The sequence below is a fragment of the Polypterus senegalus genome, chromosome 15 (assembly GCF_016835505.1).
Source record: "Polypterus senegalus isolate Bchr_013 chromosome 15, ASM1683550v1, whole genome shotgun sequence".
In the NCBI taxonomy this organism is placed as follows: Eukaryota; Metazoa; Chordata; class Cladistia; order Polypteriformes; family Polypteridae; genus Polypterus; species Polypterus senegalus.
The window spans coordinates 34,761,788-35,050,145 of NC_053168.1; the positions used below are offsets into that span (position 1 = coordinate 34,761,788).

Consider the following 288,358-nt stretch of genomic DNA (forward strand, 5'->3'; position numbering starts at 1 on the left):
TACCGCCAGTGTACAGCATCCACCTGGATGATGCAACGACAGCCATTTTGCTCTGGTGAACTCATCACACATTAGCTGTTAGGTTAGGGTCGAGCAAAGTCGTTCCTGGAGGGCTGCAGGTTTTTGCTCCAACCAAAAGGCTTAATAAGAAGCACTTCTTGCTCAAGTAACAATTCTGCTTCTATAGTTTGAACCCTTATTGCTCATTTTAGTCTTAAACAGCTGTATTCTCTGTTTTTAATTGCTCCTTATTAGCAACAATTCAATTGACAGAAGAAACCAGCATTTCCTCATTTCCTCGCTTCTTTCCATTTACATTTGTGTATTTATCACGCACTATTTGGTTTATTTAAATACTTGGAACTAAAGTGAAGAAAAAAAAAGTGAAGGACTGAGAATTAGTCCTCCGTTTTAGACTTCAAATCATTTGGATAATATCCTCTGAAAGGAAAAAAAAATCTAGGATACGAGAATGACTTGACATGGCAGAGTTAAAGCACTAACAAGCCATGAAATTAAATTATTGGCGAGGATTGTTTTCTATTTAATCAACTGGGTTGGAGAAAACCTGTAGCTCCTCCAGGACTGACTTTGGCCACCTCTGTGTTAGGTGGTGAAGGTGGGAGGGAGACAGTTAGCTAGTTAGACACAGGGGATGATTAGGGAGCCAGAATGACTAGGCCATGATGGGCGACATTGGAATACACCCGACTCTCTACAAAAGGATGCCCAGGGATCTTTTATCACCACAGAGCGTCAGGACATCAGTTTTACATCTCATCCAAAAGAAGGCGCCATTTCTACTACACAGTGTCCCCGTCACTGCACTGGGATCCACATTCAGACCACAGAGTAAGCGCTCACTGCTGGCCTCACCAACACCTCTTCAGAGCCGTAACCCAAGCTTTTCCTGCAGATACAAACACATCTCTTGCTCTCCAGGTCCAAACCTCAGATATTTCAGCTGAAAACCACATGGACTTCAGAAGATGTCATCTACCTGAAGCTAAGCGTGTTCAGGCCTGGCCAGCACTTGCACAGGAGAACAACCATTAAAAGCTTGGGTTACTCCTGGAAGAGGTGCTGGTGAGGCCAGCTGAGGGCGCTTACCCTGTGGTCGGAATGTGGACCCCATTGCCCCAGTGCAGTGATGAGGGACACTGCACTGTAAAAATGGCATCGTCCTTCGAATGAGATGTAAAACCAAGGTCCTGACTCTCCGAAGTGATAAATAATCCCTGGGTATCCTTCATGAAATGTCAGGCGTATCCCGATGTCCTGGCTAAGTTGCTCTTCACAGCCCAGTCATTCTGGCCTCCTAATCATTCCTTGTCTCTAATTATCTATCTCTCTTACCACTTCACCACCTAACTGCTAATATGTGGTGAGTGTACTGGCACAATAATGGCTGCCATCGCATCATCTAGGTGGATGCTACACTTTAGTGGCGGTTGACGTGGCTCCCAACTCACTGAAGCACTTTGAGTAGTGAGAAAAGCACAATATAAATGTAAAGAATTCATCCATCCATTCATTATCCAACCCGCTATATCCTAACTACAGGATCACGAGAGTCTGCTGGAGCCAATCCCAGCCAACACAGGTCACAAGGCAGGAAACATACCCCAGGCAGGGCGCCAGCCCACCACGAAATGTAAAGAATTATTATTGTTATTATTATTATTATTGGACGGGCGATATCAGCTTATATCAGTGCTACGGCTGTTTGTATTACTGGCTCACTTCACTTGACCTTTGTTATACTGGCTCATTCATTTTTCACACCATATATGTTAAAGACCATATACCATTTGACAAAAATAATACATTAATGAAATGTAACTGTTAACAAGGGCTAAAACAACACTCTTTGAAGTAATGGTCCTAAAGTGGCGCACTATTGGGTTATGTGGTTCCTTGTAGAGCTACCCATCCATCCATTATCCAACCCGCTATATCCTAACACAGGGTCACTATTGCTTGACAAAGACCCATTTCATTCTAGGAAGAGTTCTTTGCATATGAAATTGTTGTTGTGGACTTTGAAAAGATCACTAATATGTGGTAAAAAACAGAAATCTTTAATGTCTAGTGTAAGATACAAACAGATCAAGAAAACCTGAACTAAGCCTGTGTTGTTGTATGCAGCAAGAGTCCTTTTTAAAATCATGAACCCGCTGGTATTTCACAAATCTGTTATTGCTTGTTCATGATAATTTTATAACCTGTTACAGATCTAAATAAAATGCTTTTTAGGCCCCTTTACATGAATGATTCTTTTGTTAACCAGAAATGGTTCCCTTATAGCACTGCTCTGAAGAAACACTTTGGCACATTTTTGGCTGGAGTTCATATTCTTGTTTTATGTTTTTCATTTTTCTCACATTTGGGTCATTGTTTGAGGTTATGTTACCTTCTGTGCTTTGTGTACTATGTATGACTTGGTTATGCTCCATGTGTTTTGTGGGTGGGTCCCACAAGGTGGGGCAATCTGTCAATCACCACCAGGAACTGCCCTCCGCCCTATAAATCCAGAGGGTCTCCCGTAGTTCCTGGTGGTTCATTCTGAACGTGTCAGGGAGTTGGTGAGTCTGCTGATTTTTTCTGATCAATTGGATTTCTAGATTTTTTTTTGCTCCATTTTTGACGATTCTTTGATTTGCTGCATTAGGACCTGTTTGCTTTGGATTGCCTTGTGTCTCCTTTTAGCGATTGTGCTCCATGGAGCTTCATAGAGTCTGGATTACTAAATGTAAAGAATAAACATTTTATTTAATAAAGATTCAGTCCTTGCTGGTATTACTAGCCAGTGAGAGATGGCTATATCCCTGACTGGTGGACATTTTTTGATGTGCTTTTGGAACTTATTGGGATTTATGTGCTTCGGGACTCTCAGACCACCTTTGTTTAAAAACATAAACCATGGAGTGCAGTTCAACTTTGAAAGTTTAAATCAATCATATATCATTGAATGTTTGGCCACTTCATTTCTATATAAAATCTAATGTCTGTTTGTCTTTCTATATGTCTGTCTGCTTTTCACGAGAGAACTGCTTAACAGATTTAGATCGAGTTTTTTTCTTTAATTTGCTTGAACATTCTGGTTTATTTTACAACTTCTCTCATCGCACTAAGAATCATTGTTCGCTTGTGGTACCGATTTATTTGTGCAAATCCAAGAGAGACACAGTGGACCGAGGGGCGGGAGGCAGAGCCCTCCTTACTCACACTCCAGCCTCGGGGCGTACCTTACCTCCACTTAGCTAGCGAACGAGAGAACTACTTAACGGATTTAGGTTGGGTTTTTTTTATCATCGCACTAAGAATCATAGTTCGCTTGTAGGAGCGATATATTTACGCATAATCCGAGACAGAGGCTACGGGCCGAGGGGAGAGGGAAGCGTGATGTCAGGAGTGGACAGGCGGTCAGAGCCCTCCTCACTCACACGCCAGCCTCCGTTCAAGTTGGTGTACCTCTGTGTTTTGGAGTGTACCTTGCCGCTGCTTAGCTAGCGATACCCGTTTTATTCTTGATTTTTAAAGTTTTTCCTGATTCACTACTACGCGGGCAGAGCTGCAGGGGATGGCTAGTATTAAATATTTAGGCAATGGTGTCTATTGTATCCAAAGAGAATAAGCCTTTGCAGTTTTATTTTATTCTTCTTACCTCACACCTGTGTGGCTCAGTGGTCCTATCTCAGGCATGCCTCCCATCGCCCTCTGCACTCTATCCGCTTTGTACACTGGGGTGTTGTACAACGCCGTAAGCCCCGATTTGGTGCTTATGTCAAAGGAAAAGTTTCCACTACCTGAAAGAGAATTCAGAAAAGTTCACTCACAAAGAGATCTAATCAGACAGTGCAGCACTGGAGTAAGGTACATCAGAAACACAAACTTGCCACAATTAGTAACAAATCCGATAAAAGATGCTCCTTTTTCAGCTGCCCATAACAATGAAATCGTGATTGCTTCATAAGGAAAAAAATATCCCCATTATGGAGAGACATCTCTCTATTATAAAAAAAAAAATCTTGGAAGGCTTGGAAGAAGACGAGATGTGATCTTCTCGGAAGACAATTTGACGTCCTGCGAGAGACACTTTAACATCACACGAGACAAAAGGACAGCTGCTGTACAGGCTTTTAAATGATCGAAGCAGAACATGCAGCTCGACGGCGGCAGCAGCAGAAAGACAGCAGCTGATCAGACCGCATCTCCTCAGCGTGTGTTCAACATGATAACGCGAGCGGCAGAGACACGAAGTGGCTGGAGCGTAGGGCGCCCAGGGAGGGGATGGGAGGAGGTGGGCGAGCGAAGCAAGTAGGAGGCAAAGCCCCCTAGTATCATTTAAAGCAATCTTTATTGCAGCATATAGAAACGTTGATGGTTTGCATATATTCAAAGAGAATCATGGGCATATATGAAGAAAAGCATTATATCCTGGTGCACATTAAAACAGTAAGGGTTACAGTTGGTCGTAGACCATGAAGGAGTTAAGTAAGAAAGGCCACAATTGATTTCAGTATAGGAGAGCGGCCTGCCTGCCCTTTTACTTGCTTTGTTTTAAATTTCTGTGAATTAAGGACGTTGTGTTCTTTGAAGGAGGTGAGCTAATGTGCTGCGAGATTTTGGGTCTTCTGCCTGAAACAAGCTCCACTGAGCATTCAGGGCTTAATTATGGGAACACTATAGGCAAGCTTTCATATTAGTGCATATATATATATATATATATATATATATATATATATATATATATATATATATATAGAGAGAGAGAGAGAGAGAGAGAGAGAGAGAGAGAGAGAGAGAGAGAGAGAGAGAGAGAGAGAGAGAGAGAGAGAGAGAGAGAGAGAGAGAGAGTTAAAGGAGCATTTAGGTCTATATGTCTGTGTCTATTTATGAATAATAATAATAAAGTTACAGAAGAGTATATTAAACCAGTTTTAAACTACTGTATTTAAGAATTAATTGTTGAGGGCCCATACTTTTATTTCAAGTAGTCAAGAGGCCCCATGCCAAGCTGTCTGCAGCTTATTAGCCCTTAGCAGTGAAGCTGCACGCTGCCACCTAACTGGCACGGCTGCCTATTATGTCAGCCTTAAGAGATGCTAGTGCAACTAGTAAACATTAATGGAAATATTTATTAAGCAGTCCAGTTTTCACAGGGGGGTTCTACTGAGTCCAAAGACGTGGTGAGAACTTATTAACTAAAGGCCCTCAATCTTTACTTAGGATTAGGGAGGAGAGATTAAGTGATGCTCACCTCCAGGTGGCAAATTCTGTACATCCTTTGAGCCAAAGGGATTTTCATGAAGAAAGAGATAGCGAAGGACAAATTGTTATGAGAAAGTTTATGATGGCAGGATATTGTTATGAGAAAGTGTGCAACACCTGGTGATAGTGATGAGTGAGGTCATTATTATTAGAAACCCTGTAAAGGAGATGATGGGATACTGTATGAAAGGGAGAAATGTTTTGTGATAAGAATTGTAATAAATTTGGAGCTCACGGAATTCTCGGGGCTCAAATCACCTGAATTGAGTCTGTATGTGTGCCATGCAATAAAGCTCGATTCTGCTGCCTGTCCCGAGTCTCTGAGTGCCTTCTTTGGGGTCTACAAGCTCTTCCTGAATGAATAACTGGGTAGAAAATTCAGATAGAGGAGCAGTCAGCCCTCCATCACCAGGCTTGCTCGTCTCACCTTGCTGGTTTTGCTTTTTCCCACCGTGGTCATTTTTCAGATGTTCCTTTTGGAGCAGCTGGTGTATAATGGTACAAACTTCTGTATCGTCATGCATATTTTTTTGACGCAGCTGCTGTGAATTATCAGACATTTCATATTTTTGTGGCTTGATGTAGCAGCTGTACATAGACTAGAGGTTCTGTTTCTTTCTTCGTGTGTATGTTCTTGTTTTTGTGTGTAAGTATAGGCTTTTATGTTGTTGTGAAAAAACAAAACAAAAAAAACATAAAAACTGGAAAAAAACATTGTAGCTTTTGGTTTAAATGCTGCACTAGCATGTATTACATTTCTCATTTGGTGGTAGAGAGGTGTGGTAGGTCTCATTCGTTTGGCTAGGCTCTACCGTTTTCAGTACCCATCATGAGTTGGACCAGTGAACATCGGGGCTTTGTTGTTCAAGCGTATTATGAGAACAACCGTTCTGCGATAGCGACGCAGACAGTATTATGTACACGCTTTGCTCTCAGTTGAACTGCATCTGTACCAGATCGGAAAACGATTTTGCTAAGATTTCTAAGCTTCGGGCAACTGGGTCCACACTGAAAAGAACATCACCTGGCAGACCAAGGAGAGGACATGTGTGGTTTCAACAGGATGGGGCCACAGCTCACACAGCATAACGTTCACTTGGACTGTTGAGGGAAATGTTCCCTGGGCAATTGATCTCTTTAAGGAGAGATGTGGGGTGGGTGGCACGGTCACCACATTTAAGCCCATGTGACATTTTTCTTTGGGTATATCTAAAGGAAAAGGTTTTCAAACATTGTCCTCGATCTCTTGAGGATTTGAAGGAAAGGATCAGGCAGGAAATCGACACCTTTACACCAAAGATGACCTGGAGAGCAATGGAGAACTTCTGGGAACGTCTTTAGCAATGTGTGGCCTACGATGGCCTCCATTTGTCTGATATGATTTTTAAAACCCATTAAAACAAAACTGTTTTTTATGTGCTTTTCAGAAATATATACAATTTCTTTTAGATAGCTTCATTCACAGTGGCGCAGTGGTAGCGCTGCCTCGCAGTTAGGAGACCCGGGTTCACTTCCCGGGTCCTCCCTGCGTGGAGTTTGCATGTTCTCCCCGTGTCTGCGTGGGTTTCCTCCCACAGTCCAAAGACATGCCAGTTAGGTGGATTGGTGATTCTGAATTGGCCCTAGTGTGTGCTTGGTGTGTTTGTGTGTGTCCTGTGGTGGGTTGGCACCCTGCCCAGGATTGGTTCCTGCCTTGTGCCCTGTGTGGGCTGGGATTGGCTCCAGCAGACCCCCGTGACCCTGTGTTTGGATTCAGCGGGTTGGAAAATGGATGGATGGATAGCTTCATTCATTTTTTATACCCCTTCAAAATGTGGGAGATCTTTATGCCCCTTCCTGTATATAGCAGCCGTGATAAAGCTGGCAGAAAGAATCAAAGGGTAAGCAGCAGACATAACGACACACAAAAGCGGAGTTTGCTAGTCTCCAAAATGTTCCCAGTAATAAAACTCCCTCTTTCCAAGCACCAAAACACTGAAAGAGAATGAAAAGATAGATGGAATTATTCAAACTTAGATCATAAAAAAGAAAGAGCTGGACCAACTGGAAACTTACAAGAAAAGACAAAGCAAACAACAAGCAACATGGATTCAAGAAATATTCAAAAATGAATTCAAAAACGTTTGGACAATGGCTAACACTAAAGCACAGCTAAGAGATCGATTAACCTGGCATGGGAAAAGCCACCCAACAACCCAGATGCTAAACAACATGGAGGTAAAAGGAAAGTCAGTCGGAGTGACAAATGACTGCAAAGACGTGGACGTCACCGAGCATGTGATGGAATGGAACTCTGATGTAATGGTGTTGATTAAGGTCCCCAAAAACCATGTTAAGTAGGATATAAATCAATAAAGAAAAAGATCTGTGCAGAAAATTCCAAACCTTACTAATAAAATAGAAAAGAAATCAATACTGAGTAGGAGTAAACTGGAAGGCCCCAGTGGCAGCAGGTTTTCATGTTAACCCTTTTCTTAATTAGTGACCTCTTTTTGCTGCTTATTAACTTCTTTTGAATTAATTTTAATTTAATTTTTTGTTTAAGATCTGTTCCCCCGAATTTCTTCATTGTTTCTCTGATTTGCCTCATTTCTTTCCTTAAATGGAAATGAAATGTGAGGTGAGTGAGCCAACAGAAGACAAGCTAAGTCAGGGTCTCAAACTCCAAGCAGTTGCTTAATTAGGCTCTGATTCTTGGTGTTAATTAAACCCGTTTTTTTTTATTCCATGGCTTGCTGCTGCTCTCATTGTGCAATAGTAGACACTTCAGAAATTGTTGATTTTCTCTTTTTTAAGGGCACTGTTCAAATGTTTTGGAGACCTGAGCAGATTCAGCATTCCTGAGACCTTCGCCTTTCTTTATTTTCAGATATTATATGATGGACACCAGTTGTTTTGGCTCGTTTTGTATCTCATTATTGTTTGGCTGCTAATTAATAATAATAATAATTCAGTGCATTTATAATTAAGGTAAAAGAAACACTTAAGGGGTTTGAACCTTCAAGAGCAAGTCAATTATAATGAATTCAAAAGAAGTTAATTAGCAGACAAAAACAGGTCACTAATTAAGAAAAGGGTTGGAATTAGTGATGGGAAATGAAGCCTTTTGAAGCTTTCTTTCTATTTGTGCTGAAAAAGATTCAAAGCTTTGAAGCCTCAGCCCCAGTATGAACAGCCACATCTGGTGGTTAACTGAGTTCAAGGCACACTCTCAAGAGCACAAGTGAAGCAGCACTCACTGTTTCAGTCTCAAGTCACCACTAAAAGTTCAGAAAAGTCTGTGTTTATTTTATTCTGCTAAGGTCCTTGCCCATTTATACTATTTAATGAATACACAATCATTAGACATTGAATAATGAATGTATCTCTTAGAGGAGACTTGGCACTGTGCCAGAAGTAAGTGTTCTATCCATTATCCAACCCACCATATCCTAACTACAGGGTCACAGGGGTCTGCTAGAGCCAATCCCAGCCAACACAGGGCACAAGGCAGGAAACAAACCCCACGCAGGGCGCCAGCCCACCACAGGTCACACCCACACACCAAGCACACACTAGGGACAATTTAGGATCGCCAATGCACCTAACCTGCATGTCTTTGGACTGTGGGAGGAAACCGGAGTATCCGGATGAAACCCACACAGACACGGGGTGAACATGCAAACTCCACGCGGGGAGGACCTGGGAAGTGAACCCAGGTCTCCTAACTGTGAGGCAGCAGCGCTACCCACTGCGCCACCACGCCGCCCGTAAGTGTTCTATGTCATCTCTAAATAAAAAGGATGGTAGTATAATGCAGACCTAATGTGCAAACACAAGACACCTTCCAGATTCAACTTAAGAACAAATATAACTTGATTTCAGTATGATGGCTAAAATGAACTGAAGGTTCATTTCAAATAGATTTAGAATTTAGAGAGTTTTTTGTTAAAAAAAAAACTTTAAATCTGAAACACTGGACTATAAGGACATACCAGAGTTATTTTCTGCTGCAGCTTCACAAGTGCCTATGCAGGTGTCTCAACATGGATGACATGCTGTTGTAAGACAACAGCAAACACCGCACCTACTGTACACCGTATTGTATAATTGAGACACAATAATTGTTTAATTTCACTTAACAGTGTAAGAATACGATTCTAATCAGAATATAAAATGCAGACCATAAAGAGGCAACATATTCTATCTTATTCGTTGGTATGAGTGCTCCCAAACTTTTGAACGCCGTTTTCCACTGTTAGTCGCCATCTGTCACCAAAGCGCTCCAAATCTCTCCATCCTCACAACCCAACATTGTTGAATGAGAATGATGCATTTTATATAGGCTACCTGTTAATTTAGCGTCAAAGCTGTCAAACCGACGAAGTGCGCGTTAAGCATTGAAGACGTTCGAAGCTTCAAACATCACGGGTCACGTGACAGCGGTGATTTGACACAGTGATTCGACTCACTATGCTTCAGATTGACTGACACAAGCTTCAGCGCCTCGTTATTATTTTCCCATCTCTAGTTAAAATGAACCCTCCAGGACTGGAGTTTGGGACCCCTGGAGTAAACACTATTAAAAGCTTTAAAAAGCAGGAAACAATTCATGAAAACGTTGCCACTTCTAAGTGTTTTACCTATCGCAGAGAAATGAATTAAATAACACAAGTATGCCATACAGTGACCATGGAAAGATGTGTATTAATTTGTCCTTTTTAGAAAATGGGTTTTTAATTAAAATAAATTCATTTCCCAGTCTTCCTCATGTTAATATACACAAAGGAATGAAGAAAACAAAAAGCGCAATTCAAAGTGGATTTTACATTCATATGTTTTAAATCAACTGTGAAATCAAATAGAATTAGAACAAACAGAAACAAATTTGACACAGATTTGATATTTTCAGAGGAAAGGAGGAAGCCTGCCAATATGGCCCAACTGCTAGGTGTTTCTGTAATGTCGCGCCTCAAGGGTGGGTTCTTTCAAACAGGTTTTGCCATTGGAGGATGTCTCCACATTCTACAACTGTCAGATCACTATTTTGTCCTGAACTGCTCCACATTCTGTTCCCATCAGTCCCGAATCGTCTCTTGTGATCTTGAGATTCTGTCTGCGGATAGAGTATGACATCCCACCCAGAAGTGTCGTTAAACAATTGAGAGCTAAGAAATGTGCAGACAATCAGTAATATAAACAGTTTGAAGCCAACATTCATTTCTAATTAATTTTGTGGATTCAGGATATCGAGACACATCCATATCGATGTGAATTACTTGCAACATTTATTTGAAGACTCAAAAAAAATACCGAGACGCGCCGCACCGCACCCAACCACCTTACCATCTCACTCCTAATATGCGCGACTATGAATTGAACCAGCGTTTGCTTCAATATGACCGGAGATGCGCTGCTGTCTCGTCCATTCTTGATTCCTGCCTTGTTGACGATGCTATCAGAACGGACTTCTCGCCTTTGCATTGTAGAAACCGTATATCAAAAATGGCATAAATACTTCGACTTCCAAACACCGACTTACTGAGAAATTAACATAAGTCGTCTTACCAGATTTAAAAGACATATTCCGATTGATCCCACTGTCTTCTGCGCTGAAGAGCACAATCCTGTTCTGTACGTGACAAACGATGGAATATCTGGTAATAGTGGCATCTCAAAACTTAATACTTCGTGCCACATCCCACAATTCCAACTCTCCACCTATAAAAATAAGTCGACGCGCGCGAGTTGCAGTACCAGCAAAAAGTCTGGGGGCGCATTGTGATAAAGTCGGAACGTGACGTCAAAGTGTCTGTTTACTGTCTACATGTGACTGAAAGCCGCTATGCGGATCATATGTGATCGATGTGCGTGCCTCGATCTTTAAAGAATGGTTTGATGTGGCGAAGCAACATGCCGACATACAAATGCATTCGTGGTGCTTTTATATTCAAGCGTCGTATATTCTCCATCGTAATGACTCGAAACATTTTAAAGGTCTCGCCCATTTTATGTGTCGTCTTTTTTTTTTTTGCAACTTCGCAACAGCAGCAGAATATAAGGCAGCATATCTGATCCACTGAGAAAAAAAGTCAGGGACAGAGTGAAAAGCTGTATTTTGTGATTAAAGTGAATATTTAAATTTCTAAACGTCTACTTTAACCTCGTAGTTTATTTTGCCACTGAACTAGACCGTCGTAAACGTAATCTGAAAACTAACCCAGTTGTTAATCACTGTGTGCTGTTGGGGCTTCGTCATGAACTGACAGCAGCAATCGCCACACAGAAAACATTACAATTTTGATATTCCAGCGCTGTGCACATTTAGAATCCTTAGATTTATACTTGATATCACTTTCATGATGAAACGCATTATGCTATGTACAGGGTGGTCCAGATCTAGTTATGCAGATACAGATCGTCTGGATGACTTTGATTTATGCGGAGACGATTCCAGTTCGGCGGGAAGACGATTCTTCATGTTGTCAGTTCGCACACTTCTCGATGGTCCGGGATTTTTCGGGTGATTTTCTATGTAATAAACTTAATAAGTTATAGCGTAATGAAAACTGCATAATTAGTTCTGGACCACCCTATATATTACATTTTACAGATAAATCATTAACTAACTTCATTTTCCAGTTTCCTTCCAAAGATATTCAGGTTTGGAGATTTGCTGATGCTAAAATGACGCTAGTGTAGCTGTAGTGTGAGCTGATGCCCAGTCCGGGGATTGTTTCTGCTTCGTGCCCAATGCTAGCTGGAATGGGCGCATCCCTGGATTGATGGATTTAATCATTAAACATCCAACCTTTTCAGAGATATTGTGGCAAGGTGACCTCCGAATTTCAAGTGTGTTTCGGGCAATTCCCAACACATTGAAGCTGAACCTGTTCTCACCGTGATAATATCTCGCACTGCCACCTGGTGGAATCTACCAGATTTATGTAAAGTAAGCGCACAAGTATAAACGGGACACCGCTTGTAAAACAGTAGCGTCCACAGGCGCGCGTTAAGTATAAACCCGACCTAACACATACTATAGGGAAACGTAAATGTAACTATAGGTATTGTTTAGGTAAATGAGTCACGTTCATCTATTAACAGTGTGTATGCCATATATGAAATCCATCATACATAATACAGTTTAATTCTCTCAGGCCCGCGTAGTGTAATCAGATCTCAAATTTGCTCCCCGCGCACGAAAGCAAGAAAGATTTCCCGTCTGTGAATGACATCTAGTGGCGTCTTCTGGGATTGCATCACTAAATTGTCCCGATGTGTCACACTCCCACCTTCCCATCTCTTCGACTTTACTCATAGCAGACGGTACATTTCATATACAAAGTTCCAACATGACTGATTATGATACAAGTTATAATGGCCGAGGCTATCATCGCAGGTTTAGAAATAAGCTACTCCGTCGCACCGCAGGGCACACAAAAAGACGACTTCAGAGTCGCCAATGGGTAACCTAACCACATTTCTTCTCGTGAAAGCTAAATCGATTAAAATGTAAGTATTTCATGCTATTTGAAAGCCAAATTATATCTTCCAATTTTATTCTTGTAATCTAGTTTAAATGTAGCGACGGGTTCAAGAGAGGTACAAGGCATCGCATGGCACACCGAGTAACAGCGCTGAGGGGAAGAAGGCCGAATACACTAAATACACCGCAACACACAAAACATCTGTGATCAATAATCTGTCAGTCAAGTAATCAAAATTACAGATGTCACTTCTCAATTACGCAGGGCACAATTACAAGTACTTGAGATCTGCAACAATGAGAGGCTGCGGTCTTGTAACACAGAGGCAGTGTGGCCTCATTTTACTTAGGAGACTGCGTCCCTGTCTACAAAAGTAATAAAATACTAACTTCAAAGTGTCGTCTGTATATTGTATGTAAATTTAAGGTACTCAATGAAGTAATTGTAACATTTCAAACACATCTGGTTTTAGCAGCGGCTTACATTTCGTGCTTAGTTGTATTAAAATGCAACAACAACCTGAAAAGTTCAAAATTCTGAAGCGCTGGTCCCGACAAATCTTGCGACTACAAAGTAGTCACGGAGTCCCGAGGAGGGATCGGAAACAAATAAGTGCCGAACCTTTCTGAGCACCCGGCGGATTTATCATGCGCACTAATGGTACGTCTCAGTCAACTGTTCGCTCGGTAAAAGAGATGGTAGCGTTAATCGCGAAAGATGCCTAAACTGTGAGTATCCGCTGGATTCATCATTTCCTCGCAGTCAACAATGGCGTCGGAGGCTTTACAAGAGACACCGTCAGTGATTGACCGCTATTTCACCCGCTGGTATAAAACAGGTAGGCCGGTGTTCTGACGATTTGTGCTGCCTTATCGAAATATGCTGCAAATATTTACACGTCTAAAAATTTAAATGAACATAAGATTTTTATGGTATTTACTCACCATCAGCCAACGTTTTTTCCCCTAAGATTGCACAAACCAATTATCACAGTACTAGACCAAAAAACAAACAAACAAACAAACAACCAACAGATTTAAAATGGGAAAGGCATTGGATTGAGTTATTGGATACGTTGCCTCCTAATGGCTTAAACGACAAATAATAATGCTAGTCTGTTTTGATTAATTTTTGACTTGTTTTAGAGGTGGCGCAGTGGTAGCGCTGCTGCCTAGCAGTAAGGAGACCTTGGTTTCCTTTACGGGTCCTCCCTGGGTGGAGTTTGCATGTTCTCCCCGTTTCTGCGTGGGTTTCCTCCGGGTGTCCACAGTCCAAAGACATGCGGGTTGGAGATCCTAAATTGTCCCGAGTGTGTGTGTGCTGGCGCCCTGCCCGGGATTTGTTCCTGCCTTGCGCCCTGTGTTGGCTGGGATTGGCTCCAGCAGACCCCGTGACCCTGTGTTCGGATATAGCGAGTTGGATGATGGATGGATGGACTTGTTTTAGAATAAATGTATACTGAGAGTGCGCAGAACAGCTTTGGAGCCCGTTTCGATAAGTTGCTTGTTCGATGGAACAGCAGATTTGCAGTTAGACGGATATGTGCAACGTTCAGTTTCAGGTTATTATAATTACTTGGTATATGTATTTTTGTATTATTCTACATATATGTTGTTTTAATGTGTATTTGTCCAGATTTTGATTAAGATTGGGACAATTCAAAATGTACAAGGATCTGACAAACTCCTTGCATGAGAATATATTAAATTGTAGAATATTTTCTGATTATTATTTTATGAAGACAATTTTAGAACAATTATTCAACTTAAAATGATCAGTCAAGTGCATCTGTTTCGGTTAAAATTCTCCAAAATGTTTCCAGAGTACGATCCAACCTGCGAACGTTGCAGTTGAGCTCCAGCCTCTCTGGGTCACGTGTTTTGGGCCTGCACCAAATGAACATCATTCTGGATCAAAGTCTTTAAATGCCTATCAGCCAGCCTTGGTGTCACAATCCCTCCTAAGCCATTAACAGCAGTGTTTGGTGAACTTGTGGATGTGCTTAAAGTGGAGAAGGACAAACAAACTGTTACTGCCTTTACTTCACTATCAGCACGTAGACTTATCTTGCTCAGCTGGAAGAATCCTAACTCGCCTCTTTAAAGTCAGTGGGTAACTGTTGTTCTATACAATTTTTTTTATTTAGAGGATCAGCGCAAAACTTTAAAACCTGACAGGATCTAATCAATAACATTTTAGAATACACATTTAAGTTAAGGAAGTGGTTTCTCTTCCCTTTTTTTTAATTCTGTTTTTTAATTTTTCCGGTACTTATCTATTATTGTGATGCTTTTCTATTATCTTGACGCAAATTGGTGAGGCCACCGTCTCCACTGTCTTCCAATGCGAGTCACGCATGTGCAGCACGCCATTCATTGAAGGATTTAATATGGCTGTAGCGGACCAGTTGAATAATGTTAATGGGGTGTTGACTGTTGCTCATCTCAATCTTCAGAGAGAAAAGGACAATCCCTGGTGCTTGGATCTTGAGTCTATAAAATGGTTACTTAATTTTTGGATTTTAAATAATTAGACTGGCCTACCCCAGTCACAAATACTAACCTTAAAGATAGTGGGGGGGTTGTTTTTAGAGTTCCTAATCTTAACATACAGTTGTGCTTGAAAGTTTGTGAACCCTTTAGAATTTTCTATATTTCTGCATAAATATGACCTAAAACATCATCAGATTTTCACTCAAGTCCTAAAAGTAGATAAAGAGAAACCAGTTAAACAAATGAGACAAAAATATAATACTTGGTCATTTATTTATTAAGGAAAATAATTGAATATTACATATTTGTGAGTGGCAAAAGTATGTGAACCTTTGCTTTCAGTATCTGGTGTGGACCCCATTTTGCAGCAATAACTGCAACTAAACGTTTTCGGTAACTTCTGATCATTCCTGCACACCGGCTTGGAGGAATTTTAGCCCATTCCTCCATACAGAACTGCTTCAACTCTGGGATGTTGGTGGGTTTCCCCACATTAACTGCTCGCTTCAGATCCTTCCACAACATTTCGATTGGATTAAGGTCAGGACTTTGACTTGGCCATTCCACAACATTAACTTTATTCTTCTTTAACCATTTTTTTGTAGAATGACTTGTGCGCTTAGGGTCGTTGTCTTGCTACTTGACCCACCTTCTCTTGTTTCTCTTTATCTACTTTTAGGACTTGAGTGAAAATCTGATGATGTTTTAAGTCATACAGTGCATCCAGAAAGTATTCACAGCGGCGCATCACTTTTTCCACATTTTGTTATGTTACAGCCTTATTCCAAAATGGATTAAATTCATTTTTTTCCTCAGAATTCTATACACAACACCCCATAATGACAACGTGAAAAAAGTTTACTTGAGGGTTTTGTAAATTTATTAAAAAAAACTGAGAAATCACATGTACATAAGCACACTATGCTTCACTGTAGGGATGGCATTGGCCTGGTGATGAGCAGTGCCTGGTTTCCCCCAAATGTGACACCTGGCATTCACACCAAAGAGTTCAATCTTTGTCTCATCAGACCAGAGAATTTTGTTTCTCATGGTCTGAGAGTCTTTCAAGGCGGGCTGCCATGTACCTTTTACTAAGGAGTGGCTTCCGTCTGGCCACTCTACCATACAGGCCTGATTGGTGGATTGCTGCAGAGATGGTTGTCCTTCTGGAAGGTTCTCCTCTCTCCACAGAGGACCTCTGGAGCTCTGACAGAGTGACCATCGGGTTCTTGGTCACCACCCTGACTAAGGCCCTTCTCCCCCGATTGCTCAGTTTAGATGGCCGGCCAGCTCTAGGAAGAGTCCTGGTGGTTTCGAACTTCTTCCACATACGGATTATGGAGGCCACTGTGCTCATTGGGACCTTCAAAGCAGCAGAAATTTTTCTGTAACCTTCCCCAGATTTGTGCCTCGAGACAATCCTGTTTCAGAGGTCTACGGACAATTCCTTTGACTTCATGCTTGGTTTGTGCTCTGACATGAACTGTCAACTGTGGGACCTTCTATAGACAGGTGTGTGCCTTTCCAAATCATGTCCAATCAACTGAATTTACCACAGGTGGACTCCAATGAAGCTGCAGAAACATCTCAAGGATGATCAGGGGAAACAGGATGCACTTGAGCTCAATTTGGAGCTTCATGGCAAAGGCTGTGAATACTTATGTACATGTGATTTCAGTTTTTTTACTTTTAATAAATTTGCAAAAACCTCAAGTAAACTTTTTTCACGTTGTGTGAAGAATTCTGAGTAAAAAAATGAATTTAATCCATTTTGGAATAAGGCTGTAACATAACAAAATGTGGGAAAAAGTGATGCGTTGTGAATACTTTCAGGATGCCCTGTATTTATGCAAAAATATAGAAAATTCTAAAAGGTTCACAAACTTTCAAGCACAACTGTAGACCTTTTAAAACTCTGTGTTTACAGACATGTTCAAATGTATAAAGGAGTTCTGGCCACCAGAAAGTCAAATGGAGTAAGGTGCTAACAACCATGCAACATATTTTTCACAAATTGTTGTCGGTCCCACCACCTTAAACAGCAGTCAGTGTGGTGTAGTTGTTAAGACTTTGGACTTCAAACCCTGAGGTTGTGGGGGTTCCAATTCCACTACTGACACCTTTTACGTGACCCTGAGTAAGTCACTTCATCTGCTTCTGCTCCAATTGGAAGACCATAAGAAATGTAACCAGACCTATCATAAATGTTGTAAGTCACCTTGGATAAAGGCGACAGCCAAATAAGTGAATGTAAATAAACACTGTAAGAAACTGTTTAATACGCCCGTAGCACCATATTGGACACAGTTATACCGAAGCATAGTGGCGAGGATGGTAGCATCAGCTTGTACTTGTTAAAATTGCACCCTTTGTAAATCAACTTTATTCAGTAAAGAGTTTGACTGGAGCTGTGTCAGCACAGGCGACCCTTTATATTTACATTTATTTGCTTTGCAAAGCAGCTTTCTAAGGAGGTCGGCATAATCAAACACCAGTCTGAGGACAGTTTAGGAACAAGTATTACAAGACAGGGACACAGACTTGATCACCACTAGTGAAAAGCTCAGAGCAAAATACAAGTAGTTTCACAAACCTAACCAGTAAGACAGAAATGAACCAAATGGGAGAGTGCTCATTAAACACATTGAGGGGAGTCACTAGTTTAGATGGAGGTGGGCAGCTCATTCCACCATCTAGAAGCTACACCTGAAAAGAGTCTGGATTGAGCTTGGATGACACGCACTGTTGACATCATGAGATGGTGTTCATCAGCAGATCTGAGTGGATGAGAAGGAGCACAGAACCTCACAGTTGTCTCCATATACGTTGATGCTGACCTTCTGAACACTATGTAGGCTTGCATCAAGGATTTGAACTTAATACATACTGCTACAGAGAGCCAATGTTGTGATCTGAAAAGAATCCAGGAAGACTTTGGAGCAAAACACCTGCTTCTGTAGATCAAGAAGACCAAATGAAGGTGGTTCCAGCATTGTCTGCTGGGGAAGACCCAGGAGCAGACTTGGGACAGGCTGAATGGATTACATTTCTCAGCATGCCTGGAAATTCTGTGGAAGTAGGACTGTTGTCAGGGATAGGACATCCTGGTCTGTCCTAACTTCATATGTTACCATGACACAAATTGTCAAAATGTAAATTGTCCTTCCGTGTAGAGGTCCATGTGATACTTCATTTTCCATTCCACTCCTGCTTGTCGCAGTGCACATTTATGAATACATGCGTGTATCCATTGATCGATACCTCCTCTTTCTCACTATTTCCTGACCAGTTTTGACTTCAGATGCATCTTTTTGGGATGTGACTGGACCCCAGAATACCTGGAGCTTACCCACTCTGACATGGGAGATTTGCAAATGCCACACAGAAATGTGCTATGTCTAAATTTGTGGCAAAATGGCCAAAGGACAACAAGGTCAATCTACTGGAGTGGCCATCACAAAGCCCTGACCTCAATCCGATTGAAAATTTGAGAGTAGAACCGAAAAAGCCTGTGCAAGCAAGGAGGCCTACAAACCTGCCCCAGTTACACCAGTTCTGTTTTGAGGACTGGGCCAACATTCCAGCAGCTCATTGTAAGATGCTCATGGAAGGCCCCCAAAACATTTGGCTGGAGTTAAACAATTTAAAGGCAATGCTACCAAATATTAACAAAATGTATGTCAACGTGTGCTCCACTGGAACTGTGATACAGGCAAACAAATGAAATACTGTCTCTGTGAACATTGGTGGAAAAAATGACTTTTGCCCCGCACAAAGTAGATGTCTTAAATGAGATGCCAAACTTATAGTTCGTTAATATAAAATCTGTGGAGGGGTTACAAAGTGAATTTTAAAGAATTCATCCCAAGTGCATGTAAACGTCTGACTTCAGTTGTACAAGAAGTGTGTTCACATGGTATCTTCTTTTTTTTTTTTTTATTGATAACACTATTGTTTAATACCTCTTTAGGTTTTCTTTTTCTTAATTCTTTATAAAAAGTGAAGTTTCCTTAGTTGTTGCCATACAGTGCTGTTTAATTTAAATATATGAGGTTGATTATGAGCTTAAATATTTGTTATATATTGAAGGCCTATGGAGATATTTTTTAACTCTGTGATCCTAATTTATTAGTTTACGTTGAACAGACATATAATGTGTGCAATCATTTTTGATTTTTATGTAATGGCCATGGCAAGTATCATGCAAAAAGTATTTTTGTAAGTTACAGGAAAAAAAGACTTGAAACTCGTACTGAGACTGAGTGAACTTCATCTAATCAAATATAAATGAATATTTGCATTGTACTTCAATTTTTTTTTTAAATAAACCCTTAGTTATACATTTTGCTTATCTTATTCTTGCTTTGGTGTTTTCTTTTGGCAGATTTGAAGAACAAAGCGTGTGAAGATCATTGTGTTCTTCAACACTCTAACAGGTGTGACTGAACTTACATAACTTCCAATTTTATACTTTAATCGAGAATATTACTTGCTGTTTGCTTTGTTCTGATGCCTAAGTAAAACTTGATGGTAAAAATCAAACTAAATTCAATTATATATTTTGTGTTATACAGAACGTTAGCAAGCAATAATAAATGCCTTTGAAAAAATACAATAAACTTATTCCCTCAATTCCTCCGATTTTAGCTCTGAGCAGAGATGAACTATTTCTGTGTTTATTGTCTTAATCCAAATAATGTGCCAACAGCTTTGAGTCAACAATTCTAAGTTCAATTTTGCCAGTGGGTGGAAGAAGTGAACATATTTTGGTGTACAAAATTTAAGTTTCAGAAACGAGGTTTATGTGCATTTATTTATTTAGCAGTTGAATAGACTTTGAGGTGTCTGGTGTATTAAGTGTTTTTGGTAGGGATGTACAGGTATGTGAAGTACAGAAAAAATATATTAGTGTGTTTCTTTTCTGCTAAGAAAGATAAGCACTTCAGAATATTCCACCTTAATAAAAATGGGTTAGGAAGAAAATTTTAAAAATATTTAAAAAAAGGTAGAGGAAGGGTAAAGAATGGTAATACAAATACCAAATAAGGGTCTAAAAATAAGAAACTTGCTCTTAATGGGCTTATTCTATTGTCCACCTTTATATGCCAGCAACAGCAGTATGGTAGCGACTTTGTTGCATCCATTCAGGCCATGTGAACAAGGTTTATAGCTGCAATGCTAATGTCTATTTTCACTCATCCATTGCCCGCCATGGGAAGATAACGATTTTTGCATCAGTAGCACTGCTAGTATAACATAATATAATAAGAGAAAATATTTTTACAGCAGATGGTATTTGCCAACCTTGTATTGAATGCTTGTCCTTTGCAAGGCGGCGTGTTGATGCAAACCCACACTTTGGTCAATTTATAGCTGCCAATTAGTTTAAGATGGATGTCTTCGGGATATAAGGAGTATCTGGAGAAAGGGTTACACAGACAAGCGTGCAAACCTCACACTGACAGTAACTGGTACAGCAGCTGAACCCAGAAGGCTGGACTCCAAAACAACAGTGCAAACTCCTATGCTGCCCCAAGTATGAAAATGAAAGGGACAAATGTGCTTACTCATCAAAAATAGCGAACCTGAAAACAAATGGATAATTCCTTACTTGCATTATTCACGTTATTAAACACAGTTCAAGATGTGTCCTTTTTTTAATAAGTGAAGAATCTGAATGTCCAAATATATTAATGAAGCTTCCCTTTGTATCTGCTAATTTTTATTTTAGAATGAGGAGACAGATTCTTGACAGTTGATTGCTTTGCAGTGTCTTGGGTATTGATTAGTAAGACACCCTCAAATGACTTATTATAGAATGGAGATAAGCAAGAATGCATGGCCTATTGAAAGGCATTCAATCTTCAAAGCCGGATCAAAAAGTTAGCAGTAAGCAGAGATGCTAAATGATGATCCCAGACTATCAATATAGCAGAAATGCAGTTTCCAGGAAATGTAAAATACACAATTTAGGATGAGTGCAACACAATAGATAGTCATCAATTTACCTTTAGCCTGTTTTTCTTTCTGCCAGCTAATCAATTATGTTAATTTCAAACATATTTCAGTAGCTTTATTGCTGTTTAAACCTTGTGCTATATTTTTATCGTGTTTTTTTCTGTTGCATGAAATTTACATCTTGCACTTCTATAAGACCAGTTTAACTGAGATCTGCCTTCTGCCAGGTAGCACACTGGCTCCTAAACCTTTCAGTTGATTTGTTTGAGACACACAGCGACTGTGTAGGCAAAGCAATGTGCCATGAAATGCAACACCAGAAACAACCCTGAACATGACATGCCAGTCTATTGCAGATCTCCATCTTTCCCAGACACACCTAATCACATCAGGTCAGTTTAGGCTCACCAGTTAATATGATACGTATCTCTGTTAGATATGGGAAAAAGATGGAGCACACAGGGAGTAAAGGCAAACTCTACGTGGACCATAACCATCAAACACCACTGGGCTGTCGTGAGCTAAAATACAATCATTCATGTAATAATTAATTGCCATTTGCATAGAGCTTTGTGTGTGAAAGCCTTAAATGGGAAATCGCTGCTGCTCTTGCAAAGTGATAACTTTCTATCTTTCAAAAGTGATCATTCTGATTTTTTTTTTTCAATTTTGACTGCAATGAACATTTAATAATTTTATTGCAAAGTCCACCATCACCAAATAGATGCACACAGAAAGTGCATTTGTGGTAATTGTGATGATCTTGTACCCATTTATCATGTTGGAGACTCCTACTCCCAGCATTTACTTTTGTTGTTTAGTGTTTTCAGGCCATAAAGAAGCAGCAGACTGGATCATCACTTGTAGGTGACATCCGATGATACCACGAAGCCTGAACTTCTGCCGTGTGCCATCCTAAAAACTGCCTGAAGTGCACTCCAGTTAGTTTTTCTCCTGTCCAAGTGAGAAAGGAAAACTTGTGATGTGGCAACACAACGGCCTATTTTTTGATTGGCCAGTTCTCCACTGTGGGGGGGGCTCTGGTCCTCCCATACCCACCATTTTCCAAATAAGTGTGAGGGTCTTTGTGCTATAGTGGTATATGTATAATCAACATGCACTTAGATGCAGTATATCAAGGCTTACCACCAAATATTATAAAATCCTTTAATTTTGTTTGCATAGCTGACACATTGTCACGTAATAGACAGATATAGAACTACATTTGTCCCCAGGGGAAAAAAAACTCTTTAAATAAATAATAACATAAATAAGTGATGTTACTATTCCCCATTTTTGAACTAATCTTTTGATATGATACAAGGTTTGTCAAACATTTTCTAAATTACCGGTGTATCCTTTACTTGCATCTAAACTACTCACCTTAAAGATGCTTATTGCTGCTAAGGCTTTAGTACACAGAAGTCCATCCAATTACTTTTTTTAATCAGTTGAATTAAAATTAAAAATTTCTGTTAACCGCAGACAGTTAATATTGAGGTGTCAATAAATACCCAGACAGCTTGGCACCATTTTAACTTCGGTCTGTGTTCATAATTAAGCATGCTAACAAATCTTTTAAAAAATATCAAAGTTCTTATATTGAGAAGTTCTCATTTTTCCCTGTGTTTCAGAAAAAAATAATAAAAAAACAACATAACAAAAGCTTACTAATAGGATTTTCCTACAAGGCAGAATAACAAAAAGATGTAGGAGAATTTAAATAAAGTGGCATATTCCATTAAATGCAAATGCAAAACCAAATCTCATAAAAAGACAAAAAACAGTTTTATCAAAGGATTGTCAAAACAAAAAGAAATTGTTTTGGATTAAAATGTTCGTAAATTAGTGCATTCTTTGAGCCTGAAGTTGTATTACTTAGTATGAGTCTGTCTTGAGACAGACGGTGAAATGCTGTGTGTGTTTGTGACTGCTATCCTGACATTTTAAGAAGTTCTGTTACAGTAGTACACTGACCATTTAACCATTAATAATAAATGTAATTATTTTTTTACAAGACTTAATTTGTTGTAATGGTACGGTAGGACCTCTGGTTTCTTACCAAATGTTTAGGAAGTGCTGAACCATTGAATGATACTCATGTTTTGCGGTGCTTTGTAGATGTTGCTACACAGGATGAGGCATATTTCTCTCTACTCTGTACACTTTATTTGTCTTTGGAAACACTAGTATAGACCCCTGATGTAGAGTTTTAGGTGGGCATTCCCTCTTTTTTTTCATTGAGGAAACTACATTAATGTTACGAAGTTATTGTGTTATCTTTCAATGGTATGGTTTTAAATATCGGAACATGGCTAAAATCTTTCTGTTCCTCCTTCAGTCCTACCATTCGATAAATCTAAACTCGAATGACAATCGACACATATCATATATGAATCTTTTGTCATTTATTTAACAAAAAATACATACAGGTGCTGGTCATAAAATTAGAATATCGTGACAAAGTTGATTTATTTCAGTAATTCCATTCAAAAAGTGAAACTTGTATATTAGATTTATTTATTACACACAGACTGATGTATTTCAAATGTTTATTTCTTTTAATTTTGATGATTATAAGTGACCACTAATGAAAGTCCCAAATTCAGTATCTCGGAAAATTAGAATATTGTGAAAAGGTTCAATATTGAAGACACCTGGTGTCACACTCTAATCAGCTAATTAACTCAAAAGCCTTTAAATGGTCTCTCAGTCTAGTTCTGTAGGCTACACAATCATGGGGAAGACTGCTGACTTGACAGTTGACCAAAAGACGACCATTGACACCTTGCACAAGGAGGGCAAGACACAAAAGGGCATTGCTAAAGAGGCTGGCTGTTCACAGAGCTCTGTGTCCAAGCACATTAACAGAGAGGCGAAGGGAAGGACAAGATGTGGTAGAAAAAAGTGTACAAGCAATAGGGAGAGGATTGTAAAAACAAAACCCATTCAAAATTGTGGGGGAGATTCACAAAGAGTGGACTGCAGCTGGAGTCAGTGCTTCAAGAACCACCACACACAGACGTATGCAAGACATGGGTTTCAGCTGTCGCATTCCTTGTGTCAAGCCACTCTTGAACAAGAGACAGCGTCAGAAGCGTCTCGCCTGGGCTAAAGACAAAACTGCTGCTTAGTGGTCCAAAGTTATGTTCTCTGATGAAAGTAAATTTTGCATTGCCTTTGGAAATCAAGGTCCCAGAATCTGGAGGAGCGACTCCATGCCACGCCACATTGCTGCAGTAATCCAGGCCAAAGGAGCCCCAACTAAATACTGAGTGCTGTACATGCTCATACTTTTCATGTTCATACCTTTCATTTGGCCAACATTTCTAAAAATGCTTTTTTTGCATTGGTCTTAATTGATATTCTAATTTTCTGAGATACTGAATTTGGGACTTTCATTAGTTGTCACTTATAATCATCAAAATTAAAAGAAATAAACATTTGAAATACATCAGTCTGTGTGCAATGAATGAATCTAATATACAAGTTTCACTTTTTGAATGGAATTACTGAAATAAATCAACTTTGTCATGATATTCTAATTTTATGACCAGCACCTGTAAATGTGTAACAAGTAGCAAAACAGAACCATCTTTAGTAGCTAGTAATTTTCTATTTGTGTCTCAGTCTCCTGCATTGTATTGGAGGAATTCTGAGATTTTGAAGATATGTTTTATTGTAGAATGTCAGAGAGTGGACAGAGTATAATCAATTTGTTTGTGTGCAATTCTTAAAACACTTTGTTTTATTGCTGTCAAATGAGTGCAACTCCTTGTTGTATGTCCTCAACATTCATAATCTCTTTTTGTTGGTTTCCTAGCCCTTGGGGTACTGATGTCTGTGTTAGTATTATGTTCTAACATCACGTTAGCCTTTTGTCTTTTGTAGTAATTACTTAGTACTTCCTTGGTTTGTCTCTTGTGTCAAATTCAGCTTGGAAGGCTAGCCTATTTATTTATTTAAATTTTTTTAGGTTGACAATTTTGTGTGTTCTTTGATTTTGTGATGTATATAAGATCAATCTTATTGTGTAATGTTTGGTATGGGCCATGACTCTTCAAGTATGCTTTGAACACTTAAGCAGTTGTATGTTTAGGTATTTAAAACATGACACCCAAAGTGTTTTGCTAGCAGTGAACATAAACAGAAATGACATAAAATGTAATAAATCCATACTTGTATGCCGTCTTTTGCGTCATATTTACATACATACACTTGCCTATTCCATATCACATTTGACATACAAATGACGTACTAATGAAGAGAGAACAGCACAAATACAGTGGATATAAAAAGTCTACACTGCCATGATAAAATAGCAGGTTTTTGTGCTGTAATAAAATTAAACCATGATCAATTATAAACAAATTTTTCCCACCTTTATTATGAAATTGCAGCCTATATGAAGAAGGTTAAAGCAAAGCAAGAAGCATTGTGTTTCTCAAACTTAGTAAACCCTGGTTGTTGAAGTGTTCACACCCCAGAACAAATACTTTGTTGAAGCACCTTTTGTTACTAAATTCATTGTTGCGCTGAACAGTGAAGTTGCTCTTCATCTTCAGCCTCCTAATAGACAACTGAAGGTTTTGTGCCAGAATCAACTGGTATTTGAAGTTATTTAGGATTCCCAATACCTTGAGTAAAGCCCGAGTTCCAGTTGAAGAAAAGTAGGCCTAAAGCTTAATGCTGCCATCGCCGTGGTTAACTGCGAGTATGGAGTTACTTTGGTGATGTGCTATGTTGTTTTTGTCCCAAACATATCTTTTGAAATTATGGCCAGAAGGTTCAACCTTAGCCTGATCAGACCATAAAACATTTCTTCACACAGTTTTGGGAGGACAGATGTATCTTTTGGCCAAATCCAGCCAGGTTTGAATGTTTTACTTTTGTCCGAAAAGGCTTAAATTGTTCTGCCCTATCCCATAGCCCAGGCATGTAAAGAGTAAAAGAGAACTGTTGTCATGTGCATGGAGCAACCAGTGCTTGGCAGAAGTTCCTGCAAACTCTTTAATGTTGCTTTAGGTCTCTTGGCAGCCTACCTCTCCAGTTTTCTCCTTGACTTCTCATCAATTTTGCAGGGATGCCCTGGTCTTGGTGGTGTTGCTGTTGTGCCCTATCCTCCCCAGTTGTTTGATTGACCTCACTGTGCTCCATACTATACCTAATGCCTTGAATATTCTTTTGTACCCCTCTCCTGATCGATACCTTTAAATGACGAGTTCCCCTTTGTGCTTTTTGGAACATAATTTTTGCAGACGGTTGCAGCCAGGGACATGTCCGGATAATCCTATGGGTACAGTTAAACTTCATTTGGAGGCAATCCGAGTCACTTTAATCAATGGCAGGTGTATACCAAGTACTATTTAACATGAGATTGTATCTGATTGGTTAATTTTGAACACAGCCATATCCTTAATTATAACTAGGGGGCTTTGCCCCCCCTGCTCACTTTCCTCACCAACCCCCTGGCACGCCCTACATGCTAGCCTCTTTGCGGTTCTGCCACTCACGTATGGGGATGTGGATGTACAATTTAAACTGATTTTAATTTTCATGTGAAGTGTTACATTTGCATCCACATGACGTATAACTGCCAGTGATTGCATTTCGTTTCTTTCTCACTATTTAATAAAATGACTTTTTTGAATGTTTGGCTCTAAGATTTGTTAATTGTCTTTGTAAAAGCTGTTCTAACGGGAAACTGTTAAAGTGTTAATACGAATAGCATATCGACATCTCCTTTGTTGTCTAGTGTTATCTGTGGGAGATGTACTACTTTACCTTTCTTGGATACATCCTTCTTTCTACAGCAATTTGTGCGGTGGAAGACCGGAGAGTGTTAATGGTTGTAGATATTCTTCGTGATATTGTAAGCTGATGTTTCATCTTTTCCATGATCACCACCAATTGTTTCAGCATAGTCTATTGATACGCATTTAACCAATTTGCTGTGTTACAGATCAACATTTTTGGTATAAATTAATTTGACTTCATCGTTTCTCGGTACTAGGATTGCCCATGTATTCATTTTTTCTGTTGATAACCCTTGTGATGAAATTCTTCAATAAGATTTGGGCATAATACGTCTTCTTTAATTGGGAACTTAAAGTGAGGAAAACGTTAAAATTTATAAGAGCTGAGAATGCAGGAAGTGTGTCTGACAAAAACATTCACAAGACTGAGAGGTGAAAGCACTGAGGTCTTGTTTGAAAATGGTTGGAAGGAGGGCGTGATTTAAAAATATCATGGCAATATTCTCGTCTTGTGGGACTTGAAAAAATCTTCTCCAAAAAGTCGAGTCTCCTAAAAAGTCTTGTTGCGTTGAAAGATTTTTTTTTTATATAATAGAGAGATGTGGGTTGCACAACAAGGGGAGGCACAGTGGTACAGAGGTGGCACTACTGCCAGGTGACCAGGGTTAGTGTCCTGGGTCCTCCCTGCATGGAGTCTGCTTGTTCTCTCCCTGTGTGTGTGTGTGTGTGTGTGTGTGTGTGTGTGTGTGGGTTTCCTCAGAGTGCTCAGATTTCCAAAGACATGCAGGTTAGGCGGACTGGCCTAACTAAATTGGCCCCAGTGTGTGGTTGGGATGTGTGTGTTTGCATCCTGTTCTGGCTGGGATAGGCTGCAGTACCCACTTCAGGACTAAGCGGGTTACACAATGGCAGACTGACTCGACACTTACGCAACCAGGTTTTTGTAACTTTATTTTCTTCCATAAAATATTTCTAGTTTGTTTTCACCACCTTTATAGAGTTTGCAATTTTACATGAAAGACGGAAAATGCTCCGATAAGATTTAACTTGGTGTTTTTTTTTTTTAACATCGCAAAAACCTGCCATTTTAACACAGAATTGGAGATTATTTTGTTTTTATATACACCACACGAACATGTAAGCACAGCATGTCAGAATGGCCAAACATTTCCTTTCTCCTGAAATGACTGCATACCTTTCACTCTTACATTTTATGCTTGTAAATGAAAAACTACTTAGTTGCCTTCAGGCCAGTATATCTTTAAATACAGAGTGATGTCTGTAGAATGAATAATGCGTTGCTTGCTTTTTCTGTCCTATTTTTACACAATATAAATGACTCGGTCATCTCCAGTTAAGCATGCAAGAGAGAGTAATTATGAGAAGTCTCTTCAAGGTAAATAATATAAAGTGCTTAAAAGCAAATATTGTAAGCAAACAAAGTGCAGACAGTAAAGAAAATGGGTTTAAATGTGATGAATGTTAAATGTCGATGAAATAAGAGCGTTTACGACAGCAGAACCGATCGTGTAAACAACTGCTCAGACAGATTGTGTGTGTTTTTTTTTTTTAAATAGTTAAATTAATGAAGGACTGTTTGGGTTCTTTTACTTGGGGGATATTTCAGTTTTATAGTTTGACATAAATTACCTGGTGGGGGAAAGAAGAAATTAACTCAGGGTAAGAGTCCCTTGTAAAATGTGTCACAGTTTTCTGTTTCTGGGTTGTTGTGCTTGGGATGAATTGCCTCCTTCACCCAGAGGCCCTTAGAGGTGGGATTGGCTCCAGCTTCCCACGCTGCAGAACTGGATAAGGTGTGTGTGAGACTGTTACTTTTCTTTATCATTTCTTTATCATTGCTGTGAATAAATAACTATTTGGCATGTAGTAAAAAATTACTTTCTTTAGATGCCATTGTTAAGTCACAGTTGTTTCATTTGTCAGGATTTGTGTCATCACACTTGCTGCTTGTCACCCTGCTCTACAAAAAGAGAGAAGAATTCAGAATATAGATTACCAAATCAGTGCTGGCTGCAGCAGGCTACAAAACAAGGTGTCTGGAAAGTCCAAACGGGTGAGTATGGCCAACTGTGATTAAGTGCCAACTGTTACAAATATACAGTACTCTGTTTATCTGTAGCGATCCAGGGGTGGGCAAAAGGAGGTTTACAATTGTTTGTATGGAAAAGACATGCAGGGTATGATGATTTCCATAGCTTAATTAACAACTAGGAGGCTTCGCTCGCCAACCCCCCTCCCCCGGGCCTGCGCTACGTGCCAGCCACTTCACGTCTCTGCCCCTCACGTATGTGGATTTCACTTTCACCAAGCAACAAATCTTTTAATTCTCGCAGGTACGCCTCTTTATTGGGAAGAAACACTACTTTTTCCTGATGGCAAAACGAATTAGACGATCCACAAGTCTCCGACTTAAAATCCAAACGATATATTCAATCTCTTTTCGCTGTTCCATTATTTCACAAAGTAATAATTTCTGTTTATTTGCGCTATCATTTTACTATCATTTTTTTTTTTTTAGACTTTCAAATTTTCGTACTTCCATTATCTCTAACCTGCTCTGCATGTGTATTGCACCAACGTTTTTGAATTCTTTACGACCTATTTTGTCATCTACTCTTTTGTCTTTTATTTATGGCCTGAATTGCTGTCTTAATTAAAACTGTGTGGGCACTGTATAATGAGGCAAATGCATGATATGAAATGCTTAGTTTAATTTAGGGACAGTTAAGTAACTGGGAGGTGATAGAAATCTCACAGACTTTATTAAAACCAAAGCAAAAAAAAAAAAATGGTGGCATTAACAGCATTTTTTATGAGTGGCCCCCTACAAAGTAATCATCCTCGAATGAGAGACACGAGTGTCTTTAATGCCTGAAGGCTCCCCCACCTTCAGAAGCAATGCTGAAAATGCTCATTTGTCACTTTTATTAAATTCTTCCTTCACGTGATGATGGATGTTTGGAAAGTTGTCCGCACACTGCATTTCAGCTTCACTTTGGCTTTAGGGGAAAAATGATGGTGGGGGGCAAGGGCAACTAAATATGGAGGTGTTTAATAGCCTTTTTTTTTTTTTAATCTATTAATTAAGATTGTGGTATTTGCAGGAGAACTATCAGTCCTGTTCTAAACAAATCAGAGTGCTTTCTTTTCATTTATTTTACAACATTAAAATTGATTACTTCCTTTTTTCTGGTCCAGTTGTCAGTCTGGGGCATTCAATAAAACTTGCTGATGAAATAAAGCTGTTTTTATCTTAAGATTATTTCTTGATAATAATGATGTTGCAGTACTTTGCAGCGAATATGCCACCTTTTGAAGATGTTTCGCTTTTCTTTCTAGGGAGGACAGTTCCTTACTGAATTTGCTCCTTTGTGTAAAATAACATGCAGTGATGGACTGGAATTCACAGTGTATAGGTATGCCATACAGCAAATTTTGAAATATTTGAATGTCGTCTTTATATTAGAATGTATATCATTCTGCCAGTGTAGAAAATCTAGACTACACCATGCAGCAGGTGTCATAAGTGAAATAGCAGCAAAAGGATGAGGTGTAGAGAAGTGGGTCTTAAAATCTAATAACATTAGAATTGTTGATAGTAGCAGAACCAAGAACACTTGGAAGATGTAAATGGAGGACCAGCTGAATGACAGCCAAGAGTAAGGTGAAAACAGAAGGTACTGAGAGGCAAAGCAGTGGACATGGAGAGTTCAGAATACTTAAAGCTAAATGTGAAAGAAGGGAAAATTTCGGCCAGCAGGAAAAGTGGACTCCTTCAGGTGTAAAAGAGAGAATGCTGCTCTTAATACTCTTCGCTGCCTGCCTGCCTGCTATAGGTAACAGAATTGGGGAAGTTCCTTCAGCACCCAGAGGTTGCTTCTCAGGAATGTAACAGAAAAAGTGTCTGGCAAATAGAAAGAACCAGCATCACGCATTAATAGTATAGCCAAGGTCGGTACATGAATGGCAGAAAATCTGAAGGAAGGCATTCAGCAATCGGCAGAGTCCTACAACATCATGGAGCAATCTGACACGTGTATGAGAATGATGAGGGGGCAGGCCATTGTAATATGAAGCAAAAATAACAAAAAAGGGCATTGAGCAGATTCAGAAAATACACAAACCATTTATTATATACAGTACAGTACAAGATAAAGTATGTGTGTTTTATATTCTTTTAGTTGTATTAGAGGGCGTCTTTTGGAAGTAAATGAAGAGATTTTGAAGAATCCTGGCCTGTTACAAGAAAAGGTAACCATGTTCTCCTCACTTAACATTTGTGTTATCATTTAAAAATGGTGTCCAGACTCAAGAACCTTACAAGTTCTTAATGTTTTGTTGAACCTCAGAATCAGGAAGAAATTCAATCACTTGACTATTTTAGGTTTTTTAGACATTGGATTATTTAAACATAAGTTCTATACACATTTCTTTATATACATATACAGTTTGTGTTACATGCAGGTGTTGTTCAACTTGCAACACGTCACCACCCTTCAGTGCCGTGGTTAGTGAGTAGCACAACGTTGCTGCCAAACTTTTGTCTTCGTTTTTTGAAAATCTCAGAACATTTTTGTCATTAGTAGAGCAAACAAGGCATTGACAAAACTATATAAAATACAACTTAAACTGGTGTATTAGATAGGAGTTTAAAATGATAACTTCCAAGTATATCATTACTGTCCCATACCTGTCACTGCTGTTGCTCATGAAGTAAGCTTGCTGACCCTCTGGTAATCCTGGGAATGCCGCCATCCATTACTGTATATGACAAGATACAGTACTTCACATCAAATCAGATTTTTTTTGCTTTCAGAATAGGTGGGGGTAGAAATGTGGTTGGTCTGTTTCATCAATTTTAATTACATTTTTAAAACTGTAAAAATGCTTTAAAAAAAAAAAAAGTATTCTTAATGGAATGATGCTTTGTGCTGAATTTAAAAGGGTCCTTCAAGTCCAAGAATCAGACAAATTCTGCAAAATAGTAAATCAAAAAGTGAATGCACATTTCAGCCCTCAGTGTCCCCCTTCATTTCATAGAATAATAATTTAAAGATGATTTTATTTTTTTTCTCCAGCCTTTGGAGTTTTTTTTTTTCTGTCCACCCTGGCCATCGGACCTTACTTATTCTATGTTAATTAATGTTGACTTATGTTTATTTTTCTATTCATTTTGTAAAGCACTTTGAGCTACATTTTTTTGTATGAATATGTGCTATATAAATAAATGTTGATTGATTGATTGATGAATGATTAGGGTCATACTGAATAACTGTGAAAGGGGTAGGGACCAGTGTCTCTAGTTTATGGACCAAGCAGTGCTTATCTTCAAGTGCTCAAGGAGGTTAGGGAGTACATCTGGTAATGCCTGAAGTGTATTTTTCAAAATAAATCTCTGCTTACTGGGAAAATTGGAAAAGATTGGAAGTCAGGAAATCATATTATATAAAAACATAAGTCATTTATCTTGTATTAAATATAATCAAATTGCCATTTTTAGAGAGAAAACATTATATGGCACTAACACTGGCTTGCCTTTTGTTTTTTTTTTTTAAAGATGGGTTTTTATCTTTATATATGACTAGAACTAATTAAAGTTTGCATTCTGAATGCTGTTTCTTTTTTCTGCTATTCTGATGGTGCATATAGATATGAAGGAATGTGTAGAATACTGATAATGTACTTCTGGAGTGTAGTGAGCATTTTGAACTCCAAGCTAAACAACTCTGCAGGAGCAAGTCAGACATGTGAAGTAATAAAAATAAAAGCAGGATCCAGACAGTACTTGGGTCACCATGCCATGGACTTGCTGTCGGTCCCCTTACCTACACTCGCAATTTGACCGGCATTAAGGTTACCCTTTCTGACTACTGAACATCATTGCCATTTCCTCTGCTTTATTTGTTTATTTTTTTAATTAAATGAGCTTCTTGGCAAGTTGTGGTTTTTTTGAGCCTCGCAGCAATCCGATTGATCCATTAATGAAACTCTTTTTCCTGTGGTTGTCTGCAGATAGCAGTCAGTCAAAGCATGTAGCTTTAGAAAATAAAGTGTAAGACAATTTTAGGAAAAACCAGTCTTACACTAAACTGCTGCTGGTTAGGAGATCTTAGTAAAGGAGTCAAACAGTTTTGATAGGTCACACTGGGAATGGTTGTTTCTTGCTTGCGGATCCTTTAAACATGTAAATCCATCAGATTTGGAGGATGTTTCAGCTCCGTTTCAACTGTTTTTCCTGTGAAAGAGGACAGTAAACGTACAAATGTAGTTCATTGAACTACAGTGAAAAATGTTGAGTGCTTTCTCATTTTAATCCAGTAATTGTTGCCCTGAGGTTTGAGTCTTCATACAGTATTTGATTTTAGCCAATTCCTGTACCTGGAATAAACATAACATTCCTAAACCCCCTTAATCCAATTCAGAGTCCTGGGGCAAATCAGGAACCAGCCCAGGACAGGGCGCCTGTCCCTCTCAGAGCTTCTTGAACATTCTGTTAATCAGGTGGCCGGATGTTCCAGACACAGACAAGAGTGCATATGACCCCTGACCCTTAACATGCAAATTGTGGAAGTACAGTTCCCTTTTAATTAAGAATAATTTGGCACATGAAAGCACTTTGTATAACTGGAGTAGGTTTTGGTTCATTTTAAGTACAAAACACAAATTTCGCAGATAACAGAAGACTGTATTCAATCCAGCGCATTTTCTTATACACTAATTCTGATTGTGGACAATTTGGTCATAAATTCTCAAGTTGTTTGACACAAAGAGGACAAGAGACTCCATCAAAAATAAATCCTTTTAATCTTTTTCTTTTTTCCAGCCATCCACAGAAGGTTACATTGCAGTAGTTCTGCCAAAATTTGAAGAAAGCAAAAGTGTCACCCAAGGACTGTTAACCCAAGCAGAATACGACGACATTCTGTCACAACGTAGGAGGATTAGCAGCCCTGAACCGTGCTGATGGTGGGACTGTGGATCGTGGGATTGCACTGGTGAAACTGGGCAGAATGGGAGGTTTTAATTCTGGGAATTGATGATCGATCAGCATCTATTTGAGAGAATGCTTAGGAAGAGGTAGAATATGTATATATTTTTTTTTTTCATTAGCAACTTTATTAAAAAAAATGGTGTACCGATATACTGTATATATACACAAATGTCTTACATATCCATAACAAATAGTTTTAATTGTTAAGATAATGTAAAAAATGCTTGAAAAATAAATATGGCTGATTTTTCTCTGCAATACAGAAGATCACCTTTGTTAATAATTTGCTACGAAGTCAAGGAAGAGTTAAGGGGAAAAGTTTGTCAGATTTGATTTCAGACTCTTTCTTACAGTAATTTCTATTTTTTATTTCCTGACGCTTTTCATCCAACAGAAATACATAGTATTTATACAGTAGTTAGACTCACAAGGTTAAAGAACCCTATGACATTAGTACTAAAAGTCAAAAAGCAAACTTTAGCATTTCAGGACAGCTTACGTAGTACTTTATTTAAACAGAAAATATCAATCAAGGCTAACTTCTGAATACTACTCAAAACTTTATTCTGTATACACGGCCATCAAAAGTGTGAATTCTAAAAAGTTACAAATAAAGATTTTGTGGTTTTTTTTGTTACCTCCTCTGCACTACGTTTTCATTACTTTGCCTCATGAGTCCTCACTTCTTTGGATGTCTGTATAACTTACAAAAGGGACATAATGGGCGTCTATATATTATATTAAAACATCACTTTACACAAAAATAGTACCAAAAACCTCTTGAATAGAAGGCAATTCTGATCGAGTATCATACAGCCATCTGAGGCAGATCCCAAAAAGTTTCCAGGAGTCTGCCTTAGTAATATTCAGAAGGATTTACTGAAGGGCACTTTCTGTTCCTTAGCTGATGTGTAGCACTGTGCGTGTTACCCCATCAGAGGACTCTTGACACTTGTGATATGTGCACAAATAAAATGAGTGCAGGCACCCAGAACAGGTTCTTAAAACATATATTGTGCATTAAACCCCTGCCTTTATAACCGTTTACTCGGCCTCTGCCTCCTTTGACAGACACGAAGTGGCAGATAGAATCCAGCCATGGCCACTAAAGCTGGTCATTTGATTAGATAAAGAGTAATGTGCAGTTAGATCCTTCTGAGACTACATGGTTTAAATTAGTGAATAACACTTGCTGCCTCGGTCTTCCTACTTTTAACTACTGACAGTATTTATAAAAAAAAAAAACCTGTTATAAAAACACTCATGCACAAGTAGGGTCTTTGTTTCCTTGGAACGTTTAAAATGAACCTTTTTGACTTCACTGGTAGGCATACGTTTAATGAAAGTGACCAAGCTGGGGGACACAGAAGCATATTCAATTATCTTTGGGATCAGTTCATGTGCCAGCATCGGAGAACTGCTGGCCTGTTACAAACAAGAACACCATCTATGAGAGCGATACTGCCCGGTCAAACCTGTGAGTAATTCTTTTGTCAGACAAACACAAATACCCAAGTCTCCCTGCGTTTCTCAGTCAGTTCTCATCACTGCTGCAGTATACCTTCACTTGCTTTCTAGAAACGTCAGACTGGCCATGTGATGTTCCAGGGACTTCACGCCAAAGCCGTTTGCGGTCTTCTCACTGAGCCTGTCTTCATTAGCAGGAGTGTGAAACTGGTTTTCACCCCAACTCTGAGAAGACTCCAGGCTGCTTTTCTCCAATTTATTCTGAAAAACAGTATTTTTCTTTCAATTATTTTAGTATGTGTCCATTGCATACAAATATTACTATAAACCAGTGGCTATCAGGTCCTCTGTGTGTTTTTATTGAAATCGGTTTCACAACCTGTGTGTCCTTCTTACTATTAAATTATGTCACTGTTTAGTTATCTAACCTGCAAATACTTTTTAGAAATCCATAACTATATGCACACTTTGTGTAACCCTAAAATGCTTACACTTAACTTTAGTTTTAAGTTAACCCTCTACAGTTAACTGTGTCCAAAGGCTGGCGATTAGCAAGGAGCACCACAGACGTCTTTGATTGCTAAATACTTGACTGCCATTTTCAGCTGCCTGCTCATTAAGAAACATTTTGTGTGCACAGAAGTATTTGCTCTCCTTTAGCGTTCACTGTTGTCAACATTTGGATATGATTAAGAGAGCAAACTCAGTAATATGTACTTACTTACTCCAGCTGAAATCCTGCGCGTTTTGCTTAAAACTTAATGAAGTGAGACCTAATGTTTTTCTATACGTAGAATAAAACCTTATTAAAGCTGATGGAAATGGGGGGAAAAAAACAAAAATAAAATCTGTGCAGTCCTCTCAGCTAAAATAACTAAATTGATAAAATGTCCCACCACACAATTATTGCTATCAAGGAATTTTGTTTTTTTATATCATCCCCAATAATTTAAATGTTCCAAAGTACCAACATTTTATTTCAGTCTTAACAATTTAGATGGTAAACTGTTATAAACTAAAGATGAGAACTTTATCGGCTTAAAGATATTGTATTTGGGAGTTTTAACAAGGTAACACAGGTAGTTTTTATACATGTGCATGTCTTAATTTTTCTAAACCAATTTTTATTTTCTAATTATTTTTTATTTTATGAACAACAGTGTAGCCTAAAGCCTTAAAATTGCATAGTTTTCATTTACAAAAAATACACAGCTCAGAGTTTGAATTTCATACGTGACAGGGAGGGGATTTCACTTTAGGGTAACAGCAAATGGGGGCATTTTATTGAGTTTTGAGGGATTTCAGCGTGGGGCTTATAAAGAAAGATATCATCGTGGGCCACATGATTTATCTCAATGCATACACGTGCTACATTTATTCACTTAGTTTCTGTCCTTTAACTGAAAAACGGTGCTGCTTAAAATCGGTGCTAAAAAAGGCAACATTATCATCTCTTTGCCACACGATGTAGTGAATATCAAAATAATTCAGATTATTTTTATTTGCATAAACTCTCTTATAAGATCACACTTTTCAAATCAGGTTTGTCACTTTGTCATGTTTGTGACATTGGCTGTTTGGAGGGCACATTAGCTGGTTAAGAACACTAAATTACTGAAGAGTAATACTTAATACTGAAGTCAAATTAATGCGAATTTCAAATGTCACACCCCTGATGCTGTGATGGTCTCAATCTTTCCCTTTGTGCCCTTCTTGTGCCCACATTGGTGATCAGAGTCTGCTATTGGTTATGCCGGTGTATTAATCCACAGTTACTGAATTTGGCCGACTGTAATTGCAGAGATTATTTGTAACTAGAGCCAGCATCGCATTTCCCTCCTGTACCACTGAAATAGGAGTCATGTGTGCTTAAGTCAAATGTTAGTTTTTATACTAATAATCTATTTTGGTTTAAAAAAAAAAAAAATAATGAATGTAATGTTTGCTGATTCATTTCAGTAAATAAGTATGCCATATCAGTAGTCAGCATCCCCAAGAATTCCGCTTCTCAGAATTTATGCACTTCCTTTATTAATGTAGAGATTTGCTTTGTGCTTCAAAACATTAACACACATCTGGCCAATGTAGTAGAAGTTTTAGAAACACTAATTAAATACATTTTATTCTGAAACAATGTGTTGTCTGATGTACAAAAGGTCAAAGGTTGGGTTCTGTCTTTTGTTCAGTGCAGCCAGGATAGGCACAGAATTCCACTGAAATGGAAACACAGGTCAGAAAATGGACAACTGTACAGGATCCCCTGTGATAACAATCCAAGGATTAATGTAAAGCTTCTGCTCGTTTATTGTGGCTCTGTATGGCATTATATTAAAATGCAAATAATCTCGCCACACACTGAACTCGCTCAACTGAAAATTGGTCTTAACAATCATAATTCTCAAAGCATTCGCGAATCATGTAATTTTATTTTGCAACCTAGTCTAAAATGCCATGAAAGATTCATAATACAAGCCTCTTTTTGCCTTGAAAGTGTAGTGTAATTTTATCTTCTTTTTTGAAGTTAAACTGTGCAGGACTTTTAAATAAGCAACCGTGCCAAACCTCAAGGGCTTCTTGAGGTGTAACTGCAATCACAACAGCTTGTCTCTCTCTCTGTTACCTTGTGTAAAATAAACAAGCACTTTTTGGTGGAGTATTAGTTTAACTGGCAGTTCTAAGCCAGCCCAGAGTGTGACTGTGGGCTTTTACTGGTACAATATGTGCCTTGCAGGAGACCAGCACCCTGTCCAGGAATGTTTCCCACCTTGTGGCCAGTACTGTTGGGATTCTCTATGACCTCCAAGACCCTGAAAATGCTTAAGCACGTCTGAGAATGTACACATGCATGCATGAACTAAGACGGCAGTGAAAATGTTTGTCTAAAGTCTGTTTTTTTAGCACAATTAAATATTTACCTTCACATTAAAATCCACAGTTTCTACTGAAGGTGGGTATTTTAAACTTTTTTTTTTTGTTAATAAAAAGGGAAAGCGTGGCTTTGCAACAACCCAGGAGACTAAATGGTTTAAAGTAGCTACAGCCAGACAGTTAATCCTCCTCATCAGAGCCGTTTTATCTTTGACAACAGCCCTGCGTGAACGGCTACAGAAGTGACCAGCCAATACCACAATGCCCCTGCTCTCCATGCAATCTTTTAAATAATTACTGTCATCAAGCAAACATTGGTTATGAAATTAAAATGTAAAAACACAACAAATTAAGTGAGCCTGACAGCCCTGCTCTAGGAGAATCCACAACATGAGGTATTTCTTACCTTTCTGATTATTTGATTGCAGAGTGGAAGGATGTAAACAATCACATTTATAATGCTTTTGGTATTCTGAATAGACGAATCGACCTAGGATTAAAAGAGGACCAAATACAATAAGGGATATGATGATAACTCAATTCTTATTGTATACTTTAAAGTGTCTTCCTTTCTATATGTATGATTTAAAAGAATAACTCAAAGTACTTTTATAAATATTCATCCTTATTTTATTTTGTAGTTTTGTTCTTGATTTTATTTATATTTCAATGGCACAACCAGAAAAACCTTGCAAGGTTATAGACCTTGTTTTTATTCACGTAGTCATCAGGTAATACGTATAGTTTTATAAAGAAACACTTAAACTCCACATTTCACATACAGATGGGGCTGGATGGCTGGCACACTCCCTTTTATCTGCCCATCTTGCTATTATTCTACTTTCCACATGGAGTGTGTCATTCATGAACCAAAATTTTTATTAAATTTCACTCATTAAGCTAATTTGGTCAGTTAATCACTCCTTTGTATCACTACCACAGCACAGCTAGTTTTCCTGCCGTGATATCAGTTTCAACAAATAAAATACAATTAAAGGCGTTAAAATTGATACCTTAAGGAAAGTGGCGTTTTTTCCTTGCACAGGTGTTTTTGCACTGGCATGGAGTTGCTGACACAGAACCACAAGCTTTTCCATCTCTGGTGCTAAGACCGCTCTTTCATTGTCACGGAGCTGAAAGCAAATTGTAAAAGGCAGATATTTAGTTTTATTCTTTACTTTAACAGGCTTCAATGTGAGTTACTCCTGTCTTTATTTAGGATCATTGTTCATGTTATTCAATTGATTTTAAACTCACTTATTATTGGGGAATGCAAACATACATTTTTTTACATGTTTAGGTTATTTAAGGTTGAACACCATTTAGGAAATAAACGAGGTTAGTATCTAAAGCCCATAACAATGCAAAGCCTTCACAACTCTATAACTTAACTTTGCACCACCTAATCAAATCAAGTGTTGGAACAAAATGACATTAAATTTGACATTAAGTTTTAATTTCCAAAGAGATATTTACCGATTCTAGTTGGGTACAAATTAGTAGTTTTCTTCTCAATGACGGACTTCCAGAAATGCTTATATTGTCTGACTGTATCAGTGAGCTCACTTAATGTCTGTGAGAATGTCAGCAAACTGCAGACATTGCTGCAAAGCATTTGTGTAAGTTTGCTGTAATGCAGCTGCTCTAGTGCTGACATTTCTGTATGGTTGGTTCTTCTTGCTTTTGTTTTGGTAGAAAGTAGAGAACATCATGGCCAGACAACACCCAGACCTACTCCGCAATGGTAAGCACCACAGATGTTCTCATAACATTTATCCAGTACGCTGCTACCCTACAGTAATAACTGTAGTTTACATAAATGGAAATCGCCCACCTTGAGTTTAAACGAGTTATGTGATTTGTGTTCCTGTTTTTGTATGGCTTGAAAAATTGTAGATACAACAAACTACTGTAACAAAGACTGGAGATTCAGATACATTATAATAAAATATCAGTAATATGGTAGGGAAAAGCAATTTAAGTCAGGCTTAATTACTGGAAATATTTCTGTCCACAGTGTTAGAATTTAACATGGAGTAAGGTGAGGTGAAAAATGTTTTGCCAGGAAGGGTGAAAAACACAACATACCTGGAGACAAAAAGCTTGCAGTGAAGAATTCAGTTTATACCCCTCTTCAGCAAACACCTAAAAGAGTGACACAAAACAAACAATCCTATGTTTGTATTTACACCAAGCAAAACTGGCTATGGTCTTAGACAAAGTTGGTAATGAAAACAAGAATATGGTATTAAATGTCCATTTTTTTTTTGTAATACATCAGTTTCAGTTTAAAGTTATAAAAATGCAGGCACTTACAGTATAAACATACATTATAAATGTTGCCTTGGCATCTCTAGAAGTATTTTTTTTTTATTTTCAGAAGAGCAAGTTCAGTTTCTAAATACATTCCATTATTTGTTAAAATATCAAAATACATACATACATACAAACAAAACAAACCTATGGTAAGAATTGTTTTTTAAGAATTCTGGAAGGACACGGTCACTGTAAACATTTTGGTAATTTAACTTCAAGGTCTGCAGTGTTAGTCCTGGAGGGTCGTAGTGGCTGCAGGTTTTTGTTCCAACCCAATCGCTCAACTAGAAGCCAATCCTCTCCGGTTTCACAGATCCTGTTTAGTTTAATGGCCAGTCAGTGTTTTCATTCTGCCGTATCTTGTATTGTTAATTTGTTCCTTTCCAAGGATATCATCCAAATGATTTGTAGCCTGAAGCACATGAGTAATTCTCAGTCCCCTCACGTTTTTCTTTTCAATTTCCTTCCAAATATTTAATTAAAAACACGATAGTTCATGAATACACAGAGGTGGAAATTGAAACATGCTAAATTAAGCTTTTTTGTCATTTGCATGTTATTGCTAATAAGGGGCATTTAAAAATAATGAATGCAGCAGTTTAAAGTGAAAAAACGCAATTAAGGATTGGGAATCTTAACAAATGAGACAACTAAAATGAAGCACAAAAATGTTGCTTGAGCAGTAAGTGATCGACTTCTCATTAAGAAATGGGGTCTGAATAAAAGCCTTGCAGCCACTGCAAGCCCTCCAAGACTGATTTTTGCAGACCCCTGCTATTGGAAGGCTCATTGACTATTTTTCTTAAATTAGTTGCATTTTCAGAATACTATGATATATTAATGTTTACAGAAATGTATAGATTATATTAAAGTTAGGATGCAATTTGCAAGTTGTGTAAAACATTTTTCATAAATACCACACATTCCAACTGTGCATTTGGAAATTGTACCAATACTATGTAAATGATGTGAGGACGACAGATCCAAGTAATACTCGTAGGACACGGGCCGATTCACTTAAAACTAAACAGACTGACAGAAATGCACTATCTTCATAAAATCAATGTCTCTGTGAAGATCTCCAAGCCCAGTCCTCTCCAGTTCTTTTAAGATTTCGATAAGGCGCCGACTCGACTCAAGTGCTTTCATAAGCTCTGCACTTGTGTGCTTGAATGACCTATGGACACCACACTGTAAGAGACTGCACAGCTAAGATGTACTCCAGATGAAAAGCAGTGACTACAATCGGTCTTAAATAGAACGTTTCTAATATAATACAACAAAGCACAGCCCAAAAAACTACTTTTTGAAAAGGCATTAACATTGGTTTTCAGTGTTGAACATGGTTGTACATGTTGTACACTGTACATGGTTAATTAAAGACATTTTCACATCTAGTTCATTTGGTGTGTTTTTTTTCCCAAACTCTGGCATAATTTCTGTAAAGTCTGTTTGTTTAGGTGGATGTGACTATGCGAATCGCACTCTGATGCAGATCAAAACAAATGAGACCATTTCGAAAAGGTGGACTCGGCACAATACTAAGCAAACCCTGGAGCAGTTCAAATGTCGTGTGAAAGTGACCTGATACTGGACTGATCTAACTACATGAAATTCGTTATGGGTAAAATTCTGTTACCCTAAGTGTCTGCTGTCAATAATTAGGGAATCTCACTCACAGCATAATGAGTCATGGGTTAACATGGAGCATTAAAATAAACAAATAAATACACACATAGATAAAAAAACAGCTTGCACAATTACCAGTCAATTACAGCACCAGATTTAGGATTCCCGGCATCATGCAATTGGAGAGCAGTTAGGAGGGCTTTGAGGAGGTGTAAATACAATTGTGATATTGTTATCAAAATACAGAAGGGATGAGAAAACAATAGCAGTGCCCTGTGGGACGTCCACTCGATGTGATCATTTTTCGGGTGTGATGCAGATATGGAGGCAGAGTTACTTTGATGAAAGTAGTAAATGTTGGTCAGACATTCCAAAATAAACATTATTAACAAATGTTTAAAAGACTTGAGATGGTAGACTTGTGATTTGAGATACACTGCATCCAGAAAGTATTCACAGCATCACTTTTTCCACATTTTGTTATGTTACAGCCTTATTCCAAAATGGATTAAATTCGTTTTTTTCCTCAGAATTCTACACACAACACCCCATAATGACAACGTAAAAAAAGTTTACTTGAGGTTTTTGCAAATTTATTAAAAATAAAAAAACTGAAATCACATGTACATAAGTATTCACAGCCTTTGCTCAATACTTTGTCGATGCACCTTTGGCAGCAATTACAGCCTCAAGTCTTTTTGAATATGATGCCACAAGCTTGGCACACCTATCCTTGGCCAGTTTCGCCCATTCCTCTTTGCAGCACCTCTCAAGCTCCATCAGGTTGGATGGTAAGCGTTGGTGCACAGCCATTTTAAGATCTCTCCAGAGATGTTCAATCAGATTCAAGTCTGTGCTCTGGCTGGGCCACTCAAGGACATTCACAGAGTTGTCCTGAAGCCACTCCTTTGATATCTTGGCTGTGTGCTTAGGGTTGTTGTCCTGCTGAAAGATTAACCGTCACCCCAGTCTGAGGTCAAGAGCGCTCTGGAGCAGGTTTTCATCCAAAATGTCTCTGTACACTGCTGCAGTCATCTTTCCTTTTATCCTGATTAGTCTCCCAGTTCCTGCCGCTGTAAAACATCCCCACAGCATGATGCTGCCACCACCATGCTTCACTGTAGGGATGGTATTGGTCTGGTGATGAGCAGTGTCTGGTTTCCTCCAAGCGTGACGCCTGCCATTCACACCAAAGAGTTCAATCTTTGTCTCATCAGACCAGAGAATTGTGTTTCTCATGGTCTGAGAGTCTTTCTGGTGCCTTTTGGCAAACTCCAAAGTGGACTGCCATGTGCCTTTTACTAAGGAGTGGCTTTTGTCTGGCCACTCTACCATACAGGCCTGATTGGTGAATTGCTGCAGAGATGGTTGTCCTTCTGGAAGGTTCTCCTCTCTCCACAGAGGACCTCTGGAGCTCTGACAGAGTGACCATCGGGTTCTTGGTCACCTCCCTGACTAAGGCCTTTCTCCCCCAATCACTCAGTTTAGATGGTCGGCCAGCTCTAGGAAGAGTCCTGGTGGTTTCGAACTTCTTCCACTTACGGATGATGGAGGCCACTGTGCTCATTGGGACCTTTAAAGCAGCAGAAATTTTTCTGTAACCTTCCCCAGATTTGTGCCTTGAGACAATCCTGTCTCAGACGTCTACAGACATTTCCTTTGACTTCATGCTTGGTTTGTGCTCTGACATGAACTGTAGACTGTGGGACCTTATATAGACAGGTGTGTGCCTTTCCAAATCATGTCCAATCAACTGAATTTACCACAGGTGGACTCCAATTAAGCTGCAGAAACATCTCAAGGATGATCAGGGGAAACAGGATGCACCTGAGCTCAATTTTGACTTTAATGGCAAAGGCTGTGAATACTTATGTACATGTGCTTTCTCAATTTTTTTTATTTTTAGTAAATCTACAAAAATCCCAAGTAAACTTTTTTCACGTTGTCATTATGAGCTGTTGTGTGTAGAATTTTGAGGAAAAAAATGAATTGAATCCATTTTGGAATAAGGCTGTAACATAAAATGTGGAAAAAGTGATGCACTGTGAATACTTTCAGGATGCACTATATATTAAATAGAAGTTAAGTTCATATGGTGGCAGCTGGAGAGTAAATGGGCAAACTCGCCTGATCCATCAACAAACTGAAGCACATCGGTATGTGCCCTCCACAGAGCTTGCCTTCTTTTGTACACTCGCCTATTGAAATGTGGCCTTTTTGTACCATGTGTAGTAGCACATTATTTTCAATTAGTTGTTTGATAACAGACTTTTTGCTCATAGAGTTCCATCCACCCATCCATTATCCAACCCGCTATATCCCAAGACAGGGTCATGAGGGTCAGCTGGAGCCAATTCATAGAGTTGTATTTGGTTAATAAATCAAATAATTATGGAAAATGCAACTGTTGCTGACCCCCCGTGATTTTTTTTCCCCAGAAAATATCTGTTTCTGCCCAATGAAAGAAGTCCATGAGATGCCCCGGGGTATTTGTTGATGTTTAGTTTGCTTCAAAGTTTTGCAGTGTGAAATGTAACCAAACTGTAACACTTTATGATTAGATCATTTACATAATACCAGCAGAATTTGCAAGGTGCTTTCAGGACATTTTAAGATTCATGCAGTACAATACTTAATTCTTGCCCATGCAGTTTAATATCCAGGAAGACAAAAGAACAAAGTGTCTGATATCACAGCTGGACTCTCCATACCTGGAAAGGATTTGTACAGGCATTGGTACTGTCAAAATCCAGCAGATCTAATGATACTTTGGACATATGAAACTGTGCTGAAAATCTGTCATGGAATCTGGTAATCTGTCATCCCTTGTCATGTATGCTGCCATCCTCAAGAGGACAAGATCCAGCATCTGCAGTCATAATATGTGACATTTGAGAAATAAGTGTATTTCTCTCCAGTTTTGATGTCACTACACTGGTTACCTGTGTCATTTTAGGATTGACTTTAAAATTCTGCTTATGGTTTATAAAGCCTTAAATGATCTCACTCCATCTTATATATTCGAATGTCTGACACGTTATATTCCAAATCGTAACCTTAGATCCTCAAATGAGAGTCTCCTTAGAATTCCAAAAGCTAAACTTAAAAGAAGTGGTGAGGCAGCCTTCTGCTGTTATGCACCTAAAACCTGGAATAGCCTGCCAAAAGGAATTCGCCAGGCTGATATGGTGGAGCACTTTAAAAAAACTGCTGAAAACGCATTACTTTAACATGGCCTTCTCATAACTTCACTTTAATTTAATCCTGATACTCTGTATGTTCAGTTCATCATAATAATTATTCACAGTGGCTCTAAAATCGGTACTGACCCCTACTCTCTCTTCTGTTTCTTTTCCGGTTTCTTTGTGGTGGCGGTCTGTGCCACCACCACCTACTCAAAGCATCATGATGCTCCAACATTGATGGACTGAAAGCCAGAAGTCTACGTGACCATCATCATCAAGTCCTTCCATGAGAACCCTAAATACAAAGAGGACTGTTTCTTTTATGTGAGGTAGATTGCCCAGAGGGGACTGGGCGGTCTCGTGGTCTGGAATCCCTGCAGATTTTATTTTTTTTCTCCAGCCGTCTGGAGGTTTTTTTTTTTGTTTCGTTTTTTCTGTCCACCTTGGCCATCGGACCTTACTTATTCTATGTTAATTAATGTTGACTTATTTTTATTTTTTATTGTGTCTTCTATTTTTCTATTCTTCATTTTGTAAAGCACTTTGAGCTACATTTTTTTGTATGAAAATGTGCTATATAAATAAATGTTGTGGTTGTTATATTGTGCCGTCAGCTCTAATTGAAGTGCTTTTAATCATTTTTTCCATAGCTGTATAAGCTGCACAAAGCAATGTTAGGAACTTCTGGTAAGACGCTCTCGTGTATCAATTTCACTACCTTTGAACCCAGATCAAGGTTCGTTCTTAGTGCTCATTGACGTCACCAGGTCCCCTTGCGCTCACATTCCTGCTTTTGACTAGAGGCATACGAGATTTAACTTGATGATGACCTGAAAATTTTCTGCCCCTGTAATGTATGTGCTATTTTAATTAAATTGTATGTTTATTTATTAAGTTTATTATTCACCTGGTCATGGCCTGGCAACCTTAAAACTGATGAAATGGGTAGCAATAAAAGAACTATAAGAGAGGCTGCCTTAAGTAAAGACCTGATAAACAAAGTGGACAAACGGTCACATAGTGTATTATGACACATTACAATGAAAAATGAACATGTCCTTCTGAGTCTGTGTGACAAGCAGACTCAAAGCAATGTCTGCGGCAGCTGAAAGACAAACCCTGTACTGCACTGTAGAACATGTGCTCCTCTGAGGCTCCTACCATGTGCCGTACATTAAACCGATTACCTTTATTTTCTGCAAGTGGAGATGTATTTTATTTTACACGTATTGAGGTAAACAGTCAATCACTACATTAGATACTATATTAAGTTAACACATAAGATGTAAACATATGGAAGACTTTAGATGTGAGTTGTCTTATGGGCACACCAAGATCATTCTAGTTAATCCAGCAGCTGAAGGTGTTTTTTTGTGATATATCATATCACACTTATCATACAAAGGGGTTTAATGGCAATGGGGACATCATTTCTGTGTTTCTATTTGGTTTGAATTTTGGAATTCTGTATCTCTGTCCATAGGAACAGTTCTGGAAGCAGCTGTTGCAACAGTGTCCTCCTCGATCTTGACTGCTTTCTTTTAAGCTCTGCTTCAAACACTGTTTATGATGCTACACAAGTGTGGAAGTTCATATGCTTATTTAGTGCTGCTCACTTTTGTTTGCCACTGAGAGCATCCTGACTCAGACACAAAAGCCCGGGACAGAGAAGGCAAGAATATGTAGTACATACAGCACGTAGTGTCATAACATACCATTTTCTAAAACTGCTTGATTCTAAACAGGGTAGCTAGGGGGGCAGCAGGCATCGAGCAGAAGGCAGGAACATTGCCCTGGACAAGGTGCCAACTTGCTACGTGGTAAATATGTAATATTGTGAGTGAAATATTTAGTTTAAAAATAAAAAAGTATTTACCCGTTGGAAGTTTTCACATTTTGTTTTTATACAACACTGAATGACCGTCAGAAACAAAGCCAAACAAACTAAACTGAAGTACTAGCTGTGATTTGGGTGGTCAGTTTGCCCTTAGCCAATGCTGCAAACACATATGTAATCAGAACATGACAAGAAACTCGGCACAAGATCATCTCAGATCTCAGGATTAATCACACATTAAAGTGCTGTCACCAAGTTCAAAGTGGCAATTGCAACGAAGAGTTTATTTTTTGTACACACACAATAATGCTCCAAATCACTGCCACCATCACCTTTACACCCATAAGTAATGGCCATGGTACGCATCTTTAGTGCACTAAAGATGCCACCAGTGTATGATTACTAAGAAATGACGTGTGTTTTTTAGTTAAAAGTGAAAACCTGAAAATGTCAGGATTATGGTCCACTTTCCTAGAAGGAGACATCTACAACACTTTATCACAGTAAAGATTAACAGGTCACCTCTGCATCCTGCTGCCAAGATAAGGCGCATGGTGTATGAATTGTGTGTAGAAATTCACTGAGGTGCAGCGTGAGCTCTGAATGAAGTTTAACTTAAAGAAAACAGCAAAGTCCAAGTAACAAATCACAGGGAATAGGCCCCCCTGACCACACCACAAATACTGCAGCATGTGCAGTGGGAAGGAGAGCACTGACCTAAGTTTAATAGCTACACAGAATTTGGTCTAGCATTGAATTATAAAAACAGTGAGGCTTTGCTTAACACAAAAGCAAGTATATCTAGCACATAAATGTTATTAGTTGTAGCATTAATGCAAGGAGACAATATATTGTTTACTTTTTTAATAACCTATTGATCTCTGGTCCTTCTGGAAGTGATGCCTTAAAAGCTTATTATTTTTAATGATGCTCCTGACAAAGCTCACCGATAATACAGATGAATTATGCACTGACTGTGAATTATCTATCAAGGATAAAGCTTACCTCAGCTTGGTGAAATAAATCCTGAGTTGTCTTCAGGAGGCCCTCCCCTCTAAATCAAAAAAGACAGAGAATGTGTATGAAGCATCGGTTTAATGTTTGTATTGCTGATTGTTTAGAGAAAGTGATGAACACAATGCAAACACACTGAACAGATTCATCATGTTGTGACAGACCATCTTTAAAATGATCTGTAAATTGGCCATAATTAATCCAAGTAACAGAAAAAATACGTAATGTACAGTAAACAAAACAACCACAGTATGTTGAGAATTGAGCACAGTTTTCTGACACTGTATTTGCAATATCATTTTCAGATATACAGACATGGATAAATTTGTTGGTACCTTTACAGCTCATTGAAAAAGTGTAAAAATGAAAATTAATTTTCCCCATGTATACAGTGACATCCGTAATGTTTAGAACAAAGACACATTTTTACTTTAATTACCCATCTGCTCCACAGTTTAAAATTTCAAATCAAACAATTCAGATGTGATTAAAGTGCCCATTACAGACTTTCCTTCAAGGGGATTTGCATAAGTTTTGGGCACACTGTTTGGAAATGACATCACTTTTTCTATGTTTCAGGGCACCACAGCACTGGCTGGTATATTAAAGCCATCATATTTAGTCCTTGTGACATATTCGTTGCATGCAATGACTGCTTAAAGTCTGTGATTCATAGACATCACCAGGTGCTGAGGATCTTCTCTGCCGATGCTCTGCCAAGCCTCTACTACAGCCATCTTCAGTTCCTTTTTCTTTTCAAAGTCTTACCCCCTTCAGCTTTCTCTTCAGTATATGGAAGGTCTGCTCAATTTGATTCAAATTAGGTGAATGACTTGGCCATTCAACAATTTTCCATTTTTTAGCTTTTAAAAACTCTTGTGTTGCCTCAGCAGTGTGTTTGGATCTTTATCTTGTTGTAAAATGAAGCGCCATCCAAGGAGTTTGGAGGCATTTACTGGAACTTGAGCAGATGTGATGTTTCTCTACACCTCACAATTCATTGTCCCACTGGTTTCAGCAGTTCCATCATCAATCAAGTGAGATGTGCCTGGAGCTGTGAAAGCCATACATACCCAAGCCATAACACCACCCAGCACCATGTTTAACTAATGAGGTGCTATGCTTTGGAACTAGTGGTTTACATCTGGCATTGTGGCCTCTGTATTTCTGCTCATGAAGTCTTCTTCTGATAGTCGTCTCCGACACATCCACATCGGCGTCCTGAAGTTCTGATCTGTCAGGCATTTGTTTTTTTTTTTTTTTGTTGTTATTATAGTGAGGATTCTTTTGTCATCAGCAGTGGAGGTCTTCCTTGAAATACCCATCCCTTTGCAATTATTCACTTCACCAGTATGTTTTTTTCTTCTTAATGAAGATGTGTAATGTGCACTTCAATCACATCTGAATTGTTTGGAGCAGAAGGGTAAATCAAGGAAAAATGTGTCTTTGTCTCAAATATTTTGGAGGGCACTTTATCTGCATGCCTTTGATATGTCAGCAAGTAAAGCAAATATTGCTTATTCTACAAATATATTTTAAAAATGGCCTTGGTACATTTGCTGGTACCTCTAGAAAAGTTAATAAATACTGTAATTGGATTAGAGTAATTTTTCAAGCTAGCTGGTTTTCTTGAATTCATATCACACATGTCTCCAATTGTGCAATCAGTCATTCAACCTATTTAAATGGAGAAAAGCAGTCATGCTGCTGTTTGGAATCATTGTGTGTCCCACACTGAACATGGACCAGAGAAAGCAAAGGAGAGAACTGTCGGAGGTGATCAGAAAGAAAATTCTAGACAAGCATATTAAGAGCAAAGGCTATAAGGCCATCTCCAAGCAGCTTGATGTTCCGGTGACAACTGTTGCAAACATTATTAAGAAGCTTAAGGTTCATGGTTACATTTTGGGAGTGTTTCTTAGCATCTGGCACAGGGTGCCTTGAGTTTGTGCAGGGAGCAATAAAAGTTCAAGACTATCAAGACATTCTGGAGTGAGACGAACTGCCCAGTGTCAGAAAGTTCAGTCTCAGTCACAGGTCATGGATCATCCAACAGGATAATGAGCCAAAATACACGCACCTAAGAATGGCTAAGAATAAACACTGGACTATTCTGAAGTGGCCTCCCATGAGTCCATTTGAATCCTACTGAATATCTATGAAAGGAACTGAAACATGCAGTCTAGAGAACACAGCTTTCAAACCTGACATAGCTGGAGCAGTTAGCCAACCTACCAGTTGACAGGTGCAAAAATGTCATTGAGAGCTCCAGGAATCACTTGTTTGCAGGGATTGCCTCTAAAGAGTGTGCAATGAAATATCACGCTAGCTGTCCCATCACTTTTGTCCATTCCATTATTATCTGTGTTATTACTTGAAATATTTTGTTGAATCAAAATTCTAAAGTAAAGTTTGTTTTTTGTGAAATGCAGAATAAGCATTAATGGGTGCCGACTGCTTTCGCCAGTTTCAAGTTATTTCAGAGACAATTGTGGGTTCTTCTTTTTTTTGTTCAAATTTGTCCAGGTCTGTATCAATAAATGCAAATATTTTAAGTAGATATTTGACTAAAATCAATCAGAATACTACCAAGTTGCTTATACATGTACATATCATTCAAAGTACAACCCATTTTTTATTATTAGCTATGCAAGTGATGGGAAACATTTTACAAGTAACATAACTACTGTTACAAAGTTAAAGAATCTCAATGTTATCTTTGAAGTTATATTAAAAGACAAGTTTAGTATTTTTCAAGTTAATTATTTTTTCAGTTATTGTGTATATTTATTTGCCACATCAAATTGTGTTTAAAAGTGATCCATATTTTATAAACATTTAAAGATAACTAGCCTACTCTTGCATTTCAGATTTGAGCTAAAGGGTACCATGCCTCAATGCGATTGAAAGTCTTAAAAACTTACTGAATGCATCCATCAAATCCAAAATGTTACTGAATACTCATTTGCATCTTGAGATTACACACATATTGCAAAAGATATCATCCATGTTATTTTAAGAAAGAAAAAAAAAACATTGTTGTGAGATTCAGACATTTTAAAAGGAGACTGGCTGTGCATTGTACTTTGCTGCTAGTTTTCCTCTACGACATACATTCAACTTGAGAAGTCACTGTAAAGAACAATCACTTACTGTACATTCTTACATTATACAGAAGCATATTTTGTTATTTTGCAAAAATCCTGTCTGCTGCCATTGGACTGATAAAGTATGTATGTGCTTTGGTGGGCTAATGAAAGAAATACTGAATACACACGTGACATGCAATTAAGTAAGAAGAACTGAGCAGACATTATAGGCTTACATTTAGTTTTAATTAGGTTGAGGTGTAGTAAGTTTAGTATGGATGTTTTAGCAGAGGCAGACTGATCATTCCTGCCGTGCAGAACTAGGGTCTGCATGGAGTTTGCATGTTCTCCTCATGTATTTACAGATTGGCTGGTATGAGTGTGTATTAGTAGTTTTAGTTACCCAAAAACAGTCCATATACTCAGCACGAGCAACTCATAATGTGCTAAAAAAAATGTAATGATTTGTTTGTGGCACTTCAATCTGTCTCATTGTGGTTGCACTCTATTTGCACCTCAGCATTATTCATTTATTGAGGAGGTTTTTTTTATTGTGCATGTGCATGAATATGCCATGGAAAGTGTGACATGCATACATCTTAAGGCTTTTATTAAAAACATACTGCACTATTATCAGTTCAGATTTATTGTTCTTTTACAAAGAGTAGGCAAGTTATTTTTTATAATTTAAAAAATATGCTTCAATTCAGAAAGCAATTTCAAGTAGTAAATTAATATATACCATGATTATGAAGAAATAACTTTGACTTGAAAAATACCAAACTGTAATTGTGCACATCCTCCCTGACAGAAATCAAATGGGGAAATGTAATATTTCTGAATATTTAGAGTCAAACAGAATAAAACGGTACCATCAATTTGCTTCCCATAATAAATGTATTTGAAAAACAATAAGATTTAACAGAAAAATAAGAATACCACTACATGTGTTACTATGTTAAAAATAATTTCAACCATAGGTAATTAATATAAAAGCTACTATTTTTCTTGCTTAAAGGCTGTATCACAGCAGAGTGATAAATGTTGTATACACCAGGAAGAATTGGTTCTCAGTGGCCTGCCAGACTACAGTCCCCTTAAACTGCTGCCTCCTCAGTACACATAGATTTCCTTTAGTGCTCCAGTAGCATCAGAAGTGTGAATTCAAATAATGTGACTAGAATTTACAAATATGTCATTAACTATACTGTATGCATCAATAAAATGGCAACATTTATCTTTCAACTGCACTAACTCAGCAATGAATAGCAGCATTTTTTTTGCACAGAGGACACAAAATGTATGCATTTGTAACTTGAATTGATTTTTAATCTACTGCCTTTTCCAGGAAATTATTGAAAGACATAAATACAAAAAATAAAACTTTGTGTCCTACTTTAACCACAACCAATTTTAACTTGTATTCCACAATAGAAAATTACACACCATTTATATTGAAGTTCTGAGTAAGTCTCCACCTTGGTTGCATAACATAAATTTTGAATTGCCCAAAAGCCTTTTACTGCTAAAGGCAGACATACAACAAAGCAATTACTGCTGAACTACTGTGAGTTAATTATGTTTTAAATCTGAATAAACACTTTTTGGCGCATGGACACACTGTAGAACAGGCTAATGTACCAATTATTTAAATATGTACAACAAGTATTTATCTTTAGGCAGTACAGCTTACCTGGTGAATAAATACATTGAATATGCCATACTGGACATACACTGGCTCTGTCGGACAATCTCATGCTCCTGGTCCTCCCACTTCTCACTTTCTGAATCCACGTCAGACGTCAGAAGCCTCAGCTCCAGTCCCAGCTTTGCTATAGTTGTCTGTTCCTGTATATATGTCAATTTTGTCTCAGCCAGTGGAAACTTTCATGTTAAAATGATCACATTTTAAAACTAGTAAATGTAAAAGGTGCCGTACCTCAGCATCCAGCTTGACAGGTTTTACCATTTTAAGATTTGCTGAATGCTTCTGTGAGAAAAAAAAATACAGTGATTACAAACACAAATGTTATAGCATACTGAAACTTCTTTTAATCTAAATTTTTCAATGTCCTTTTTACAGGTATATCCCTCTGTTTAACCTTTGTACGGTTTTAAATCAGCTCGAGAAACCATAAGTAAAAGCACACATTCTACAGGGAGGAAAACATGATGTATGTCACACAACCATAAAGGAAAGAGCACATTAAAGAAAACATCAAGATAAGCAACCTCCTCCACCAACTTTTGTTTCTTCCAGGATGCTTTGTTCTAAAAAATTCATCAAAAACAAATCCGAGATCTTAAACTAAAGTATCCATCCATCCATTTTCCAACCCGCTGAATCCGAACACAGGGTCACGGGGGTCTGCTGGAGCCAATCCCAGCCAACACAGGGCACAAGGCAGGAACCAATCCTGGGCAGGGTGCCAACCCACCGCAGGACACACACAAACACACCAAGCACACACTAGGGCCAATTTAGAATCGCCAATCCACCTAACATGCATGTCTTTGCACTGTGGGAGGAAACCGAAACGCCCGGAGGAAACCCACGTAGACACGGGTAGAAAATGCAAACTCCACGCAGGGAGGACCCGGGAAGCGAACCTAGGTCTCCTAACTGCGAGGCAGCAGCGCCACCATGCTGCCCTTAAACTAAAGTATTCTGTTCACAAATTTATTTCTATGTGGGAGTGTTAAAGAAAGTGGGGATGCATTAATTCTTGGTCATACATTTTCACAGATTAAATAAAGACTTGAGCCTGCTCAAATGTGAAACACGAGTGATACAGTTGGTACCCTGCCACCAACACTTTTTTTATTTTAGTAAGTTACATGTGAGAATTTTGGCAGCAAAATGTACCACTTATATGAGAATTGTACATTCTACATTATAGCCAGCATCATTTAGTGTACTTTACAATCAAATATCTACACTGATCAGCCACAACGTTAAAAGCACTGCTAGGTTAAGTGAATAACATTGTTTATCTCTTTACACTGGCACCTGTCATGAGGTGGGATATATTAGCCAGCAACTTAACAGTCAGTTCTTTAATGTAATATGTTAAAAGTAGTAAAAATGGGCAAACTTAAGGATTTGAGTGACTGTGACAAGGGCCAAATTGTAATGGCTAGTCGACTGGGTCAGAGCATCTTCAAAATGGCAGGTTCTCATTATGAAGTGATTGGTAGCTACCAAAAATTGTTCAGGAATGGTTTGAGGAACATGGCAAAAAGATGCTGACTTGGTCTCCAAATTTCCCAGATCACAGTCTGTGAGATGTACTGGAAAAGCAAGTCCAATCCATGGAAGGCCCACCTCACACCGCACTTACAGGACTTAAAGGACTGGCTGCTAATGTTGTTAATGCTAATGTTAATGTGGTACCACGCAACACCTTCAGAGGTCTTGTGGAGTCTATGCCTTGACTGCTCAGAGCTATTCTGGCAGCACGAGGGGTACCTACCTACACAATATCAGGCAGGTTGGTTTAACATTGTGGCTGATTGGTGTGTATTTCATTAAACAAAACCTTCTATATAATGCATTTGCTTTAAACAGTATGACAAGTTATTTTCAGCGATGTGCACAGAATGATTTTTATGAGAATACTAATTTCAAAAGATTTGACTACACAAGTTAGTTAACTTGATCAGTAGTATACATTGATCCTATTTGTAGTTTCCTTTCCAGTTTACTTAAACACCAGGATATACCCTACTCTTTACAAAATATGCCTGGGGATCTTTAATGACCACAGAGAGTCAGGAGCTCAGTTTCATGTCTCATCCAAAGGATGGTTACATTTTTACAGCACTGTGTCCCCATCACTGCACTGGGGCATTGACATCCACATTCAGACTACAGGATAAGCCCCCTTGCTGTCCTCACCAACACCTCTTCCAACAGCAACCCAAGCTTTACCTAGATGGTCTCCCATCCAAGTACTGGCTGGGCCTGAACATGCTTAGCTTCAGGTGGATAACCTGTTCTGACTTGCAGATGGTAATAAAACATACGTATTGTAAAATATGTCTTTTCTCCTAGTCCTAAAATATTATAATTACACTTATTTTCCTTTTGAGTGTCCCAAATTATTTTCTTTTTCATTTTTAACATTTTACTTTGAATTATCAGTTTCCTTCTTTTCTGACTTTATCAACTTTCTATCTGTTTACAGTATTATTTTAATTTGTGGTACACTTTTTATTTCTTATATTCGAGCCAAGTCTGAATTTGTCCAGTTTTTATTCAGTTGATTTGAATCTGCTTAATAATGGTAATTACAAAACCTCTGTATTTATAATTAAATTAAAAGGGCTCACATACCCCTGGTCTAGGCAATGAAAGGTAGGTTCTCTTCTCTCCTACAAATACAAAAACAAAATTGATAATTAATTAATAAGTACATGTTGTTAAAGTACAAGTAAAATATTTGTCAAGAAATGAATAGCCAAAACAAAATAAAAGAAAAGAAATTTCTTGGTTTTCTTATTTATTGTTTTTATTTTGGTAATATAACAATGGTGATTTGAATGGAGATGGTTTCATGATTTTTGTCCCTTTTCCAAATATCCAGCCCACACTGCAGCATCATGTATCTTGACTGGCACACCATATGTGCAAAATGACCTCCAATTTGTGTATTTTAAAAGCAATGATCTTCTGCTTTTCTACGGTTTCATTCGTTTGTCATAGCTCAATCAATCCTTTCATTATCCAAGTTTTAGTCTTATGAGATCACGGGCCAAGACCGAGGTCTGCAGTTATTCTAATTTACCTGAATCCTCAAGTACCGTAAAATATTACTTTGATGCCAGTGACAAAATATGAAAAATTATTTTATTTTCACTCTTCAGCAATACCTTTTATCTCAGATACAAAATGCAGGTAAGGTACAGACATAACATATAAATTTGTCTTATTACATCTTAGTGGTTATTTTCTATATACACCATGAAACTAAACTGGATTAAATGCTTAGAAAAATGATGGCATTATCAATTCATCCATCTGTCCTTTTTCTGAACTTGCTTATTTTACTTAATGGTCGTCGAGACCAGACTCTAATCCTGCAATCTTGGACACAAGATCAAAACCAACTATGAGCATGCGCTCTCACATAAGCAAACTTGGTCCAGTTTAGAGTCTAGAGATAAACTAATACCCAAGCAGATATGAAATAAAAAGCACAAACCTTCCCAGGATTCAAAACTATACTTTAGGAGCTGTGAAGAACTGTGTGTGCCACCCTAAAACATGGTCACCAACCATTTAACCATCCATTCAACTTCCCAACTCCCTTACCCAGGCAGGGTTGCAGGGAATCTGAAACCTATCACAGAAATCACTGGGAGTAAGAAAAGAAAACACTTAAGACAGAGTACCAGCCCATCCCAACGTGAAAGTGCACACACACACACACAGAGGCCAATTTAGCAACACCATTTCACCTTTGTGTGTCTGTGGGAAGAAACTGGAGCACTTGGATTAAACCCATGCGGACAATGGGAGATAATGCAAACTCTGTGTAGGGAGCACACATGTTGTGAAACCTGTCTCCTTTTTTCAAGGCAACAAAAAAGTAACAAAATACAATTTATTAATCTTCATAATTACAGTACAGTAATCCCTCCTCGATCGCAGGGGTTGCCTTCCAGAACCCCCCGTGATAGGTCAAAATCCGCGAAGTAGAAACCATATGTTTGGTTATTTTTATATATTTTAAGCCCTTATAAACTCTCCCACATTGTTAACATTATTAGAGCCCTCTAGACATGAAATAACACCCTTTAGTCAAAAGTTTAAACTGTGCTCCATGACAAGACAGAGATGACAGTTCTTTCTCACAATTAAAAGAATGCAAACATATCTTCTCTTCAAAGGAGTGTCTGCATCAGGAGCAGAGAATGTCAGAGAGAGAGAGAGAGAGAGAGCGTGACAGAAAAGCAAACAATCAAAAAATCAATACGTGCTGTTGGGCTTTTAAGTATGCGCACCGCGATAAAGCAGCCGCACAGAAGGGAGCAATGTGAAGGTAATCTTTCAGCATTTTTAGAGTAGCGTCCGTATCTTCTAGGCAAACAGCCTCTGTGCAAACAGCCCCTCTGCTCACACCCCCTCCGTCAGGAGCAGAGAACGTCAGAGAGAGTGAGAGAGACAGAGAAAAGCAAACATTCAAGCACCGCTCGGGAAGCACATCGCATATCATTGAGGAGTTTTATTTAATACTTAATACATGCTCTGATTGGGTAGCTTCTAAGCCATCCGCCAATACCATCCCTTGTATGAAATCAACTGGGCAAACAAACTGAGGAAGCATGTACCATAAATTAAAAGACCCATTGTCCGCAGAAATCGACGAACCAGTGAAAAATCCATGATATATATTTAGATATGCTTACATTTAAAATCCGTGATAGAGTGAAGCCGCGATAGTGGAAGCGCGATATAGCGGGGGATCACTGTAGTAAAGATGCCACATTGTGGATTAAGCTTCCCAGATTTGAATTCTATGTCTGGTTGTTGTCATTGAGGAGTCTGCATTTTCACCCTAGATCTGTTGTTTTTCAACTATTAGTTGTTTTATTATTTCATTTATTACTGTTATTTTAGCAACAACGTTTGAAACAGCAGTTCAACATGGAGTGCTGTTTTTTTTCATCAGTACATTTTGTAAAACAATTGTTTTTAACTTACGTTATTTTTTATGAGCCAAATGAAGAGTTTAAACTTGAAATTTAGACTTATTTGGTCGGAATATTTGTGTTATACAGTATATATATATAAAAAAAGTCAACTTCAGTTAATGTACACACATTATCAAAATGCAGTCAATTCATTTTGATATATCAGTAATCAGTAATTAAACATCACTCTTTCAAAGATGTCAAACTTTAATTACCATCACATTATACATATTTAACTCACATCATTACTGATAAGATAGATAGATAGATAGATAGATAGATAGATAGATAGATAGATAGATAGATAGATAGATAGATACTTTATTAATCCCAAGGGGAAATTCACATAATCCAGCAGTAGTATACTGATACAAAGAAACAATATTAAATAGTAATAAAAATGAAAAAAATTAAAATAAAATTAATGTTAGCATTTACTCCCCCGGGTGGAATTGAAGAGTCGCATAGTGTAGGGGAGGAACGATCTCCTCAGTCTGTCAGTGGAGCAGGACAGTGACAGCAGTCTGTCACTGAAGCTACTCCTCTGCCTGGAGATGACACTGTTAAGTGGATTATTCATGATTGACAGGAGTTTGCGTAGTGCCCGTCGCTCTGCCACAGATGTTAAACTGTCCAACTTTACTCCTACAATAGAGCCTGCCTTCTTAACAAGTTTGTCCAGGCGTGAGGCGTCTTTCATCTTTATGCTGCCACCCCAGCACACCACCGCGTAGAAGAGGGCACTCGCCACAACCGTCTGGTAGAACATCTGCAGCATCTTATTGCAGATGTTGAAGGATGCCAACCTTCTCAGAAAAAATAGTCTGCTCTGACCTTTCTTACATAGAGCATCAGTGTTGGCAGTCCAGTCCAATTTGATTAATAAAAAAATAACACAGAACACAGGATAGACTTGTATAATTATTATTATATAATATTATAATATATATATAATGTTACCTTTTATCCATGCTATACTAAACCTTTACTATTTCAGTCCCGGATCACCAAGTACTGCATGAAATAATATGATGCCAGGTGTTCTGGGCAGCATTTAGCACTCATCCCTACAGAGAGAAGCCTTCTTTATAAACTGCTACTTGTGACAGTATTGGTGCTTAACTCTATTTTTTTGTGTGGTTTATTTTACGTTATTCAAGGGTTAGTTCAGCCATTCATTCAGCAAACCAATAAATATACTTTTGGGAACAATTTAAAAGTGCGAAAGGGCTCTGGGCAGCTGTTTCCTGGCCGTCAGAAGGGAAATAACATATGCAGAAGCGTTCTTTTCTGTCTCAGTTACATTTTTCAGACTATGCACACTGCATTGCGCAAAGGATGTGATTGGAAAGTATAGTGAAAATGCTTAAATAAATGAAAATGTATCAAGTTAATTACTTGGCAGTACTGCTGTTGAAGCCAACTGTGGATACCACAGAATGATATGCTGGGCAAAAGTGATGTCTTTGAGCTCTTAGGAGTAAATATACACGTGACTCTGGTGTTTCTGGGCTGCCTGATTAAATGTCTTAAACATTTTCAGTGGAATGCAGGAATGAATTAAATTCTATTCTTGCTTCCTTGTCTTCTTTTTCCATAATGTCCTAAAGAAGTGTTGTATTGGGTTGATAACAAGTATTTGTTTTTAGCTAGGTGCTTTATTATGAACAAGTATTTGACTAAAGAGTTACCTTATACCTTGCAAATTATTGAGTGCATTCAGTTTTTTAATCCACTGCAGATAATAATGGCTGTAAAGAAGAATTTACATTCAGGTTAATTTTTCTTTTCAATATAATAAAACCTAAAACGCTTTATATTTGAATAGAATGAGTGTTCTTTTTCTAAGGCCCATAATATTCACAGTCAGATTTTTGTTTTAATGTGAATGCTGTAGACATTACTTAACTTTTTTTGTGTTGGATTACATGTCAGATCATTTTATTTATGGAACGTGCACATTTTTGTTGATAGAAGCCAAACAGCTATTACAGGTATAATTAGTAAAGTTAATATGATAATAACATATTATGGTCAACACCAACTACTTATATGTGAACAGTATAAATATATGATAGGCATGAATGTATATAAAAAAAAATCCTACCTCTGCGCCCCTCAAACACATCATTGATTTCCCGCAACAGTACAGACATGTCACTTAGCTGAGACTCCCAAGCTTCACAAAACACCTCCAAGTTTTCTTTTGCAATTTTGCTAGATGGATGGAGTGCCAGTGTCTGAGCTGCTGAGAAAATCTGTAAAACAGTATGGAGAACAAAAACATTTAATAAAAATATAAAAGACAAAGGTAACAAAATCTCTTAACAAAAATGTACAAATAACAAATAGCTAATATGGGTAACACTTAGCATGTTTACAAAACTTCAAAAACCAGAGAAACTTGATATCTAAAATGTCATGTAAACCCTTATTCCGGTTACAGAAATCAGATTGTTGGCCTTTGAGAAACCTGATTAACAGATATAGATTTCTCTACGAATAACCCAATTATTTGGCCACGTAAACCCCTAACTGGGTTACTGTTAAGGATTTTGTAGTCTGCACATGTCTGTTGCACTCAGTCAGTCTGTGCATGTATTTGCTTTGCACACACAGGCAAATATTTGGGGAGTCGCATTATTCCTTCTCCTGGTTGAAATAAGCTGGCTTAGTATTTTAGAAATACCTAAATTTATGTTGATTAGCTGAACTGACAGTGCTAGAAACTCATCAATAAAATTTTGTGATCAGTAGGCTATCGTGTAAAAAGTATTTTTTAAAATGACGAGTAATGTAACATAATATTTATCTTACTGAAGTAAAAATAAATGTGTTATTATTATTCCAGCAGCACTGGGTGTAAGGCTAAAAAGGCACATGTGCCTGGTCCTTTGCAGGGCTCAATCCACACAGCCAAGCAGAAAAAAATGTGCTGCATGCAACCCTGTAACAGAAGCCTATAAATAAAGCAGCAAATGTATTTATACAACACAAAAAAAGATCATAGGCGTGATGCTTATTTTCGGATTCATGGTGGTTGATGATGATATTTAAGACAGTTTAATGAGGTTGAAGCGTTTAGACAAAGGAGAAATTCCAGAAGATTACTTGCACATGTAAACATGGATTATTAATAAACCAGGTTTCTACCTTAACCAGGTTATTCACCTTAAAATGATTATGTGTGTTGCATGTAAATGCACTGACTGAAAAAGCGTGCAAGAACACCAATTAGACATACAGTTTCAGCTCAGATGATTTATTTTCCTGGACAAATTTAGTCTTTACCTACTTCAATGTTTTATCACAACGCACAAGTTATTTTCGGTAAAACACAGTATTACATTTTTAAAGCCACTTGCCACATTCCCTGTTCACCAGGAGAAAACAAAGAAAGGGAAAGATTAAATATGAAACAAAACTGATACAGAACTATCTAAAAAAAGCAATTGCTCAGCATGTTCAACTATCTGAGTACTGATACAGTACTGCCAGAGTAAGATTTTTTGGCAGTTCCTTACAGATGGCAAAAAATTTAATTTAAAAAATTAACAAAAACATGACATTAATATGCGTTATCTATCTATCTATCTACTGTAGGAGGGTGGAATGCACATGGGTTATCATAAAAAAATTCACAATAGATTGTTAAATAAATATATGCTCTAGTGATATTCCAAGAGGAGCCATTAAAGGATTAGGGTCCTTTAGGTGTCTCCTACATGGGTCTCACTTTTTAAACACATACATGCTAAGCGTTGACACATGATAGACTACAGTATATCATCATATGCCAAAAGAACAATACAGTATTCAATAATAAGCAAATCACTTCCACATGGTCTGCTGACTCATCTCAATAACCATGTTTTTGGGAGCAGAATATTTCCAGAGTTGGTCATTGTGCCCCAGCCAGCATGTAGGAGCCTCACTATGATCTTCACAGCGAGGAAGGTCTAAGAGAAATGTTGTAAACAATGGAATCTCTTCAAGGTCTTCACCTAAGCAAAACATTTCAGTCTAATAATAGACAAGGACTTTGCCTGGTATTAAGAAAGACATTAAGAAAGGTTATTAAAGGTGGGGGCAATAGGACCAATAAAGGATAAGTCCTTGCTACACTGCTGTTCCAACATCTAGTCCAAGATGCTGCCAGTTGCCTACACGGACACTGACCTGGAATTTCTGAATTTTTCCCCACCCTGTTGACCCTTAGCATTCACTGAGAATTTCAGGGAAGTGATTTGAGTTGTCCTCCATGCTAATGACTGCGTGCTTCTGCTCTACACTCATTAAGACATCTGACACTTGTTTCACCTAAATCCTGAAACTGTTTTATGATTAGTGGTCAGTTTGAAGAATTTGGAGGTCATATTGCAACAAGATAATAAGACAACAACCTCACATACTACTACCAAAGCTGGACATAATTCCCAAAGCTCTGGAGAATTTCTGGCATCTTGCCAGCAGATATCAGTTTGCATCTTGCCAAGGTCAGCTTTGTCCCACATTCATTTTGCTAGTCCTCCAAAATCAAATACAGCATACAGCTAAAATGAACAGTGCTGTCAACAAAACATTCATACCACTTACTTTGTCCTATCACTGTTAATTGTGGACTTGCTATTACTGTAAAACAGAGAAACCTGATCAGTTTGACATCTAAAACCTCTGCCAAATTTCCCATGTTCGCAGGCAGGGCAAATTCCATATAGTGAGGTTCAGAACTGAAGTATCTCCAATAATAGTCACAGTTCATGTTTGTTAGACAGGCCATGTCACTGAAATGGATGACACAGTCAATTTGTGCTTGATTTTGAGGTGGCCAACAAGCACACCTAAAGGATATACTGTACGTAAAAGCTAACCCGAAAATGTGTGGTGCAGAATGCTGTGAATATAAAGGGCAGAATTATTTCTGATTTCTACCCAATTGCCAGGAAATACATTTTCCAAGGATCTCTAACAGGATTAATTAGGCTAGAAGGAGAATATATACATATTTAAACATCCTAATTTTAACAGCTCAAAAATATTTCAATACATTAGGGTTATGTTGTATTCTGGTACTTAAAAAGTGCCAAAAAACACAATTTTTAAAATGGTACAATACCAGAATTTCAGTGATTTCGATACCAAAGTAAATAGTAGCTTTGAAAGACCTTGTGCTCAGATCTTTGTTCTTCTGGTCTCTGATGCACTGCAGACTCCAAGAGGGACAAAATCCACCAACTCCCTTTTCGATGCACTAGGCCAGTATTTGTTAAACATTTTTTTTCTTCTTGTGACACAATTTTGCCTTCTTTGTCTCTTTCAGACCCAGAATCATCGCTAACTGTCATTCCGGGAGTGGGAGGTCCCCCTTAGAGAACCTCCACCTACTGTCATCATTATCCTTTGAAGAATCACAGCAACAGGTCAAAGTAGAGAAATGTTGAAGCCTTAAACTGTCTGCAACGACTCATTGTAAGACACTACGCAAACTGTATGCGACCCATCCCCATTAAATACAGTTGTGAGTCACAACTCTGCTCATCTGCATACAAGAATATGTACACTAGAGAATTCAAAGGGGAATCATTATCATGTTTGATGACATGTTGTATCATATTCAGCCCTTAACATTAAGCACCCACATAAACCCAGTGCAGACATGTTAAGTATAATATAAAGTAACATTTAACCACTCCCCACCCTTCGAAGCACTTTACACTCCATGATGGCCAAACTCGTCTCTTTCAGTCCCTACCTAAACCAAAATCTGTTCAATGTGATGGAGATCACCACAGTTTTTAACCACAAATTTTAGCAAGGTTGAGAGGTGTCTGTTTGTGCAAGGATGGGCAGGGAATGCATGAGTTATCCATTATTTACTTTGGTACTGGTACTGATATTTAAAAGCTAGTATTGGTACCAAAGTCAAAATTTTAGTACCAATTCAACACTACTATACAGTACTGAATGTATACAGTATAAAAACAGTTTACAATACAATAATTAAAACTACTTTGAAGTCACCAGCTCCTAATATGAAACATTTAGGAGCCAAGTGACTTTTTGTCACAAATATAATGAAATCAAAATTGACACAAAAGATAATATGGAGCTGTCTTTGTTGTTTTGTCTTGTCAGTGTGTCCTCTTTTATTACCTGATTCTTGCACTCCTTGATTTTGCCTAACCTCTGATGGCTGAAGATTACTGTTACACCCACAGAGCAGTGACTGCTATACACAATACACTTTCTTTCCCTCACATTTCTTTGCTATAGTCTGTCATGGCTATGTAATTGCTCTTCTATGCTTACTTCAGCATGTTTCCTTTTATTTCATGTGCAATACATCTGACAAATGTGTCACAATGCAGTCCTATTATTAGTTGTCTTTGATATACTCAACCCATTCTTTTTGATTGGCACAATTTAAAATTATGCTAATTTTATTACAAATAGCAATTCTTCACAAGCAATAGTATAATGCACACTGAACGTCACTTTCAGTTCTTACATTTTTATCTGTTTTTTCTTCTTCTCCGGCTTGAAACATTAGCAGACTCACAGACACTTTCCTGAAGTGACGTGAACCACTTATAAATTTAGTTCTCATCACAAAATTTTCACGTGCCTCAGAATAAAAGTCACAATGCACTGCTTGCTTCTCTGTATCATCTCTTAGGTAGACAAACCTTTATAGCCATGATGTTTTAAACTTTGGCTGTAGATTTACCCTGGATTTATAATTCATTTCTTGTGTTGTTCAGCGAATTTGACACTATTAGTAGACTGGCACTTTAAAACTAATTGGTTCCTGCCTTGCGTTCTGTGTTGACTGGGATTGACTCCAGCAGACCCCCGTGACACTGTGTTCGGTTTCAGCAGGTTGGAAAATGGATGGATGGCTGGATGCTTAAGTCTAAAGTCAGATATTTTGTACTTTGTCATTATGACAAGTGAGGATATGCACTTGATCAACTAAAACAGTTTTTTTGTTAAGATTACTGATGTTATTGAAATAAAAGAAGTAACATGATTCCAATAACATCAAAGTATAAAACATATCTTTCAAAAAAACACAACTACCAAAATGCTTTTTGTATTAATATCCGGTATAAAATGAGAAGTCAAGCAAAATGACACCTTTAACTGATTACAATGTGCAAAGAAGAAGGGGCCTCAGTTGCCTTGAAAGCTTGCATATTGTAATCGGTTGCTTGACTTCTCATTGCACCCATAATTGCTAACTCAGGACAACACCCTACAACTATATGCAGTATAAAATATTTTGGTTTAAAATCAGTGTTTAAAATAACATTTTCTGGATGCAGTCCAAAGAAAACAACAATTTCTTAATCTTTTATGTTCATCACAGTATGGGCTCATTACTGTTGTTGGCATTCACAACCAAGTATTTAAGCATTATCATTGAATATTTATAAATGGTGATATGTTTATTTCTGAACACATTTTGAATCCGTCATTCTAACTGTTACTATTTGTGTCTGGCAAGTTTGTCTTAATAGCACATATAACAAATAAGGAGGCAAAACAATTATAACATTTTTTACCTGAGGACCAATAACCTGAAATGTGTCTTCAGCATGAATGCATGTTATTTCCAATGGTTCAGTTCCTGAAATGTGTCTCAAAAGTCGACAGGCCTGTGGAGAAAAAAATAACATTTATTATTATTTTAAAGGGTAAGATCTGAGTATACTGTATATATATTTACATACAAAGAATACAGTTCCTGAAAGGTTAGAAATCAATTATTAAAAATGCATTCCAAAAAGTCATTAATACAACTTTTTTTAATTGTCCCTGCTGTTAACATGAAAATCATATTTTCTAAACAATGTGACAAAATTGGCATTTTACAAGTTGAGGATGATGTTAATTTGGTACATGCCCAAAACATGTGGCCTAGTGAGGCTGGAGCTGAATCTTGAATCTTGGCCTGAATACATTTTGGTGGATTTTAACCAAGACAAATGTGCTCAATAAAACATTTTAAGTTGAATGACTGAATGCTTTGCGTATATGAAGCTAGAATGTATTCTATGCATGGCTGCCTTCCACTCCTTTTTCTAAAATGTGGAGTGAAAGATCGTTACCTCAACATAACATGGAATCTTTGAAAAGAAGGAAATTTAAAGTGTTTTACATATTACTGAGATGCTGTCTGAGTCTTCAAAACTGATCATTACTTCTTCTGAAAAAGAAATGAGTGGGAGGTGAAGAAAATTGGGCAGGCTCCTTTTAGCAAAATTTGTGATTTATAAGTAGTGGAAAATTTGTGTTGGAAAGTTAAATTTGAAGCATAATTGTTTATAAGATATGAAGACATTATCTATATACAAATCTCAAAGTGTTTTAATCCCGGCCATTTTTTTTAAAAATACTGCACTGGTATGAGAGGGTCGAAAAAGTTGATAATCATGTAAAGGTGCAACAGATAAAAGCTTCTCTGTCTTTAAGTGCTTCCTGCATTGGTTCCATATTCTGAGTATTGATGGACAATTAGATTATTAGTATAGTGATGATAATTTGCATTTACTGGAGTATAAAGCAGGGTACATAAAGAAATACAGCAAGATTTTATTTCTATTGCGACCAGGCTGATGTATATTTATCAGTTTGTGTCACTTTCCAGGTCTTTATAGCTTGAATATTTGCTGCCCAGTAATAAAACTGAAAGTTAGTGGTGCTATGTCCCTTTTGCTTTAGGTCATTGTAGAGTCGCCCTTGCAGATGTTTCAGATTCCAATGAGGTTACAGTGGAGTCTAATTTCTTAAAGAACGATTTGTTAATGTATATTTGGGGATGCTCTAGTAAAAGGTAGTTTGAGATAATGTTAGTACAGACAGAGGCTTCTGGACTGGTATAAAGTAGTTTGATCCATGCAAATATGTCTGGGCCAAGCCCAAATGTATGCAATGTGGTGAATAGGTAGTCCCCTTCAAACATGTCAAATGCTTTTTCTGCATCCAAAGATAATAAGACCTCTGGTGTGTGAGATTTTATATGTGAGTATATTACATTAAACAAACGCTGAAGATTAGAAGTGTCTGCATTTAATAAATCTGGTTTGGCCTTGTGATATTACAGAAGGAAGTACTTTCTCAATCCTAGTTAGAACTTTGGAGAGTATCTTAACATAATTTCTCAAAACTGAAATTAGTCTGTATGATGCACTTGTAATAAGTCCTTATTTTTCTTTGGAACGATTGTAATTAATGCTTGGCGAAATGTTTGACATAGAATTGTGTTGTCTCTAGCTTCTATAAATATTGTGAGCTAACTTCTTTGAAAAGTTTATTAAAAATTTCACTTGGTAGCTATCAGGGCCTGCTGCTTTCTCATTCTGGATTGAGTTTATAGTGTCTGGTAATTCTGTGAGTGTGGGAGATTTGTCCAGTGCCTCTGCGCAAAGAGTACCTAGTTGTGGTATTTGTACTGCATCAAAAACTCATTTGATTGTGTCTTATCTTCTTTAAACTCAGTTGAATATAAGGACTTATAGTACTCTCTAAATGTGTGGGACATTTTTTGTGATCAATAATTTTATCTCTATCTGTGTTGGTAATTTTTGTTATTGCATTGCAAACTTCTTGATTGTGGATTGGTTGAGCTAAGATCTTATTAGCCTTCTCTTCGTGTTCATAGTAATAATGTCATGATTTACAAATGAGCTGTTCTATTTCTTTTGGTGTCAAGAGGTTAAATTCTGATTGCAAAACCTGTGTTTTCCTATAAAGTGCCTCATTAGGAGACCTGGCATATTTTTGGTAATTTCGCTAATTTAAGCTCCATAATCAGAGGGGCGTGATCGGAGATAACAATTGTGTTGTACTTGCAAGTTTTGATAGTGGGAAGTAAATTATCATCGATAAAGAAATAATCAATTCTTGATAAACTATGATGTACTGATGAGTAAAAGGAATATGCTCTTCAGTTTGGATTTAAAAATCTCCACGGGTCTGGTAAGTTATGATCCAGTACAAACTGTGTGACTATTTTTGCAGTATTAAGGGTTATCACCACTGTAGTTGAAGACATTTCCAGGTCTGGATTTAAAAGACAAAGTCTCCGGCAATTAAAATTTTACGAAGGTTCAGATTAGGAACAGATGCAAAAACATTTTGGATGAAATTTCTATAATCCAATTTAGTTGCATAAATACTTATCAAAATTACTTTCTTTGTTTAGCTGAAGTGAAAGATTTGGCCATTCCAATGCAACTGGTCCTTACTTATTAAGCAAGTCTCCTCTAAAAATACTATCTTGTCATTTAGGCCTGTTAGGTGAGAAAATTATTTTTTTCTCTTTAGATCGTGATTGAGACCTTTGACATTCCAGCACACAATGTTCACTGTTTGGTCAGAGAAACACTGCTTCTGAACTTCTGAGGACATTTTGTAATGTTAAGTAAAGGTAGTAAGTTGTTTCATACAATAGCTTTAACCTAGGTATGATATTATTGTCTGGTATTATGGCTAAGGAGTTGTCTTACAAGCTTTGTCAAAAAGAAAATAAAAGCCATCTATATTTACATCAGAAAAGAGATTAGGGGTGTCTGGGTAGTATTTTCTCAGGACTGACAATGGGAATAACTTAACCACTGTGAAACCAAGCATCTTTCTTTGGAGTATAACCACAGTTATAATTAGTTGAAAGTGGCTTTTTCCCCCTCAGTGAAATAATATGGCTAGTACAGTTCATGTGCTGGATTGATTTTACTCCTAGAAGCAGTCTCGTTTATTTCATTTCACTTCACTTCACTTCTAAGTTTAAAAAAAAAAAAACTGTCTGTGTGCCAGAACTGCAATCCACTAGTTGTATTAGATGGTTTCCCTCACTCTAAATGAAGTCAGCTTTGATAAAGTTGCAATAACTTTTCATTTATACTAGAAAGAATTACTAATGGTAACCATATTCTTTAGTAAAACTAAAAAGACAAGATAGGTTAGCTTGGTTTATAATTTGTCACATCTCCAAAGTTTCACTCTGGTAAGAATTATGTAAGAACATTTCCCACCTCAACCAGCTGCTCCTTTTGTTCAGACAGTTTACAAGTGTATTCGGCTACAGCTTCCAATTTACCATCACCACCAGAAATCTTTAAGGCTTTTAAGACAGTGTGTTCAGCATGATGTTTTAGCAAATCTGTGGTCAACTCCACTGCTGCATTGTGTAGCTGTAAAACATGCTAAAAGTTAAATCAGTAGTAATAAAACACATAATCCTATCAAAAATGGTTTATTAGTATACTTAATGTCTTTAAACATAAGTACTTTGAAAAAAGGCACCATAAATGTATAAAAAGATGGAACATTCCTTACTATAGTACTTACTAATTCACTAGATAGTATACAAATAACAGTTTATATTGATAACAATATATGGAGTATGTCATCAAACCTAGATTTTTTTTGTTAAAATAAGCAAGCCAACATATTTAAGAAAAAAAAAGTAAATGGCTTTTCAATGAATAAAAGTAATTATTTAAATAACTCTAGTAAATCAATTGAAAAAGTACTGATTTGCAATGAGAAACTATATTCCACTAGTGTGCATGTCAGATGAGAAAATGATACAGTTTTGTTGATTCAGTTTACAATTGTGGTTTTCAATTTCATAATTTGACCACTAATGGACACTTTCAATTTAATGTAATTCTGAGAAACTGTGATGGATTTCTACATGAAAAAATAAAAATACATTTTCTTATATAAACTGACATGACCCCACAAGCACAAATTAAATATTTTATTTACATGTTTAAAAGTAATTTTAACCAATGTTTTTCAAAGATATCACGTGAAAATATTCTAATATATTTAAAGCAATAAGTTGGGAAGATTTGTTTTGTAAGAATAAAATTACCTCTCTCTTTAGAACATTCATACACTGACATGTTTTAAGAATGGCCACCTCAAATTCTTCATTTGCTTCTTTGGCTTTGAAAGACTGCTGCGTTTTTAAAAGAGAACAGAGTAACTGAATTAGTCAAACACATAACACAACTTTGATAGTTTTATGACAGTCAGTCACTCAATTAAAGCTGTGTTGCATGAGCTATTAATGCTAATCTTAACATTATTAATCCCAAAAATTCAAGCTGTGTCATAATAAGTACCCAGTTTGGCTTCAAAAGCGTGACACCCTCAATCCCTAAGACTCACAGTTAGCACCCAAAGTGGCAAAGCATTAAAAGTTTAACAAAAGCCAACCAGAAAAAAGAGGGATGTGATATACTTTATGCAAACGCAGATACATTATACTAGTGAAAGAAACTGTAAAATTAGGTGACACCACTAAAAAAATATGTTAAATTACTTTTAAATGCATTTCTCCAAGTCAACAGCATGTACATTTTATGTAACTAAACTGTCTTGATTGTTTCTAAGTGATAAGAATCCTGTGCACCTACATGTATCAATCTAAATCCAATCAGGACAGTTTTATCCTTCCAAGAATTAATAGTTCTGTTATCAAAGAACAAACAGTAAGAATGTTTTTTTAATATATTATTAACAGACCTAGATGGATGGCTGCAGTAAGCATTACTTAAGGTGTTTCACTGACAAATTCCAAGACAGTACTGATTGCAAAACTAATTAATTTGAAGTCAGACAAAATAGAGAACACTTGATTTGAAACAAGTTGATGACTTGACTAAAAATCACTTTCCTATTAAATTGCTCCAGAATGGAATATTTTCATTTTATAATCTGAATATTTTATACCAGAAAAATGAAAGTTACAACAAACATTTATCACTGCAACTATTTCTGATATGTGGTACCAGAAAGTCAGCTATATAAACTGTACTGACTATATAATCATTCCTTTTGATGCAATTTAACATTGTGTTTTGTTAATCATTTCAGTGTGTTTTTAAGTTCTGATTTTAAGAATAGGTACACATTTTACAGGCCTATATATTTACCTTAATATTTGAAACTAATGTCTAAAAGTTCTCATTAAAAACCTAAAATGCACTCAAAAAAGTATCTTTACTTATATATCCTATTTTACACACATACATATATAAATACATATACTATACATTATAGGTTTTTACACATTCATTACTACTCTGTTACCTGAGAACATAAAGCAGCATATATTTCACAAAAATAAAACTTTCACTCTAGTCATTTCAATTACCATTATAAAAAACCACAGTTTTAAGTTTTGCAGGCAAGACACAATTTATAAGTCCACACATTGTTTTCTATAGTTTTTTGTTTTTCTTGTTCTTTAAACAACACAACCCCATCTATGTAGCAAAAGAGGAAAACACCAATCACTAATGTGCCAAAACAAAGCCTTGCTGCCACTAATGGCCTACCTTTACCAAATGACAGCCCTGTTTCTAAAAAGGGGTCTCAGATTATTTAAAAGGCTAGAACCCAGTAAATTAGTTTGCCACTAAAGTTTGGCAACTTTATAGTTCACTTCCTAGTATGAAAAAAATTCAGGATTAATTCTCACCTTGTTACTTTTTACTGATGAGAAATAAAACAAAAAAGATTCTAAATATACAGTAGTTATAATAAAAAGCAAAATTATATCATAATGCATAATTTAAAGTATTTTAACCACACCCCTTGACTATTTTTCCTTTATTCCTTTTGGCAAATTATCCTATTTTTTATTCCATGGAAAATCAAGCTTTACTTTTCCAATAAACTAAACTGCAACTAAAAAGTAATCATTCAATCATAAATTATTTTTTCCAAATATCAAAAGCTGAAATACAAGGTGTGAAAAAACTGAGCCTATGCCGGCAGAATTGGGAACAAGTTAGGAATCAATCCTGAAAACTATACCTGTCCATAAAAAAACCCTCACTCTCCAACGTATCCATACCCACTCAGATCAGCCCAATTTAAAGTTATGCTTCAAACATTAAAAATGAATAAGAATTAAATCATTTTCACTTAATTAACATTAGTAACTCTGACTATAGAAAACAAAAGGCAATGTTCCAAGAATTATTGTAAAAACATTACAGTAACTTAGGCTAACAGATGCTCACCTAATTATCAGAAATCGAAAAGACAGCTTCCCAATGGGGATTAATAAATAATCATCATCATCATGTTAAAAAAATATTTAAAATTTTAGTTAAATGTGTTTTTGACATATTTCTTATCAAGTGCTTACAGCTTGTATCCAGGCAGTAATAAGCTGCTCAAGCTCCACTCTTGCTTGCCTTGACAGTTCAAGGATACACTCCCTGTGCTCATGACTAGTATAAGCAGAGTCTGTAAAATCTTCTGTGTGCTCCAGCATTGCGTCAAGCATTGCTAAAAGGTTATCCTTGGAGACAATATACAGGTTCTCTCGCAAGCCTTCCACTCTGTTCTGCAGAAAAGAAAAAAAAAAACAATGTAATCATTTACATTATTATTTTTAGAAACAATCCTAAAGTGTTACAGCATCCTTTCATTTTTCTGTGCCCACTCTGAGTCTAGCATGGCAGGACTGGGTGAAAGATAGTAAACAATCCTGAATGGGAAGCCAGTCAAAAACATGCTGTATTTTTGTTCCACAGACAATAAAGTTAGTGAATTCAGAAAATGAATGGCAGAAAAGGCCATTCATTATCATAAAATTTAACAAAAAATAATATTTAGACATTCTATTGGAAACAGTGCCATCACTATACTAATAATAACAGTACACATTAATCCATCCTATCACTTTCTAACTCATAATGTTTGAGGTCATGGGGATTATAGCCTATCCTGGCAGTATTCACTGTAATATAGGACACTAATGAATAGTCAAATACTCACTCATACAAAGACGATTTAGAATTGCCAGTTATCCAGAAACACATATATTTGGGAATAGGTGAAAACTAGAGGAAAGCTCATGCTTCAATGACAAAAATACGTTCCTTGTTTTATTTCCACACTTTCTTTACTCAGTACCAATATGCCATTATCCAGTTCATGCCTTTCAGTCAACAATGGCCATTCAAACTCATCAGCTGCTCTGCCTTCTATCTGATCACTTTGTCCTAAGTCAAATTTCAATGCAGCACTGGTTACCTTTCCTAACAGTGGTGAAATATCTATGGGTGTAGCATATTCTTTAAATACTTGACAGACCTCAGAATTACCTGGAGATTGTGGTGCAGTGGAGAATAATGGAAGGAAACACCCTTTATGTTTTCCCTTCCTTTTATCCCTCTCCTTTTCCTCACACTCACATTCCCACTCTTTATCTGAGCACTCATCTGCCTCAGATAAATCACCCACTCATGTTTTAGGGTTCCAATCAGATCCCATTACTACTGCAGACATTCACACAACTTTCCATTTTCACTTTCATTTACTTTATTTTCTTTCTCATGCTGATTTTCCTTATTACCAATAATACAAGATAGTAACCCTCTTATAACAGTAGCTGTCTTCTTTATACCAGATCTCTGTTTTCCTGATTTTAATCCTTCCAGCCCCCTTCCATTTTGTGGCATGCTCAGCTCAGCTTCTGCTTTCTCTACCTGAACTACAGGTTTCCATTTCCTAGCTTTAGCCTGCTTGCCTCTGTCACTCCACTGGAAGATGGGTGACTTTAATATAAGTTTAGGCATTTCTGAGTCTACAATGCTACTCTAATACAATTTGCCAACTTCGTTATAGGTTGGCCTACTTTTGCCCCTGTAAGCAAACATACACATACATACACAACGATCCTAAATAAATAAGTGCCGTATGAATGACACATGCATGTCCCACCAGTCCCTAGCACTTTAACCACTTAACACTAGAATTACCAGAGCCTACGAAAAAACTCGTAGGTCCAGCCCACCTTAAATCCGTTTGCACCTCTCCGCCAGTGTCTTTTGTCCTGTAAATGTGCCAATAAAGACAAGAAGCAAGCAGCCTACTATTTCATCCCCCCACAGCTGCAGAACATGCACAAAGTTCTCCCAGCTCATGCCTTGATTGATTATCTGGGAGTGCTGGAGTTTTAGAGTGGAAATAATAGATTATTTGGAACACATGCTTTTCATGTGTGTTCCGTTTCTACAATAATCTGTGTAAACACATCGTTAAAACAGAAACTTTTTTCATATTTTAGTAGTAAATGACAAAATAGTGGCATAAATTATATAATATGTGAAGCCTGAGGTCCAAAGATCAAATAAACACTTTCACAAAAGGTTCAAGGATAACACAACAGCTTCCGTGGCACAGCGGTAAGATTTGCTGACTTGTGATTAAGAGTTCCCCAGTTCGATCCCGACTACCTCCTATATTTGCTGTTTTCAGTAGTGAGCTGCTCTTATTGTTAATATTATAAAGTACACACATACATTTGGTATGCGTCTGTAACAGACGGTGTACATTTATAGTACTTGTAAAAGTTACCGTTTTAAACCTTTGTACCCTCTGTCTGTTGTCTATTTGAGATGTGTGAATTTTCCCAGAAATTCCTTTTCACATTATCATTCTCTATTATATTTTAAACAGGGATGATTCGAAACAGGTGTGACAATCAATTCTTCTGAAGCATTCTTTAAAAGTAGTCTAAACTCTATGATTCTAATCACTTTTCTCTGTAAATTTACTAATCTGTGCAAACTATTGAAATAATTTATTGAAGCATTAAAATTAGCCAGTGTAAGCAGTATAAGAAAGCCTTCTGAATATAACTCTGGAAAATGAGAACAGAAATAGTTTTTTATTTTTCCACAGAAATATTCTAATGTTAGTTAAGCTAACTGAAAGTCACTTTTTATAGTTTTCATGAAAATAAAAATCTAGATCTTTTATTCAAATCAGTTATTCAACATTCAATGCCTCTTATTTCAATACTGACCAGACCTAACCCTTTCTACCATTTGAGAACCTGGTTGCAACACAAAGATTTTCCATTTTTATATACAATATTTTTATTTATGTTTCTGGAGCATAAATTATGAATAGTTTCTTTTTAAGCAACAAGTTATAAATTAACTGCTAATCAAACGACTCATCCATCCTTCAAATCAATTGATTTTGTGAAGCTGGTTTTTCACTAGAGGAGCCCACTCAAATACATATTCACTCTCACCTACATTACAGCAGTCCAAATTAACCTAGTAGGTACATCTTTGGTGAGGTAAACCAGAAGAAAAAAAAAATCACATGAACACAACATGAATGCGCAGACTCCAGCCTATGACTGGGCCAGGAATAAAATGTGAGAGTGCAGGCCAAATTATTATGTTACCTGGTGGCACTACAATCTAGATACCTAGTAATGCAACATGGAACATTATAAATTTAACCATACTACATTTATTATTAAACATTGTTCTAAATATTTTGAAATAAACACTACAGTAAACAGTAAAGACACAAGACATTAGAGACAGTTCAATACATTTGTTACATGCTTTAATGCAAAATTGCTAGATACTCAAATGGAAAAGTATTAAAAAAAATCACTTTTAACCTTATTGATGGATTATCAGTTAAAACAAGAATTATTACTTAGGTAGATCATTTTTCTTGGGTTTAAATCCACAGATTGATGAAAAAATGGAAATGATGCTGTAGGCGGAGAAGACCAGTATGCTATTAATAATAGCTACTCTGAAGCACAACCAATTTGAGACAATGAAAAAGGCAACTTTACAAGAGAAAATAAAAACCATTTACAACTGACTATTCTACATTCTACAGCTAGAAATGGGAGATGCAAGAAAATCAGCAGAATGTTTAAGAAAATCAAAACAATTTTGACAAGAGCAGGCTTTTGAGCCCAGCAAGTTGTCAATGCTAAATAACAATTAGCATACCACGTAAAACAGACTAAAAACAACATTTCAATATGTATATTTAAAAAACACTTTTACCATGTTATAAATAGTTAGAGATTATTTAAAAAAGTAGCATGTTTATGTTTCTTTAAACTTCAACTTGGTAACATATATATGTGCTTTGTCAATAATTAAATATAAAGTACAGTGCATTAGCATTGATGTGATGAATGTAACTGCATATAGATCTCCTGTTTTTCAAACTGTCAAGTGCTTAATGTCACTAAACACTATTCTGTAAGCAATGCTTGTTATATTTTTGTGGTACATAGTGTAATACATTTTAATTTATTTTGTTGGCAGTAAATATTTTTTGAAATTGAAACAGCTAATGAAATTAGGCATAAATCCTTACACAAAATATGTGTCTACTTTGTGGAACACCAGCCATATTTGCTGCTGAATTCTGAGGCAACTATTTATAATTAAGACTTTGACTATCATATCATATAGATGTGTGAATGGAAGTGCATCCTTTCTGAATGCAAATTACAAAGAAAGATGAATAATGTAAAGTAGCAGAAAATCTAATAAACATACTAGCCTTGGATATGAAAAGAAGGAATGACTACTAATGTGACATGCAGCAAGTATTGTTAAATTATGCAATGTTAATACTAAGAACTACAGTAAAATTAATATATTTCTCCCCTTTATCTGGTGTGACTAAGTCTTTACTTCACAGCTAAAATTGGCTTAAATTACTTTTGTGGTTTTTAAACAAATAAAAGCTGTTTATTTCAGATATTAAACTTTGGTAGAGCACCATCCCAGTTATTCTTAAAAGTATCATTTTGTTTTAAACCAGCTATTTAGAAAAATGTTTAGAGGAAAACAGTTAAGCCACCAATTACTACAAAACTGTCAGGCAACAGAAGAATTTTAAGTTGCACTTAAAGATATTATTTTAGTCTTTTTTTTATTGTATTGATTTTATTGTAATCCATACAAATAGATACATTTTTTCAAAAAATAGGATTTTAGTCTTTTTTTAAATTTTAATATCAATTAATATGTTCTCACCTTAAACTCTTTAATTCCAGTATAAATGCTAACAACTTGGACCTCCCCTTCTCCACTGGTCCGTGAGTCTGTGACGATCTCAATCACCTGGTCCAGTGCCAATCGCATGCGGTGGAAAACACCATCTTTATTAATTCTTGCAGATTCACAGTCTGGATGCCGTAAACATGTCTTTAGAATGACAAGTGGCACATGAAAAAAGCATTAGAAATATTTGCTACACATCTATGAAAATGTCAGGTCTTAATTTAACAGCAAAAATATACTGATAACCTAATTTGTAATTTAAAAAAAGTTCCACAAATAAAAATCAACAATATAACATCCTCCTCTTATTAGATTAAATAACAAAGCAATCTCAAACAACTTGCTAACTACAAACACATACTTTTTGCAGTTTTGTTTCAATTAAGTGAGTTTAGATTACATCTGACCCCCACAGGAAAGACAATTAACTGCCACAGATCATGAGTTTGTTTGAGGGCATACTAAATATGATAACCAATGGAAGTCTTGGTGTGTCATATTTTTGAATAAAATCAATTTATCATTGTAAAATCTATTTAAGATTTAAACCATGAAATAGTATTTCTAAGCAAATCAATTTACTAGTGACATCTTAAACTCTGATTAACTGTGAACCTGTCATTTTGTTACCATTGTACCTTGGAAGCTGTTAAAAGCATCATAGTGCACTTTTCAAGGACTGCTCTGGCTGCTGCCATTCTGGCTTTCTTCTTTTCATCTTTCAAGTCCTGGGAAACAAAAGAAAATAATAAGCCTGAGCAGAAGTGCTTTTTCCGTCATTATTTGAGCATCACAGATATATCTGAGGTTTTACATATTTTAAACAAAACAGCAAGTTATATAATATTTACCACAATTACAAACACATAATGAAGAATCACAGATTTAGATAGTGCTCTGCTGTGGTGTTTAAATGATTTCTGAGTGTAACAGTGGTGGACTACAAGCAACTGGTGCTGTTCAAACAACTACTGATTTTTAATATAAAGTTACTACTGATTTGAAAACATAAATAAAAAAAAGTTTTACAGACATTATCAGGGTTTACAATGGATGACCATTTTCTCCTAAAACACTTCTCTTCCACTTTCTTAAACACCATTACGCATTATCACAAAGCACCTATTTTCCAACCCATTCATTATGCTTTGCTCCACATGCACTAACCACAACAGGCAGATTTTCCAAAACGTGATTTACTAACTCAAAACAATTCTCTTTCTCAACTTTTCACTTATTATCTTTATATTCCATAGAAAAGCTCAGAATAGCCGCCTGATAGTTCTCATTTTACTGTTTTCAACGTTTGTTTCATGTTATGCTATCAACAGCCAAATGTTTTTCCCACACACCATGCTCTCTTCCATAACCTGCATAAACATTTGCTTTCAGTGTTATGGAGGCTCCATTTCAAGTCTGATCAGGGGCAGGACCTGGAAAAACTTTTGTGCACCTCCATGTTCATTTCACATCTGGCCTAATTAGCAGGACTTTCTCTAAAACAGTTCCTCAACTGACACTTAAATGGTGACCTAAATTTACATTGAAGTACACTTGTGAATATATTCTTATAAAGTAGTATCTACTTATCTGTCTATATATAGATATGTAATAGAATTTACAGATATTAAAACACAAGGACAAAAATGAAGAGGATATATTGCCTGAAGATGATTTTCAAATAGATTATAGGAATGGGACTGGATTTATCTGCATACAGTTTAGTGCTGATAGTTTTAATATATACATTTATGTAATGATTTTAATAGTTTCACATTTGTATTATAGACAGTCTAACTGGGGTACCCGGACATTCTGTATATCAAACCTCAATGATGCTGTCCAGACTTATTCTTAAAAAAATAAGATAAATATTTAAGATACAATTAACTTAACACCTTAGTCCAACAACAACATTTATTTTTATAGCACATTTTCATACAAAGTATGGAGCTCAAAGTGCTTTACAAGATATCAAGCAATTAGCTGCAAGAAAAAAAAAGTACATTTCTATACAAATAATAATGAATAAATAGTATATAACAGATAAATAATGCACTTATATAATATATATATGCAGACACTGGACTCGGCATGCTGTTACTCAAAGCTTGTTTCTATATACTACGTTCTAAATAGGTTTAAAGAGTCAAATACAATCTATGAGGTGACCTGCTTTGTTTGTGTATCTTGTCACTGTTAATTTCACACACACAGCATGTTGCCTACAGTGGACTAATAACATAGTCTATATACAGTCAGAGATTGTTAGGACTCCTGGATGTGCAAAGCTTTCATATGTGCAAATATTGTAAAACTATGGTTGCCATTCTGAAGCAGACAACAATGAACCGGTAACTTGCTTCTGACTCTCTTGAACTGTGTCCACTGTCGGCAGGACAGGTGCCAGACTACCAGGAGCCATGAATTGTTTTAAGTGAGTTGGAATATATTATGATGCTAGTGGTTGCTGACTTCAGAATTAATCATCTGTGACAAACTGTGTCAAATGTTTTTTGAACTAAGCAACTGAATTATGCATTGTTTTTATCTACTGTTAAGAGTTTTCTAGGTAAAAATGTTCAGCTGACTTGACAGAACTTTGCTTTCATAATCTTATTAGTCTGTAAATACTAGGAATCATTTAATTTCCTTTTTTGTGGACTAGAATCAAATATTCCAACTTCCTAACTCATCAGGTTATTCTTCCCTCTGTATAAATTTACTGAAGTGTTATTGATAACATCTTTCATTTCTTTCAGCTATAATAATAAAATCCAAGATAATTAATTTGTTACCTTTCCCTTATTTTTTAGTCTCCTAATCTCTTGGATGTTATTCTTATTTTTATTCCAGTTGTTTTTTCCTATATTCTTTTGGTTATGACTTTTTCTAAGCTTTTATTGCAAATTCTTCTGTAGAGTAATTTTATTAGTCTCATGTTTGTTTCATTCAGTTGTTTATTTTGGCAATGTTTTTGTTTTTTCATTTTGTTTAATTTTAGACTGTATTTACCGTTCCCAATACATCAGAATGTCAATGAAGAGACACCATGTACTGCTTAGAGTAACAATGTTCTTATCTATATTTCCAGGTGTTTCCTGATCACCAAAAAGTATGCTTTTCTCAAACTATTTACACCTCTGTGTTAATGTGCACTTGTGTATTTTAACATCTATTTTATAATTAAACACATTGTGATCAAAGTTATCATTTTCTTCATTTTCACTAACCTTTGTTCCCGGAAGCTGTGAGTTTAAGACAGCAATTACCCAGTTCTGGGATGGGGACAAATTTCCTATGCAGATATTCTGGTTTCTGTTGTTTCATTTCCAAGCTGTGTTTTCAGTCACAACTTAAAATGCCAGTGTTCACCGGATTTTTAAAAAATGATCTGTAATTAAAGTGGTGTACTTACATTTTGTCTGTCTCCTGTCAGATGAGCAAACTCCACCATCTCATTTCCAAACTGACTGAAAATTTGCACAAACTCCTGAAAGCTGCTGACCTTTTCCAAATGTTCTAAGGTCACCAAAACCTATAAAAAGATGATGTAGCAATTTGATTTTTACATAACATGAAAAACAGGAAAAAATCAGGTAGGAATGGCTAATTGCCATGAATAAAATGAGATATTAATGCATCCATACACATATTGTATATACTGTATATATACACATAAACAGTAGTGTTCAAAAATTTGGAATCAGCCAAAAATGCTTATTTTTGATAAAAATTGGTACTTAATAAAATTAATTTAAAAATATACGCAAGACATTTCTAGTGTTGCAAACAGCTAACTGCTTTATACCTTAATATTCACATATGACTGCAACATCCCATTACTCCAGTGTCCTAAAAGTAAACTTATCTTAGTTTATCTTAAATGAATCATGTTTAGAAGTTAATTGGTTATTAGGGAAATACTTAGCACTGTTGAAACCTATTTATCTGTTCAATAAAGCAAAGTAATGGTCTATCCTTGGTTTGAAAGGTACTGGGTTTCTTAAGAAACACATCCATCTATTGTTATTCTACAAAATGAAGGGTATTCCGTGCAACAGACTGCAAAGAAGCTAAATATTTCATACACAGATGTCCTTTACTGTCTTGAGTGAAGAGGGCAAACTGGATCTAACTAACACTCTGGGTCCTTAAATAAAAAACACCAAATACCAGTGTCATCTGCAACAGTGAAAATAAAAGGCTGAAAGCAACAAAAGAACACAGATGCTGGAACAACAGCTTAATGAGCAATTCCAAACTTTATGAATAATTTTACTGCCATAAAGTCAAAAATCGCAAAGAATTCTATTCTATAATTGGTATAAAATTAGCCTATTTGCATAAGGAATTCCCCTTTTGCAACAATGCTGCAAACGGTTCCTAATCACCTCCAAACCTTGCGCATAGTGATGGAAAACACTTTAATATGGTTAGCAAACTAATTGTCCTGTGTGTTTTGAATTTTCTGTTGTGGGCTTTCATAAACTGGTGAACCTTTAGCACACCCTACACCACAAAAGGTAGCTTTCTTTTTCCACCAGACAACATGAAACAGTTTTGCTAAACACTGAATTCATATAAATGTATAAACATAATTGTATGATAAAACTCTTTACTGGTCTATGATTTTGAAGTGGTGACTGCTAACTAATTGGCTTAGGTGACAATTCTTTAACTCAGTGGTTCCCAAAGTGTGGACCGCAACTCTCCTCAAAGGGGTGCTGTGAAATATTACAAAATGTTCATTATTTTATTTGCATTTTCAATGCAATGTGATAGGATGTAATGGTTTGTGGAAGCCTCTACAAATGGGTACTAGATGGCGCTCTACAATAATTAAGCTTCTCAATTGTTTTAGTAGTTTGTCAAACTTTGTCTGTACTTTGTGTTTGTATATAAATAGATGTTGGTTTTGCAATCTTGGTGCTGAATTAGTTTTCGGATATCAACCGAATATTATTGTGATTAAGTCAAGTGAAGTTTTTGAAGTATTTCTTCTTGTATGTATTTTTAAAAATGGATCAGTTTTTATTAAACAGTAATAAGCATTGTGTGAGTGAAAATAAAGAGGGCACACCGTCAACCAATGGCAAGAGTGTGAAGAAATGTAAATATCGAAAATATTCTGACAGTTATTTGAACTTTTGTTTTACGTCGAGAGAAGTCAATGGTGAATAGAGGCCTCAGTGTGTACTGTGTATGAAAGTAATGGCATCAGAGTGAATGCTACAAAGTAAGTTGAAACACCATTTAGAAAACAATCATCCCAGCATGGTTAGTAAATCTCGAGACTACTTTACCAGAAAGTTAAAAGAGTTAAATCAACAAAAAGGTAGTTTTTATAAGCAGGCATTAATACCAAGCAATGCTTTGCTGGCATCTTACAAGGTGGCACATAATCGCAAAATGTAAGAAACTACATAGCATCACAGAAGAACTCATTCTACCGGCTGCTTTAGATATGATGAAGATTATGAACAGTGAGTCTGCTGAGAAGCTGCTTTCAAAAGTTCCTTTGTCCAATAACACCATCACTCACAGAATACAGCACATAGCGGAGGAAGTCAATGATCAATTAATTAAAAAAATAAAAGAAGGAATTTGGGTTGTAGCTGGATGAGGCCACAGATGGTAATAATAATGCTCACTTGATTTGCTATGTATGGTTTATTGATGGTAATAACATTGTAGAAGACCTTCTCTTTTGTAAAAGCATCACTGCTGGTGCTAAGGCTCAAGACTTGTTTGAGAACCTTGATACTTTTATATCCAAAAATAATTTAGAGTGGACTAAGTGCATTGGAGTCTGTACTGGTGCTCAATTCTATGTCTGGCTGTTATGGAGGATTGCAGGCACTTATTCGAAGCAAAGCCCCTGATGCACTTTGGACCCATTGCGTTATTCACAGGGAAGCACTTGTGTCAAAAGTCATACATTGAACTAGGTCTTAGAATATGTAGTGAATGTAGTAAACTTTATAAAAACTCAGCCATTGAAGGCAAGGTTTTTCAAAAAACTATGGTAGGATATGTTATCTGAGCACACGTCTTTGTTGTGCTACAGCACTTTGCAGTGGCTCTCTCGTGGTAATATTTTGTCTCGTACATTTGAACTGTGACAGGAAATGTATATTTTTTTTAAAGAGGAAGACCTCAAGTATACCGAAAATTTTGTGAATGAAGATTGGTAAAAACTAGCATACTTAAGTGATATTTTTGAAAAGCTAAATGCTCTTAAATATCTCCCTGCAGGGAAGCAACAAGCACCTTTTACAGTTGATTGAGAAAATTTCAGCTTTTATTAAAAAAAAAAACTATGGAAAACAAAAATGAATGAAGATGGAGGCATTTATATCAATAAATTTGCATGGATTCAAGATCCATTTAATGCCAGTGCTCCATCTGAATTTACTGCTGCAGAAGAAGAAATTCTTATTGAGTGGTATTGGGACATTACATTGAAAACAAAACTGAATTTTGGATATCCATAAAAGACGAATATCCCCTTCTGAGTGGTAAAGGTCAGAGAATTTTAATTCCATTTGCGACTTCTTTTTTGTGAGAAGCTGGGTTTTCGGTGGTCGCTGTGATAAAAATCAATGTGGAGAAGGAAACAAGGGTGGCTGTGTCCAGTGTGATTCCAAGATTGGAGAAAATGTGCGCTGAGCAACAGTCTCATCCATCCCAAGAATTATAATTAGTTGAATTTGTTCAATTACATTTTTTGTAATCTTTAAATACATGTTTTATTTATTTTTACCTAACCCTTTAATTACAAAAAATTATTGGCTATTTCGCAACGTATACTTATTAGAATTTGATGTTCGCCTTGGGAAAACCTCGATTCAGCAAGGGAGCTGAGAATCAAAAAAGTTTGGGAACCACTGGTTTAACTGTTAAATTATGGCGAGGTCTTTTACAATAAGCAATTGTACATTTACAGTCAAATGTTTTACAGTGTATGCCTAAGTATATTATATATGTGCATTGAATCTCTGTGAATACTACAGGTCCCATTAATATCATGAACTATGGTAAATTATCCATACATCCATCCATCCGTTATCCAACCTGCTATAACCTAACAATAAGGTCATAGGGGTCTGCCGGAGCCAATCCCAGCCAACACAGGGCGCAAGGCAGGAAACAAACCTCAGGCAAGGTGCCAGCCCACCGCAGATGGTAAATTTTTTTTTTTTTTCAATGTTATTATATTACAGGAAACAAATTCATTAATGTACCTTGTTTCGGGAATTGATGATCTGCTTGATAACTATTCTGTCTGCCAGCACAAGGACCTTAGTAACTGATGACAAGAGCATTCTTGCTGCCTTTACCATCCCGGTCTTGTCACTGAAAATTGTTGCTCGTTCATCTGACTCAGGCTGATCCAATGTAATCACATCAGTGAGCTGTGCAATAGTATCTCCTAAATGTACAGAAACAAGAAAAAACATACCACGAGGCTTAACATGATATGCTTCACATAAACCACAAAAGAAAAATATATATATATGTATTTTTTGCTCGTAATGTCTGTATTTTTACATTCACCCATATGCTATAGTTCCTGTTGTTTAATTGCATGCACCTGCTGATGGAAAGACACCCTTCCCAAGCTTGTGTCTGGTTCATTAATAATGCTTCATTCTTAACACCATTTTGAAAAAGCTTCTGGAAAAACCCTTATGAATGGATACTAGCCCTCAATAAATCTTCTCCAGGTGCCAGGAAAGAAGAAAAGTGTAAAGCAAAGTATAACACCCACATTATCTCTTTGCAGATCTTACATGGCCTGAGTTAACTCTGTTCTGTCCAAGATCTAGCTGTTTAATAACCATAAAACACTTTGACAAGAGTTATTAAATAATGTAATGAGCTGCCTTAATTACAGATAAATACCAAGGATCTATTGTATTCTATAAAACTTTGCAAAAAGCTGATAATCTGAAATATAGTCATAAACGACAGAAACGTCAAAACACTGATACGCCTTCACCTCTTACCTTAGAGCATCACAAGATTAATTCCTATTCCAGAAGAAAAAACATCTGTTCACGTGAAAGACAATAGAACTTTCTATAGAAAAGCCACATGTATGAACAAGAATATAAATATATGTACACTTAAGTAATGTGTATGTGTAAAAATGAGCAATAAGCAATTCTGTAGCATATGAGCAGTTGGGAATCAAACTAAAAGAAATGGGAGTTCAGGGTGTTGTTTTTAGAATTGGGCCAGACACAGGAAGCAGAGAGTGATGGTGCGAAGAACTCTATCAGAATTGGCTAATGTTAAGAGTGGTGTTCCACAGGGGTTAGTGCTTGGGCCACTACTATTTTTAATATGTATAAATGACATGGATAGGAATATAAGTAATAAGCTGGTTACGTTTGCTGATGATACCTAGACAGGTGGATTTGCAGATAATTTGGAATCTGTTATATCATTACAGAAGGACTTGGATAGCATACAGGCTTGGGCAGATTTTTGGCAGATGAAATTTAACATCAGTAAAATGTAAAGTATTACACATAGGCAGCATAAATGTTAGGTTTGAATACACAATGGGTGGTCTGAAAATCGAGAGTGCACCTTATGAGGATTTAGTTGTCATAGTGGACTCTAAGCTATCGACTTCCCCACAGTATTCAGAATCCATTAAGAAGGCAAACGGAATATCAGGCTATGTTTCGTTCTGTTTTTTTTTTTCCTTTTGGGGAGCTTTATCTAGTAACTGCACATGCACTTTCTTGGGGAAGTACCCTTGGGAATTAGCGCAGATATAAAAAGTTGCTCCCCACAATGGATTTAGGTAGTGGAATTCTTGTTTTGGGCCAAAATTGTTGCTCCTGGGGAATTTATTTAGTAACTGTACCTGCACTTTATTTCACCCTGGGCAGTGCCAAATAAAACTTCCGTAACAACTTCAACAACAATTATTTATATAGCAAGTTTTCATACAAACAATGTAGCTCACAGTTCTTTTAAAGAAGATGTCAAAGAGAAAGTTACAAGAAAAGAGAAACAAGATGAGGCAATAATATTAAAGAATAAGTAACAAAGAAATAAAACAAAAACAGATTAATCTAAATGATCTTAAAAACAGAAAAATATCAAGCAGAAGAGTAATGCCCTTATATATAGTGTCAAATTCTAAGTCTCTAAGGATGGGTCCAGTGATAAGTTAAATGGCTGGGAGGACAGAAAAAAAATCTCAGCACACAACATATCGGCAACTTCACATTAGCCACCCATTTTCAAATATTTGGGTTGAAAGTTATTACAGTAATCCTAATTGTTGAATTAAATTGTATTAATTACTGATTTAGTACTTCATCTGCTGGTTTGTACTTAGCTTATACATAGATAAACTAAACTATCCATCCATCCATCCACTTTCCAACCCGCTGAATCCGAACACAGGGTCACGGGGGTCTGCTGGAGCCAATCCCAGCCAACACAGGGCACAAGGCAGGAACCAACACAGGGCACAAGGCAGGAACCAATCCTAGGCAGGACACACACAAACACCAAGCACACACTAGGGCCAATTTAGATTCGCCAATCCACCTAACCAGCATGTCTTTGTACTGTGGGAGGAAACCAGACCGCCCGGAGGAAACCCACGCAGACACGGGGAGAACATGCAAACTCCACGCTGGGAGGGCCTGGGAAGGGAACCCAGGTCTCCTAACTGCGAGGCAGCAGCGCTACCACTGCGCCAACATGCCTAGATAAACTAATGTGAGAGTAACTATATCAAAAGTTTAACAGAATTAATTTTCTTTTAGAAAATTACAAAATCTAACAAACTTTTTAGCATCTGAATCTTTACTTCTGTCCATTTTCTCAACTTACATAAAGTATGCTGAATAGGTAACTACATATTTTGCAGCACAACTACACTTACAGCAACAAATAAATTAATAAATAAATAATCACCAATAGATACAATTGGATGCTAGCTCACTGCTTGCTTATTCTGTGACTACCAGATTTGCCTCCACACCTCCCAAAAAACAGGAAAGGCAGTTTTTGCTAATGACAGATGAAAAAGGATCTTTGTGGAATGGATGTGGACAATAGTGCCAAGATATGTTACATTTATACAAGGCACTGACACATAGGGGTAGGGCATGTGAAGGGAGAAAAAAATGGGTTTCAACTATGGAGCTAGAGTAGAAAACAAAAATAAACTTACAAGCCAATTAATACACTTTATTGTTCTATTGACTGATAACAATTAAAGACAAGGCAAACACAACATGCACAGTGAAAATTAATATCAAAATGGAAAATCAGATGCAATCCAAAGTGTACTGCAAACATTAAGTGTATTTTGTTTCTTACGTTACCAGTGAAAAATCATTTAAGGTTTTATTTATGAACACTGGCAAAGGCATTAGGGACACTATACATCATAAAAAATAAAACACACTAATTACTGGAATTTCTAGGGTTTTCACCAGTGAAAAGTTTAGCTGCTGGCTCATACTGAATAATCTAGAGAATAAGAGGAAGCAAAATTGAACAAATCAACATTACTGAAATATGTTACTATTAACTTCATTAAAAGTATAGATTATTAACCAATTTGAAAAACACAAAAAATCTGATAGCAGGAAATGCTAGTGCTAAAAATATATTGGTTAACTGCAGTCTTAGATTACATGGTAACTACCAAAATAAGACTCAAAAAACAAACATGTACCAATAAAAAGAAGCATAATGAATGTTTCAGTTATTTTTCAAAACATAATGAAAATAAAAACAAATCAGCAATTTATCCACCTCAAATGAACATGGGTCATTAGAATAGCTAAATAATGAACAGTGTTGCAAACCAAGCATAACACAGCACAGACAATACATTGCGATAAGAAAGAAAACAAAGTGTCACCCTGTAAACTACTAAAATAATTTTTAACAATTTTTTTTATGTAGCAACCTTTACAAAAGATATACGGCCATATCAAGAAACCAGATTAATTTCCGTTCTGAGCTCAATATCATGTGAAAGTTTTGTGATTAAACACGATTAGACTTTCTTTTATAATGTTGAATGAAAGGCTCCATAGGAACAATCTTTTCCAGCCATCACTATATAGCTATGATATTAAAATTAGAAGAAAACTGAGTACATCATGTTTCTCAGTACATCAGATAAAAAATGCAGCTAATAAACAATACTAGCAAAATAAGTATGATTTTTTTTTTTTTAATCAGATCAACATTTTGTAAAATGGTCTTACTTAAAGCTGGAGTTTTAGACCCCAGTGAAAATTAGAGCCATATGAAATACTACATTTTAAATGCACATACTTGCTTGACATACAGAAAGATCTTGTCCTGGATGCTTTTCTGTCATGACTAAAGAGATGTAGAATAAAATTCAAAAGTTTCAAGGCAGGTAGGAGCAGAATTCCTAAAAAAATGTAATAGGTGCTCCAATAGAGTGTATAAATATGCCAAACTGTGGAATGAGGTAAGGCTTGCGAAATACCAGTGAATTCTGCTTTTACCTGGAGGGGATACTTCAAAACAATGTATACAGAAGTAGTAGTACTATTAGTAACAATAATGTTATGAGTATTTTGGAATCCTAGGACTACACACTAGGGTTATTTGTGTAAAGATGTGAAAACTGAAATTAAAAAGATTTGCAGCTCCTGAAAAAATGATTATGTATCCAAGGTAGAAAAAAATATAATAAACAAGTTGGATAGATTTTCAATTGACTCTACATTAGGTGTGGTAGCATATTTTGGGGTCTCAGACCCTGTTTCTGAAGGTGTTATTCTACCAAATCAGTTATTTCTAGTATTGTGCATTTTCCTTTATTTCTTTGATAATATTGTTTTTTGTCCCTGAAATCAATATTACTTTTAAGTTCTTTAAAGATCCTCTTGTTTCTTTTCAAATACTGTACATGTATATTTTATCATTTCGGGCGATGAGGGTGTGGATGTGCAGCTAGATTTTAAGATACAAAAAATGTGACTTTGCTATCAAAACTACTGCAGACTTATTTACCGTAAATACCTGCTCGATACCAAAAGTAATATAATGGCACATAATATCCATGCACCATTTCATGCAACATTTAATCATATTAGTTTCTCACTTCCAAACAACTTCTTCATTTAATGGCATAAATGACATTGGTTCTAGTGGTACCCCCAGCAACAATGAACATCTGTGACTCTTGTCCTAAAACTCAGTATTACTAGGTCACTGTTAAAAAGTGGCCATTACGAAATGTTCCAGGCCATCACTGTTAATAAAAGTCTCTCTCGTTTAAAATTGGCTAAAATATTTCCAGGGTATGATCCAACCTGCGAACGCTGTAATCAAGTTCCGGCCTCACTGGGCCACATGTTTTGGGCCTGCACCAAATTAACATCATTCTGGACCAAAATCTTTAAATGCTTTTCAGGCAGCCTTGGTGTCACAATCTCTCTTAATCCACAAACAGCTGTGCTTGGGATACTCCCAGAGGGGCTTAAAGTGGAGAAGAACAAACAAACTGATTGCCTTTACTACACTATTGGCACATAGACTTATCTTGTTCAACTGGATGAATCCTAACTTTATATTATTTGAAACTGGAATAAATCAAATTCGCACTTAGAGGATCCGTATAAAACGTTTTCAAAACCTGTCACGATCTACTCAGTAACATTTTAGAATAAGCATTTAAAATGAGGAAGCAAATTCTCTCCCCTCTTTTACTCCATTTACCTTTATTCATTTATTAATTTATCTATTTACTTATTTTTACGAGCTTAATGTTTTACACTGCTGGCCTAGCTCTCTTTCACAGGGGTGGGGTTGATTTATTTTGAACCTATTTTTGTAAATCTTGATTTATTTGTATGGAATGTTATTTGATTTTAATAAAATTGATAAAATTAAAAAAAAAAAGTGTCAATCAGAGTCAATCATGGGACAGAAATAGTTTGTGTGTTCGTGTGTGTGTGTGATAAATTAGGTCAATCATCATAGATATAACAACCTTTCTGTAGTGGAAATATCTATCTGTACTACCTAAAAATTGAAAAAAAATATCTTTGGTAAAATTAAAAAAAACCTTCCAGCAACCCTGTGTATTGTACATGATCGTGCACTAATGGATTAATGAGGTCACCATCACAGCAGACGAGCAAACCAGAGAAAGAACAACTTTATTCTCAAAAAGAAATGCCATACTGTACATACATATGCAATACTGTATTCTCTCTCTGAATACTGCAGCCAACTTAATGCTGCATAAAAGGTAACAATGTTTCCTGAACTGAGCCACACTCTGCATTGGGTGTATACAAGACATTACCCTATGCTTCCTGGAAATTGTAGTGTATGCACAAGCTTTAGATAAATCCACATAAGCAGAGACTCTGTTATCATTTTTGTGTGCAACAGAACATTCACACTACAATACTTTGTACGTTTCTACTTTTAATTTAATTTTCCTTTATTGTTAAGAAGTTGAGTTTTGTTTATTTCAGACTTGTTTCCAAATAACAAGATACAATTGCTATACTGTACTTGAGCTGTCTGCACAGATGCCTGCTTTCACAATTTTTTACCCAATATAAAAAATATTTAGAAAGGAACTATTTAAAAAGGATAAGAAATTGACATATACTTATTCGCTATCAGAAATATAACAGAAACAATGGTTGTAATTTGTGACTATGCAGAGTAAGTCATCCAATTCAATAACATTTTCGATTAACAGCAAACATTGGCTTCTAATAATACAATTGGTTGGAATCTTAACTTGCATTCTCTGTAGATGTTAAGGATTAGTGTTACCCACCCTTGCCTTAGGCAAACACTTCGCCACAAAGGAGAACATTTTTCTTAATTAGATGCCCATATTTACAGTAATTAAATCTTTATTCCTCAATAACAGGACAAAATTTCTACCAGTTCTTCTCGAAAGCAGGCTTTAAATAAACTAACCCTTCTAGTGGCAAAGAAATGATAGATTATCTGTCACTTTGCCCTGTGACGAGTTGGTGTGGTGCTCAATGCAGAGGTGGTTCTTAATTTACTCTTGATGCTGCCCAGACAGCTTCATATAGTAAGTCTTGTGGGCCTTTAAAGGAAGTAAAGTCTGGAAACAGAAAAAAATGACCTATGTGGGGAGGCAAACCAGTATCCTCCATAAATTTAAACAGCAAAGTCCTCAGATTAAATATTTTCAACTCTTATTACTGCAATGTCAAAATTTTCCAAAAAGATAAAAAAAATGAGCAAGGCACTTTAGCCCCACTACAATATATAAATGAATATGCAATATTACCAAGAAAATGAGCTTAGAGGTGTCTGTTCAGCAGGTAGGTCACTTACCAGCCCTTCGTGCCTCTAGGCACGCAAAACTCATTTCCTCTTTCAGCTCTTCATTCTCTAATGCTATGGCCTCTCCTACTGTAACAAATCTTCCAACAGCCAGGTTCACTGCTTGCCCAACTCTCTGAATGGCATGTAGTGTTTTTTCTGACTTCTTTGGCTTATCTTTGTGATTGATCAAGGTGGTAATCTGAAATGAAAAGAAAGCAATATACTGATATAAAGCTTTACTACTATTGAATTTTAAATGCTTTTATTTATACATTAGAGTACATCCTGAGAAGCCATATATCTGACTCTTGAGGAAAAAATGTTGCTATTTATCAAAAAAGACTGTGTTAATTTTCAAAAATACTGTCTTATTGCACAAAAGAACTGCATTATTTCTTAGATACTGTAAGAATATGTCGTTTACTCAAAAAGTAATGTGTTGTTTTAAATTGTAAGTGCATAATTTTGTAAATATGCATTATTTTACACATTTGTCATATGATTCCAAACAGTAGCATTGCCTGCACATACGCTTTTCTGTTCTAGGAGCACACAGAAAGAGGCTTACTGTGGGTTATGTAGGCAATCAGGGAACAGATGCCTAAATAATCTTGTTATAGATAATATTTTAAAATGGTGTGATAAGGTGGCACAATAGCGTGTGTTCCTGCCTTGTAGCTCTAGAGGCTCAAATCAGTCACGTTCATTGTCTATGCAAACATTTACTGAAATCAATCTGACTGGTACAATAGTCAATGTACAACTTCCCTGTACTATACAGCAAAATTAAAATTAGATTTAAAATTTCTAGATTTATTTTTGGGTCTGGATTGCCTATTATACATGTACAAAATATTTTTCTACCTGTTCTAGGACACAAATCACATAAGCACTGTGCTATTGGGATCAAAAAAGCAGTAAGTTTGTGCAATAATACAACCATATTTGCAAAATAATGCAGTTGTTTTGAGAAATAATGTAATCATGTAATGCAATACTATTTAGAAATAACACAATAAATGTGTGGCACAATGCAGTACATTTGCAAAACAATTTTTTTTTGAGTTAGCCATGACTTTCCAGATCTCAAAAAAAAAAAAAAAATATCTAAAAACACAGCTCAACATCCTAAAACAAACACATCCACTCAGGTCCAATTTAAAATTAGCAATATCCTAATTCACATATTTACAATAAGGAAGGAAAACGGAATATTCTGAGAAAATCCCATGCAGTCATATGGAGAATAGGCACATTTCACAAGGACAGAAGTTGGGTTATGTATTCCAACCAGGGGTGCTTTGTTAATGAGGCAGAGATGCTAACTACTGTGCCACAACACTACCCCAACACAAACTCCACCTCCCTAACATTTTTTTCTGTAAACATACAGACTAACATATATAACTTCACCTCATGATAAAAAGGCATATCAGGAAAGAAAATATATAGTGCAAATTAACTAAAAATATCAACTGAGGAAGGCTATTAAAGCATTCATGTTGAATGGATGCCATACAGCTTGAGGAGGTTGTAATGTTATTGAAATACAGCACAGGTTAAATGACATCAAAGATCTGCATAAAGAGAAAAATTGCCAAACTTCTAATAATTATTTTTTAATGTGCAAGGTCAGTAACAGTAATGTAAAAAATAGGTCTATGTGAGGGGTAGGCCTGAAATATAACATGAACATGACATACTTGGTGCAGTCTCTTTAACATACTGTATCTTTTACAAGTACTGTACCATAAATTTATATCAGCTGTTACAGACAAATTTTTTTTATTATATAATAGTAATAATAATAGCAGCTCACTATGGTAAATGTGGGGAGAACCCAGGATTGAACCAGCAACCTCTTGATTAGAGACAGCCAAGCAGATATGTCTAATTCGTATCGACTGATATTTGGGCTTCAGTTTTTACTCATTGACTGTAACATGCAAATTGAACAATTTCCTTTTTTTCAGTTGTATTCTTGAATAAAAGTGCACTTATTTTGTTATACCTTTTGTGGAAGCGTTTATTTGATATTTAGACTTCAGTCTTCACACATTACAATTCACATCAACATTTTGTCATTACTATAACATGAAAAAAGTTTCTGTTTTAGTTATTTTATTTATTGCCTCGTATTTCCTGTCATCCTATATTTGCACAGATCACTGTAGACTGGAACACATATGAGACGTATGTATTCTAAATAACGATATATTATTTACCTTATACAATTCCAGACACCTATCTCCCAGATAAAGAGAGTTCAGCTGTGAGAATTTTGTGTCTAACTCAGTAGAGGATGAGTGAGCAGACTGCCTGCTACCAGTACTGATTGACACATTTGCAAAACAAAGACACTGTTGAGGAGGTGCAAGGGAATTTAAGGTGGCCCAGCATTACAAATATTTTCATAGGCTTCAGGGATTCTAATGCTAATAAATTTCAGGGTTGCGGGGACCATAGGCTATTGTCCCCTCCTCCTTGAACCGTCACCTTATCGTGGTGGAGGGTTTGTGTGTCCCAATGATCCTAGGAGCTATGTTGTCCGGGGCTTTATGCCTGGTAGAACCACCAAGGCAAACTGGTCCTAGGTGAGGGATGAGACAAAAGCGGTTCAACAAACCTCCAATGAAGAAAAAAACTTTGGACGACGTTTTCCCTTGCCGGACGCGGGTCACGGGCCCCCTCTGGAGCCAGGCCTGGAGGTGGGGCTCGATGGCGGCGCCTGGTGGCGGGCCTGCACCCATGGGGCTCGGCGGGCACAGCCGAAGAGGTAGCGTGGGTCCTCCTCCCCATGGGCTCACCACCTATGGGAGGGGCCAAGGAGGTTGGGTGCAGTGTGAGTTGGGTGGTGGCGAGGCGGGACCTTGGCGGTCTGATCCTCGGCTACAGAAACTGGCTCTTGGGGCGTGGAATGTCACCTCTCTGAAGGGAAGGAGCCTGAGCTAGTGCTTGCGAGGTGAGAGGTTCGGCTAGATATAGTGGACTCACCTCGCGCACAGCTTGGACTCTGGAACCAATCTCCTTGAGAGGGGCTGGACTCTCTACCACTCTGGAGTTGCCCCGGTGAGGCGCCGAGCAGGTGTGGGCATACTTATTGCCCCGACTTGGAGCCTGTGCATTGGGGTTTACCCGGTGGGCGAGAGGGTGGCCTCCCTCCGCCTTGGGTGGGGAAGGGTCCTGACTGTTGTTTGTGCGTATGCGCGAACAGCAGTTTGGAGTATCCACCCTTTTGGAGTCTCTGGAGGGTTGCTAGAGGGCATACCTTCTGGGGATTCCCTCGTTTTGCTGGGAGACTTCAATGCTCCGTGGGCAATGACAGTGAGACCTGGAAGGGCGTGATTGGGAGGAATGGCCCCGATCTGAACCCGGCGGTGTTTTGTTATTGGACTTCTGTGCTCGTCATGGATTGTCCATAACGAACACCATGTTCAAGCATAAGGGTGTTCATATGTGCACTTGGCACCAGGACACCCTAGGCCTCAGGTCGATGATCGACTTTGTGGTGTGTCGTGGACTTGCGGCCATATGTCTTGGACACTTTCGGGTGAAGAGAGGCGAGCTGTCAACTGATCACCACCTGGTGGTGAGTTGGCCGATGGTGGGGAAGATGCGGTCAGACCTGGTAGGCCCAAGCGTGTTGTGAGGGTCTGCTGGGAGCGGCTGGCAGAGTCCCCTGTCAGAAGTAGCTTCAACTCCCACCTCCGGCAGAACTTCAACCCGTCCGAGGGAGGTGGGGACATTGAGTCGAATGGGCCATGTTCCGTGCCTCTATTGTTGAGGCGGCTGACGGAGCTGTGGCGCAAGGTGGTGGTGCCTGTCGTGGCGGCAATCCCGAACCCGTTGGTGGACACGGCGGTGAGGATGCCGTCAAGCTGAAGAAGAGTCCTATAGGACTTTTTGTCCTGTGGGTCTCTGGAGGCAGCTGATAGGTACCGGCAGGCCAAGCGGAGCAGCGGCCGGTTGTTGCTGAGGCAAAACTTCGGGCATGGGAGGAGTTTGGAGGCCATGGAGAGCGACTTTGGACGGCCGAGGAGATTCTGGTCCACCGTCCGGCGTCTCAGGAGGGAAGCAGTGCAGTGTCAACACCGTATATGGTGGGGATGGTGCGCTGCTGACCTCGACTTCGGGCGTTGTGGGTGGTGGGAGGAGTACTTGAAGACCTCCTCAATCCCACTAACATGCCTTCCAATGAGGAAGCAGAGCCTGGGGACTCTGAGGTGGGCTCTCCCATCTCTGGGACTGAAGTCACCGAGGTGGTCAAAAACTCCTTGGTGGCAGGGCCCGGGGTGGATGAGATCGCCGGAGTTCCTTAAGGCTCTGGATGTTGTAGGACTGTCTTGGTTGACCGTCTCTGCAACATCGCATGGACATCGAGGACAGTGCCTCTGGATTGGCAGACCGGGGTGGTGGTCCCCTCTTTAAAAGGGGACGGAGGGTGTGTTCCAACTATAGAGGGATCACACTCCTCAGCCTCCCTGGAAAAGTCTATTGGGGTTCTGGAGAGGAGGGTCCGTCGGATAGTGAACCTCGGATTCAGGAGGAACAGTGTGGTTTTAGTCCTGGTGCGGAACAGTGGACCAGCTCTTCACCCTTAGCAGAGTCCTGGAGGGTGCATGGGAGTTTGCCCGACCGGTCTACATGTGTTTTGTGGACTTGGAAAGGCATTGACCGTGTCCCTCGGGAATCCTGTGGGGGTGCTCGGGAGTATGGGGTACGGACCCCTGATAAGAGCTGTTGGTCTCTGTACAACGGTGTCAGAGCTTGGTCCGCATTGCGGCAGTAAGTCGAGCCCGTTTCCAGTGAGAGTTGGACTCCGCCAGGGCTGCCCTTTGTCACCGATTCTGTTCATAACTTTTATGGACAGAATTTCTAAGCGCAACCAGGGTGTTGAAGGGGTCGGTTTGGTGGACTCAGGATTGGGTCACTGCTTTTGCAGATGATGTTGTCCTGTTTGCTTCATCAGGCCGTGATCTTCAGCTCTCTCTGGATCGGTTAGCAGCTGAGTGTGAAGCGGCTGGGATGAGAATCAGCACCTCCAAATCCGAGAGCATGGTCCTCAGCGGAAAGGGTGGAGTGCCCTCTCAGGGTTGGGAGAGATCCTGCCCCAAGTGGAGGAGTTCAAGTATCTCGGGGTCTTGTTCACGAGTGAGGGAAGAATGGGCGTGAGATCGACAGGCGGATCGGTGCGGCATCCGCAGTGATGCGGGCTCTGCATCGGTCTGTCGTGGTGAAAAGGAGCTGAGCCGTAAGGCAAAGCTCTCAATTTACCAGTCGATCTACGCTCCTACCCTCACCTATGGTCATGAGCTATGGGTAGTGACGAAAGAGCGAGATCGCGAATACAAGCGGCTGAAATGAGTTTCCTACGCAGGGTGTCTGGGCTTTCCCTTAAAGATAGGGTGAGAAGCTCAGTCATCCGGGAGGGGCTCAGAGTAGAGCCGCTGCTCCTCCGCATCGAGAGGAGTCAGATGAGGTGGCTCGGGCATCTGATCAGGATGCCTCCTGGGCGCCTCCCTGGTGAGGTGTTCGGGCACGTCCAACGGGAGGAGGCCCGGGGAAGACCCAGGACAGCTGGAGGGACTATGTCTCCCGGCTGGCCTGGGAGCATGGGATTCTCCGGAAGAGCTGGAAGAAGTGGCGGGGAGAGGAAGTCTGGGCCTCTCTGCTTAAGCTGCTGCCCAGCGACCCGACCTCGGATAAGCGGAAGAGGATGGATGGATGGATGAAATCAGAAGAGGTGTGGGTACTGCATACCCACTTCAATCACTGACTGTAATTATAGTAGCAGGAAGAAACTGGCTGGTATGTTCTGCCATCTAAACTATCTGAAGAAAAAAATAAAAATAAAAATCACCTGTGGCATACTGGAAAGCATGTCTAAGGCACAGGGAAGAGGAGTGAGAGTTAGAAAATAAGAAAAAAAACAGTAAAGAAATCTGAAAAGTTTAAGTAAAGATCCCTGCAAGTGATATGAAAGGAATATAGAGAGCACAGTATAGAAGAATGAGGGCTATAAATGTAAAAAAAAAAATTACAAAAAAGTGTAAAGAAATGTCTTCACAGAAAGAAGTTTTCTTGTTTTGCAGCTTTTCTCACTGTCAATAAAAATATATACCGATACATTTTTTGCATTTCTAGGAAGGATACATACAGTGGTATTTAGAGTTTGCTAACTAGGGACAACCTTTTCGTTCTTTTCCCTTCAATAATAGTTGAAAGTGATTTCAATGTTGAAACATTTTAATAAATCATGAATCGTCAATAATTTTAAAAAATTGAAAGCTTTATTTATTGCCATATTGACCAGCCTTAAGTTAAAAGAAGTCTAAATCCAAAATGCATGTTTGTCCTCTCACCTATTGCATCTAACTGGACTGAACGAACTTATAAAACACACCAATCAGATGCATCCATCTCACTAGATACTTTTTTTTCCCCAAAAATGAGACATTTATAATGACTGATTGAACATACATCATTTTATTCCTGTTAAATACAGGATTTGATTGTCTTGTTAACGATTCTGGCAAATGCTAAGACAGTGCACGTATGTGTCACTTACAATTATATCAGTCCATGTATGTGTCTTATAATTATAATTCTTAAAATAAATATGATTAATGATTAGCATTAGTTCTCCTAAACATATTGTTTAGCATGCACCAGTATGTACTAAGACACAAATTAACAAATGTCATAATCTTATGTCCACTTTCAAACTCCAAATGTGGTCCTCAGTCCCCCTACTCACAACCAGAGCCACAAAGATTAAGCAATTTGCATTAATAGGTTACCAATTAAAAAAAAATAAATAAATAAAAACACTGCATTATAGCACCTACTGTAGGTTTTAGCTTCTGCCAATCATATCCAGGCATTTTTTTCCCAAATACAAACTCCTTTGTTGACTTATTATAGTTTCCATGTTATCATTAATGTCAAAAACCTGTAATTCTTTCTCTGCTTTGGGTCACTTACTAATTACAATGGAACAGACTCTTAAATTACTAGGCACAACTCACAGCTCTGAGTAATATATGATTAGTAAAAAAAAAAAAAAAAAAACTGACTCAAATAGCTTTAAAATAAAGTTTAAAATCTCTAGAAATTTCATATAAAAGTGGATCCTGCCAGGCTATTCCTTTCACACCGTAATGTACCTTGCATTAAGGAAACACTTAGTCTACATTACCTCAGCAGCTCAGTATATTTTCAACTTTCACCTGACTAAAATACAGATTATTGCTAAAGTGTAATTTTACAATGGCATTATACAGGTATATAAGAATTTAATTACTGTACTTTTAATCTAATTTTAATGGAAGGTATTGTGGCAGTCTACAAGTTTAATTTGGAAAATAAACTTAAAATTGGTAAAGTTTTTTTATAATTTATTTCTGGTCATGTAAGTTCCTCTAACATAAGTAAAATAATTTTACTTGTCTTCATTCAAGTAACAGAAAATGATATGCATATCCCCTTAGCGCATTTTATAACAAAACAAATTGGCAGAAATATTTAATGTGACAGCAGAGTAAACTATTCATAATCTGACATTGTGAACTGAAACGATACATGATGGCTTGCAGTATTCAAGCAAGGCGGAAAGAATTTCTTAGTCTTTTTTTCTTCTTATTTCACAATACAACTGTTGGGTATTACTTTTCTATGCAAGTACAAACCCCTATACCATGTCTGATTTAGGCTGCATTTCAAGGACTGACTGACTTCCTTCTCCTTTATTTTTTATTACTGTTATTACCTATAAAACTCAAGAATATCTCCTTAAGAGTTTTCATTAAACTCAACAAACTGACTGCAATAAACAGAACAGCATTCAGGCCGGCAAAGAGGCAGGACACATGTGGACTTCACATTTACTTTACTTGAAAAATATACTGAAACTTTTAAAAAATCTGACAGAGTAAAAATTAATGCATTAAATTATGCTCATTGTATTATAATCCAGTGTCAGCAGATGCAGAGCAGATAAATAGCATGTAAAGAACACAGTTAACTGCATGTTCAATCAACATGCAATACATCACCACTCTCCAGTGCTGTGATAAACAAGTAAGTACAGTAAGTCCCCTACATATGAACCTTCCAGTTCCGAACTTTCAAAAATGCGAATGTGCATATCCAATAAATTAAAAAGTAGTTCATGTGTCTGGCATTAGGCAGAGCACAAAACCCACTCTATTATTGTTTACATTCTCAGTCATATGCACGCATCTCCTACAAATGGTTGTGTTTTTGGCTGTATTGCTGTTTATGTTAACACACTTTATTTCAAGCCCAAGATGTTTGGAATTAAGCATGTTCAACAAGAACATGGGAGAACAGCTGGAAACTTGTTAAGGGTATATCATTCACTCAAAGAACTACATTCACATGCCAAACAAAGCCAAGTAAGTGTGGTGGAGCACAGGCACAACAGGGACCTTTGGTTGGTTCTCGGCGATATGTCATAATCGACTCTAATGTAAGATTTTCAGATATAAGCATTCCATCAGGAATACCATGGCTTAGCTAGGGTTTTTATTTTGATACACTCAAACTGGAGTTATCACCGGATGTAATTTTTTTTTATGATGCTTTTTTTTTTTTTTCCACAGCAAACACTTACCAGGCATCAATATTAAGTGATGGGCAGTAGGTATTGAGTGATGATGCCATCCATTTACTCACTTTGTGTGTGGTGGCCGGATATTTATTTGAAGATAATCACACAGGATCGTTCATTAGCAGTAAGCAAGTCTACTGTACCAAGATCAGCTGGTGGAAAACAGTGGGAATAAAAAATAACTTTCAATTGTTTATTGTTGAAATGCACTAGAAATTTATAACAAAAAACAAACATTAACTTTTAAAAGCACTTTCTTGTGTACTGTACATTACAAATATGTTTTTGATAGGAGTTGAAGAGAGTTAGGATAGGTCTGCATACATAGATTACCTGATAGTCTAAAACAGTGATATCACATGAAGGAAAACGATGGAAATAAAAATTAACCTTCTGATGTTTATTGTTAAAATACACAAAAAATCTGTAACAAACACAAATATTAACTTTTAAAAGCATTTTCTTGTTTACAAATAGCTGTACATATACATGTTTTCTACAGAAGTTGAGGGTAGGATGTTACAGAGGGGACTGGGTGGTCTCTTGGTCTGGAATCCCTACAGATTTAATTTTTTTTCTCCAGCCTTTGGAGTTTTTTTTTTTGTTTTTTCTGTCCACCCTGGCCATATTTTTCTATTCTTTATTTTGTAAAGCGCTTTGAGCTACATTTTTTTGTATGAAAATGTGCTATATAAATAAATGTTGTTGTTGCATTGTGTTCGTTGGGTGCCTAGGCGAACTTTGCTGGACTTAAGAGCAAAGTGGAGTTGGAAAGGAACTTGCTTGTATGTAAGGGACTCACAATAATGTACATTCATTAAAAATTTGCAAACATTTATATTTATCAATGTCGTATCTATCTATCTATCTATCTATCTATCACAGTACTTCTTATGTTTTTACTGTAATGTGTTTGAAGATTAGCACCCTCATGTGACAGTAACGCTCATTACATCAATTTAATTATGCTGCACGTTCTCTTCAAGTTAAAATGATTTTTCAAATTAGAATAGATTAGTTAGCTAAAATTATGAAAAAAAACTATCAAGCAAGGTCATGCACTGATAACAGACATTCTCTTTACAATAACTGGATATGTGATTGGTCAGATCTTGTGTCTCTTCTGAGTAGAACTGAAGTGACTGATGACTCTGCGGAGTGTATCAATTTACAGCTTGACGGGGAGCTGATTGCAAAATTTTGCATAACATAATATCTACAAAAAAAATACTGTAATGGGAAATTAGTCAGGTCTAAAATATGAAACAAATAATCATCTGCTATAGAGTCAGGACAGAGGGAGAGAGAGAGCAGAGGGGTCTAGAAGTGGGACAATGTGGGAAGAGAAAGATGTTAGTGTCTCAAAACAAAATGGAAAAAAGTAGAAAGATTCAGAAGGACAATCCCAGAACATACAGAGAAATGTACCAGGATGTTAGAACAGCAAAGATGATACACAGGAGCAGAACCACACAGCAAGTCATTTGCAGGGTATAAAATACTGCTTCAAAAAAATGAATAAAATGAGAGTGAATTAGTATTATTGTACATTAAATAACAATGTAATTCAAGCCAACATGAACCATGGGTGTGTAAATTATGTTGATCAAATTTGTGTTCCTTTAAGATTTGGAAAAAGGTATAATGATGGCACATTGCCCACCACAGCAGATATGTAATGTCTTCACTGAGGAATCACTCAGAGTGTCATAACCCTTCCATGCAGCTTTACTCTCTGAGACTGTATGTCTGGAGTGCATACTTAGAATGCTTTGAATTACAAGCAGCAGTTTCTGCTGGTCCAGTAAATGGTTAGGTTCTGATTCAGCTGGATACCTGTGGTTGAGCTTACTGTCTGGCTATGTATGCTGCCAGTTACAGTGAGCAACAGGTCCACATGATGGCACAAAATGATTAAAAACTGTGACAAAGTCCATATTCAGCAGTACTATTCCCCCAGTCACAACTGCTACAAATTCGCCTCCCTCAAAACTAGCTTGCATTTTCATAAGTAAAAAAATAGAAGTCGCTAGATGAAACCTGATTGAAATTCTGTGGGAAAGAAAAAACGTTTATGACTTTATGTGCTCATTTGCATTGGCAGAATTGCCTGGCCCAAGCCCACCATATCATGAGACCTTCCTGTACATAATCAGAAATAAAAAGAATCTGATCACCTGATCACACTTGAGATACAGGTTTAGAATTCCACCATTCTTTTTCTTTTACTTACAACCAAGTTCTGAAAATAGCAATGTTTCCTTTCCTTCACAGTTACTACTCTTACCACTGTATTCTTATGACTTTTCATTTCATGAGAAATCAGACTATTGTTTCAGTTATTCACTGATTTTTTAAAACTCCAACAAATATATCAATCAGATAAACCTTATCACCTGATTCGGCCTCAAAAGCTCTTTATTTGTCTCACTGTTAGGTAGCATTTCACCCAAAAGAAAAAAAAAGTTAAAATTCACTTGTGATGAGGTAGATCAAACAATATACAGATTCAGTCAAAAAAGATAATTAAACCCTCTAATCCGCATCACAAGAATGATGTGTGTGGGTGGGTGTCCTATCAATGTGATTGCACTTAAGGCATGATGCACATTAACTCTGATACTATGTAGTGAATGTTAAACATTCCAAAGGAAACATTATTAGGACATATTAACAGGGCGAAAGGTAGTAGACATATGATTTGAGATAACCTAAATGGAGGTGACAAACATATAGTAGTGAAGAGTAAATACACATTATACAATGAAATTAAATTCACTGCATACATTAACCATCTAAATTAAAGTGAAGCACCTCACTATATGCCCTCACCAGAGATTGCCACTATTGCAAAGATGAAACGTATACTTTCTCCAGTACTCAAAGTAATGCATATTTTTTGTGTAGTCTTCTAATCCTCTTTAATAAAACCCCTATGTGCGTCCAGGTGTCCGTGTGTGTGTCTTCTGGTGAAGTGCGCATGCGCGGGCCGCACTTTGCATCACACCGTGCCCCGCCCATGCGCACGGCACCGTGGACGCACACACACTGGAAGGTAGGCACACAGTGAATGTCCTAGCTGCTGCCGCGCATGATAAGTAAATAAAGCACATACACTGGGAGCTGCGCACACAGTAAATGGCCTTGCCATGGCCGCGCATGATAAGAAATAAAGAACAACATTGCTGGGGAGAGTGCTGATTGGGTAGTCGCAGCCACGCACATTAAATCCGTTGCTGGAGAGACGCCACACATACAATAATCAGCTGCACGCCAGCACAGATTAAAATACTTGCTGGGGAATTAAACAGTACTTGCTGGGGAGACGCCACAGGCATGATTATCAGCTACACGCCACACATTAAATCAGTTGCTGAGGAGACACTGCTGGCTGCCCAATGTTGTCACAGAAAATTAGTCATATTACGGACAACAAAGCCACTATTACTGTCAGAGAAAATTACAGGCATTTTACGGAAATACAAACCAGTATTACTGCGAGAGAAAATTAAAGACACACAATACAGTGACGCATATTACAGCCACATACAAGCCAGTATTACTGTAAGAGGAAAATATTACGGACGTATCTACTAGCAACATGCCACCCAAAAAAAAGGACATGTCAAGTAGGACAAAAGACACAGACAATCAAATTCTATATAAGCAACATCTCCTGGAAGAACGGTCAGCTCAACTAGTAAATATCAGCAAAAGAAAGGCTGAAAGACAAAAAAAAAATACGAGCAAATAGATCGATTGAAGAAAAAGAAAATGACCATCAGAAAAACACTAATAGAGAAAGACTCAGAAGAGTAAACCTTAGAAATAGTTGGCATTTACTTGCCAGAACCAGTGTTCAGCCACGGTCAGTTATATGTTGCATTATCAAGAGTTAGAAGTTTTCCAGATGTTGTTGTCAAGGTTGTAAATAATCCTGAACAAGGCAAACTGTTGCCAAAAACAGACAAAATATTTACAACAAATGCCTATAATAAAATTGTATAGAAAAATTTCATGAGGTAAAAAACAGAAAATTTTACCTAAATAACTTCTTCAGATATTGTGTCTTACAGATTGTTACAAAGTTTATATATTAATTATACTTACTGTGTTGTCATATACGTATATTTTATCTTTATTTTACTTTAGGCTTCTTGCAAAAATATTTCTGACAAAAAAAAAATTAAGACAAGAAACAGAAAGAGGTCAAGGTCCCTTGCCATTTAATACAGACTGTTCCTACTAATGTTTATGCACTACTGTTCTAGCGCCCGTTATTGTAACGGGCTTAATGTCTAGTTATCAGATAATATCCACTCTGCTCTCAGAACTTTATTTGATAAACAAACCTCATAGATAATGCTTGAGGTAACACAAGCACACCTCTTGTTGACCCTTCATTATAATTATTCCCAGGAAAAAATACACTATCAGTCAAAAGGTTTAGAACCTCAGGTTATCCAGTTTTTCTTCACATTTGTTCATTTGAAATGCAATAAATGAACTAAAATGGTGAAAAGGTAAGCAGTAAACTGCCAGAGGTTTAAAGTTTAGGTCAGCAAAAAATGAAAAAAAGGAACTATTAGAATATTACAAATAAAATGAACAGCAATACTGCAGCTGGGATTAATGGTTCAGTTCTATAAAGCAAACTGGCATAATGTTCTACAAAATATGGATCCTACGTCTGGCTCTACCAAAAAATATATAGTAAGCAGCAGTACCTGAGGAATACTCATATACCTGGCAACTGACCACAAGACACATTCTTCTCCTGAAAGAGCTCACCTGCCTATCATCATATTGTTCATGTTTCAGAACTGTGTAGGATTAATGAAATGTCCAGCTCCAGTGGACCTAAAGCCTTCAAAGAAGTTCTTTTATGGTTTAAAAAAAGCTGTGTCTTGAGTAATGTGTACTAGGAAAAAGAAATGCAAAGGTGTCACACAAACTTCAAAACACAACAGGAGCTACTAAAATCACCACAGTAAATTAATGTCAAGGAAAATAATTTAAAATCTTGGTAAATGTGTGTGGCTATTTCTTCTAAAACAGATCAACAGAAAAATAAAAATGTAACTGATGTAATACCAAGAGAAAAATAAAAAAAAATCATTAAAGTTCCTATATTTTCCCACAGGAAAAATGTTTTAAAATTTTCCAACAAGATTTAGAAACAGTGTTCAAAAATAAATCAGCACAAAGAAGTACAACAATAATGCATAAAAGTTGAAGTGCTACTAACTCTGGCATACAAATGACACTGGCAAAAAGGTACTATGCACTGTACAGGCATGCAGGTATAACAATTTAACACCAGTACACTACAGGCGTGAAAAGACAAAATATTTGAAATATGCCAATCACTTCTCACCAGTCTTTTTAATTTGCAAGGAGGAGAACGGAAAACACTGCTTGTAAAAATCTCTTCAGCATGACCACACAAGGAATTCCTGGAATGTTAAATCCCCACTATATGCAACAAGCTTTGTCAGGTATTTTCATTTTAATTATTTGCTCTGAATAGTACAGCAAGATGATGTTGTGCAAACACACTCACATTTTTAATTAAATGTTCAGTGTTGCATCTTTAAATACAGAAGAAAGCTTTATATTTTAAAAAGGAAGTTAGAGATGTTGCATGTTTGCATTTCATTCCAACATGACAAAAGTTAATTAAAAAAATCCTGTCTAATGTGGAAACAAGATTTGGATTGTGACATTAATCCAATTTTTTTTTTGTTAAATGCACTTGATGAAAGTCGCACAATTGTTTTTTAAATACCAAGCCACTGACATCCTTGAAAATAGGTTAGATCCTGTTTATAACACATTCCTTCAAATTGAGCAACAATAAAAGGTGTAAATAAATATCACAATAAATTATTTCTGGAGTACTTAAACAGTTACTTACTCCATCACAGCTGTCAAATACAACTTTGCATGTTTCCATTTCCACACTTCCACATGAGTAAAGAAGACACATGCGAACCCCAATTCTCTGAACTACTATTTAATAAAACACTAAGGTCTGTGTATGTGTCCAGTTCCTACAAGCAATCTGATTGTTCAGTTTAGCTTTGGAGACACCGCAGAAAGAAGAAATGTGACTGTTGAAACACAAAAGGGGGAGTAAAGGTGTAAGAAGCACGCTAAGAGTCACCTTGAAAGACATTATGTCTACAAGTGGAAGGAAGGCAAGCAAGGCACCTCAGAATAATAGAGTCTGAAAAGAAGACTTTACAGCAACATGCTTAACAGAGGAATCACTGGGCCAGAGAGGTTAAAACACACAAGGATACTAAGAAAAGATGCTGAAGGTACACAAAGGGCAAGAGAAAATATTTTAAAATATACTTTATCACCTGTCTTCAACAGGTAACATGCCTATAGTCTTAAATAGTTTGCATGATTTATTAATAATATTAATCCACTCTAATTTTAGAAACAAGTTCAGTCTTGACTGCAGAATGAGCAAATAGTGATCAATTTTTCTTTACTTGGAAAGTACAGTGCAAAGCACAGGAAAATGAAAACTGGAAACTCAATAACATTTATTTTATAAATGAGATTATAAACAGATCTTACTATACAGAAGTTCTGCAAATAATCATATTTCACATAAACCCTGCTTCTTCTTATCTTTTAATTTAAGTAAGCAGACATTTATTTATACTAATGGATATGCATTTAATTGCTTTGATTAAAAACCACTGTAAGAAATCTGAAAAATATGTTTCATGAACATTCAAGATCATGTGTTGCTACATCATGAGTGCTATAAATGAAGAGACGCCTAATAAATGGAATTTGTATGATCATTCTATTATCTATTCTCAACCAGAATATAGCTTGCATATCAACAGGAGTTAGGAATCACTTTTCAGTAAACAATTTTTCATTATTAAGTGTTCACTAAATTGTGTACCAAAAAGTTGGTTCAGTCTCCCCTAGTGCAACTCAGTAGACATTAAAAAAGCTACTTAATCTAGCAAGAAGAACCATTATCATTATTCCTAATTATTTGGTTGATGCCTTTATTCAAGGAAACTTGCAACATCTGAGAGATACAATCTGATATGGTTAGTTTGCTTTTCTAAATGGAGCACAGGCAGGACGTGATTTGCTCGTTGTCACACACAGTCAGTAGCAAGATTTGAACCCACAACCTCAGGGTTTGAATTCCAAAGCCATAACCACTATGTCCCAATGCTTGCCAAGTATGCCCTTATACTTTATTACATGTCCTGTGACATGTAGGTGTTTATAAATAGTATGCTGAATAAGAACATCAACTTTAATGGCCTGATAAAAGTTATTTATATTTAAACTGACCACTTAAGTAATGTAGTAGAGTTACTTATTTTACGCAAATTTGTAAAGATAACCTATACTGAGTTATCAAAAATAATTGCTTTTTTAAACTCACTATTTTGACACAGGCAGGCAAGGTCCTTGCAAAGTTAAGCCATCACATAAATAAAGGTAAGAGTTGTATCTTTTTACGGAAATATAATGAATGCAGTCTACCTCTAACAGTAGGCGATATCACAGTGTTCACAGTTTACAATTCATGTGTGCTTACATACGTGAAGAGATAATTATATGTGCTCTCGCCAATGCAGAGACATATTGACAACAATTTACTATGCAAAGTGTGAGGGACAAAAACTGTTAAGTGAGGGGGAGACATAGCTCCCATAGAATTTATCACCCTGTTCATACATGTTCAGACAGAAGCCAGATGTGCAACATATTTTACTTAGCAGACTGCCAAGCATATCATCTCTACCTGCATGGATGTGCCAGGGACAAATTGTTTGACTTTAGCTATCCACGCAATATAAATTTACCTCATTACCTCTCCACAAGACAGCCTGAAATCACTGGCATGTAATTATCCTTCGGTTTATCACTCATGTAAGCATTTTCATATCTTTCAGGTATGGATTGTATAATCACCTCAAAAATATGTAATTTTGCTCTTGGTTTTGTAGCTATATTAATAAAAATGTTAAAAAGGTACACACATACATAAACATTTAAATGAATCCTTTTACTGAATCAGAATTGACAGCGCCCTGTGCACTTTTTCTTTCATTTCAAATACCCTCAAACTGTTTGAGTGTTTCAGGTTTCTACTATTCATGAGATTACTGTGATACGTATTAGACATATATAAACAAAAGACCTATGTGCATGTGTGTGTACTGTATATGTGTGTGTGTGTTCGTGAGAAGCAGTCTGCTCTGCTCACACTCAACCACAGCCACTAAAAGGCACATGCATGCAATTTTTTCAGCACTTGCACGCACCTTAGTTCTCACTACGAAAAGTGTGTGTGTGTGTGTGTGTGTGTGTGTGTGTGTATGTATGTATGTATGTATGTGTGTGTGTTTGTATAGAGTAGTCCACTCAGCTCATGCTCAACCACAGCCACGGGATTTGGTGTGAATTCTACAGAGGTTGTAGAAGCTTATACAAGTGTAAGTTATACTTGGTGAGATGGCACATGCATGCAATTTTACATTTTTTCGGCACTTGCATACACCTCACTTCTCATTCAACCCAAGCAGAAAAACTCATCTTTGTGGAACATGCACTTGTACGCTCACACAACGAGCTACCATATGTTTGCCTGTGACAGGTTCCAGCCTGTCCTACTCAATTTGTGCCACAGCTGCACTTGACAACACATCTATCTCGGACAGATATAACTCATCCCAGCCCACTTAGCTGACACATCTGCAAGTTCACCAATACAGTAAAACTGCTAGGGAGTCTTTGGGTTGTTTTTCATCCCGAAGACCACATGCAGATACTTTCAATATAAGTTCTAATTTCATCAATGTTTCCAAAGCAAGTTTTAGTGATTCATCTGCCACTTAGCACATCGTATCTGCCGTATCATCATGTCCTAAGCCACTGACACATAGTAGTTTGCCACTGAGACAGAGAGAGAGAAATGTACTACTATTTCACTCATTCTTGAATTTGCTTAAATGGTGATGTACTTAGATGCCTAACTGCAGATCCAGAAAACTTGTGAAAATAAAAACAAAGATAGAAAGCATTTTAGTTTACAATTATGTAAGTCACACATAAACGAAGAGCCTACAATCGGTTACTTACACTTAGTAATAAAGAACATTATTAAAGAGAGATAGCTAAGCCCCAATCAGAACCCCATGTGATAGAAACCATTTTCTGTGTCTATATGTGCTTTTCATAGAATTCTTCTACTTGAACCACCTTTTGATTTTAAAACGAATGTGTACATGAGAGTGTTCTGTGATGGCCCTCTGCTTGTCCAACAAAAACTGTCGTCTCACCACATCACTTGTGTTGGACAAAGAAGGTTTTAAAAATGTAATTAAAATTATTCTTAGTAATCATATTTTCATGCAAGGGCCAGGAAACTACCAACAACTTTAGATACTAGCAAATGAGAGAACAAAGGCATAATTGATGGTTTTTATGAGCAATGCTGCATATTTTCTCCCTCTGACACACTAACACTGAGTACTTTTAGCACACATTATTCAGCAGACGTATGTCAAGAAATGCTACTGGGTCTCCTTCATATCTACTGCCTTTATAATGCCTCACAGTGACTACTCTCATCAATAGTTAAGTAAGAAGTTTTTATTTCTTCGTTTTAATATTTCTGGTGTCTGTTTGCAGGAGGTTATTGTCGTCTGTCATGTTTCAGAATTTCTATTTTTCTTGAGATTCTACTATCTAGCTATACAATAACTAAATCAATAATATGGATACAAGACATATAAACATAAAAGATAATGTTCAAATAAAAACACATATTATACAAAGAAATAAACATACACCTACATATTTACAGAATGTTTTTTTCTAACTGCCCAATTCCAGCTGTATTCTTAAATGAATCATCCTGCACACAAAAGGCAACAACTTCAACTGAATATAAAACGTAGGAATTTATAGGAGGTCCACTATCTGTGACACAACATCTAATGATGGCCATACACTACAATCTCAATATGCAGGCCTGCTTAATATTCCAATAATAAACAATGGTATCACAGGAGACATAGTATTTAATTAAAGGGAAGTCAATGTCTAAAATTATCTCCCTATCAATATCTGAGAAACTTCATCCATCTCAGCACTTAAAACAATGCAAAATAATTATTTGAGCATATATAAACAATTGTTTGAGATGCTGCTGTGACTGTTTGTGCTGGTTTTTCTCAGTGCTTTTTAATGGATTTCAGTAAATGTTTTATTGCCCATCATTAAGTCTTCCCATCCATGTAACAGACAAGGCCTAAAATTTAAGTGTATTTGCCAAACTAAAATTCAAGACTTTTGCAAGCAATTGGTATAACCTTACCACTCACAGAGTTAACCAAATAATTTTCTTCAATGTTCACCTCATTGTTTAAATAAAGAAGTTAATTAATGATGCAATCAAACATGTATTATTTACCTTAAATAATTAAAACAAGTGTCATCAGCATACAAACAAATGAATTATGTTTATAAATGATATCTCCTAATGGTCATATGCACTGAGAAAGAAAAAAGGTTGAGGTATTAAACACAGAAGGGCTACATGTCAATATAGAAAGGAGGGAGTACTGCATTCAAACTTCTGCATATAACTATGGTTATGAGGTAAACTAACCAAAAATGAATAATAATAATAATAATAATATATATCATATATCAATCACTGAATGAGATTTGAGAACATCAGGACAAAAATTATGTACTATTGAAGGAATAAATGAATAAAATAATATGTTGTAAAGAGTGGGTGCACAAATTATTTACAGTATTATGGTGGAATATGAAATGTGTAATGCACTCTTTAATACACAGGGACTAACTCAAAGATTAGAAAGCTCCTAAAAACACAACTGAACATAAATATAATAACTTTTGTTCACTGGCATAAAATCAAAAGTAAGATTGTATAAACAAACTCAAAGTAGCCCTTATTTCCTCTGTGCTTTGATAATGGGTTTATTTCTTAAGTCCCAACATTTTCATGAATATTGCATGAAGACACAACTATTTTTAAGAAAAAAAAGCAGTATCTCAGCCTGATAACTGGTAGTGAGCAAAACATTAATAAAAGTCTTGGGTGTATTACTTTCATATTACTAGATGTCCAAGTAAACCTTAATTTAATCACTAATTTGTTTTTTTCTTTGCAGCACAGAAGTGGAGGGAAGCATCACCAATTTTGAAAATATATATTGACAGATCAAAAGAAAGACAGACACAAAGAAAGCTAGGCGGATGTGTATACACAGTAACTGTAGATGCAGAGCATCCATGCAACTAAAAATAGCTATGGATTTCTTATAATGGCCCTGATGGCTTTAACCCAGATATGACAGAGGCAAAATGTAAAAGCTCATCTTAAGAACATTAGAAAAGTTTTGATGAAAGGAGTCCAGAAAGCCTGTAAACTGTCATTCACCGAAGTGTCCAAAATAACAGCAAGCTGAGTGCTAAAGTACCTAAAAGTTTACTAAGCAACTAAGCTGATAAATACTAAGCTCCCTTTTATGTATAGTTTTTATCTAAGTTTTATTTAAGTTTAAAGACTGATTGCATTAGTTTAAAAAATAAATAATTTTATTTTTCTCAATTCATTATTTTCAATACAGGTTTACACAGAGTAAAAGCCATTCCTGGTGGTTTAAAATATAAAGAGATAACCAATCCCGGAAGGAGTGGCAATACATTGTGTCATGCAAATTTACCAACATGAATGTGTTTACCAGTTAGCATGAAAAGTGCAATATTTTATAATATTCTTACATCAGTATTATAAAATAGTCTAGAAGACAGCATGTTTCAGAATGTTACTACAGTATTTACTCTACATTTTTATCTGTTTCATCATGAAATAGTAATATTTTAAAAATAATGCAAAATCAAAAATTAATTTTATTAGCTCATTATGTGTAAGTCTACAAGATATAGACTATTAAAAAGATTCACTAACTAAATGCTGCATTTTTATTGGCATCTTATATGTTGATTTTCTTTAGTTCTTCTTGTTCTAATTAAGCATCATTTGTTAATTCTTTTTTAAAACTAAACAGTACAGAGCAGTATTTACACTGTATAATCATCACAAAATACTACGAAGTAAAGAAACAAAAATAATTAACTTAAACAGACATCACAGATGAAAGCAAATATGCAATATTTGCATAAAAATAGCAAGAAAGACTGCTGGGCAATTTTCTTTTGAGTAATAAAACACTGTTTTGAAAATACCCATGGTTTCAAGAAATGCATTCTCAAATTTGGCTCACAAATCTGTATCACAGGAAGGAGAGTAACAGTGCCAGGATACTAAACACAGCTTGCAGGCGCCTCAGACTGACACCAAAAACATTTTAAGCTGGCTCATATGTTGTTGTACCGCAGCTGCCAAAATACGATTGTGAGCTGTGACAGTATTTAATTGCCTGTTAGTTAAGATTTCTATGCATTCATGTATCAGTTCTTTGTTTCAGAAACACATTTCAAATTTACTTAAAAGTTGAGGTAATTTAGATTTACTGCCCAGTTTCAACTTAAAATACTGAAACACTAAACATGCTTTCAGCACTACCAGCTTGCTGTAACAATGTTTAAAATATCCTCAAAAACCCAGAATATAGCATACTGTATATGTGCTAACCATGTTCTAAATGTCAGGTACTCCTGCACTTTGTACACACCCCCCTCCCACCGTGGTCGGGTGTCTTGGTGGATTATATATAGAAAGGCAGCCAAAACCGCACAGAGCAATGAAAAGTCTACGTGAGTCACAGGTGCATCTGGACTGTACAAAGACGACAACGATTCGAGTGACGAGTTGGAGGTGGGCACATGAGCAGGCAGTGTATACTGAACGAGAAATCAGCAGACTAGCATGACGGAGGGAGCGGAGTGGATGTCCTTCTCCTCTCCTCCCGTTCCACCCTGAGCGCCGCACGGACGATTGTGTGTTGGTTCGTTCCATGCATTGGTTAAAACCCAATGAAGGAAGCAGTCTTTAAAAACCAATAAGCCCTGTGCCTCTGTTTCATTACCGTCTCACCTGCTTCACCAATGCAGGCCCCGCAACAGGCGATCCGGTGGCGTCATTCCCATGACCCCGCCGGGCAGCCAACCGGGTAACCAAAGTCTTTGGGTTCAGGGGGGTGTATGGTTACAAAGCTGAAACTTAAAGGAATTGACGGAAGGGCACCACCAGGTGTGGAGCCTTTCGCTTCATTTGACTCAACACAGGAAACCTCACCCGGCCCGGACATGGACAGGATTGACAGATTGATAGCTCTTTCTCGATTCTGTGGGTGGTGGTGCATGGCAGTTCTTAGTTGGTGGAGCGATTTCGCTGGTTATTTCCGAAAAAAAACGAGACTCCCGCCTGCTAAATAGTTACACGATCCAACAGCGGTCGGCGTCCAAATTCTTAGAGGGACAAGTGGCTTTCAGCCACGTGAGATTGAGCATTAACAGGTCTGTGATGCACTTGTATGTCCAGTACTGCACGCGTGCTACACTGAATGGATCAACGTGTGTCTACCCGGCGTGGGTAAGCCGTTGAACCCCATTCGTGATGGAGACCGTGGCTTCAATTGTTCCCCACGAGCGAAATTCCCAGTACGTGCGGGTCATACGCTCGCATTGATTACGTCCCTGCCCTTTGTAAAGCCCCCCATGGTCGGGTGACTTGGTGGATTATATATATAAAAAAATGCAGCCGGAACCGCAAAGAACAATGAAAAATCAACATGTAAACCGACTGAGGCAGTGTTTGGAAAATTAACAGTCAACGTGACTCACAGGTGCGTGTGGACTGTACACAGACGAAAGCGACTCAGGTAGGGAGTTGGGGGCGGGCACATAAGCGGGCAGTGCGTACTGAACGAGTGCTGTACAACCCCATCCTTCGCTTTGGAAGGAGAAAGCGCGACGGCGCTCCTCTGGTTTTCAGTCACGGACAATTGTATGTTGGTTCGTAGCGTGCATTGTTGCAATGTTACTTTTCTTGGTGGTTTATTAAATTACGGATTTTTTCAAATGTTTATTTTTTCCTCTGTGCTTAAAAATCATTTAAAAAGCAGCCTCATTATGCGGCGTATGCTACGCTGCGGGTTGGCTAGTATTACATACAAGAACACAAACTGTTAGTTTAACAACTAGAAAGACTTGTTACTATAAACACTGATGCAAACCAAAAGCTGGGCTGTGAATTTCAGTAATTGGAGGTTAAGTTGCACATGCCAGAGAATCCCATAAGACAGTGACATTAAAGTCTTGCAAAGACCTAAAATGTATCTTTTACAAGGTTAACACTAAATGAGATATTTTAGGCAGTGTAAACTGAAACTGAGAAGACATGAAAGTCACAATTACAAGAGATAAGTAAACCTTATACAAACTATATAACTATATATATATATATATATATACTGTATCTTAGATTTGTCGCAAATGATAGTGTGGCCTAACTGAGATGGTTGACTATTCAATACTAACACTATGTGATCCTAAGCAAGTCATTTAACTGCTCAAAATTAATGAAAACTGCATCAGAAAAAAAAGGCTAGTTCAATCTTTCACATAATTTACAGATATGTAACACATGTAATCTAATGTAATAGAACATAAGTGGTTACTATTTTGGGATAATTTTTAAAACTCGCTCAAACAAGAATGATGTACAGTATGTTCCTAGCAACTTTTTATTAGTGTAACTGCTAAAAGAGTATCAAATTAAGTTACCTGAAGACTCACCTAATGACAACACAATAGAAACTAATGCTAATCCCCAAAATGCTTACAATAAACTTCTCTAAAGTGAAATATTGTTTTTGCCCAATGGAAAACCTCAACACAAAATATGAAGATATTACAAATTAACACAGTATATACACAACTCTAATGTTTTTGTAACTGGTAATTAACTTGATACGGCACTGTCTAGAAAGGCAGAAATATTACTGTATGAAGTACAGGTTGAGTAATCTTACCTGAAATTCCAAAATAAGAAATGCTCCAAAATGCGAAACGTTTTGAGCACTGACATGATGTCACAAGTGAAAAAATCAACACCTGACCTCACTTGCCCATGTGGGGCTCTGACCAAAGTTTATAGAGTACATTCACGAAGTAATGAGCACCACAAAACACCAATACACGATCAACATGTACAAGAAAAGGGGCTGGCACGTGGTGGGTTTAGGAGCTGCAGGTGCATTAACAAAGGGGGAAAGGTGAGATAACAGCTGTGCTGCACTTCTAAACTGCTATGTATTGGGGAAGTGAGCTGCACTGCAGTTTAAAAGTGTTGTGCGGCAACCGCAGCCAAATTTCCCCATGGGGACAAAAAACTTTATCTATATAACAGTATGTTTTTTACTTATTCTCTGTGTACAGTAACCTTTTAATCAAAACAGCATCGTAAGTGGAGATGGAATGCCTGCTTTTGTTTAACAGCTGATAAAAGTATTTTCCTGATGCTACTGTGCACAAACTTTCTGCACAAAATACAAAAAGTTGAATAAAGTTACCTTAACAGTAACAAACAAAGCAAATTGAAACATAACCGTAAACCATTCCCAAGTACAATTTCTATGAATTCTTTTTAGATTCCTCCCCATGCATCTGTGACTTAATTTATCTCAGTCAAATAGGGAAAGACTCCTCGTTAATACTTTTGATACAGATACACATATCACTGTATTATTGTAATACTGTTTTTATCAAGATGTTTACTGCTGTTTTTAATGTTTGATATATAAAAGAACTGGTTTAGATCATCTTTCTGAATTCACAAAATACCTCATTGTTCAAGTGGTATATGACTTCACTATGTAGGACAGATTTGGCAAACTCACACCACTCCTTACATATTTGCATAAGAAGAAAAGAGAGCTTTTCATGGTTCTGAGTTTAGAATATTTGATGAAGTGCCCTCGCCTTTCCAGCACTGCCTCCTGCAAGGAGGGCCTTTCCACTGTATTTTTATGCATTACTCAAAGTTTTCTTATCATCCCTCAATAACTTCTCCAGTCAAGTTCAGTGTTTCCCCACCCTTGTTAAACTACCTGAAGGATGTCCTGCTTAACTTCTCTAAACTGTCAAGTGATTGGAAAACGTCTTCCCACACAAGACCACTGCTAAACTAGCTGCATTCTTGGCCTGCTAGGACCTGTCAGTCAAATCTGGAAAGCCTCCTCCTAACCTGATAGCCTCACCAATGTTTCCATTTACCATTTACAATTTATACAGTAGCTTAGGTTTGCTATGTACCAAATATTGGCCACATCTTGTACAAGACTTCACTAAAGCAATCTGGATTCCATGTCACTGACAATCCTACAGAATTTGTTGTTGATGGAAATACTACACAGCATTTCAAGTTCCACAAAAGAACTACTAACAGCAGACATTCTAAAAAAGAAAAAATAGCTCTCCTCATCAGTGCTTTCGATTTGTTATTACCACCAAATTCATCTCTTCTTTTAGTCCTTGTGTGCTTAAAAGGAAAAGGCACAAAGTATTAATGCATTCCACATGCAGTAAATGTGTTCTACACACTTTAGACCAGAAGAAGTTAATATCCATGGGAATCCTGCACATCAGATAAGTAATCACTTTATATCTTGAAAACACCAGTCATACAAAAGAAAACTTTCAATTTCCAGTATTGTATTGTTAAGCCTTAAATGATAAGGTTCACTCTGCTTTGAACTTCAGGCGCAGCCAGGATGCTTTTTTTTTTTTTTTTTACAAATTTAAACAGACTCTTCAGTCTGCTGTGATATTAAAGACACTGCAAAATTCTACATAGTGTATAGTGTATAATTTAAAAGCAAGACCCCAAGTTAATCAAATTACTTTATATTATAACTTTGTCTTGGTTACATCCATCATTTACCTTTCTTTGTAGTTAACTCATGCTTGATTTGTAAAGTGCATTCACACTGTGTTTTCTGTTTTATTTTGAGAAGTTGTATCACTTTTTGTATCTTATTTGCTCTGTCAAACAACTTTTAATAGATCTTGTTAGAAGTGCCATATAAAGATTAATTGATAAATTCTGTATTTTTTAAAGTTGATGTTGTCTCTTCATAGTCATGGTACATATTAATTTTCCATATAAAATTGTGTTCTAAAGTGAAGATTTTTTTCCCATAAATTTAAAAGAAAAACTACAATATCTGCTCTTGGATTTTATAATAGAGGTAAATTGTACAGAGTTCCCAACATGAAAAAAACATTAAAACATATCAAAGAAGTTGACTTTTTAAGCCAAAAGAGTAATAAAGAACTGATCTGTGTGTTCAGATTGCATGCATATTGTAAAACACTCTATCCATGTTGTTTCAGAAAGAAACAAAAATGTAAAAAACAAAACATTTTTGTGAGATTCACTCATTTTGAAAGGAGATGTCTATGTGCTTTTTACCTTGCTGCTCACCTTACACACTTCAGGGTCAGGGACATGGATTCACTCTGAAAAGTAATCTCCAAGCACTGTTATTGACATTATTGATTGATGATGTCAAGATATGAATTCCTGTCTCTGTACTATAGACAAGACGACAATAAAGCCACTGAAGAAAGTCTCACTTACAATCACTCAATCTTTCACTATAAGGAGGTGTATCCCCCCAAAGAAAAAAAAACTTACTGCTTGCTGTCGCTGGTATCATAATGCAGTAATGCAGGCACATGCTTCAGTGATCAAGCATGACAGAGACTGAGCAATACGTGTAGTGTGCAATCAAGTGACTGAACTGAACTGACATTATAGGCATATATTTTGCTTTAATCAGATTGAAATTTTGTAAGTTCAGTACAGCTGTATTAGCGTTGGCAGAGTGGTAGCTCAGAGCGGTCAAATCCTAACAGCACTTGAGTCTGTTAGGAGTTTGCACATTCTAAAAGTGTATGTATGGACTGACTGGTATTAGTGAGTTGTCAGTGGTGTTTTTTAACAAAAACATACTGTCCTCATTTCTTTAATAACCATATTCTCAGCAACTGTGACTCGGCATATGCTATAAAATTTGAAATCATTGCTGCTTCAAAGCAGAGGTATTTTTCAAGTTTTACAGATTTTGTCTTTGGGACCCCGGTACCCTTAACCTACAGTATAATAACAAGTGCTGGCTTCACTTTAGAATTCAATTTCATGTAGCAAATTAATGTATATTAATGAAGAAATGACTGACTTGAAAAATACCACACTTATCCTTTAATTTATCGGCACACAAATCTGTCTCAAAATATAAATTCATCTTTCATAAAATATTAGTGTATTTATCAAAACAGTGTCATCATAATGGCATGCTATTTCAAAGAACTATACTGTATATGGACCCTGTCATCAGTCAAAATATTTGATCACTAATGTTACGATTCCTGAAAAAGAATTTATCATTTGGATTTTAAGCTTGATAGTAGAAAATAAGTACAGATTAAAAGAACAAATATTTCTCAAGTTCTAAAGGTGCTTGCTTTATTCACCCTGTTCTAACGTCTTGAAACAACCAACATTTTCTACAGAGAATCAACACAAACATCACTTATATAATATCTTGAACCCAGTATGTATAACTGCTTAGAATCAAATAGGAAAGAGAAAATAAGAAGAAAAAAGAAGTATTGGTCCTCCATGTTAAGTGTCTGTGATACCCTATGCCCAAAGCCAATGGCCTCCACTAGCTTTTGGGACATTTTGGAGCTTGTAACCAAAATAAACCAGTGGCAAGGGAAGAGAAAGAGTCAGTTGCTCAGTGTCTAAATAGTGCATTTTATTAATGTTTAAAAGTGTAAGTAGAATAAATAGTTCATGTGTTGTAAAATCATGAATAAATCATTTTCCATTAAATAAAAAACACACAAACAGCACTAAAAGGATAGTCAGAACCTTAATTCAAAATCAGTGCGTACTAATGGGTTTTCAATAGTCGTCTGTCCTTGTAACAACCTTGAGCACTGCTTGGCTGCTGCACTTCTGTCTCCTTTAATCTGTGCGGAATATCATGCAAGGACCCCAGCAACTTCAACAGACAACTCCATTACAGTCCTGCCTCCGTTACTTCTCCTCCTCATCAAGATATCAGGTAAAGTCCCAAGCAATTCCAGTATACAGCTCATCACCACATTGCCACAGTAACACACTTCTTACAGAACAATCTCTTTTTTTAGTAGCCCATCTAGCCTTCATTGCTCTAAAGAAAATATTCAGCTGATCTGGATCCCCGCTGTCCAAGTGGCTGCTCAGCTCCCGGAAACAAACCCCATCCCTTGTTTGGCTCACACTCTGTCGTCCTCTCTCTGCGCTTTCCTCATGTTTACTGCTCCTTCCCCTTCTGCCCTCTCCCAGCCTATATTTTAAAATCTGGAGCTAATGGACACCCTCCTCTGCAAATTTCACCTACATGTGAAGTTACACACCAATTAGCTCTAATTAAATAGGTTCAGCTGCCTCAGTCCTTCCAACTCATGGCATGAGGTATCACAGTGTCATCTGCAGATTTAACAAGCATGTTAGTTATATTTTATCCAAACTATTCATACAATATAAAAAGGAAAGGAAGCACCTACATTGATTTCTAAAATACCACATTTACAAGATCATTTCATTTAGATTGTTCTTCAGATCATAACCTGCTGTGCTTAAGTCAAGTTTTACAAAAATATGCTCAATGCTCCTTGTAAATTCTGCCACCCTTTGTCTTATCATTAGACTCTCTAAAGCTATATTATCTAAGCTTTTTCAAAATCAAGGAAAATGATATCTTATGTGCCTGTATAATAGAATGGTTGTTTATCTTTTTGGTATATAGTATTCTTACTTAAGATCTTAATATATTTTATAAATATGTTGACTAATCACTATTACACTCATATTCTTCAAATTTCAACAACAAGCCACTCCTTTTGGAGAGGAGGCTATGACCAAAATCTAACTAAAAAAGCTTATATCACATTCAGCTGTGAACTATTTCAGTGAGAAAAGGTGATCGCCTTCTGATGAATATAAAAGGACATTACCTCACACAAATCATTGTAGACACAGAACACACATGAAATGCATATGGTCCAAATAATAATATATTATTTGCCCTATACAACACCAGGCACCACACATGCAGATAAACAAGGCTTGAGCTGGGAGAACTACCCCACCCCAGTTTAGCTCTGGAGGTGGTGGGGATGGGATAGCAGGCTGCTTGCTGCATGCGCAAATCGACATTTTTGAAAAATAGAAGACGCTGATGGAGAAGTGCAAAGGAATTTAAGATGGCCTGGGATTTTGAGTTTTTTCATAGGCTTCAGGGATTCTAGTGTTAAATCTCACACTTTTTAAGCACCTTTCATAACATATTATAGGGTAGACAGCCATAAGCTTTTTCCATAATAACAAAACACATGTAAACTGGAATGGCAAACCACCAATAACCTAAAAATACTGTACACCACATTGGCCCAAAGTTCCACAACCACAATAGAATTCTCACAGCTAAACCCAAGATTCAGTATCAGTTTTTGGAAGGTCTTCATCTATTATTCCAAAATAATCTTTCTCTGGGAAGCTAAGGTATGTGGTGTGACTGGGAGAACACTTTATTGTGCCCATTTTGAAAAAAATGAGGATCACAACTCCAGTCTGCTGCTCTCAAAGCTAACTTCCCTCATTAAATTCCACCAGTTTTTCCTGAGTAATACCTAGACACTTCCAATACAATCAAAATATACAGTAAAATCCCTAAAATATGCCCAGGTCTGTGCCTGGATCTTCTTACAATGAGTCATAGTTTGTATCTCTCCTAACTTTACTTATATCGTTTAAGAGGTACATACAGTAAGTCAAAACGCCTCAACAATTATTCATTGATTTCAACATTAATAGCTATAATTTCATAAAACCCTGAAGCCTTATCACTATGGAAATTTTTAATCACAATAGTAGCCTCATTCACAGACAGAGAGCCATCTCCCTCCTATGCTTCCGGCACTGCGTTCTCCAAGCCAGAGTACAGCAGTTCTTTAAAGTATTCTTTCCATCTCTCGAGCATTATTGCCCACTGAGGTAAAAGTTTCCCCATCATTAAAAAGTAACCTGCTAAAATCATGCCTAACCTTCGGGAGTCACTGGGTAGAATGACAGCGTTTCTTAGTGTTTGTTTGAAAGTCACTCTTCACAATTTCAACAAATTCCTCCCATAGATAAGTCATCGATTTGGTAGCTATCAATGCAAAGAACACCTGTTTGTTCAATATCACAGTTTCACTTATCACTGGTGTCTATGGGTCACTTATGAGCAACCTTGTGTTCATTAGGAATAGTCCACTATAAGCACAGAAATCAAGTGAAAATTCACCACCCAGGTTCAGATCAGGCAGACTGTTTCTCTTAATCACACCACTGCAGGTATGTCTGTAATTCTTCATAGAAACATTACAGTACATCTGTCTATCCTGAGTCTATCCTGTGGATTGATGAGTGTCCAACTATTTCTATTGGGTGTTTATCAATCCACTGCATATGTTATGCCTTCTTCTTGCTAGAAAATGTATGCTCCATGTCTTAAAGTGTGTTGTATCTGCGTTTATCTCAGCTCTGCCTATCACTTAATAAAAATAATTCTTTATATTTATATAGCACTTCAGTGAGTGGGATGCCACCTCAACCACCACTAATGTGTAGCATCCACTTGTATGATGCAAAAGCAGACATTTTTGCACCATTACGCTCACCACACATTAGCACTTAGGTGGTGAAGTGGCGAGAGAGATATATAATTAGAGACTGGGGATTATTAGGGTGCAACAATGACTAAGCTATGGTGGGCAGTTTAGCTTGGACATTGCTATACACCCTACTCTTTACACAGGATGCCCAGGGATCTTTTATGAAAACAGAGAGTCAGGACCCTCAGTTTTATGTCTCATCCTGAAGGACAATACCATTTTTACTGCACAGAATCCCAATCACTGCACTGGGGCACTGGAATCCACATTCACGGGGTCAGTGCCCTTTGCTGACCTCACTAACACTTCTTCCAGCTGCAATCCAAGTTTTTTCTAGATGGTCTCCCATCCAAGTACTGGTGGGGCCCAAACAGGCTTAGTGTGAGGTGGATGTCCTTTTCTGAAGTGCATATGGTATGGCTGCTGGACTTTCGTTGCACCTGACCTTCACTCTTCACATTCAGGTCAGGTTATGTTGTGGAGCATGCACTGGTACAGCACATTGTCGTACCCATCACAGAATGAAACAGCTCGAGATCCTGGTTGGCAACCCCCCAGGTACACAAGCTGTACACCCCCCCGCCCCAGTAAGGACTATCTGCCACAGCCAGGTGTTACATGGGCGTTCCCTTGGCCTAGTCAAGCCGCTCAGATCCTCAACAATAAGGATCCTGCAAGCTGGATCACCTGCAGGAAATAGCGGCACACAGCAGCAGTGCTGTAACTGATTCTCCCTCACAATGCATGGAATGTGCCACATTTGGGACGGCACGCTCGATACAAAGTCAAACCACTGGGAGCCAAGGATTCTCTGAAGAGATACAGTACCAAAGGAGTCCAGTCTTCAGCTCCGGTCAATGGATAGCATCATGTCTTACAACCATATAGCAAAACATGAAGCACCAAGACTCTAAAGACTTGGCCCTTTGGACTTTTGTGGAGATATTGGGAAAACCACACATGCCTTTCCAGCAATCTCATGACCCCCCAAACTCTCCCCATGCTCTCCCAATCCATCTACTGACTTTACAGGAAGAGTCACCAGAGATATGAATGTTGCTGCTGAGGTAAATAAGCCCCTAAACAACAAGGTCGACACTCTCTCCGCAGACAGACAAATTGCTGATGGCTGTGCCCAAGAGGTAGCTGAAGGACTGGATCTTGGTTTTTATCAAGGACACTTGCAAGCCTAGACACTCAGCCTCCTTACTCAATCTCTCGACTCAGTAAATCTTTCTTTACCAACAGATGCCCCACACCCGATGGACCCCACGACCCTACCAAACACCCACACTATGCAAGCATTGAACAAGGTAGGAGTAAGAACACACCCCTGATGAACCCCAGAAGCAACTTGGAAAAACGAAGAAGTTCTGCCTGTACTCTGCACAGTACTCATAATGCCAGTGTACTGGCCGGCCATGTTATCCAGTAATTTTGGGGGCATCTCATGTACTCTCAGGATGTCCCACAGGGCAGTTTGATCAACCAAGTTGAACTCTTTAACGAAAATTGACAAATGCTGCAAAGAAACTCTACCGAAATGTATGTTTGCACTCAATGAGAACCCTCAGTGCCAGGATTTGGTCAATGGTAGACTTCTTAGGCATAAAACCAGACTGCTGCAGTCACTGGTACATAAGCAAGTGATCAAGGATCCTATTAAGGATGACCCTAGCAAGGACCGTACCTGGCACCAAGAGCAGTGTTATCCACCTGTAGTTGCCTCAATCCAGGCGATCAACCTTCGCTTTCCAGATAAGGATGACAAGTCCCATTTTCCATTCAGTTGGGATGACGTCCTTCTCCCAAATGGAAGCAAAGATTGCATGCAATGCAAGGAGGACAGCCTTATTACCAGCCTGGAGAAGTTTATCCTGGATACCACAAATCCCTACAGCTTTCCCTACTCAGCTGATTCATCACTTGTGCAATTTCAGTGAGAGTGGGTGGTTAACAGCTAATTGGAGGATCAACCTCAAGAACCATGGACCCACAGATGTCCAATGTCCTAGCCGGTGGGTCAACTTTAAACAGCTGCTCAAAGTAGTCAGCACAGCAGGTCACAATTGCAGCATCATCCATAAGGACCATTCTATCACCCGCCCTGCGACTCTCCAAGAACAGATTTGGATGTGCGTAATGCTCTTCACCTTGTGGGAGGTAAACGCCATATGGCGCTAGGCAAACGTCCAAGTAACACTTAATCCAGGTAAGGTTCTCTTCAATGTATATGAAGCATTCATGAGAATCAATAACGGATTGTTCGTTGTCTATCCTCTCCATTTAGTCTTATTTGTGGGGGTAACCATTACAGGAGCACATATCCAAAAACAAAATGGTTCCAAGGATAATTGATTCACCAACAAGCCTAAATTCTGTAAGGTAAATTCAAATTAAGTTCAGAGTTTTGTAAATGTTAATCAAACAGCATTCTATAAGAAACATACAAACAAGCAGTCGACTGCATTTGACCTCAAGACTCAAATATGCATTTTGTATGTAAACAAATAAGCATAAGAGTGTATAATGAACAATTTACAGTTCCACCACATATCAATAAATAAGGTACCTGGATATCTTAGATGCATGTGTCTGACAGGCTGGTTTAAAGTTAGATGACATGCTCTTTAATATACTGTACTTAAAATTAAACAAATATTAAAATAAACATATGGTAGAGAATCTCTGCAAGTACTTTGCTCATTTATAGATTTGCCATTCTGAGGCTTCTTGATGACAAGAGAAATGCTAGTCTGCTTCTTGAACTCAAATGGCAGGCCTGACTGACCTACACAGATTTAAAGGATATGACTGGAATGAAGATATTCTATTAGACTAATTTTGTCTCAACATGTTTCTATCACTGAGTAAAGAAGAGAGAAAACACTCCTGATAATAAAGTAACAACATGAAAACAGGTTTGGTAAATCCAAACACCGCTAATCCGTAAAATATCTGTATAAATAATATGAGAGTAAATGTAAAAGAATTCTAGAAGACCACAGAAACAAATGGAGCTCCTTTTCTGATGCAAACAATAAAGCACTGCCAAATAATCAACTGTGCATTTAGCATTGCTAAAACTTGTTTCCTTAACTCTGGTTATAAGCAATGGCTCCCCACTTAGTGACGTCTATCCAGTCTATGCCAGATGCATGTCATCCTCACCTACATGTTGTGATGACTTTACCCTCAGCAGTTTAATTTTAACTCAGATCTAAAAGTTACATTTCATAAGTAATAAGCTGACAGCACCATAAAGAATGGCAAAGCACAAAATTTTCAGACAACCCTGAAAAAAATATATGATTAATGGAAAATGACATTTGAAACAAGTAATTGCGATTCTGTATATTCAAAATTTATTTAAAATAGCTAAGAACCCTTGGACTCTCAGGCCAAAAGAGACCTATTGTCTTCAGGAAATGACCCATCTGTTTCTTCCTTTTCCCAAATTATGGAAACTGTGCCTTACAGTATATATTTTATTGTTCTATTTGAGACTACTTTTCTTTAACCCATTGTGACAGTGCTAATTATTATCATCTAAGCAATGCTCTTGCACTGCTACATTAATTTAATTTTTATTTTCAAAATGTTCCTCTACAGTCATTGATTCATTAATGAAACTCTATTTTTGAAAACCTCCAGAAAACTAACTAAGTGTTTTTATACTGTGTATTTAAGCATTTATTCCCTGGCTAATGCCTGTTTTACTCTTTTCGGTTATTACTTTTGTTTATTAATTACTATTTTTCATGTTTTTTGTTTAAACCTAATTTATGTTAATATGGTGATGTTTATTTATTGTATAGTATTTATGTACTTTGTATTTTACTGTTTATTTATGTCCCCATTACTCTATGAGTGGAACACGAAGTGGAGCCATCATTACATCACTGGTCACTGGGACCACCTTCAGCTTTTTTATTTCACGTTAATTGAGGTTTGCAGTGTGGTGATTGTTTTGATGAGTATCACATTGAATTGTAATTCTTTTGTGGATTTTTGTTTCTGTTTATTGGTTTTTGCCTTTGGTTTATGGATTTGGACTTTTTGGATTTTTGCTTTACTTTACTAATTTTTGTGCTTCTTTTTGTTTACACAAATAAATTCTTTGTTTTTCTTCTCAACCCAAAGATTTATGTCATCCTCACACATGAAGGGCATTTTTATGTGCTTTTGTGAATTTAAAGTAATTTGAACTTTAAAAAAACCTGTGCCCCATTTTGGACCTGTGCAGTCCTTGAAGTCTGCCTTTTGAGTTTGAGGACTGGATGCCTGGGGTGAAGCCCATTTCTAAATGTAGACAAGTAAAGTTATGGTCTGGTCTTTGTCATTTTGAGGCTGTTTCACTCCTTGTAGCTATTTTGTGTTGCAATATCATAATGTGTAAATAACTAAAACATTCTAAAAACTATTTAATCTGACTCAGGATGGTGGGCTGCTGGAGACTAACTTGATAGTAATAGGAACAAGACAGGAACCAACTCTAGATAGGGTGACATTCCATCAGAGTGTAGTTATTCTTGGTTCCAATAAGTGAAACTTGTGGGCATAAAACATGAATAGCCAATTTACTCTGGGTAATTAATAGTCAACAAGAAGCCTTATTGTTTCCTATGGATGAACGATTCTTCCCTTGGAATCACAGATGAAAGCCATAAACCTCGGACCAGTCCTAAAGTACTTGCACCTAAGTTTGATGATACTTGGCATGTGACACTATTTAAGTGTAGGTTAGTTTATCAATTTACTTGCTGAAACTAGTTTCATAATCACAATTTATATGACCAAAGGGTATTTGCAGATTAATTTGACTCCTCAAAGCAGGAAACCTATAACTGGTCACTCCAGAAGACACCATGAGTACTTTTCTTTCTTGATACATGTAGCTCCAGCAACCTTCCCATATCTGGTGGATGCACTGCTTAAGCCTCATAGGGCAGTACCATGTACTGTCTGCTCAACGCTGTTGTTTATTCTACCACCTCAGAGGAACATCATCACCATCAAATGTTTAAGATTTATTGTTGCTCAAGGTAAAGTCATATACTGTATGCACAAAATTGAGGCACATTGTTCTTATTGTATATTTTGAAGTTTAATTCAATAGTAAATTGAGTGTACATTTTTCTCTAGCTTCGATCAAACTAGCCTATTCAAGACTCTCTTAGTTTTCTTCCAACGTACTGTATAATTTTCATTAATATTAAACACAATGCTAACTGACATCACAAATCAACATTCTTTTCTATAAATCTTTCGTAAAAAATTTGCAGGTATGAAAACGACTTTGAATTGGTCTGTCTGGCAGAAGCTATTACTCCACTCTTAATGTTTTGGATGCTTTTGTACCCTTTCCTTTTCTTATGCATCTTGTCAGCCTCTTTGTTTTTGTGCCTATTATTTTTCTTTACATTTTTTTTATTATTTTGGATATTAATCAATATAACTTATTTTCTGTATGTGCCTAGACTTTGTTAGGGTTCTCTCCACCAGTGCTCATCTGTAGCTTCCCTTTTATTATGCTTCAGACTCCTGACTGAGCTATCTGCCCTTTAGGGCTAGGCTTCTGCTCCACTGCAGCCAAGATAGGAGAACAGCACTAAGAAGGCAAATACCTCCTGGGATGTGGTTCATTAGTACAGGTGTGACAAATACATGTATTTAACTCTGGACAGGTTATGCCATTTATTTTTAGGCCTATTATAAATAAACTCTTTAAATAATGGAATTAGGGAGATTAGAGAGTACTTTTTGCATAGATATTTCCCTAAACTTGCTGATAGTGTTGCCTAGTGCAGGGGTCCTCAATCCTAGTCCTGGAGTGCTGCAGTGGCTGCAGGTTTTTGTTCTGACCTGGTTGCTTAATTAGAAAGCAATTCTTGCCAATAAAGCACTAACAAGCTATGAAATTAACTCTGCTATGTCAGGTCATTCTCATATCCTAGATTTTCTTTCCCTTTCTATCATGCAAATGATTTGAAGGCTAAAATGGACGAGTAATTCTCAGTCCTTCACTTTTTTCTCTTCATTTTTCTTCCAAGTATTTAATTAAACCCAATAGTGCAGATAAATACACACAGGTGTAAATGTAAATAGGCTAAATGGAGAAATGCTGCTCTCTCTTGTCATTTGCATGTTATTGATAATAAGGAGCAATTAAAATAGTTGTTTAAGACAAAATTAAGCAATAAGGGCTCAAAATCACTAAAGTGAAGCAGAAGTGTTACTTTAGAAATAAGTGCTTTTTATTAAGCAACTGGGTTGGAGTAAAAACCTGCAGCCACTGCGGCTCTCCAGGACCGTGATTGAGGACCCCTGGCCTAGTGGTGTAAAGAAAAGTCAACATATTAAAAGGCAGTCACATTCTTGCCTCTGACACAATATGTGACCCAGAGAAAATCACTTTACAGGTCTCTGCTCCATTTACACATGCACACACATATTTATATATGCCCTGAAAAAGTATTCAGTCCCCAACCTTTTATGTTAAAAAAAAAAAATCATCCTTACACCCTGGAATTTTGATCAGTTCAAATTTTTGTTAGTAAAGCAAATGTTTTTTTTCCAATAACAGCACATTTTGTACAAAGCCTTGGAGACTCTTGAGCCAGGAAACTTCAGTCACAGTTACCCATTTCTGCAACTCATTCAGAGTGACCATAGCAAGAGGGAGTACTTATCCACAACAATTAATTGAAAGCAGGTGAACTACCCATTTCCTACACAGGTGGAGATCACCACAATGGGTGAGTTAGCAAGGTAATAGTAAATTTAGGATTTGGGACAAAAAATGTGAAAACAGTTCTGGGAAGAATTTCAATGTGACACAGCAGACTAATTACCCTATTACAGCCATAAGGCCTGCACGTCCTGCCTCCACTTCTACTTAACCCAACAGGCTGAAGAAATTTTCGTTGAAGAGTCAAAAAAACAGACACACACTGTACCCATGACTTTCCCAGAAAGGAATACCCCAGCATATCAGAAGACAAAATTCTTTTTGTTATTTTATCAAAAATTAAACCAGGGCTGTGGAGTCGGTAGATAAATGCTCCGACTCCGACTCCTCAGTTTCTAAATCTCCCGACTCCGACTCCTCTGTATGTATATACTATGCTAATGTATTTTCTACGTCCATTGAAGGAAAGGAAGGCAACATACATGTCATTTCACCACAGAACTACTGGCTAGGAAGCCAACACTCTACTATAATGCCAGATTAAAGTCAAACACAATTGATTGGCGGCTGCAGATTGCGGGTGTCCACATGGATGGGCAGATCCAGCTTGCCGAAAATCTCGACCACCGCCCCCATCCAAAGTAATGTGATGCCTCTGTCTCCTGCAGTGGCTGTCTCCTCTGTCAGACAGCTGGAAGTTTAGTGCATTGTGTCACTCACCGGCCAGCTGATCAGCAGAACGAGCCTCTGCTGGAAACAGGTAGGGAGATCTGTGTTCTCGGCTCGCTTCGGTTCCTTCCGCCCCTTCACTAGCGCATAGCGAAGGGGAGCCGACGGAGCTGAGAACACACCAGATGATTTTTCAGGCGTTTGACGCGTGATGACTCGTTGAACGGCCGAAAAATCGGCAGTGCATCTGTAAATGTATGGGGGGCTTTAGGCTAGGTTCACAGTTCCCTGTAACAGTGGAACACGACACAATGGAAAGCGGTGCTGCACCTTACCTGTGCATTACATCCCATATAGTGACGCATACAGTCAATGAAAAGCATGCTTCATGGTTACTTGACATGTTCGTTTTGTGGTAACATTATGCACTTCATGCATTGGGCTTTATTCTTACAGCAGAGAAGTAGTTCATTATGACTGTTTGTGAATTGGGACATTTCAACTTACTTTTTTAATTCCCATTTAAATTTAGTAGGAGTCGGAGTCGGTTAACTTTTTGCCGACTCCTCGACTCCGACTCCACAGCCCTGAATTAAACAAAGCTGCCTGTGGCATCATAATCATAGTTGTGTTGTATTTTTCAGGACTCTACTGTATATCTCTTTTTCTTTCTCTGTATATATACACATTAGCATTTTTGATAGACAGGCACTACAAAATATAAAAGGTAAAAGTTTACTTTTTGAGCATCAAAAACCTGTCTTTGTTTTTCACACATTTTACTGTAGAGGGCAGTGCTTCGCTACACCTAAATCAAAAAAGTGATAATGCTAAGGAACAAAATTCGGTCTTAGATAAAATTCATCAATGGCAATTTTTAACATATATTACAGAAGTGGTGGTAACTTATGTAGGATTTCAAAGTCAGGACCAAATAAGCCACATAAAACAGGCTCAAGATGCAATATCCTCAGTCTACATATCTAATCAGTTAGATGTTACAAATGGAGCCAATCATATGAGGTTTTTAGAATTAAACCAAAAATAATGTTCTATATCAGAAGCATAGCTGATCCCATAAAACAACACAAATACTAACAAAAATGTTATACTGACAAATACACAATACATGCTAGAAGATCATAATACAGTAAATTAATAACTGTAGACAAAATCAAAGATTCAAGATTAAAAAAATACTATAAATAAGGGAAATACATGGCATACACTATATAAAACATGCCATATATTTTTCAATAGTGTGTATTATTTTATGACAAACATAACCAAGTGCTGCCTTTATTAACATTCACTCTGGAAATAACTGTTATGTCTATGCCAAAATGTAAAACAGTAAAAGAAAAATTGCCATCCATACTTAATCAATTTGCATCTATACTCTAACACATTTAGACTAATTATTATATCATAGCTGTGATCACACAAAAGTGGGATAGGTTTAAAAGAATAAAAATAATTTATGTGAATACGCAATAGCTTTACATGTCACACAGTATCAGATTTGCAGAATGATAATGTACAAGACAGCAGCTTTTAACAATTCGCTTTTGCTGATAAAAGCAGCTAGGTCATCCATTTTTTTTACACTATGAACATACAATTACATAAGGCAAATGCCTTGCAGCATATGTCTTAGGCACAATCTAAAAATATTTCAATGCAAAAGCATTTCAGGACTGCTGCTTGTACTGTACATGTATTATAGCAAAACAAACCATCAGTAGCGGACATATTTGTGAAAAAGGACTAAAACATAATTAGGCAGGGATTTCATACAAGTCAATCTGCTCTCGAGTCTAAACAATACACAGCCACTAGGGATCAAATTGATATTTTGCAAATATAAAGCTCTTAATATTGTAATTGAAGAACAGACTTGGAATTTGGGAACCAGTAAACATCTTTTACTGTATTTAAATTATTTAAACAACTTCAGCTGGCTGGATATATATGGAGGCAAGAGGAAACTATGCACCAAGGAGAGTGTTACAGATATAGTTGTGAGGAGGAAGAAAGAGAGGAGAATAAAAAGCAGATGGAAAGATGGTACAGAATAATATGCCGGACACTGGGTGTAGTAAGGTCATAGCCAGAAAAGGAAGCTGATGGAAAAGACAAGACACACCTCTACAGTGGCAATGCTAGACAATATTAATTTGAAGGAGGAGGAGGACATTTTTTAAAGAAATTTATTTTTCATTCATCATTCCAGTATTAACAACTTACTGACAGTTTGAAGTGTTTACTTTTAATGTGAATTTGACAAAGCAGGTTAATAATTTTAATCTCACTGTAGCCAAACAAAAAACAATCTCCAAATTTGGAAATTGTTTTGCAATTCTTCTTACAATTTCCCACAGTTGATTCACTTTTCTGGTGCTTCTTCAACACAGATATTTCTTACCAATTTAGTGAGGATAGCTGTATCAGATCTGCATTCTTTTAAGTTGAGCATATTCCTTCCCTTATTATTCCAATATATTAAAAGAGAATAGCTAAAATAAGCTGTAGAGAGGCCAATGTGTCAAAGCTAGAAAATAAACCCTGATCCACACATAAAAAGAATATTTACTGTTGAAAACATATTTAGTGGCGGTCAGAGAAGCGTTCATTAAGCACAGCTGAAATACAAATAAAATATCACTCAAGCTCACACTCCTAAACCCTGGGCAAACTGGTAAAATCACAATATTAAATAAAACAAAAACAATAATTCTGCTCATTCCAATGAAAAGGCCTTTTAAAAACTGTTATTATTAGGCTACTTAAGAGAGGAAACATTGTTGGAGTATTACTGACAAATATTTGTATAATATATAAAAAAAAGAACTTTAGCTCAAACCCTTAAGCCTAACATATATTTCAATAATACCCACAGTACTGTATTTTGTTGTTCATGTTGCTCTCAAAGAACCAAATATATTCATGTGTAATTAAATGTAATAAAAAACAGTGTGGCATAGTGGTTATGACTTTGGGCTTCAAACACTGAGGTTGTGGGTTCAAATCCTGCTTTTGACACCGTGTGACCATGAGATGATCACATCACCTGCCTTTGCTCTAACTGGAAAAACAAAGGGAATATAACCAATTGTATCTCAAATGTTTTAAGTTGCCTAGGCATCAGCGAAACAAATAAATGTAAATGTAAACAGTCAAGGGGAAAAAAAAGACTATAACATAATTCAGTTTATTTTTATATTGAGCAGTCAATTTGAACCTTTGTGCAGTGTGCATTTGTATGCTTATTAACTTTTCAAACCTAATAATTACAGCATGGCATCCAAAAGTTAAAAATAGAAAACCGAGAATAAAACAGTATGAAATAAAAATCAAAAGTATCAAACTGAACACAGTAACACCTGACAGTAATTTAAATAAAATATGCAAATATAATTTCTGTGTTTATTTTTTTAAATATTTCCTTAGGACCATCAGAATTAATAAGTAAATAGTATTTTAGTACTATATTACATGGTTTCAAAAAAGTACATAGCACTTGTAGCAGACAAAAAAAAAAACAGCAATTAAGTAACATATAAATCAGTCATTATATCCTTCAAACCGTAAGATTTTTTTCTCATGACCAGAATAATTAATTAATGGCAAACAAACGGCCACAGATGTTTAAATTGTCCTCCACTTGTACACAAGCATTGTAGATAATGACAACTAAATGAATGAAAAATATACTTTAGCACAGCTTCTGAAATAGCCATGACATTTACTCTTTGCATTAGACAGAAAAAAAGTAAACTATTACATAATTTCTAATTTTGTTAATCTTGCCTTGCTTGGTCTTGTTTGTCCTATAGTGCTCATATAATCTTGTAGAAAACTGAAACCTACCAGAGAAACCCTACTCTTACTCTTGTAATAATCCAACTCTGGACCTGAAATTTTATCCCCCTGAGCAATTCCCACGTGTATAAATAAATAGTGCGCTAAAAAAGAAGAAAAAGAAAAGCAGTAGGCCCAGCTTCACTAAACACTTTGAATATATACAGATCTAACAAAGCTCTTCTAATATTATTTGTAATCTTGTACAACATAAAATAGTTCCACGAGTACATGAATAATTAGAGATACTTGCATTAAGTTGCAAATCAAATTTTTTGGAAGTATCATTAGAATGGTTAATTAGCTTCAATGTATAAAGAAAATAAAAAGTGTATTTATGAATAATAACAAGGTGTTTTAGGACCGTCATATTAAATTACCAGATAAATTTGTGCAGACAGCACTGTGGCACAGTGGTAACACTGCTGCCTCGCAGTAAGGAGACCAGGGTTTGTGTCCCAAATCCTCCCTTCATGGACTTTGCATGTTCTCCCTGTGTCTGTGAGGGTTTCCTACAGGTACTCTGGTTTATTCCCACCCTCCAAAAACGTGCAGGTCAGTTGAACTGGTGATGGTAAATTGGCCCAAGTGTGTGTGTGTGTGTGTGTGTGTGTGTGCGCGTGTGTATGTATTTGTGCATTTCCCCCTACTGCGTTGTCCACCATTTGTTCCTACTTTGCACCCTATGCTAGATGGGATAGGCTCCAGCAGCCCCTCTAACCCTGATTTAGATTACACAGATAAGAAAAGGACATGACATAATTTAGTGCAAATTTCCTTATCCGCAATTTTAACAGTGTATAGCCCATTTTGAGATACCCATGAGTAATCGTGCCCATTTACAGATAAAGTCCTCACTGCAGGCCACAGGATGGAGTGAAGATGGATGTGCAAAGGCCATTAAACCTAATTCCTGATGGGAATCATAGCTGGCAATTGTTCTCAATGTGTGAGGAATTCCCAGTAAGTGCAGGTAATAAAATCACACTGATTAACTCTCTGCCATTTGCATACACAACTCATCACTGATACAGATTGGATGGTTTGGTGAGATCCTTGGATCATTCATACTACAGTTGCTCGTGGCCACTGGTGGAGCATCTAGAAGACAATTGAATTTAACTGTAGAGGAAATAAATGTTGTTACAAGACTTGAACAGGTGAATCTGTGGAAGTATCATCAGCAAGGCTAGGGGGCGAGAGTGGAGGACCGACACATCCACATGACCCAGTCTTCCTCTTCTGGTCCTCTCCCAATGCCAGCATACTGCTGGAACCTAACCCCATTTTTTGTACTGGATAAATATTTCAGTCTGCTTTATCCACTAGGTTTTTCAGGGATTAAACCCCCAACAATAAAAAGAATTGACTGTGCTTACTATATTACAGAAAAATATGAATATATGTTTTAAACATTTACTACATCACAAGTAACATGCCCAAGCCTAATATAGTGTATACGATAGCTACCATAATGGTAAATAAACTGCTGCAATATTGGTAAGATTCATAATTCATTGCAAATTAAAGGAAAATATAATTCTTATTCATAGATATTGACTTCACTTTAACTTTCATAGTCTGGCCTTACAACTCCACATTCTATATACTCCCCCTTAAACAGACTTATAGAGACACTGATCCATTTAACGCATTCCCCCAAATTAACAAACTGTTAAATTTATTGTAATCATGTAGTTGCCCCAACGTTTAACAGCTTTACACAACATTACTTCACAGAAATTCATGAACATCTTTGAAAATTGCTCTGAAGAATGCTTCTGACTATTGCCTCAGTGTTTTAAAATAAGTCTGGGGCCACACGTGAGCATGGGAGATAGCTTAAGGGCTTTGGTGATGGTAATTACCCACCGGACTAGGAGAGTTGGCACTGAGTATTAATGCCTTCTCTTCTCCTACCCCCTACAGAAAGAAAGACTGACAGCCACTCCATCACTGATGTCACTGATGACACTTCCGTGTCCGTCTGTCTGGACCCTCCACTTCCTGCCTCGTGATTTCTTTTTTTATTTTTCCATCCAGTTATACAGGGTCACAAAGGTGGCTTCTTATACACCGGATACATCATGTGATATTTTCAAATCCACTGCTTTTTACAAGTGTTATGAATCATTTTTTATTAAAATTGTATACTTTCTCTGAAATATATACTTTGATGGCCATATACAGTATGCTATATAAACTAGTATGGCATCTGAGAGAGAACTAAATTGAAAAATGTATCCGAGACAAAAAAAAAAATGTAAATTAAATGAACAGTAGTGCAAAGGAAACATTGGCCCTTGTGGCATTTCCTGCTTTTCTTATTCTTGCATTTTTGACAGCTTATGATGTGCTGGATTTAATCTTGGGATTCACCAAAATTACCAGTTCTAATCAATGTTTAAATTTAAGCTGCTTAAAGTGCCTAGGAAAGTTTGCACCCTTGTTAATAATAACATATTAAAACCTTAACATGTTTTAGATTGGCGCTTAGGATATAATGTAGCACATATTTACTCAGGCCGAAGTTCACAGAGCCCATAATGATTACAAAGAGGTTTTTTTAATAGAACTAGGGGGCTCTGCCCCCTGCTCGCCCACCCACATGTTTGGTTTACTGGATATACAATACAATACATTTTTATTTTTTGTATAGCTCAAAATCACACAAGAAGTGCTGCAATAGGCTTTAACAGCTTTAACAGGCCCTGCCTCCTGACAGCCCCCCAAGCCTTGACCCACTAAGACCAGAAAAAACTCAAAAAAAAAAAACCAAACAAACAAAAAAAAAACCCTGTCTTGCACTGCCCTTCGATCTTTTAAAAGCCTTTACAGCCGCTGTCCTTTTTCCTACTTTGTGTCTCTGCTGTTCGCGTTGTGATCGCTTCTCCATCATCATAAATATACACCTGACCAAATTGTGTTTTCTTTGAAATCAAACTTGTCGTTGCTTTAACTTTTGTAGGTCCACAGATTCTCATAGTGTATGTTCCATAATTGTGTAAATCTACATTTTGTGCATTGAATGATGTGCACTGAGACACCTGTATCTGTGTGTTCTGCTTCCCTTTACACTACTGTTTTTTTTTTTGGTTTTTTTTTGCCCATTCTCTTTCGTCTCGCGGTTCTTTTGTCTTTCGTGATCTTAACGTAAAGATCACGTATTGCCTACTAGTCATTCATTCCACAGGATTTTTTTTATAATAGAGAGACATAGACATTTTTACAAATGAGCTTGCTTAGCCTAAAGCCCAAGTTATTTAAAAATGTAATAACCATATTTTTGTATAATAATAATAAATGTGTAATGAAAAATATATGTGGGGTTAAAATTATATAATGCTTGTGCTATATTACAACCAGGGCTTTGTCCTTGGCTTAGGTTTACATTACTTTTCATATGTTTTCTCTGTTTACTCTAAAGTAATTTTCAGGTGTTTATAGAATTTGTTTATACTGTTATAGTCAGTCAGTCAGTTATTGTCCAACCCGCTATATCCTAACACAGGGTCACGGGGGTCTGCTGGAGCCAATCCCAGCCAGCACAGGGTGCAAGGTAGGACAAACCCCGGGCAGGGCACAAACCCACCGCAGGGCGCGAACACACACACACACACAGGGGACAATTTAGGATCGCCAATGCACCTAACCTGCAGGTCTTTGGAATGTGGGAGGAAAGCGGAGCACCTGGAGGAAACCAATGCAGACACAGGGAGAACATGCAAACTTCACGCAGGGAGGACCCGGGAAGCAAACCCAGGTCTCCTAACTGCAAGGCAGCAGCGCTACCACTGCACCACCCTATATTGTTATATTTAGGTTTAATTTCATATCTATGTTTAATGTACTATTCTCTTTTGTCTCTTGTGCATTGTGGGTGGTACTCAAAGAGGCAGGGTGCCCCTATTGTCATCACTGCTGAGACCTCTGCCTCGCTATTTATTAAATTAAGGAAGTAATCTCAGAAGCAGTTCATTGAGTTAGACTAGTCTGAGTCTGTAGTAGAACTAAGCAAAATAGACTTAAATTGATATTGTAATTTTGCACTTTTCTATAAACACAGCACTCCCATTTCTTTGACATAGAATACTAAATATTGCTGTCTATAAGAACAAAGAACTATTAAAATTAGCATGTTATTGACAAATCCTATTGACTAATAATGGCAAACTAATGGCAGCATACAAAAAATACCTTTCAATGGATAGCTAGTGAGTGAACTATAAAGAAATGGAACAAGAAAACTCCAGAAAGCACTGTGACTGGGGAACAATATACCTTGTGGTATTAAAATGACTCATCAAAGAGAGTACATTTAAATTATGCATTTATTTAAACAGCTGTAGATGATTAATCTTGAAACACACCAAGCCAACTCATTTAGCAATGATCTTCATTTGACTTTTTGAATTCTCTAGTTGGGCCCCTTTATACTCTAAAGGGAACAGTGCCAGAGGAAGCCTTTCTACATTCCTCATGGTGGCTCACATGCTCTAGGCTCTGTCAGAGAACTAGCCGAATCTTAGCCTTGACGTCTGATATCCACTCTGCCTTTCTAGGTAGCATGATTAGATCATTATAAATTGTCATAGTCTAAATAATGAAAGTGTATAGTTATTAATTGGGTCAATATGATTCATATGGAATATAACAGCAGCTTAAATCACAAGCAGCGATTTCCTATTAACTAATTCAACTAATTCAACAGGGCACATCCTCACATTTTTCTAGTGTGATGAACTGGGCAGACAGCAGCGGGCCAAAGTAATGCTGAATTATATATACTTCTTTTTCACTGTTTTCAAAACTGAAATGTACTAATTTTAAGCACCAGCTCTTGTTCAGGCCACAGTAGTAATCATTAATTGTCAAGTATGATTTAAGCCTGAGGTGGTTTCAATCTGGCCAAACCAAGTGCACCATTTGCTAATTTGAAAATACTTTACATCATTGTAATTTTTGCTCATTAGTAGAAAGGCAGACTAATGGAAGTATACTAAAGAAACATACTGCTAAAATTGATTTCAATTCATGGGGAGAAATATTACGTCTTTAAAGTGTACTTCTCAATGATGAAGGACAAGAAAAATTCAAGTATTCTTTTAATACTTTAAAAGTCAGTCGCTCAATATTTTTTTGCTTACGTGGCCAATTCTTTGAAATAAAGCAACTGTATATGTATGCATGATAAGAACATAGTGTTCATGATACCATTTTCCAAAACGAAAAAGGTGGTTAAACTATTACTAATGCATTAGAAGTCAATGCCCCCTACAAAAATGACTGTAAGCAACAGGCGGTAATTTGACATTATGTTTTATTAAACACTTCTCTGTATAAGTCAGGCTTTATTGTTGAAAAGTTGTTTTCACGTGGTATAGTGGTAGTCTGCTGCTTTGCAGTAAGGAGACTGTGGGTTTGCTTTCTGGGTCTTCCCTGTGTGGAGAGCGCTTTGAGTAGTGAGAAAAGCTCTATATAAATGTAAAGAATCTATACTAATAAAAGGCAAAGCCCTCACTGACTGACTGACTGACTGACTGACTGACTGACTGACTGACTGACTGACTGACTTCGCAAGGCGCTTTGGTGACTTTGAAGAACAAAAAAAGAATTTTGAGTTGTTTCGCAACCCATTTGCTGTCGATGTGGATTCTGCACCTGTGCAGATTCAGATGGAGGTGATTGAGCTGCAGTGTAATGGCACACTGAAGGCAAAGTATGATACTGCACGGCCCGCACAGTTTATTCACCCCATTCCCGCACAAATGCTCCAGCTCCGTCTACATGCGGCTCGAACCTTGTGCATGTTTGCTACCACATATCTGTGTGAGAAGCTCTTCTCAGTCATGAAGACTAACAAAACAGCACACAGGAGTCACCTCACTGATGAGCACCTGCAGTTCATCCTGAGAATCTCCACAACACAGAACTTCACACCAAACATAAACGAACTTGTTGCCAAAAAAAGATGCCAGGCGTCCAAGTCTGATAAAATGACATATGAGCAAAGACAACTGAATGATTTGATTTGTTATTGCTGAAAAGAACAAATTTTATTTATATTTCCAGGTTTTGTTATGCACCATGTTCATATTTGAATTTGTATAATTTTGACAGGATATATTTTTATGGAGAGCAAAATCTTTTGGGATATTTAAAATCTAAGTTTATTTTTTATATAAAATTACATAAGAGTAAAGAAATTTAAATGTTTGTTCTTTTAACGTTTACTTTATTTCTAACTTGTATAATTTAGACAGAATATATTTTTATGGAGAGCAAAATATTTTAAGTTATTTAAGGTTTGAGTTGATTTATTCCGGAATAATATTCTGTCGACTAAATAAAAATTCCTTCTATTTAAAATTTAAATAGAACTTGAACAGAAACGATAGTTCATAATATCCAAGCAGACTTGCACATAAGAGCGGGAGTCATCCGTTTTAACAAGCAGCATATTGCACTGATACGAAATACCCTGCCTATTTAATTATTTAGGAATGGATAAATAAATTAAGATTTTGTACAAATAATGTTTTTCATTTTTCTTCCTTCATGGATTCTGGCACCCCCAGCAACAGTTGCTCGCACCCCAAAGACTGTATATATATATGTGTGTGTGTGTATGTACATATGTATGTATATATATGTTTATATGTGTGTGTGTATATGTATATATGTAGATATGTATGTACTGTATATATATGTTTATATATATATATATGTGTGTATATATGTGTGTGTATGTATATGTAGATATGTATATATATATATATATGTTTATATATGTGTGTGTATATATATATATATATATATAACAGCAACACTCATCACTCACAACAGTGACAAAACAATTACATTGACAATCATGTTACGTTATATTCAAAATGTTTCCTTTTCTTTTTCATTACTTCTTTAACACACTACTTCTCCGCTGCGAAGCGCGGGTATTTTGCTAGTTATTATTATTATTAAAATTAAAGGACCATGAAATTAATTTTATGAGCAGGAATTTGGAAGAAATATATAAAGTGGACACAAGAATATTTAATAATTTGTCTGCCATATTACAGGAGATTTGTCATACAAACATCAGAAAAAAATCACAGGAACAATGTGGTTGTTGTGTCATTAACTTACAAATGCCTTATCATGAAGTATCAAAAGCAGTCCTAAAACAGCCCCACAACTGAAACAATCCGTCCACCCTCAGACTGTAAAAACAAACAGCAGAAGAAGAATCTTTACAAATAAGAATATTATACAAAAATGATATGTGGCACAAGCAAGTTTGGATGAACACAAAAAGCAAAGAAGGAGTTGCCTTCAAGATAAATAGGCAAATCATTCCCAATATACAAACCAAGAGACACAGAAAAACAGACTAACATGGATGACAAAAAAAACCTAGCAATAATTCTTTAATAATCACAAGACCTCACCAATGTCAGCGCATAGAAAGAACCACAAGAGACTGTGGGTTTTCCACTCTCTTTATAGGGCTGAGGGCAGTCCCTTAATAGTGATGGGCAGGTGGTGAGAAGAAAATATACATAGACACATAGAAATTAAATGACCAACAATTTTAACATAAACAAAAGGATCAAAAATGAATATAAAAGACATAAAGAAAGAATCTGAATTCCAGCCAGGGGAGGGACCCTGGTTGAAACATAACCCAATGAACATTACTTTGAAGATATAGCAGTGTGTCCTGGCGAGGAGAGTTGTCAAAGGCACGCCAGATATGCACAGGTGTACCCCAAGAATCGGTGCTAGGTCCTTAACTTTTCTCTCTGTACACCATGTACACCACCTTGATGGATTCCATCATCCAGTCCCATGGGTTCTCTTATCAGTGCTATGCAGATGATACATAGCTGTACCGGTCGTTCCCTCCAGAGGACAATACAGTAGCAGCTAGAATCCCCATCTTACTGACATTTCAACCTGGATGAAGGACCATAATCAACTCAACTCAACCTGGCAAAGACAGAGGTTCTTGTGATCCCAGCTAGCCAGTCTGTTCAACTTCCCATCTATGTATAGCTTTGCTCACTGTCGCTAACACCTGCCAAGTCTGCATGCAACCTTGGGGCTGTGACTGACAAACAGCTCTCTCTTTCTGACCATATTTTTACCGTTTCTTGTTCATGCAGGTTCACGATGTAGAACAACCGTAAGATCAGGCCTTACCTGTCAGAGTATGCAGCAGAACTTCTGGTCCCGGCTTTTGTCTTGTTACATCTGGAACAAATACTGCAACTCGCTTTTGGCAGGAATACCTGCATGTGCCATCAAGTCACTACAGATGGTCCTGAATGCAGCGTCCTGTCTTGTATTTAACTAGCCAAGACGGGAACATACCACTCCTCTTTTTAGTTTGCTACAATTCTGCCTGTAGCAGCATGCATTAAGTTCAAATCCCTGATGCTTGCCTATAGAATAGTCAATAGGACAGCACCTGAGTATATGGAGACACTGGTCAACTCCTATTCTCCTTCTCACCCACTCAGGTCTGCCAGGGAACAGCATCTGGTGATGTAGACTCTGTGTGGTATCAAGTTTAAATCCAGACTCTTTTCCTGTGTAGTTCCTAGTTGGTGGAATGAGTTGCCCACCTCCGTCCAAACTACTGACTTTCTCAGTGTATTTAAGAAGCAATTGAAAACCCATCTGTTCTGTGAATATTTCTAATTTATAGGGAAAAAAAAACTTTGCTCTGTGATATTTTATATTGCTGATTAATTTGTTGTTAGATTAACTTGAACTAGTTTATTGATTGTAATACATGATTGCATATCTATTAGTTATTATATTGTAGCAATCATCTTTTTGTTACCCGTCCTAGTATACTTGCTGAACAAATGGATCCTGGCCTAATATTACTCAATTATGTTTACCTCTTTTGTAAGTTGCTTTGGATAAAAGTGTCTTCCAAGCAAATAAATGTAAATGCAATTAAAGAATAATGTAATTTTTAAAGACCATAGGGTACTTTATCTTGGAATGTCCCACTAAGAAGATATTGTTGTGACTTGATGTTCCCCATGGTGGCTTTAGTCAAAGAAATTTTGAGTTACAGTCAGAATTTATCCCCCTGGGTAATTTATTTAGCAATTGTACCTGCACTTTATTCCACCCTAGGCAGTGTATGGTAACACTGCTAGTACTAATTCCTAAAAACTTTAGTGCATTACAAGTCAACTGTCTGTATATTTGTCAACTATAAATAATATCTGTAATATTCACGCACCTGGAACATTAAGAATTGTATATTTTTTCACACAGCTTTTTTTGTTTCCATCACTTAGAAGCAGACTTAAACTAAACTCAGAGAAACATTGAGTTCTTATTGACAACACACTTCTTTTATGAGTCATAGAAGGACATTGATTACTGAAAAATTCCACTAATTTACATATGAGTATACCTGATTTGCCATAATTAAAAAAAATAATAAAAACTTTGTGATCTAGTCAAGTCATAAATAGAAAAATCTGTTAAAAACTTGCAAAACTACTGTGCCCTGTAGTGCATTACAATCAATCAAAAGCAATATTAAGCATAACCACCATTTGATGTCAAAAACTCAGTTAGCGCTCTGATACACAATCAAGAGCTTGTATGTTAAAGTGAAAGTCAGGCTGCATAAAACTGAAGATGGCCCTTTGATAGACTGCTTTAAGCCTAGTGCTGTCTTTTTTTGTAAATAAAATGTATTATTATTTTTATTAACTAGACTTGGGTAGTGTACAAAATGGACAGAAACATAAGAATTCAAAATGTGCCCCCTTCATTCTAGGCTATTTATGCATTTCATCCCACTGTATGCATCATGCCCCATAATTTAACAAAATGTTGCCAGCCAAAATGCGAAGAGGTAACCTCTTTGATATTATGTACCTTTTCAGAATGTGCACAAAATATTATGGGGGATCCAAAATGGCTCGTTGATTAATATATTGCAATTGTTCTAAACATAAAATTGTTGCATTAAAATGGATGTACTTGGTTGTTTAATGAAACATCTCAGCACAATAGTATGGTAAAACTGTCTTTTTTTGTTGACAATGATGTGTATTCACTCTTACAATAACTTTTCTAGAAGTAAGCTTAGACCCTAGTCTTGTATGATGGAACATGATGTTCACCGACAGTCATGTGAGGCAAAGTGGGTAATACTATGGAAAGAAAACTGGAGAGGGCCCCTAACAAAAAATTCTTTGGAATAGTAGAAATGCAACATTTGTCACTGTTTACAAAGTTCACAAAAATGAGCACATTATACTGAAAAAGAATATCAACAATACATATGACATCCATCCATCCATCTTTGATATGATGATGGGGCGCACAGCATTCTGACAACACCCACACACCATTTAGTTTTGTCTGAGGATGTTTGTTTTTTTTTTACCTAAAAATGACATTGTAAACATGCAACTATTCATAATAGTTAATGCTCTAACTTCATTCATGAATATTTGACATCAAAATGCTTATGTATAATCTCACTGTCTCACCTGCTGTTAAAAACACAACTGCAAATGAAAACCATCTTTAGACCATTTCTTTCTCTTGAATATTGATGTAAATGTTCAAAGTAAAGGACATATAGTATGGCAATTAGTATTTTTCCACCTTCTTACCAAGAGTGACTACAAGCATTATTTGGCTGTCTGTGTTAAACATAAAAATGACTCGTGTTTCAGATTATTATTTTTTCACTTTTCTCTACAATCTGTCACATAAGATGCTCAGTTAACAGCTTAGATAGAAATTAGTGACAAAGACTATCAATTTTCTTTTCAGCTGGTACCCCAGTGTATTTACAAAAGAGCAGACTCATCAAGCCTTTAATTCCGAACTTGTCTGTTACTTTTCATGCACTCCAGAGCAACACTGAAGCAGTGAAAAAGTCAAACGAAATAAAATGGCAGAAAGCCAGTCAGTAGTCAGTACACCAAGCTTAGTTAAATGCAACTGTCATCCTTGAGCAAATAAAAAAGAAAATTTTTCAGCAATCATTCACGAGCATCTCTTCTATAAAAGTGTTTGTTCAGAAAAAAGTCTGTTATCCAAATAATTTATCATGCTCAAGTAGATTACAAAATGCAGCAGTGAATAGATAGGGTCAATTTAGAATCCAGCAAGCCTGTCCAATTTGTGCACTTAATTCAAGCTGACCTCTATATAGATGCTGTTGTAAGAAGGATTCTATTCAATCCTGCAATAAAACTAACAACAGAGAAACAATTAAAAAACTAATGATTTACAATCTGTCCTGTTTCTAAAATGATGGGATCATTTACACCCCATCTAATTAGACAAAATTCTGTTCAGTTTTATACTATTCGCTTCAATGTCAACCTCAGGCCACAAATACTTCAGCAAACAAAAAAGGATTACACAATAACACCCCTGGAACAAGAACAATTCTGCAAATGCTAATTTTGTAAGCATGCCCACACTGTCATGACCTTGCCTCGTTCTTTTGTTTTTATAATCTTATTATTGCACACTTTAAGAAATCAACCTTTATCTCAGAACAGTATGCGCCATCAGAAACTCAAACAGCAATCAGGTTTAGAAAAATGATACAACATATACAAAATAAATTAAAGTAAAACAAAAAGCAAACAAAAGTAAATGCAAACAAAAAAATATTAAGATGAAGCACTAAGTAACAACAAACATAAAAGAAGCTTTACAAATCAATCAGTTATATAACAAACAAGAAGAAAGGTATATGGCTATACACAAACTATTCATTTTTCTTTAAAGATCAGATTTTACATTAGGAGACATTTTACACAAGATGGGTACAAATTGAAAATGTGCAACAATACGTCATGTTTAAGACACAATTTAATAGACTGAAAGAAAAAAACAATGGATGGGATATGTGAAAGGTTCTAGACACCCATCTAAACAATTCATAAGTCCCTTTTTTGATCAACTCATTACACCCTAAATTAAGCAACTTCAAGAGCTGAGTAAGTTCTATAAGACAAACCTTTCAATATGCTGTCCTAAACACAATAACTATGTACTCCTCTAAGTAGCTAAATTAGGGTTTGAAAATCAAGGTAAATGACCATTGCAAAGCAAGGCAAGGTAATAAAGAAAGTGTCCAATTTGAAATAATAAAAAAAAATGAAAATTATAGGCAATGTTGAAGGTCAAGGCAAAATCAGGAAGACTTAGGCAATTTGCTGATAGTACTGCTAGTCAGACACTTATTACTACACAGGACCTGCAGAAAGACTGAACTGACACCAGAGCAGTAGTACACAGTACACAGATGCTTACACAAACAAGGATCTGTATGAAATAACTGTCTGATGGAAACCTTATGTGGTCCCCGGCCGGGGCTGGAGCCTGGCCGAGACACCCAGGAGGACAAGAGGAGGGCTTGTGCCTCCTCCAGACCACGAGGGGGCGTCCGTTCTGGTTATGTTGGGGGCCTCGGGTAAAGGGCTTGGAAGCCCAGCCCTGTAGGGACCCGTGGCCACCGCCAGGCAGCGCCCCGATGCCGGTATATCCCGTGTGGTCCCCGGCCAGGCTCACGAGGACCAGAGGAGGGCTTGTGCCTCCTCCAGACTGAGAGGGGGCATCCGTCCTGGTTATGCTGGAGGCCTCGGGTAGAGGGCTTGAAAGCCCAGCCCTGTAGGAACATGTGGCCACCGCCAGACGGAGCCCCAGTGCCTGATTATCCCGGGAGCCCGGCACTTCCGCCACACCAGGAAGTGCCGGGGGGAAGACGACAGGGGACACCCGGACAGCTTCCGGGTGCGCAGCCAGCACTTCCGCCACACGGGGGTGTGTCCGCAGGAGATTGTCCGGGAAGCAGCTGGAGCCCATCCGGGTTCCTATAAAAGGGGCCGCCTCCCTCCAGTCATTAGCGGAACTCGGGTGGAAGAGGACGGAGCTGGAGTGAGGACTGGAGGCGGCCAGGAGAAAGAGAGGCACAGGACTGTGTGGCCTGGACATTGGGGGAAATTGGTGCTCAAAGCACTGGGGTTTGTGAGTGCACTAATTGTAAATATTGTACAAATAAACGTGTGTTGGGTGGAACTATGTTGTCCGTCTGTGTGTTCGGGCCAGCGTTCACACTAAGAATAAAATCAGTAATTTAAGTACAGTACACTAAAAACACTTGGGTAATATATAAAATCCACACCATTGTACCATTAGATTTACTGAAATATGAAATGAACCTAGCATGTGTCATGAGGAATGCAAAAAAATAAGTTATTAAAACCACTACTATAAAATAAGGACTAATCTTAGAAAAGTTAATTTGGTGGACCGGTTAAAAAAAAACAAAAAAAAAAAACACCGAAGAACAAAATTTAGTGATGACAAGATAATCATTTTTAAATATAATACAAATGATGAACAATAATAAGTACATGTGGGGCAGCATCATCTTTGAGCTATAAATATGCACAGATGAATGATTGTCTTTCTCCAAATAATATTCACACTTGCCCAGATATATTAGCTTGAGATATGCACATCAATAAAAGGATATGTGTCTGAATGCTTGTGTGTCTGCCCAGTTGTTATATTTCTGTCATTCCAACAAATGGTGCATCACTAACACTTGCAGTAATAAAATGCATTGTATTTGACATTCCAAAAGATGGTGCATCACAAATATTAACACTGCTTTTACAAATCTCATAACAAATGGCATAATAGAGACATATGCATTACATTTGTCACTCCAACAAATGGCACATCTGTAGTATTGCATTTTATTACTGCAAATCTTTGTGATGCATTATCTGTTGAAATGGAAAATACAATGCATTTTAACATTAAATGTATTTCAAAATATATTCCAATAGATGGTGCACTGCAAAAATTAAGACTGAGGTCTACGTTGATTATTTATTTCACCAGTGTTAGACAGGTAGCACAGCTAGTACAGCATATGCACACAAGAACTCATAAAAAATTGAAAAGCACACTGGGAACATATGAGCATATTATTATAGTTGTTCTTACGCAGGTGTCTCTGATTAAAGCTAATGTTGTGCTGTAGGAAATTTGATTTTGCAAAGACTATTATAATATGTATTTTATTAAAACCACTAAATTGTTTTGGTCAAGAAGTTTTTTTTAATTAAAAAAATTGTTTTAATTGTATACAAAGCATAGTCATAGCACAGAAACATCACACTAAAAGGACAAATACATTTTTTTACTCTGCATACCATTTTAGTCAAAATTCTCATGTGTACTTCTTGGTATTTTAATTACTTGCTTCATTGCTGAGGTCATATGCTACATGTGACATACACAAATAGCTTCACTCCATGTACTTCTATTTCTGCTCAGTTAGTAAATTGAGAACAAAGATGGAAACTGAGGAGATGTTCACCAGATGCTTTCAAATGTTTTGCACACTACTACTGCATTTAGATTTAAAGTGAGATCTTTATGGAAAAATATGTCATATATTTTAAAAAATACAGGAAATTTATTCATACAATTCATTAGATCTTTAAATTGGAAGTATAAAGGTTTTCTTATACTGATCTTTCATCGACACAGCTCACAGGCACTGTATCAAAATTAGTAATGTATTATTATTATTGTTGCATTATTATATATTATTATTATTGTATATTTGGCTGATCGCTTTATCGCAGATGACTTACAAGATCAAAATACAAGAGTTAACAGTGACTTTGCTCAGTGCCACATGCCAAGACAAAGACAGGAAATAAAGTAGCATCCTTATGGTTTAAAGTCCAGTACCTCAGCCACTACACCACAAATTTGCATTGATTTGATAACGCAAGCATGAATACAATGGATTTTTAAAGCATTTTCATTTTATGTGGTTACATTTATTCAGTTTAAACTGCTCTCCAGGGGTGTGGGTCTTTGCTTGTATGTGGAGTCTCTTGTTTCTAGAGTTATAAACAACTTTTTATCTTTCATTTTACTTTGTTTAAGAGGAAAGCAAGCATGTGCAAAAAAGTAACACTTATTTCAAATTACTGAGGCAAAGATGTGATTTCTTTTAGTCACAACATCAACAAACATCTCTATTTTTGGAAATTTAAAATCAATATTGCACTAAAAATAGATGTTTGAGTGCCATTTTCATCTAAATTGCTGCAGCTGAGACATTAAGTAAACAATTTAATGGTGAATTTTTAAAACATTGTTTTTTAAATGAATGCAGTTAAAGTTCTAGGCCTTTTCACCCTGCATTAATTAGTTTATGCATCTTTACTTGGCTGTTGTGAAATTAATCAATGTTTGAGATTTGCCCTTCCAGTCTAAAGCTTGTAACCTTTTGTTCTCAAGACTAGCCAACAGAGAGAACCTGGCAGCATGTTTGCATTGTTTTTGCTCCTTTAATTCCTTTCTGTTTAACTAGCTTTGAAATATAATCCTTTCACTGTGGAATGCAGGAAGCAATCCACCAATCCCAACATGAAGTCACTCCTCAGGTTCTTAAGTTTCCAAGTACCCAGTGTGCGGTGTCAACACTTAAGATCAGGTCATTGAAATCCATATAGATAGCATTGTTTTTTTGCTCTGCATTGGACAGAAGAAAGTCAAATAAAGTAATTGTTACAATCACGTATAACGTATTACCAAAATAAAGGAGTTACCTAAAACTTAGTTACTATGTGATTTAGTCACATTTATTAAATGACTCGATTTTTTAATAGTTATCAAATCAACAAGTAAAATTCAAAAAGGTACTACCAAATTATTAAAAGTGAAACATTATAAATTCTGTATTTGTAGATCGTACCAACAGATATCTCTAAGTACTATTTTTTTTAACCATTTCTTTTAAAGTGAGAGAATCACATTATACTTTAGCAAAGGCAAGAGTGGCCTGAATGATGTTGATCTGGGTTTCTTTATGGCTTTTTGATTGGTTTGGGCTAATAAGCCCAGTATTAGCAAGAATCATTAATGTCTTAAAGTACTTAAGGCTTACATATTGTCAGAGATGGCTGGGGTGGCAACCCGGCCAGGACACACAGGAGGACCGGAGGAGGGCTTGCGCCTTCCCCAGACCATGTGGGGGCGACCGCCCTGGTACCTTTGGGGGCCACGGGTACAGAGCTTTGAAGCTCCACCCTGTAGGGGCCTGTGGTCACTGTCAGGGGGCGCCCCTATGCCTTTGGACCCCTCGACCTCAGCACTTCCGCCACACCTGGAAGTGCTAGGGGGAAGAGGAGCAGGGACCCCAGAGTGCTTTCGGGGATGCAGCCGGCATTTCCGCCACACTGGGGCGTGTCGGGGGAACATTGCCGGGACACACCTGGAGCACATCCGGGGGACCATAAAAGGGGCCGCCTCCTTTCATTCTGGGCTAGAGTCGGGTGGAAGAGGACGAGATTTTGGAGGAGGCAAGGAAGGCAGTGTGTTGTGGCCAGGACTTTGGGGTTTGTTGTGGGTGACATGAACGTGTCCGCCTGTCTGTGTCCAGGCCGGCTACCACAATATCTAACTGTAACCCACTAGACTCAAGCAACTATGTTTCAGAAAAACTTTAATATTTCCATATGGATGTGCATCTCTTTCCGGAAAATTGTCATGAACATTTCATTAACAGGACTTTGTAGGCCATTTGAGTCAATGTGGTATTATTTTACTGTAACAGCGACAGATAAAAGTTAGGTTGGACCAATCACTCTTCATTTCTTTATTGTTTTCTCTTCACATATACATTTATTTGGATTGATACAATTAAGTGAAGATTTTATTTTTGTTTATAAAATGGTACAAAATATTGTGCAGCCTTTTCATGAAATAAATAAAATTAATATTTGGGTTACACAGAAATTGACAAGTATATCACTAAATTACCTAAATACAAAAAATGGCATACCTATATGACGGTTTCAAAATCATTAATCTTTAAGCGTATTATAGCAGTAAATCAAATGCCATGATAGTGTAATTTACACACAAGTAGTTGAAAAGTCTAGAGAGTCATCGGGTTAATGCTACATTTGCCATATGATAGAGCTAGGAAGTTGGAGTTCACAATTGCATCATTACCTCTGCACAATCAAATTAAACAGTAATACAACCTCATAAGAAAACTTTATTAATTCATAATGTTCAAAATATTATTCACACAAAGTGTTGCTTTTATTTCATGTTCATTTTTAAAACGATTGCAAAAACACACATACATATATTGCGTGTAATTAGGATAAATCAATACTGAATCTTCAGTTACATAACTGTTACTTGTGTCCATCCCCATTAATCATTCATTCAGAAATGCTGCACAGAGAAGAAGTGGAATAAAGGAATACAAACTCTAAACACTTTAGTATAATTTCTTTATTTTGTTCATCATGAGGTGTTACCAAAATAATGATATACTTAATGTTCGACTTGTCCTTGATTAAATTTACAATTTATGAATAAATATTAGTGCAGAATTTAAGCCCTAAATCTGCATCTAACCATTTTCTGAACTTGCTTAAATTATTACTTGTATAAAGGGAGGCTGAGCCTGTCCCAGCAAAACGGAACTCAGTCAGAAAGCAACCTTAGATGGGGTTCATCCCATTTACAAAAGAACCACTTATTGTTACTAATCTGCCCAATAATGAACATATATTTTACATGTGAAGGAAAACACATTCTGACGAAAGGAAAATATTCCATCTCCACAGAGACCGTAACAGAACTGGATTTCAAACCTAGGTCTCAGGAAACTTGAGGCATAAGGCATGCTAACCACAATGGCATTATGTATTCCCTCTTCCCTCAGAACTATACAAAGGCCTTTAAAGGTGAATTCTCAAGCATGTTAATAGATACAATGGCTGAAGGTGCACACTTGAAGAGAGAGATGCGTCTTCTCAGAGATAAGGAATGCATTTAGTTAGTTACATTTGCCAGTGATTAAGCTTCCATATATATTTTAAAATCATACAATTATTGTTTTACATGTCTGTACCTCACAGATCCAAAACAGAGATAAATACTTTTTGTCTAATGACAGGTTAAAAAATAAAAATAATTTTTGAAAAGTGATATGGGAATCAGACTGTTTTTGAATTTCACAATACCTGAGCCCAAGAATTTCAGTAGTGTAACCTCAGTTAAGCAGTGTTTTTTAGAAAGGCTTAGAAGATCCTTACCTGAAAAACCACGAGTCCATGCATGTCTATGCATCAATAAGCTTACAATATAATCAATGTTGTTCTAAGGAGCTTGTACTCTACAGAATGACTGTTTTTATATAGACCAGATATTATTTAAAAAAAAAAAAAAAAAACTTAAAGGATAATTCAAATAAGCATGAAAGCAGGTTTAACTTTGAATGAGTTTAACTAGCTATGAAAGGTAGCAAAACGTAAATGAAAGCAATAATTCAGTGAATAGTATTTGATACAGGCAATTGCACATTGTATCTTACATGTTAGACTAAAAAGTCAGGTTTTAGCCTCTGATAGAGGCACAGTGCAAATCTATGAGCAAATCTAATAAACTCAATGTATAAATAGGGATAAGGTCAATTCCTATATGATCTATAAAATTCATCAATGGCATCCACTTCAAATCTTAGGAAGAAAATTGAAACATTCACTACAAATAGTGTCTTTTGTTTATATGTTAGAATTACATACAATATATTTTCAAAGGCACTGGATATGTTTGCCACCTACCCAACCTCATTTTGGTCCAAAGATTTGACCATGGAACATAGAACATTTTACATAAACATCCAAAGTCTGATGCACCAATTTACAGTCTGCAGACAGAATCAACAAATTGATTATTAAATCTACCAGTAAATTGATGGGATCAGTCATATAAAATATTGTGTGTTTTGCAGGGGACGTTTACTCTATTTGGTGCTTCCAAAATTTGGGTCAGTTTCAAAAAAGCTGCAGTAATCTAACATTCTTTAATTGTATATTTCACTAAAATGTCTTGCTACTGTTAATGTTTTTTTTGTAGGTGTATCTGGCAATATGCTTCCAACAATAAAAAACAAAACATTAATTTCTTAAACATTTGGTTTTGGTTTCTATAAGCATTCCAGAGTAGATTTTTCAGTACTTTTTTCTGGATGTGACAACTTTTCATGTTATTTTCTCAGTGTCATTTTCTATCCATTTTGTGGTGGACTTTTCCCATGGACAGCTCCATTTTCAATAGTTTTTAGTTGAACGCCACCATTATGTTAGCAACACTTAGTGCTAGCAATTGTATCTGTTTCCTTCATTGCACATGATGTTAACACGTTATTTAAGTTAGCAGCACACAGTAGATGGCGTCCAAGCTTATACAGTATATAAATGGGTTTAAAAAGGTAACAACGTTTTGATTTCTGGTTCATTTTTACTTTTTGATTTAACTCTTGGTTTCCCCTAAGACTCTTTCTGTGCTGGCCCTTCTTAAATATTTCTTAGTTTTTGCAAAGATCTTTTAATATCTCTAGTCACAATAATGGTGCAAAAAAAAAAAGGCAGAACTCTACGTGATCATCATTTTCAAGTCCTTCTGTGAGAACCCTAAATCCAAAGAGGACTGTTTCATTTATGTTAGGTAGAATGCCCAGAGGGGACTGGGCAGTCTAATGGCCTGGAATCCCTACAGATTTTATTTTTTTCTCCAGCCGTCTGGAGTTTTTTTTTTTTGTTTTTTCTGTCCACCCTGGCCATTGGACCTTACTCTTATACTATGTTAATTAATGTTGACTTATTTTATTTTCTTATTGTGTCTTTTATTTTTCTGTTCTTTATTATGTAAAGCACTTTGAGCTACTGTTTGTATGAAAATGTGCTATATAAATAAATGTTGCTGTTGTTGTTGTAGTAATATATTCCTATTTAGCTTTTTGATCCTGGGATCCAGCTCTGTATGGTGCAAAGTTGAAACCTATTCTGACAGAAAATAATGCATGAAAGAAATCATCCCTTGAATATGATGCCCCACCCAATGTTACATTCCTAAAAATACATAATACACAATAATATTTCATTGTAACAGATGTGTATTGCTAATTTTTGTGTATTCACTATCACACAAATTATTATTACTCAAGGTCTTGCGTGTTTCCTTGGTGTCAATTGAAAACAAAAGTCACAAAGAATATAACATTTTTATGAACATTTTGTGGGTTTCTTTTTCTGCCCAAGGAAGGATATTACAAGCTGTATTAGTTAATGTAACAGATTAACTGCAGAAGTAATGTACATTGACAGAAAATAACACATCTCCGTCAACTGCCAAAAAATGTAGGAATTCCTTAACAAAAGCCTTGAGGCACTAATTACTGCATCATCCAAGTTGTACATAATTTGGCTGCAGTTTTTCTTGTATTTATTTTATTGTTGCTTCTGTCATTTTTATTGCTAACTTGGATGCTTAAGCAAGGCTGCAAACTGACAGGCTGACAGTTTTTCCTAAACCATAATCATACTGTTGTTTGCTTTAGTTTGAATGGATCATCCAGGCCTTAAATTTCTTACACAGAGCAGTTTAAATGAAAGGCATGGATCATAAAACAGCCTATTAATTATAATTAGCTTTTAAAAATTTATATGAATGACATTTTTGTCTTAGGAATCCTATAACAAATGTTATTTTGATTAGGTACTTTTGGGCAATCATACATCTTTTTTTTAACCAAAGTCAAGACTTACTGAATATGTTCCTAACCAATGGCCTATTTCCCACCAAAGCAAATTTAGTTAAGCAAAGCACTTCTTTTCTTTATAAGGAATTGTATTTCTGAAAGTTATGTGAAAAAATAAAAATCAGGCACGCCGGTGCTCCCAACTCTGAAGTTTTCTATACTGACAAGTAAAGAAAAGAGAACTGAAGAATCTCTTCTTCGCGATTTTTTGTAGCATAATGCTATTTCATCCATTAGACAACAGCAGAATACTGTCCCAAGCGTTATTTGGGCTTTAAACTGAAAAACGAATTATTTCACGTCACCCGAGTCTGACTAAGGGTTAACTGTACTAACATGGAACTCTGAACCTAAGTAATGCTAGCATTTAATGAAACAGAGGTTAAGAAAATGATTTTTGCCTATGGTTCGACACTTATTTAATAACGTGGAAATATGTAACAGCACTTCATATTTCAATGTGTGCTGTTTATGTATAGTACATTGGAAGTCAAAAAATCAAAAACATCTGCCTTGAATAGCAGCTTTGTAATGGGAACACAGTTTAGGAAAAAATATTAGTTAATTGACATTGACAGACATTGCACAGTCTCTTCTTTTCATCAAACTACAATCTGATCAACATGAGAAAAATAATATTTTTTTTTCCCCAACAATGAAAAGGTACTATTGACTGTATTTAGAGATTTGATATTTAAAAAATATACTTACTTGTTCTAACTTGAGTAAGTATTCCCAAAAATCTTCATTGAAGTTGTCCTTGTTAGCTTGTATCCCATGTATAAACCAACAATCAAGGCAGCTATTAAGTTATACAGCTAGTTCAAGGAACAATTGAGACAAAACATAGCTGAATGAAAAAGAAACCAGGTTTAAACTGGTTCCTTGTGGTAGTGGGAAATTGGCATAAACATCTACAGTATCTTTTGCCATTATGCTAGCCTGTTACCTAGGTAAATTCTGCTGGTGTAACTGAAATGATACTGAAATTGTGAAGTAAGGTGTACACTCCTTAGTTAATGCTTAGTTCTAAATTCAGTCATGTGGCTGTGTTAATTCTAAAATTGGTGCTTACAGCAAAACTGTATCTAACCTTGGCTGTCTGAAAGTGTCCTTAGTTTAGGATACATCTGTGTATTGGTGAGCAGTTATTTCTAAATTGATGCCCCAAAATATTTGTATTTTTGTTTTCACAAATGCATCACTGAGCATTCTCTATATATCACATTACCTCCTACTCTAAGTGTCAGCGCTCATGGACTACAAAAATGCTGGTTTACAGAAAGGTTTCTATAATAATGGTATTAATCTTTGGAAGTGCCAATAACAGACAATGTGGGAAATACAGGGCAATCCAGATTGGAAACACACACTATGCTTCACACTGAATAATGTATTTTGCGTCATCTAATGTAAAGAATGAGTCATATATCCAAATTTGAAATGCACCTGTTAAACACTTCCAAAACATACAGAAAGTGAATACTTCCACAAAAACAAAGTTCCAAATTAACACTGTCCTATGATCATGGTTGTGTAGAAATATGTTGAGGAAACTTTAGCAGCAGTAGTAATATTGTTGCATGATTTAACATTTGCATGTGATACAGCCATATCACCCTGTAGCCCTGAGCTGGTTGCCCACGGAAGCTAAGCAGGGTTGAGCCTGGTCAGTACCTGAATGGGAGACCTTCTGGGAAAAACTAGGTTGCTGCTGGAAGAGGTGTTAGTGAGGCCAGCAGGGGGTGCTCACCCTGTGGTCTGTGTGGGTCCTAATGCCCCAGTATAGTGATGGGGACGCTATACTGTAAAAAAAAGCACCGTCTTTCGGATGAGACGTTAAACCGAGGTCCTGACTCTCTGTGGTCATTAAAAATCCCAGGATGTCTTTCGGAAAGAGTAGGGGTGTTACCCCGGCATCCTGGCCAGATTTGCCCATTGGCCTCTGACTGTCATGGCCTCCTAATCATCCCCATACACTGATTGGCTTCATCACTCTGTCTCCTCTCCACCAGTAAGCTGGTGTGTGGTGGGTGTTCTGGCGCACTATGGCTGCCGTCGCATCATCCAGGTGGATGCTGCACACTGGTGGTGGTTGAGGAGATCCCCCCCCCTTGTATGTAAAGCGCTTTGAGTGCCTTAAAAAGCGCTATATAAATGTAATAAATTATTATTATTATTATTATGTAACTATTACCTATGGTTCCTGCTCATATGGCTCTTTAAGTAAGTTTTCATTAATTTTGAAAAAGAGAATTTTGCTGACAAGGGTCAACTATTCTGATATTTCACATAGAATACTGCCTAAGGTAATGCTGGCATTCCATTTGTAAATTTTAGCATAGAGTACTGTATAAGCAGGGAGACTTTTTTTTTTAAGAACAGTTCCTCAAAAACACCACAGCAAGGACCTACTGGCAGGCTACAGTGTTCTTTTATTGCTCTGTACATTTGGAAATGTATACTTGCAAGTGTAGCAACGCACAGAATGTAGGCACTGGGCTAGTGTGAAGTCACATGTTCTCCACAAACTTACATGTAAAGTGAATTCATAGTACCAGGAAATAAAAAAGCTGACAGTCCCATAATCCTGCAAGTGGAATTTTATTGCTACAGTTTTTCACATGAAGGCTGCACGTCTATTGTCTGAAATTTATATTAGGTGCCATACACATACTTATAGCTACTAATAATCTTTGCTGCACATTGTGATAAATGTAATCTTTTTTTGAATCTACTGGTCACTACTACTAGCATATATCTGAACTTGGGTGAACACACACTTTTAAAGCATCAAACAAAATGCTATACTACAAGATTAAGTACAAGGTCTTCTGCAGATTGGTAGGCACAAGGCCGCACTTCTGAATTTTTACATTACGAAAAATTAAAAGCATTATTCATAAGAATGCTAGCTTCAAAGCTCAGTGATTTTACCAAGAGAATCTGAAGTTAAAAAAAAATTCAACCTCAAGGTACAATATGGAGAAAAAAAGTAAGAAATAAAAAACAATGTATACTGCAGCAAAGTTCAGTGCTTCAAAGTTACTTTCATACTTTACTTATGTTTATAAAGCAGTTGAAAACAACAGAAATAGCTTTGGTATAATCTACAAAACTGAATGAGATATGTGTAATGGTCTCCTCATGTTTATTAATGTAATGATTTTATTCATTCTCAGTAAAGTTTCTTGGTTCCACAGTAAATTCCTTGGCATAATTGGTCACACCCAGCATTCCACCATTTCTTTTTAATTTATTAAGAACATCTATTCATTAGGCTATAATTAGTTGATCACACACAGTACTTCATTTTGGCACACTAAAATAGCACTTCCAAAGAAAAATGCCTGTCTTTCCTGAAATGACTTTTCTGAATTAGTAACTTCTTTTAATGTTCATCCGAAGTCCTTGTGAACTAGCTTATCACACTGTTTCAAGGACATCTGATTAGTAACTTTTAAGGTGTGCCTTTGCCTCTGTTTCTGACAATACATTCATCAATCTTTGTACAGATTACCAAAGGATTAGTTAACTCACTAATATAAATAAAAATATAGAATTGTAGAAAAACCTGGTGAAGTTGTTCAATTACCATAATTGTATTTTTCTTTTCTTTAAGCTCTTTTCCTTCCCATCTGGTTTAATATACACACACTTCCAATTGAATCTTAGGTTTCCACCACATACTAAGCTCTGGGCAAAATAACACATGATAACAAGTTAAACATTCTGTCATTTTTCATTCAAGAGGGCATTCTATCATGAAAGTGACAAAGCCAGATTACCTAGTGTTCCCTCTGAGATGGCCAGTCACCCAGATATACAGTACATTAGCTTAGAAATTAAGAGTTCTTTATTGTCACATACACTACAAGGCCATAGTGAAATGTTTGGGCCACATGCACATCCGCCCTCTCAACAAAGATTTTTTATTTAAAAACTATATTCAAAAATATACTGTATGCCCCTATTATAATTAACATACAAAGTAGAAAAAGAAAAAGAAAACCTAATTCAACCTACACCCAACAGAAAGAGAAAAGAGACAAAAAAAACACAAAAAAACTCATCTAACTTTTTTTAATATTATAAAATGATTCATATTCCATGAGATTCAATGGTAGGCTCAGCATGCTTATTCTAAAATAACATTAATGATCCCTTGCCGACTTTTTAAAAGGACTAGTACACATCCTGAGAAATAATTTGATTTTCTTTAATTTGAGATAATATAGAATATCACTTACCCACTGAGTTATAGAGGGTGAGTTGGAATTCTTCCAGTTAAGTAAGACAAGTTTGCATGCTGGTAGTGTAGTATAGGCTATTCAACTTGACTATTAATCAACTTATCCCTATGCACTTTAATGCCATCCCAGTGTCCACCAAATATTGCTGTTATGTAGTTAGGAATGTAAAAATTTTATCCAGAATTATGTTAATTTAGAGCATTCCCAAAACATATGACCTAGTGCATTGCATTTGTCATTTCAACAGATGGCGCATCACAAACATTAACACTCCTTTTATGAATCCTATACCAAATGGCATAAAACAAAGACATTTGCATTGGATAGTACACTGAAAATGTTGTCTCTGAGGTCTACATTGATTACATGGATTTCAACCCAACAAAGACAGGTAGCACAGCTTGCAGGACAAAAGAAGTGCATAGTTGGAAAATTGCATTTGGAGCATAGTTGTCAATTTAATCCAAATAGGTAGTCTACATAAAGATTTCTAAGCATCTTAGTCTCTAGTGTTTTCCTAATTTAAACACTGTGTTTATCTGAAAAGATGAAAAAAATATATATATTATTTTGTACAGGAGAAATGGATGAGAGCTTTTCTACTTTGAAATGTATCCTGCATTGGTTCCATATTTTACTTAATTGCTGAATGAAAGTACTGCTGGTAAACTGACAATGGTTAGTATTAAATGGGGAACAAAGCAGGGCATACAAGAAAGATTTAGATTTGTTTTTCATTGCAAGCCAGGCTGGTGGGAACTCAAGAATTTGTTTGAAATTCCAAAATTTTATTGTGAATAGATTTGTGGCCCAGTAGTAAAACCGATAGTTAGTGCTTGCCACTTTTACTTTTTCATCTTTGTAGAGACACCATTTGATTGCTTGGCCATTTCAGATTATTATACTTCTGTTCAAGGTATCTTGGACAGAGACTGAATTGTGTATGGCAACGGCAACAGCAGCAACCACTGTAAATCCTTTCTGAGAAGTACAGATACAAACACAAGTCATACAACCCAATAAACTACACTGCAATTTTACAGACTTTTATTTTTGCTCTAGATTGTTTTGAAGCAGCTCTTACAATTCTGGGGCATTTTAGTATGTTAAATTAATGTATTTTTCTGGTCAAAATATAATAAACTTCTCTCATACAGAAGCATTATGGAGACAAATTATTAAATATATTTAATAAGAAATGCAGTCTGCAATAAGGTGTTCAATAATGCATTTTCTTGTATTTAAACTTGCATTGACTCAGCGTTTCAACTACAGTACAGCATTTTTCTAATTTTTTTTATCAATTTTTGTTTATTTCATACTGAACCTTTAGAAGGTGCTAATTAGAAACAACAGGTATGCAAAAGTTAATTGATGCTGCAGGATTGAAGGTAGTTTCCAGTATCAGTGTACAATCACATTTTCCAGAAGTGGTTCATTTAACAATACTTTATCCAAAATGATACTTTGACATGTGCATTATGTGACATTAGTAATCTGAGATTTATTTTTTTGTTGCTGTTATGGCATTGCTTTCTGTTGTTCAAGCTGTGTCTCCATTGAAACCTACTATATCAGGGATTTTGTGATCACGTTTCTCCAGAAACAAAATCGAAGAAATGCTTTTCCTTGGCCAATATTATAACAAACAGAGGTTAAGTAACATACACAATGTATCAGTTTTAGATGGACTATTCCTTTAAAAAAGAGAAAACTAAAATATAAACATATAAAAAACCAGCAACGGAAATAGTGATTCATTAGTAATATCCTCTACATCTTCCATCTAGAGAGATGCAAAAGTCCATCACTTACATCTGATGTAATGAAGCTATGAGTAACATTATCTATCTATATAGTATTCATGTTTATAATAGGGAAAGACCCGGAACCATCTTGTTTCTGGTTCTTGGTCTAAGGGTAAAAAAGGTACAAGTATTTTTTTATGCTACTTAAACAATCATAGCTTGCAGGAATATGGGGACACTTTCGGAAAGCTGTGGAGGGAAAATTATGCACAAATGTTAGGAAGCTTTTCTTCCCTTAAAAAAACACACATACATAGACGAAATTACACAGTAGCGCGGTGGAGAGAAGGGTATTTTGAGACCTTCAGATTTTGACTTGATATTATTCTGGACAATCTAAATGAAAAGAATGGATGTGCTTGTGGAGCTGAATGACCTGTTCTCATCACAAGGTTCCTAACTTGGCTTAACCATGAGGCAGGTTCACAAGCATCTTTTTACATAAATGAGGTACTGTGCTATACAAGACACCATTTTTCTCAGTCCAAGGCTATGGGCACACCAGTGTTACTTTATTTTAATGTAACCAAAACTTTTAATCGATGTGTAAAGTCTTTGTTTAACTTGTTATGAATAGAACATAATTTTACACTCGCTTTCTAGAGTCACAAATGCTCAACAGTATGTAACTTATTTTTCTATGAAACTTACCAAATTTTTTTGCAAAGATTTTATTTAATTATGTTTGATCACTCAGCTTTATTTTATTTATTATTATTATTTATTTTATTATCATCTTTATTTTTAATCAAGCATGTCTCTTAAAGCTGTATCTGTTAACAATAAGACGGCACATATACAAATTATAAATTAATACATTTAGTATAGTGCCATTTAGTTAAACTTAATCCATTTGCTACTTGGATAATTTGAAAATGTTGCAGCGAAACTGTTACATTCATAATCCTGCCTAATCGTGTTCCGGTTATAAGGGTGAGTGGAGCCTTTTCCTAGCACAAGGCAGGAAACAGCCCTTGGCAGGTCACACTACATCACTCACTCACACATGGACAGAGAATTTCAAAAAGCTAATTAACCTAACATGAAAGTCCTTTGAAATGTGTGCACAAAACCCATATAGGCAAGGGGAGAACATGCACACTCCAAACAGACAACAATCAGGGAAGGGATTCAAACCGGGACTCTTCATTGAGGTTCCAGTGTTGCCAACTGCACCACCCTGCAGTACATTATATTGTTCATGGTAAAGATCCTGGAATGTACCTAATGCTGCCTCGATAGTTTTTAGCACCCATTATTATTTGCATACTTATGTAAAAAGCTACACTAAGGTCAAATAGATAAAAAATTGTCACTCAAAAAAAAAAAAATACTAAAATACAAATCTATGTATATTTTTTAGCAGGAAAACTTAGAGCATTAATATAACATAGAATGGTTATTATTATTACAATTATGGCATATTTACCAGATACCTTACTCTTAATATTATTTTTGAGGTTAAAAAAAAATTAATACTGTCAAAAAAAAAAACCCAAAAAAAACACTATACCCTGCAAGTGTAGTTACTTTAAAAATTATTTGAATGTTACATACCTAGCAATTACTGGGTTACCCATTCCTAGTATGATTCAAAGGTGTCATAAATAAGCAGTTATGGATTCAATTAATTCAATTATATTCAAATTTATTCTAATCAATGGTATTTCCACTTAACAACTCAGTGCAATATTTAATAATAAACACAATATAGCTAAAAAGAAAGAACAAAAACAAAAAAAAAATGTATATTTTGCAATAAATAAATAAAATTAGGAGATGTAATGCGTTTCAATGTATATACTGAAAATACACTGTTCAGTAAATCTTATTTGTTCATGTGTTTGCTAAAAACCTGACATAACTTAAAGCAGGAACATGCCATGCTGTCTAATAAAAACAAGCTCAATCAAATTCCAGTATTTCTATTTGATTACAAAATTAGTTTACACAAACAGCAGCAGCCAGAGATGTCCCCCAGGGCCTAGGTTTAGGAACAATGGTACAGTGTCTTAGAAGCTAAGCTTTAAACCACAAGATAAAATGTTTAATTCTGACCATTGACTAATTGTGTAATCATAAATATGTAGTATATATAAAGTGGTAACAGATACATTCATCAAAACGTCACTGTAGTTGCCGTGCCTATTGAATATTATGTGTAATAATACAGAATACAAAAAGGTGGACAAGAAATGGGCCGGGAAACCAGATTGTAATCTACTTCAATGAAAGGGCTCCAAGTTTATTTTTTTTAATAATCCTTTACTCATCTTCCTACACTTCCTCTTGCCTGTTTAATCTTGTTCTCAATTCTGCAGTAAGCCAGCCTCCAAGATTCATTGACAGAATAAATGACAAGAAATTAATTACAGAAAACATAACTGTTCAGTCACACCTAGGGTGTCTTGTGGCTTAAGGGTCTTGCACTTCAGGCACACAATTATGTCATTTTAATGAACTTCCCTGCATTTGTTATGTACATTAAATTACTCGAGAGAGAAATAAATTAAATATGAAACAGAATGTAAAATCAGCCTGGCAAGTAATCTGTGACTTTGATTTACTAATGGGTCTCAACGAAAAGGTTAGTGTTTTTGTACATTTCATTGGTCACACTAGCATATCTTCAAAAGATGACTTATAATTCATAAATTTTATGCAAAAAAGGGCACTTCAAGATTAACAGTTACTTGCATTAAAATTGGCTGCTGCATTCAAATGAAAAATGGTTTACTGATTTATTTAAACCACCATCTCATATATTATAGCTTTCTCCCTTTATTTTTCAGTCCAAGAATGGAAAACTTACCTTACAACATGTCTGCAGGTATAGAAAATGAAGAACAAGTATACTAAATCATTGTCAAAACAAAGTATGTCCATACACAGTTGTTGCAGTAATTTGATGATCAGGTTTTTAATACAATCCCATAAAAGTTACTGATGAATATCACATTAAAAATACAAAGTAATGCTATGCATGACATAGTGCATCAAACTTCCACTTTGAGCTTCTAAAGGTCCGATTCCACTCAATTTATTTACAAGGGGTTTTTTTATTTTGTTTTTTAAACTTGTGTTTATGACGTGTGAATGAAGTAAACAATGCCCCTTTTTTTAGTTAATTTGGTCAGACTAACCTGAGACCTCAAAGGTTGTCTTACAGTAGCTCCTCTCCAAAGACATGATGTATTATTTCTTGTTTTAAGCTGTAGTAGGAGCACACTGCTGCAAATAACACAACTGTAGAAATACTGTTCCATGCTTCTAACTAGCCTTTGAAGTTCAGGGTCACATGAAGCCAAATTGGTAGCTTGGTAAAAAACTGGGTGCAAGGTAGAACCCAGATTAAACCCTAAAACCGCTATGATCATATCTGACTTTTCACACTCCTACAAAGCTATGATCATTCTCCTTCAGTAAGAAAATGACAGATTTGAAAATATTTTTCATTTACATCTGGTGAGATGCATGAACTAAACATCTTACCATGTAGACAGACAGACAAATGGATTGTAGTTTATTTGACCAATGGAAAAATGTAGTGTTTACAGAAGCTCAAGAAATATATAAATATGACTTCTCACTAAGTTAACGATGAGAGCAGTCACAGGGAGACATTACAAAGATGTATTGCCATTGGTACAAAGGAGCCCCATTAGTGTTTTTCAACACACGTTTGTTGAATAATTACTAAAAGTCTCCAATTCTATGGTGTCAGAGAGAAGATATGTGCATTACTGTTAATGATGGCCATCAGTTTTGTCTTCATTCTCTCCTCTCCCACAACCTCCAGTGCATCAAGTGTGTGTCCTATAACTAAGTCTACCTTCTTAATTTGCTGTATTCTCTGAGTCTCTATATTAGAAGACTGGTCTAGCCTGGCACTGATGTGAAACACAAAGTACGGGTAGCTCTGGGGTTACAGCTGTTCCAACTTATGGTAATTCCGCAGATATGAACAAGTACATAAAACCCCAAAATTTTACTTTTCTGCTAAATTTAAATTCATTTTCATGAACTTCTGTTTTGTTTTGACTTTTGAAAGAAGCAAATAAGTTTTGACAAGGATGAACACACAGCTGCCATCACCAACAGTGAAGAATACTACTGCACAATATATAGACTACTAGCAAAATACCCACGCTTCGCAGCGGCGAAGTACTGCCTTAAAATTTTTATTAAGAAGAAAATTAAACCTTTTTAAACTGGGGGAAAATATACCAATAATTCTTTGTTAAGGATCTCTTTGTATACCACACTGTCAGTTCGGCCCTCTGGTTGTAAAATGACCAAGCTGTGCGCTGAGCTTACTCTTGAGCATGCAACGTACAGTTGGTCATGTGAAAAGTAATCTTGTCTCAAATCTCACAGTTTGGATTGCTGCTGTCATAATCCGTTTGAGTTTCATGGTTTGTTTCAATTACATTAGTATTTGCAGGACTTGTGTTGAAGTGACATTCGGCATCTGTCAAGCGTTGTAAGCACACAACCGGTTTCATCGATAACTTCACATCCAGCTTTTGAGAATTTAAACATTCATACACATCAAAGTGTCCACTACTGAAATCGTCACCTGTGAATCTAAGATGTTTAAGAGGCATTGGCGGTTGTCAAAAGGATGTAAAATATTTGGCCATTTCGGTACACTTGAAAGCGACAACCGAACAATTCAGCAGCAGCCATCAACTCACATGCAGAGCCATAGGTGAAGGGCTTAAGCATTCCACTCTTATAGTGCTCCTGTGTAGTATAATTATCTCCTGTACCATCATCAGTCCACACCTTGAACCTTTCCCAGTAATTCAATACATAAGACACAATGTTCCTCCGGATATCAAGAGTTAGCCTGATATGGCCGTGCAATATGTAACAAAGAGAATGGAAAGGCAGGTGCCATCTCCGGGCATGGAAACCACTCGGTAAGTGACAGTTCTTTGATCGATGGTGATCACCTCGATAGACATGTTAATGGGGGTACGGTTAGAACGATAAAGGAAATGGGTACCTGAACAATGTAAAGTAAGTCTAAAATACCTACACAATAACTATAATCGTAATAAACGAACAATAAAACAGCAGAGAAGCCGTGGATTACATAAAAAGGCTGTAGTTATCAGCAGGGAGACGTGAATCCGTGGCGAAGCAAGGAAGGGAATGTAGAGACCGGAGCGACGGATGGCCTTATATAGGCAGACAGCCAACAACGTGGGAGGTGTTGGGATGGGGGACCCAACGCCGCCTCACACAGTGACCGAGCTGCAGGCTATCAATTTATATATGTATGTAAGTAGGATTCAGTTAGCGTTGGGAACCCGCATACCAAATTTCTTGAAGATGGGCCCATAAGTAACAAAGACCATTGGAAAGTTCAATATGGCGGCCGACAGTGGCGTCATACCACTGAAATAAGTACGTACATCGGTTTCGGTTAGCGCAGGGAAGCCGCCTACCAAATTTCATGAAGATGGGGCCATAAATAAAGTTCAACATGGCGGACGTTGTCGACCGTTATGACCATTACGCGTAAAATTTCGAAATGAAACCTGCCTAACTTTTGTAAGTAAGCTGTAAGGAATGAACCTGCCAAATTTCAGCCTTCTACCTACATGGGAAGTTGGAGAATTAGTGACGTTGGAAACTTCAATATGGCGGCTGCCAGTGGCATCATACCACCAAAATAATTACATACATCAGTTTCAGTTAGTGCAGGGAAGCCGGCTACCAAATTTCGTGAAGATGGGGTCAGCCTTCTACCTACACGGGATGTTGGAGAATTAGTGATGTTGGAAAGTTCAATATGGCGGCCGACAGTGGCGTCATACCACCAAAATAAGTACAGTATGTACATTGGTTTCGGTTAGCGCAGGGAGGTCGCCTACCAAATTTCGTGAAGATGGTGCCATAAATAAGAAAGTTCAACATGGCGGAAATTGTCAACTGTTATGTGTAGAATTTCAAAATGAAACCTGCCCAACTTTTGCAAGTAAGCTGTAAGGAATAAGCCTGTCAAATTTCAGCCTTCTACCTACACGGGAAGTTGGAGAATTAGTGATGAGTGAGTGAGTGAGTGAGCCAGTCAGTCAGTGCTTTGCCTTTTATTAGTATAGATTTCATCATTTTCAATCATTTAATGCTTTTATGTAGAAGTGTGCCTGAATATAAAGGCAACACATGAAGCAAGATCAGTCACTGTTAGGCAGCTTGATCAGCAGCTGTTTCTTTAACTGGAGCAGGAGAACCCACTGCTAATAATCCCCATTGTTCTAAGTATGCATCCCACAAGTGCCATTTCAGGGAGCATTTGCTGGTTGCAGGAGGTGACATTCCGCAGTTCCTTTAATAAGGACAGCATGTCTCTGTTAAGGGATCAGTCATCATGTAGTGGTGGCTTTCCTTGCCATCATTAGCCTTCAACCTTTTGAAATAATGCATCATTATCCAAACTTGCAGTATGTTTAAACATAAGGTCACTATACTCATGGCTCACTTTAGTTTCATTTGTTTAATGATTTAAAGTACAGTAATATTGCTACAGTGTCCTTTTATTAATAAGTCTAAAACTTTTTCAGTTAAATACGTAATAAAGCATTATGAATTAGTTGTTGATGTTTCTATTAACATTTCCAGTGAAGTTCCAGCTTTTCAGATTACAAAATTTTGGGTAATTCTATGTCAAATCGTCATACTTTTGACCTTCATTGTCACAGATTTTAATGAAACTTCGCATGCTGATTTGGTCATATTAGTAACCCATGGAACTGAAATTTCAAGTATCTTGGATCAATGTTAAGGGTGATTTAAGCTAACAAACTTTGAATTTGGGGGGGGTATATGACTTTGACTGGCTATATATCCCTAAGTATAAGTTACACAGAAATGGTTCTTGTATCATTTTAAAGCTCTTTGCCAGCTCTATACTTTGCATTAATACTATACTATCCCCAAAATGAAAAATTATAATGTTATGAGTGATTATAATGTTAAAAATTGAATAGTAAAAAAACATTTTAAAATTGGTCATTTTTGTTACTAAAGCTAGCTTATAATGTCATAAACATATCTAGAAAATTTGATTTTAAGTTTTGTCAGAAGCACAACCTGGGATCTTATTGTATCTAACAGTTCACCACCCTAACATCCTTTGTCTGAACAGTGACCAGACTGAGAGGGTCTTTGGTGTGGTGAAAGTCAATGATCATTTCCCTGGTTTTTGTTATGATGAGTTACACACAAAGTAATTATATGTGATTTTTAGCTTAATACACTGTCAATCCTCCAGTCTCAACATGTCTCCAAACATAAAGATGGTTATCCTACTTATAATTATTAAAAACAGAGAATGGATATAATCAAACAGTAACATCACACCAAATAAAAAATTAACAAATATCTTGTATATTGTTGATCATCAACTTGCAGTGTTAAAATATCATAATATAATATAACTGCTAAAAATGTGAGGCATTTAGCTTGTTAAAATATCCAAACTGCTAAAAATGTAAGGCATTTAGCTTTCTGGTATAAGATTAAAAAGAACTCAAATAAAAATAAAAAAGCAACTGCACACCAATATCATTTTTTTCCACAGGAAAAAGGTAGGCCCCTGCCTTGTGCCAAAATGACACTGACTTTTAATAATATAAAGCTGTGTAAGGGAAGTAAGCTTTCAACTGGACTTTTATACAAACCTATACATCATTATTCAGGACACAATACATATTGTTAGCTATATGTGAAACTACTGTAAGATAATTAACAAAATAGAAGATGTGGGCTACTGGACAAACTATATTAACGGACAACAAACACTAAAGAATTAAATTAAATGTTTTTTCTTTAATTTATTATTTCCAGTGGGCCCTCATTATTTACACCATAGAGTTATCTTCAAGCTATGTCAGGAAATTCTGTCAAGGTGGCTTTGAGATTTCTTTCCGACTATCTATAATGGAAAGACAGGTCATCCACCACCACCAGCAGCTTCTACAACTCCAATTAACAAAGAGCAGTTATGTGGATACTGAGGACACTGCTTCATTTATTACCTATTAACTACTGCTGTGTATTAATGATTTTTTGTAAGATAACACATTCATAGCCCCATACCTTGTCATAGCTGGCAGGAACCCTAGACGTCACTCTCCCCTTAGTAACGTAACTGAAAATGTCAGGTCAAAGCACTATGTGTAGTGGTATTTCAAGATCATGGAAATAATGTCGGTGATCAATTACCTCACATCCACTACAGTAAAATTAGCCAAAAGTGAGAAAAATATAAAAACTACTTCAAACAGCTGCACTAATTCAGGTTTGCAAGATGGAATATTGGCCTGCTTTTCTGCCTACACTTGGTAAAAACTTGCTATTAATTTTCCTTAGCTTGTTTATTAATTTAGGAAAATTACAACATACTAGCATCATACATGTGTTTGGCTGACAAGTGATTGCTCAAATCGATAGATGGATCTTTATTTCTCCCAACAGGAAACTTAAAAAACAGCAAAAAAATATTAACTCCATTAATAATAAAAATGTCACTATTTTCCACTGGGAAACAGAGCTGTGTATTTGTATTAACAAAACTATGCAATAACGCAAATTTATCTTGACCTAATTGTGTCCTTTGTTTAACATTTTACCTCTAATGACACACATATAAATTTCCATCTAATATTTTTCTCCATATGTAATAGCCAGCTTTGTACATATTCCCAGGTCATACCTAAGGATTCACTCTGTGTGTGTGAGCGGTGCATATTCTCTTGTACATGTCACCTTACTTTACCTTTATCAAACTTCCTGCTTTAAAAAGCCCTGGAATGTGCCTTAAATCTAAACTTTCTACAGAAATTTAACTTCTCACCCTTTCACAGTCTCAGCCTACTCCTACCAATGTAAAACATCCTATAACTCTAAAGAAATGGTTACACTTTATTTTTTTCAGCTGGCTTTTGCCATTATGATATCCAATAACTGCCCGATTCAATAGTCTGCCTGATTCCTTCATTTTTGTTTCTTTTTAGTACAAAAGTGGTTGACAGTAAAGTGGAAGAACATGAAATAAAAAAGCATGGGCTTACACTCATTTTTTGCCTTGTGAAATGTCAATTTATGGAATTGCTGAGGAGAGGTTTATAAATCTGACTTGTGCATCCACTTAACAGTGTCATCTCCAAGCAGAGGAGTAGCTTCAGTGACAGACTTTTGTCACTGTCTTGCTCCACTGACAGACTGAGAAGATCGTTCCTCCCCTACACTATGCGACTCTTTAATTCCACCTGGGGGAGTAAATGCTAACATTATTCAAAGTTATTGTCTGTTTTTACTTGCATTTTTATTACTCTTTAATTTAATTTTTTTTTTTTGTTTTTTGTATCAGTATGATGCTGCTGGATTATATGAATTTCCCCTTGGGATTAATAAAGTATCTATCTATGATTCATGTAAATGTTTATCTTGAATGAAACTGATCACTAAATATGATTAATTGATGTTGTAGCCAAAAGTAGTCATTAGGTTTTTAAACTTTTTAATCACACATATTTTCTAAATAATGACCATCATTATTAGTATTATTACTGGCATGAAAAGCAGCTACATTTTAATCTTTTCATATACTTTTTGGCAGATTAGGACATGGGATGAGAAATATACTTGCTAAAATCTATGATTTGAAAAATTAACACAGATTAAAAAGAAAAACCCACTGACTCTAGCCTGTTATGTTTGTCTGAAATTTCTTTCTTTGCTGAGATCAAAACTATTGCTGTAAATCAACAGTAACTAGAATATCTATGTAAAGCCTATAAAAATAAACACTTGTACTGCTCCTCTGGAAACTTTCCTTGCCCAGAGACGTCACAATTATAAAATGAGTTGCCGATCCCGAGTGCCAACTAAAGAGAAAAAATAACTAATCTGGTGTGCAAGTGACCAGCACTACTTCCTACTAGCCCCACAATAAACATAGAGCACACCAACTGATACAAGGTGACAACTGTAATAAATTATTATTGTAAACTTTGTTTCTTGTACAAAACTAGTGCTGCTGCACACCACCCACACTGATGGATCACAAAATAGGGCACTCCAATTAAAAAACAGAAATATACAAACAACAATTATAGTAACTGAAAGGAAAAGTTAATTAAACGTTTATCCATAGGATCACACTTCTTTTGTAATGTTCAATATTATAAGAGTTGCGCCACACCATACCTAAAAATACAGTAAGGAATTTCCTCATACAGGTTTGTCAGGCCTTCTCCCAAGTAAAACATGAAGTGGAAAAAAATCCTTTAGGTCTATTCAAAGTCTAGACGTGCACGCAGTTTCACTTGATTTCTCCTGTAGAGGTCATAGTTTCCCCAGCAAATTTTGTAATATTCCTCTGGCGCTGTTCCAGGATTTTTTTCTTTCATTCTCCTCAGTCACTGCCCCTCCCCCGTTAGATTCTATTGGCCCTCCGAGTCAGGTGCTCCTTGTCAAGTAATTCCTTCATTCCTAATACCTATGCAGTTTTTTGTCCTTCTGCAATAATGGAGAATTGACAACCCGACAATGACACCACCCACATATGACAATCGTTACACTCTAATACAAAGACAATCTGTTGTTTCTGATTTGACAGAGCTTAATCTAAATTACAACAATAATAATTCCTCCCAAGACATCAAACTCACAGGTAATTTAAAATCAACATGCAATAAAACTTCATAAAGATCCTTTTTGAGTGATAGAAAGAAATTAAACATAGAGCAATTTATATATATTTATACCACAATTACATAAAAACTGTTGAACGTATTATTTCATTACATCAAAAACATCTTGTGAGAGCTAAATGAGAAAAACAATATAAGATGTCATACTCATTACTGATTGCCCGTCTATCCTATGTATACATTTTACAAGATGAGCACTGGAATGGAATTTAAAGGAGGAATAATTACTTCAACAGATGTCTGTTTTCTTTGCTATATTAGGATCAAAGCAAAGCAAGCTAAATCAACACAAAATTGCCTCTTGATAATTTTAAAAAATATACCATCCATCTTAAAAAAATATCACTGCTGCCACTAAACCATTTTATTTATAAATTGTGACTGTTCCTTCCCAAATAATACATTTAAAATATCAAATTGTTGCAAAACATCATTATTTTGTTAACTACTTTTGTTTTCCTATAATGGGGTTCAGTGTGAAAGACAAAATAAATATAAAGACCAGGGGCCTCACGTATAACGCCGTGTGTAGAACTCGCACTATAACATGGCGTAAGCACAAAAGCCGAAATGTACTTACGCACAGAAAAATCCAGATGCAGGAATCTGTGCGTACTCCAACTTCCACATTCTTCCGCTACATAAATCCCGATCAGCATGGAAAGTAACGCTCGTGCACACGCTTTATGTAACGCCCCAACTCTTCCCAGAATTACGCCTCTATGAATATGCAAATCAATATAAATCGCCCTTAAGCTCAGCCTTCTGTGAAAAGACAATGGGAAAAGCACTTGGGAAAATATAAGAATTTCAGCGAATACCAAGTGGAGGCATAGGAAAAACATACTATTTGTTCAAATATATATGTACACACACATATAAACATATATATATATACACATATCCATAAATATATACATATACACATATATATACAGTATATATACACACACACACATATATACACATACATCCACATATATATATATATATATATATATATATATACACATATCTACACATACACACATATATATATATATATAGCGGAGAAGCAGTGTGTTAAAGAAGTTATGAAAAGAAAAGCAAACATTTTAAAAATAGTATGATGATTGTTAATGTAATTGTTTTGTTATTGATATGAGTGTTGTTGTCATATCTATTTATATATATATATATATATATATACATATACATATATATATATATACATATATATACATATACATATATATATACATATACATATACATACATATACATATATATATATATACATATATATACATATACATATATATATACATATACATATACATACATATACATATATATATATATATATATATATATATACATAGCAAAATACCTCGATTGGCAACAGAGAAGTAAAAGAAAAGGAAACATTTTAATAATAACATAACATGATTGACAATGTAATTGTTTTGTCATTGTCATGAGTGTATATATATACACACAGACACATATATAAACATATATATATATACACATACTGTATATATACACACACACATATATACATACTGTATATACACATATACATATCTACATATATACTGTATATAAACATATATATATACAAATCTACATATATATATCCACATATATATATATTAGGGGTGGGACTCGATTAAAAAAATGAATCCAATTAATTAGAGGCTGTGTAAGAATTAATCTTGATTAATCGTATGTAATCGCACACGTAAATTTGCCCCAAATCGCAAATGTTTTCTTTTTTAATTTAAAAGTGTTTTAGTGGGCGACAGAATCAAATAATAGACATGTACATGAATATTGTAAACTGAAGCTGTTTTAATTTCTGAAAAAAAAAGCCTTTAAACTGCATTTGAATTCAAAACAGAAATATCATCCCTGGTTAAAATTGGGCAGACTTAAAAATAAAGTGGTAGTTTAAGTACTTTAAGTAGATTTTCAGAATAGTATTGTCTTTAAATAATAATAACCAAAATTTCAACATAAAGTGCAGTTTTTCTTCTTAAAAAATAAGTCAGAAACATAAAAGGTAATTTGACCAACTTAATCTTTAAACTCTGAGTAACCTTAGCCAAAATTATTTTGTACATTAGGCTAAAACAGTGTGATCATTGAACATTTTGTAATTAGATGTATTTAGAATTACTAACGGTCACGGAAGTCCAATGATCCCCAGTAAGAGCCACAAAGTCCGCTTTCTGTAATGCATCTAATTTTGCTTGCTTTTCAGTGTGCACAAAACCATGCTTTTATCAAGGCTTTGCTCGGGAAGTCGAAATGATCAGTCGTAAGAACGCGCTTTATTCCGACTCTAACATTTTTGTAGCTGTGATGTGTGCATCAGTGTAATGGATGTACCAGGAAATCGTGCATTGACAAAAGTTCCCGTTTGCTTGGAATTGAAAGTGTGATTAAATGCGTTATTTTTTTAACGCGTTATGGAGTACATGCATCGAAGCTTCTCAGCTGTGCTTGTGCTAATAAAGGGAAACATTTTAAAAATAACGTAACATGATTCTGCGTTAACCGAATATTTTTTCATACGTCCCAAACCAAGGAGATGCGAAGGTAAAATGAATCGGGTAGCGCGCGTACATACTCAGTGCATCCCCTCTCGGGAATCGAACCTCGAATGTCGGCATTAGAGGCGAAGACTCTACAATTGCGCCACAGCGTGTGGCTTGTTTATGCGAGAGTATGTACTGTAGATCGGGGTATATATATACATTTATATATATACCCGCGTATCGCAGTGGAGAAATAGAAGTTATGAAAAAGGGAACATTTTAAAAATAACGTAACATGACTGTCAATATACAGTAATTGTTTTGTAAGTGTTATTGAATGTTGCTGTCATCAAGGATTTGATTATCATTATTTGTTTCAATCAGGGTCGTATTTGTCGATGTGTTGTGTTCAAGTTACATTCCGTGTTTGTCAATCGTTGTAAAGATAAGAGGTTTCATTCATCGATTAGTTTCTTACTGCATCAATAAACAGCTCGTCTTCCTCTTTATCTGAGATGTGACAAACTGCATGCACGGGTTTTTTTTTTACACTGTCTTCCTTTAGCGGGACATTGACTTTTTCCACCCCACGGCTGTATTTAATGTTAGCTAAGACCCGGCACTTAAAAGTTTCTCTCGCAGTTTCGCTGAGTTTGTGCCAAACACCACCCTGACCATCTCATCTTCCTCTGCATAAGCACAGTCCTTCACCCGTGAATATTTAGCGCCAGTGTTTCTATTGGATTGCCGCTGACGGACGGCCTTATATGGGCAGGCACTAAATTATGTGGGAGGCGTAACTCCGCCTCCCACGGGCATCGAGCAGAAGTCAATTATAGTATATGGATGAAAAAATAGGTTCCAGTTATGTCCATTACGCGTAGAATTTCGAAATGAAACCTGCCCAACTTTTGTAAGTAAGCTGTAAGGAATGAGCTTGCCAAATTTCAGCCTTCTACCTACACGGGAAGTTGGAGAATTAGTGATGAGTGAGTGAGTGAGTGAGTGAGTCTGTGAGGGCTTTGCCTTTTATTAGTATAGATATATATTGGCGCAGCCGCCGCTGCAGTCCTTGCTTTTCTTTCCCCAAGTAACCGATCACCACACAATCAGCTCTGTAATAGAAGTTAAGCCATCTGTAAGCTTAGCGCCGATTCTTCAAAACGTTTAAGGAACATTGAAATATCTTTGTAGTACATGTTTAATTATTCTATCCGTCACGACACTCCCAGTGAAGAATATAGATTATTATAATGAAGTTAAAGTTTTATCTGTATAATTTAATAAACATATTTTGCTGCATTTCACCTTAAAAATGATATCGTCATCATATGTAAATACGCGCTTTATAAAGTGGCTCAGGTTGTGCGATATTATAACTATAGTGCAAGTTTACAGTGGGGTGATTGTACTTATAAGTACAAACAGTTCTACAAGGTGCAATTGATTGAGTGCATTTAAAGTTCTTGGGATGAAACTGTTTCTGAACTGCGATGTCCGTACAGGAAAGGCTTTAAAATGTTTTGCAGTGGCTGAGACAGCATGTCCTTGAAGCTGTATACCGATATTTCTCTTTCCGATCAGCTGCTGCTATGATTCACACTCAGATACAGTGATATAAATACTCCGAGTGGTGCAATGAGAGTAATATGGAAAAAGATGATCCGCTGTGGAAACTCCTAACGGGTGCAGCTGAAAGAAGAAGAAGAAGGAGAAGTGAGAGTAACAACGCTAAAGCAGTTATGGTATTTGGAATACTATGGCTGTTCCCTGGACCAATATATTGTTACAAGTTAATTACTATCAGATGCGTTACAATAATAAACAACATGCGGTTAGTTTCAGTGTATTTATAAAGCCGCGTCAGAAAAATAAGGTGTAACCACACAGGAACAGTAGCACTGCTTTGACGCTGGGTGCCACCAGTCTGCAAAACCGAGCGGAGAACTTGCGTACGACAAGGTATGAGGTACCGTGGAAAAGTGCATGGCTTTACGCCAAGTGTAGGTTTTATACATCGCGATTTGAACGTGGAAAAGTTCTTACGCAACATTTCTGTGCGTACGCACTGTTTATACATGAGTCCCCAGCTGATTGACATGTGTCCTATATGATATTAAATGAATTTAATATACTTTAGTATACTTCAAACATTTATTCATATGTGAATTCGTCAAAGACAGAAATCTGAAAAAACAAATAACAAAAAGTAATTAAAGTTGATAAACTAAAAAATAGCAACGTGTATAGTAAAATATAAAAAAGTCACTTATCATTTTTGAAGGTATAAAGAATAAATCTAATTTCACAGATAAACGGAAATTTGATAGGAAAAGAGTCAGAAAACTATTGCTAAAAAAGTTCATGCCACATTTATTTAGGCCATCATTATTTGAAAAATGATCATACAATTAACAAAACAGAATTAGTGATATTTCACAACTGTAATCACGATCAGTTTTTTCGCATGGAGTGAAAGCTGACTACAAAATAAAATTGATGCATTAACCACCATGTAAAGAAAGAATATGCCCAAATGTGTTTTTTACTGTTGTTATTTTTTTGTTTTTCCTCTACATCAATCAAAGTCTGTAATGCATTTTATTTGTACCTCAGGTCATAGGAAGCAAGTCTACTCACAAATCATTAGGAGAAAAAAAGGAAAAGAACTGTCTTCATTAGTACAATTGTCAAACACTTGCAAATATTTAAAATTACACATATGAATTTGCTCTGCATTATGAATACTAAAAAAATTCTTCAATTAAAAAAATCATATTTGCTGTTAAATTATTATTTCAAATGTAAAGTAACAATTGTCAAAAAGTTTTTTTTTTTTACTCTTTTCAATAAACTTAATAAGGATCATGGCGTTGCCCCAGAATTTATTTATGACATAGACAAGGCAGGACTACTCTGTCCGTTTCATTCACTAACTTGGTCAGCAGGTGAGCAAGAGAAATTTGAGTTTGGTCCTAAATAGGATAAAATGACATCTCACATTGTCAGAGTGCAGCACTGATTCTGGATGCCTCTGTAAGTAGCTAACAAAGAAATTAGCACAAAGGTAGGTGCTTAATTTTTCAGTAGAGTATCATGCCCAGTCAATTTTGTGGATAAACTATTCAAATGCTTTAGACAAGTTTCTCCTTTGCGTGAAAGAAAGTTTACCAAAGTAGATGTTTGCTTCTTTGCTTCTTTGCTTCTTTTCTAACAACTGTGGGAACCATCCAACAGGTGAGGATTTAGTTAGTGATGACACTACTTGTTTATACCTGTTCCCTATTGTGCATTAGTCCATGAAACAGGTTGAGGTCCACATCATAGAAATGGAAGAAACCTTCTGACATTTACTGACAGAACAAGGTAACATTTGCAGAAGAGGTTCTGTCGGAAGTAAACTATTTTCAAGGATTCCATTGCATTGAGTAATGTCGAGTCTAAGAATTGCTGAAGAAAATTGTAGCCTCTGGCAATATTCTTAAAAGACAGTGAGGAAAAAGATTTTGAAGGTTTGGAAAAATAGGTGTTTCTCATAAAATTCACTTTAGGTAGGATATCTTTAAAAAAATACACCTTTTAATGACGTACTCATTAAACACACCTTGAATAAAAGTGTCATTCAAAAAAGTAAATGATAACTTAAATTCAAAGTAACCACCAAAATAGTTGTGATCACTTATCCACTGGGCAAATGAACATTGTTAAGTTGCCAAATATATGATTGAGCCAAATTCATTAATTTTCCAAAAATTACAATTAATTTGACTTGGATAAAGAGTCAATATTCAAAATTACAATGTTTGATGACCTTAGTAATGTCCTAAAACTAATGGATGCAGATTAAAGTATTTGAAGTCCAATGGCTCTTTTTTGCTTCCTGATTAAAGGCTGACTCAGAGTCTAGAATCATGAGCCTCTCAGCAATTAGCCAAATTAAGAATAGGTCAGCTACATAAAAAACCTTTACAGATGACCATTACAGAGTAAGAGTTCCTTTTTCATTGACCTCCTCAGCCTATCACAAACAGTATACCCAATAACCCTGCACAATTTTGCATAGAACCACCATCTTTTGATCACCACTCACATTTGTACTAACCACAGCAGAGGATGAAAACTTAAAGTGGCCAGTATATTAAAAGATTTCTCTGAAGATGTATATATGTATAGGGCTGAGTGCTGGCGCTGAGGCTAAGGATCTGCGTTGGTATCCGGAAGGTTGTTGGTTCAAATCCCTGTTAAATCCTTGTTACTGCCAAAAGAGATCCTAACCTCCTGGGCTTTTGAGCAAGTACTTTAGCCTGCAATTGTTCCAGAGGCATTGTACAATGGTTGACCTTGCACTATGACCACAAGGAGTATGCAAAAAACTAACATCAAATTCCTAATACAAGAAATTGTAGAAGGTGAAACAAAGAACAAAACAAAAAAAATTGATCTGTCATCAACTGGTACTGCTGCACTGATTTGTAGGTCAGTCTCATAACTATGATTTTAGTATGGTGAAGAGACTTTGGTGACTGATGATTTTTAGTTATGTAGACAGGAATTTTCTGTTCTTGTAAAGATTAAGCATAGACATACTACCAATAAGGTGAAGGCCTGGGTCTTGTAAAGTGTTTTACCAGATTAAGTAAGAAGGATCAAATTACAAAACATTAAAACATTATAAAAAGTTAGACAAGAACAGGTCATTCAGCCCAACAAAGCTTACCAATTCTGTATACTAAATTCTTCTAAAATAACATCAAGTCTAGTTTTGAAGGTCTCTAAAGTCCTACTGTTAAACGCACTACTTGGTAACTTATTCAATGTTTCTATGGCTTGCAATGTGACGAAAAACTTAATATTTGTGCAAAATTTACCCTTAGCAAGTTTTCAACTGTATCACCATGTTCTCGTTGAACTCATTTTAAAAGTAACAGTCTCAAACTCACTGAACTAATTCAATTCATAATTTTAAAAACTTCAACCAGGTCACCTCCTAATCTTGGTCGGTTCAAGCTGAAAAGATTCAACTCCTTTAATCTTTACTCATAACTCATCCTCTGCAGTCCTGAACTAACCCTTGTTGCTCTTCTCTGGACTCATTTTAAAGACTAAAATGTTGTTTTTGTAGTCCAGAGACCAAAATTACACACAGTTACCAGGGGCCTCATGCATAACGCCATGTGTAGAAAATGCACTATAACATGACATAAGCACAAAAGCCGAAATGTGCTTACACACAGAAAACTCCAGATGCAGGAATCTGTGCGTACTCCAACTTCCACGTTCTTCCGCTCCATAAATTCCAGTCAGCATGAAAAGTAACACTCGTGCACGCGCTTTATGTAACGCCCCAACTCCTCCCAGAATTACGCCTCTATGAATATGCAAATCAATATAAATCGCCCTTAAGCTCAGCCTTTTGTGAAAAGACAATGGGAAAAGCACTTGGGAAAATATAAGAATTTCTGCGAATACTAAGTGGAGGCAAAGGAAAAGCATACTATTTGTTGATTTAAACAGTGGTATAATCAACAAAAGGAAGTTGATCGAGTGACATAGCGTGTCGGAGAAACTCGAAAGCTCAAGTTCACAAAGTTGCACAGTGCCAAAATAAAAAAGAAGTCACATATCAAAGTCGCAGTGAAAAGGCGAGTTGTAGCCCACCGTCTCAGCTTATTAGGGTACAGACAAAAAAATAGGCACACAGTGGGAAAAAAAGCATGAAATGTCAACTTTAATCTTGAGATTTCCACTTTAATCATGCAGTTTATTTTGTCATTAAAGTAGAACATCATAAACTACATCTTAAAATCATTTAATTTACTAGTTTCTCAAATCCCGTCGTTACTGAAGTAGCATGTTGGATGCATTGTTTTGCATTTGATCTTCAATGTGCTCTGTGTGTGTGAATCACTACGTGCTTCCGTTCTTTCTCTTCCTCCGACAGGACACAGAATCCATTACATTCGTGATATTACTGCTCTCTGAATAATTAAAATACTGAGATGTATACTTGATATTTTCATGATGATAGGAGTTAAAGCATGTTATTAAACATGGGAACACGGTTGCGCAGTGATTGTTCCTGCCTCACACAAGATGCTTGCTGCATCGTTCATGACCTTCAATTAAATAATATATTGCAGCAGTACTGTCTCTTTCAAACGTGCTAACCTCCAGTTCCTATCCTTACTTTTCTTTCAGTGATATAAATACTCCGAGTGGTGCAATGAGAGTAATATGGAAAAAGATGATCCGCTGTGGCAACCCCTAACAGGAGCAGCTGAAAGAAGAAAAAGAAGAAGAAGAAGAAGAAGAAGGTGCAGTGAGAGTAACAACGATAAAGCAGTTATGGCATTTGGAATACTATGGCTATTCCCTGGACCATTATATTGTTACAAGTTAATTACAATCAGATGGATTACACTAATCAACAACATGCGGTTAGTTTCAGTGTATTTATAAAGCCGCATCAGGAAAATAAAGAGTAACAACACAGGAACAGTAGCACTGCTTTGACGCTGGGTGCCACCAGTCTGCAAAACCGAGCGGAGAACTTGCGTACGACAGGGTATGAGGTACTGTGGAAAAGTGCGTGGCTTTACACTAAGTGTAAGTTTTATACATCGTGATGTGAACCCAGAAACGTTCTTATGCAACATTTCTATGCGTACGCACCGTTTATGCATGATGCCCCTAGTGCAGCCTCAGTAGTGTGTTGTATAACTTAAGACTAACCTCCTTTGACTTATACTCTACACATCATGCTATGTAACTTAGCATTCTGTTAGCCTTCTAAATGGCTTCCAAACACTGTCTGGAAGTTGACAGTGACAAGTCCACTACAACACCTAAATCCTGCTCATTTGGTGTACTTACAATTTTTAGGTCTCCCATTGTGTATTAAAATCTAACATTTTACTTGCTACATGTACAGTAATATTTTACATTTACTTAGATTAAATTTTATCTGCCAGAAATCTGTAAAGATGGACAGATTCTAGATTAGCTGCCAATCCACATTGCTTGGTATCATCTACAAAATTAACCACTTCGTTATTTAAGTTCGTGTACAAGTCATTTACATACCGGTATATTAAAAATAGCAGAAGCCCTAGCACTGACGCCTGAGGGTCACCACTCTTAACATCACCCAATTTTAAGAAGGTTACTCGTGCCTTAACTCTCCACTTACTTTGTTTTCGTCAACTCTGCAGCCATCTATACACTACACCCTTAACTTTCACTTCTTTTATTCTGATGCCCAGCCTCTCATTTGGTGCCTTATCAAATACTTTGTAAATGTCAAAATAAATAATATTAATATTTGCACCACTTTGATTGTATCCTTTTTTTAACTTCCTTATAGAATTCCAGCATGTTAGTAAAATACGACCTCCCTTGTTAGAATGCATGCTGACTGTTTAGTTAAACTCTTGTTCTTGCCATGTGTTGCGCAATCATAATCCACATGCTAACCTTACTAGCCTAAAGTTACTTGGACCTGCCCAATCACCCTTTGTATATAAAGGGGACCTTATTTGCAATTTTCCAGTCCTTCAGATTTTCTTCAGTGCACAGTGACTTCCTAAAAATATGTGTCATGTGTTTATATATGTAGTTACTAAACTAATTAAGCACTCGATGGCAAATATTAACTGGTCCTAGTGATTTGATTGATTTCAGTGTATTTAATCTAAGCAGTACTTATACCTTTGCTATTTCCAAATCATTCAGTGCCTCTTTAGTAGTCCCTTTTACCACCGAGAAGTTATCCATTTCGTCACATATGAAGAACTCTGAAAAATTCAAGATTAGAGCATTCACTATTTCGCTGTCTGTATATTTTAATTCCCCTCTACTATTCCTAATACACCTCACCTCCTCCTTGACTGTTCTTGTACTACTAAAGAAACAACAACCAAACATTCTGACATGCAGTTCAGGGTTATTTTATATACATTTTCATTAGCCTTGAAAACAGTAAGTGACATTAACTTTTTCACAGCAAGATTGATGCTTCTACATAAAAATTTACAACGATCGATAGATAGATAGATAGTCCCCAAGGGGAAATTCACAATTGTTTGAGACGTGCTATACAAAATAGCCAATGCATAAGTACAACATCAAACCAAAGCTGTGCTTACCTAAACTTGCTATTCTGAAATGCATCTGTACATAATATAAAAAGTACCTAAATCAATCAGAGTAATACCACTTTGGGGTGTACTGGTAGGCCATTCATCTTCTTTGAATAACTAAGAAAAAAATTCTAAATATTTTATGGTTATACTGTTGTTGCTCCAGATGTAGTGGGAGATATTGTTGTAGTTCATTTTTAAATTAACAGTCACATGCATTTTTATTTACAGACAGTGCTAATATCTATTTAAAACAGTGTAAATTTTAATTTTAAAAGTACTGTGCAGAATTCTCCACTACCAACAGCAGACTACTGAATATTTCTAAATAAAAAGGTTATTTTTCTATTTAAATAAACTGCTGATTTTTTTTACTTGGACAAAGAGTGCAAATGTATATTTAAACAGACATTACTAGTGTATAAACAACAACTGACAAGTCAATAAAAGACCACAAGTTGTACATGCTTATAACATTAATCACAAATGTCAAGCCTCAGATGTTTTCCAAGCAAAGGTATTAAACCTTGCATGTCTTTAGATCCTGCCTTGTGCCCTGTGTGGGCTGGGACTGGCTCCAGCAGACCCCCGTGACCCTGTGTTCAGATTCAGCGGGTTGGAATATGGATGGATGGATGTCTTTAGATTCATATAACACTTCAAGATAACTGATAAAGAATGCACTTTGTAGATTTCAAGAGACGTGTAAATCCTGGGGAATATGTTTACACAATGTTTAATAAAAAGACAGTTATCTGAGATTAACATTAATTAAAATAAACATTTCTCAGTTATTTCTAACATATTGTTATAAGCTCTTGGATTAACAGGAAGTAAAACTGCCAGATAAATAAACTGTAAAATAAAGTATGACTGTACATGGAATTTAAACAGCTGCTCCGTGTGGTGTTGTGTTAGATCAGCATAGCCCAGTGATTTGATAATCCTCTTTTAGCATGTGTAGATGCTTTGAAACTAAGAGAAGTTACAACGAAGATCTCAGTGATTTTGTAAAGATTTAATGTTTTGTGCAATTCAGGAACATACAAGTTTGTTGTGCAACTTTACAAAGGCCTTTTTTGTTATATACTGATAGACAGTGATACAAGATGCCTTTCATTAGCATTACAACTAATTTGAAAACTACAACAGCAAGAAATACTATAAATAACTTCAGTAAATTAACTTTGGTGCTTGGGTAGAAAAACAAAATACAAAAGAATGTAAAGAAAGTGGAGTGCATAAATATATATTACTACCTTCACACGTGGTATAGCACGGAGGCACAGTGGTTACTGCTGCTGCCTCACAGATTCAGAATCTTGGGTTCAAATTTTGTTCTTGATTAGTGTCCATATGGAGTATGTATATTTTCTTCAAGTCTAGGTGGGTTTCCCTCTGGGTACTGGGGCTTTTCTCTCACATACCCAAAGTCATGTGGCTATTTAGGCTAGATACTGTAGCAATACCAGACTAGCCCTGCATCAGTGTGGTATTGTTTAAATGGCCACTGTGATGGAGTGACACTCTGTCCAAGGATGGTTGCCACTTTATGCCGAAAATACAGCAGAAATGTGAATTAATTAAGTAGGTTTAAGAATATATTATTTTAATACACTAATAATACACAGTAAAAGTATATTTATAGTAACATGTGGAGAAAGACTTCTGCAAGTGCAGAAATAGTACAGTATATAGAAAGATGAGGAATATTCAATGTATAAAATGCTTGCATATATATTGCTTTAGGAAATACATTTTTTTTCCTTTTTATTAATTTTATTGCATTCCATACAAATCAATCAAGTTTTTACAAAAAGAAAAACTGAGTTAAGAACAAATCGATCCCCACCTCTGAGAAAGAGAGCAAGCCAAATAGCATGAAATTTAAGACCTGTAAACATACCTAAGTTAATAAATTCTCTGTGCTTTATGAGATTATTTTAAAATATTACTGATTAGATCCTGCCATGTTTTGAAAAAAGTCTGTACGGATCCTCTGACTGAGTATTTGATTTTTTCCAATTTCAAATAGTATAACACATCAGTTTCCCACTGACTTAAAGAGGAGAGTTTTGGTTCTTTCAGTTTATCAGAATAAGTCTGTGTGCCAAAAGTGTAGTGAATGCAATCACAGTTTGTCTTTTTTGGAAGTACATCTGTTTTGGCAAATTTAGTAAAGCGCTTTATTGTCAGGTGTGTGTATTATACATAGGAGTCAATTACAACTAAAACAACAAATTGACAGTAATTTAACAAACTTTGCTATAAAATAGATGTGTAGCTAAAATTTTAAACTCAAAATACAAACATTAAAATTAAATATTGTTTATATACAAGTGAAAGGTTGCACATTATCATTCATTTATTTATCAGACCACAGTGCTCAGATTTTATACTCAATCTTTATTTCAGTTGTTGCCATTCACTGTGTGTACCTAATGATGTCATTGTTGTTTCATTACCCTGCCATTACTGCTACAATTCTAACTTACACTCCTTAAACTATGCACGACTGTGTGCCAATTATCAATAATGTGATGCCATGTATCTACAGTACATGGAACAGACCATGTTTGCTATTTATTTCCACTTCTATCATTAGTGTTTGCAATATTTTCTGTGTACTGATAAATGACTCAAAGATCCACTATTTTGAATCTTACTTGTGTAATAGGATCTGCTGTAAAATAGTTATAATAGTCCAAATAATCATATACAAATTAAAAATTAGAATAATTGAAACATTCTAAATTTACTTAACTGTAAACCAAGAAATATGTATTAAAAAGCATGCAAATTAAATAAATTAATAATAAATATTTGTGGTGCTGAGGTGTCACCCATTGCATGGCTACACTCGGGTCCCAATCTGGGATCCAGAGTTGGTTTGTCATGTGGTGGATGCGGCAATGCGCTGCATCAGCGCGTGCTCCTAACCTAACCTAACCTATCAATGCACCATTTATTTAACAATGTTAACACAACATTCCATTTTCTAATAATTGCTCTAGTCCAGCTTTGTATATTGCTTCAAACAAAAGTGAGAACAAACCTCAAGCTTTCATATTAAGCATACACACAAGTTCACTAATATTAGTCCAACTTAGCAGTAAAATAACCTAAAAGTGTTCTGAGCAGTGAAAAGAAATTCTAGACCGTAAAGAGTCCCCATAAACATAACAAAGCAACTTAGTATAGAGCCTTAGCCATAAATCATTCCAGGGAGCAAACAATGAATGTCAGCCACACTACAAAAAAATATATAAGTTATATTTGTAAACACTGAACTTCCATTACAATGCAATCAAACAACAGCTTTCAGAGCCAGGAATGTATAATGCATACAGACTGTACTTAAAACTGTAACACTACAACCTCTCTTGCTTTCAAAGCCACAAGAATAGCCTTACTATGTTCTGGTGTTATTCTAGATTTATTACTTTGAAAGAAAAGGAAAACAAAAATAACAAAAGGTGGGGTTATTCTGTTGTGCTGATCAGACATTAAAATTGGTACGTACTGTGTAAATACCTGCAGCAGTTTAAGCTTCGTCATTGACTTATATTTTAAAAGCATATTGCCCATGGTAGAAATTATTAAAATAACAGAACTAAAAGGAGTATATTCCCACTTCCAACAGACATTTCTGAAGTAAAGAAAAAAGCTGAATGAAATTTCAAATGTTGAACAACCTTTTTCTTTAACTTTGATAGGATCATGATATAGCTTTGTGTTTTCTTGCATTATGCTCTATGGCCATAAATAAAAGACAACTTTCCCCACTTTATATTCTTCTTAACTATTTCAATAATATAATGCCACCTTTTATTGGCTAAGTAAAAGGATTTTGCTTGACTTCTCATTATATCCATGATGGCTACAACACCCTAATACTAATAATATAATGCCGACATGCAATTTAAACTAAAGATAACACTCAAAATTGGTGTTTTCTTCAGATTTTGGAAAGGTGCAAAAGACAGAGGTGGTGATCTACATTGCAATAGAACCCCTTCAAGTAAAATCAAAGTTGAAATCCAAATGCGCATAGTAAGTCACAAACAAGCAGCTTGAACATATACCGTGCCATTTAAATATTCCCAGATAAACTTTGTAGAACTGTAAAGGAAGGATGTAGTGTACTCATTTCCTTTAAGTTTTCAAATCTATTTATAATATTCTTGTACTAGGCAAAACCCTTACTGTCTCCTGTTTCACAAGAAATATTACCAGAGGATATAATTAATTATTTTCAATGCTTTAATGCATCATATTTATAGAAACTGTTGACATGCACAGAATATTCTAGAGGACTATAGTCAATAAAGGGTTGATCCCCAAAGAGAACACAAAATGAAACTAGTGAACAACAGGCAGCAATATAAAGGTTGTCAGAAAAATCAGCCAAAAGCTACATGTCCTACTCTGTCCCCTACACTGGGTCTCTTTTGACTGTGTACACTATTATCAAATTCATCAAGCACAGATCAAATTAGTACTAATGAGAATGTTAAATGTGATCTGAATTCACCTTCTGACATACTGCAGAGCTAATTAGCGTTTAATAGGACAGACTGAAAATCAGCAGGCCTTTAATTAACCAAACACTGGAATACTCACAGGAAATTCAAATCATTGATGTCAATTTTAAGGCAGCTACTAATACAGATACACACCTGTGCATGTGTGGCTGAATTATAGTGTTGGGCTGGATCTATTGACTTTATTTTATTAATACTTTTCAGGAGGAAAATATAATGAACTGTAACTGCACATATTTTAAGCATTCAATAAAGTTACAGTTTTCAGCTTTATGTAAAGGATCCAATGTAAATGTCAATAATGAAATAACCCTTTGCTATGTGTAAATAATTCATGATACTTTTTATTTTACTTGGCAAGAAACAAATTACTTACATTACAAATCTACTTACATTATTGTTTTTATATTATACAAGAATAAAAAATACTTATGACTTTGCACCCAAAAACCTGTAAAACTGAAAAGACATCATAACCCATGGAGATCCAGGAAATTTTTCACAATAGGGATGCAGACAACAAATAATCATAGCCTACCATAACATTCTCAAACGTGCTTAATCAAATGGAGAGTTGAAGGGGTGAGACATCATCCCCTTAGCACAAAGAGACAGTCCATCATAGGGTGAACTTAAGCACACACCCTCAAACTCATATTTACACAGAGCCAAATTAGAATTTTCCCATTTAACACAACCTACATATCTTTGGACTTGTGGCAAGAAAACTGGAGTACCAGATAAAACATTCGGTAGAATTATAATTACCAACAAGGTTTACAAAGTTCATTGCAAACAAAATAAAACAGCACAAAAATGCAAAATGCAGCACATACAAAAGTTGTTTCTTTTAGTAAGTAAGTAACCTATCATGACCTGTTAAACAGTATATAGGAGTTCTCAAAGCAAGATTTCAAACTTAATTTGATTTTTTTTTGTTTAGTGTTTCTAAAGAGTTTGCCAAAAATGTATTAGCTGTAGAAGCATTTTCCTCTAAAAGGAAAATAAAAAGGATTTTGCTACTACATTAAAAGACATTACATTTTTCTTTACTTCAGCAATGTTGACTGGATTAACCACAAATCCGTTCATCGAACTAACAAAGGCAGCTTTAATTTAATGCTTCCTACAGACACTACAGAAAGCAGGCAGTGTGATTTTACATTACAAATTAAATGTCTGTTCAGTGAAAAATAATTTACACAGTAGATCAGTTGCCCTCTTTTTAACCCACCAGTGATTTACGATGCCCACTGGAGAACATAATGACTTTCACTGCACAGCAGATTTTCCTGAAAGCATAGTCATTGTCAGGATTACACTTCAATAGATGAATGACAATGGTCTGAAACTTTTGCAAATCTGGTTAAGACCACACAGGAGGTAAAAGATAAAAAAGTCTGCTTAAATGAAAATGCACTTTCCCAACCAACATTACCTGAAACAAGTTGAAAATGGAGATAATTACAGATTACATAAAAATTCAATCAACCCATCTTGTTGCTGGAAAAGGGATATGATTTGTGTTGTATGTTATCAAAAGTCTAGTTTAATCAACAGTAATAAATAAAAAGTATATTAAATTACAATTAGTGGTTGTATTCTGATCTTCAGACTAGAAGAACCAGAGTGGACAGATGCAGCTTTCCAAATTACTTTTTAATAGTATAAAATATTTACACTTGAATGACACTTTCGGCCAAAAAGAAAGGCTTCAATACCAAGGAAGCAAAAATAGCCTGCTAGGATATTGCAAAAACCAACCCTGCATACGATGCCAGTTCATCACATGGACCCTCAAATACAAAGACACTGGGACAATTTAATATTGTTAAATAACCAAGCATACAATTCTTTGGAAAGTAGGAGTACCTACTGTAAAAATTTGGAGATTGAGCAACCTGGAATCAAACACAGGTCAATAGTGCTATACTGGACTTTTTAAAGCACTTTGAGCTATACTGTTTGTATGAAAATGTGCTACAGAAATAAATATTTTGTTCTTGTTGTAGAGGCAACTGCTGTTCCAAGATGCTATACTAAAAGCAGGAATGGCCAAACTGCTTTAAATAAACACTGTTGAAGACAAGTGAAGATAACTGTATTTTTTTATATGTGACTTACATTCTTATGACTTAAAGTGTTTCTGGTCAAAGATTATAAAATGACTAACTGCAAGTCAAATCTTACATTTTATGTTTGCGACTATAGTCCCAATTTATACTAAATATTGACACCACACAAAATACCAAACCTGATCATGACAACACAGTAAATGAAAAAAAGGAAACACATAAATGTATGTTTTAACAGACATTCATTAAACAAATAAAAACCTAAACAAATAGCACATTTTGATTTTTTTTTTTTGGTGTTCAGTGGTTAATTGTGGTAAGTATTATACTGATGGAAGCTCAGTCATCCCTTCTCATTCACCTTTACTCAGGTCTCAAAATACAATGTTTTGTTTCCATAGTAATGGCCTTTTCTTGATTTGTCTTGTTTTCTGCTGGAACAGGGTAAAATGTAATATTTCATCTTGGTTCCTGATTAAATGTACCCAGACTATCAAAAACTGCCAATCAAAAGAAATACAAATTTCTTTATTTGCCATTAGCACTGATACGGAGAGAAAGAGTATCGTAGTCCTATCAGTGTTTAAGTTTATCCAAAAAGGTACACCTTTCATATGAACAGGGAATAGGGACTACAATCTTGAGAGGCGCAGTAAGCTTAAAAAAAGAAAAGTATACTATCTTATATTTATACAGTTAGAGGACAATTCTATTTTCAGTGATGAGAAATTCAAGTTTTAGTCATAACTGCAGTATACCAATCTTTTGGTTGTAGCTACACAAATGTCTGAGTCCTGGTTATTCATTGTTTAAGAGAATTGTCTTTAATTCAAAAGCTTGTTTTTTGTGAACACATTTCCTCTACATACACTAACATATTCTCCAATTTTAAGAAGTATTTATGTAACAAAACTTTAGCACAAAATACATGCTTTACCCAGTTTGAGTATACAACTGATATGACATGACATTTAGATTACACAACACAAATAATGGAGCTTTTTTTAAAGGACTTTTTACTTTGTTCCCTGTGGTCTATTGTTAGTCACCATAGATTTCCATTCTAACAAAAACATTCTTATCTTCATTCTTCATGGCAGCGCAAGAATTTTTTTTTTTTTTGCTCGGTCGTCACTACAAACTACATGGGGTAAGGAACATATAACAAATATATTGTTTTTGGATGGAGCATTCCTTTAAAACTACTGCATGACACTACAAGAGGCATTTAGTAAAGAACATCCACTTTCTTCTAATAACACAAATTTCAATTTTTATGTATTCTTCTAAGCTGACCATAAATGAAATGATGAAGATTAATGGTCCTTTATGAGTACAGCCCCTGAAGAACACTATTATTTTTGTCTTATATGGACTTTACCTTCATTTAATAATTTTTGTAAATGTACAACATACATATACAGTATGTTTTTTATAAGAAGTGAATTGCTTTTTTACTTCTTAAATCATTTAATTAAATTCTGGATGTTGGCTTATTTTTGTGGAATAAAAATGGCACAGCAATATCTGTTATGTATTCTTTGTTACCCAAAGTTATATTTGTCTAATTTTAAGTATGGGTACGAACTAGATGACTGTTCATTGTCTACATATGTTAAGACAACAGAAATTAAAAAGAAGCTGGCTTACTATTTCACAAGACTGTAACAGTTACAAACTTACCCTTTTCACTGTTTTATACTTTCTCCCACTGCCTTGAACATTACCTTTCTCACAATATATACTGTCTTTATTATACAAAAAAGGTCTTAAACTATTATTTAATAAGCATTTTCATGAAGTGAAAACAGTGATGAGTATTAGTGTGGAACTATGATGCTTGCTAACAATGGGTGAGATGCAAAATGACAACATAGAATTTTTTTTGTTTTGCTTACTTGACATCTATGGAGATATACCTTCAATGGGTAGAAAGTTACAAAATCTGAGATAAAAACTGAAAGTCCACCCCTAACATTCCCTCTGAAAAACCTCTGCAAACTCTGAAGTGCACTATTAAACACTCAGCATCCTTGATTGGGTTGTGTCAATTGTACTTTGAGAAAGGCAGTAAGGTAGTTGATTTCTCAAGACTGCTAGCAAGAAAAAGAGCAATAAGTCTGTGGTCACTGAAGACAGAGATCCAATAACTGCTTAGACCTTTTTTTGGAATTGAGGGGTGATTCATGGCAAAATCAAAATTAAAAATGCATTCATCATGAACAAGTGCTTTAACCTGTGGAACATGCTCATTTGGTTTGAGGACATTAAGCTACAGATTTGTTTTCATGGCTTACTACTTATACTGCATCCCTTTCAGTAATGCAAGGCATGTGTTTATGACAAATATGCATTGAAATAAAGTTGCCTTTTTATGTGAGATTAAAAAAGGTAGACTATGGGCAATCTAGTTTCCATAAAACTATGCAATTAACATCCAAACACTTTCCATGCCTACTTTGCATGTTTATTAAAGCATTTCTGTCCATGACCAATTCAACCATTCTTCTAATATGGAACTCAATTAGTACATTTAAGATTGACAGGAAGCATCAACTCATTAGCATCTAGAAGCACGGCAAAAGCTAACATGGTAGGTCTGGGGGGTGGTCAGCTGGGACTGAGGGGTCTGGGGGACTAGAATGGGTTGGATGCACCAGCCCTTGATTGGTACTTTGTATTTTAACTGTTAAAAAGTCTTTACTTTCTCTTTACAATATTTACAGTCAGAGGTGTTATATATTCACTCATGCAGTTAATTACATGTGACGAATTTCTACACAGATAAAAATGAAGATATCCTTCTATCCTGAAATTGCTCTGCAGCATTCCAGTTAAAGAAAATAATGGCTCTTTCCTTTCAGCCTTGAACTGTCTATAATATATGAGGCTTGATAAAACTGTGTTAACAAGAGCAAAGTACATGTCATTGAGTATTGAAACGTAAGCTCAGGCATTTAGCTTCTGCTGGGCAGAGAGGAAAGCTTGTAAAAAGAGAGCTAAAAAATGTAAAAATGAATAAATACTGAAAGGTCACGTACAAGCCTGTGCTGTGCTCAAATCAGAAAGCTCCTAGTTCTAGCATGCACACCTGGCTAGCAATAAACATAAGGGATTTATTTTCTTTAAACTTAACTCTCAAATTTCCAATAACCCACTTTCAAAAATTAGTAAAGTTTTAATTTTTTTATTTTATTTTTGAACTGAACTATACTTCACAAAATGTAACACAGTGAAGAACTATTCCCCCTTTACAATAACAGCAAACCTTGTGACCTTTTGAACACAATCTCTTATTAATAAAAGATATTATATTCAAATGAGAAGGAAATGTTCAGTGAAAAAAAAGAATGAGTAAATCATTCAAATTACTGAAAGATCAGTAGCAAATATTACAATTATGAGGATGTTTCATTCTAACAAAATGAAAGTTTCAGTTACGTCAACCAAGCGCAATTTGCCAAGAATAGAAAAGAATGCTGCTATCATATGCTAGGAAAAACAACCCCACAGGGGAAATAAGTAAAAGCTTTTTTTTACTCTTTATAATAAAAATACTGCCAACATTTTTACAACTTCACCGAACACGTTTTAAGCAAAACACTGCAGAAGCAGCACCGGATATAAAGTTTAAAACTGACTGCTGAAACAATAACTTTTATTTTTATTCTGGCTTTCTGTTTTAGAAACACAAAAGAAAATGAAGTATGAGACACGAATTGATAACTACAGGCTTCCACCACTTTTTTTAAACTAATCCAATTTTAAAAATTGTTCTGCAAGTTAAATTTCCAAACTATGAACACCTAATTATAAATAATTTGAATGGAAAATAGTTTTAAGTATTCCCTGGGCCCAGAAATGAACCCAATATTTGTTCAAATAATGCAAAAATATATGAAAATTGATTAAATGCATTTAACACTGTTTAATAAAGCTGTTTATCTGCTCTTTATCACTTCAAGTTTCATCTTCAAAGGAATGGCCCTTCAATCCTCCTTGGGTTTTTTCAACTAATTCATAATCTGCTTTGGAGCCATGATGCTCAAGATAATGCGACACATATGACCAACACATGCGACAAGTTGAATGAACCACAGCAAGTGAACGCACAAGTATGTCTCATGAGGACGGACTCAAAATACAGCTTTGTCTATGAGAAGGACTGTTACCAATACCCAGCCCCACCCCAAACATCCAGCCAAGCTCAGTTCCAAATACACCTGGTCATCTTTCCAGTTGATCTTTGTAAATGTGTAGCTTCATTATGGGTTATGAAAAAAGAAAGGATATTAAGAGCCTTTCTATGTATATGCCTGTTTTGTAAAGTGGTGGACGCCTGTACAAATGCAAGGGTTCTGAACATGTTAATATATACAGTAATGAACTAAAAAAGGAATAACTGTTTAGACAGGGACGGAAAAAAACTGAATCAAACTCTGGAACATGTCCAGATAAAAGTGCAAATTAAAATACAGTAGGATGGAAATCAAAATAAAATCCTTAATAAAGATGTACTCACAAAACTGTATTATATAAACAGAAATGCTTGCATTTGTATTTCCTGAAAAACAAAATACTTCATATTTTTTATTGTAAAGTATTGACAAAAGCCATTACAGTATATCTTACCAGTAGAGGTAACTAGGATTACTGTGAAATTCCAAACCATAATGAGCGACATACTGGAAATGATGTGGTACAAACTGAGTAAGACTTTATAAAATATGTATATATTAAATCAGATCTGTACTGAAAAACAGTAGGAGAGATACACTTTTTCAGAGTTGGAATAAATCTGTTGTTACTGTTTCATGTTTTCCCAACTGTTGAGCCCATGGTATTTTTTGTAGTGGCTTAAAAAAAGAAAAAAAGGAGACTATGGAATGGTGCCAGTCAATCACAAAAAATTATGACCGGCTGTTTTTTGTCTGTAAATAAATTCTTATGTTTTACATATTTGGTTTTCTTTCTCAATTTTCACATCACATTACTTTTTGCTTTCCCTTACTCTGTTATAACTAATATTTGGCAAGTGCTGAACATTTCCTTTTCTTGTGTATTGTGACTCTTCTACTAATTGACAATTTAGGATTAGATGGTCCGTTCTGAATCTTCTGACACAGATTAATTTACATCCATAAGCTTCTGAAGCTATGTTATTAAATGGTATGTGAGGTTTGGTGTGAATGAAACATCTTTGATTTTTAAATCAATGTGTATTATGCTACCCTTCTTGCTAATTAAAACCATTGATCCATTTTCTCAGCCTGTTTAATTCACTTCAGGACCTTTGGAGTAGGAGTCTATGCCAAAGGCACTGGGTTCAAGACAGAAAAAAAAAAACTCTAGAAGGAACACCAGTTCGTCAAAAAGCATACTGTACATGCCCAAAAATATCAATACAAGGGACTTCAGAGTTGTCAATTAACACAACACGCATATTTTTTCAATGTGTGAGAAAATTAAAGATATATGGAGAATAATACACAGACACCAGAACATTATGAAAGCACCACAGACCATTTCAGGGTTTTAACCCACATCCTGGGAGCAAAAAGGTAGCAGTGGTAATCGATGCTCCACTGTGCCACCCATAATAATGTCACGAGTTTTGTATAAAAATAAAATGGTCTCCATAAAGTTTACAATGAATTTAACTAATACAATTGTTTTGTTTAGTTTTTTTTTTTTAAGTTGACCTTTATTCTCCAATGTGTTTTTCACAGAAAGTATGTAAAAAAAGGGGTTAAAAATATTTAGAAGACATAGATTAACTTTTAAATCAGCAGACTGCATGACTGCAGGTCAGCAACACAATGAACACTGAAAAAACCAAAGAGAACTCAATGAATAAAAACACAATTTTTTAAAATAAATGTAATCCTGTAATATTCATGCACATAAATAATAAAACAAATTTTGGAGGACTTTATTAAAATTGCAACTACATTTTTTTCAAACATAGAAACCATGAAACACTCCTTTGCAGAAACACAGAAACAAGCTACCAAGTCACATAGTTTAAGAAAAAGCCATTATCTGATGAGGTATCAAGCACAATTCTTTTTTTTAACACTTCTGGACATCCCTGATAGACCAAGGTCTTGCTACTTTTCTAATGCAAAAATATAAAGAGTTGACTAAAATCAACTACACGATGACAATGGCTAAAATTTAAAAAGATAAGGGTTAAGTGTACTTTTGCAATGTAAGCTGTATATACTCGGTTTAAAAATGTAAGAACTGGGATATTAAGACTGATGAACTCGTTAAGAAACACACGTGTCTGCATTCATGTTCTACATACATAATTAACATTTCTATAAATCACGATTAAGTGGAAAGGGAAGTGGATTTAGCTCGAATGCCCTTTTTGATGACCTGGGATAATTCTGACACCTAATACTCTACAACACTTAGACTTGATTAACGGGATACCTGATAGTTTTTTTAGTCGTTTCCTGTCTTGGGCATTCAGATCCACTACTACAAATCGCTGGCGCTTGCTGCTTGGGAAAATGTAAAATAGGTGATATCGCCAGTTCCTGCCAATGACCACACGAAGTGAAAGTAGCTGCCGACTGGCTTACCCCAAACGGGCCTCTTAATTACGGATTCCTGAAGCTTATGCTTTGCTATGGAAACCCAACATTTGCCAGCACAGTAAAGTTTCATTGTTGCACCTGCATTACTGGGGAAAACTGTGTCGATCGGAGTAAAAGCCAAGGCGTTGGGGGAGGTAAATGTTTAAACTTCCAGACCTCTGTGACACGCGCGGCCTCCCCTTTCCCCTCTTAATAATGCAATGGACTTCGCAACTGTGCCCGTTAGAAAACAGTGCTTGTTGTCAATTTACAATCTTACTCGATGTAACTGTATGCCTTCTCTTTAACTACGTACCCTTAAACTTTTCCAACAGGGAAAAACTTGTAAGTCGACCATACAGCGATAGTAACATAACCCAAATAAGAAGAAAACACGCAGTACAATTGCAAAGTCGATATAGCGATCGAGATGATAAATGCAGTCAGTTGATCGCGAGCATTGGAGAGCCTGTGACCTTACCTGCGATACCAGAGGGATGAGCGTCTGCTCCACCGATCGAGTTTTGATCTCCAGTCCAGAATCAAAGCTGCTGCTGCTGCCGTTGCTGCCACACGGAGATGAAGCCATTCCCGCCGTTCACCTTTTTATGTCTTTTTTTCTTCTTCCCCCTTTTCTGTCCTCACTGCAGTTGCACGGCACTGTAATTCCCTATACGCTCGAGTTCAATTAACCACAACTGAAAGTGTGGGGTAGCGGCAAAAGGTTTAGCGTCAGTACACTACGGACCTCCTCGGTGTACCTTCTTAAACACTGTTTTCAGTCTTTCTCCGTTGTGACAAAGAATGACTTTAAATCCTCCAAAACCTTGCAGATAGCTCTGCATCTAAGGCGAACACAATTTTGCAAAAAAAAATTGCAGCGCGAATGAGAGCTTGTGCGGAAAACTGCACTCCAGAGTCCCAACTGCTGCAGTGAGCCGCTCACTAGACTCCCCGGACCCGCCGAGTCCGTCCTAAGTGAGCGAGTGACTGAGTGACACGGCACGAGAGCGCGCGCGCGCACACGCGAGATCCAGTGTGTGTATGTAAAGGGACCAGTAACGCGCCGCGCGCGCTCCACTTTACTCAATGTAGTGCCACGGTGTGGACGCACGGGCAGTCTACCAGCCTTTCAACTGCGTTCCTTTCTGCACCATTTAATTTCACCAGCTCGCTTCCGTCGCCGCAGACTGCGGCCGCCCCCTTTCGCTTGAACGAATTTTTTCAAGTACGTCAACTTTTTAAACCTTTTACACGTCTGCGCCTCAATACTCACATTGTCCACAATGTATGTATGACCAGGTGCTTGAAAAGTGGCACAACTAAAAGAAATAGTTTAACTATGACGTAGTGGTATTAAACACCAGACAAATTTACAGACTTAACTAAATTCTGTGTATACAGTTACATAAGACATTTTTAAAATGAAAGCTTGCTCCAGATTTTAAACATCATAAACACGTCCACTTTGTACATGGCTGGGTATATTTGTTTCATATTCTGTCTGTGATACCTTACACTGTCTGCAGCATTCACCACACACCTTGCTTAACATTCACATTCTGTCCAGCAATGCTTGTCAATGCAATTTACATGGACATTATACAATTAGAAACTCTATACTAATACTGGGTAGGGGTTCATTCTGCTCTCTTAACAGACTCAGTTCTTTGTGGCATGGATTGATGTTGTAAGTATTCCTTTGAGTTCTGGTCCATGTTAACATGATTGTATCACACAATTTCTGAAGGTTTGTCAGTTGTACATTTATGCTGCAAATCCCCCATTCTACCACATCCCAAAGGTATTTAATTGGATTCAGATCCGGTGTCTGGGAAGGCCACTGAAGAACAATGAACTTGTTGACCTTGTTATGAAACCACTTCTAAATGACTTTTGCTTTGGGACATGGTGCGTTATGATGCTGGAAGTAGTCATTAGAAGATCGGTGAAATGTGGCAATGAAGGGAAACACAGGACCAGCAAAAGTACTCACATAAGTTGTTACATTTAAGCGATGATTGATTCATATTAATGGGTTCAAAGTATACCCCACACCATTACACCACCACCAGCAGCCTGGACTGTTGACACAAGGTAGGTTGGATGCATGGATTTATGCTGTTGGTATCAAATTGTTACCCCACCAACTGATTGCCTCAACAGACATCGAGAATTGTCAGACCAGGCTACATTTTTCTACTCTTCAGCTGTCCAGGTTTTGTGAGCCTGTCTACTGCAGCCTCAGCTTTTTATTCTTGGCTGACAGGAATGGAACTCAATGTAGTCTTCCGTTGTTGTAGCCTATTGCCTCAAGTTTCAACGTGTTGTACATTCTGAGATGCTTTTGTGCCCACCACAGTTGTACAGAGTGATTGTATGAGTTAACAGTAGCCTTTCTGTCAGCTCAAACCTCTGTCATCAACAACTTGTCTCCGTCCACAGAACCACTGTTCATTGTATGTTTATTTTTTTGCAGTTATAGAAATACTCAAACCCACCTATCTGGCACCAACGCTCATGCCACAATCAAAATCATTGAGATCACATTTTTTGCCCATTCTGGTGTTTGATGTGAACATTGACTGAAGCTCCTAACCGGCATCTGTATGATTTGTTTGCTCTGTGCTGCTGCCACATAATTGGCTGATTAGATAAATGCATGGATAAGCAGGTGTACAGGTGTCCCTAATAATTTTAAGTGTCACATCTCAACCTTTGCCTTTCTTTTTGTGTTTTCAAACCTTTTAACTTTAATCTTTGCCTCACCTTTTGAGATTACATCTTCTTAAAAACTGGAAGCCATAGTTTCCCCCCATGTTGGGCTTTACAAGCGAAAGCCATTGATTATGTCTTTGCTTGGTCTGTTAGTTCCTGTTTGTACTTTTGCTAGCCTGACCAGGGTTATACTTTGTAATTCAGCCACAACTGCAGTTTAATAGTATCATTGCTCTTATACTTTACTGAACATCTCATTCCAGGTAAATTCTCTCCATTGTGTAGTGCTCACCAATTACATAAAAGGTTTCTGATGCAAAATTCTAGCCAAGGGTTGGTTGGGACCACTTTCAATCACTCATCAATATGGAAACAACAATTGTTTATTAGATTAGATTATATACACTCTATTAATGGCCAAGGAAAAATTCAAATGCATACAGCAGCAAAAACATAAAATACACAGATATATAATTAAAGTAAAATATACGACAACAGAATACTAGAAATATTAGACATATATAAACAAAATACCTGTGTGTGTATGGAGCAGTCTTCTCTGCTTACGCTCAACCACAGCTACTACATGGCGCACGGATGCACTTTTACATTTTTTCAATGCTTGCATGCACCTCATTTCACACTATGAAAGACGTGTGTAGAAAACACCAAACACACATAAAACAGCCATGTCGTGTTAATGAAGAGACACAATGTCGAAACGGAGCAAACGCCACGGCTCAACAACATGCAAGTGAAATACCTGAGCAACAGAGGGTAAGGCTTAAAGTTTTCACAAAAAACATTGTGGAAGTATGGATCTGGAAGTATGTTCTGAAGACAACGATTAATAGGACTCATATGACAGTGATAAGGCTAAGATACAGTATCACCAGTGTCTTCTTATAAAAGCCAGTGAGGCAGCAGGCACAAGTGGGTCCACATCCTCTGCTCTGGGTAATTCTTAAGAGTTAGCTGACGTCTCTCCAAGTTCACGATTATAATAGAACTGCTAGGGAGTCTTTGGGTTGTTTTTTGTCCTGAAGATCACACGCAGCTAGTAATTCAATAAATATTATGCTAAAATAACTGTAGCAAATTGAAGTTTGGACTATCTTCCTATGGCTTCTGGCTGAAGTGAAGGAAGGTACTTTTGAAGAAGAAGTTTAAGTGTCTGATGGCAGCAGGCAGAAAAGATGCCCAAAGGAAGCTTTTTATTACACTGTGGAGGAATGAGTCAGTGGCTAAAAGTGCTCCAAGGAAGTCTCCCTGAAGGGGATGGACAGAATTGTTCATTATGGAATCCAATTATCCCACCATCCTCTCTTCCACAAGAACCAGCAGTGTGTCCAGAGTTACTCCTATGATGGAGCTGGCTTTACTGATAAGTTTATTCAGGCACTGTAAGTCTTGCGAACTTATAAAATGTGATAAAATATATGATGAACGTTAAAATAAATTTTAAAAAACTTATTACAGTATCAATGTTACTAATTCTGGGTTCAAATTCCAGTCTGGGTAAAGTCTAGGTGGAGTTTACATGTTCTTATTGTGTTTTTTTACACACATTACACACATATTAAGTTAGTTGAAAGATCTAAATTGGTCCATAAGGAGTCGGTGTTCTCTGTAGTTCTCTTGACAGTCTGTCCAAGGTTGTTTTCTGCCTGCATTCAATATTTCCACCGAAGATTTTGGCCCCATGGTCTTGTACATAAATAATATATGTTGTATTTGTTCGACCGATCACAGAAGAATAATATCATGAGTCATTTATATTCTAGAATACAAATGCAGGGACAAAAAATACCGTAGTCCCCCAGCATTCTACTTTGAGTTTTGTTTTTTTGAGTTAGAAAAAACATCTCATATCCAGAGTTGATTCCTGTGTTGTACTTAGTGCTCCAAGGAAAACCTTTTGTCTATTTAATCCAAAAACTAAATTAAGTACAGTTTACCAAAATGGACAGGTGAAGTACACTTGCCTTACCCTGTCACAGTAAGAAATGCCCTTTAGAGTAGTACTATGTCTCCCTGCCTTTCTCTTCACAGCCATCTTGCTGGTATTATGTACACTGTAATCCAGATACATTCTCAGTATAACATTAAATAGTGGGAGCATTTCATTCGATACAGTTTTTAATAACTTTCTTTTAATAACCTTATTTAACTGACTTTTACACATTACTTGAAGGATCTCCTTTCAAAGTTTGAATCCAATGATTGGAAGCCTTCTAATATTTTAAGAAACAAAAAAAAAAAATCATAGTTTGTTAAGTATTACTATGGCTAGTACAGGAATGGAATAGTGACACAGTGGTCAGCTCAGCTGCTCTGACTGAGTGGAGTTTACACATTGTCTCTATGTCTGCAAAGATGCATGTAAAGCTGATGAGTGACTCCAAATATACCTTTCATGATTGAGTGTGACCAGTGATAGAGCTGATTGTAATCTTGCACTCAATAATTTTCAGGTAGGCTGTAGGCTCCCATGACCCTAAATCAGTGGCAGCCTTAGGGGTATGCGGGGCCTAGGGCTGACCAACCCCATGTGGGGCCAGTTAAGTCAAACGCTGTTACCTATATGTTTGAACTGTATAAACCTGCAGACAAATTTAATAAAAATAATGTTAACATACACCAGATTTTCTCATTGCAGTATTCAGCTAAATTTTTGTAAGACAACATGTGAACTTTATCAAAATATAACAATATAATCTATCAAAAAAGTGCAATTCATAACCTTACCATGACAGTGCGAAATGTGCTGTCATGAGAAAATTAACAAGGCCTTTTCTAGAAAAGTACCCAAATTGCAAGTATACTCTGAGTCTCAATATGCAGGATATCATAGTCATAATTCATGTTGATGTCATTTCAGCCGGTTATCATTAGCGATACATGTTTTGGTGCATTAATATTCAGACATGTTTATGGCCTACAAATAAAATGTGAGTTTCAGGAAGTGTGAAATTAATGAAGAGGTATCATCATGAAATCTCTTACCTTATCTCTTAGATTCAGAGACGAAAATCCACTTTTCTTGGCTTCCGATTGGAAAAGTCGTTGATGACATCTTCGTAGCCTAATCTGGATGCAATGTCTTTTTCTATAGATGGGAGTAGCCAACCCAGCAACTAATGGACTATACCTATTTTAGGAAGGGATTATACTGATGACCCTTTTCGGGCGATGAAGGTGGATAATGGAATGTTTTCAAAGACATACATGTACGGAATTTGACCTTGAAGATGGATTTTAAAAGGTTTACTCTTAGAAGCATCTCAAGTATATATATACTGGAGAATATAACTTGAAAAATCCACTTGAATGGGGACGGGGCACGGGGCCTGGGGTGGTTGCCCCACTTGCCACCCCCAAATGCTTATCTTGCCCTGAATTGGGTTAAGCATGTGCAAAAACAATAAATTAAAAATGTAAAAAGAGTGCAAATTGTTAAGTTGCACACACCTTAATGTAGTAAGAGCAAGTACTTTAGCTACTTCACTTTAAGCTCAGGTTTAATTTTTATCTATACTAATAAAAGGCAAAGCCCTCACTGACTGACTCACTCACTGACTCACTCATCACTAATTCTCCAACTTTCCGTGTAGGTAGAAGGCTGAAATTTGGCAGGCTTATTCCTTACAGCTTACTTACAAAAGTTAAGCAGGTTTCATTTTGAAATTCTACACGTAACGGTCATAACGGTCGACAACATCCGCCATGTTGAACTTTCTTATTTATGGCCCCATCTTCACGAAATTTGGTAGGCGGCTTCCCTGTGCTAACCGAAACCGATGTATGTACATATTTCGGTGGTATGACGCCACTGTTGGCCGGCATATTGAACTTTCCAATGGTCTTTGTTACTTATGGGCCCATCTTCAAGAAATTTGGTACACGGGTTCCCAACGCTAACTGAATCCTACTTATGTACATATATACGTCCATAGCCTGCAGCTCGGTCACCGTGTGAGGTGGAGTTGGGTCCCCCATCCCAACGCATCCCACATTGTTGGCTGCCTGCCTATATAAGGCAGTCCGTCGCTCCGGTCTCTACATTCCCTTCCTTGCTTCGCAACAGGATTCACGTCTCCCTGCTGATAACTACAGCCTTTTAATTTAATCCATGGTTTCTCCGCTGTTTTATTGTTCGTTTATTACGATTATAGTTATTGTGTAGGTATTTTAGACTTACTTTACATTGTTCAGGTACCCATTTCCTTTATCGTTCCAACCGTACCTCCATTAACATTTCTATCGAGGTGATCACCATCGATCAAAGAACTGTCACTTACCGAGTGGTTTCCATGCCCAGAGATGGTACCTGCCTTTTCTGTTCTCTTTGTTACATATTGCACAGCCATATCAGGCTCACTCTTGATATCCGGAGGAACATTGTGTCTTATGTATTGAATGACTGGGACAGGTTCAAGGTGTGGACTGATGAAGGCACAGGAGATAATTATACTACACAGGAGTACTATAAGAGTGAAATGCTTAAGCCCTTCACCTGTGCTTCTGCATGTGAGTTGATGGCTACCGCTGAATTGTTCGGTTGTCACTTTCAAGTGTACCGAAATGGCCAAATATTTTACACCTTTCGACAACCGCCAATGCCTCTTAAACATCTTAGATTTTTATGATGTTTATGAATGTTTAAACTCTCAAAAGCTAGATGCGAAGTTATCGATGAAACCGGATGTATGCTTACAACGCTTGACAAATGCCGAATGTCACTTCAACACAAGTCCTGCAAATACTAATGTAATTGAAACAAACCATGAAACAAACCGATTATGACAGCAGCAATCCAAGCTGTGAGATTTGAGACAAGATTGCTTTTCACATGGCCAACTGTACGTTGCATGCTCAAGAGTAAGCTCAGCGCACAGCTTGGTCATATTACAACTGGAGGGACGAACTGACAATGTGGTATACAAAGAGATCCTTAACAAATAATTATTGGTATATTTTCCCTCAGTTTAAAAAGGTTTTATTTCCTTCTTAATAAAAATTTTAAGGCCGTACTTCGCCTCTGCGAAGCACGGGTATTTTGCTAGTATGTAATAAGTGTAAGACAGAGCTGTTGCATGTGTTTTTCTACACAGTTGTAGTAGTTTTAAATCTGTTGAAATTAAAATGACACAGCTAATAAAAATGAAGAGATAACACATAGTTCGTTGGATGCCTATTCAATTACAATATAACTTAATAAATAAATAAAGGACAATGTACAATAATGAGTAAAACACAATCTTTTCTGAAGCCCTTTTGTGAAGTGACTCTCTTACAAGTTTCTTCAACAACTGTTATTTGGTAAATTTCTTGCCTAATTCTTCTACGTGTTCACCTCTTCCTGCATTTAATGCAATCCAGGAAAGGAGTATTTTGGCTTTCTTTATCATATCCATAAGTTTCTTCTGTTGCATTGTTTATAGTTCTGTAACTTTACATTCACCCTGGGATGGTGTTTGTTGTAAAAAAAGTGCATTGATCACTTATTTGCGTAAATTAGAGTAGCTGCTAATTAGAAATCAACTGATCAAAAAAAGTTAGAAAAAACATTTTATTCAAGTGAAAATAATAAAAAAAAAAAGGTCATCTCAGTAAGACAACTCTGTTTAAAATTTATTATAAGATGAAAATAAGAAAAATAAAACAAAGAGTCAAAATATAGGTGTACATCCATAGCCATTGTTTGGACTTTGATTCTAATCTGCTGTGAGGGACTATGAATGTGTGAATCAGTGAGCCTGGGCAGTGACAAATAACATGTTGCCCACTGTAGGTTTCTGCTTTGTGACCAGCATTGGCATTGATATTCTACTGGACATTGTGTCCCAGAAATGGAATAAGTGTTTTTGAAAAAGTAGCGAATGCATTAAAGTGGACAGAATCTTAAAAGTAAAATGAATCTATTATTGTCAATAACACAAACAGATTCATTCATTCAGTTATTCAGTCATTTTCTACTGCTTATCCAAAGTTGGGTTTGCTGGGGCAACAATCTTAGCCATGAGGCTAACGTGGGACAGCCCTCCTGTGGACCCACATGTAGGAGGCATAGGGGCCATGTGCAATGTGACTTGGGTGGTGGTCAAAAGCAGAGGCCTTGGCAGAATGGAACTCAGTCACATAAACTGACTCTCGGAAGCACACATTTAGATCCTTAAATACATTAGTCAATAAAATTAAGTATTCTAAAATGTATTTGTAAAAGCAAGGTAAAAAAATGTTCAATTAAATCATAAGTGCAGTTTCAAGCAAGTTCTGGCACCTAATTAAATTGCAATGAACAAGAGCCAGTAGCCACTGTGGTCCTTCATTCCACAACCGAGGTCACAATCTTTTTATTCCTTACTATATCGATATGAAACATTGCCAACTTAACATAAGTGAAACATTAAGATCACACTTTGTAATGTAAGAATAATTAATGCCTAATGAAAATTCCATTTTATATAGTATGACCTCCATCCATCCATTTTCCATCTGCTCATCTAATTTCTGAAGCTGTTTTTATTACAGGGTTTTTGTTTGCTGGGGTTTATCCCAACAGCATATTGTGCAAAGCAGGAACTAATACTGGCTAGAAGACTGCACAGGGCACATTCACATTGTGGCCTTTTATGTTTGCCATGTAACCCTAATATGCATTTCTTTATGATGTGGAGAAAAATCAAGATACATGGAGAAAAAAAAAAACATAGAGAAAAAAACATAAAAGTCTCTGGGCTAATTTAACAACAGTTCCTGTACCTGATAATTCTTTATATTTTATAACAGCATTTTTTTCTTGGATAATCAGATACAACACAGGTGTGTACAATGAACACATGTTAACTGAATTACACCATGCTTTGCACAAACTAACAAAGAGTGTTTCTTGTCTAAGCTTGAATTCCATTCATTATCTGACATTCTAATTTGAAAGTCACATTCCCAGCATTGCCTTAGATCATCTGGGTGTTCATCATTATTAGATAATACAATGTAAGCTGTAATGTAAACACTGACAAAAGATTAGGAAAGCTAAGCAGGTTTATTTTAACAAAGGCCTAATTGTTTAATGTGTGCATAAATACTGTGTTGTCAAGATAGTGGTCTGTAAAGAGCTTGATACCAAGTAACTTCCTTTAGTTAAATACAAAAAAGATAAAGGATGACTGGAATATATGATCATTGAGCCACCACATTACTGGTAAAATTGGTGATAATTAGTAAGGGCAGGAGGGCTGAGAATAGTACAGAGGGAAGAGTTTGTGCAGGATTTATTTTCAATGGCAAATCAAGCTGGTACTGCTCAATTCCCTTCTGTTTACTTCCATATTGTTAAATTACTTACATTTGTAGCCCAGAAATAAAATTATGAAGTTCAATTCTACCTCTTCTTTAAAATTTACAAAATTGTCTTTTTTATATGTGGCCCCTCTTTGTTACAACTGAAGGAATTTTCCGTTGTATCTAATTGTATCTTGTCTCCTGGGGACAATCTTCTTGACTCTGGTAAAGTAAAAACTTTCAGAGGGGCCACTGTCGCTAACAGTATTTTCTCTTTCCATCACAGTTCTAAAAAGAAGACCATCAAGGATGCCTAACCCCACTCACACTGCCATGCCCCTTTCTTCATAAAAGCTGGCATCACCCAGAAGATGACATTCATTTGGACCCGAAGCACCACACTGTCAAAACGTCCTGTTGACACTATCTTTGGTAAGGCACGAGCCTCAAGGCGTCTACCATATTTGATAATTTTATGAGTTGATTAAAAAGGGTAGCCCAGTTGGTGCCTCAACATTCATTTTTTGTTGCGCTCTGTGTGTTTCTTGACCACTCTATATACAGTATATAGTGCGCTTGGGAGACAATTAAAGACTTATCTAATGGCTATTCCACACAGAGTTGAGGATTAGCATGGTTACCTGATGCTTCTCCTCCTCTCTGCCCTACAAATCAGACCACCAGCAGCATCAATGATATTATTTTTGGGTCACAGTTCCCTGGCCCAAGTCTTTTCAATCTGGCTTCTTTATCTGAGTGAGTCTGTCTATTGACTCCCTTCTAAAAGGACCTCTGGTTGTTTTTTACCCTTTAGTTATTTTTTCTATCAATTACAGTGCATCCGGAAAGTATTCACAGTGCATCACTTTTTCCACATTTTGTTATGTTACAGCCTTATTCCAAAATGGATTAAATTAATTTTTTCCTCAGAATTCTACACACAACACCCCATGATGACAACGTGAAAAAAGTTTACTTGAGATTTTTGCAAATTTATTAAAATAAAAAAATTGAGAAAGCACATATACATAAGTATTCACAGCCTATGCCACGAAGCTCAAAATTGAGCTCAGGTGCATCCTGTTTCCCCTGATCATCCTTGAGATGTTTCTGCAGCTTAATTGGAGTCCACCTGTGGTAAATTCAGTTGATTGGACATGATTTGGAAAGGCACACACCTGTCTATATCAGGTCCCACAGTTGACAGTTTATGTCAGAGCACAAACCAAGCATGAAGTCAAAGGAATTGTCTGTAGACCCCCAAGACAGAATTGTCTCGAGGCACAAATCTGGGGAAGGTTACAGAAAAATTTCTGCTGCTTTGAAGGTCCCAATGAGCACAGTGGCCTCCATCATCCATAAGTGGAAGAAGTTCGAAACCATCAGGACTCTTCCTAGAGCTGGCCGGCCATCTAAACTGAGCGATCAGGGAAGAAGGGCCTTAGTCAGGGAGGTGACCAAGGACCCGATGGCCACTCTGTCAGAGCTCCAGAGGTCCTCTGTGGAGAGAGGAGAACCTTCCAGAAGGACAATCATCTTTGCAACAATCCACCAATCAGGCCTGTATGGTAGAGTGGCCAGACGGAAGCCACTCCTTAGTAAAAGACACATGGCAGCCCACCTGGAGTTTGCCAAAAGGCACCTGAAAGACTCTCAGACCATGAGAAACAAAATTCTCTGGTCTGATGAGACAAAGATTGAACTCTTTGGTGTGAATGGCAGGAGTCACGTTTGGAGGAAACCAGGCACCACTCATCACCAGGCCAATACCATCCCTACAGTGAAGCATGGTGGTGGCAGCATCATGCTGTGGGGATGTTTTTCAGCAGCAGGAACTGGGAGACTAGTCAGGATAAAGGGAAAGATGACTGTAGCAATGTACAGAGACATCCTGGATGAAAACCTGCTCCAGAGCGCTCTTGACCTCAGACTGGGGCGACGGTTCATCTTTCAGCAGAACAACGACCCTAAGCACACAGCCAAGATATCAAAGGAGTGGCTTCAGGACAACTCTGTGAATGTCCTTGAGTGGCCCAGCCAGAGCCCAGACTTGAATCCGATTGAACATCTCTGGAGAGATCTTAAAATGGCTGTGCACCAACGCTTCCCATCCAACCTGATGGAGCTTGAGAGGTGCTGCAAAGAGGAATGGGCAAAACTGGCCAAGGATAGGTGTGCCAAGCTTGTGGCATCATATTCAAAAAGACTTGAGGCTGTAATTGCTGCCAAAGGTGCATCGACAAAGTATTGAGCAAAGGCTGTGAATACTTATGTACATGTGATTTCTCAGTTTTTTTATTTTTAATAAATTTGTAAAAACCTCAAGTAAACTTTTTTCATGTTGTCATTATGGGGTGTAAGGCTGTAACATAACAAAATGTGGAAAAAGTGACACGCTGTGAATACTTTCCGGATCCCCTGTATATATATATTGTCACAAGAATGAGTCACAGATATCATGAAGGTTTGGGGCAGCCACCCATATATTGTTCCAAGGCTGCAAAAATGAGTTAATTCGAACAGAGATGTTCACAGATTCGAGTCCAAAACAGAACTGATGTTATTGAGGTAAGATGGTGGCTTTAAACGCCAGTAAAGGAAATAACATCATTGGGGTCAGAACCGGAAGTGTTGTTATCAGGACCAGAAGTGACGTCATCAATGGCTTCTGAACCGGAAGTCATGTCATCAGGGTCGAAAGTGCTGTCATCATTGGTGCCGGAACTGGAAAGTAATGTTGTTTGGGACCGGAAGTGACATCATCGTTGGTGTCCGAACCGTAAGTGCCGTCATCAATGGAGTTGATACACTTCAGGATTTCCCATTAATGGTCTGCAAGAGATTGAGAGAGGCAGTCAGAGCACCCCACCGCCCCCGGTCTGGCATAGAATTACTATCATATATCTATATATATATAAAGAGAGAAAGATGGAGAGAGAGACCAGTTACAACGGGTCTGGATTGGTTTCAGCATGTAGTATTGTTTTAATTACTGTTGGAGTTAGACGTGTGCATAGCCATTTGGTACAATGTCACAGTTTGAACAATGTGCTAATATCAAGTTAATGTGCAAATTGAGTTTCTGGTGCTAGGTTTTTTTGCACCCTAGGCCAAGCTTATTAGTGCACCAACCGGCTGTTCAGTACCTAACACATGAGGGTAGCCCCCCACCCCCCTTATGATCTGTGCCCTAGTCAAATGCCTAATCTTCCTTAATGATGGTGGCAGCCCTGGTCTTTGGTAAAATGTTTTTTTCCTCTGAATTCCTTAAACATAGATAATATTAGAAAAGTTGATTTAACTGATAGCTTTTAAAAAAATCAGTGAATGTGCTTGCAACTTTCCTGCTTTGCAAAGAACTGATAGCATTTTCGATTTCAGAGGTATTTTGTTAATTTACCAATCTCCACTTTTCACAGTATATCAAGGTATGGCATTTATATTTCATCAAAAGCCTTCAGCATGAGTCTCACTACCACTACACTCTAATTTATAAAAACTGTATATATTTTAAAAATATTTTTAAGTATGCTACTTACAGTATTCTTTTTAGTTTAATTCTCTTAGTTTTGTCTGAGTTATTCAAAAAGTTTCCTCTTATGTGTTGTTAAATTAGAATCTCATTAGTCTTTTCTTTATAGCCATCATCGGAAGTAGCATAACTAAAGTTGTTTACTCTGTTTTGTTGTGCTCTAAAACTTTGCTTCTTTTAATAGTGAACCATTTTTTCTACATACCTGTATAGATATTGGACGATATTGTAAATTCCATATCAATGTTAGAAATGTCAGTGTAAGATTCCAGTGTCCTTCTAGTTTGCAAAGTATGTGCTGAACATATGAATCTCTTTCCACCTTCAAATAAGATTTAGGTTTTTCTCAGATGATTCTTGTAGGTAACTCTAAAAATATTTTAGTCTGTATGAAAATATCAATTTGTGTAAACGATAATTGAATAAAATCCTTGCCGGCTAATACTAATTGAGTTGCCATTTGTGAGATAAATTAGTGCTGCTTAGTATTTTGAGTCACAAAATAATAAGATGAGCATAGTAAGAAATAACAACTGCATCTTAACTGCAAGGTTTGACAGGAAGAAGAAAGTTATCCATAAAATAGAACTGACTTCATTAGTAGCTGTGACACAGTGTTGAGAAAAAGGAATACTGAGTCCATGGGCCCAAAAGGTTGTAATCAATGATCAAATGTGAAATTACCAAGACCTTAGTAATGAAGATGAGATGCAGTACAGTAGGCTTGTGGAGGACTTCATCTTGTGGGAAAGGGAGACCCACCTGTGGTTCAACATTATCAAAGCAAAAGAAGTGCTGGTGGACTAATGGCCGGTCAAGGAGCCTCTGAGACCAGTCACCAATGAAAGGGAGGATGTGTAAGTGGTGCAGAGTTACAGGTATCTGGGGCTTCACATTAACAGTAAACTGGACTCATTTGACAACACAGTGTAGCTGTACAAGAAGGACCAGAGCTGGTCTTTTGAAGTATGCATCAAGCTGCTGAAAATGGTCTACCAACCTGTAAAAGCCAGCATGTTGTTCAATGTTGTCATCTTCTTGAGCAGCATCTTAAAATCCCAAGTATCACAATTCCTGAAGAAACTTATCAGGAAAGCCTGTTCCATTTCAGGGCTAACCCTTGAGAAACTGTTGTAAAAAGCAGAATTGTGGCAAAATTGGACGCCACTATGAAAAATCTCCTCTATTCCCTTCAGGAAGTGCTGTCTTGGAGCAGTTTTAGCCACTGGCTAATTCCTCCACAGAGTGCTACAAGCGTCTCTGAGGATCTTTTCTGCCTGCTGCTATTAGGCAATTTATTGCTACCTCAATCTAAATGCTTAGATTCTTTAAGTTCATTTTGCAATATCTGCACAATATAAATGTATTTATTTACTGTATTTATATATTGTTTGATTGTATTATTTGTCCTGTGAGTCTGTACCTTTGCTTTGTTATGTTTCTGCTGCTGTATTCATCTAAATTTCCCCTTGGGATTGGAAAAAATTATATAATATCATCTAAAGCAGGGTTTAAAACTAATTAAAATTTCCCACCTTCAGAGGCTTATGATAGCATGTTTTGGAGAATAAAAAGAAAATATTTAATTTATGTATCCTCTCAAGTGGGTGCATACAGTATATTGATTTAGTTTATTTCCTTTCCCTGAGCAGCATTACACCTCTTGTCGTGGGTGCAGCCAGGGCCATCTTAATGCATAGGCACTCTGGGCAGTCGTCTACGGCCCCACGAGTACAGGTGCCTCATGCTAATCAATGTATGTTGTGACTTGTTGAGGGTTTGTGTAGGTAGGAGTCCCAGTGTACTGCTTTGCCCGGGGGCCTATAATGCTGTTAAGGGCCCTGGGTGCAGCAATGCTCTGTTTCAGTGCACATTCCCAACCTCCCTCTCTCTCTCTATGGTGTGGTGGACAGCACTCTTACCTGGCAAGAGATACTTTTTTATGGAAGGGTGGAGGGAGAAAGTGTGTTCAGAACATTATCTCTCCCAGATCACTAGATGGCATCCACCCTCCTCCCCCAGCGTTCTGCAGTGCCATGGATTCCTACAGTGCTTCATGGGAGCTGGAGTTCAGTGGCTCAGTCCTATTGGGCTCCAGGGGTGCTGCCAGAGGGTACTGCAGATGCCACTTCATTGGGCTCCCGCCTCACTCAGAGTTGCTTTCAGACCACATTTACGGTCCACCAGAAGTATTTTTGGGTTCAGCATAAAAGGAACCAGCTCCCACTGCTCTAGGATCCAGATGTAGAGGAAGATTGCTGGAGAAGGAGAGGAGCCAGAGAGAAAGAGAGAGAGGACAAAGACAGAAGGAGAAATAGGACAAAGTGCTGTGGGCTTTGTTATTGTGCTTGTCTGTACTGTGCTTTAGTAGTGGAAAACAACAGGGAAGTGTTTCCCACAACAAAATAAATCCTGTGTGTTCTGCTAAACTTGTGTTTGCATCTGTCTGTGTCGGATTTGGGGAGCTGGAGCCCTGCAGACCACAATGGTTATTTTCCTTTTTAATGTTATTTCTATTATTTTCGAATGATTACTTTTCACTTTTTTATAATTGAGCTATTTTTGTCAATGTTGTTTTACTTAAATATTATTTAGTAATTATGTAGTTTTGAAGTTTAGTTACGTTCCTTGTTTTCTGTCAGTGGAACCCGAACAGCCATTTGTAAGAGGTTCATTGAGAGGTGTTGAAGTGATCTTTTCTCTGAGTATTATATTTAGTTTTTGTTTATTGTGGATTTTTACTTGCCGTTTGGCCTCTGATGTCTAAAATATGGACTGGACTTGTTTGCATTAGAGTGCCTTTTTTGGCATACCCATTTTGCCTTGTTTCTCTCATTTGTGCTTCTTTTGATTATTATAAATAAATTTTTTCTTTAGAAGGATTCATAATTTTCCTTCTGTCAAGTCAGAGGTTTTCTGTCTTACTCTCCCCATTGAATTTCATTTTTGCATGTTTTTGAGTGTTTTGACTGTGTTTAACTTATAAAGTATGTTCCCTATTTTGGACATGACCAGGCCTTGAAGCCTACCTTTGAAGCCCATTCCTGAGACTGACTACTGCAGGTCCTGGTGCGACTCTTATGGTATTTTGAACCCTGCTCCTTTTTCACCATTTTGCATTGTTGCTTCCCAACACTCTCACTATTGTACCATAGTTAGGGTTAAAAATTGGACAATGCCAATTTCTTTTACACATTGGTTAGTCCTTTCTCTGGGAAGAATACTAAATCTGATGTCAAAGAGTTGAAATGTACTGTAATGGTACTTTTTCTTCTTGACTTCATGATTCAAACCTTTAACATTCCAGCTTATAGAATTTAATGACTGATGAATATTGTTTGTGTTTGAAAATTAATTTTGTGAATTAGAAAAGAAAAATAATATTCTCTGTTTTTTGAAATTTTCAATGCAATTCTACATTTTGTTTTGCCACCTTTCAGCTGCTGAGTTCTGCAGGTAGTAATGTCTCATAAAGAGAGTACAGACATAAAATCAGGTATATGTGACTTGCTTCCTCTCTCCATTCTTTTTATCAGATCTATACTAATAAAAGGCAAAGCCCTCACTGACTGACTGACTCACTCATCACTAACTAACATTCTCCAACTTCCTGTGTAGGTAGAAGGCTGAAATTTGGCAGGCTTTTTCCTTACAGCTTACTTACAAAAGTTAAGCAGGTTTCATTTCGAAATTCTACATGTAACGGTCATAACGGTCCACAACTTCTGCCATGTTGAACTTTCTTATTTATGGCCCCATCTTCATTAAATTTGGTAGGCAGCTTCCCTGCGCTAACCGAAACCAATGTACATACTTATTTCGGTGATATGACACCACTGTCGGCCGCCATATTGAACTTTCCAACGTCACTAATTCTCCAACTTCCTGTGTAGGTAGAAGGCTGAAATTTGGCAGGCTCATTCCTTACAGCTTACTTACAAAAGTTAAGCAGGTTTCATTTCGAAATTCTATGAGTAACAGTCATAACGGTCGACAGCGTCCGCCATGTTGAACTTTCTTATTTGGCCCCATCTTCACGAAATTTGGTAGGCGACTTCCCTGCGCTAACCAAAACCAATGTACGTACTTATTTCGGTGGTATGATGCCACTGTCGGCCGCCCATATTGAACTTTTCAATGTCTTTGTTACTTATGGGCCCATCTTCAAGAAATTTGGTACGTGGGTTCCCAATGCTAACTGAATCCTACTTACATACATATATACGTCCATAGCCTGCAGCTCGGTCACTGTGTGAGGCGTTGGGTCCCCCATCCCAACGCCTCCCACATTGTTGGTTGCCTGCCTATATAAAGCCATCCGTCGCTCCGGTCTCTACATTCCATTCCTTGCTTCGCCACGGGATTCACGTCTCCCTGCTGATAACTACAGCCTTTTTATTTAATCCATGGCTTTTCCGCTGTTTTATTGTTCGTTTATTACGATTATAGTTATTGTGTAGGTATTTTAGACTTACTTTACATTGTTCAGGTACCTATTTCCTTTATCATTCCAACCGTACCCCTATGAACATGTCTATCGAGGTGATCACCATCGATCAAAGAACTGTCACTTACCAAGTGGTTTCCATGCCTGGAGATGGCACCTGCCTTTTCCATTCTCTTTGTTACATATTGCACAGCCATATCAGGCTCACTCTTGATATCCGGAGGAACATTGTGTCTTATGTATTGAATGACTGGGACGGGTTCAAGGTGTGGACTGATGACGGTACAGGAGATAATTATACTACACATGAGCACTATAAGAGTGAAATGCTTAAGCCCTTCACCTATGCTTCTGCATGTGAGTTGATGGCTGCCGCTGAATTGTTCGGTTGTTGCTTTCAAGTGTACCAAAATGGCCAAATATTTTATACCTTTCGACAACCGCCAATGCCTCTTAAACATCTTAGATTCTGTGCTTACAACACTTAACAGATGCCAAATGTCACTTCAACACAAGTCCTGCAAATACTATCGTAATTGAAACAAACCATGAAACTCAAACCGATTATGACAGCAGCAATCCAAGCTGTGAGATTTGAGACAAGATTACTATTCACATGGCCAACTGTACGTTGCATGCTCAAGAGTAAGCTAAGCGCACAGCTCGGTCATATTACAACCGGAGGGCCGAACTGACAATGTGATATACAAAGAGATCCTTAACAAAAAATTAGATATCCTGATCCCTCTCCTCCACCTTGAATCTCATTCATCCATTCATTCATTATCTGTATACACATATCAAAAGTAGGGTGATGTGGATGGTGGAGCCTACCTCAGCAAGCAACAGGCACAAAGCAGGAACAGTCCCAGCCCACTGACCTTGAGTCTCATGATTCTAAATGCTAGGTAGGATAGAATTATTTAAATTCTTTCCTACCAACATTTGTCAATGTTGCACCTTTGGGGAAAAAAATCATCTCCAAAGAAAGCTAAACAACATTTTTACTACTTTGGCCTAAAAAGGTTTCTCAATTTTAATCACTACTAGCCCACTATTGGAAAACATCCTTAAATTGTCCATAACAGTATTTTGTACCAAGGCATCTGATCACATAAAACACAAACTATAGTGACTTTCTCAGACAACAGAAACCTTTAGTGGCCTGAAAGTGTACTTCATACAGGACATATAGACATACTAGGTAAAGAAACAGGTAGTGTGAACAAAATCCCATTTCCTGAAGTAACCATGGCATTAGGCAAACATCATAGACCCTCATGACTCTCCTAACTCCTTCAGTTACTATTCCTCCTCAACCACACATTCTTGTACTTCTAGCCGTTCAAGTCATTGTTCTCTCTGTGCACTAGCCTTAATTCATATATTTGGGCACAGGAGCTTCAAAACTTCTACTAGTTTATAAATGATCTAATCACGGTAAAGAATCGGCTGCCTACATTTTCAAATCTTATTCTTCTGTAGTTGTCTGCATTGTGAATGAATGGACCAAACAACATCTCTATTCCTGGATGGAATTCTGCAGCTTTTAAAGTTGAATCTTTTATAGGCAGATACTTATGATGTAGACACTCCCTTGGTTAGGTGTAGTGGTGTGATTGGTTGGCACAGTGCATGGGACAGGGGCAGAATGGTGGGGCGAGGGGCACCATTTGGGTTTATATCACATATCAATTTTTATTCTGACATATTGATGTTATAGACTACTCAAAATAAGGGCAATTTTTTGCCACATTATTTTTTTCACTGAACACTTTCTACACAAATACCCTTTGTCTATTAAGGGTTTAATACATTCTTGCCTGCCTTATAGTTCAATAGCCTCTGATATTTATTATAATAACTGAGAAGGGCAAGGGACTTCAATGTAATTACCATTACAGGACTTATCACATTGGTTATTCAATCATTCTTTCATTTTCTGAAGCTGCTTATTCATATTAAGGGCTGTCGGGAACTACAGTCTATACAAACTGGAACTGCTATAATTGTCAACACCATTTAGCCCTTTGCAATTTAAAGTTATTAGTCAGTCTAGCCTGTTTACACGTGGCATGTAGGAGGCAGCCTAAACTCATGGAGACAGACATGAGGGGCATGTTCCGAGTTCACATAAACAGTGACCAGACCAGAATTGGACCCAGTTACTCACTCTTCAATTATACTTCTCACATGAGTAATAATACATCATGAATTTCTATTATATTGCCTTTCGTTCTTATTGCATGTCATGTTGTGGCTGTGTTGTGTGTTCATTAGATGTTGCTGCTGTTATATTTCTGTTTCAAGTACCGATATGCATTTCTGATGAGTTATATTGCAGACAAATAAAGATTTAAGTTCACATAAGTGTTTTATAGACTTTTGCAGTGCCATTTTAATGTTGTTAAACTTTAATCTTTGTAGCCATTTTATTAACTGTATTTTCTTTCCCTGAATATTTTTAGGACTGCCAGATCTTTCTTTAATATTTAAGAAATATTAACTCATCTTACAGGAAATAATTATTTTATCTCAATATTAAAAAAATGTGTTCACAATAAATGGTGAATCAAAGGTGTTTCCCTATAGCCAAGTATGATTTATAGCCTTTCTTTAAAGACTTAAATTCATTATTTTCATGTCTGACCCTGGTTGTACAGGGTTCTATACTTCTGACCATCCAGTGGCTTGAATCAGCTTTAATCTGCTATGTACCTTCTATCCTGAAAAGGTTTTCTCAAGCTGCTAGTCAGAGACTACAGAGTGAGATGTGTATCAAGAGCTGTAATAGAGTCTCTTATAATGGAGTCTTTGTTTTTCAGCCCGATTCCAAAGGTTTTTTATGACGCATTTAGAATCAAACAGTGAGCTGATTAAGGGCAGGAAACTGAACCTTCTTTAACAATTTCTCTGCTGAATAATGATCTTTTCTAACAACCATGTATATAATGTGTTTATAATCCAATTGTTCATAGGCACAGAAAACTGTGAAATCTTAATTGTATCAAATTGGCTGGTGAAATGAGAAGGGCTTTTTGTTGTTGTTTTTTTTTTCTGTTTCATACGAAGCATGAAAACAACCTTCTAATCCATCAAAATCAAAACAGAGTGTGGGAGGGCCTACAGTTTTTCTGACTTTTCATTACAATTAAGGCACGTGTGACTCATAATATTGTTTAGTGAATAGCAGAAGAAATACAGCATTAAGTCAATCCAACCCCTGTCAAGTCCACTTAAAGGAATACTCATATTTTTAACATACTGTTTAATCCATGTAGTTTGTAGTGATTGTCAAGAAAAGCCAGGACGCATCCATAGTGGGAGGACCGAGGGAGAGAACACGCACAGAACACTGTCTCCCCCAGAGCACTAGATGACAACCTCCCTTGGTTGTAGCAGTGCCTCGGATCCCCACAGGGCTTCATGGGAGTTAGAGTTTGGCACAGCCCTGCTGGGTTCCATAGGTGCAGCCAGGGGGTGCTGCAGGGACTGCGGAGCCCTACTATATTGGGCTTCCATCTTACCATGAAGGCCACCGGAAGTACTCCTGAGTGCTGGATAAAAGAACCTGCTACCACTGCTCCGGGACCCAGAGTTGGAAGGAAGGGGACACGGAGAGGAGGAGTGGACACGGAAGGACAGAGACAGACAGCAAGAAAGAGAGAAGAAGAAAAAGGCTTGCTGTATTATTGTGCTTTTGTACTGTGTTGTCCATGCAGGTGGAAAACTATTGAGAAATATTTTCCACACCTAAATAAAAGCCCATGTGTGTGAACAAACTTGTGTCTGTCAGTCTGTGTTGGGTTTGGGGAACTGGTGAACCCCCTGCAGGCCTCAATGCATAATATATATAACAAACTTTCTGATATAACAGAGGTCTATGGTGACCAACGTTGGACAACAACAAACTATATCATCCAGCCATATGCTCACAACATCCAAAACGTGTGTATTTTTACTAAGTATGTTTCCGGGAACAAGAATGGAATGTGCTCAGACACACCCAAGCATTTGAATTAAAGATCCACCTCCCTGCCTCATTCATTGGTCAGGAATCTAGACAAGTAACAACTTATTTATTTGCTAACAAAACACTTCATGCGATAGCAACAAAAGCAGGTACTGAGAGACGAGTACAATAAAAGATTAAAAAAAAGTTAAAGGAAAGAAAGTGAAAACATCAGGATAAAAATACACTTTGAACTTGCACATACAGTATCTGAGATTCTTCAATAAGCATATATTATGTTTCTTTATATTCAGATTCTTGTTTAATGCCTTTTTTGTTCATTTTTGAATCTTTTGTGTATGTTATTATTGATGACCACTTAGTTTCTATGTGTTGATGTATCTTGGATTATGTTCCATGAATTTTGTGGGTGGATCCCCAAGAGGCGGGGCCACTTGCCCAGCACCACAAGGGACTGCCCACAGTAATTTGCAATACATTCGATTGCACTTGGGAGTTGGTGAATGTTATGGAAGTTTTAGTTAATGTATAATTATTTATAAATTATTACAATATATAACGTACTTAATAACTAAAGGGTTAACTAAACATGGCTTTAAGCCTGAGCATGTGAGGTCTGCCTCATCTCAGAGAAACTACCAGCTTGATTTTCCAAGGTTAGAATGAGGTAAATGAGTAACAAACACCACTCTAAAAGCAAGGATAAACTAGTGGGAAAGCCCAAACACCCCTCCTATAAAGCAGTGGCAAGATTAATAAAATATCCGTAGATGACCCTTATTTACAAGGCAGAATTCAGGTAAATGGGAGAGTCAAAAGGAGTCACAAAATACTGGTGGCACTAGATGATTGGATGAAAGAATGAAGCTATATACAGTATATTAAGAATCAGATGACAAGATGTGTTAGATGAGCTCATTATTAAAAGAGCTGAGCCTTTTCAGTTTAAGCAAAAGAAGATTAAGAGGTGACATGATCGATGTGTTTAAAGTTATGAAGGGAATTAGTCTAGTGGATCGAGACTGTTATTTTAAAATAAGTACAACAAGAACAAGGGGACACAGTTGGAAACTTGTCAAAGGTAAAATTTTGAACAAACATTATGAAGTTTTTCTTTACACAGAGAACCATAGACACTTGGAATAAGCTACCAAGTAACATGGTAGACAGTGGGACTTTAAGGACTTTCAAAACAAGACTTGATGTTATTTTAGAAGAATTAAGTGGCTAGGACTGGCGAGCTTTGCTGGGCTGAATGGCCTGTTCTCATCTAGATTGTTCTAATGTTCTAATGAGGTAATGGTAGTAGAAAAGCATAAAAGCAAGTGAATTGTAATATTGATTGCTCACTCCATGGACCGAAACATTTTGCACATCTATGAGCAAATAAAGAATTGTTCTGCATGCTCATCTGGTCTCTATGAATGACTTCTTCGAAAACAGAAGAAAGTTTTTTTTTCCACAACAGTGTTTACAGAGGATTTTATGTGCTTTTGTGATTTTCTGAACATTTTAAACTTGTGCTCTGTTTTTAGAATTCATTGGATTTTGAATTTGTATTTTGTTTGCTTTTAGAATTACTTTTTGTAGGCACTGCCTCTATGCCTTTTGTGCTCTTTGGAGCTTGACAGCTTAACAGAGCATTTTTGTGAAATAAACCTTTTTATTTTATAAAGATCCCATTTTTGCCCTTATTAGGGTAATAATCCTCCTGGTTATATTCACCTCTAGTGGGCACTTTGTGATATTATTGGGACTTTCGTACTTGGGAGGATGGTAAGATCCTCCACTAGTGGGCACTTTGAGCAATTGGCGCTTTTGTGCTTGGGAACTCTCAATCTTCCAACAACAGAAGGTCAATTCATCCCTGCACTTTCACAGCTAAATACTTTTGAGGTATTACAATTTTGACAAAGAATATACTGTAAATGTTAGGATGGGAGGCAAGTCTACAATTCAAGTGCTCATTTGTGTCTGAGCAGGTTCCATTTTTGCTCACAAGAGTATTTTCTTGAAGTAGTTATTTTAACATTATTTTAATAAAAATATACATGTTCGGGATGTTGTGAGCATGCGATTGGGTGATTTGACATGCTGATTAAGCAACACAAGAAACAAAATATTTTTATGGACTTTTTCATATTGTTTGCTGTTGTCATCATAGACGCACATTATATCAGAAACTTTATCTCTCGTTTTGCATTAAAAAAACATGAGAACTAAAACCTAAAACATGCATGGGGTAAGAAAGAGGAGAGGTTGGAAGCATGCACTAATACAGCACATAAGTAAAATGTAAAAAAATATCATTTTTGCCAGAGTAATCCAGTTTAGGATCACTGAGGTCAGAGCCTGTTCCAACAGCATCAAGCACATGGCAGGGATACCAGTATGAGTAGTCTATCACAAGATGCACTAAGTTATTCAAGATCAATTACCTAAAATGCACATGTTTGGGAAAACCTGTAAACTTCACACAGTGAAGTGACAGTGTTAAAATCAGAATTGAAACATAGGACTCTGCAGCTGCAAGGTAACAGTGTCAGCCAGTGTCATCATCGTAAGACTTAAAACATTCTATTGGCTTAGTAATTTCATTTTTTTTTAAATAATCTTTTAAATCGATACTTTTACTGAACTAACATTTTCCAGTGTAATCAGTGTAATGTTTATTTTTACAGTGAAAAACATATTTTACAAAGAAAAAAAAAGATTATAAAACCAAGCCATATATGTTGTGGCAGATAGCCAGGACCCTTGTCCAGCCAGGATGCCTCCACAGCGCAGCATTTCCACCACGCTGCCAGATATACATCACCGAGCACCTGGAGCACATTCCCGGGTGCCTTATATAAGGGGCCAGCAGACACTACCCAGAGCCGGATTCGGGAAGTGGAGGACAGAGCTTGTGGGAGAGGAATGGAGGCAGGAGAAAGGAAAGACAGAGGATGAGAAAAAGAAAAAGAAGAAGGGACTGAGATATATTTGTGGGTGATCTGTGCACTGTGTTGTGATGTAAAAGAAAGAAAATAAATTAAAAACCTTTTGTGCTTTTGGAACTTGTGTCTCAGTGTCTGTCTGTGTCAGGTAGCGGTGGCGGAACGCCCCCTAGTGTACAACACAGCAGGATTCCTGGCCGTCAAGGCAGGGACCTGCAAAGTTTTATTCTTGCAGCAACCTGACACAGCAGTGTGAGGCACACACGCACACACACACAGCAGCACGAGGCACATGTGCACCCGCGGATGGGAGACATGCACTGAGACTGCATTTAAGAGGAGACGTGGTGAGCCTGAGTTAGGAGGAGGGAGATGAAGCTTGCCAAGGAGAAGTGGAGGAGAAGGAAGAAAGAAAAGGAAGAAAATTGTAGTGCTGTGTGCTTATTGGGACTGTGTCGTGGCTTGTGGGGAACAGGGAAGACATTGCCCACAAAAAAAAAAATGAAATAAAATCACGTATACTTTGAACTTGTGTCCTACGCCTGTCTGTGTCAGGTTTAGGTGGCGGTACACACCCTAGTGTATGATAATGTAAACTATTTATCCATCCATCTAGCAAGCTGCCATTTATCCTGACATGGTGTACAAAGCAGGAACCAGCCCTCAATGGAGTGCTAGTACATCACTAGTGATGAGTGAAACAATTCATACAAAATTTAATTCAAGGCAAAACTCAATGTTTGTTTTGTTAAAAAAAAAAAATTGCAGCATAAATTACATTTCACTTCCAGTGAAATTTGTGTCATTCACACAAGAAGAAAAGCTTTTAGTTCCTGTCAGGAAGTGTTTTCATGTATACATTTTCCTGCTACTTAAATAAAGATCACTATTAAAAAAAACATATCCTCAACTTGGATAAGGTGGTTTGCTGTATTTGGCAGCAGTAACTTTCCATAAAATTATTTTGTTCTGTGGAGAAAACACAGTAAAGTGCACGATGGACTGCTTTGTGTGTCTTCTTGTAGAAAGTATGCAGCATTTCAAAAAAATGTACTGCACTCCTCCACAGTGATGTTCACACTAGAATTCCTGAAGCCGAACGAAAAGACTCCTAAGACACCTTAAATCCCTTCGCACCTCTCCATCAGTGGCTTTTCTTTTGTAAATGTGTCGATCAGCACAAGCAGCAAGCAGCCTGGTGCCCCATCCCATGCCTTGACGGAGCTCAACTCTCCCAGCTCAAGCCAAGGCTCCTTTTCTGCGTGTGAGGTTCCTGGAGTTGTATAGGGTAAATAATACAGATATTGTTATCTGGAATACATGCATTTCATGAGAGTTTCTTGTCTACAAAGATCTGGATAAGTGTAGGATGAAAGGAAATGTGAGGCAAGAAATGCTAAAATCATACAAAAAGCAGAAACTTTTTCTATGTTATACTAATAATGACGTGAAGTGTATAATGTGTGAAGACTTTAGTCCAAATATCAAATAAACACGTTTGCTTTTATTCAAGGATATAACCAAAAAATAATGTCTTAATAATTTGATTTACATGTTGTGGTCAATGAGTTAAAAACCCAAGCTCAAATGTCAATTGACAGGAAGTTGATATGTGTTCTTGAATGGTGCAGAGGTAAAAACTGCTGCCTTATAATCCAAAGGTACTGGGTTTGAGTCTCGGCGGTCTGAGTATTGAGCTGCTGCTCTTATTATTACTATAATAAAATAAAAACATACATTTGATTTGAGTCTGTAACACCCGGTGTAAATTTTGGGTGCTTGTAAAAGTTAGCTCGTTTTTTTTACTATTCAGTTTTATTCTGTCAGTGACGTTCACGTGGTATAACAAACTTACCTCTCCGTCTCTGAGTTGATACTGTTTATCTCCATTACTTTCACAAGAGCAGTGATGACCACCGTTGGTACTGTGGCTGACACCTGTTCAGAACTATTTGTTGCACTGATACAATGTCACGTGACTGCTATCAGACTACCATACACAAGTCATTCACAAATAATGCTTAAGAAATCTCCTGCTAAACAAAGTTTAGTGTCAGTTTAGCAAAACTGTATGTACATTTAAACTTGTCTGTTTTGCTCACCACTATCCATTGCAGAGCTCCACACAGTCTCTAATATTAGCACAGTTTAGAGCTGACACGTAGTCTACCATACACACCAGACAAGTTGTCGAACATCCATGCACACAAAAGACAAACTTACAAATTCAATCCTGGCATCGACTGCACCCAATATTTAAACCCAGAGTCCCTGAGCTGTTAGATCGTAGCTTTAACCACTGTGTAACTGTGGCGCTAATACAAATTAATAATGCAATAAAAATCAAAAAGCAGGTATTGCTGAAATATGCAAGCAAATCATAGACGTTAATGATCCATGATAACAGGTTTTTTTCAGATTCAAGTTGAACATACATTAAGAATAAATTTATGGAGAGAGTTTCAGAAAGTAGTAGCTACAAAGTTGAATTACTATTGGGTTTTTGAATAGTAAGGAACCCAACATTAGGTAATAACATTAGTTTGTGTGATGTAGGCAGACAAGATAAATATTCTGGATCGTCTTCTTCTTCATCTTTTCCCACTTCTATGTGGGGTCGATGTGCTTGATCAACCTTCTCCTTACAGCTTGGCCCTGCACCTCCTCACCAGTCAGGTCTTTTTCCTTCATATCTTCTTTTCTTTATCCATTCACCTCTGCTTTGGCCTCCTTCTCTTTCTCTTCTCCTGTACTTCCTTTCCCATTACTCTTTTGCCCACATATATATTGTCTCTCCTCATCACATGTCTTTACCACTTTAATCTCCATCCTGTACTTTTTTAGGTGTCCCTCCCACTTTTGTTGTACCTCTGATTGTTTCTTTTCTTATTCTGTCCTAATTTGTAACCTCACACATCCATCTCCACATTCTTATTTCTACCACATTTAATTTCTCCTGTGTTCCCTTTACTGCTCATGTCTCAGCTCCAAACATCATTGATGGTCTTACCACTGTCTTAAAAACCTTACCTTTAACCTTTGCCTTAATTCTTCAATCACACAGTACTCCTGATACCTTCTTCCAACTGTTCCATCTCTTTTCAATTGCTGTCCCTTAGGCTAACTTCTGAATCCTGATCATCACTAAACCTCATATACTGTATTTTGTCTTCTTCCTATTTATCTTCAATCCTCTGTCTTCCAGATCCCTTCTCCATTCTTCCAACTTCCTCTCCACTTCCTGATTTTTGGTGTTACACAACACAATGTCATCACCAGAAAGGAAGCACTAGGGGAATTGGTCTTTTATCCCATGACTCAAAACATCCATAACCAGATCAAAAAGGTAAGGACTTAAAGGAGATGCCTGGTGCAGACCTACTTTAAATGGGATCTTGTTTGTTACTCCAACACAGCTTTTAACCCGAGGATCACTCATACATATCCTGGACAATCCTCACCTGCTTCTCTGATACTCTTATTCTCTCTCATGCAACTTCAGACCTCTTGACATGGCACTCTATCATAACACTTCTCCAAATTAATAAACACCATATGCAAACCTCTCTGTTTTTCATGATACTTCTCTATCAGATGTCTTAATGCAAAAACTGCATCAGTTATTCCTCTCCCTGGCATAAAACCAAACTGCTCGTCCCCTATAGTGTTCCATTCTCTAAGCCTTCTTCTCTCTGTGACCCTTTCCAAAAATTTTTCATTGTGCATGACTTCACTTTCATTCCACCAAAGCAAGGGCTCTCAGACTCGGTCCTGGGGACCCACTGTGAGAGCAGGTTTTTGTTCCAACCAGCTTCTGTTTTTAATTGGACTCCTGGGCTAATATAGAAATTAGAAAACTAAGTTTGGTTAAAAAAAATATTAAAATGTACTAAGCAATTATGGGAAGAATGTTTTTTAACAATATTTTCATCTTGATTTTCATTTTACTCTTCAAGGTATTCTAATTGTTTAATTAATCCATTATTTACTAATTAGTGGGTCTGACGCTAAAGTAGTTTCAAGCCTTTCATTATTCAGTGTTGTTTGCCTGGGTATCTGCTCTGCTTGTTTTTAATTGTCGTTATTAAGATACAATGAAGGGGGAAAACTGCACAGAGAAAGGGCAAAATATAACGAAATCAACAAAAGAGAGTTCAGCGTTTAAATCTGTAGCAAAAATAGAACTATTCCTAAATGTCTTATAAATGTAAACATTATGCTGCTGTGCTTTTCTGAATGTTGAATAAGAGAACAGGAAAAAAATACCAGCTAATTAAATGAGATTAGTGTTACCAGTTGTTGTCACTGATTATGAATCTGGTTGGAACAAAAACTTGAAGCGGCAGTGGCCCCCAAGGACCAACTTTATGACCCCCTGATCTATAGTACCCACTATCCTGAATATCACCTGAGTACAATCACACTGTTCCTCCACTGCTCTGGTATTCTCTTCTGTTCATAGATATCCTTCTTTAGATCCCACAACACATCTCCTCCCTCTTCTCCTGAACTCTTCCACAATTCTGTTGGAATTGCCTTTCCATTTTTCATTTTTTTCGGTGACTACTTTTCTTCCTCTCACCTTATTCTTGGTAGACGCCCTTCATTTGGGACTCCATCCCCAAATACTATCCTTGTTCTTCTTTCAATCAACAGCTTTTCAAAGTACTTCTTCCATCTATTCTTGATCCTACCATGCTTATTTAAGACCACACTTTGGTAATTTTTTCTTCTACTTTATCTGATTAAAATTCTTTTCAGCCTTGATCCTTGCCTTCTCTATTCTAAAAATGATTCACTCTCCCTCTTTTGTCTCCAATTTTTAATGCACCTCCTCCATAGCTAAATATTCTAGTTAGTGGTAGAAAACTTGCTTTAGAAGAAAGTAGCATCAGTTTGAGGATAATTTCATTTTAGGAGGAAATCATTAGAAATCCTCCAGCTGAAGGTTAATTTGGTCATGGTGCAGTTGTAGTAGTAACAGCATTGTCAGTTGTACAGACTTTCTGTTCGATTCAAATCAACCTGTTGATAGTTAATGCTGGAAACCCTACCATGCAGTGATAAAAGCTTGACAAAATGCCACAGCATTTGATCAGTAGAGGTGAGGGCACAAATCAGGCGAGTGTCATTGATGCTAAAATGAAATTTTGACTGTAGAAAAGACACGAGATTCAAAGGTCAGGTATCTGACAATCACTGCTCCATAATGGGTCACAGAGAAAAATGTGGAAATTTTGCAAGAACTAAAGTTTACCTTTAAGAGTCAACCTTCATGAATTGTCTAGATGACTCAGTGCAAAGTAAAAGGTGGAAACATTTGCAGACATCCAGGATGTGAGGTCATTAGGTCATTGAGAATGTCTATCATCTTCTTTATAGCAGCTATGCATGCACAAGTGTTTTTCGAATTGAGCATAGCAGTGACACGTGATGTACTGATGGCAAATCAGTTATCCTAGTGACAGCTTGTAGATATTAAAAAGCAGTTAATCAACTACAGAATTTCAAGTAATGACACGGGAGAGTAATTGCATTGAGCTAGATCTGTTATTAAGGGCATGTAAGTAATATGATTGCAAAGTATCTGGAGAGGACAAATTGAGAAGGAGCAAGAAAACAGAAAAGAGAGGGGCATATTGATCTTCATTATAGCCTTTAGGGGAGCTGGAACATATATCTGCCGAATTATGAACAAATGGAATATATGATGCTTTAATTTAAGATCATGATTAGGAGCATGTTATAAAAAATGTATAAAATTTACTATTTACATTTATATACTATATATATATATATATATATATATATATATATATCTATTATATAGAAAAATTGGTCATCTCGGAGAAACATTTTGATATCATGCGAGACTAGACATTACAACCTTAGGAATCTCCTTAGCGTGAATTCAACCCCCCTCGGCAAAGACGCGAAGTGGCAGGCGTTCAGCGCGCACCGGGTAGGGGGGGGATTAAGCGGATAGGGGGGTAAGCAAGTGAAGCAAGGACAGCTGCTGTACAGGCTTTTAAATGATGGACGCGCAGCACGACAAGCAGAACACACAGCTTGGCAGTAGTAGCAGAAAGAGAGCAGCTGATCCGTCCACATCTGCTAAGCGTGTGTTTAGCCACCCCCCCACCCCCTTAACAACGTGAGCGGCAGAGATGTGAAGGGGCAGGGGAAAAGTGCGCCCCAAATAGGGGGCAGGGGGGTAAGCAAGTGAAGCGAGGACAGCTGCTGTACAGGTTTTGAAATAATCAATGCACAGCGTGAGAAACAGAACACGCAGCACAGCAGGAGGAGCAGTAAGCAAGCAGGTGATCCGTCCGCATCTCCAAAGCCTGCTTTCAGCCACCCCCTTCACAATGTGAGAGGCAGAGATGCGAAGTGGCTGGCGCATGGGACTCCCCTGGGTTGGCGGTATGGGGTGGGCTCGCGAAGCAAGCAGGGAGAAAACCCCCTTAGTATATATATAAAATAACTAGCAAAATACCCATGCTTTGCAGCGGAGAAGAAGTGTGTTAAAGAAGTTATGAAAAAGAAAAGGAAACATTTTAAAAATAACGTGACATGATTGTCAATGTAATTGTTTTGTGACTGTTATGAGTGTTGCTGTCATCAAGGATTTGATTATCATTATTTGTTTCAATCAGGTTCGTATTTGGAGGATGTGTTTTGTTCAAGTTACATTCCGTGTTTGTCTAGTCTATCCCTGACCATCTCATCTTCGTTGTCAACCGTTGTAAAGATAACAGGTTTCATTCATCGAAGTGATCACTACCCAAATCAGTACTCATGAATCTAAGATGTTCAACAGGCATTCCCGGTATTAAGTTGTGGATTTGCCTGCGAATATTTAGCGGCAGTGTGTCTATGAACGTAAAAAAGTTTCTCTCGCACTTTTGTTGAGTTTGTGCCAAACACTATTCTATCCCTGACCATCTCATCTTCGTTTGCATAAGCACAGTCCTTCACCAGTAATTTTAACTCCATTACAAAGTGATCAAAAGTCTCGTTTATACCCTGCGTCCTCTCATTAAACTTGTATCTCGCGAATATTGTATTCGTCTTAGGCATGACAAACGCCAGCGGCAGCGTGTCTATGAACTTAATTTAAAGTTAAGCTTTACACCTTGCTTTCGTATTCGTTTGCATAAGCACAGTCCTTCACCAGCAATTTTATCTCAGTTACAAAGTGATCAAAAGTCTCGTTTAATCCCTGCGTCTTCTCATTAAACTTGTATCTCGCGAATATCGTATTCGTCGTAGACATGACAAACGCCAGCAGCAGCGTGTCCCTAATTTAAACTTCCAGTTTACACTGTGCTTTGTTTCCACAGTAGCTGCACTTATGAATATGCTTGTATGCGTCACTTGCTTCATATTCTTTTGCTGCCTTCTCAATTGTGTAATGCGTTTTTTGTTCAGCACTCTTTGGAGCTCTTGCTTGTTCTCTGCGTACTATGTTCACAGTCAGTTCACATGAGCTGCTTGGAGTACATGCATCGAAGGTTCTCAGCTGTGCTTGTGATATCTCGTGTGATCTTGCGATGTCCACGGCTTTATTTAATGTTAGCTAAGACCCAGCACTTAAAAGTTTCTCTCGCACTTTTGCTGAGTTTGTGCCAAACACTAGTCTATCCCTGACCATCTCATCTTCGTTTGCATAAGTACAGTCCTTCACCAGCGATATTTAGCGTCAGCGTATCTAATGGATTATGGGCAGGCACTCAATTATGTGGGAGGCATGACGATGAGGGACGCAACTCCGTCTCACACGGCGACCGAGCTGCAGGCTATGGCCATATATATGTACGTAAGTAGGTTCCAGTTATGACTGTTACACGTAGAATTTCAAAATGAAACCTGCCTAACTTTTGTAAGTAAGCTGTAAGGAATGAGTCTGCCAAATTTCAGCCTTCTACCTACATGGGAAGTTGGAGAATTAGTGATGAGTGAGTGAGTGAGTGAGTGAGGGAGTAAGTGAGTGTGTCAGTCAGTGAAGGCTTTGCTTTTTATTAGTATAGATGATTTACTAATTAATATAAATGTAGATGGGAAACCATCCATTTGCTTTGTGATACAGATCTTCCATTATATATTTATCTAGTGTGGTCACCCGAAGAATAACAGGCTGGTAGAACTGCAGCGCTTTGGGGTGTCAAGTCGCCTGTCTCCTGTTAATTGACAAATGTACAAATACAAATAATGTGCAATGGTGGTATATAATATAATGTAATATAAAGAAAATAAAGTCATCCTTCTTCAATTGGGTAGTTAAATCTTCTTATCTTTACAGCTCGTGGTTAATGTCTGGCGCTCCTCTCCTTGGTCTCTTAAGCCTCAAGTGACATTTTCCTCAAGGTGGCTTCAAATGTATAGCCAGGGGGACAGAAGGGGCAGAGTTAGTTGCCCTCACTGGGACTGGGTGGTCTTTCTATGCTGTGAGACAGACAGGGGACAAGGTAGTTAGTGGAGGCCATGACTCCTCTTGGCTTGGGGTGGTCTCACTGACCTGTGAAGAACTTGGAAGGTGACCCTTTGATGTGCAAGCATGAAACCAATTCTACATTTATTGCAATACTGGGATTAACCCTGGAAAGGAGTTCAAGATTAATAATCAATTTAACCGTGGATTTTCTGTTTTGTGAGATATTCTACCTTTGGAGTGTCTAGGAAGCTAAAAAATGAAAAAAAAACAAACAAAAAATGATCACTATTATTATACAATAGCTACCAAATACTTCAGTCTTCTTGAGGAAATAAAATTGAAAGTGAAGCTACTTACAATGTGGTGTACACAGTCCAGAAGTATCCATTTTCACTTCCATGTTTCGCGGACTGTATGCCAGTCTCTCTAGTCTGCACTAATTGTAGCACGCCCGGTTCCAACGGCTGCAAACGTACCTGTGCTTTACAAAAATGGCTGCATATATATGTACTATTGATAGGATGTCAGGGCCGAAAGGGTTAATCTGTGAATCTTTGGGGTATGGAATGAAAAAGGAGCAGCCACCTAAAAACCTTTCTTAAAATAAGAAAAAAGTGAAAACTCCACTTCAGGTTGGAAGTTGAACTCATACCTCAAGAATTGTGAAGAAACAGTGTTAAACGCCACATGCAGTCCATATGCAAAGAAACTACAGTGCCTATAAAACGTATTCACCTCCTTGGAAGTTGTATTATTTTATCTCTTTACAACATTGATCCCAGTGGATTTATTTTGGCTTTTCTGACTCTGATCAAGAGAAAATGACTATTTTATGTCAAAGTGAAATGAGATCTTGGCAAAGTGGTCTAAATTAATTGCAAATATAACAAAACAAAACAACTGATGGCGTAAATGTTCTACCCGTTAATTATGACACACCTATATTATCACCGGTGCTGCCAACTAGATTCAGAAGGAAGAGAATGAGTTCAATGGAGATCGCTTGTCTGTAGCCAAAGGGTTTCAGTTGTCCGCAGTATAAATGCACCTTATCTGGAAGGTCCAACTTGTAGTGAGTCAGTACGGTGGCCTAACCTACTTAATGAAGATAATAGAACATTTCTAGCAACTCTGTGAGAAGGTGATTGAAAAGCATGAGTCAGGGGATGGAGACAAGGAAATATCTAAGTCACTGAATATCCCTTTGAGATGATAAATCTGCCTAGAGCAGACCATCCAGAAAAAAATGAATGAGCATGCAAGAAGGAGAAGACTAGTCAGAGAAGCCACCAACAGACCTATAAGAAGTGTAAAGGAGCTGCAAGCTACAGTGGGTCACATTGAAAAGAATGGGCTGACAACAGATGTTCGAAGGGTGCATCACCAGTCTCAGCTTTATGAGATGATAAAAATAATGCACATGACATCTCGGCTAGAGTTTCCCACATGTGAGACTTTAAAGTCAGCTGGAAGAAGGTTATATCATCTGATGAGGCCAACATTGAGTTTTTAAGGTATCAGACTAAATGCCATTTTTGGTGCATGCCAGACACTGGACATTACCAAACACCATTGTAAAGCATGATGGCGGCAGCATCATGCTCTGGGGATGCTTCTCTGCAGCAGGCCCAGGAAAACTTGTGAGGCTGAAAGGTAAAATAATTCAAGAAAAACATAGGAAAATCATGGAGGAAAACTGGATGCAATCAGCAAGAAACCTGCTCCTTGGGAGATGTGTTTTTCAGAAAGACAATGATCCCAAACAGTAAAGCCAAATAAAGCTTAAACACACAACTATGTAAATGTTCTGGAGTGGCCAAGTCACAGTCCAGCTCTCAACCCTATTGAGGATTTCTGGCTGGATATTAAAAAGGCTGTTCACTCACCATTCCCATACAGCTTGACACAGCTTGGGCAGTTTTGCAATGAATAACAGGGGAAAAATGGCAGTGTCCAGATATGCAAACCCGATGGAGACATGTGCGCGTACAGTCAAGGCAGTTATGGCAGCTAAAGGTGCATCTACTAAATACTGACGTGAAATGGGTGATTATGTATGTGTGTGACGCTATCCTTAACGGGACGCCAGCACAACACAAGACAGCATGACAGGGAAAGCAAGATGGTTCAGGAGTGCTATGATAAATTATTTTGTGTTTTGTAATACATTTAGATCACTTTGCAGAGATCTGTTTTCACTTTGACATTAAAGAGTCTTTTTCTGTTGATCAATGTCAAAAAACCCAAGTTAAATCCATCGTGACTGAATATTGTAAAAGACTAAAATGTCTAGCTACTGTAACTCCACGGCACCAGCCCTGACTTTCTTTTTGTCACAGTAGAGAATATAAACTGTAGTCAAGATGTGAATTATCCAGATGTGCAGAATAAGATTTATCAGCGGTGGTCTGAGGCTTTGTGTCTGATTTAAACCAGATAAAATGCATCTGCTACCAGATAACTATCAAAGAAGAATGACTGCAGAATGAATGACAACCAAAGAAGTCATTTTACAGAGATGAGTACTTTTTTACTGGCAGCTTTATATTTTTATTTCTATCCATCATTTTATCTTTATCATAACTGAATCTCTTTTTCTGCTGTAGATTGCTTTTATATTCACAGCACAAAATGCCATGATAATAAAAAAAGAAGAAAAAGGTTGTAATTTTTTTATTCTGCTCGTGTCTACACAGAAAGAAAAAACATCAGTTATTATCATCTGCGGCTTTATTTAAACCTTTAATGTTGACTGGTTTGATATCACTTCTTATAGAATACAAAATCAAACTGATGTTTTTCTCATTGGAATTTTGTTTTTATTAATTGTCAGAAAATGATAATGTTCAAATAACCTATGGAGGACATTGCATTATCCATTGCACACTATAAAAGCTCATCAATTATATATGTGTACATATATCTTTAGAATGATGCTTCTGCTCAGTTTTATAATTTGTTTCAGGACACATTACAATTGTTATTGTCTGTTATAAAGTTTAGAATTGAGTGTCATTTTTCTTTTCTTCAATTTACATGCAAGTTCGCTTTATGAATGCTTCTGTTTCTTTTGATCCATACAGCATAAAAAATAAAACCAAAATGTTACAAATACTGTTTCATGGTGATAACAGTTAATTGATAGCCTTTTATGAAATCTGTTAGGATCACAATATATCTTCCAAAAATTAATTACAGGAATAGGAAAAATGAATGTTAGCTTTTAACCTATCAACAGGGTCCACCTTCATACTAAATAATCAGTCAGTGTGTTTAAAAATAAAAATAAATATCTTCAAGCCCTTATTATGAATAGCCCCTTCATCTTCATAAGACCAAATACGAATATGCCAGACACGTTGTAATTTGTGGTTTCCCTTTCACAGTAATTTATGATGTCTTTCACGATTAGGAGCTTATTTTTTTTTTATCCTTACATTTATTCATTTTGTAAACCTGGTTATTCTAGTCAGAGGGAATGAAGCCTATTCTAGCAGTAAAGGGTACCAAACGAGAATTAAACCTGAATGAGCAAGTAGTCAATCACCATTTAATTTTATTATTAACCCGCTTTATATTAACTTCACCTGTTTGTTGTCTGGTACAAATCTTGTAATCAAAATCTAATCCACTTCCTATTGTCCAAATGACTTGGAATTTTGCACACTTACTCACTTCCGATAACAGTACATGAATCAATAATCAGTTACACTAATTGATCAATTAATCCATGTTAATTAAGAAATGAAATTTTCATATGAAGAATAATTCAAGATTTCACCAATAGATGGCGCTAGTAACGGATAGAATTAAAACAAACCCAAGAATAAAAAGATGAATATAATACGTCCTCTTGGGCGTCCCGGCCACCGCTAGCGAAGACACGTGGGTCCGAGCGGCACTTCCCGAAAGGGCAGAACGTTCCCAGAGAGGGTCCTACTATGTCCCCAGGGTCCAACACGGCACCCTGGGACATCTTATTTCGGCACCCCCTCCGACGCCAACATGCCCCTTTGGTCTGCGCCGCTCTCGCCCCCGCCGTCCCCGCCATATTTTCCCTCAGTTTAAAAAGGTTTAATTTTCTTCTTCGCAGAGTGGCCCGTTCCAGGAGGGCAGGTTCCACGCGGCATCGGTCCCAGCGCTCGTCGGGGCTTCGGTCCTGTGGAAAGACAAAAGGGAGGGCCAGAAGCACTGCCGGGACACTCGCACCGAGCGTCCCACCGATTTCCGTACCGGCAGCGCTCTTCCCCCCCACTGACAGCCCACAACTTGCCTGTTTGGCTCCTCTGCCACATCTTCCATGCCCGTCCTCTTGGTGTTAGTGGAACCGCTCTCGCAGGCGGCTCATCCAGCCGCCCAGGGGTTTCCCTTTGCCTCCGCAGAGGACAGCCCTTCACCGGACGTGTGCACCCAGCATCGTGTCCTCTCCTGTCGGAGGAACCGGCATTCACCCCTCGGTTCCTCCTTCTCCTCTTGGACGCCCTGATGGTCTGGGTCTGAGTATGGTGACAGCTCAAATCCAGCCCCGTCTGCGTCCCTGCAGAGCGACAGGAGACTGCCGCGGGCTTGGAGCGCAGGGTGCTAGGACCCAGGGCACTCATCAGCCGCTGTCCTGCCAGCCCCTGCGTGCTCGCTCTCCTCGCTCCACAGACCGTCTGCACCGCCGCGTCCGCTGTTGGGGGATCGCCTACTTGATGCCGGTCCTCCTTACGAAAGTCACGGCCGTGTTCGGCGAATCCCCCTTCATGTTTTATGAGGACGGCAAGACCTACCTTCCTCGCAGTGCTCTGCCAGCCGAAGGCTCCAGCGTCGCGCTGATCCTCCGTGTCCCACGGCGTGTCCCACGGCGTCTCTCCCGACGCGACCGCCTTCCCCTCCAGCTTCTCCAACTGGACGGTGAGAGCACTCAACATCTGTAATAAGGGCGACTTGGTGGGCCGAAGGGACTGCTCCGGCTTGCGCCGAGCTGCTGGTGAAAACAGAGAGACGGACGTCGGTGGGCTTACCTGTCGATCAGCCCCACTCGTCGTCTGCCTCCTGTGGGCCATTCCCTCTGGCCCAATCGGGTCTCCTCTCGGCACGAGACTGGCATTCCTTGGTCCCGCCTCTGTAACGTCATTGGCGGAAACACAAGACACACCGGCCAATCGGGCGGTCCCTGGGGTAAACTGCTCCCGCGGGGTTGTGCATGGGCCGCTCCTGCGGCGAGTGTGTGGGGTTCGCTGCTGCACTGGGCCATCCACAAAATATTTAGTATTTGGGGGTCCCCGTCTTGCACCAGACTGATCGCCGCACGTTGGCCGCCATTGTGGACTTGAACCCGGACACAGACAGACGGACATTGTTGACTCCACCACACACTCTTTATTTACACACTATTTACAACAGTTAAATAGGAACCCGGATGGGCTCCAGCTGCTTCCTGGTACTCCTCCGCAGACACGCCCCAGTGTGGCGGAAGTGCCGGCTGCGCACCCGGAAGCTATCTGGGTGTCCCCTGTCGTCTTCCCCCCAGCACTTCCTGGTGTGGCAGAAGTGCCCTCCAGGACCGACGTTGCCTACCACTACTCTACAATAAAGGTAATAAATTTTCCCATTTTAGGACCCAGGGAGGGTGACTTGGAGGGCCCCATGGAGTGTCCCCATGGAGTCCCCAGAATCACCTCTGATCTACAGCACAATAAAAGTGTGCAGAAAGTGAAGGGGTCTAATTCTTTCTGAATCCACTGTAAATGAGGAATCACCCTGGTGCTGGGAGGGAGGTTGTGTGTTTTATGTCAGTTTTATGGCTTTTTTCTTGTTTTTTTACTTCTTTATTTAGAATGCAGTGGTGTATCTTTGAATGAATTGTTTGTTATTGTATGCGTTTTGTTCTCTTAAATAAAATAAATCTGCTGTGGCATGACTAGATTTCAGTCTTTTTTATCAAAAATAAATTGAAGTTTCCAATAAGGTAAGGGCGGAGACTTTTGATTATCCTTTGTATATAAAAAGGATGAAATCACAATAAAGGCTGCCACTCATACTGTACATTTTCTAGCTTGTGGACAAACACTAGAAATAGCCGGAGGTATCCACTTACCATTAACAATGCTTGAAAAAAATACAGCAGCATTTATCAAAAAGTAGAGGGATTGCCCACAGTGAAATGAAAGGCACAAAGGAGAAAACTGAAAATATAAAAGGCTGCTTAAAAGCATACTTTTCCCCACAAATTTCTGAGGTAAACATTCTGACATTTTTACAAAACTACAGGTTCATATTGGAAACATAAAAAAGAAACAAAGCACTACAAAATCATTAAAGTGATTTCAGTTTATAGTATGCAGTTTGCAGTTTTTTAGCCTAAGCAAGTATCTTAACTTTCTAGCCCTCTAAATGCAGAAATCAGATAAAATCAGAACTGCACAACTAACAAACCATAGGGTCGTATTTTTTATGGACGGCAGCAGATCAAGTATATTTTCAGTAGGACATGCAGTCTGTTATCTGAAGAATGGAACACGTCTGCTCAGTCAAACTGCAGGTACGAGATGTGACTGGTGATCCAGTGAGTATTTTACAAAAGTGAAGTATGCAGGGTTGCCGATTTACAGCCTCCTTCATTGAATCCACCTGCTGCTGTTTAAATCACAAAGCACATTGCAGATAGCGTTGCCAAGAAACAAATGTTTCTACCTCAGATCCTCAGCACTGGACCATTAAGTGGAAAGCAGCTATTAACAAAAAGATCGCTAGGAGCATTTGCTTGTGGAAATATAGCTTCTGTCAAACTCTTGATATAAATATTTATATTCTGTTCATAGACTATCATTTTATGCCTGTTTAAACAGTTCCATTGTTGTAAGTTTTCGTTGTGGCCACTGTCTGAATCAGAGAATATTGTGGGGTCCTTATTGAACTTGTTTAATTAGACTTCTTGTCATCCGCTTTTCGGTCTGAGACTAAGGGATCTGAATTCTCACCCTGTTCGAGTTTTCATTCCTATGGCATTTAAATTCACAGAATTGCTTTCAGAGTTTTAGATGTGCCAGTTATGCACTGTGTCTAAAATTAATTTAAAATTAGAAAGTTCAACATGGCTCCTTGTAATAAACACTGTCCAAGAGCTTCTCATTTACTGGCACTAGCAAGTGGGTATATAAAGCAACAAACTGCTTTTCAAAAAACAAAATTGTCTTCTTATTAAGAGACTGACCAAGGAAGTCATGGCAATGTAATGATTACTGTTTGGTTACTATTACATAATGAATTAATGGACAAATATTGCTGGGCTCCATTTACTGTATGTTAATCAATTTCAAACTACTTTGTTTTCCTGTCTGATTAAACAAATCTGTCTTTATATGTCCCCATTATGTATTCTGCCACATAGAGAGATGAGGAAGATTTTTATGAAAAAGTATTGGAAGAAGAAATGTCATCAAAAGTAATGCAAAGCTTGTTAACCAAAAAGCAAAACTCACCTCTCGTCAAACCTAACAGTAGTTTCAAAAATGAAATTCAAAAGGATCAAAGCTGGGTAATCATTACACAAAAATGCATTCCTACAATAAAGGTTTTGATCCACAAACTCAAATGACTGGGATGCTTAAATGGTTACTTTTATATCCACTAACCTTTGACGTGACTTCTTATGGCCTATCAATACTGTACCTATCCAAAATGGTGGCGCCCATAATAAAACAATCTGGCATCATGACAAAATATTAAAGTGTTTTAACATCTTTAAAGGAATGCTTAAATCAGCATCAATACCAGATTCTGCATAATACAAAAGCACACATTAAAAATAAACCCAGGAAAAACATAATATAATGCAAAATAAAATTTAAAACAAAGCCAAATTATACATTATTAGTAATGTCAATTTTGAATAGTCAATTCTTTTTATAAGTGTGGATTATTTTCCTGAAAAACTCCACAAATACACAAATCACACATACTGAAGCATTTCCTATGCGTAAATTGGACTTCGGTTCCAGCGGGTGACTGGCTCAGTGGAATGACTGGTGGGAAGAATTGAGGCTCAGTAGCGATTCTTATGCAGGTTTTGACACATGATTTTAGGAAGGCACTGCACACTGGAGAGATTCTGAAGGACTGTAAAATGGCAAATATCATCCTATTATATAACTAGGGTGACAGGTCAGATCCAAGTAACTATAGGCCAGTAAGCTTAACATGCATCACAGGAAAATTAATGGAAGGAATTATTAAGGATAAGATTGAGCAACACCTGGCAAGGACAGGAGTTATTCTGAGCAGTCAACATGGGTTCAGAAGAGGGAGGTCATGTTTTACTAACATGCTAGAATTCTATGAGGAGGCAACAAAAGGATATGATCAAAGTGGAGCAGATGATATTATTTATCTGTATTTTCAGAAAGCATTTGATAAGGTGCCACATGAGAGGTTGGGCATCAAACTAAAAGAAGTGGGAGTTCAGAGTGATGTTCTCAGATGGGTGCAGAATTGGCTCAGAAACAGGAAGCAGAGGGTGATGTTAAGAGTGGTGTTCCACAGGGGTCAGTGCTAGGCCGGCTTCTATTTTTAATATATATAAATGATCTAGATAGTAATATACAGTAAGTAACAAGCTGGTTAAGTTTACAGATGATACCAAGATAGGTGGATTAGCAGATCATTTGGAATCCGTTATATCGTTACAGAAGGACTTGGATAGCATACAGGCTTGGGCAGATTTGTGGCAGATGGAATTTAATGTCAGTAAATGTGAAGTATAAGACATAGGAAGTAAAAATGTTAGGTTTGAATACACAATACGCAGTTGGAAAATCGAGAGTACACCTTATAAGAAGGACTTAGGAGCTGTACTGTACTCTAAGCTATCGACTGACAGACAGTGTTCAGAAGCCATTAAGAAGGCAAACAGAATGTCAGGTTATATAGCGCCCTGATCGTGTGGAGTACAAGTCACAGGAGGTTCTGCCCAAGCTTTATAGCGCACTGGAGAGGCCTCATCTGGAGTCCTGTGTGCAGTTTTGTTCTCCAGGCTACCTAAAGGACATAGCAGCACCAGAAATGGTCCAGAGTACAGCGACTAGGCTGATTCCAGGGCTACAAGGGTTGAATTATGAGGAAAGATTAAAAGAGCTGAGCCTTTACAGTTTAAGCAAAAGAAGATTAAGAGGTGACATGATTGAAGTGTTTATTAGTACAGTGGATCGAGACTGTTATTTTAAAAAAGAACACACAGAAACAGTTGGAAACTTGTTAAGGGTAAATTTCGCACAAACATTAGGAAGTTTTTCTTTACACAAAGAATGATAGACACTTGGTATAAGCTACCAAGTAGTGTGGCAAATAGTATGACTTTAGGGACTTTTAAAACTCGACTTGATGTTTTTTGGAAGAAATAAGTGGATAGGACTGGCAAGCTTTGTTGGGCTGAATGGCTTGTTCTTGTCTAGATTGTTTTAATGTTTAATGTTTACCTATGGAAACCTTTTTCTACTTACCCTGTAGTATTTGATTTTGAATATATTTGTAGACTTTTCTGAAAATATGCTTTCACATTGTCATTATGGGCAGCCCTCCTGCCTCAGCCTCATAGTAAGGAAACCAGTGTTTGTGTAAGTATAGATTGATAGTCAAAAATGGCAAAATTACGGATTTAAAATAAATTTACAGCACAATAAAGTGTGCAGAAAGTGAATCCTTCTGACTACTTTCTGAATCCATTGCACACAGCATGGCATGATGATGTAGTTGTTAATGTTTCTACTTATATATACTCTATTTATAGGGAAATGGGTCTAGCCCATGTTTGTGGCAGTTTTAAATTGTTCCCAAGTCTGTGCAGTTTTTTTTTTTGTGGCATTCTAGTTTTCTCTTACACACCTGATGTCTTCATATATGACTAGATGTGTATGGTGTGTATAAATGTGTTTGTGTGACTGAATGTGCCATACAGTGAATTGTCAGCCTCTCCAGAGCTGATCTTTACCTTGAGCCTCTGGGATAGCCTCTGGCTCCTTAAGAATATGAAAACAGTTTGTGCAAAAACCATCAGATATGAGAGACTTTGATATCCCAACAGTTAGTATGAGACCTGATTTCTCATTCTATCGTATGTGACTTTCATCTCACATTCCCAAAGTGAGGTGGTTAGGTTGGCTGGTGACCCTAAATTTCTCCCTGATTTTCTCTGTGATGGTTTCTTTGTAAATATGTACTATCATGGCCTGGTATGCTATTTGGCATAAGGTCCTGCAATGGATTTAACTAGTTTAGACAATGGCTGCTGGAGTATAAAAAAACATTTTTAAATCTTTATACAATTCAACATCTTGCAATATTTACAAAAGCACATTTCTCTGGCAACACACACATGCTCTAGAGTTCCTCTAATTTTAGCCACAGTAGGACAGATTAGAGGCTTCTAAATAAGGAATGCATTCAGCGCTCCTAGATGTGGCTATGGCTGAAGGCGAATACATTAATTAAATCATAATGTAACTTCCATTAATGTTGTTTTTACATTATCTTCAGGAGTAGAGGCAGCACCTCCTAGAAGTGAGCAAGAACAGGTAATAAAGAGAGAGGGGCGATAAGGAAACAGGGAGCACTTGAGGGATGAGGGGAAATTAAACTAGATCTGAAACTCATATGAGGCAGGTAGGAAGGATTTTGTTAAACATGATATTTTATTCTCTGTTAACTCATTCTTTCTTACCTACAGTGATGGTAGAGGTGATATTTCCTTCAACAGGGAATAAGGCTTGCAATGAGACTGCTGTACTTCAAAACAATTGGTAGCAATGTCCCTGAAAAATCACATGTAGTGCTTTGTGGCACTTTGTAGAGATATCACTTATCTCTTTATCAGCCTACAGCAGCCTGTCATAAAAGAATAGCTGTTATAGAAGATGGCTTTATATTTACAGGCATGGCAGAACATGCGGAAAGCCAACAATATTTGCAAAAGTACAATGCCAAAAACAAATGGTTATTGCATTCACTTTTAAAATACACTTTTATGTTGTAAAATTGATTTATAGAGTACATAAACCCTTTTTAAATAAAATATTTGACACACAATTGTAGTTCAAAACATTTTAAGGCTAGAAAACTAAAAATAATTATTTTTGCTCATTAATGAAATCAAGAGACAAAACTAGCAAAAATAATCAAGCTGTTGCCTCAGTAGTCCTTTTTGTTTGAGATTTGATGTAATAAATAATGAAGTACAATAGCATTTTTTTCTTGGATCAAAACTAAAGGGGAAACTAAGGAGCATTTTAAAAAAATATTTGGTTAGCAATATGAAATAAAGAAATCATGACTGTGTTCACCAACAAAGCAAGGGGGATGACTGCAAAGGTAGCATTGGAGCAATAAAACTATGGCTTACAACGATGATAATAACAATAAATTGCATTTATATAGAGCTTTTCTAACCTACTCAAAGTGCTTTACATTGACAGTAGGGAACCTCTTTAACCACCACCAATGTGTACCATCCACTAGGACAATGCAACGGCAGACATTCTTGCACTAGTACTTTCACCACACATTAGCTATTAGGTGATGAAGGACTTGAGAAAGACCGCCAGTTAGAGACAGGGGCTGCTTAAAGGGTCAGAATGACCAGGGGCCTCATGTATAAATGGTGTGTACGCACAGAAATGTTGCGTAAGAACTTTTCCACGTTCAAATCGCGATGTATAAAACCTACACTTGGCGTAAAGCCACGCACTTTTCCACGGTACCTCATACCTTGTCGTACGCAAGTTCTCCACTCGGTTTTGCAGACTGGTGGCTCCCAGCGTCAAAGCAGTGCTACTGTTCCTGTGTGGTTACTCTTTATTTTCCTGACACAGCTTTATAAATACACTGAAACTAACCGCATGTTGTTGATTAGTGTAATCCATCTGATAGTAATTAACTTGTAACAATATAATGGTCCAGGGAATAGCCATAGTATTCCAAATACCTTAACTGCTTTAGCGCTGTTACTCTAACTGCACCTTCTTCTTTCAGCTGGTCCCGTTAGGAGTTGCCACAGCGGATCATCTGTTTCCATATTACTCTCACTGCACCACTCGGAGTATTTATATCACTGTATCTTCAAACTGTACGTTTTGAAGAATCGGCGCTCTAAGCTTACAGATGGCTTAACGTCTATTACAAAGCTGATTGTGTGGGGATCGGTTACTTGGAGAAAGAAAAGCAAGGACTGCAGGGGCGGCCATGCCAATATATATTGAATATAAAACAGAAAGAGAAAATAATGACACAGCTAAAAACGCAGCGGCAAATTTCGACAAAAGTTAAATGCTTGTGTCATGAGCGTGAGGCGGCTACGCAGTGTCCGCAACGGATGTGGCCATCCACCGTGCATAAGATACCATATTGACATTGGACTTTCTCTATTGGACAGAGCCAGCCATGAGTACTGCTGCAATAAATAATTTCATCGAAGGTCACACACAATCAATAACATGCTTTAACTATCATCATGAAAATAATATCACGTATACATCTCAGTATTTTAGTTATTCAGAGAGCTGTAATATCATGAATGTAATGGATTCTGTGTCCTGTCAGAGGAAGAGAGCCGGTTTAAGAAGCAGGTAGTGATTCACACACATAGAGCACATAGAAGATCACATACAAAACAAAGCATTTAACGTGCTATACTTTAATTACGATGTGATTTGAGAAACTGGTTAATTAAACGATTTTAAGATGAAGTTTATGATGTTCTATTTTAATGACAAAATAAACTACCTGATTAAAGTGGAAATTTCGAGATTGAAGTTGACATTTCGTGCTTTTTCACCACTATTTGCCTTTTTTTTCTCTGTACCCTAATAAGCTTTCATATGACACTCAGACAGTGGGCTACAACTCGCCTTTTCACGGCGACTTTGATATGTGACTTCTTTTTTATTTCCGGCACTGTGCAATTTTGTGAACGTGAGCTTTCAAGTTTCTCCAACACGCTATGTCACTCAATCAACTTCCTTTTGTTGATTATACCACTGTTTATTTGAACAAATAGTATGTTTTTCTTTTGCCTCCACTTGGTATTCGCTGAAATTCTTATATTTTCCCCCGTGCTTTTCCCATTGTCTTTTCACAGAAGGCTGTGCTTAAGGGCGATTTATATTGATTTGCATATTCAAATAGGCGTAATTCTGGGTGGAGTTGGGGCGTTACATAAAGCGCGTGCACGAGTGTTACTTTTCACGCTGATCGGGATTTATGTAGCGGAAGAACGTGGAAGTTGGAGTACGCACAGATTTCTGCATCTGGATTTTTTTGTGCGTAAGCACATTTCGGCTTTTGTGCTTACGCCATGTTATAGTGCGAGTTCTACGCACAGCGTTATACATGAGGCCCCTGGTCATTTTAAAACCTGTAATAATGACATAAAGAAACACCCTACTCTTTTCAAAAGATTCCTAGGTAAGTTTTATGACCACATATAGTGAGGACTTTGGTTATATGTCTCATCTGAATTACAGCATCAATTTTTACAGCACAGTGTCCCTTTATTGCACTGGGATCCACACAGAGACCACAGGGTAAGCATGCCCTGTTGGCATCACAAGCACCTCTTACAGCAGCAACCCAAGCTTTTCCTGGTTGGTCTCCCATTCAAGCACTGGCCGGACCCAAACATGTTTAGCTTCACGTGCACAACTTGTTATGAAGTGCAGGTGGTATGGCTCCTGGAAATATCTTCCAAATTCTCAAAGGATGATTACAACTTAAAGGAATATCCCAACTAATAATTTTATATTTTTATATGTTACTTATGTACATTATGAAGGAGGCCAAGAAACAAATTCAATCTGATGTTTTAGTGGAGAAAAGACATAAAGAAGTTTCAAATTTGGTTGAATGCAGCAGTGACTGAGGCAAACAATGCAAAAAATGACCATGTATAAAAGAAAAAAAAACTCAAAGAATTTGTGTTACGTAATCTGCATGTCCGTTACCCATTTAAATGGTAAAAATATGCTAATTGTGTGCATTTTTTGATAAAATATTGTTAACGGTTACTTCTAGAAAACTGTTGAAGTGTTGAAAATCAACAGGAATGATGTCTTTCTCACAAAGCTGTGTATTTTAATTGAGGACAGGATTGTTAACCAGTGAACTGTATTGTACACTTTTGTTTACTTAGCTGGGAATGAAACCTGCAGTACAAATGAGCAGATCTGACCACCCTACTGCGCCCTACAAACCTCTTCCTCATCCAAAAGTTTTTATGTTAGGAGATTAATATTTTATATTTGTATTTTTCTTGAACCTCTTGAACTATTTCACTGCAATTTACATTATGTGTATAGTTGTATATGACAAGTAAAATTTGATTGGATTTGACTCGTGAAGGAAATTATTTTTATATATATAAAACTGATATACTGTATATATACTGTCACAAGAACAACACGAACACATCATAAAGGTTTGGGGCAGTCACCCGTATAGTGTGCCTTGGCTGCAAAAAGGATCTGAAATAATTGTGAGATTTTCACAAAACAGAACTGATGTTGTGAAGGCAAGATGACGGCTTTAAAGACCAGAGGAGGAAGTAACATCATCAGGACCAGAAGTGACTTCATCAATAGCACCGGACCCGGAAGTGACATCATAGGGACTGGAAGTGACATCATCAGAGGCGCTGGAACCATCTATGATTTCCCAAGAATGGTCTGCAAGGGATTGAGAAAGACAGTTAGTGCACCTCGCAGCCCCCTAGTCAATCTATCCAGTTAGGAAGCATAAGTGACTGTGAATCAGCTTCACCTGCTTTGGTACAAATGAAAGTGACAACAAGTACACTGGAGAGGCAACAGTAAGAAACCCCCTAAATAGGAATGGTTTTGCTGGTGGTGACCACAGACAATTGTCCTCTTCTTATTCTTTCTTTCCTGCTCGTCTCGCTGGAGTTCAAATTGTCTCTTTGAAAAAATCTTTTCTCAGGATTTCCTTTTATAATAGAGAGATAATAATACAATAATAAGGTAAAACAACAATAATATGCTTAAACACTTGGTAATACATAATAATCTTGTTTACTCATCTTATAGTACACTTAATATACAGTAGTTAAATGAGTTCTACAATATGAAACAACATCAAACTTGCTTGTATTATACTGATACACTGTATTTGTGCAATATAATTTTGTTTTTCTTTCTAATTTTTATGTGCATACATTATGCTTTAAAACACTTACAACTAAGAATGAGAAGTATTAGTAAAAGTGGTTCTGATGTCATATAATTTTTTAAAGTTGCAGTGAAATCTTATAAATAGACTGCAAAATAACTGAAGAAAAATGTAATCTAAATTATCATTACACTAAATTCTATCAACGGTTATCGTTTAGCTACTTAGGCTAGAGGTGAGCAAATAGCTGTAATCAAGAGTAATGGGAGACTGAAAATTCAATTCTAAATATCATTACATCTAGAGAGCTATTTAGCAAAATGTACAGACAGAATAAGCAGACAAGTGAAGGCTTTGGGGCACATCCACTGCATCAGGTTAAAAGAAAAAAAATTATGCTTTTTAAATTTTCATTAAAGGAGAGTTGGCATAGGTGTTAGCTTTGCTGCCTCACAACTCTAAGAAAATGGTTCAATGATCATCCTGGTCACTGTTTGTGCGGAGCCTGCATGTTCCCCCCATATCTTCTGCTTTGCATACATGTGTGTATTGGGTTAATTAGAGATTAACCCCTGTGAGAGACCCACGGGTATCCCTGCTGGGATGGGTCCTGCTCCCTTAACTGGTCAGTAGACCATGGAAGTGAAGGACAGCAGTGATATTCCCCTGCCGTGCCAGGATATGGCTGCAGAAAGATGCTGCTGCAGCAGCCTTACTGTGGTTGGCATACCAGCAAAATGGGAAGGACATGCTGATTGGGCTTGTGTATCTAGAACGTCGGGACAGTAGGTGACTGCCTGCTATGGGCATAGCACTTCCCCGTGCATTGCTAGCAACATCCTGTCTAGAGAGCTCCAATATGGACAGATGCAGTGCTGCATGACAGTTGCAGTCCCAGGGGCCCATCATGCTGGGTTCTCTGGGGGCTGCCAGGGGGAGCTGTTAGATACTAATGGCGCAAGGTCCAATGGGATCCTGCCACACCCAAAAGTAATAGATTAAGCACCAGAAGTACTCTAGGATCTGGAGTTAAAAGCGAGCCCTCCACTCGACTCAGTAGGAGTTGGAGTCAGATGTGGAGGAGAAAGTGGAACAGAGAAAAGCAAAAGAAAGAGTTGTGCAGAAGGTACTGTTGAAAAGAAAAATGCATTAATTGAGCTTGGACTGTTGTGGTGCAATTGTGTCTGGTGTTTGGGGGTGCTGATTCACTCCATAATTGCCACAACCCATATATGTGTGTCATGCTATGTGTATATTTTTAATAGTGTGCCATATAATAGAATGGCATCCCATTCAGGGTTAATTCCCATCATGCACATGAGGGCTGTAATGGATTAAGAAAATGGGTGGAAATAAAGAAATGAGAATGACAAAAAATGAAAACAAGTTTAACTGCATCATTATATTAAATTAAGTGGGGAAGCATTATTACAATTTGATAGCGACTGATGATAATTTCCTTTGTGATTGTTCACTGAAGGAAAAGAATGCTTTTTGTTGGGAGATGGACATTACAAATAGAACCTCAGAAAAGGAGTGGAACTCAGCTAGAATACACTCAGGCGCATTCCACAGTTAATGCAAAATCTTTCATTGGTCACATGGTATGGTTTTCTACTCAACAACAACAACATTTATTTATATAGCACATTTTCATGCAAAAATGTAGCTCAAAGTGCTTTACATAATGAAGAATAGAAAAATAAAAGACATAGTAAGAAATTAAAATAAGTCAACATTAATTAACATAGAATAAGAGTAAGGTCCGATGGCCAGGGAGGACAGAAAAAAAAAAAAACTCCAGACAGCTTGGAGAAAAAAAATAAAATCTGTAGGGATTCCAGACCATGAGACCACCCAGTCCCCTCTGGGCATTCTACCTAACATAAATGAAACAGTCCTCTTTGTATTTTTGGTTCTCACGGAAGGACTTGATGATGATGGTCATGTAGACTTCTGGCTTTTAGTCCATCAATGTTGGAGCATCATGAAGCTTTGAGTAGGTGGAGGTGGCGCAGACCACCACCACAAAGAAACCGTAAAAAGAAACAGAAGAGAGAGTAGAGGTTAGTACGGGTTTTAGAGCCACCATGAATAGTTATTATAATGAATTGAACATACAGAGTATCTGGAAGTTAAAGTGAAGTTATGAGAAGGCCATGTTAAAGTAATGTGTTTTCAGCAGTGTTTTAAAGTGCTCTACTGTATCATCCTGGCGAATTCCTATTGGCAGGCTATTCCAGATTTTAGGTGCATAACAGCAGAAGGCCGCCTCACCACTTCTTTTAAGTTTAGCTTTTGGAATTCTAAGGAGACACTCATTTGATGATCTAAGGTTAAGATTTGGAATATAACGTGTCAGGCATTCCGATATATAAGATCGAGCGAGATTATTTAAGGCTTTATAAACCATAAGCAGAATTTTAAAGTCAATTCTGAAAGACACAGGCAACCAGTGTACTGTAGTGACATCAAAACTGGAGAAATGTGTTCGAATTTTCTTTTTCTAGTTAGGATTCTAGCAGCTGCATTCTGCACTTGTTGCAAACGATTTATGTCTTTTTTGGGTAGTCCTGAGAGGAGTGCGTTACAGTAATATAGATGACTGAAAACAAACGCGTGAACTAATTTCTCAGAATCTTTCAATGGTATAAGAGGTCTAACTTTTGCTATGTTTCTTAAGTGAAAAATGCTGTTGTGGCAGTAGGGGGCGCTAGTGCTCCCTTGAACCCTGAGGTACAATTCCAGACACCATGTAAAAGTCCAATACTTTTTATTTTTGTTTTCCACAGTGCACCAAGCACCGTCCACACTACTCATACACCAAACTCTTTTTTACACAATCAACTACTAATTAACTCTCCTCCTCGCCCAGACACTTTGCTCCTCCACCACCCAGCACAGCTCAGTGTCTGGACTGAGGCATCGTCCTTTTATAGCCCCTGACCCGGAGGTGTTCCTGTCCCAGCAGTCCACAGTTCCTTATTCCTTCCGGTCAGGGCAATCAGTCTTTACTTCAACCGGGAGCACGTCGTTCCTTCCGTCACATGACCGTGACGTACCCCCGGGTCATAAGGCACAAAAGAGCCCATAAGCCCCCCCACAGCGACCTTGGAGTGTTTATTCACAGCCCTGCTGGATACCTTGGGGGCCGCTGGGAGTCGCTGTAGGGGAGCTCGTTGGCTCATCTGTGCCCTATAATCCGGGAGTACGTCACGGTCACGTGACAGGAAGAAACGACGTGCTCCGGGTTGAAGAAAAGGACTGTTTACCCTGACCCGGAAGGAATAAGGAACTGTGGACTGATTGGGCAGGAACACCTCCGGGTCAGGGTGTATAAAAGGACTCTGGGAAAAACCAGACGGTGAGCTGAGCTGGGAGGTAGGAGGGTGAAGTGTCTGGGCGAGGAGGAGAGATTATTCAGTTTATTTGGTGGTTAATTAAATATATGAGTAGTGTGGAGGGTGCCTAGTGCACTGTGCTCAAGAATAATAAAGAATATTGGACTTTTATCCAGTGTCTTGCGTGGTACCTGAGGGTTCAAGGGAGCACTAGCGCCCCCTACTGCCACAAGCTAAAGAGTTCAAATTTTTACAACCAGTTGAACAGGTTGCATTTTCACAGATGTTTCCTTTTGCTTCAATTCAATTCAATTTTATTGTCCCAAGAGTGAATTTTGATTTGTCAGCAGGTTTTACAAAGAGACCACCACATAACATTAAAAATACATCAAAGAGAACACAGCCATCAAACACGAACTTAATACAAAATGAAATAAATAGAAAATATAGCAGTGAGCATAATACTTAATGGTAAAACATTAAATCAAATGTAGTACACATAAAAATTAAACCAACACTTACACTTGACTGAGGATTAATGCCAGTAAGAACTGTTCATCCCATGATTTAAGTTTATTAAATAGGTCTGTTGAAACCATCTTATTGTTTTATTTTCATTTTACAATTGGATTTATTGTACTTTTTTGCTGAAACCAGACTTGCAGAACATAAGTAAAGACATACTCAGTATAAGATTTGTAAATGAGTGACAAAATAGTAGAATTTGCACTATAAAGACTTGGCTTCCTTAGACAGCAGAGGTGCTGCCATCCCTTTTTGCTGGTGCCTTTTGTATTTTCAGTTGGCTTTGAGTCTTTGCTTGTCCCCAGACATTTATAACTGTCAACAGTCTCCACTGCCCGGTCTTTGGTGACTGGTTGTTGTGGGTGAATGGAGTTTCTTCTAAAATCGATTTTTAGTTCTTTAGTTTTTGTAACTTTTATAACTTTCAGCTGTTGAAAAGACTCGTCACCAGTTAACAAAATTATCTACCACTGTACCATGACTGGTTTCATTCTCATGTAGAAGGCCTACAATCACTAACTCATCAGCAAATTTAAAAATGAACCAACCAACCAACCAACCATTTTCTAACCCGCTGAATCCGAATACAGGGTCACGGGGGTCTGCTGGAGCCAATCCCAGCCAACACAGGGCACAAGGCAGGAACCAATCCTGGGCAGGGTGCCAACCCACCACAGTAAAAATGAACCACTTTTCAAATTTACCAAAACAACCGCTAGTGCAGAGCATGTACAAAAAACGTAAAAAGACACAGCCCTGTGGGGACCCTGTGTAATGGAAACAGCATATTAGACACACATCCATTGACCTTCACTCGCTGAGTCCTGTTTGTTAAAAATCATTCAGCCACCATAACAAAGCAAAGTTCAAATTAAAATCTTTTATATGTCTCTCAGCAAGAAGGTGGGGCCAGATGGTGTTAAAAGCTGAAGAGAAGTCTACAAACAGTCTTGATCCCCTCCAAGAGGTTATATGACAGATGAAGCAAAGTGACAACCTCTGTAACTCTATTAGAACTTGAAATGGATCTAATAAAACCCGAGTTTTCTCCGTTAGCTTCCTCTTTATAGGTTTTTCAAATGATTTCATATGCAAGTTATGTCAGAGCCACTTGTCTGAAGTCATGTAAGTTTAGTGTTTTTGGCTTTTAGATACTGGAATTACCACAGCCTGTTTCCTCAACTTTGAATTCTTCTGCTGTTCTAATGACAACCTGAAAATAAAGCAGAAAAAAATGGAGTTGAGCTGCTCTGAATATGAGTTCAACAGATATATCACCTTCTCTTGTTGATGCCCTTTCCAGGTAGGTTAGACATGAAATGGGTGTCAAAAATGGGATAAATACAATGCAATACAGAATGCAACGTAATCCTCTTCACAGATCTAGATGGCCAATCTATCATTGCCACATGAGGAATAAAATGAAATGCAATATTACAACAGTAATACTGCAAACTACAAAGCAAATTGCAAGAACAAATTATATCACTTACGAGGATTCAGGTGTGTTCAGATTCCTAGAGACCTCGGCCAATAAGCTGCCTCCTCCCTGCTGGCCATTCCACAGCTGAGTCAGTGTTGGGCGGCCAATCTGATGAAAGGACCCTTCTACCCGATGATTCCAGTGCTCCTTTAGCTGAGGTGACTTTGCCATAGGCAGACCAACAACTTGCAAGTAAAGCAATGGCACCAAGTGCCACATTTGAGTACCAAGAAGAGAAACAGAATAGGTGAGGGTTAGTAACAAATTACAACTATTATATTACTTGTGTTTTCATACTAATAATTTAATATTGTTTCTTTGTATCAGTATACTGCTGCTGGATTATGTGAATTTCTCCTTGGGATTAATAAAGTATCTATCTATCTATCTATCTATCTATCTATCTATCTATCTATCTATCTATCTATCTATCTATCTATCTATCTATCTATCTATCTATCTATCTATCTATCTATCTAATGGCTAACAATAGAAATGCAGTATGCACAGTTAATCAGCAGATCTAGTCAGGGTATGCTAAACTGAAGTTGGGAGTCTTCAGCTAGAATTTAAAAGCTGAGACGAAGGGGCATCTCTTATAGTAGCAGGCAGACCATTCAACAGCATTGTGGCCCTGTAACTAAAGGCTCGACCTCCCACTACAATTCTCAGTGTGATTCTGTAACATAATGTTTTATTTTAATTGTGTAGTAAATTTGTTACCATACTTTGTGTACTGAAAGCAGACCATGTCATATAAATTATCATGTTTATGTTTTGTGACTGAGCATAATATACATACAAAAAAAGAGCAACCTTTTTACAAAGAAAGTGTTGAGGTCTTTTCAGATGGGAGTCTGGTGTAGAATTGATTCAAAGATGGCTGAACAGCAACTCAGATGGGTTTCAGGTAGGATGGTGGACAACAGAAGTGATTTTAAAGGAGGAATGGCTGTCAATCTTCCATTCTGCAGAGTGAGGAAGAGAGGAGGCATTAGCACACAGCACCAACTCCTGGTTTGGCGGATACCTATAATTACCAGAGCACTTAAGCTGTTTCCCATGCAAACGCGTGTAACATCTTATTCGATAGATAGATATCAAAATAATGTAAGAATTATTAAATTATATATTTGTGATGCTATCAGAGGAGACCGGGGACCCCCACTCACCAAAGAGTCATTATAACAATCCTGAGCAAGGTGCCAGTCCATGCAGGGCTCACTCACACACATTATTTGGACTCCATGAGGCAGGAATGCTAACCATTGTACCATCCTTGGGTTCTTTAAGTTGATAATAATACAGAAGAGCAAGTGAAGATGTCTCAGGGAGGCTTATTTCAGTCCCAAAAAGCAGGAGCTTTTAAATGTTAATTGGAGTTTAAAGAGACACAATTAGTAAATGCTATTCTAATTACTTTAATCTCAAAGGTCTTTTTGGGAGACTGCGTCATTTCAATGGCAAAAACAACACACTTCTACTTTGCTTTTAGGTCAGTCGTAGATTTTCCTCTCTTACTCTAATTCAGCAGAAAATCTAGCTGTGTAATGGCCTGCCTGACATGTCATGCACCTATTGTAATATTAGAAGGCACACAATTCAATGACTCATCAGATAATGTTAATGGCCACTTGGCCTCCTATTCTCCCAGGCATGCGGCAGTCACTCTGCATATTGTCAGCTTATACTTAACAGGGAGACGTGAATTCTCATTTATAACCCGGTTTCCACATCTCTTAGCATCATCAATTTCCTTTATTTAGCAAGAATTTAAAATAAGCCTTAAAAAAGTGTTAAAAACACAGAGCTCATTGGAATTATCCATTACTATATTATTGTCTGTCATCCTATCTGTTTTAGTCTTTTGGAGTTGTTTATAAAAAATATTGGAATTGCTGGACACATGGGAGCAGTAAATTATTTGTCTCTGTACACCACAGCTGCCCAGCTCCCCACTTTCAAGGCTGCTGGAACTGTTGGTGGGGGGGAAGGGGGCTTTCCGGTTTCACTACAATTTATGCTTCCACTTAACTTAATTGATTTAATTGTTTGGTAAACTGGGCATATTTTTTATTGCTTTGACAGGTGGTAGGTTAAGATTAATTATTTTTTACTCAATAATACTTGATATCAATGTTGTCATGTCATTTTCTAACCTGCTTAATCCAGACCAGGGTCGCAGAAAGGGCTAGAGCCTATCCCAGCTAGCACAGAGTGCAAGGCAGGAGCAAACTGTGGACAGGACACCAGTCCATTGCAGGGTGAATACTCACACGGACATAGTAAGGCAAGTTTAGAGTCAACATTTCACTTAACCTATATGTCTTTGAATGGTGGATGGAAGCTGCAGACATGGGGAGAACGTGCAAACTCCACACAGGGACCTGGGATGTGAATCCAGGTATCCTTACTGTTAGGCAGCAGCATTACCTAATGCACCTCCATGTCACCACTGATTTAAATTATGTCATAGGAATATCCATTCCCTCATCCTTCCATAGCTCCACCTCTCCATCCGTCCATAAATGTAACATACACATTGCAGACAGCGTAAAGTAGCCTTGAACTGCATTCAACTGCATCCCTGGTACGCACCCCCACACTTTTAAGCCCAGTAGTAGTGCCAAAACTCGGATGTGAGCATCAGTAGGCTTTGCGCCATAGGCACTAAGTACCCAAACTATTTTATAACATTTCTGTAATTGTTTAACGCTCTGATGCTGATCTTTCTGATCATAAAATAGGTCATTACTATAGCAATATACAAGAAGAATTCCTAATTAATTGCAGAATTACGGTATTTGAGGGTTCCTCTAGAGAGTCTCTTTCTCTTGCACAATTAGGCTCAAAAAACTAATCAGCACGTCGTCATCTCTTAACAGGCTTAAGTTTTGAGTTTGGTATTTTTCTGTCCAGCCGTTTTAGCTCAAGCAACTGTGACACACACACACACACACACCCACGAACACGCCCATCATTGAGAAATCAATGTTTTCGATATCAGGGAACCTAAAACATCGAGATCTGTTGAAAACCGGAGATCGAAAATTTTAACAAATTTTCAAGGAACCAAAAACGAAAAAATAATTCAATAGAAAAAAAAAATACATTTAACCTGTAGACAATCCTGGCAGAGACAAACTGCTTACCGGAAAAAGTAGACACAGAGTGCTAATATTGTGCGGTATGTCATGGACTTGATTGTGTGAGGAATACTGTTGCGAGACAAAAATTATAGTATCCTAAGAGGTAACTTGTGACACCACCATAGGGCACTAGAAGAGAGTTGCAGTTCCAGCATAGGATCTGGGTTGGTCTATGCCCACCCACTTTTCTTACTGGCCCACCCTATTATGTAGCTTAGCTTTTTAACCTTTTTGTTTCAAAAGAATGAACCTATACTGCATACATGTATTATAATACATATCAATCTTGAATAAAATATTAATGAATAAACTTCTTCAAAGTTGCCACTGTTAACTTTATCACTGTAAGAGTTAATTTAAAGCAAAGTGTGCCAGAGTCTCATATTGGCACTGAAAGTTTCAATGCTGCCCCAAATAGAGAGTGAAAATGTTACCAACTAGCTCTGCAAACTTTTGTGCTTGCTGCTAACACAACTACTGAATGTGCTGGGAAATCTGCAACCACTTCACTGACAAATGTTGAATGGTCTGCCATGTCACAAATTTGTTTGATATTCTGTGAAAATGTGCACCTGCCACTCCAAGGGTGATTGGGGTGCTTGGCTTATCACACATTCATGCTTAGATGTGAGGGGGTCAGTCAAGTGCTTTATTCAAGCCCCGGAGTTGGTAATTGTGGCACCCAGCCACAGTTTAAAAGATAATGTGGGCAACAGACATGGAAACAATAAACAGAATAGAGACAAAGATGGAGCGGAGGTTAATGAAGAAGAAGAAGCAGAGTGAGGGAGATAGAGGCAGGATCGTGAAGAGCCCGTGCCACTAAGACGGGAGACAGCTGATCGGGGAGGAGACCCAAAGAGATGTTCATGTGGCTGACTTTCAGAAGGGGCTGAAAAGGGCATTCTTATTGAGTGATAAGTCAGAGTAGGAGTGGCCCATCATATGGTGTATCATGTGGATGTGTCGTGGAAAAAGCATTCCTCGATCTTCAAAGAAGGCAGTCACAGAGCCCAGATGAGTTATGCATAAGTGTCTTAATCCAAGGAGTGAACAATCATTTAAACAATTCACCTGTTTTTATACTTCTCTCTAATTAGATCACCTTATCTAATACATCACATCATAAAACTCTTAATATGCAGAACTTTATCATCTCCTCCAATCAACTAAAGCCACCAGTAATTTCTGATTCATAACAATTCTCCCATTAGTCTGAGCATTGTTTCATTAACAGAAGTGTTTTGCAGGATTGTCCATTTGAGCTTAGCACCACTTCATTGAATGGTGTGTATGGGCTTTTCCATCAGTTTATGTCTGCTTTTGGAGGGGTGCTTGTTACTCATTTACCTCATTCTAACTTTGCATAATGATGCTGGTAGCTTCTCTAAGATGAGACCTTTTGTGCTTTCAGTTTTAATTTACACTTAATTAACCCCTGAGTTACATTCAGTCATTTTTCTTGTATTTAATAATTCATTTTGTTATGGCTTTGAATAACAAATGTAATAAATTGTAAAAGATTATTATATAATAACTAAAAATTCAATAGATTGCAGAGGACTGGCAGCAGTGGACGTGTATGTGGTCCTAATGTATGCAATGGCAATGGGGGTTCAACCTAGTTTTAATGGATGACTACACCTGTCGGCGGGTGTCTCCTCTTGTTGCAAGGCCTGTACGGGACAAGCAGACAAGACGCCAGGTTTTAGAGTTATGCATCGGGTTTAAGAACAGAACAGAAGAAACTTCTTAAGTGTTTTAAACTTGCTTTAAAAAATATCTCTTATTGTTCATTATTGGCTTTTAATCTTCATGTACACTTTTAGAATTTATGGATTATTTAGTGAATAACTTTGGCACTTCATTATTTTGCACCTTTGGGGTTTTAGAACCAGTGTTCAATTCTACTGTTTTGAGTAAACCACTTATCACTTTTACACCAACCCGGTCATGTTATTGACGGTTCCAGGTGCTATAGCTGCTGGAGAAGGCGTGCCAATCCCAACCATCTAATAAAGTTACTAAACATTTACTGGCCTTTGGTAAATGGATGATGCTATAGTTCCTAGAGAAAACAAATATGCCTACGAGCAGAAGTCCACAAAGGTGGCAGCCAGGCTGAAAATCATACTCCAACTCATACAGTCACTGAGGCACTAAATACCATGTCCCATGACACCCACTGAAACCATGTTAAAACCTCTAAAATGTAAGTGACTGTCTGGGAAATGACTCAGCTGCTTCAGCAAGTAAGAAGCTGGAATTAGTACAGTAATTGTGTTTTATGTAAGATCCTGGTAAGACGCCAAGGTGTATGAAGTGATATAGGTAAGCATGCAGCTACAAAGTCGCTAGCAGCAGTGAAATCTTCTTTGATCTGACACGTTTAGCAATACCTTGGATATTCTTTATGTAATATTAAACTAAAGTGAGAGAATCTTAAAAACAAATGGATCATGTTTAACAAAATATTCTTTATATGTGAAATAGTAGACCTAGGTTGGGGGGGTCGGCTGGAGTGGGGTATCTAGTTGAAGAATGCATTTTTTCAGCAGAATTTCATATTCCATTTATCCTGCTGATTAGAAGTTAAAATATACATTTACACTGTGCCGATAAAAGGTCATTGTACTGATTAAAAAAATCTAAGCAAAAACATTAACATTTTTCAAATTCAGTTCAGGGTTGGGGGCAGCCAGACTGCATCCCAGGAGCATCAGATGCAAGGCAAAAATCTTTGAACAGGGCACCAATTAATCACATGGCACACTCTGGGTGTGTACCCACACTTAACAGAGCCAATATGTTTTCCTTCAGGATATGGTACCCATGGGGGGGTTTTAGATTAGATTCAGCTTTATTGTCACTGAACACAGTACAAGAACCATGACAACGAAATGCAGTTTTGTATCTAAGCAGAAGTGCAAACAGTAGTAAATTGCAAATAATCTGATAAACAAAAATATAAATTTATACAGCAGTGGGGGATTTGTACAGACAAGAGTAAGTCAAGGGCAGGGTGTATAAGCATGGCTTTAATGTGAGGTGGAGAGGGTCGAGGTGGCCTAGCACTTGAATTTTGACTTCAGCAGGATTACAACCACAGGTTAGAAACTGTTGGCACTGGCATATAGGCTCCTGTATAGCCTCCAAGAATGTAAAAGAGTAACCGGACCATGGTTGGTGTGAAATGGGGCCCTGATGATTCTTTGTGTCCTCCACAGACACTGTTTGCACTGGAGGCCCTCAATCGCAGGTAACAGGGCACCAGTGATGTTTTGGGCAGATTTCACCACCCACTGCAGGGACTTATGATCTGAAAACATGAAGCAGTCCTACCATACTGTGATACAGTTGGTCAGAATGCTCTTGATGGTGCAGTGGTAGAAGTCCACTGGAATCTGAGGAGACAGTTGGTCTTTCCTCAGGCTCATCCCAAAGTAAAAACACTTTTGTGCCATCCTGACCAGTGTGGAGGTGTTGAAGGAGATTCTCAGAAATGCGAACGCCCAGGAACTTAAAGCTAAGACACACCAAATGTGATGATACAGGTTCACTCCATGCTTCCATCTCGCTTCTGGAGGCCCTTGAACCCGACACCGTCGGTAATGTCACCGATGAACTTGGCAGTGAGGCATAATGAAGCAAGGGGATGATGCAAAAGTGCAAAGTGCTTTTATTTAAAATCAACAAACAACAGTGTTCAAAGTAAACTGCAGTGCTTCACAATAAATCCATAAAAGCAGCGAAAAGTTGGGATAAAAAAAAAACAATAAATACAGTAAATCTTTTAAAATCCAAGGATCAAAAGCAGAAGTTAAAATGCAGTCTCTCTAATCCCGATCTCAGCACACCTCCATCTCATCCACCCCGGCTCACCCATTGCTCCCGTAGCCGGCGGAAACCCAACAGCCACAAGCTCCTTTCGGCCGACCTCAGTCTTGGTTGTCTTAAGGACATCACAGCCAGACCGTACGAGGTTGGCTCTCCTCCCTTCTTCCTTCGCGCTCCCGTAGTCACTCCTCAGATCCTTTGGGAGGACACCTGCCTTGTTCACCCCACTCCACACATTCAACCTCAGTCCTGTTGATAAAGATGGGGGTGTGCCTGCAGTGTTTGGACTTCCTGTAGTTCACAATGAGCTCCTTGCTCTTCACAATATTATTAGGTGCTGGACCTCTTCTTTGTAGGCCGACTCGTTACCGATAAGGCCTACTATCATGGCGACATTGGCAAACTTAATGATACTGTTACTTCCAGGTTTGAGGACAGAATCATAATTGAAAAGGGAGTAGAGTAGAGTAGAGGGCTCAGTACACAGCTCTGTGGGACACCAGAGTTCAGGGTAAGGGTGGAGGAATTGTGGTTTTCTGACCTAACAGATTGTGGTCTGTTGGTCAGAAAATCCAAAATCCAATTACAGAGGGAGGTGCTGAAGCCAACCTCACTGAGCTTTGTAACCAACATTAACAGTAGAAAATCCACAGAAAGAAGGAGAGAATAAACAAACTTTGCACCAATAAAAACTGGACATGGGATTAAAACCTAAGATGCAGAATCTGTGAAGTACCAGCCCTGGTCAGTGTTTCATCTAAAACTGTTAATGAAATATTTTAAATCAGTACTGGTTCTCCACTCAGATGATCACACATAAATAGTACATGCAATATGTCAATATAAATTTGGAAAACTGACTATGATTCAGTTTTCCTGTATGTTGTTTGTGTGCCACTAACAGTTAAAATAAGCCAAAGAGACATGCAAATTAAAGGAGAATACTAGAATGTGCACTCACCTTTTATAATTTATTTATAAGCCATTTGATGACTGAGAAGGGTCTAATGCTTTAAATGCTGCTCTGGAAACCAGAAGGCTGCAGGTCCATTTGCTATCATCAACCTACTGTGTGAACCTGAATATCACTTGATCATCTGTACTTTCGACTCTGTCATGGTAAAGCAGTAGTGAGCTTTTGGAAGAGTATTCAGTTGGAGGCTTTAATAACAGGATGGGAGCAGCACTGTTGCACTGCTTTTATAGCTCCTGATTTCTTGCTAGATTAATGTTTGTGCAGCATTTGCAAGGTCTCTTTGTGCCCACTAAAAAGCTCTCATTTATGATATATAGCACATACTATAACTAAACTTAACTGGTATGAACATGCCCTCCGGTGGGCTGGTGTCCCATATGAAATTGGTTCCTGCCTTTTACCTTGTGCTATCAATAAGAACCCTGCAACCCTGTTAAGAAAAAAGAATAATCAGAAGATGGATGAATGAGTAAAACAGCACAGAATATTTTGAGGTTTATAGTAAGTTATTGCAAGATAAAATAAGATTCCTTTATTCTCATTGCATAACACATCGAATGATATTTTGGTACACTACCTGAAACAATTTTCAAAACTATACTTTTAAAAACCACACATCTAATATACACATATAGAAAGCTCACACATTACACAATTATCAGCATGTGCAAAAAAATTTTTTTTCGAAAAATATTACACAAGAAAATAAATAAATAATAATGATGAATATGATTATTTCACAAAGTTTTCTATGAAGTGTGTTGATTTCATTACAGAATTTAGTGTAGCAATCACTTTGGGGTAGAAACTGTTAATCAGACTGACTGTTAATCAGCCTTGTGGTCTGCATTCTAATGGATCTACAGTATATCTCTTCCCTGAGGGTAGAAGTTCAAACTATTTGTGGGTGGGTGATACAAGTCCTTTATGATGCTGGGTGCTTTCTACAGATACCGAGAGGAGTAGATGTCTTCTAAGGTAGGCAAATGCGTGTTGGTAGTTTTCTCTGCTGTTTTTATGCAGAACCTTTTTTTCAGCCGCTGAGCTGTTGCCATACCACAGTATCCCAAGAGTCAAGACATTCTCAATGGAAGACAGAGATTCACCTTCATGAGATTTGTTCGGAAGTAAAACCACTGTTGTGCTTTTTTAACCAGTGACTTTGTGTTTATTTACCATGTGAGACCTTCTAAAATGTGGGTACCCATAAAAACTAAACTAAACTAAAACTAGAGATTCTGCCCACTCTATCACTTTTTATATAGAGTGGCCGATGATCATCCTGCTTCTTCCTGAAATCAATTATCAGTTCTTTCATTTTTTTGGTGTTAAGTATCAAGTTATTCTCTGTGAACCAGTCTGTCAGTCTATGTAGATCATCTCTGTAGGCAGACTTGTCTCCATCAGTGATCAACTCCACTACTGTTGTATTGCCTGCAAATTTAATAATGGTATTGGTGTTGTGGGCTGGTATGCAGTCATATGTATACAGAGAGTAAAAGGGCTCAACACACAGTCTTGTGGAGCTCCTGTGCTGAGTGGAAGACTGGTGGAACAATAGGGGCCCTTCATGACTGACTGTGGCTGGGTTTGTTAAAAAGTCCTGTATTCAAAGGCAGATGTTATGCTGGAGGCTTGGGTCGGACATCTTGTAAAACAGTCTTCTGGGTATGATGGTATTAAAAGCAGAATTGTAATTCACAAACAGCATCTGTGAATATGTTCCTTGCTGTTCCAGGTGGATCAATACAGTATGGAGGACAGCAGAAATGGAGTCGTCTATTGACTAACTGGATCGATATGCATATTGTTCAGGGTCCAGAGTGGGTGAGAGAGCATCCTTGATGTACCTGTGGACCAGTCTTTCCAGACACTTCATAATTACTGGTGTTAATGCTGCTGGCCTGTAATCGTTGAGGCGGGTTACTGCAGTCTGCTTTGGAACTGGTACTATGGTGGGTGACAGAGATCAATTAAAGATATTTGTAAATAACTCTGCAACACATCCCTGAGAGCACGTCCAGCCACTTTCCGTATATTGATATCACGTGTATAGCATACAATTATATTCTTACTTGTATATGCTAATCAAAATGCCACATGTCGCCATCCCCTGGCACCACGGTCAATAAGTAGAGCTATTCTGCTTGAAACTTATGTCTTCCTTATCTGAAATAACTACATTACCTTGAAACTTCTGTTTTATTCATCTCAAAAAACATTTGTCTTTAACAGAATAAAAACCATAAAATTCCAGGAATAGCCTGAACACAGTAAATAGTCTGTAGGCTAATCAGAGTGCACAGAGTGAGACTGTCAGCTGAAGAATGTGCTCTTTAGCTTTATCATTTTAATTTTTCTATACTGCCGTTCACACGATAGAAACATAATGAAAATGGATAAATGGCTTGCTTCAATTCCTAGTAGTCTTTTAATTCTTTTATTATTATGAGGTAAAACATTTTATATTTGCACAGAAGAACAGGACTATTTAGCCTTGCCCATTACATTTTCCTATATTTCATCATTTGCCGGTAAAGCACTGAAAGTTCCAATTTCAGACAAAAAATTAAATACTGATTATCCATGTAATTCTAAGCTATGACATTTTACATCTCAGCCCAAGCTTATGCAGGCATTCTTTGTCTGGTTGGCTTTAACTCACTCAATGTGTCTTTGGTTTAAATTCACATCCCTTGGCTTTTTGTTTTTGTGTATTGATTATTGTGTTCAGCACTACAGGCATATGCTCTTTGGAAAACAAAATTTCTTTTCCATTCTTTTTCTGAACTTGATTACAACAACGACAACATTTATTTATATAGCACATTTTCATACAAACAGTAGCTCAAAGTGCTTTACATAATAAAGAATAGAAAAATAAAAGACACAATTAAAAACAAAATAAATCAACATTAATTAACATCGAATAAGAGTAAGGTTCAATGGCCAGGGGGGACAGAAAAAACAAAAAAAACTCCAGACGACTGGAGAAAAAATAAAATCTGTAGGGATTCCAGACCATGAGACCCCAGTCCCTCTGGGCATTCTACCTAACATAAATGAAACAGTCCTCTTTGGATTTAGGATTCTCACGGAAGGGCTTGATGATGAAGATGGTCACGTAGAGTTCTGCCTTTTAATCCATCCATCATTGTTGGAGCATCATGAAGCTTTGAGTAGGTGGTGATGGCGCAGGCCACCACCACAAAGAAACCGGAAAAAGAAACAGAAAAGAGAGTAGGGGTCAGTACGGATGTTAGAGCCACCATGAATAGTTATTATGATGAATTGAACATACAGAGTATCAGGATTAAGTTAAATTAAGATTAAAATGAAGTTATAAAAGGCCATGTTAAAGTAATGTGTTTTCAGCAGTGTTTTAAAGTGCTCTACTGTATCAGCCTGGCGAATTCCTATTGGCAGGCTATTCCAGATTTTAGGTGCATAACAGCAGAAGGCCGCCTCACCACTTCTTTTAAGTTTTGTTCTTGGAATTCTAAGGAGACACTCATTTGAGGATCTGAGGTTACGATTTGGAATATAAGGTGTCAGACATTCCGATATATAAGATGGGGGAGATTATTTAAGGCTTTATAAACCATAAGCAGAATTTTAAAGTCAATCCTGAATGACACAGGTAACCAGTGTAGTGACATAAAACTGGAGAAATGTGTTCTGATTTTCTTTTCCTAGTTAGGATTCTAGCAGCTGCATTCTGCACTAGTTGCAAACGATTTATATCTTTTTGGGTAGTCCTGAGAGGAGTGCGTTACAGTAATCTAGTCGACTGAAAACAAACGCGTGAACTAATTTCTCAGCATCTTTCAGTGATATAAGAGGTCTAACTTTACTTATGTTTCTTAAGTGAAAAATGCTGTCCTAATGATCTGATTAATATGTGATTTAAAATTCAGATTACAGTCAACAATCACCCCTAAGCTTTTTACCTCCGTCTTGACTTTTAATCCTAATGTATCCAGTTTATTTCTAATAGCCTCATTGTATCCATTATTGCTGATCACTAAAATTTCAGTTTTCTCTTTATTTAACTTGAGAAAATTACTATTCATCCATTCTGAGATACAAGTCAGACATTGTGTTAGTGAATCAATAGAATCAGGGTCATGCTATTGATAAGTACAGCTGTGTGTCATCAGCATAGCTGTGGTAGCTCACGTTGTGCCCTGAGATAATCTGACCTAACGGAAGCATGTAGATTGAGAATAACAGCGGACCCAGGATAGAGCCTTGTGGAACACCATATTGGATATCATGTGTCTTCGAGTTGTAATTCCCACAACTAACAAAAATTTTCTCCCTGTCAGGTAGGATTCAAACCAATTTAAGACACTGCCAGAGAGGCCCACCCATTGACTAAGGCGATTTCTAAGAATGTTGTGATCAATGGTGTCAAATGCAGCACTCAGATCTAAGAGGATGAGAACAGATAAATGGCCTCTGTCTGCATTTACCCGCAAGTCATTTACTACTTTAACGAGTGCAGTTTCTGTGCTGTGATTTGTTCTAAAACCTGACTGAAATTTATCAAGAATAGCATGTTTATTTAGGTGGTCATTTAACTGCATAATGACTGCCTTCTCAGAACTTTACTTAAGAAGGCAGGTTAGAGATGGGTCTAAAATTTTCAAGAGCTGAGGGGTCAAGATTATGTTTCTTAAGTAGGGGTTTAACTACAGCAGTCTTAAGACAGTCTGGGAAGACCCCAGTATCTAGTGACGAATTTACTATGTCAAGAACATTATCAATTAGCACGCCTGATACTTCTTTGAAAAACCTTGTTGGTATCGGGTCAAGGGCAGGTGGAGGGTTTTAATTGAGAGATTATTTTTTTTAAATCAGGTAAATCTATCCTAGTGAAAGAGTTTAATTTGTTTATAACAGGATGCTGGGGTTTAGGAGGATCCTTAGTGTTGGGGAGATATACTATGTTATTTCTAATATCATTAATTTTTGATTGAAAATACAGCGACAGCCTCACAGGTTTCACTGGAAGCACTTAGGAGGCATTCCTTTGAGCTACCTGGGTTTAGTAGGTGATCAATTGTAGAAAATAAGACTCTGGGATTACTAGCATTGTTATTTATAATATTGAGAAATAGCAGCTCTCTCAAGACGGACAGTGTTATTGTATTCTGTTATTTTGACTTTTAATATTTCATGGTGGATAGTAAGTTTAGTCTTCCTCCATTGACGCTCAGCTCTACGGCATGTTCTCTTTAAATCAGACACTCTTTGGGTCTTCCATGGTATAACAATGCTAGAAGATTTTTTCACTGTCTTTTCAGGTGCAACTATGTCAACAGCAGCTCTCACTTTAGAATTAAATCTTTCCACCTTACTATTTACATTATCCTCGCTATTATAGCTGGCACTATAAACGGACTGATTGCTTAAAATGTTTGTAAGTTTTAAAGCTGCTGCCGAATCAAAGAAGCGTTTTTTAACAATATGCTTCTCATGAGTGTTTTTATCATTATTTCTATATTAAAAGTAGAAGAAAATGGTCTGATAGACCAATATCAATGATCTGTTTTATATCAACTTTCAGTCCTTTAGTAATCACTAAGTCTAATGTATGACCTGCTTTATGTGTAGGCTGATTTATGAGTTGTCTCAAATCAAAAGAATCCAGGAGGTTCATAAATTCTTTTACTTTTAGATCACACTGATTATCTATATGAAAATTAAAGTCGCCAACTATTAGGAGTGTGTCATAGTTAGTAATTAAAATTGACATTAAGTCAGAGAATTCCTCAAAAAAGACGCGTTATATTTAGGAGGTCTATACACGGATAGTACTAGAACTTGAGAATCTCCATGAATAACAACGGCGAGATACTCAAAGGACTTGAACTTACCAAAACTGACATCTTTACATTTTAATCGCTCGAGTAAATGTTAGCCAATCCGCCCCCTTTTCCCTGGCGGTTTGCATGAGTAAAACTGTAATCCGGAGGCAGATTCGATTAAAACTGCCGGCATCTGAATTAAGCCATGTTTCATTTAGTGCAATAAGATCTATTTTTTATCACTAATAAGATCGTTGATAAAAACGTTTTGTTAGTTAAAGCTCTAACATTTAATAGTGCCATATTTAATGTTTCGAGGTGCAGAGATGAGTACTATGTGCTATTGTTATTTGGAATAGGAACTAAATTATTATTATTAGCGCGCTCTGTGTGTATTTTTGTTTAATCTGTGATCTGTTTTATAGTTTTAATACATTGTTCCTCTAAAATAGTGATTTTAATTAGATTATTGGAGTTTATGCCGTATTTCCTAGGTTTTCTACGTGCATTGAGATTGCTTATTACAGTATTAATGGTGTGCACTTTAACGGAAGACTCTATTAAACATTCATCATGTCCTGGCACAACAGTATTATTTCGAAGGGGTTAAGAGCAGAGATAGATAGTCAAGAAAACCGAATTACCTTCGATATGTTTTCGGAGAGACCCGGGCCGAAATTGTTCGGATGCAGGCCATCACGCTTGAAGAGACGCGGCCTTTCCAAAAAGAGATTCCAATTGTTGATGAAACCAACATCCTTCTTCTTGCAGAAACCCTGTAGCCAGTTGTTCAACCCTAGCAGACGACTGTAGTACTCGTTGGATCGTCTGACGAGAGGTAGTGGACCCAAAACGAAGATCTTTGCCGATGGGGTCCTCTACTTTGTGTCTTTAATCAAAGCTGCGAAGTCAACCTTCAGGATTTCTGATTGTCGGTGCCTTATATCGCTTACGCCGCATGCAAGACGATTGCTCCAACTGCCCTCTCCTTGTGTTTCTCGTACACTGCTGGCGCACGTTTCATTACATCTCGGACACGAGCACCGGGAAAACAAGAAACAAACGATTTTGCATTAGGGCATGCGACATTAAGGTTTCTAACGATAGAATCACCTACCACTAATACATCACCAGGTGCTGAAGGCGAAATGGGGACGCGGAGAGGGTCAAACCGGTTCTGAGATAAAATGCTCGCCTGTGCCGATGGAGGTGCTCTGGCCTTGAACCCCCGCCTGAATAGCTGAAATCCACCAAGGTCATCAGTGGCGTTGCTCCTACGAGACGCGGGGGTGAGGTAGGCACAACGCGGGATTGATGTTTTGCCGGTTCCAGATGGCAAGGACAGTTTATCCAACAGCCGGGCCATCTAGGGAAAGCTTGGGTTGCTGCTAGAAGAGGAGTTGGTGAGGCCATTGGGGAGAGGCCTACCCTGTGGTCTGCTTGTGGATCCCAATGCCCCAATGCAGTGATGGGGACACTGTGGTGTAAATATGGAGCTGTCCCTCAGATGAGATGTAAAATCAAGATCCTGACTCTCTGTGGTCTTAAAAGATCCATGGACATCTTTCGAAAAGTGAAGGGCGTATCCTGCTGTCCAGGTTAAATTGTTCATCATGGCCTTATCCATTCCGGTTCCCAAATCATCCCCTGTCTCAAACTGGCTATCTCTCTGTCATCACTTCACCACCTACTAACTCATGTACGGACAGCTTACTGGCGCACTGATGACTGCCGTCGCATCATCTAGGTGGTGGTTGAAGTGGTTCCCTTCTGTCTATGTAAAGCGCTTTCAGTAGTGAGAAAAATACTACATAAATGTAATTAATTCTTCTTATTATCATTTAAATACAGTTATGGTCATTTGTAGCCCATCCTAGCTGCTTTGGTTGCAAGGCAGGAACCAAACTAACCCATCTTATGGCGTACACATGCATATACTGGCTATCAACAGTACTCAATTACCATAATGTACACATCTTCAGGATGTGGAAGGAAACCAGGTGTACAGAAACCTTACAGATATATTGGGCAATCGGACAAACTCCATTCGGACCAGGCTTGGGATTCCAGGTATGAGGTTATCACTTCACCAATGTGCAGCACAAGCTTCCTTTAATCACTTTCCACGCTAATTATTATTGATAATGATTTTGCTCATTTTATACTTAAAAAAAAAAAAAAATTGTGACTAATTTTAGAATTATGGGGCAATTTGTTCATTTTTAGTGGTCATCAGATCACCCAAACTCTGTGGAAGGCTCATCCACGTGTGCTGGCTGCACTATGTAGCAGAAGCTGATGTTAAAATAACAAGACAATGGCTGTAACAATGAAGTCGGGAAATAGAAAAACAAGGATCAGGGCAAGAAGCACAAATTAAAGTTGGGAAACAGTGTACACATTAAATGAAATCAAGGAAGAGAAAAAACATTGTGACCAGAAAATACTAAGTAGGAGTTTTTTCTTTTGATTTGGAAGTCTCAGATGAGTATAAAAAACTTAACCCAGACCTTTAAACCAGTGGTTCCCAAACTGGGTCCTAGGGTCCCACTGTGGCTGCAGGTTTTTGTTCCAACCAGATTCATAATTGGTTATGATAATCAATAACAACTAATCTCATTGAATCAGCTGGTCTTTTTTTACTCTTCTCTTATTCTGCATTCAGAAAAACACAACAGTATAGTTTTTACATTTATAAGACATTTAGAAAAATTTATATTTTTTTCTAAAGCTAAAAATGCTTAACTCTCTTTTGTTGTTTTCCTATTATTTTCCCCTTTTCCTGTGTAGTTTGCTCCCTTCATTTAACCCTAATAGTGACAATTAACAACCAGCACAGAAGACACCCAGGAACATGAAAGCAGCAACGACTTCAGTGTCAGACCCGCTGCTTATCAAATTAAATAACCAGAACACTTGGGGCCTCATGCATAACGGTGTGCATAGAACTCACACTAAAACATGGCATAAGGACAAAAACGGAAATGTTCGTACGCACAAAAAAATCCAGATGCATAAATCTGTGCATTCGCCAATTTCCACGTTCTTCCACTCCATTAATCCCGGTCAGCATGAAAAGTAATGCAAGTGCACGCGCCTGCTGCCAATCCCCAAACTCCTCCCAGAATTACGCCTCTTTGAATATGCAAATCAATACAAATAGCCCTTAAGCTTTGCATTCTGTGAAAAGGCAATGGCAAAAGCACAGGGGGAAAAAGAAGACTACCAAGTGGAGGCAAGGAAAAACATACTATTTGTTGGTTTAAACAGTGGTAGAAACAACAAAGGGAAGTTGATCAAGTGACATAGAGTGTAGAAGAAACTCGAAAGCTCAAGTTCACAAAGTTGCACATTGCCCGAAATAAAAAAGTTGTCAGATATCAAAGTCGCAGTGAAAAGGCGAGTCGTAGCCCACCGTCTGAGTGTCATAGGAAAGCTTATTAGGGTACAGAGAAAAAAAAATAGGCACACAATGGGAAAAAAGCATTAAATGTCAACTTTAATCTCAAAATTTCCACTTTAATCACGTAGTTTATTTTGTCATTAAAGTAGAACATCATAAACTTCATCTTAAAATTGTTTAATTTACTAGTTTCTCAAATACCATCATAACTAAGGTAGCACGTTAAATGCTTTGTTTTGTATTTGATCTTCTATGTGCTCTATGTGTGTGAATCACTACATGCTTCTTAAACGGGCTTTCTCTTCCTCCGACAGGACACAGAATCCATTACATTCGTGATATTACAGCTCTCTGAATAATTAAAATACTGAGATGTATACTTGATGTCATTTTCATGATGATAGGAGTTAAAGCATGTTATTAAACATGGGAACACGGTGGCGCAGTGATTGTTCCTGCCTCACACAAGATGCTTGCTGCGCCATTCATGATCTTCAATGAAATAATATATTGCAGCAGTACTGTCTCTTTCAAACGTGCTAACCTCCAATTCCTGTCCTTACTTTTCTTTCTCCAAATACCCAATCGCCACACAATCAGCACTATAATAGACGTTAAGCCATCTGTAAGCTTAGAACGCCGATTCTTCAGAACTTTTAAGGAACATTGAAATATCTTCATAGTACATGTTTAATTATTATATCCATCTATCTATCCAGTGTCGCGCCAGCCCCAGCAAGAATACAGCGCGAGGCAGGAACAATCCGTGAATGGTGCACCAGCTTCTTGCTAGCGCTGCAACACGGTGTGCTCACATGTTTAATTATTAACAATATAGATTATTTAAATGAAGTTAAAGTTTTATCTGTATAATATAATAAACATATTTTGCTGCATTTCATCTTAAAAATAATACCGTCATCATATGTAAATATGTGCTTTATAAAATGGCTCAAGTTGTGCAATATTATAACTATCACAAGTTTACAGTGAGGCGATTGTACTTATAAGTACAAACAGTTCTACAAGGAGCACTTGATGGACTGATTGAGTGCATTTAAGAGCGCTTGGGATCAAACTGTTTCTGAACCACAAGGTCCGTACAGAAAAGGCTCTGAAGCGTTTGTTGCATGAGAGCAGTTCAATAGACAGCATAGCTGGGGCAGCGTGTGCTTGATGTTGTATACCGATAATTCTCTTTCTAATCAGCTGCAGTACAGCTGTGATTCCACACTCAGATCCAGTGATATAAATACTCAGAGTGGTGCAGTGAGAGTAATATGGAAAAAGATTATCCACTGTGGCAACCCCTAACGTGAGCAGCTGAAAGAAGAAGAAGAAGGTGCAGTGAGAGTAACAACACTAAAGCAGCTATGGTATTTAGAATAGTTTAACCATTCTGTGGACCATTATATTGTTACAGTTTAATTACAATCAGACGCATTAAACTAATAAACAATATGTGGTTAATTTAAGTGTATTTGATTAAGCCGCGTCAGGGATGTGGATCTAAAAAAGAAAGGGGACCCACACTGGAACAGTAGCATTGTGCTTTGATGCTGGGTGCCACCAGTTTGTAAAACAGAGCGGAGAACTTGCGTATGCCAGGGTTTTAGCTAGCGTGAAAATTTGCGTGGCTTTACGCCAAGTTTAATTTTTATACATCGTGAGGTGAGTGTGCAAACGGGAGTACGCAACATTTTTGTGTGTACGCACCCTTTATACATGAGGCCCCAGGAAAAGCAGAATGGAAATGAGGTTGAAATTACTGTTTATGACTATTCCCCATATACTCGTATTATTACATTTTAATAAAAAATCGACCAAACTTAGTTTGTAATTTCTATATTTACGCCCAAACACAGAAACTGAGAAATAATGACTCACTTAAACAGACCACAAAGGGTCTCCAGAATTGAGTCTGGGAACCACTGCTTTACAGTGTTGCCAACTTAGCGACTTTGTCGCTATATTTAGCGACTTTTCAAATCCCTCTAGCGACAATTTTTTTAAAAAAGCGACTAGCGACAAATCTGGCGACTTTTTCTTGTGTTACTGGAGACTTTTGGAGACTCTAATGTGTCTGTACTGACTCTTCTCAACTTGCCACAGCAGCTGCGCTGCCGCCCCTCCCTCGTCCCAAAGCACTCACAGACAGGCCCGTCCTCTCGCAGGAGTCCCCCCCCCAGCTGCAGTTACAGCAGGAGATGCTAACTCCTACGAGTCTCGACTGGAAATGAATTGCCCATGCGCAAATCCGCCGTTAAGTGATCCCGCCCTGGCTTGTAAGCGGAATGTAAATTAAAAAAAATATATATATAAATAGTAAAATATATATAGTAATATATATTTATATATCTATGTATAAAAACTACGACGGTACGACGGAGCTTTAGTGCCATGTTAAAAATAAAAAAATATGTAAATCTACAAGAATAAACTCAATGTTATGAGATAAAAGTCGAAATCTTACAAATGGGTTTGTCAGATACAAATACACATTCTTACCATATTTCAAGCTTCAAATAAGTGTCACGTAACTTTATGAAAGCCATATGACAGAATTGTTTCTTACTTTCGGTTTCTGAATTTGCAAATAACTTGCATGTGCAGCGTGAATTATGCAAATTACGTGATGACGTCATCTAGCGACTTCTAGCGACTTCTACGACAGCTAATAGCTACTTTCCTTACTGACGAGTTGGCAACACTGCTGCTTTAAGCAGTAGCATTGATGGCTGTTATGATTAGGAGTCCTAAGCACTAAACAATTCCAAAGCATGTAGTCCCAAACACTTCCAAAAATGCCCACTGGAGGGAGCTACCACAATCAAAAGTAACGAGGACAAGCACCAAATCTTTTAAAAATAAAAAGGTTTACTTCACAAAAACTCTGTAAATACATGAAGCTCCATACAGCACAAAAGACAAAATGGAGTTGCCAGCAAGGACTATGCAAGGCAAACATATCCATGATACACGATCCAATAGTGTAGTCAAAATCCAAAGCAAAATGGTCAAAATTCCAATGAATCACAAATGCACAGAACTAAACTAAGAAATGCTCACCAAACTCCAAAGGAAATTTAATAGGAACCACCAGGAACTGTCGAAGACCCTCCAGATTTACAGGTTGGAGGAGAGTTGCTAGCAGCGAATGGCAGGGGCCGCCACTTCTTCAGGAGAACCCACAAAACACATAAAAAATAGCGACAGCTTATAAAAATAGACAAAACCAAAAATAAAGAGTGATGTGCATCATCAACGTACATTTAAGAATCAAAAATTATCAACAAAGACATGAATTTAAACCCCAGCCAGGTTGACGTCACACATCAAACACTCCTGGTTGTCTTGCCTGGTAGATGTTAATAGTAACTGACAACAGAAATGGCGGTGCCCGTGAGAAAACAATATGGTGTTGTGGAAGTCATCTTTAATATAAAGTGCAAAATGCAAACAAACATAACCTCACCTCAAAAAAAAAGCAACAAAGCAAAAAAAAAAAAATGAAAACACAAATTAAACAAAAACATACAAACTGTTATGTTTCTGCCAGTGTTCTTCCTCTGGCAGAGGTTCAAATTTTTTTTTTCTTTTTACTTTTTGATTCTTTTATTTTAATATTACCGATCATTTACCACCTGTCCATTACTGTCCAGGGACTACCCTCAACTCTGTAAAGGCTGAGGAAACCCATAATCCCTTGCAGTACATTGGAAGCACTGGCATTGGTGAGTCCTTGTGTTTATTATTATTATTATTATTATTATTATTATTATTATTATTGTGCTTTGTGGTTTTACTGGATATTTTACCTCTGTTTTTAGTCCTTTCTCTGGATTTTTATATTGAGACTTGTTTGCCTTTGGATTGCCTATTTTTAGGAAGTCGACTCCTGTGCTTTTTATGCTCATCCAAACTTCCATGTACTACAGAGCACTTGTGTAAAATAAATATTTTTATTTTATAAAGATTCATTGTTTTCCCCTTAAAGTTTTACAAGCAGAAGGTTGACAGATCCTTCCACATGTGGGGATATTTGCTGTTTTTGAAACTTTGTATGCTATGGTACTCCCAAGTTCATGACAAAAAAAAAACAAAACAACAAAAAAAGAAAGATAAAAAAAAATTGAGGGTGCCAAGAAAACAAAAGCAAAAGTAAAAACATGAAAACACAAAGCCCTGCCCTGCGATAAAGGTGTATGAAGGTGTGAGATACAAAAAACACAAAACAGTGCAAACGTCGCTTCATAATAGTTTGGGTATTACCGTGTGGTCACGTAGGCACAATACATAGGAAAAGAAAAGGGTGTGTGGGCCGTATTTACTCTTTCAGGTGGGCGTTAGCATATCATAATCTCTTGGACCAATAGCGTGAGTTTTCCCCATTCCACTTATACAACAGAAATTACTAAAATACTAGAAACTAGCCAACCCGCGACATAACATACGCAGCATAATTATCAACGTGAACAGTCAACGTGGCTCACAGCTGCATGTGGACTGTAGCACAGACCAAAGCGAATGAGGATGTGTTTGATGACATGTTGGGGGCGGGCACATGAGAAAGCAGTGCGCATGCCTCGAGAGTGAGGGTGGACACGGGAGGAGGGTGAGAGTTGACGGGCAGGGCTCTGTCGTGCGTTCCCCATGACTTAGGAGGAGGGTTAGAGTGGGCGGTCGGGGCTCTGTTGTGCGTACCCCATGGTCGGGCGACTTAGTTGATTATATATACAGTGGAACCTCAGTTCACGACCATAATTTGTTCCAAAACTCTAGTCATAAATTATTTGGTGGTGAACCGAAGTAATTACCCCCATAGAATTGTATGTAAATACAATTAATCCGTTCTAGACCATACGAACTGTATGTAAATATATATTTTTGTAAGTTTTTAAGCACAAATATAGTTAATTGTACCATAGAATGCACAGAGTAATAGTAAACTAAATGTAAAATCATTGAATAACACTGAGAAAACCTTGAACAACAGAGAAAACTAACACTGCAAGAGTTCGCGCTATAGCGCTACGAACCGCTACGACCCACTCGCTAAAAACACTTTTTTTAATGAGTTTTAAGCACAGGGAAAAAAATTAACATTTGAAAAATCCGTAATTTAATAAACAACCAAGAAAAGTAACATTGCAACAATGCATGCGCACGCCTGTGCGTGTGTGTGTGTCTCTCTCGTGCGCCTGTGTGTGTGTGTCTCTCTCTCTCTCTCTCGTGCACCTGTGTCTGTGTGTGTGTGTCTCTCTCTCTCTCTCTCTCTCTCTTGTGCGCCTGTGTGTGTGTGTATCTCTCATGTGGACTGTAGCACAGACGAAAGCCACTGAGGTTGTGTTTGGTGAATTGTTGTGTGCGGGCACATGAGCAGGCAGTGCACATGCCTCGAGAGCGACAGTGGATGCAGAAGGGTTACAGTTGGTGGGCGGGGCTCTGTCGTGCGTATCCCATGACGTGGGAGGAGGGTTAGAGTTGGCGGGCAGGGATCTGTCGAGCATATCCCATGGTCTTAGAGTTGGTGGGCGGGTCTCTGTGAGTTGGTGGGCGTGGCTCTCTGTCTTGCTTGCACTCACTGTCTTGCGTGCCCTTAGTGAATTATATATGTAGATTATACAGTAAAATCAAGCCCCGACTTATCCGCGGGAGAACTTAATGGTATATATACGGTAAATGGAAATTACATTACTAGAAACGGAAATAGTGGGGGGATTCATAGCTAGAAGCAGTAAAATCCCATTGAACTTGAGTGCTCTTCAAAAACACTTTTCAAGAGAGCAGCTTGAACTTTAAGCAGTAGCGCTCCTTATATAGAGGCACACAGTTTTGTAAATTTGGTGACGCTGTGTTTCTAAGACACCCTGATCTGCTGCAGGCTTACAACAGTCTGCATGTGAAAGGAGTACGACACCACTCCAAAATGTCCAAGCTGCAAGTGCATTTTTTTTTTGCACTTTCATTTTTTTCTTTGTGTTTTCTCCTTTGGACTCACTGTATCCTCATTTTTACAAAAATAGTATGGCAAAAAATAAATGTGATCAAAGTATTCCTTGGTCTTCTAAGTCTTAGAAATGATGTTTCACAAAGTGTAAATGACCAAGGAGCAGTCAGAAAAAATTAATCAGTTAAATCATAAGAGCACCCAATAACCCAGCATGACTGGTGTCAGTTTTCTTCATAATAAGCGAAATGGCGTCTCCACTCTGTTACACTAAAAAGTGTCATTATAGTTTCCTAAAAAACACTTTCTCGGTGCCAATTATATTTTAGCAGGTTTAGCCATTACAATATCAACTGACAAAAAAATGAGGATTTGGTGTTATTAATGAAATGATGTGACTAGTGCTGTAACTTAGAAAAGGAGCTAAGCAGTCACCTCACAGGCCCATGAAGTCATTGTCATTTTTAGATCATTAGCCCGTATTACCTTTGTAATTTAGAACAAGTCAACACATTAAAGTACTCACTTTTGCTGTAACACTTGAGATCAGAGTAAGTGTCATCAGACAGTGAAGAGAGAGTGACAAAGGGGCAGGAAAGCAAATGCAAAATGACCTGAACTCTATAATCCTTTATCGGTTGATTTTTGATCCATTCAAGTGTGGCATCCGGCTGGGGGTGGAGCCCAGCCGCGATGCCCAGGAGGACCGGAGGGGGGCTTGTACCTCCTCCAGACCACGAGGGGGCGACTGCCCTGGTTGTATTGGGGGCCACGGGTAGAGGGCTTGGAAGCCCAACCCTGTAGGGGCCCGTGTCCCCAGTGCCATGAAGAAACCTGGAGCCCAGCACTCCCACCACACCAGAGGTGCCAGTGGTCTACAATGTTGACCGTCACTCGCATGACAGGCAGTCTCTCATGAACTAAAGAGAATAGTAAAGAGAACATTAATCTTCCACCACACATTAAAAATGTCTTATATGGGGAAGCCATTGAACACTGGGGTCTCAAATTCGCTTGTGGGCCATTTGCTATGGGCCAAAGACTCTCACATAATGAACAGACTGTCAAAGCCACATCAATACGGAGTGAATTACATTATGAAAGGGTGACGTGCTGAGGGTGCTGAACGTGTGGGGAGAGCTTCCAGCCAGAGGAGAAAAAAGCCCACAATGAGAGAAGGAGATTGAAATAAAGATTGTTTCAGAAAAATGTCATTCTTATTAACTGACCTGTGCGAAGGAGTGTGGCGATATGGGCAGTCTGTGTTAACAGATCTCTGACCTAGAAAAGGAGGCATCCGCCTTAGATAGGCTGATCAAGCCCTAGAGCTCGAGGCTTAACACGTTCCGGTCAGTTGAGGGGCTGTTAGGAAGGTCATGCCACCGATATTGTTGACGGCAATAGAGATATCCAACAAGAAGCTACTGGAAAGTGTAGACAACACGGGAAAGGACCTTACTAGCAGGCCTTTATTGAGAACATCATGGGTCATAAATCTGTAAACACCACAGGCTGAGGGAGGCCTCAGTGACCTGGTGCTTCTATTGTTTACCAAGACCAGGAAAATTAAACCCCATTCAGAGTTCTGAATAGCTGCTTCCCACCAGGGCTGACATGATTTTTGTGAGAGAGAGGATAACAAGTCTACCGATCAGAATGCGTGTCACCAGACAGACACAAAGAGTGACAAAGAGACAGCAATACAAGAGAAATAAAAGGCAGATAGATATGCAGTCATGTAGACAGGGGTCATTTTCCTGCTCTCTATAGAGAAGGGAAACATCCCATACACCTCTCACCCTGCAGGTGGCGCGCTGCACTTTCCTTACTGCCATTTCCCTTTTTTTTTTTTTTTAAATGACCCCCACACGCATAATCATCCATCTCATTTCAGCCATACTCTGTGAGCTTGCTCACCTGCCTGCCCAAATTCCTGATGCTTTCTCCCCATATATTATATGTGGTATCTCAATTAATCAGTTTAATGTCTTATAGTCTCCCAAAACCAAATCGGGGGCCGCTGCACATTAAACCGATTTTTGAGAATAGTGACCAAGTCTCCTGGGGCTTACTCCTCTTGGCCCAGGCACCACATCTGGGAGTGATTCCAAAAAAAGATGTCAAAGTTGTCCCTAGATAGATAGATAGATAGATAGATAGATAGATAGAGTACCAGGCAAGTGTATTACTGGTGTTTTTTTGTGTGACCCTTTATTAATTTAAGTAAAATGCCTTCTGATACAAAACAACTATCCATTGTGGGCTGTAAAAGGGCATCTCAGAGCCCCAAACCCCATGCACAACTACACAGACACCAGCCCAGATTCAGCCACTGGTTATTTTCAGTTTATTTAATTCATCCATGATGCACAATCACAATTGAACTATTTTCTTTCTTCTTTTCTCCTCTACTCCTTCCCAAGTGAGTGTTGTCCTTCTCCTGTCCCAGCTTCTACTTGCATGGGTAAAGCAGAGTGACTTCTATTGCAACAGCACCAAGAATACCTCTGGTGTCATGACATTGTACCCTGTAAGCACTTCTGGGTCAGGCAGAACCTCCTTAAATGGGAGAAGTCCTCTCCTTTCAGCCCCCCGCTAAGGGGGACATCCATCAGGACTGCATATCAGGCTACAATGCCTCCTTTGGGAGGCAATCTCTCTCCATCCATTATGAAGACTTCTGTGCTGGGGAATCAACCATCCATCGTGGTTGGGATGAAAGACAACCTGTGGAGTGGGGCTAAATAATATTCCACAATAATATTAAAGAACTGGAATAAAATTATTAAATGCAAAGATTACCCAGGCTAGACAGAATTTATAATAAACTTTGTATTACTTTTTCAGTCATCAGCAGTTACCAGCAGCAATTTAAAACTGAATGAATTTGCTGAATATTTGCTTTTACATAATAGACTTGTTGCTGGGTTCTGTTTTTTTTTATTGCTATATATGCATATTAAATTTTAAAATTGAGACTATTGCATTTGAATGTGGGAATACAGAGATTTTACATTTACAGAGAAATCCATTTAAACATATCCTGCACTCTAATAATTATGAGAGTATTTTTCTTGGCTGCCCTTTTTAATGTACGGTACATGTGCTAGTGTTAAAAAAACAAGCTGAGTGATATTAGTGTAATTACAAGCCACAAAACCCTCAGCGTTTCCAGCATGTCTTGAATGAATGCCCAGTGCCGTTTTGACTTACCACTGTTTAACCACACAGTGATTTTTTTTTTTTGTGGTTGGCTCTAACATTGCAAATTCTAATGATAAATCTGAAAGATATGATTTGTTAGTCATTCATTCATTGCATATACTATATATATGTACTGTATGTATTGTGGTGGATGGCCTGGATGCCTTTGGAATGGAAGGACCGAGGGAGACATCGTGCACAGGGCACACCCCCCTCCAGGTTGCAGTGGTGCCCCAGATTTACACAGGACACCCTGGGACATGGAGTTTTGCAACACAACCCTATTGGGCTCCGTGGGTACTGTCAGGAAGGCTGTGGGGATTGCTGAGCCTTAATTTGTCAGGCTTCCACCTCACCCAGAAGCGCTTCAGGACCACTCTAACAGGGCACTGGAACTAATACTGGGTGTAGCATTAAAGAAGCCTGCTGCGATCATTCCAGAGGCAGGGTGGAGGACAACACATGCTGGAGGAGGAGTGGAGGCAGAGGCAGAGAGAAGAGAGAGAGAAAGAAAAGCCAAAGAAAGACGGCAAAAACAAAGTGCTGTGTGTTTAGTATTATTTTTGCTACTTGTGCTTTATACTGTGACTGTGCTGTGGGAAACAATTGGGCAAGCATGTCTAGTATGTCTATCTGTGTCGGGTTTGAGGAGCTGGAGCACCCTCTACAGGCTACAATGTATATATGTGTGTGTGTATATATATACAGTACAGTATGTGTATATATATGTATGTGTGTATATGTATATATATAACTGTATATATGTGTATAGATGTGTGTATATATATATATATATATTTATATATATGTTTATATGTATATATATGTTTATATATATATATATATATATATATATACCAGCAACACTCATGACAATTACAAAACAATTACATTGTCAATCATGTTACGTTATTATTAAAATGTTTCCTTTTCTTTTTACTTCTCGCTGCCAATCGCAGGTATTTTGCTATATATATATATATATATATATATATATATATATATATATATATATATATATATATATATATATATAAATAGATAGATAGATATGACAACAACACTCATATCAATGACAAAACAATTACATTAACAATCATCTTACGTTATATTTAAAATGTTTGCTTTTCTTTTCATAACTTCTTTAACACACTACTTCTCGCTGAAGCTTGGTATTCTCTAGTATATATATATATATATATATATATATATATATATATATATATATATATACTGTATATAATATAAAGAAAATTTTGGGTCTAGATGTGATCATCTCGAGGAGACACTTTGAAGTCCTGCGAAACTATGTCACACCATAATTACAAACAATTTCTCGGAGACACTTTAACTTCCTACAAGACAAGGAAGTGAGACAAAAGGACAGCTACTGTACAGGCTTTTAAATGATCGACGCACAGCGCAACATGAAGAACTCAGAGCAGCAGCTGATCCGTCCGCATCTCCTTAGTATACGTTTAGCCCCCCCCTTTACAACACGAGCGGCAGAGATGCAAAATGGCGAGCATGAAGCCCCCCCCATTGGGTGGTGGGTGAGCGAATTGAGTAGGGGGAGCCCCTTAAAATATATACATATATATATATATATATATATATATATATATATATATATATATATTGTAACGCTTGGGTTACACAGTTGGGAGGGTTTTCAAGAAACATAAAGTTTATTCGTAAACAGTATAATAAAGCATAAAGAATAGAGCAGAGGATGTCTGGGGAGAAGAGAGACAAGGCAATACAAAAAAAAGGACAGCTGCTATACAGGCTTTTAAATGTTCAAATTGAAGCAGATCACGTGGCACAGCAGCAGCTAATCGAGCAAAGAGAAGGTAAAAAAGTGTATTTGTTTCCCACTATGTCGCCATTTAAGAGTGGGTTTCGAAAGAACGACTTCATCTTCGAACGGTGCGTTCAGTCCCCCTCTTCACAATATATATTACATATATATATTATATTGTAAAGAACACCAAAACAAAGGGTTTATGCACTTTCGTGATCCCCATATAACTTCAAAAACAAAAAATGATTTGTTTAGAGACTAAATGTATTTCCAGATGTGAGTCCAAGATCAGACTGTGATGATGTGCTGTAGGAGGAGTTTATATGTGATCAAGGCAGGAGGAGGCGGGTCTAGGAGGGCGTACAACGAAAGTAACGTCAGAGGTGTCAATCTTTCATCCTGCAGAGCAAGGTGAACAAAAAGAATTAGGCAACAACCCCCTCACCCTTGGTCCAGAGGACCATATATATGTATATATATGATTAAGCTGTTTAGGGAGCAAACGGCACAAGGCAGGGACATTTTCCATCAGAGAGTGCATTCACACATAAGCTGTTCCAGTTTCAGGCTTAATTCTCTTTTTCCTCCAGTGTGATTTTCTATATTTCATACGAGGCCCACTGAATCAACAAGCTAATTGAAAGAAAAAGCTGTTATGGGACACACTCTGGACCCCTTGGAGGGAGTAGCAAAGGTGTGCCATTATAAACAATGCTACTCATCCTTTGATGACACATTAACATTGAGGACTTTCAGCCAACAAATTATTCAGCAGAAGAGTGTCAGGAAACCAACAGCAATTTTATTTGGTTGTTTTGTAGGATAAGGCTGTTTAATGGGTCTTAAATTATTTACCATCATGTCATTTTGGTTTTATGCCGGGAACTGGCATTTTGGGCTTGTTTTGTTTTTGTTGTTTGTGCAGGACACCTGGAAGTTGTTATACATGGCGTCACTTTTATGATGGTATAAAGGACAATGCTGTACACTTTCTGGTTGCTCAAGATTCAGAATAACAGACTAAAACTTCTGTGATGTTTGAAGTTGTGGGTTAAAGAAAACCATGTTCTTATTTGTGATTACGATCTAGAAATACACTTTGGGTTATGGATATTAGTTGTGTTACTTGCGGTTATAATCTCAGCCAGCTTCTTGATGTTGATTTTTGCCTGGTCCATTTCCTGGTTCTGTTAATGTTCTTTTATCTACCAAACTCCAGCTAGGCAGAACAATACCTGCTTAGACGATCATTGAAAATCTTGAAACAAAATTCAACATATTAGATCCTGGTTACTCTATGAAATGTAAACATGTAAATGTAAATGGACTTCAGTCTCATTTGATTTGCAGCTATCTTCGACTTTTTACATTTTTGTTTTCAGTCCAGGCTTCAATTCTATAGAAATGTAATGAGTATGATTAAATGTTCTGGATGATCATATTAATACAGAACTTTCTCTTAATTATCACTATTTCTTTCTATTTAGTATTAATGATTTCTGCCTTTAATTAAAGTTGTGTTGCTCTCATTTTGTAGTCAAAAAGACATTACAGCATGAAGTAGTTGTTCTAGAAATTAATGTATGGGAGTCTCATTTTTCATTTTCTTCTTTTTAATTATTCTTTTGAAAAGCAAGAATCAGCTGGCATAAAAACCCACATCCACAGCGGCCCTCCTGGGACTGAATTCAATAGCCATGAATTAGGTAAAAGAAAGGCTTACTGTACAGTAGCTGTGCCAACTTGTTATGTTCAAAAAGAACAAAGAATTAAGGCCTCTTGGAAAGGTTGAATTAAAGTGTAGCATTGAAGGTCTCTCTTTTAGGGCTAATCAGTAGAACAGTCAAGGTCAATGCACAGTGTGTTTGCACTGCCATGGTGGCAAATCAAAAGGCAAACTTTCATCAAGACCAGGGGATGAAGTCAAAATCAGAGTGAGAAATCAAAAGCAAATCATTGATATGGGGTGACCAGTCTGGTACCCCAAATCTTTATCATTGTCATCTCCTTTCTCTTACACCAGCTAAAAGCACATAATGGTGACATCTGTCTTGAAAATCATAACTAAAATGCAAAATGATTATAAAAATATTGATTAAAAAAACAAGTAGCAGGGCAAATGAAGAGGCAGGGCAAAGTCAAACACTTGGGGTGCAAACCGAGCAAAACCCCATTTAACTGGTGCAAAAAGTTGAGAAAATCAACAAAAAATATGTACCTTAGTGCAATGTTTGTGAGGTACTGATGTTCTCTCAGAATCACTTGGCAGCAAGCTCTGGTCTTGATCTGCACATTAGCAAGGTCAGCACCGAAACGAGACGTCGCCTTCTTGGAGTATTCGGCTTTTATACTGGGTGGGCGGGAAGACGAGAGATTCCTTTATTTGAGTACCCTCAGGGGATGATTTCTCGAGGCTGTGAGAGTAAAAGAAGACAATTCCGCTAATGGCAGCGCCCCCTCTCGTCCCGGAGTGGTACTACTTACTTTAGGTGAGCCTGGAAGATGGCCCCCTAGTGCGCATTTGTGACACTGCCTTATAATCAATTTATAATTGTAAAATATGTGTATGTTCAAAAACCACTCAATCACAATGACATTAGATCATGCACCAAAGTTCCAGGGGCTACACTAAAATGTATGTGAAAAAAACATTAAATCAAAACGAAAATCAAATCTAAATTGTTTGTTTGCATGAGCAGCAGTCTCTCACAGAGTCTGTCCTTTATTTTCTTAAAGATTGGACTCTTGATTAATGCATGCAGTCATTTTTTAGAACAAGAACGTCATGAGTCACGTTGTATGCACATCAGATTCTTAACACCACATGACATCTGAGTCTTCAAAATGGCAGTGTCCATGTAAACAAGCACATAAATTGCTGGTGCTCATGAAATCAGAGTACACAAAAATGGATAAGTTGTCAAAATAACTACAAAAATATAAAATTGTTATAAAAATGATTAATGAATTGTATCCAGAGACAAAGAGTAGAAATTAACAGCTCATTCTTGACACAGTCATTTCTTTGTTATTGGTTAATTTAAAACAATTCTCTTAGACTATCAAATAATCTTTATATTGTTCAGTGACCTTAACAGCATTGCAAGATTTCGAACAGGACATTGTCAGGAGGTAAGTCCACTCCCTCAGAAGACTTGAATCGTTTAACTTATGTCACACTACCTGCAACTTATTCTAATTGATCATATTTCAGTTTGGCTTAGTATAGGTTCTTTATTTGTTGTATATTACTGGAACAGTAGAATTTTTACCCATGCAAAACAAGAGTATATAACAGTGGTTCTCAACCTGTGGGACGGGCCCCCTTAGGGGGGGCGCGAAGATGTGAAAAAAAGAAAACAAGGATCAAAAATATGAATAAAACATCTATTGAAACCAAAACAAATTAACTTAAACTACATTCTGATACCAGAACAATAAATATAGAGTTAGATAAATGTCGATAAAAGTTAAGTAGGTATAATAAAATATGCATCTACATTTCAAAAAAATGTTGGGGGGGGGGTGCAATTAAAAATGTTATGAAAACTCGGGTCGCAAATACTTAAAGGTTGAGAAACGCTGGTATAAAACATTTGACAGGAGATCATTCAGTCTGACAAGTCATTCGGAAGTCTGGTCTTACTCATTGGAATGTTACCATTAGGCAAGGTCCAGGAGAAGAGTGTGGTCCTACGTGAAATTCAAATTAATATACAAATTAATAAAAATATATTTATTTTTTGAGCCACTGTTTTGAACATTTGGAATTATTATCCTTTTTCACTATTTTTTTGGTTAATTTTCAGCTTTTTAACAGACTGGTTCGTATTTTGCTCTGTTTATCGTCATGTATGTTGTGGAGTTCATCATGTTCACACTGACAATAAACAGTCTGGACCCCAAATTAACCAAGCAACTCCAAATTGTAGTAATCCTACTGCCATGAACTCTCAAATGGGAAGAAGATTTTGTATTCCTTCACAGTTTGTGGTTTTTACCTAATGTGACATTTGGCATTCCTGTAAATTATCTCTAACTATAACATGTCTCTTCGAAGCTCTTGTTTTAGATTCGGATCATATTTGTAGACCTTCAGCCAAACATTCATGTTCCCTTCTGGTCTCCAATGTACACCAAACTTAATCTCCGTATTTCTAGCTTTTTGATTCATTTAACTTGATATTATTTATAGTGAAAGATGATCTCATACCTTAAGATGCCAACTAGTGGTGCTTGAAAATGATTTCAGTTTTTTTGGATAAGAGTTTAGACTGACTTTGGTGGGATGTTCTAATCTTTGTAGCTTGTCAGTAAGCATGAATTTTCTTCAAATACAGATAACTGGTTTTACTGTGGAATGACTGATGTTAAACACCTTTGAAACTGTTCTGCACCCCTTTCCTGTCAAATTAGAACAATACAACATTAGAAAAGCTGTGTGGAGAACAGATCATTCACCCCAATGAGTGCAACCATTCTATTCATCTAGTGTAGATTGTCAAAAAATAACATGAATTTGAGATTTCTAGGTTTCGCAAGTCTAACTCTCCACTTAGAAATTTATTCCATATGTCTAAGAAAGAAAAACTTTCAAATATTTGCATGAAATCTGACCTGAACAATTTTCCAGCCATGTCCTTCTGCTTCTAACTAACAGAGATTATTTTATAGTAACAACTGGTATCAACTGTACTAATTCCTTTTGATAATTGTAAACTTTTTGATGATATCACCTCTTAATATCTGATTGCTGAAACTAAAAAGGTTCAGCTCCTTTAATCTTTCCTCATGGGTCTTACCTGTCAGCTTTATTCTCTGCTTAGTCACTGTCCTCCACTTTTTCTAGTGCTGCTATGTCTTATTAGTAATATTAGTAAAACTGCACACAGTACTCCAGGTAAGGCCTCACTAGTACATTATATAACATAAACATAACCTTCCTTGAGGTGTTCTTCATGTTTCATTGAATATAAACTCACACCCTTTATATAATCTAACAACCTTTTAATATCAAAAATATTTTTTCTGAGAGTTTGATGTGTTATCTCTCATCTGTATGGTTAAGATTAAGTTAGAACCTTCGAATGATCTACTCTATCATTTGTACAAATCCTGGGGCCTCATGTATAAACAGTACATACAAACAAAAATGTTGCATACACTCGTTTCCATGCTCACATCGCGATGTATAAAAACTAAACTTGGCATAAAGCCACTCACATTTTCACGCCAGCTAAATCCTTGGCGTATGCAAGTTCTCAAATTGGCGCCACCCAGCGTCATAGAAGTGCTTTTGTTCCAGTGTGGTTTCCCTTTCTTTTTTAGATACACATCCCTGACAGCTTTATCAAATACACTGAAATTAACCGCATGTTGTTTATTAGTTTAAGGCATCTGATTGTAATTAACCTGTAACAATATAATGGTCCACGGAATGGCCAAACTATTCCAAATACCATAGCTGCTTTAGCGTTGTTACTCTCAAGTATTTATCCCACTGATTCTGAGTATGGAATTACAGCTGTACAGCAGCTGATTGTAAAGAGAACTATCAGTATACGGCATCAAGCACATGCTGCCTCAGCCATGCACTATTTGAACTGCTCCCATACAGCTAATGCTTCAAAGCCTTTCCTGTAGGGACCTCGCGGTTCAGAAACAGTTTCATCCCAAGAGCTCTAAATGCACTCAATCAGTCCATCAAGTGCTCCTTCTAGAACTGCTTGTACTTATTAGTACAATTACCTCACTGTAAACTTGTGATACAGTTATAATCTTGCACAACCTGACCCTCTTTATGAAGTGCGTATTTACATATGATGAGAATATGATTTTTGAGATGAAATGCAGCAAAATATATTTTTTACATTATACTGATACAATTTTAACATCATTTAAATGAATCATCCATTATCCAACCCGCTATATCCTAACTACAGGGTCACGGGGGTCCACTGGAGCCAATCCCAGCCAACACAGGGCACAAACCCCAGCCCACCACAGAGCACGCATACACACACACCAAAGATAATTTAGAATCGCCAATGCACCTAACTTGCATGTCTTTGGACAGTGGGAGGAAACCCATGCAGACACGGGGAGAACATGCAAACTACACGAAGACAGGACCCAGGAAACGAACCCACGTCTACTTATTGCGAGGCAGCAGCGCTACCCACTGTGCCACCCTTGAATTTTTTTATTCAGTTTATTGAGTATTCCTGCTCATGCTGAATTAGTATTCACCTTATGGTCCATGATGTCAAAGCCACACTGGCAAAAAAAAACATAGACATAGATATATATGATATTTGCAAATATTCATTTTATGACCTGTATAGTAAATTTCGGAAAAAATTGTGGCACCGATGCAACATTATTCATATTCATTTGCATCTTGTAATCATTGACAGCGTGTTTATTTTTCCCCAATCTTGCCAGTCCCCACATGTTGCTGTATGGTGATGTTTCTTTTGTACTCCAGGACATGCAGAGGAAAGAATAGTACAGAGAGGTCAGTTCCGTGCTATATACAATCATCAAATTCAAATGTTAACAGTTCCCACACACACAAGGACCGTCCTTCCTACAAATACGAAATGTGCACCTGTTGCAATGTACACACTTCTGTCTATGCTGTGGTTTCTGTTACACCGAAGGAGCGCCTGGCACTGACTGAATTTGCTTTCCTGGGGGAGGCGGCGGTCTTGGAACAGAAGCTTGTCGATGTTGCATTGTTGCACTGATGCAATACTATTTGAAACAAACATTGTCAGATCGGGTGTGAATATATGGTACTTTTAAAAGTTTGCTTTTTTCAGTTTTATTCTCTCAATCACGATCATGCTGTAACAACCCTCACCCCCCCCCTCCTGATCTGACCCTAACTAACAGCACCAGCATAAATTTACACCCGATCTGACGCTATTCGTTTTCAAATAATATTGCATTAGTGCGATGGTGTTTTCTGATTGCACAGATTTCATTCACTAAGTACAAAGTAAAATGAACTCTCATACCACCTTTTCTTAATGCTATGTTAGATAACACCTACATTTGGAAATCAGCAACATAGCACAGAGCTGCACAGAACAAACACTGCAGAGCTTTTCTACACACTTCTCTACCAGTGCCATTCAATGTGATAATGATATCACATTTACAGTAAGAAGCATTAGACTGAAAAAAAAACAAATACATAAAGGTGGCAAACGACCACCAGGCCTACAATGTACATGGCCAAATATGTACAGTAATGCGAACACAAAGCTACCACTGCTGCACTATACATAACAGATAGTTGCTTCAGAGTGTGTACTGTACATACACTACTGCCAATGTAATATTGTCCAAGCAGTACGTCAGAAGGTGTAATAATGCAGTCTGTTCCAACTCTGATTTAAGACAGACAGAAGTTTTTGAAGTAATCAACAGACGTTGAAACATCTGTGCAAATTGTTTGCTTCAATTTGAAAGGCTTAATTTACATTAATTGCTGCAGAACATCTTTAGGTGGTAACCTGTTAGTTGGTTCCTGAAGAAGGCCCATTTGTAATAATCTGATATTTTCTTTTTTCAGTGTTTGTGAAGCTAAATTTAAAATGTAAACCTCTGGCAGTTTACTGCTTGTCTTTTCAGTATTTTAGGTCATTGGATGCATTTCAGCTGATTAAATGTGAAGAAAAACTGAGGTGTTGTAAAACTTTTGAGTGGTAGTGTATATATATAAGTATGCATATTGTGGAACGAGCCCTGGACACAGACAGGCAGACATGTTGTTAATCACCACCACACGTTTATTTACAATATTTACAAAATCAATAGTGCCACACAACCCCAAGACTTCCTCCAAAGTCCAAGCCTCTCACACACTTTGCCTCTCTCTTCAGGCCGCCTCCACTCTCTGTTCTCCTGCTTAGTCCTTTCCTCACCCGACTATGAAGGGCGGCGGCCCCTTTTATAAGCACCTGGATGTGCACCAGGTGTGTTCCGGCAACCTCCCACCGACACGCCCCAGTGTGGTGGAAGTGCCGGCTGCATCCCCGGAAGCACTCCGGGTGTCCCTGCTCTTCTTCCGCCCAGCACTTCCAGGTGTGGCAGAAGTGCTGAGGTCCAGGGTCTCCAAGGCACTGGGGAGCCCCCTGGCAGTTACCACGGGCCCCTACAGGGCTGAGCTTCAAAGCTCTGTACCCGTGGTCCCCATTGTGACCAGGGTGGCTGCCCCCACGTGGTCTGAGGTGGGCGTACACCCTCTTTCGGTCCTCCAAGGCATCCCAGCCGGGTCGTTGCCCCAGGCATCTGCCACAATATTTTGACCTAAAATTGGGTTTGGCTGGTAATATATTAGTCTAAATTACTTTGTCCTAAAATTGGGTTTGGCCTGTAACATATATATGGGGCAAAGGCCCACAATGGAGGAATTTGACATACTTGTCAGGCAGGGTTCAACCAATGAGTTTCCACATTGTATTCAGTTCACTGCTCAGGCTGAATAACAAAGGCAAGTGATGAAGCTTCTGTGCCTACCTGCTACCCAACGGAGCACCATGGAGGCAATTGAGTGAGTAGAGGAGATGGCAGCGACACAGTGCAAGAGAAAGGTCTCATTGAAGGAGGCAAAGAGTCTCAAATGAGATGCAGGCAACACTAATTGACCATGTCATCAATGGTTTGAACATGAGAGAAGCAAGTCAACATGTGTGAGCCAATATGTCACATTTTACCGTGGCTGGCATAATATAATACTTTGGAAATGAAGATGAGTACAGTAATCTGTGGCCTCTGCAGTGCAATACTTATAGTACCTGTAGATTTAGATATGGGATATGTGACGATGCCGGTCCTCTACAGATACCCTTTTCCCACATGGGAGTCTGTTGAACCAACACCATCGATAGTATGACGCTGGGGGATGGTGTAAAATGCTCAGGTGCTTTTATTAAAAAAGACAATCCTAAACAAAAGTAAAACCAAAAATGTCCATTGCGCAGTGTTCAAAAAAAAAAAAACAAATCCAAAAAAAATCAGTGAAACATGGAGATAAAATCCATAATAAATAAATCCGTTAAAAGAGAGTTTAAAATATAGTCTCTCTTCACCCAGTCGCAGCCCACCACCATCTGTCACCCCGGCTCACACATCACAGGTGTTGCTGGTGAAGCCTCTGCAGCACAAACTCCTTTCTGCCAACCCCCATCTTGGCTGCCTCCACACTGCATAGCCAGACAGTCCGAGGCCGGCACATCTCACATCTTCCTTCGCACTCACGCAGTTGGTCCTTGGATCCACTGGGAGATCTTACGTCTCACTCGCTCCACTCTACACGCTTAGTCAGTGGGGCGAATGAGCCTCTAGAGCGCCTCAGTCTGCACTCCCTCATGGAGCCCCAGCTCGAGCTGCCTTCTCCAAACCGGTGGCCCGATCGTCTCTCTCTGACTGCCCTTCACCATCTATTAACCTCCATCATCTGTGCCGTTCTTTCCCCTCTCTTTCTTTTACATCTTTTATATCTCTCTCTCTCCCCTTGTGCCAGCTGGTATATATACACCTGTCTCCGTGGGCACAGCGCCTTAATCACATGCCCACAGAGACTGACACGGCTTTATGGATTTAAAACCTGGCCCTATTTTATTGTAGCCGCGGACCCTCTATACGATCGTACATTTCACAAAAATGACACAAATATGAGTAAATGCGTGTTTTTTCAGAAGTGTAAAAAGACTCTGAAAGAGGGAGAGACAGCTTGTATTTAATCCATAAGCAGCAGACCTCAAAGCTAAACATGGATACCAGCAATTTCACTGCATACTGAAAAGCAAAATGGATTGCACTGTTTTGCATTTTCCTATCAGTGTGTAGTTGGTGTTTAGAATTAGCTATTCATGTGATGTTTTGATGTAGAATTTTGATAAAGAAATACCATTTTTAGAAGAGTTAGTATGGTTTGAATGAAGTGTGTGCTTTACATGAGATGTTTGACTTGTTTTGAATTGTGTGAGTGTGTATGGGCATTGTGTATAGAGTTTCGGTAAATTGAGGTGTAGTTTCATAAATCAAGTTGTGATAAGAAGAGACAAGAGACGTGGCAAGGTTTGGGGCAGCCACCCATATAATTCTGTATCCAGCCTGAAAAAAGTAAATGCTTTGAGTTTAAGTCAAGTTTACAAGACAGAGTCCAAAACAGAACTGAATTCCAGGGAAAAGGAGTGAGGCTTTATAGGAAGTCTGGGGGAAGTGATGTCATCTTTGGGGCCGGGACTGGAAGTGGGGTGTCCTGAGTCGAGGCAGTGGCTCCTGGTGGGATTTCCCGGGAAAGGTCTGCAGGGAACTTAGAAAGAGTGTCAGTGCACCCCGCCACCCCCTGGGCAGATGTATTATCATTCATCTCCAAGCCCTTCAGCTGTATCCTATTCACACGTGTGTGACAAAGTGTAAGCTGTCAGAAAGAACTGTAAAAGAATGTGAATCGAGCAGCACTGCAGAATAATGCTCAGAGACACTGCACTCTAGGTGTTATCATACACATGCATCTAATTCTGGAAATGATATTTCAATTGTAAATCTTAGCTTTTAAAAGCTTGAGAAAATATAATGACGTTAATTTAAAATGCTTAGTCTGGTGTTCACTGTTTGCCAACTTCTGTCGGTGCAAGAGGTGTCCAACATAAGGAACTCTTAGTGACTGCTGATTGGGTGGAGGAGTGTAGAGATAATGGAAGAGCAAGCCACTTTTGTAACAATGGAATTTTGGAATCGGTTCAGTGATGAGATTCACGTAACGGGTGCACCCTTTGTCCAGTGTCCATGTTTCCCTGTGTTGGTTTTCTCCAGGTGGTTTGATTTCCTTTCACAGCCCATGGATGAGCATGTTACTTCGATCGTTGATGATAAATTGTCCCTAGATGTGTGTGTAGCTGGTGTCCTTTGCAGGGATTGTTTCTTGTGCCCAAGACTTTCTGGGATAGACTCCAGTTTCTCTGAATTTCTATTCTGGATAAGCAGGGTTAAGGATTGATTTCAGGAAACACTTGTAAATTAATGACCTACCTAAAGATTACATTCACGAGGTATGGATGGTGGCATAAGAAGTGTACTGGTACCGATATTTTAGAATAAGGGGGATGTGCAGGACTGTAGTAACTACAGGGGGATAAAATTGATGAGCCATGGTATGAAGTTATGGGAAAGAGTAATGGAAGCTAGGTTAAGAAGTGAGGTGATGATTAGTGAGCAGCAGTATGGTTTCATGCATTCAATATGGTGGTGGGATTACATCAGGGATCGACTCTGAGCCGATTTGCAATAGTGATGGACAGGTTGACAGACGAGATTAGACAGGAGTCTCTGTGGACTATGATGTTTGCTGATGACATTGTGATCTGTAGCGATAGTAGGGAGCAGGATGAAGAGACCCTGGAGAGGTGGAGATAGGCTCTAGAGAGGAGAGAAATGAAGGTCAGTAGGAAAAAGACAGAATACATGTGTATAAATGAGAGGGAGGTCATGGAATGGTGACGATGCAGGGAGTAGAGTTTGCGAAAGTGGATGAGTTTAAATACTTGGGATCAACAGTACAGAGTAATAGGGATTGTGGAAGAGAGGTGAAGAAGAGAGTGCAGGCAGGGTGGAATGGGTGGAGAAGAGTGTCAGGAGTAATTTGTGACAGACGGGTATCAGCAAGAGTGAAAGGGAAGGTCTACAGGACGGTAGTGAGACCAGCTATGGTATATGGGTTGGAGACGGTGGCACTGACCAGAAAGTAGGAGAAAGAGCTGGAGGTGGCAGAGTTAAAGATGCTAAGATTTGCATTGTGTGTGACGAGGATGGACTGGACTAGAAATGAGTACATTAGAGGGTCAACTCAAGTTGGACGGTTGGGAGACAAAGTCAGAGAGGCGAGATTGCGTTGATCTGGACATGTGCAGAGGAGAGATGCTGGTTATATTGGGAGAAGGATGCTAAGGATAGAGCTGCCAGAGAAGAGGAAAAGAGGAAGGCCTAAGAGACGATATATAGATATAATGAGAGAGGACATGCAGGTGATGGTGTAACAGAGCAAGATGCAGAAGACAGAAAGATATGAAAAAGGATCATCTGCTCTGGCAACCCTAACAGGAACAACCGAAAGACAAAGAAGAAGGTATGGG

General features: G+C 37.6%; 2 protein-coding genes across 2 annotated transcripts; one reads left to right on the forward strand and one right to left on the reverse strand.

The window, feature by feature from the left end:
• Positions 1–13,370: 13,370 nt before the first annotated feature.
• On the forward strand, positions 13,371–34,588 carry abitram (actin binding transcription modulator). Its single transcript, XM_039737065.1, has 6 exons — positions 13,371–13,581; positions 19,620–19,671; positions 28,894–29,023; positions 30,310–30,386; positions 31,152–31,221; positions 33,794–34,588. Exons 1-6 carry the CDS (start codon positions 13,512–13,514, stop codon positions 33,932–33,934), a joined length of 540 nt encoding a protein of 179 aa, XP_039592999.1. The 5' UTR covers positions 13,371–13,511; the 3' UTR covers positions 33,935–34,588.
• A 623-nt stretch (positions 34,589–35,211) lies between these two features.
• On the reverse strand, positions 35,212–195,239 carry ctnnal1 (catenin (cadherin-associated protein), alpha-like 1). Its single transcript, XM_039737064.1, has 19 exons — positions 194,723–195,239; positions 91,308–91,497; positions 84,188–84,375; positions 80,359–80,478; positions 77,579–77,668; positions 76,914–77,084; positions 72,236–72,436; positions 69,947–70,033; positions 69,099–69,257; positions 65,628–65,720; positions 60,170–60,320; positions 55,703–55,740; positions 53,306–53,356; positions 53,060–53,214; positions 48,269–48,317; positions 40,385–40,441; positions 39,310–39,429; positions 38,703–38,786; positions 35,212–35,689 (listed from the first exon to the last, which is right to left on the reverse strand). Exons 1-19 carry the CDS (start codon positions 194,828–194,830, stop codon positions 35,525–35,527), a joined length of 2,277 nt encoding a protein of 758 aa, XP_039592998.1. The 5' UTR covers positions 194,831–195,239; the 3' UTR covers positions 35,212–35,524.
• Positions 195,240–288,358: the final 93,119 nt, after the last annotated feature.

Bases quoted from the DNA above. Each gene is read 5' to 3' on its own strand.
- abitram (XM_039737065.1), top strand. From the start codon at position 13,512: ATGGCGTCGGAGGCTTTACAAGAGACACCGTCAGTGATTGACCGCTAT. The intron at 13,582-19,619 runs GTAGGCCGGTGT...TTCTTTTGGCAG, and splicing joins CACCCGCTGGTATAAAACAG to ATTTGAAGAACAAAGCGTGT. The intron at 31,222-33,793 runs GTAACCATGTTC...TCTTTTTTCCAG, and splicing joins CTGGCCTGTTACAAGAAAAG to CCATCCACAGAAGGTTACAT.
- ctnnal1 (XM_039737064.1), bottom strand. From the start codon at position 194,830: ATGGCTTCATCTCCGTGTGGCAGCAACGGCAGCAGCAGCAGCTTTGAT. The intron at 77,669-80,358 runs GTAAGTACACCA...TTTGTTTCCCAG, and splicing joins TGACAGGAGACAGACAAAAT to GACTTGAAAGATGAAAAGAA. The intron at 40,442-48,268 runs GTAAGCTTTATC...TCACTCTTTTAG, and splicing joins ATTTATTTCACCAAGCTGAG to GTGTTTGCTGAAGAGGGGTA.